The sequence below is a fragment of the Chiloscyllium plagiosum genome, unplaced genomic scaffold, assembly GCF_037043375.1.
Source record: "Chiloscyllium plagiosum isolate Xiang-an unplaced genomic scaffold, Cpla_swu_hap1 HiC_scaffold_29, whole genome shotgun sequence".
NCBI classification, from domain to species: domain Eukaryota; kingdom Metazoa; phylum Chordata; class Chondrichthyes; order Orectolobiformes; family Hemiscylliidae; genus Chiloscyllium; species Chiloscyllium plagiosum.
In genome coordinates, this window is record NW_028270167.1 from 54,605,599 (window position 1) to 54,893,956 (window position 288,358).

Sequence of the window (288,358 nt, forward strand, 5' to 3'; positions counted from 1 at the left end):
GAGCGACCCCCGATCAATAGTCTCTCCTCAAAGCACCATTGTCATGGCAAGAGGTGCAGGGCCTGTGAGGCAGCTCAAGAATTAGAAAGGCGCCGGGTCCTGACGGGCTTACCAGTCAGCTTTATAACGAAATTATAAGTATTTTGTCAGGCCCGATGGTATGGTTGATGACTCGCATAGTCGTGACCTTCTCCCACCATCACTAAAAGAGGTGAACATCTCTCCCATCCTCAAAAAAGGAAGCCCTCGAGGATTGTACTTCCTATAGACCCATTTCACTCCTGAATGTCAACTAAAAAAAACGATCTAAGACTCTGGCATTTAGCTAGAAACTGTACTGACCTCCATCATTTTGGAGGACCATTCAGGGTTCATAAATGATCGCAGATCGACAGATAATATCAGGAGATTATTTAGCATGATCCACATATGTCGACAGCGATCACTGCAGGGATTGGTGATCTCCGTAGCTACGGAAAAGATATTTAAATGGGTTGAGTTGCCATCTTCTTGCATGCTTTGAAGTGGTTTGGGTGGGTGGAGGTTTTATCTAATATGACTCTTCCCATGGTCCTCTGCAATGTTGTACGATCAAACGATTTTAACATTGGTAAGGGCAGTTCATAGTCACTATTGCTTTTGACATTGGAGATGAAACCACTAACAGAGGCAATACGCAGGGATCCCATTATAGCTGCTCTAGAAATAGGGACGACTTCACTTAAGCTTTCACGGTAGGTAGACGATGTTCTTGTCTTTGTATTCAATCCAACAGCATCAGTGCCACACCTGATATAGCGTATCAATCTATTTGGTGGTTTCTCGGGTGTTAAGATCAATTTTGCGACGTCAAAGGCCATACCCATGTGTTGTCTCCTGAGCGTGCCTGATTCTAAGGGCAAATCTCAGCTCCCCTTTACATCTTCGCAGGAGGGATTTCTCGACTGAAGTATATTCATTACCCCCGCTTTGGATCACCTATTTAAAGCCTATTTTGACAATTTATTTGACAGAATGAAGCAGGACCGTCGTGGATGGGAGGCGCTTCTGATCTCTTGGTTAGGTGTGATAGCCCTCATTAAAATGAGCATTCTGCCACGTCTGTTGCATCCTATTAGAAAGCTCTTTCTGCTTTTTAGCCTGAAAATATTTTGAAGACTGAGTGGCTGGTTTAGTTCTTTTATCTGGTATTTCAAGCCTCCACTAATTAAATTGAATAAAGTTCAGTTGAGCTGCAGATTGGGAGGAGAGGGCCTCCGACATATCAAAACCTATCCACTAAGCTCTTTGCTACCGTAGGAGAGTGATTTGGCTCGGGCGACCCTCACTCACTTTGGTTGGACATCGAAACATCTCAGGCAAGATGCGTCCTCATTAGCCTGCTGCTCTTAGACAAAATTAGAACAGTTACCAAAATATTGCCATCGCTCAATAGTCAACATTACGTCGAGGTGTGGAAGGCAATGCATCAGGATTAGGCCAATATTGCCAAAACTTGATTTTTGACATCAGCCAGGGATGATGAATTCTGAGTTTAATCTATGGGCAGCTCGGAGCGTACCTTGCCTGGGTAGTTTATTCAAAGATGATGTATCGATGTTCTTTGACCAGTTCACTCTGAAATGTGGTTTGCGCAGGATGGACCTGCTTCGTTTCTTCAAATTGGAAACTTCATCCAAAAAGAGACCACACTTCTAACTGATCATTATTGTTCCGACATAGAGAAGAGGGTGCTGAGTGCTGAGGGCATATCATCTGTTAGGAACGCGTATCATCTATTTGGAGTGGCTTCCCTCATACGAGACCATATTGCTCTGTAAGATATGGGAGAGGAAGTTGGATGTTGAGGTCTCTACTGAAATATGGGATGATACCTGGGAAAATGCAAGAAGGATCTCGAGTTACAGCAGGGCACACGCCTTGCAATTGAAAATTCTCTAATGGGTCCATCTGGCCCCAGACCGCCTTGCTAAATTAAAAGCAGGAGCATCTCCAATGTGTCTTAAATGCAAAGTCAGCATGGACACACTTACGCATTGTCTTTGGTCCTTCCAGGGACTGTGGACATACTGAAGCAGTGCGGTAGGCAAAATAGAGAAGGCCTTGGGGACGGAGGGAGAGACAGACTGGGTATCTCGTCTTCTTGGCTTTTTTAGTTGACTTTCATTAGATGCACACAAAAAAGGCTTTTCAGTATCCTCATTTTTTTTTCTGCTAGAAAGAGCATTCTATTAGCGTGTGTGTCACAAAATCACCCGGGGCTGGCGGGCTGGCAGGCTGGAGTAAGCTATCCATGGATTACATCCTGCTGGACTTTTTTACAAGTATGGTGTACCATAACATTGCGAATTTCCATAAGTCCTTTTTGGACTACCCCGGTACAGATTTGTCCACCATATTAATAAGAGCCTTTACATAGCAATGGCAGTTGTATGTAATGAATCTGGCAACCAGAGGTGAGGATCTACGTTCAATAAATATGCATAAACTTGTGCACTCGATGATCAAGGCTTATTGATTTGTTGTGTTGAGTCGTGATATAGGTACTGTCATCGTTATTATTGCTAAGAGTTTCCATTTTTAGCTTAGTTATTAGTTATTTGTGCAATTGCAGGTTTTAATTTTCATATTGCTGTGAATCGTTTGCTTTTGTATCTGTTATCATATTCAGAAAAAAGTCGGGGTATATTTAAAGAAATAAGCATGCACACATGTTGAAATGGCTGAAACACCGAAAATTGAATGTTCTCAGCAGAGATTAAGCCAGATCTCACAGGAGTCTCACAGGCAGTATCTGCAGAACAGAATAGTTAGTCTTTTTCGGTAGAAATTTGAAGGGACCTGTAAAATGTGGTCTTTGACATGAGATTTGTGGTTGAATCAAATGAGAAACCTGATGAGTCCTATTTTGATGTTTGGAGAAAATCATCCTGTCTTTTATGCATCTTCAGGCAGCACTGCAAAATTCCTAGCAACTGAGTGGTGAGTTTGTAATTAGGAGGGACGACAACTTGTTCTGCCTTATTAAAGGCATAAGTTGCTTCTTTAAAATCAGTTTCATCTCTTACCACACACGCTAAGTAAGTGAGATATCGAGAATTCTTGACATGGAAGTCACAGTTGTTTCCTTGCGACTTTAGCTCATCACTGGCTCTGAAGGACCGGCATGTGGAATAACAGACATCATATCTCAGGCATGGGCTACATTCACGCCACATCCGTGGACATTCGCATCAGCTATCCCAGCCTTTAATAACCCTCTGATCACTTATCGGATCCAGTTACAACTTTGTTATTCTCTTCAGTACTGCACTAGCAATTACCACTGCAATGCTGCAGCAAGAACACTGTGCACGAAGGGGTATGCACACATGGATTGATCTGAGCCGCAGCTGGAACTTGTTCTTTGCTGTTATCCGGTTCAATGATTCGGAGGTGACCTGCCTTGCATTGCATTGACTTTTTGAGCTCTGCTTTACTCAGCGAGAAATGACAGGCTCACAGTACTAATATCTGATGCACTGTTTAGTGCAGATACAACATCAGGGAGCTTTTCACGGTTGTCAGCTGGTATCAGGACCATGTCAGACATCAATCCAGGAGCTTGAACATGGTCAGTCAGCTGCTTGGCGCAGTCGGAGAAAGCATGTTGTCCACGTAAGTGTTGGGGAGATGAATATTGGACAGGCACCACAAGTTTTGTTTCTATCTGCCCTACCGTGGGCTGTCTTCCTCCTGGAATGAATGAGACGCAGGAATTATGGAGCGCACTTACTTTTGATGCAGCTGATGAGATTGTCCTGAGTAGGCAAAACAGAGGACATGCAGGGTTTATGGTGTCAGGAATGAACACAAATTCAGCCATGATATTTTCAAACAATTCTAAATCCTTATCACTATTATTTCAACATTTTCGGATCCGAGGCCCACGTGTATTCTGTTCTCAACCTCTATTTGTCAGCATTGTCACCAATACACACCAGTAATGTTGATTATAGCTTTCTATAACTACTTCCCGTTGAACAGTTCCCAAAGGTAAAAAGACTAATCTACTCACCACGGCGAGACATTATTTGTCCTCAGATAAGATGCTTGAATCTGAATTATCAGGTCGTCTTGTCGTGTACTTTAGTACATTTGGAAGTCAATTCTATTTAATTTTTTTTCATTGGCATATGTTCAAAGTCGAATGGTATAACTTTAATGATTTGGATTACTCAGATTAGGGAAAATATTCCCCCCCCCCCCCATATAAAATGGGCACAGGTTACAATGAATATTTCAAACGGTGCGCATAAATGGACATTTAAAGTAAATGATTCATTCTGTCTCATTATTTTAAGCATTTCTCTGTTTATTCTTCCCTGCTTTTCAATGGCACATGAGCAGCTTTCTTTGTAGAGCAAACAGAGCATTTAACTCTGGTTTGTTACCCGTGCCAATTGGAAACGAGGCAAGGAATCAGGAGAGAAAGAACAGTTGAACACCTGACAACAGTGATGGTGCAGGAGGGAGGGCTTTATATACTTGGATAATTGGGGTTCATTCTGTGTAGGTGGGACCTCTACAAACGGGACGGTCTACACCTGACCCAAAGGAGTTCCAATATCTTCGGGAATAATGTTCTAATGCTTTTCAGTTCGGTTTAAACTACTTCAGCATGGGAACGGGAAACTGAATTTTACCTCCAGACTAGAGGAGGTTGAGAGTAGTGAGGTCAATAAAAACTTTTCAAGATCGTAAGAGGGAAACGGCAAGCAAAATGTTGTTTTGAAGTATGTCTACTTCAACACCAGGAGCATTGGAAATACGTTGGGTGAACTTGCAGCAAGTATTTATACCAGAGACATCGATGTTGAGGCCATTTCGGAGCCATGGATAGAGCAGGACCAGGAATAGTTGCTGCAAACATGATACAACATGGACAGGAATGATTGTTGCAGGTTGCGATGTTCAGATGTTTCAGTACGAACGGGGAAGGTGGTAGAAAATAGGGAGGTGTGGCATTGTTAGTTAAGAACAGTATTCAGGTGGCATAAGGGACGTTTGATAAGGACTCGTCTACTCAGGTAATATGGTCTGAAGTTTGAAACAGGATTAGAGAGGTCAGGTAGTTCGGAGTTTTCGATAGGCCTCTGAAAAATTCCAGAAATAGAGGAAAGGATTGCAAAGATGATTCTAGTCAGGAGCAAAGTAACAGGGTTATGCGGACTTTAACTTTCCAAATATTGATTAGAAACACTATATTTTGAGAACTTTAGATGGTTCAGTTTTTTATCCAATGTGTGCAGGAAGGTTTGCTGAAATAGTATGGAGATAGGCTAACAGAGGAAAGGTCACGTTGAATTTGGTATTGGGTAATGAACCAGGCTAACTGCAAGATTTGGAAGTAGGTGAGCACTTTGGTGATAGTGACCACAATTCAGTTACCTTTGCTTTAGCGATGAAAATGTACAGCCATGTCCTGTAGGCCAAGTGCGGGAAAGGCAACCACGATGCGATTAGGCAAGATTTAGGATGTATAGGACGGGGAAGGAAACTGTAGGAGATGTGCAAAATTGAAATATGGAGTTTGTTCAAGTAACAGCTATGGAATGTCCTTGATAACAAAGTACCTGTCAGGTAATGAAGAAGTGGTCGACTGCGAGATCCGTGGTTTACTACTACAAGTTAGCCAGGAAATACCTAAAGAGAGAGCTATGAAGAACCAGGAGGGGGGCATGGGATGTCTTTGACAGGTAGAATCAAGAAAAATCGTAAAGTTTTCAATAGGTTTGTTAGGAATAAAAGAATGACTACTAGAGTCAAATTAGGACCAATCGACGACAAGAGTGGAAAGTTGTGGATGGAGCCTGAAGAGAAAGGAATGGCGCTAAATAGACATTTTTCATGAGTATTCATACTGGACAAAGACAATGATGTAGAAGAGAATACTGAGATGCAGGTAGTGCCTCACAAACCTTATTGAGTTATCTGAGAAGGTGACTAAACAGGTGGATGAGGGTAAAACAGTTGTTGTGGTACATCTGGATTTCAGTAAAATGTTTTATAAGGTTCCCCACAGGAGGATATTGCACAAAATACAGAGGCATGTAATAATTTAGAACAGAAATTGCGTAGCTGAAAGAAGACAGAAGGTGATGGCGCATGGGAAATGTTCATCCTGGAGTTCAGTTACTGGTGGCCTCGCACAAGGATCTGATTTGGAGCAACTGCTGTTTGGCACTTTTGTAAGAGATGTGCAAGGAGGGCACGGAAGGATGTCTTATTAAATTTATGGATGCCACTAAGGTCGGTGGAGTTGTAGATTGTGTTGAACGATGTATAGGTTACTTAGGGCCATAGATTAGCTGAAGAGCTGGGCTGAGACGTGGCAAATGGAGTTTAATGTGGAAAAGCTTGAGGTGATTCACTTTCGAAGGAATAACAGCAATGCAGAGTACTAGGCTAATGGTTAGGTACTTGGTAGTGCAGATGAGCAGATAGATCTCCATGCGATTTGCATAAGTCCCTGAAAGATGTCACACAGGTTGATAGTGTTGTTAAGAAGGCACACAGTGTGTTAGCTTTCATTGGAAGAGGGATAGAGTTTCGAAGTCACTACATGATGCTGCAGTTGTACAAAATTCTAGTGTTGCTGCACTTGGAGTATTGCTTACAATTCTAGTCGCCACATTATTGGAAGAATGTGGAAGAAGGAGATTTGCCAGGACGTTGCCTGGCATGTACGGAAGGTCTTGTAAGGGAGGACTGAGAGGCTTTAGGCTGTTTTCGTTTTGGAGAAGAAGGTTAAGCGTTGACTTAATTGAGACACACAAGATAACCAGGGGTTTAGATAGGGTGACGGTGGGAGCCGTTTTCCTCGGTTGGTGATTGCTAGCACGAGGGGGTGCAGCTTTAAATTGAGGGGTGATAGATATTGGACAGATATCAGAGTTTGGTTCTTTACTCAGAGTAGGAAGGGTGGGGACCGGCTTGCCTGAAACAGGAGTAGACTTGCTAACTTTAAGAGCATTTAAATGGTCGTAGGAAAACATATGAATGAAAATGGAATAGTGTAGTTTAGATGGGTTTCAGCTTGCTTTCATTGATCGGCTCGACACTGAAGGCCGAAGGGCCTGTGCTGCACTGTAATGTTCTATGCCTGTAAGATCGTGTTGGATTTTCACATGGTGCATGCAATTCATAAACATCCACAGGTCCTTCAAAGCTCCAAGCTTTTAGATGTTAAGGTGATGCCCTGCTAGCGTTTTCAACCAGTCTGCCAGCATCTGCGCAGATAGTAATACAGAGTTAGAACATAGATCATAGAACATTAGGCGAATCACAGATCCTTTAGCCCTCGATGTTGCGTCAACCTGCGGAACCAATTTGAAACCCATCTAACTTACACTAATCCATTGTCGTCCATATGCCTATCCAGTGACCATTTAATGCCTGTAAGTTTGGCAAGTGTGCACCTGTTGCAGGCGGAGTGTTCCACGCTCTGACTATTCTCTGAGTAAAGAACCTACCTCTAACATCTTTGCTATATTTATCACCCCTCAGTTTGAAATTATGCCCGCTCATGCTATCCATAACCATCCCCGGAAAAAAACGCTCTAACTGAACATTTGTTCTGACCATCTGATTAACTTGTATGTCTCAAATGATTCATCTCTCACCCTTCTTCTCTCTCAGAAAAGCAGCCGCATGTCCCTCAAATTTCTTCGACAGGTCTCCCCTCCATACCAGGCAACATCCTCATAACGGGCGAAAGTGAGTGCTGCAGATGCTGGAGATAAAATTCAAAATGTGGTACTGGTAAAGCACAGCAGGTCAGGCGGCATCTGAGGAGCAGAAAAATCGACTATTCGAATTTTGCTCAATTGTCAATTTTCTTGCTCCTCGGATGCTGCCTGACCTGCTGTAGGTTTCAAGCACCACATCCTTGACACGAACATCCCAGTAAATCTCCTCTGAACACTATCCAAATTTTTTGCATCCTTCCTATAATGCAGTGACCACAACTCTACGCAATGGTCCCAGTGCGGCCACACCAGAGCTTTGTATAGCTGCAGCATGCCCTCATTATTCCAACATTCAATCCCTCCACCAATAAAACCTTCAACCAGCCAACCAACCTGCGTGGCATCTTTGAGGGTCTATGTACATGGACAGCATCGACACTACCAAGCATCTTACCATTCACACATTCCTGTTACTCCTTTCAAAGTGAATCATCTCACACCTTTCTGCATTACACTCCATTCGTCACATCTCAGCCCAGCTCTGCAGCTTCTCCATGTCCCTCTGTAATCTGCAACAACCTTCAACACTGTCCACTACTTTAATGAACTTCGTATCGTCAGCAAATTTACTAACCATTCCTTCTAAGCCCTCATCTTGGGTCCTTTTAAAATGACAAATCGCAATTGACTTAAAACACATCAGTGCGTGTAACTGAACTCCAGGGAGAACCTTTCCGTTCAATCGCCACACTCTGTCTTATTTCAGCTCGCCAACTTCTGATCCAAACTGCGTAATCGCTCTCAGTCACATTCCTCCACATTTTGTGCAGTCACCTCCCATGGGGAATGACTTCTCATATTGGACTCGAAACAGCAGCTTGGTTTCTCTCTTCTCAGATAGTATCTGAACTATTGAGTTTCTCCAGCATTTTCTGTTTTTATTTCCGATCTCCTGCATCTGCAGCACTCGTTTTGTTTCCATAGAATTTTCATGATTGGGCGCTGCCCATCTCCATCCTTATGGCCGGATTCACACTGGAATACCTAAGTTATGGCAAACTTGGAGAGGTGGCTATTAATTGAACCAGTCACATGTGTACCCTGAAGGTGTCAATCCAACTAATTCCTCAGTATTTTTAGGAGCTCAGTATCTTTTACTGGCTGGCACTTAATGAAGTAAAAATTGAGAAAATAAACAAAAAGGTTAAGCAAACAAAGTATACAAATGAAATCATGACTACTATTGAAAGCAATTTCTAAACGTTATTCCAAGTTGCAATACCACACAATATTAGTGAAAGCTTCGCTTTGGTATTTATTAAGATTACGTAAACATACGCATGTGTTTAAGGCTTAAACTCTTAAGTAATTTTAACCACTTTCACTGGAATAGAGACAGAAGGAAAGTTATTGATTTTAAAATTATTCACCTTAGCATTGGTAAGTGAAATGGTAACGACACACATGAGCTTTTGTTTAAATGCCTGCGGAACGCATTCACATGAGGCACTCATGTTGGTCAATGAAGCTGACAGAAGTTCTAGAAAATTTCATGGCTCTTATTATGATGCTGTTTGTGAAATTAACTAATATAATACATGTTAATGCAAAGTAGGGAACGTAAAATCTAAATATAAGAAGTTGTAGTCTTAGCAGTAACCAAAGCTCTTGAGGAGTGCAGGAAAGCCTTCACTGAGATGACAGACAGACTTCTGCCAGCATTCAGGCAATTTTAATTGATAATCTGAGCCGACATTTGAGCGCCTCCATTTTCCAGAAAACCACACAGAGCAGAAAAATGCTAGGGTCTACCTTGCACCCCTTCAAATCCTTAGTAATTTTGATTATCTCTTGTTAGCATATCAGAGATTCAATCTCAAATGTGTAACGTTCCAGTCGGCAAATCCCCCTGGGTATGTTGGTCATAATTATAAGCCACACCAAAACTCCAGTAAAACACTCCAGTTTGTAAGTGTAGCCTGAGTATCCGGTTTAGATATAACCCATTCTTAAACTCTTGCATAGCATTCCAGAGTGAACTCCCTTCAGGACATCTGGTTTCTATGCTTAATATTCGAGTTCCATTCCAGCTATGGAGCTGTTCTTTTCCTCATTCCTTGACTGTTAATATCGTATTTTAACTTGCCTTGTAAGTCTGCTGTTAGGTTGGTTTAACTGGCATTGGATGTCTGATGTTAGGTTGGTTTGCCTTTACTGTTTGTCTGCAATGCTTTCACCGGTTTTAGTCAGGCCCTTTCTTCTTTGTTTTCCCTATGCTTTTATTGATTTCACAGTAAATGTTAATTTTCCATTACATTTCCCCACTTTTTGTCTTTTTATGACCACAAGGACAAAAAAAGTATACAAAGCCAGATAGCTATACATTAAACTCCTTATGGAGCACCAGGCCTTCCGTCAGACAACATCTACCAGTAACACAGCTTTCTGGTGGTATCGTCACTTGCTCTGGTGTGCCCTGTACGTAGCCCATTTATCACACGTCACACACTTCAACGTAACGGTATGGTGGGATCCATGTAATCGGATCTTCCTGCTGCGGGGACTCTCATCGTTTTTCCATTTGGTATCCCGCTGCACTCATTAACAAATGCTGCAGGCAGGTACACAAACCGGGTCCTACACAAAGCATTATGTGTAAGATCAGTCCTACAACTAGTTGAGCGTATAAAATCCAGTACTCCCATGCTCCCCAACGGGAGGCAAGCCATTGGAATCAGGAGTCATCTGCTGGGGGAGGCGGTCTTATTGCTGCCTTCTTATGATTTATGACACTTGTGATATTCTGGGACTCATCAGCAATATTAAAACAGCATGAGGTACCTAACGTTTTGCAGATACCCCCTCTCTCAGCCGTCAGTAGGTCTTGTAGTAATCGATTTTGTATCACTGCTTCCCTTACCGCCATTAAATCAGTATTAATGAGAATTAGAATTCGTCCATCTCATTTGCTAACAGTAGAACACTACATGCAAGGCTACTAATCTTTTTTATGCCACCGTATTTCCGACTCCCAAGAGAATGCACCACCCATTGTTCGCTCCTAGTGCAGGGCTGGGATCTGCCAGTGTATACCCAGTCCAATGCCGAGGGATGTCCCGTCGGAATCACCCATACTGGCCTTTGGGACGAGCACTGATGTGCCAGTTGACAGTACCGCGGGGTAGCAGCACCCTTCCATCCCAGGGGAAGGTAGTGGTTACTATTCTCTCCACAGGCCCATATTATTCCCGCCATCATAGTCTGATTATAGATAAATGAAGAAGTAACATTGATGATCATACCAGTTGCATAGGTTGCCGTGTTCTGGTACTACTGTTTCCTGTTTAACCTTCTGCACTGGATCTTGGGGGCGTGGGGGAGGGCGACTGTACCACTATATTCACCTGTCTATAGCTGTTGGAGAAAGGTCGATCTATTCCACACCACCAAGTTCCCTCCTCACTCTTCTGGGTCTTGGTTATTATTACCCGTGCCCTGGCACCTCCTTACTTGATAATATAAAACCTATTTAACGTGCGAGGTGTCGCTGTAGCCTTGATGGTCATAAATCCTATCACAATAAATCCTTTCCAACACCTTGCAGACGACAGACGTCAGACTGACTGGTCTGGAATGCCGGGGATTTCCCTATTTCCTTTATTGAAGAGAGAAATTACATTTGCCTCTCTTCAGTCCTCAGGTACGACTCCAGTGGAGAGCGAGGAAGCAAAGATCTTCGCAAGTGGCGAAGCAATCGCATTTCTCGTTTCACAAAGCAGCTGAGGACAAAGCTTGTCCGGGCCTGGCGACTTATCAACCTTAATGTTTGACAAAATTTTCAGCATATCAGCTTCCTCTATCTCTATCTGTTCCAGCATGCACATCTGCATTTCTAAGGTTTCATTCAATACAAAGTTCGTTTCTTTCGTAAAGTCAGAAGCAAAAAACTCATTTAGGGCTTCCCCTACCTCCTCAGGCTCCACACACAAGTTCCCTATGCTTTCCCTGATCGACCCTCCTCTTTCTTTGATCATTCTCTTATTTCTCGCATACGTGTAAAATGCCTTTGTGTTCTCCCTAATCCGTTCTTCAAAGTCTTTCTCGTGCCCCCTCCTGGATCTCCTCAGACCATATTTGCGCTCCTTCCTCGCCTGCCTGTAATCCTCAAGAGCTGAACTTGACCCTAGCTTCCTCCACCTTATGTAAGCTAACTGCTTTCTTCTGACGAGACACTCCACTGCTCTCGTCATCCAAGGTTCCTTCATCTTATCCCTTCATGCCTGTTTCAAAGGGACATATTTATTCATCACTCGCAACAACTGATCCTTAAACAGTCCCCACATGTCTATAGTGCCATTACCATGGAGCAATTGCTCCCAGTCCATTCATACTAACTCATGTCTAATCGCATCATAGTTTCTTCTTCCCCAATTAAATATCCTTCCATTTGCCTCATCCTCCCCTTCTCCATAGCTATGTAGAATGTGAGGCAGTTATGGTCAATATCACCAAAGTGCTCTCCCACTACAAGATCTGATACCTGCCCTGGCTCGTTTCCGATCACCAAGTGTATTCGTCTTGCCTTATCAAATGGCATTAAATTTCACTATATCATTGAATTCCTTTCCAATTATTTGTTTCCAAGTGAACGCTGACAATACTTCATGACGTCTTTTCATTCCAGTCATCGCTATCCATGTGTTTTATCATCTCTTTATATCCCAGTATAGGTTTTCTTGAGAAAGGATGCTGGATCCAATGCAATACATGAAAACCCGCTCTAATTCTGTATACTGCCATTACTAATGTATGGATAATGGGGGCTAGTTCAGCCAAAAGTGAATCCTTTGGTTGTCGCACTATGGATCAATCACTGACTGGGAAGTGACTGTTTTTCCTCACTTTTCTCCCCTGTCTGAACGTTTGCTAAAGCAACACAGTAAGGGATCATAGAATGCCTACAGTTCAGAAACTGGCTGTTCGATGCAACAAATGCACACCAATCCTCCAGCGGTTAACCCTCACAGAACAATTCCTTACCTTTTTTCTCTTCATTTGCTCCTGAATAAGGCACCTTACTGAGAGTCGACCCAGTTGTAGGCAAATTATATCTCTGGCGCTGTGAGGCAGCAGTGATAACCAGTGAACCACCTTGCGGCCCTGTACAATATTGCAAGGCACATGTGAACGCGTTTGAAATGCGATTCCTGTCAAAGATGCTCTACTTTTGTTGTTGCCCTTATCAGGAACAATAAATCCTGATTCCCTGACCAAGACATGAACCCAACCACAGCGGTGAAAGCGCTGCATCGCAACCACTAGTCGACCAGGAAGGACAGCATGTGCAATTACGTCTTCTCTTAACAGCATAGCTTTCTTTTCCTGCAATGAGAAATTTCTTACAAAAAAGAATGTTCGTGGCACCGAGCTTTTTCAGCACAGAATAATAAATTATTTCAGTGCCATTCATCAAACATCCATCCATTCTCGGTTCCAGTTTCCACTACTTGGCCCACAGCCTGACGTCCGAAGTGTTCATCTCATGAGGCTTTCATTGCAAAGATTTAATCTCAAATGAACCAGCGAATGAGACTGAAGTCTGATACCGTCAAATTTGTTCATGACCTGCAGGAGAACTGACCCTCATTTTGACCCATAGAGGGAACTATGCAGCCACACCTTTTGAGAGTGACAAAGGCCTCAGGAGAGACCAACTTCCTTAAAATGAGAAATTGAACCGTTTGGCCTTTTACTTCTTCACTACTAGCTTTAAATCCCGATTCTGTTTACATAAGCAGAGGAGTAAACAGGCAGGAGGCTGTCCTTCGAGAACTGTCCCAATCGTGAATATTTAGTACCTGCTAAACGTTGACTTCTCCACATCTGAGACATCCTGGCTAGCTGTGCTCTTCCAGCCTCCTACCTGTTTAATTTGTATTCGAGCAGATTCCTGTCTCTACATAAGTAATGGAAGCATTCAGCCGCATCCCTGTACGTTTTTGTCCCCCACTGTTTCACCATCATGTTACTGCTTCTACTGAGTCACGTTGTTCTTCTTGCCAAACGAAGGAATTCTTCGTATCAGAAAATTGTCATCCGAATGTTCCTCGAAGGAAAAACACGGATGTGGACTTCCAAACTGAAACAGATGAGGCTTGATCTGCGTAAAAAATGACTTCCAGCTGTTCCTTCAAAAATAATTCCTAACAGCATAGAGAACGCACCTTCGGATGCTTGCAACAATAGATGTAAGAAAAATCGGAAGAACACAGGGAAGTTCGAGGTTACAACCCCTGGCTACAAAACCAGCGCTCCAACCACTGAGCTATGGAAACACTGACGTATAAGCTGTTTTGAGACAGACAAAAGATGATGACCTCGAGCAAAACAAATTTGGTTATCTCAGTTCTGTGACACAAGCTTCTTTGAGTGTGACAAAATACAATTTGAAACCCACTTCTTTGATCACTTGTTTGATATAACACTTTGTCAGCTTCCCAATTTCTCATAATATGACAGGGACCAACATTTGTTTAAACCCCCTCCAGAGTAAAAGCTTTAAATTTTCTAGCATGTAAGAAGCACGATGCAGTATTGATACCAATTTATTGCCTCTGATTTCAGCATGTATTACAGTTTTTCTAAATCACTTGTTGAGTAATTCCTTTCCTATAGCCTTGTGCGATTGACGTAGCGACTGGATTTCATAGTTTATGGCCTTGGTAGATGACGTTTGGGAACTAAACGTGAAACAGTTCAAATCGAACATGCCCAGGAGGCTGGAATTCGAGGGAATGCAGATATCTGAGAGAGCACTTTAAAACGTAATCTTGAGTGTCCTGTCCGCTAACTGGGTTGACATACTATTGACCAGCTCTATTTGCTCTTGAATGGGCTGGATGACATGACAGTGATAGATAAAGGGAAGACAGTTAAGAGATTTGCAGAAAATGATGAAAACTTTGAAATTTATCTGCCCGGTGATGGGTGAGCAACCCTTGTTGTGAGTACTCCAACATGCAGGACAGGTATTGGAAGACCTCAGGATTACATCATTGGGTGAATACCCTGCAACTACTTCCCTTCCACCATGTGGGAGCCCGTGTGGAACGATAAAGCTGAGAAGGGCGCTGTGCACTTTTGCAAAATGGGCGTTGGGAAAAATGTCATTCAGATAATGCACAATGAAACAGTGAACAGAACGCAAGGACTCCCTTGAATAGAAACAGAGGGAGTTAGACCATAGAACATAGGACATAGAACATTACAGCGCAGTACAGTCCCTTCAGCACTCGATGTTGCGCCGACCTGTTATATCAATCTGAAGCCCATCTGACCGACGCTATTCCATGTCCTTCCATATGCTTGCCCAGTGACGGCGTAAATGTACTTAAAGTTGCCGAATCTACTACTGTTGAAGGCAAAGCATTCCATACCCTTACTACTCTCTGAGTAAAGAACCTACGACTGACATCTGTCCTATATCTATGACCCCTCAAATTAAAACTATGCCCCCTCGTGCTAGCCGTCACCATTCTTGGAAGAAGGCTCTCTCAGTCCACAATATCTAACCTTCTGATTATATTATGTCTGCATTAAGGCAACTCTGAACCTTCAAAACAACCACACGTCCCTCAGCCTTTCCTCATAAGGCCTGCCCTCCTTCCCAGGCAACATCCAAATAAATCTCCTCTGCACCCTTTCCAAAACTTCTACATCCTTCTTATAATGCGGTGACGAGAAATGTACACAATACTCCCAGTGCAGCCGCACTAGAGTTTTGTACAGCTGTAGTATAACCTCATGGTTCCAGAACAGGATCCCTCTATTAATTAAAAGCTAAAACACGGTATGCCTTCTTTACAACCCTGTCAATCTGGGTGGCAACTTTCAAGGATCTGTGTACCTGGACACCGAGATCGCTCTGCTCATCTACACTACCAAGAATGTTACCATTAGCTGAGTACTTTGCATTACTGTTACTCCACCAAAGTGAACACTTCACACCTGTCCACATTAAACTCCATTTTCCACCTCCCAGCCCAGCTCCGCAGCTTATCTATGTCTCTCTGTAACCTATTACATCCTTTGTCACTATACATAACTCCACCGACCTTAGTGTCGTCTTCAAATTTACTAACCCACCCTTCTACGCCCTCATCCAGGTCGTTTATAAAAATGACGAGCAGTAGTGGACCCCACACCAACCCTTGTGGTAGACTACTGGTAACTGGACCCTGGGATGAACATTTCCCATCAACTACCACCCTCTGATTTCTTTCAGCAAGCCAATTACTGTTACAAAACTTCGATATCTCCCACAATCCGTTTCCTCCACATTTTGTATAATAGCCTACTGTGGGGACCATGATCGAACGCCTTGCTGAAATCCATATACACAACATCAACTGGTTTACTCTCATCTACCGGCTTGGTCATCTTCTCAAAGTACTCAGTTAGGTTTGTGAGGCACGACCTACCCTTCACAAAACCATGCTGACTATCCCCAATCAAATAATTCTTTTCTAGATGATTATAAATCCTTTCTCTTATAAACTTTTCGAAAACTGTACTAACAACTGAAGTGAGTACACTGGTCTATAATTAACAGGATTGTCTCTACTCCCCTTCTTGAACATGGGAACCATTTTTGCTATCCTCCAGTCTTCTGGCACCATTCCTGTAGACAATGACGATTTAAAGATCAATGCCAGGCACGGCAATCTCTCCCCTGGCTTCCCAGAGGATCCTAGGATAAATCCCATCCAGCCCAGGGGAGTTATCTATTTTCACACTCTGCAGGATTTCTAATACCTCCTCCTTGTGAACCTCAATCACACCTAGTCTAGTAGCCTGTATCTCAGTATTCTCCTGGACAACACTGCCGTTTTATTGAGTGAATACTGTTGAAAACTATTCATTTAATGCTTCCAGTATCTCCTCTGACTCCACACACAACTTCCCACGACTATCCCTGATTGGCCGTAGTCTTACTCTCATCATTCATTTATTCCTTAAATACCTATAGAAAGCCTTAGGGTTTACCCTGATCCTATCCGCCAACAATTTCTCATGCCTCCTCCTGGCTCATCTGAGCTCTCTCTTTAGGTCTTTCCTGGCTACTTTGTCACCATCAAGCGCCCTAACTAAACCTTTGCATCTCATCGTAACATAAGCCTTCTTTCCTCTTGACCAGACAATCTACTTCCTTCGTAAACCACGGCTCCCGTGCTCTACAGCTTTCTCCCTGCCTGACAGGTACATACATATCTAGGACACACAGTAGATTTTCCTTGAATAAGCTCCACATTTCTAATGTGCTTATCCACTGCAGTATATTTTTCCATCCTATGATTCCTAAATCTTGCCTAATCTCTTCATAATTGCCTTTCCCCCAGCTGCAACTCTTGCTCAGTGGTATACACCTATCCATTTCTATCACGTTAGAAAACATAACAGAATTGTGATCGCTAAAAACAAAGTGATCACCTAACTTCCAAGTCTAACACGTGGCCGGGCTCATTACCCAGTGCCAAATCTAATGTGGCCTCGCCCCTTGTTGGCCTGTCTACATACTGTGTCAGGAAGACCTCCTGCACACACTGGACAAACACCGACCCATCTATAGTACTTGTTCTATAGTGTCCACAGTCAATATTTGGCAAGTTGAAGTCCGCCATGAAAACTACCATGGCTCTCTCACTCCTATCGAGAATTATCTTTGCTATCCTTTCCTCTATATATCTGGAACTATTCGGAGGCCTATAGAAAACTCCCAATAGGGTTACGTCTCCTTTCCTGTTTCTAACTTCAGCCCATCTTACTTCAGTTGACGAGACCTCAAACATCCTTTCTGCAACTGTAATATTGTCGTTGACCAACTATGCCACACCTCCCCCTCTTTTAACGTCTTCTCTGTTTAGATTAGATTACATTACAGTGTGGAAACAGACCCTTCGGCCCAACAGGTCCACACCAACCCGCCGAAGCGCAACCCACTCATACCCCTACATTTACCCCTTACCTAACACTACAGGCAATTTAACATGGCCAATTCACCTGACCTGCACATCTTTGGACTGTGGGAGGAAACCGGAGCACCCGGAGGAAACCCACGCAGACACGGGGAGAACGTGCAAATTCTACACAGTCAGTCACCTGAGGCAGCAGTGCTAACCACTGTGCAACCGTGCCGCCCACCGTGCCGCTCTGTTCTTACTGGAGCATCTAATTCCTGGAATCTGCATCAACCATTCCTGTCCCTGATCTATTCATGGCCGCAGTATCGAATTCCCAGGTATCACCCATGCTGCAAGATCATCAACCTTATTGCGAATGATCCTGGTGTTGACGTAGATGCACTCCAAACCAACTTCTTGCTTGGCGGTGCCATCTTGCGTCCCTCAAACTTGATTTTGGACCTCCCTACTATCAACGTTTTCTCTACTTGAACTGCAATTTTGGTTCACATCCCTCTGCTGGATTAGTTTAACCCACCCCAATAGCCATAGCGAACTCCCCCCCCCCCCCCCCCCCCCCCAGTATATTGGTAGCCCTCTGGTTCAGATGAAGACCATCCTGCTTGTAGAGGTCCCACATACGCCAGGAAGAGCCCCAATTATCCAAGAATCCAAAACCCTCCCTCTGCAACATCCCTGTAGCCACGTGTGCAACTCCTCTCTCTCCCTAATCCTTGCCTCACTAGCACCAGAGCAGGGAGGGAATTTGAAAGGACGGATAGAAGTGTGTTATGACCGTGTCGTCCAAACGAATGGATTAGAGTTTGAGTTGCAGACGATCAGAGACGTGGAAGAGTTTATGATGTTAATGAGGTGCAAGTAGGCAGACATGTTGATGATGGGGATATGTGGTTAAAAACACATCATGAGGTGAAGGATGTCACCATGGTTATGACGTGTCTGTTCAGACTCAGACAATTGCCAGGGAGAAGATTGAATTAGTGGCGAGGCATTTTCTCCTCGCACATCGTCAATGATGCTTTCCAGCACATCTCATCCACTTCCCTCAACTCCGCTCTCTAAAACCCATCCCTCCAAATATGACGAGGACAGAACTTCCTTCTTCATCACGTTATTATCCAGAAGCCTCTGTAGACATCATGTCATCCTCCGATATTTCCGTCAGCTTCAAATGAAACCCACAAACTAAGATGTGTTTCCCTCTCCACCCCTATCCAATTTCTATAAAGATCATTCCCTCTTCGACTCCCTTGCAAAGTGCACGCCACCACCAAACCACCCTCCCCTCCCAGCACCTTCTCATTCCAAAACGGGATTTGCAAAACATCCACCCACACCTCCGCCCTCAACTCTGTGAAAGGTCCCAAAGGACCCTTCCATGTCCATCAGAGTTTTACCTGCATTTCCACTCATGTCATTTACTGTATCCATTGCTCCCTTTGCCGTCTCGTCGACGTTGAGGACATCGGATGCCTAATTACAGACCACTTCGGAAAACATCTCTGGGACACCCGCACCAAACAACACCACTGGCTCCTATCCGAACACGTCAAATCTCCCTCCCACATAGCCAAGTTCAATTCTGTCCAGGGCTTCCACCGCTCTCTTGAACTGTCCTGTCTGTCCATTTTCCTTCCCACCTATCTGCTCCACTCTGCGCTAAGATCTATCATCATTTCCCCCACCTCCATCCACCTATCACACTCTCAGCTACCTTGTCCCAGCCCCACCCGCTCCCATTTGTCTCTCTACCCCCTCGGCTAACAAGCCTCTTTACTAATGAAGGCTCCTGCCCTAAACGTCGATTTTCCTGCTCATCGGATGCTGCTTGCCCTGCTGTGCTTTTGCAACATCACACTTTAGACTCAGTGGCGAGGCAGTGGATGTTGAGTTGAGGACTGAAGTAAGACGCCTCAGTTTTGCAACGATTCAATTGTCAGAAATGTCTGCTCCAAAAGGACTGGATGTCAGTCAAGTCAGGACAGTGTTTGACCTGGAGGGAACAGGGAGGTGATCGTGTTTATATCAACCTGCTGACGTGCTCGTTCTCTCTGGTGGAGGTAGTGTGCATGAAAAATTCTGACAAAATCCTGGTCAAATTCTTAGTTTCGAAAAATCCTTACCTTCAGACCATATCTTCAGACAGAATCTAGAGTCTTGTGAAAGACGGTTTCACACTCTCATTTTTGGATAACATCAATTTCGCAGGATATTAGAAGGGGAAGGTTTACAAACCAACCTCTCCACCATAATCTGATAAAGCCGCGGACTTTATCCCAAATACAACTTGATCAGATTTCGAACATGAAAGGAAAAAGCTCTGGTTACAGTGGGAGATAAATCGTTCACTTATTGTGTGTGTGGACGAGGTTTTTATCTGTCATCAGACCTTACACACCTGAATTGCAGTTACAGTGAGGAATGACTGTGGAAATGTGGGGATTCATTTCCCTATCTGAGCTGAATTCCCATGGATGCAATGATACCAGGAATAAGCCATTCACCTGCTCAGAGAGTGGGAAGGGATTCACTCTGTCTCTGACCTGCTGCGACTCCTGCTCGTTCAAAGTGATGAGAAACCATTTCAATGTCTGAACTGCGGAAAATGCTTTAAAACGTCCAGCGATTGGATAACCGGACACCACGCTCATGCAAATGAGAAACCTTTTATCTCTCCGGAATTTGAAAATGTTATCATACCTCTATGTGCTTCATCTCTGAAAAATATACTCACATAACTAACAGTCCATTATGAATTATAGAAACCTGACGTCTGATTCCCGTGCTCACCTGGAGGAGATACATCTCCAATTCCAAATATGTGGGACGTACTGTAAAGTCCAAGCAACCGGATGGCTCATCACCTTTCTCACAGTATTATCAGGTCTTTCTAAATGCCCTGACTGCGGGAAGCGCTGTACCAGTTCCTGAAACTAACGTGTTATCAACGTGTTCACACTGAAGAAAGACATTAATCATTAATAACGTTCCTGGGGACAGTTAATCATGAAGATGTTCACATTGAGGAGAGACCTATCAAATATGAAAGCTTTGGGAAGTGCTCTCAAGTCTCCGTAGAACGTATATCCCATCGATATTTTCGAATTGTGAGAGAAGTTTCAAGTGTATTTATTCCAGGAATAGGTTCATGCGATCATGTCAACTCTCAATACGCCATCTGGTTTGGAGTTGGCAGCAAGCATTTACCTGCTCTATGTGAGAAAAACAGTTAGGACACTCATCGACCCTGATGGAAGGATTCATTCACTGATCGACCGTACTGAGACAGCGTGAAGTTTACATACCTCAACAGCGATTGAACTTTGTGATTCTTCGCATTCAGGTCTGAAATCAAAGTTTTAATATTCTAGATAATAATCAAATAAATCAGCTTTGTGTTCAACACAGTATGAAAGGTCATTGGAACGATGGGATTACAGAGTACGTGAAGCATCAGCACAGGTTGTCACGGAGAAATCACATCTGACAAATATATCAGAATGCTTTGAGTAGGTAATGAGCAAGTTAGACGAAGTCAAGCTTGTGAATGTGACCAGCTTGAATTTCCCCAGGCATATGTCAAGGTGCAGTATGGCAAACTGCTAAATAAGAGGCCATGGGTTGAGGCTTGGCGACTGGCAGAAGGCAGACAGTTGGGTAAATGGGTCTTTTCCAGGATGGCAGCGCATGACTAGAGGAGTTCAGAAGAAACAGTATAGGCACCACAGCTATTCACATTATGTATGAATGATCCATTCAAAGAAACTGAGGGTGTTTTTGCTCCATTTGAAGAAGACACAATGATAGGTGGAAGGATAGATCTTATTGATGAAGCGGGCATGCTGCAGAATGACTTGAACGGACTGAATGCTTTTAAAAAATAGTTGCAGGTGCCATATTTTGTGGAAAAGTGTGAGGTCAAATGTTTGGTGGAAAGAGTAGATGCATAGGCAATTTTCTGAAATAGAAAGAAATCAAAGTTCAATTTTCTCTTATGTTTAACATGCAGTTTCAGTTGGTGTTTAGGAAGGCAAATGCAATGCAGGCGTTCAGTTCAAGCGAATAGGAAAGCACGGGCAGAGGTTTACACCTCAGTCAATAGGAGGCTCTGGACAGTTGCATTAGGAACACTGGGAGTAGGTTTTGGCCCCATATCTAAGTGATGATATGTTTTGAGTGGTGGATAGTACGTTTATAATGGCTGACTCAGTAGTGACTACTAACGTCTTTCAGCCTCAGCGATGTTGGTTCAATTTCTACTTTGGACGACTGTGTATTTGGAGATTGCACATCCTCTAAATTTCAGCCTGTGATTCCTCACCAGACTGAAAATGTATGGTTAACGTTCTTTGGTCATGGGAAATGCAGAATTACAGGAATTGGGTAGAGGTGTGAGTTTGTGTGCGATTCCATTCGCAGGCTTAATGGGGCCTTCTTTGTCCGAATGGCCTGTATCCACATTGTATGTATTCCGTAAGAACAACGTTGATCGCAGAGATTTTGGCCTTGTCATAATAATGTTTTAATAAAAGTGACAGTTTCTATACAAACACATTGTTTCAAGTGAATCTCTTGAACGATATAAGAAGTGGAGGGGCATTCTCCAGGAGGACATCATAAAGGTCAATCGAGAATATGAGATATCCTCAGAACATAACGTTAAGTATAATCTACGAGTATATTAAGAACTTGAGAACAAATAGGACCAATTTAAGATGGAAGAGCTCATCTTTGACTTGAACCTCAGCAGATGGAGAGACATATAATATTCAATTGGTGTCAGTTTACACAGTGGGGAACGACATGGCGGGTACAACTAAATATTGATGTTTTGAAAGTAGTTCACATTGAAAAGGGGAACTGCTGGAGGATCTGGAAAATATCAAGTTGGATATTTCTCTAGGAGCTGATCTCCTGTAACCCGGAAACTTGTGGGAAGTTAGGTAAAGAAACTCTTGGACACTTCGTAGAAATATTTTTATCAACTATTATTACGAGTGAGGCGCCGAATGACTGGAGGATGGCTAATGTTGTGCCTTTGTTGAGAAAGGAATTCATGGAGAAACCTGGGATCGATAGACCTGTGTGTTTGGTTATGGTCGTGGGTAAGTTGTTGGATGCAATTCTGAACGATCGGATGCATATGAATTTTTAGATACGACGAATGAATCGGGTAATCAGCATGGTTTTGCATAAAATTGATTGAGTTTTTGAGGGTGTAACCAAGAAGATCAATGAGGACAAAGTGGTCGACTTTGCTCACTTGGACTTTAATAAAAGCTTTTCCACGGTTCCACATGGTTGACTAATTCGTAAAGTTAGCACACATTGAGATCAATGTAAGGTTTCCAATTAGATAATAAACTAGTTTAAAAGCAAGATGCTGTGAATGGTGGTGGAGGGTAGTTTTCAGACTGCAGGACTGTTGCCAACTGTGTCCCATTGGCAGAGCGCACATTCTTTTTTTTTCATTTAAATAAATGATGTAAGTAGGAAGATAGAAAGCATGGTAAGTAGGTTTGCAAAATTGGTAGTAGTCCGGACAACAAAAAGGTTATGGAAGTTGTGAAGCGATTTTCTCGTCAGGTTAGTTTCTCTCTAGCCTCGAGATTAAAATGCATGTAGGCGAGGACATTCATCCATAGTGAAGCGCACGTTATCAGACTTCCATCAATTCTCGTCCCAGTTTGCAACAATGATATTTTCTCTGTGATCTTAAATGACATAACAATGTTACTGAAGTTTAACCTGGTCACATTGTTGTAACCCCTTTGAGGAACGTATTCTCATGTTCACATACAGAGGCAGTCACACAGCACAGTCCCCGACAGTGACACAGTCCTCAGGGTTATACCCACTCCATGTGCTTTACGTATGCAAGTTTTCCCGGAGAAAGGAGGCTTTGAGTGGAATACAAGGCACTTCACCAGAAAATGTTCACCGTTGCGGTGAGACGCGATATGAAATGGATACTGAGCTGAAATAGTCCAACACGGTTCTCATGTGTAACTTTCACTAACATAAATCCCACCAAAGGAAGCCCTCTGGCTCCTGGGACCTGACAGGACAGCGCCCTGCAGACATTCCTCACCAAAATCAACGGACACACGGGAAAACCTAAACACTTTCACGTCTCGCCTTGTTCTGTTTTTTTCCTGTTACACTTCCAGCTTCTTCTGAACGTCTAGTCCCAATGTCAATGAGCTGCTTGATATTAGCACAGGCACATCGAGAAAGTAATCATTATTTCAAAAGCAGAGCCAGGGAATATAAGCTGCAAGGGCTTGCTCTCGGCTGGGTAATGAGACATCACGGTCTCATCGTCCTGATTATCATATTGACTGATTGCACAAATATGCACCGTAACAGTTATTACCAATTGAAATGTCCCAATGAATAGCATGACTGCCTGAAAGATCAGGGGAGAGTAGCTTCGATCCCTTCCTCGCCGAGGGACATTTTGCAAAGAATGTCCTGTTACTTCACAAATTGAGCTCCTCGTAGCTGGCCATGGGAGTGTCCAGCACAAAAATGACCTTTTGGCCCACTAAGTCTGCACCAGTCCAACACAATCCCCTGAACTGTTCTTATCTCATTTGGCGTCATTTGGTTCAGAGGGGCAAATGTATTCAGTCATGGAAGTGGACAACTAAATGGGTCTTACCTGCTCTGGAGTTATCTGTCTTTTCCATCCTGACACGGGGTTGGTTGCAGATAACTAAAGTTCCTTATCTGAGTTATACGCATTTGAATTTCAAACAAGAATGCAGAGAACAAACACTCTTCAAGTTCACTCTCGGCTCTCAATCATAGTTAGCAAAATGCTTAACTGCATGATGAATCAACAGTGGATTTAACGCCGATCGCCTCAACCACTTGGCGACAACTGCAGTAGCGCGCTACTAAACTGGTGTCAGGTTTTCCCTTCATGTGGAGCTGAGGGACAGGCAATCATTGTTCGGTTTGTTTGAATTCAATCACCACAGTTTCGACAGGGTTAAATGTGAGGACCTGTTTGGTCTGTGTAATCAATCTCGATAGTTGAAATGGTCACTCAGTCAAAAAGAACGAGGGAAATTGCAGGAGAAACTAAACAGATCTGGCAGCATCTGGGCAGAGACAAACAGAGGCAACGATTCAGAGCTTCTTCAGGAGTTTCTCAGAACTCTATTTAATCTCACATATACTGCCAAACCTGCCGAGTTCCTTGAGCAGTTTCTGTTTTTGTTTGAGATTCCGAATGTCCACAAACCTTCATTAGCCATTTAACAATTCAGAAAATCCGTTTGGTTACATATCCATGACCCTATTAAAAACCCGAAAGTGCACAGCAAAGGAGTCGGATGGATAAGAACAGCGACCGCTCCATGCGTGGGTACACCCTCTGGGTTAACAGCCAAACGAGAGGACTGATTGGTCCACAGAGACTGGGGAGTCCCTTTTAGCAGGCCCCTTGCAGGATCTCTTATTTCAGGTTGTCAGTGAATTCAAGTTTTCGCCTGTACTTCGCAGAATGAAAATTCTCCACAATTGGTTTGACGTTTCCAAAATGAATCCTGTGGCATTCATTGTGGTCAAGGGGAACAGTCTGATCTCACGCTTTGCAGGCACATAAATGTCACCGAAAACCAGCTCTTCTAAAACTGGGAACTTCTCCCTTCGAGCCTTATGAGGAACATATTCCTGACCACGGTAAAAAAAAACCCGGAACTATGCGTCCAAAAAAAAACAGATGATGTGAGAACAGCTGTCGCTCTGTTCCTGGGTCGTGGGAGAACAGCAACATGTCAGTAATGAGCTGAACGCACTGACTAACATCGCCACCGAAACTGATGACTCAACGGCGTCAATGATCCCCGAATGCAAGCCGCAGCCTGCTCCTCTCATATTGGAAATCGTCCTTAATGAACATTAATTTTCCGAAATAAATATCGGGAAATTCATGGTAAACACACAGGAATAGTCTGATCCCACCCTCTCTCGACACACCCATGACACCGGAAACCAGTTTTCCTCTGACAGGGATTGTCTCACTTCCAGCCTTTCAGTGTGCTGTCTGATCCCGCGTTTTCTAATTGCCCCGTAGCTGAGATAGGATTTGACATCCAGACGTGCAGGAACGAAAATCCTTCAATATCACAGATCAGTTCATATCCGGAGAACATCAAAGTCAAAGTACCGGCCTCCGAAAGAATGGAAAGATTTCTAAACTGTCTCTGCTTAGTCGGAAAGTTCACCCTTCATTCTCCTCTGAATCCGCTTCCCAAGGAATATCTAAAGATTCACAAAGCTCGAGTCTGGGATTTCTGTTTTGCTTGTTGACAGTTTTCCCACTTGACAATTGGCAACATCTTTCCAGAATAATTTTGCAATCCTCTGCTTTGCACCATGTACAGAGATAAATAAACCTCCTTTTGTGGAGAGATTCCCGACTATGGGAATGTTTTGTTTGGTGCAAAGAAGATTAATGGGAGACTTCTTGGGGACGTTTATAATGAGTTGGTAGAAAGAGATGTGCATGGGCGGGTTAATGGTCAGGAGGAACTGCTGCCTCTGAGCAGGGCGATTGACCAGAGGACGAGGAGTGAAGAGGTTAAATGAAAAATACAATTTGTTTCAAATAAACTCAGGGAAACCAATATATAACCCAAACGTTTTTTTATCATCTGTGGGTAGAGAAACAGAGCTAACGTTTTGAGTCAGGTCCGTTTCTGGTTCACAACACAAGTTTCCTGCATGTCAAGAAATGAGCAGACCTGAGAAAATATCGAGTTATTGAGACGGGTTTTCTAGATTTGCAGGGATAACTCATCCAACAAGAAATCACTTAAAATCAACTGTGAGGGAAGCATGCTCGGTATTGATGAGAGATAGAATGGATCTGAAGGTTCCATTTTCATGAACAGAGAGATTAATAATACGGCAAGTAATAACGATGCACTTTTATCGCGCCTTTCAGCTCCACTTTAATCACAGACACTGAAGTACCATTGAAGCAAATGTGTCATTGTCAAACCTAATGTGCTCATCAGGGCAGCTTGTTCAAACAGAGGTCAAAAAAGAAAACTCAGAACAAGTACTGGAGACGGCAGTGAGATTATGTTTTACTTGAAGCATTTGTTCTGCTCTGGCTTATATCCAGAATAGTGCAGGACCGGAGGTCCCAATCTCAGGGGAAGGGGTTACCCACTTTCGAAACAAATGAGGAGGATGTTCTCACATTCAGAGGGTAGCAAGTATGTAGAATTATTTACAGCAGAGGCCTTTCAAGACTGGGTATATTCAAGGCTTCAATTATATCTCTGTTAACAGCATGAAGCAAGTGGCAGTGTGAAATGTCTCCAAATTTGCTGATAATACACACTCGTGCGATCGCATGTTAAGATGAGATCATGGCAATATGCATAGGCATATAGATAGGTTGGGTGAGTGGGGAAAAACTTGTCAGATACAGTTTCATGTCCGGATTATGAGGTCATGCACTTTGGTCAGAAGAGTCAAAAGACAGAGTACTATTAAAATCGAGAGAAAGGAGAAGAAACGTGTGACACAGAGGAATCTTATACATGGCACAAACAAAGTTTATAATCATATTCATTCCCTGACAAAAAAGATGGCTTCCTTTCCGAATGCTAACAATGAAAGTGATGGTTTCCCAGGAAACAAAAATAACCTAAACTAATAGCCTAATGGAAAATTTAGAAAAGACCTAGATTGTTCCAATGAACTACGTTGATGTTTATGGCTCTCTAACATTTGTTTACAATGGGGTTAGGAGTGGGATTGGGGATCTGGGAAGTGGAAGTCAGGTTTCCCATGATTACATTCATCCTTCATCTGTCTACCTCATTTTGTACGTTTTATTTCGCATTTTGGTTCCTGTGAGTGCCCCTGTAAACTATACACGCTGGTGACTTATTTCCCTGTTTGTTCTTCATCACGACCCGTTAGAATTCAACATTCTTTTCTCCGAGATCTCTGATCAAATGCCAAGAGAACCTCGATATTTGCCACGCCTGTTAGCCTTCTTGCAATATCAATTGATCCGTCACTGTGTTATTGTTGCACAAATCAAGAACAAGTCAAACAGCATCAATTGCATCTAGGTTCCAAACGCAGATACCTGCAGCCGCCCCCCAGTGTACTGCAAACTCTGAGATCACAGAAGCGCACATTGTACAGCCAGGGAAACAACAGAAACACTCTTTTCGGCTGCTGAACTGGTTGTATTTCTCAATCAGCAATCGAATTTTACATTGGTGATCTCAATAGTTCCCTCACACAAGGAACTAACTAATGCTGCAGACGGAGGAGAAAGTGAGGACTGCAGATACTGGAAATCAGAGTCGAGAGTGTGGTGCTGGAAAACACAGCAGGTCAGGCAGCATCGGAGGAGCAGGAGAATCGACGTTTTGGCCGAATGCCTGATGAAGTATTCATGTCAGAAACGTCCATTCTCCTGCTTCTTGGATGCTGCCTAACCTGCTGTATTTTTCCAGCAAGACACTCTCCATTGCTGCAGACTGTCACACATTACGAGCTTCCAGCCACGGAATCAGCAACACTCAGCGTCATCAGTCAACCCACTGAGGACACCTGTCAGTGTTGTTTTGTGTCAAGTTGATCTGCACGAATGCGTTTCGTGAGTTCTCTGTCCTTGAAAATGTTTCCTGCTGTCACTACGTGCAACATTGTTTGTCTAAATTTGTCCTGCAGATGATGGGTATTGGGTCCATGTTTTGGTGAGTTGTTGTCAAACGTGGCTTTCGGTTTATGTTGCTTCATAAATCCGAGGGGTCAGAGGAGTCTGTCTGTACGTGCTGAGACATTTTTTTATCTATAATATCGAGTGCTTGGTGTGTTGGATCATGGCATGTCCTCCTCGCGATGTTCTTGACAATGAATCTAAGAGAATATCTATTGTTGCAAAGTATTTCTGGAGGATCCAGTAAACAACACAACCAGCTGTCCCGAGTAGCAATGCACATCGATGACGAGGACAGCAAATTCGACTGGGACAACACAAAAATAATAGGACAAGCTATATAGAGTTCAGCCAGAGAATTTCTAGAATGACGAGACTCATCCAATGACTCCATCAAAAAACATGTTGATCTGGACCCAAAATAGTGGGACATGCAAAGAACGACAAGAACCACCAATTGAAAGCTGTGGGAAGGAAATCAAACCAACTCAAAACGCTGCAGGACAGCAGCGTTTCACGCGAGTTTCATCTGCCTTGAGGATATCACCGAGAAAGGGGAGGAAACGGCTGCACAACCAACTTCCCAAAACCACTGAACATCCCCACACCATCTGCACCCTTTACCGGAACTACAGATCTTTACACAAACCTTGAAACCCTGAAACAGTCAGAGCCACCTCAGCGGGAAAATGAACCCTGGCCTCCCACGTGACAATTGAGGTTACTAAACGCCACACGGTCGATGTCAGAGCTAACTGAGTCTGCAAGCTACTTGAGCATGTTCTTGTCAATAACACCTGCTTGATTATCCTCATCTTATTTCCCATTATTTAACGTTGTATGCCTTAAACATTAAATTAAATATGTCTGAAGGTTATTCGAATTTCAGCCGCTCTGACACATAGAGACAGTGATGTCCAGATTCCAACTACTCGTTGGCTGATAAAGTTTTTCTTTTAAGTTCAACTACTTGAACTTTATGACTCTTATCTTAAATCTATGGCTATCGTTTGATTGATCCCTCCATCATAGAGAATTTTTTCGTTAAGTGTACCCAATCCATACCCCTCATTATTTCCGTACTCTCAATACCATCTCCTCTCAATCTCTCTCACAAAAACAAGGCCAGTCTGTCTGAACTCTTTCAAAGCTGAAGTTCTTCAATCCAGACAAGATATTTGCAAATCACTTCTGCACCGTTTCCACAGTGTCATATCGCTTCTTTCATGTGAATTGTCAGAATTGTACATAATACTCTCGCGAGAGACGAATAAAGACTTGAAATAAATGTGGAGAATTCACAAACATTGGTCTTTTCCAATAAAAACTCTTTCCCTCGATACTGTTCTATGTCGTTTTCAAGAACCCAGTGCTCTAATGAACTCTGGTCCATGCAAATCAAACACATTAAATGATTGCAATAAGTGGCTTAAAGATCCTCATTGTGGTATTGGGGCACGTTCACCTAACAGGAGTGACAGCTGCAGCACGAACTTAACGGTGTCAATGTGAAAGTGAATGTTAGCTTGTGCAATGCCGCACTGACATGCGAGGAGGGATGGAAAGGAAGAATAGTCATTGTGAAAGGGAGAAAAATCTCCGAGATTGGGTGCAGGTAAAGTTTGAAGCAATAAAATTATCATCCTGTAGAGTTTTTTCACCTTTAAAATTGATTGTTTTCTTTCTACGGTTGTTTTGCACAGGTTATATGGAGCAACATGGAACAAATGCACACTAATGATACTCGGATTTGCATGGAGGTTGCTGCGGCCACAATGCAGTGGACTAACCACTATACAACCACATGGAAAACCCAACAGTAAAAGCAATAAATGCAATGGCTGAGATTGGCGAGGAACAGCACTACATGCAAAAGAGGATAACACACTGAGATTGGACTGAATTGTCATCTTCGATGTTCTCAGTGGCTGTGGAGATTCCATCATTGAGAATGTTGAAGTCTGAGTTCGATAGATTTCTAGAAAACATGAAATGTACAGGCGATAGTACACAAATTGTTCAAATGTAGGTTTTAATAACAACGAAGTTTCACATCGTTACTTTACCAGTGCCGCGGGACAAGGTAGTAACTACTGTTGCACACTCCCATCACATCGGTTCCCAAGTCTGGAATCAGAGAAATTTAGTGGCGCAGTGAGCAAGATGCGATCAGAAATTGGGAGTGGAAAGAATGCGTGGATCTCTACTCTATCCAGCAGTGACAAAGTCCGTGAACATGCAGTCCTTCTATGAATGCAAAGAGGCGCGTGAAACGCCCAGGCTGGGAGCTCCAAACTCGGCTGGAACAACTTTTGTTGACATGGAATAGGGAGAATTGGGAGCAGAGGCTGGGAGGTTTAACCTCATCTGGATGAGGTCAACACTTCAATTGAAATGGTGCAGGAAACATTGAGTTGATGGAAAGCATCCTGAGCCATTTTAATCTGAACTGAAATAGTTTTCGGCGGCATACATTTTTGTGGATTGAGGGAGGATCTGCCCCAGAGAAGTGTCACAATTATAAATGAACATTTTGCAAAATCTGAGCTCCTCTGGGAGTGTCTGTGCATTGTGAAATGTACTTAACATCATTGCACTCTGACATTTCTTATATTCCGACTCTGCAGTCAGTTAATTTTCTGGAAGGGTATGTTAAAAAAACTTTTTTTGTGTTATTCAATTTCCTGCATGCTTGATCTGGTCTTGTCATTGATGTAACATAAACAGTCGAAAATTAATATGTTGTTGGGATTCGGTACGAGGTTCCCTCGAATTACGGAAGAACAACAGGAGAGTAGAGGTGAAATTTATCACAACAGGACTGATCAAATTGAATGGATGGGCAGACAAAGAGTGAAAGGAAACTTCATGGGGAAACGTGCTTTCTTTGCCAATGAAACTTCCCGCGTCACAAATTGGTGACTATTGAAGTCAAGCAATGTGGGTGATAATATTTGATGGTTTTGTGAATGTCTCACCTGGACTGACTGGAATGGAGCTTATAAGTCCTTCTACAAAGAGTGAGGCGGGGAGAATGTAAACGCAACAAACTCCCCAAAAAAAACATCAATATTTGTTCTTCTCTAAACTTCAGTCCCGGACTGACTAAGATGGCCTTAGCAAAATTATTTTACACCATGTCAGGAGAGGAGTTACAGATTCTAACACGGAAACCAAATTACGTATCAAGATAAAATCTCGCCGTTAAATTCGCTAAGACAAGAGCAACATGGTAGTTCAACCTTCTAACTCCCAGTAATTCTTGCATAAATTTGTTTCCCACGAAAAGGGGACAGCTTCTCGTCCTCTAACTTCCTAAACGTATTAAAACCTCTGTACCTTGAACAAATCACACCTCAATCTTTTTTGATCTGTGTAGAAAAACTTCAACTTCTCCACCCTGAACCTAGATGTAATATTCCGCATTTCTTCGACTGTTCTGATAAATCTCCTTTTCGATTTCTCCAAGACACTCACATTCTGTGTCGAGATAACCTGTTTGCGCAAACCCACATGCTGTGTGTTCATGTGGGTGATGTCATCATACACAGGTAATTGCTCAGTAACATCACCCTGATTCCTGGGTATTTCCTCAACTGTGAGCGTTTGCTCTGACCCCAGTGCTTCTGATTTCGTTCCACCTGCCGGGTCTAGCATTTCATTACCAAGGTGGAATCAAATAAATTACTTCAGCATTTTTACTGATAATCTACTCACGTCTAGTGCTGTGCTTTCTTATCCGAAAAATGTTTTACATTTCTCTTTGGCGGATGTGTCCCTTTAGTGCCAACTGAAGCAATGTTCATGCATTGATCTCTTTGATACTTTTCTCCTGAATGAAGTTTCTGTAATGGTTTAATTACCTCTTTCTCCAAGAATGTCAGTATTGTCTTGGTTGTATTGTTTATTATTCTTACGTCTATTGACTCTCTGAATTAGTTTTTTAGAGCTCTATTGACTCTCTGAATTAGTTTTTTTTAACGTTTCCTAACGATGTGCTGCTGGCATTTTTCTTCGCTGAGTAGCTCCCATAAGGCCATTAAGTTAGGAGAAATTGAAGAAGTGAGTATGAAATGATTGTGATGCGTGTCAAAAAACAATGTCAATTAACTTACATAAATCTATTGTTCTGATCCAACCAATTGGTGGAAAATTCTGCAAGCCAACTTCCCAGATCGGCCGTATGCACCCACCATAACTTCACCCGATACCAGGGGTCCAACACTTTCCAGAAACCTTGAAGCTCCAAGAGGGACATCAACGGCAGAGAATTGAAACACCGACTCCCGCGGAATAGGCGAGGACAGTCACCACCAAAGAAACGAGGACATCAGGTAGGACACCAGATTCCTGAAGAAGGACTTATGCCCGAAACATCGATTCTCCTGCTCCTTGGATACTGCCTGACCTGCTGCGCTTTTCCAGCAACACATTTTTCAGCATCAGATATTGCGCCTGTCTCAAGTTCATTGTGCGTGATCTTGTCAAAAACAACTGCTTGGCTATCCTCGTTCCACTTTCCATCATTTGGCCCTAAGTGCTTATCTTCAAATACTCACACCTCAACGTTATGAGGATTTCTGCCTCCCCCGCCCATGCAGAAATTGAGTTCCAGATTAAAAAACTCGCTGGCTGTTTAAATTTATCCGCACATTACCTCAAGCCTTTTTGCCTCTTATCTGAAATCTATGGTTCCCTGTTGATTGAAACCCTCCACCAATGGAAAGCGTTTCTTTCCGTATACCGTTTCCATGCCCCGCAATATTTTGTACTTCTTAATCATGTCTCCTCATAATCTCCCTCTCTCTGAGAAAAAAATAACACCAAGGTGTCTCATCTCTCCTCATAACTGAAGCTCTTCAGCACAGACACTATCCCCATAATTCACTTCTGTGCTGTCATATTGCTGCTGTACTGTGAATTGCGGAACTCTGAATAAACATCTGCAGCTGAAGGAACTAATTACATAAATGTCACAGAAAGCCACAGGAATTGCTCTTTTCCAAAATAAAAATGTCCCTTTTCCTCGCTACTGCTCTGAATTCCTTTCCTGAGAATGATGCTCCAACACTGTCTGCTCAATGTCAGTTAAAAGTGCTACATGAGGATTGATCTCCCTACCACGGTGTCTGAATGATACAAATGGTTTGAATGTTCAAATGTTTCGGTGAGACTGGGGGAGGTCCACTCAGCAACAGTGACAGCATTTGAGACTGAACGGTGTCCATGCAGAAATAAGTGTTAGAGTGAGCAATGCATTTTTGAAATGGGACGAAGGAACATATTCACAACAGGACTCGGAGAGATGTCAGACAGCGGCAGTTCGAAGGAACAGAATCATCACTTCAAAGAACATTTTCACGTAAAAATAAATAATGTGAAAAATACAAATTCAATGAGAATTTAATTATATAAATATATTGTTACAAACCAACTTTTTAACCCCAGCAATCGAACGAGTTATAATGTAGGCAACAAAACGTATAATGTTCAAATACGTCGTTTTGAAAATATATTTTAAAGTGTAAATCTGAGATGAAGAGAAGGAGCTTAATGAAGAAGCTACACAGTTTATGGCCTTGGCCGCAATAGTATGTGGGCCGCCTTTGTGAACATGTGGAAAAGTTAAAAGCGAGAATCCTTCGATGAATGGTTTAGAGGTAATGCAAATATCATGAAGGGAGTTTTTTTTTAAAGCAATCATTCTTTGGATAAGGCATCGTTGACTGTGTTAGCATTTCTTCACAAGCCCTAATTGCCCCTTTGAGGGCTGGAGGACTTTAAAGCCTCAGGCAGTGAGGAGGTTACTAAGATATTTGAATATAATTACGTCATTTTAAAAGTTATCTCGAGTTTCTCGGTGCGTCAGATGTGGTGAGAATACGAGTTTGCCTTTGGAACTTGGTCGTGGAGGTGGCAATGTCCGTGACGGTAGGACTTTCGCAGTCGGCTACGAGGCGGGTGCTCACGGTCGACAAAATCACGGCTTCATTAATGTCTACAGTTGGATTCTGCAGCGAGATATCTGACGTGGTAACGGAGCATGGCAACAGAATCGGCCGAGTATGTGCCCGGATGGTGCTATCGACAGCGAAGGATGACTGAAGTGCTGAGGTAAAGATTAACCATTGAGGTTCGGCAGCAGCAGTCAGCAGTGAGGTCAGTTGGTAGAAAACAGGCACATCTTTGCCCAACGTGGGAACGCATGTTCATGGCGGGGAATTTCGAAAAACTTTGCGTAAAGCCCAACTTGTACAACTTTTATGTCAATGGTTTAAAAATAGACTGTAATGTCTGATTTTTTCTTCAAATCTGTTTCTTTCTTCAACTTTCTTTGTTGAGAAAGCATTTGTTTTTTCTCCTACTTCTGCAACAAAGATTTGGTTATGGACACATTGTCCCAAAGATGCTGCTGTGTGGGGGGAAATTGCCCATCTTTCTCTCATAGCCTGTACCGACGAATATGTGACAATTCCATCTTAAAGAATCCCAGCAGTATGCAAACAGGCCCTTTGCTCCCAAGCACATACCAGCCAGAGCAATCCTCATATCCTAATATTCTCGATTTACCTCAGACTAATGCATCTAACCTACATAAACCTGAACACTGAGGACAATTTAGCTTAGCCAAGTCAGCTACCCTGCACATCTTTGGACTGTCCGAGGACCCTGGAGCGCCCTGAAAAAAAATCCATGCAGCACAGAGCGAAGCTGTAAACTCCACACAGACAGTTACCAGAAGCTGAAATTGAATCTTGGTCCTCAGTGCTGTGACAAAGCAACAATGATCATTGACCCAGCGAGCCTAAAATCTCCCTCGCGCCCTCACTCACACTCACGGAGAGTGAGGTTCAATCCTGCCCTTAATTCCTGTTTACTTAGCGACCCTTCTCCGTCCCAGTACCACTAGCCCCGTCCTTTGCTTACTGTTGACAGTGCCACATCACCATGCCGATGGGCAGCTTGCAGAAGCAAGACAACAATGTAAATTATGAGCAGGCGCACCACAATTTCTGTCCAGACAGAAATGTTGGTCTCTCCCGTCACAGGTGGCGAGTGAAGTTTGAAGGGAGGGCAGCGTATGGAGATTTATAGGTTTCATGACTGGTCTGAGCAGGACTCTAACTCCAAACAAATGACTTAACGGGCCGTGATTGAAGCCACAGAGAGCCCCAGGCTCCTTTGCACTAACATGCCCCGTTCAACGGCTGTTATCCTTGGAGCAGATTGTCTTGTTTATTGTTTACTTTTTCGCTTCACTATTTGTCAATCTGTCTTTGGTGTGCATGGGGCTGAAATCAAAGGTTATTGAGTTAAATCATTGCTGTCGAGTGTAGTGCTGCAAAAGTACATCTGGTCAGGCAGAATCCGAGAAGCAGGGGAATTGACGTTTTGAGCGAAACGCCTTCACCAGGGATGAGTCTGGTGAGCCAAGACAGTGGTAAGATATTTCAAAGGTTCTGGTTCGGGCGTATAGGAGCTGAGAGTGCAATAGGAAGAAGTAGGTGGGAATGATGGGACAGGTCTGAGAGGATGGTGGAGTGGATATGTGAGAAGAAAGTTCGACATTGTAAGACAGGTCATGAGGGATTCGGGATAAGCTGGGGGGCGGAAGGGTAATGAGGAAATTGTTGAAATTCACATTAATCACTTGAGGTTGTATGATCTTAAGGTGGAAGATGAGGCGTTCTCCCGACAGCAATTCGGGGGTTAGGACTTGGCAATTGGGGAGCTGCAGAACCATCATATCCTTGGACGAATGGGAGCGGGTTGTTTAAGTGTTCGGCCACACGTTGGTGTGATTGGTTGGTGCGAACGTCGCACAGATGTTCTCTGAAGCGTTCTGAACGCAAGTGGTCTGTCTCCACAACGTAGAGGAGACCGTATTGGGAGCAACGAATACAATAAATCACGTGTGGAAATGCAGTTAAATCTCTGAGGAACGTAGAAGGCTTCTTTTGGGCCTTGGTCATAGGAGATCAGGAGGTATGGGCGCAGGGTTTCCAATTCCTGTGGTGGCAGGGAAAGCGCAGTTATGGGTGGGTAGGTTGGTGGTGGGCTGTGATTGAGTTTTTGAGTGGGGAAGCTTGCATCAATCTCGATTTTGCCATGTGATGCCACACTCTTGACTTCAATATCCAGCATCAGCAGTCCTCACTTTCTCCTCCTTAAATAGTTGGTGTATTCGGTTACCAATTAACAGGTAACGTGATTTTTTCACTGTAAATGACACCAATTTCCCTGAGATCACTTTCCTGCTATTACGGATTTCCTTCATTTACTCCCTCTTATCTCTTCCCGATCATGTTAGTGATATCATTTTGTCATCGTTTGTGCTGATATAACCATATATATAATTAATTCTTGTGACATCTCCTCATTCCACATTATAACGTCGCCTGCGTGACTGTAATTTGTTTTAATGACATTTTTTTTTTCTCTTCATATACTTTTGGAAGCATTGAAAATTCGTTTTCGTGTTAAGCTCAAGCTCACCTTCAATGTTTATATTTCCATCTTCAGTAATCCTTTAGTCTTCTTTTGTTGCAGTCTGAACTGCTTCCAGTTAACTTGTATGCTGCTCTTTTTACCCGGTTGGTACGCCTCTTACTTGGATTCATTTCTATCCCTCATATTCTTTGTGACACATGGCAGGGACACCTTTCCCATTTTATGTTGTGCCTGACAGGAAGGAACAACAGTCACAGTTCCTCCAAGGGCGTTTCCATTTTTTTCATTGTTTTCTGTGATCTTCCTAAATTATTGTGCCTCATGTCATGATAATTTTGTCCATTTAGCTTTTAACCCACAGTCTCAGAAACATCTTTGTCACTGTACACCATTCAGAGTGCATCACTCTCACACAAGGTGCTTCACTCAGTTAGATTCCCAGCAATTCCCTTCTCATTACAAAACAGAAATGTTAATTCAAAACTTCTAGTTGTCCCAGAAGATCATAGGACCGCAAACTCACGAGCAAGAGAGAGAGAGCTGACTAATGGTGCTTTAAATTGAGTGTCACCATCTTGAGGCCAGGGGTAATGTTCAGAAACTGGAACTTCCATGGCAGCCTCAACCGGTGCAGGGATTCAGCACGTGCTGTTGCTGTCACTCTGCATCACAAACCAGCTATCCATTCAACAAATTTCCCATTCTGGTCTGTAGGAGAAAACCGCAGCACCAGTAGAAAACCTACACAGACACGGGGAGAATGTGCAAACTCCACACAAGCAGTGTCGAACCTTGGACCCTGAAGATATTCGGCAGCCGTGCGAACCAACGAGACACCATGCCACACATTTGCCCACTGACTTTGCGCCCACAGCCATCTATGTCAACTATCTCCACAGAATCACCACTCTCTGACTGAAGATTTTCCGCCTCTTCTCATTTCCAATTTGTTATCGCTTCAATTTGACACTATGCCCTCGGGTTCTGGTGTGTCATATTGGTAGAAACATCTTCTCCACATTGGCTCTATGCAGGCCTCCCAGCATTCTGAAAATGTCAATCGCATCGAGTCATTGATTCAAATATCACTGAAACAGACCGCTGTTCCAACCAGTCCATGCTACCATTTACGGAACCGAACGTAGTACCAACTGCGTGTACTGGGCCCATATCTCTCGTAACATTTCATATTCATGCACTTATCCGAATGTCTTTTAAAAGTTGCAGTTTTATCCACATTCACTACTTCCTCTGTAACATTGCACAGGTAACATATCACGTAAAGTAAAACAAATTGCACCTCGTATCTTATTATACCCTTTCTCCTCTCACATTAAAAATATGTCCACTTGTCCTGAAATCCCCCAAAAAGGAAAGCGCAATTGCAGTTGAGCTAATCTGTATCCCTCAGGATTTTTAAAGCTTTTTTAGGATAAACTTCAAACTCCTAAGATCATTCGAAAGAAGTCGCAACCGATCCGGCCTTCCCTTACACCTCAATCCCTTCATTCCTCGCAAATTCCTGGTGAATCTCTTCTGAACTCTCTCCAGCTTACTATTCTTCTTCGTCCAACAGAGCTACCAGAACTTGACGCAGTATTCCAGAAGAGGCCTCACCAACGTCCTATAGAAGATCAGCATGACGTCCCAACTCCAACACAAAAAAACTGTGCCACGGATGAAAGCATTCTCACAGCATTATTAACAGATCTGTCGATATGTGACACGATTTTCAAATTCCTTTCCGTGACCTATTCACGTGTCTACTACGCAGCACTATTAAAGGCAGTACTCGTAATTGTACAAGTGCTATATCAGCACATTACATTTATCAAAGTTACACTGTCTCTGTCATTTCTTTGATCATATACCTGAATGATCAATGTCTATTTTCATCTTAGTTAACCTGAGATAACTTTCTTCTCTGTCTACTGTGCCACCATGGAGAGTTATAGTGTCCTTCAGCACAGAAACAAGCCGTTTGTCTCAAAATGGTTCATACTGATAATTATGCGTGTCCACATTTACCGCATGTCTCTGCACTTGGCCCATATCATTCTAATCGTTTGCTGTCCATGTATTTGTTCAAACGCCTGTCTAATGTTCTCAATGTACACACACAAACTTCTGCTCTCATCTCATTATATGCATACCGCAACTTTTGGTGTCAACCACAAACTGACGATTCCTGCCTTTCATATTGTCATCTAAAACATTTTCTAAAGTCACAAACAAAGGAGCCAGCACGGATCCCTGTGGAACACTGCTGATCACAAGCCTCCAGTCTGACAATTAACACACCAAAATCTCTTCCTTTCTCTTGTTGTTGACTGAATTTCGTATCAGAGCTGAAAATGTGATACTGGTAAAGCACAGCAGGTCACTCAGCATCCTTGGATGCTGACTGACCTGCTGTGCTTTACCAGCAACACACTTTCAGCTCTGATTCTCCAGCATCGGCAGACCTCTCATTCTCCCTGAATTTCGCATCAAATTGGCAGGCTAATTGTGAATCCCACGTGATGTAACTTTACTCATTAGTCTTCCATGCGGAATCTTGTCAAACGCTTTCTTAAAGCCGAAGATAAGCAATGTCTATTGTTGTTGCCTCATCAGTCCTCTAGTGTACTTGATCAAAAACTCAAACAAATTTATGAGACACAGTTCCCACCTCACAAATCCATGCTGATGATCCCCTATATTTTTTGGCCTCTGCAAATGATCTCTTCCAAAACTACCTGTAAAAACCTGTGAAACACCAATTTCAAACTCACAAGTCTGTAGATCCAAGTATTTTCCCTTTCTCGTTCTTCAACAACGTTCGTCACTGTCCAATCATTTGGAATCTCACCCATATTTAGATGTGACACAATTATTTCAGCAAGGAGTCCTGCAATTTCCACGCTTACTTCACACAATGCTTTTGGATTCAGTTCTGACACAGGGTAAACCTCTATGCTAATTGAATCCAGCAACACAGAAAAAAAATATTTACCCGTACTGTAATCTGTGTAAATCCGAGAGGCAAGGCGTATCTCAAAGATCAAGATTTAAAGGGAAAATTCACAACTTTATTCTCTACGTCAAACAGAGAATGTGAAAACTAAAAACTATTTACAACTACTTTCTCTGAAACCCATCGTTTACCTTCCACTCCACAATAGTATTCCAAGTTGAAAATTTCCCAATGATGATTTTTAAAAAAATCACAGTTCAAAACTATTCGGCATTGGCATGTCTCCTTTTGTGGATCAACCGGTGTAGTTTTTCTCTAGGTTGTCATCGATGTTCTGCCATGCAAACACATTCCCCAGGTTGGTACATTTGTGAGATCTCTTGAGCTGGAAGTTTCAGACACAGTCCTCTCACTAGCTGTTCAAAATGTACTGTTGTATACACCAAAGCTTCAGATTATTTCATGGGCTTTAAAATTATCAAAATTCTAAGTTTCAACCTGATTTTGGTTTGGGATCTTGATTAATAATTTAACCAGATGGCACTCCAGCCCTGCTGGCTATTTCGAACAAATGTCACATTGTTCCCTTGTTCAGAACAGGTTGTGCTGTGTCCTTACAAGTTTTCAATTCTTTTCTTCACAACATCTTCATCACAATACACTAGTCCAAGCTCTGGAAATGTATCCACCTTTTACATTTTCTGAGACCTTCAGCAATTATTTTCTTGTAATATGAAGGAAACAAAGCGTCGAATGCAATCCAGCCGCTAGAAATATCACCTAATGTCAATTTATTTGATGCTTGGTCATATAGTTTAAGACAAGGAATCGTCCTCTTCATACATGGAGAGTGAACATTAGGTCTTGCTTTCTCCACAGTAAGAACCGACGTGAAAAATTCGCTTAATGTCTCTTCCATCTGCTGAGCTCAAACGCTCTTAAATCTTTACGGTACAATTTCTCCATTTGTTCTCTTGCCAGTCATGTACTTGTAGACCCTCTTCGGCTTATCTCCAGCCCCGGCGGATTTGATCATTTCATATCCCAACTTTGCCTTCGTGGTCTGCATCTTATTGAAGTCCCGACAAGAAATTCCTTTGAACTCTGTGAGAAACAGATTTTAGTTAGCAAGGGATTCGAAGGTTAGCTGATATTGCAGGAAACTGAATCTGTGGATTATCAGATCAGCCGTAATCTCACTGAATAGTGAGAGCAGATTTTACAGGTGGAATTGCCGACTTTTGCTCTTGCATCTTATTGTCTTTTTTTCTGGACGTCAAAATACGTCGGTTTTTCCTTTATCAATAAATTTCCCGGGCATTGGAAGAAGAATATTCACAGTGCAAAGGCTTAAAACCAAATATCATTTCAGTATCTGATGATTCAATGTCAATTGATTGTTGTCTGAATATGATTCGCTTTTTAACATGGAAGGGAAAAGCATCATTCTCAGTATGGAGAAACTGTGTCTTGTCTGCGTGGACAGGGATTCAACAGATAATTTGCCTTGCCAGAACATAAGCACAGTCAGACGAGGTAGAGGCTATTCGTCTGTTTCGAGTGTGGGATAGAAGTCACTTGGTCCATCACACTGTTGGAACAACAGCACGTCCACACATAGGAAAGATTTTTAAAAATGCCGTTAATGTTGGAAGCGCCTTAAAATCTCTGACGATCTGTTAACCCATCAACGTGCTGACACGAATGAGAAACCGTCAGTTGCTCTCAAAATGGACCTGGATTCAAGTGGTCAATTTGACTCACTGTGCACCCGTCATCTCACTTTGAGGAGAGGCTGTTCATCTGCACTGGTGTGGGAAGAGATTTGATGTGAAATCCAAACTACTGAAACAAAAGCAAGTTCATAAGTGAAGGAAGTGCCTGGTTTTTACTGTGCTTCATCGTGTGCCAAAGTCTCTACGAGACGTTTTGGTTTGAATTCCAGTTTACTGTGAAGCTGTACCAAGGAGTTTACTGTTTCTTAATTGATGACTGAATGATGCCGTTTGTATCTTCCTTTCAATGAAGTTAATACATTCCAGCAGAAACGAAATGTTTTCCATGTTCCTCCTGTTCTACAGCAGCGAATTCATTCAAAATAAATTCTTCAAACATCAGTTAAGTGCCTGATTTTCTCCACATTGTCCGGACAGGAATTGCTTGTGCAAATGGTGCTAAACAATATGCAGTCAGGTGTGGCATGTTGGCGCAATATTCACCACTGTTTTGTCACAGGGCCAGGGTCCTTGCTTCAATTGCAGCCTTGGGTGATATTCTGTGTGGAGATTGCACAATCTCCCCATGTTTGTATGGTTTCCATTCCACGGCCAAAAGGTGTGCAGGTTAGGTAGACTTACAATTGCTAAATAATCCAAGGAAGTCTGGGTTAGATACTTCGCGATGGGAAATGCAGTGTTACTGAAGGAGAGAGGGGGAATATTTTGTGTAGGGTGGTGTTTGGAAGGCAGGTGTGAACATGTTGGGGAAATTGGCCCGTTTCAGGGATTCCATGTTTCTGTGAGTCAAATAACCAACTTTTATTTTATTATTGATCAATAGTCATTGAAACAGCTTAGAACGATGAGGACTGAGACAATAACTTGCGAAACCTCTGCAGTGATGTGCTGGGCTAGAGATGATTGACATTCAGAAATTGCAAGCATTTGAGCTGGATGATTACACCAAGTGGAGTGTGTTACATTGTTGAAAGCACATATGTTCACTTTAAAATAGTGTATTTTCTGAATGTTGAAGGAAATTAAGAGTGCATGCTTTGCTACCTGAATGAAAAGGCTGGGGGACAGGCTGTTCCAAAATAAATACAGGTAACACTTCTCGGTGAAAACCTGAATTTTTCTTGCTGTTTCGACAACAATTCACATTTAACCAATTACATCAAATTATGCCCAGGGTCCCAGAAGCTAATGAAATGTCATTTTTGTTTTGCTTTGGCATCTGGAACCTAATCAAGTTATAAAAATTAATGTGTTATTGGAGTATATATAAAACCAATATTTTGAAAACTAGAATGAGAGCTATTGCTGGAGAGCTACCTGCCTAGCTAACATTTCCCTCTCTCAGAAATTAGAAATCACTCTCTATCAAAAGGTACCTTTTTCTGCAAAACATACTCTGTATAAATGAAATAAGTTGAAACAATTGAAATGAGCAGATAGAAGTTGGAAACAGCGGAGCACATGCAAACTGTGTCGACTTGAGATGAAGTTGATGTCATATTTAATAACTGTGTTATTGAAATAGCATGTTTATAGATTGCGTTCAGTTAAAGGAAAGAATGTTTAATTTGTTCATTGTTTTGTTTAGTTTACGCAATAGCGTGAAATAAAAAGTTATTTTTCTTTAAGTATTGGAAATTAGAATTTCCGGAATACGTTTGAATAGATTACGAGGTGAGGAGAGGTTTTCCGACTGTTTGCTATTAATTAACGAGGGATTCCACGTCCTCATTGTAACAATGGTTTCCTTTTATTCCAATTGACTCCAGGTTGACAAAAGCTCTTCAATGCCTTAGTCATTCAGACGCACCCTTAATTTCAAGGGCAGTCAGTCTCACCTTGCCTTGTGAGTGCAGTATTTTATCCATTTTGGACTAATTATGTAATGAGGACAAAAGTTAAGTGACTCTAACGGAATATACAGTATCAGAGAGCTGCTTATTGTTGACTGAGTACAACTTGAAAGGACAGTCATAACTCCCTTCCATCCCTTTGCTGATGGTTGATTGACAGGTGTAAGGGTTGGTTTTTGTCCTGCTTTTGTGGACTTGTCACAACTGGGCATTTTTTAGAAACCTTTATCAATATGAATGTCGTGATTGCAATACGCTGTTCAGAAAGCTGGAGCAGGGCATTGTGTCTGATGACCATCAATCATCATATCGAAGGGAAAGACAGGCTTGAAGGCCCAAATGTCCGCCTGCTATTCCGATAGAACAATGCTGGGGATATTTGGGGTGGGGAAACTGATAAAAAATCGTGGGGTCTCCATGATGTCACACTTCTGCCTCGAGATTATTAACAATGGTTCAGTTTTACCTTGTGCACGGATTGTGCTGGACGCCCCCGTCTGCCCCATGACAGAGACAACCTTTGAGATAAGTAGCTCATTTCCAGTCTGGCTTGTTAATAGTGAGGACAGAGTGAATTTCTCCCTAACCTGACTGCGCTGGCACTACACTCATCCTCGTTCACTCTGCGTTTGGTAGATTAATCTTTCCGCCCCCTACTCATATGGCACAGGCGTCGCTGTCAATCACCTGTTTAGCGTACTTGTACAGTATTCTGTGAAGTGTTGGTGCAGACACAAACCACGGGCTGGAGCCATACTGGCTGGAACCGGAGGTTTGCTAACATTGGGAGTGTCAGAAATACCCAATGTTCGCCTGAAAGTCCAAATAAGAGTGTTTATTGCTTTGACTTAGCGTCAGCTGCATAGTTTCTTACGTAACAGGCCCAGCGTGAACATCCCGAGCAGAATCTCAGAGAGGTACAAGGGAGAGGGACTGTGGACAGTGTTGAAGTTTAGAAACACTGTATTAAATCTTCCCAGTATTTATTAGAGTTAATTAATCAGCATGAAGTGAAGCAGAAAGCAACATCGCTCACGAAATGAATTCCAGATGCAATTGAGTATAAATGGGAGAACAGGAACGAAGGGAAAACTGGCAGGTTGAGAGAAATCACATTGAAACAACAGTCTCCAGCAGTGAAACATTTCAGCCATGACGTTAAATTGGACAAGGCGGAGAGGAAATTCAAAACATTTTTTTCAAAACCATGGTGGTACAGTACAGAATTGGTAGTGAGAAATTGTTCCTACTCGGAAAAGCTTTGAGAGTAAGAGTGGAGAATTCAAAAAAATTACAAAAGAAGAAAATATGATGTAAGAAATAAACTTCACACAGCGAGTAGTTAGATGTGGATTTTTTTTAATGGATCTGTTGTTTGGGATTTTTTTCAGTCAAGTGCATTAAAAGATTATGTTATAGGGAAAGAAATACAGGATTACAGTGGGAGAAGTCAGACAGAAAATCAGAAAGCACATTCAGAGAATCGTGTTCACCAAAATGGTTGAATGACCTCCTCTGTACCTTAACAATTCTGTGATTCAAAATTACTCATTGAATCTCCACACCTTCTGTCAAGAACATAGCACTAATATCTCATATTCACTCTGGTTGCTCAACTATGCTGTGATGAATTATTTGAGATGTTCATTGACTAAATTGAATTATCAAGCACATCACTGTTTACAGATGCATTTTTTTTAATAAAAAAGCTTCATAAATAAATTATCCCTACCAGAATTTCCATTTTGTCGAAGCACGAGGAAGAATGCGGGAAAAAGATTTATAACTTTGGAGATAACAAAGGAAAAATGTTTAACACGAACTGGTTTTCCTTGGCAAAATTCCTGTTCTATATTTGGCAGAGCAGAATTTTGTGCATTTTTTCTAATTGATGAGAAAGAGAGTATTTGCTGAAAAGAAAATTAAACAAGACACTATGCTGAGATTTGAAAGAGCCATGCGGTACATCAGCAACTGAACGCTACCTCTCAATGTGTTCATCTGACAAGATTACAAACATTATCATTATAGATTCCCGATATGGGTAAATAAGCAATTCGGCTTAACATGTCCACAACAACTTACTGAACACCATCCATACGAGAGTCACTCGTCTACCCTCCAACAGTGCACTTCCCATGACAAGCCAATATACTGTGGGCAATCCACTCCACCAGCACATATTTGATCTGTAGGAGGAAATACGCACACACAAGTGGGGTTTGTGAAAGGTGCACACAAACTTTCACCCAAGGCCGAGGTTGAACCCAGATCCTTGGCGTTGTGAGCAGCAGTGCAAACCACCGTGACAGCCTACTGGGAAAAAATAGCAATGGTACATAGAAACTGAGTTGGTGTTCCAGTGAACAGTCTGTGGAAAGATTACGCTGCCATAATTCACTCGTTTCCAAAATTTGTTTGTTTTTCCTGAAACTAATTTTGTGATTATTTGATGTTTGCAAAGACCAGCCTGACTTGGCAACGAATTGATTCAAATATAAGGAAATTTCTCACCGTTATCCAGGGCATCCTTCTTTCAGTGAGGGTAAGGATCGTGGATGTGACTGATGGAGAGATCGGAGTAAACTCATATTACTTTCGGGTGAGCTCTGTCACTATCATTCTCACTTTCCTCCTCTTAGGTCTCACAGTAAAACCTATGACCGCTGTCTGTTAACATATTTCCATTTTTCATGGGAACACTTTGATCTTTCACATAGTCCTAATTCTCATTAATGTTCTCTTCCTCCAAAGATTCGATTTTAGTTGGACAGGGACATGGCAGAAGTAGTGAGCTCCTCTTTGACAATAGTGGATAGATCTTCACTATTCCTTGAAATCCCTAATTTTGTCTGTTCTCTGCCCTGATCACCTGTGATCGCACACATGTGCACTCCATTCTCACGTCCGGGAGGCAGATTAGATACGAATCCAATCCGTCTCACTTGAGTGTTCGTTGATATGGATCAGTTTCTTATGATTCATGTAACATTTGGCCATTCTAATTCTGTGATTGAGTCACTTATTGGTGTCAGGACATGAGCAGAAGCGGTCAAATTTGAAGTGACCCCGCTCAGTCAACTTTAAGCCACATCGACAATGTGCCTATCATTCACGCCTAATTGTCACTTTGTACCAGCAACTGAGGCATTAATATTCAGAACAGCAGATAAACTCGCTTCGAATGTGTTTACACTGCCAGTGGGATGAAAAGTCAATGTTCAGCTCAAAAAACAGATGTTCAATGGAACATTATGCAATGAGGGCGTCAAACGTATGACCTGGTATTTAACATCGCTTATTGTACTAACATTGGCAAGAGTACAACACTAACAAACGACAATCACATCTCTTATCAAGGCCAGGTAGCTGTTTAAAAGCCATTCACTGAATTAAATTAATCATCAGAGGCCAACGACATTAATGCTTCCTCATTAAAAATTCAGTGGAATCTTTGAGATATATGATAAGGAAATAGTAAAGATTGGAGGAAATTTGTTACAGGAGTAGACCATTTAGCCCTTCGATGCCGTTCCAACATTTAAAGAAACCATGGCTGATAGGAGGCCAAAATCCATTTTCCTGTCTTTAGCCTTTTGTGGTTGAAAGTGCTTATGAACATGCATCTTGAATGGTCTGGCACTAATTTTAAGTTATGAGCCCTAGCAACGCAGAAATATTTTTGTGAACAACCGAACATGCTGACTAAATGAAAAACAAAGTCTGAGGTGTCAAAAAGTAGTGTTTCGAAAAATATGTGTTATCGGTTTCCAGCTTTAGACTGAATTTCCTGAAATAGCAGTTGTCCTCGATCAGTGTTACACTTCCACAGTACAGGCTGGGACTTTCATTGTCGAAAGATGGGGGCAGTCCTGTCCCAGTTATTGCATGCCCTTCTATGTCACGAGAAATCAACCCAGTGTGCGGATACATGCAAAGTAATTGTGCAGTTTGACTGCCATTGTCTTCATTTCAATTACGGTGTCACTTGTGTCGCCCTTTAGAAACATGGGCAGACCAAACCGAATGCAATCTTTTTCTATGTAACGACAACGTGGTAAACCTTTCTGCTAATGAAACCAAACACACAGAAAATCTCACCTCGTCTCATAATCTGTTCATGTAAAAGTGACAAAGAGCGACTCAAATTCCACTATTGAACAAAAGTATATAAATTTGATTCTGTAACTCTAAAACTGAACATTAAACAACAAATATTGAATACTCCTTCGATTGGGTTTTAATTATTGGGATGTAATTTAAAGTAATTGTTTAAATTGGAACTGATATGAAATAGTCGTTCTGGATTGTTATTAGACAGAGGGAGAACTGGTGGTGATCGACACTGAGGGAAATCACACACAACAGATGAACAGAGGATTTGTAAAGGAGAGTCTTTACTAGTAAACTGACGGATTTAAACCCACACTTTTGGCGACATAAGGAAAACAGGTAATCGGCTCTGAGAAAGTGTTTGGTTTTCGTAAACTTCTTCAAGGAGGAATACTGAGAGTTCGTGTTCCAACAAGCAACAATGCGCACTGTTTTTGGTTAAATGAGCTGTTTCTTTTGTTCTGCTGCAGCCTTCAAGACATGGAATTATTATTTTAATGAACATTTAAAACGCGTTTGAACACATAATGTCAAGTTTTGGAATCTTGGTTAAGAAGTACCATGTATGACGACTGTCATTGTTTTAATGGGACGAAGGGACTGTGCCATTGGTTTTAAAATTAATTGATTGTCTCTCATATTGCAACTGAACGAAAATTCACAAGCAGTGTTAAAAAGTAAAGTTGCAAGCATTGAGTGCGCCTTATCTGGTGCTCTAGTTGTTGGGAATCAGCACTCGAACTGTTAATTCCGAGTTTAATTCTCAGACAGTAATGCGGATTTAGCATTCTTGAAAACAGTGTGAAAATGAACATGAATTCCTGATATTAAAAAAAAACAAATGGTGCAGCTCTGAAAGACTCAATGAGCGTTTTACAGCAGAGATAAAATAAAATGAAGGAAGCGGTGATATCCATTGACTGGGCCTGCTCAGACTCAGTACTGCACGTTCGTTAAAGATTTAAATTCTTGCATGCAGAAAGTTTCAATCCTTCTTGGACAGCCTGAGACCAGAGTGCCTCATATCAGACTGGGGTTTGCAGGTTTAACACAGACATGAAAAATAATTTCGCAGCAAATGACTGCACATGCTGGAATCTGTACTGATAACAAAAAAAACTGGAAATTACAACGGATCAGGAAGCACCCATGCAGAGAATGGACGTCAGTGTTTCCAGTTTGGAATCATTGTCATCAGTGCTGATGTGAAATGTGCAGGAGGCAGTGGTTATGCAATAGTGGAGAGAGGGGGTGGCCTGCTGTGTGAGAAATTATGTTAATCGTTCAGGTTAAGTGATTGGAATCTGAGAATGGCAGAACAATGGCGTAATGTTGAAACAACACCCACTCCTTCCCTTTTCTTTAGTTTTACCTGTTACAGTCTCTCTCACCATGACGTCAGCATTCTCCCACTCCAGTGGGATAGATTGTTATTTCCAATTTGGCAAGTTTACTAACTATTGTTCTGAATTTTGTATATGCCTGTGGAATTCTGTACAGCATAGACTGTCGGGTCTGGCTCATTAAGTATATTCAAGTCTAAGAGAGAAACGTTGTTATCAATAAAGGTAGAAGAGTGATGAAGAAAGGCTAGTTATGCAGTTTGGAATTACCAAATCAGACTTGAGCTCATTCCATGATAGAACAGACTTGGGTTGAATGGTCTCTTTCTACTTCTAAAATTAGCTCTGTTATTAAAAATCTGCAAAGATGATCTGTAAAGAAGAGTTAATTTCGACAAATTAAAAATGTGTGGATCCACTTGGGACACTGAACCGATGTGAGGCATGCAAAGATCAACACAAAAAGAGTCAATTGGGCGATTGATCCGGAGTGGTCACTACACCGGGATAAACAGGAAAACTAACTTTCAGGGCACACGTTGATCCTGGCTCCAGTTAGCCTATAGTCGGTTCCAACAAACCACCATCGGCCTTCCTTATTCCGTTGGCCTCCTCTGTTCTTATTTTGAGCCGAATGCACGTCTGGCAATAGCAGCTGACATTACGGATGTGGATCTGTGACATGGAGGGAAGTGATTCTGACTGTTTCACGCATAATTCTGCTTCGAAAGATCAGTCAGCATTTCCTAGTAATTACCATAATTGTTAACAATTAACAGACCATGACATTGGAATTCCTGAACCCTAATGACCGGCTACCATGGAAGAACTCTGTTTATATCACGCTCGACATCCTGCTATCTTTTCGAACATGCTCCCTTCGGCTCTGTCTGGGTTGTGTTACACAGGCTATCAGTTCATCTATTAGTTTGCAGTTTCTAATGTATGGGACCTTCTCTCTCACATGACAAGTTCACTGGCTCTGTAGCTCAGTGGTTAGACCGTTGGCCCTGTAAAGTAAAAATGCACATGGAATACCCCATTCCTCTATGAATTTTCAGGAACCTGACGAAGACCATTCGGAAGCATAGTAAGATGCTGACGTAAGCAATATTCCAGTGAGACAGGAAGAGCCAGGTGAGGCCGCATAAACTGCAGAGTTACAGGGAATTAATGTGGAATTTGCACGAACAGGGAGTGAATACTTACTTCCTTTCACTACGGTAAACTGAGTCTGGTGTTGAAGTCTGACATGGGACAACATAAGCCAAGTGGGTGAAATCCTATTTCTGGGGGCTCGTCTCTCACCTTACATCTGTCACTATCTGGTAAATTGGTTTTCATGTTTAGATCTGTAGGTCAAAATGAGGTTCAATTCCTCAAGGTAACGTTAACAAACTTTACCCATCTCAAACTTCACCCCATTTTTTATATCGTTTAGTTTGAAATGGTGGGAGACAGCATCATTAACATGAAATTTGGGAATGTCAGAGCATACAAGACTACAGTGTAAGGTTGGAAACATGGGATGATGTGCTTGTTTCCTTGCTGATTACCCACGATGACGCAATCATTTTGGAGGAGAAACTTATCTCCAGTGAAATCAAGCCAAAAACTGTCATTAACAAACGATGCAACAGCGCCGCAGTCCGAGCTCAATTCCCGCTCAAAATCCTGAACGAATTTTGATTCTGACATACAGTAGGTGTAAAGAAAACATTTATCAATGATCGGGTCGTTGAATCGGGAAATCACTGTCAGGGTTCGCAGGGGCAGGAAACTACATAACCTACAAACGTATTCAGATGTGAACTTGTGATGTAAAGGCCAAAAAAATGTTCTGGAAAATGGGATGAGGATCGGCAAGCGGTTGTTTCTGACACTGGCACGGAGAGGTGATTGATGGCTGACGACCCACCAGTACATCCTCGTTCTACAGGCATCCTTGGTGGTCTATTGGCTAGGATTTTGCACCTTTACCACCGCGTTCCGGCTTCGATTCCCTGCCAGTGAATAAGAACTTTATTGTTCCTGACAAGGGCAACAGCAAACGCACAGCATCTGTGACAAGATTCGTTGCAAAGTCTCGGATCAATTAATCGCCCCGATACCATCAGAGTCAATGTTCTGGCTCTGACAGAAGGGGCAGATGCCTGGATAATCCCTGATCCGTCGGTCAGGTCAGCCTTTATTCTCCTCTGATTCCGCTTCCTAATGAATTTCTGCGAAGTGTAAAACCTAAGATTGGGTATTGGTTTCGTTTCCTTGCCATTCCTGCAGCCACAGGAATTGGATGGCAGAGATTGGAAAGTTGTGCGTGAGCAGCATGTGGGACTAATCCAGCTTCCACTTCTGTTATGACCCTGGGATATTGAATCTGATATCATCAGGGACAATTGTGTGATGGATTTTTGATCTTGCTTATTTAGAATTGAATTCTTATCTCAGCTTCACAACAAAACTTCAGAGGTTTGCGAAAGCCAAAACCCCTTGCTGTCGAGCCCAATCGTATTCGAACCTACAATCGCCCAATTTGTAGATAGGCGCATTACCCATTGCGCCACTGGAAAAGGCTTGGCAAAAAGCATACAAGCCTTGCTGTTGATTCGTAGTCATGCCCGTTTTCAATTGTGCCACTGGCCCCGAGCATGCTTGGTGGGAGAATGCTGCAAATTAGTGATGTCAACACGGATATGAACAAGAACATTCATGTTCACAATGATTATCACAGTCAAGGCTTCACGCCAATATTCCCAACATTTTGAAGCAGCGAATTTCGCAAAGAAAACACATCTGTCCTAATGATGCTGGCATTCACTCTATATCAGATCAAACATTCAAGTGGATCACTGCTGATCTGATAAATTTAACTACCAGTTCCCTCCTTTTCGTTGTTAACTCAAGATAAACTCCAGTGTAATCACAACAATGGATATTCCCCTTAATTTTCGGAGCTTTAGATTGCTTTAACGACCTGTGAGATTTCGCAGGAAATTGACTAATATGAAACGAGTTAAAATTCGCTTCAGTAAATTTAGCTCAGTGCAGAGTCAGCCATATGAGAAAGTTTACAGGGAGAAAACATTGCCTCCGTTTCTCTCTGCAAATATTAAATTTCCTACAGAGTAGAAACAGACCATTTGCCCTTACAAGTGTCCACTGACAGTTCAAAGAATAACCCAGAAGACCCAACCGCCTCTGACTTTTACACCTAACATGATCAACAATTTGGCATGGCCAATACAACTGACAATATTTGAATTGTGAGAGAAAACCATAGAATCCGGAGGAAACCCACACTTATTCAATGAGTATGCTCAATCTCCACAGAGACATTAATTCGGTACTGGAATCGCACCCGATGCATGGCTCTAGGAGGGTGCAGTGATAACTACTGAACATTTCCACGGGTTAAAACTTGGCAGGATTTATCTTTATAACTGATACATATACCTTGGGAAACATGTTCCCTCAATCTTCAAATATATGCATTAATAAGATCTATTTCATTTCAGATTAAAATAGTTAAGCATCCTTTCCTTCAGCCAGATGTCAAAATGCTCCCTGCTCCATGTCAAAAGGAGCTAAACACGGTGAGGTTGGACCTCACAGCCTGATGTCCCAATGTTCCCCTTCTCAATGTCAATAGAAACTGTTGCAGTTGAGTTGGAGCTCCCAGCCTGATATTACAAGAGTCCCTGCTTCTCTCTGTCAAACAAAATTGCTCCACGTGAGGCTCAAACTCCCAGCAAATTTCACAATGCTCCCTGCTCAACAACAATAGAAGGTGCGCCAGGTGACGTTAGAGCTTCCAGCCTCGGCATTTCACGCATCTCTGTACCGTCAGAGATGGACCTCGCCCTCATCGGTTACATCGCTGGTGCCACACGTGCGTGCTCTTCCCCATCACCATTTCCACTTGGATCTTCGGGGCTGTATCACTCAGTTTTTCTGATTCTCGACGTTGTCTGGGATTGCACGATATTTCGTGGCAGTGTTTACTTGATTTTCTGAGCAAATTGGTGAAGAAAACGGATGTTAAACTACATTTTTATTTGGGTATACATTTCAACAATACCCTGCAGTACTTCCTAAGCCTTTGATGTTTTGGAGAAAACCATCACTCTCAGCATTCAACAACTCCAAGTTAAAAATTCAGCCGACTCTGTGTACCCAACATTTCAGACACTGTTTGGCAACGATTTCTGTTGTGCCCGTTGAGCTGTTCCTGATATATCCTCTGTCACTATCATTACTGCTATTGAATAGTATTTTTACATGTGGCACCAGGAACGTGCTTTGCCTTGTGGCTCCCACAAGTTCAGCTCCAGTCTTAGTTATGGAAAAACCCATATTTTCCTTTGTATGCCACGTAATGCCTGATGTCCCAATGTTCCCTTCTCAATGTCAATAAAAACTGCTGCAGGTGAGGTTGGAGCTCGCAGCCTGATAATCCAATTATTCCAGCTGCTCCGTGCGGAGCAAACACGGGAAGGAATTAGTAACATACGACATGAAAATACTCTTCGAGGCGATTATTTCACGTCTTCAAACACCCGCTTTCTCCCATCTCAGAATTTCAGATGTCAGGATTCAAACCCACCTTTCCTCAGAGATTTCTCTCCCTGTACAATCACGAACCAACCTTTACGCTGCTCCTGCGATTTCATTGAGGCATTCCACAATCTAACGCTCACATTACAACCTGCAGTCTGTACTGTTAGGTGCTGTAGCTGGCTGAACGTGCCTCTAACCAACATCGGGACCAGCATCAGGCTCAGGGAGATGATACAGCGCAGTGTTGAGAAAAAGAGAATTTATTGCAAAAGAACATTTTGTGCTACTTTCTGCGTCATTTATTCCATTTGTTCATTCCGCTGACGTCTGAGTATTGTGTGCAGTTCTGCAGTTCACATTACATCAGGGATAATGTAGCACTGGAAACGGTGCAGAAAAGATTCAACAGGATATTGGCTGATTGAAGATTTTGAGTTATGAAGAGAGATTGAACAGACTGGTATTATTTTACTTACGGAAGAGTAGATTTTGAAAAGGCATGATTGAGATACAAAATAGTGAAGGACATGGGTAGGGTAGACTGAAAGAAACGTTTCCTTTTGATGATCATCGGGGGAGATAGATTTAAGGTAAAAGGCGGAAAGAGTTGTGAAGATATGCAGTAAAACATAAACAGCAACGAGTGTTTCAATCTGTATCTCACTCTGTGGAAGGTTCAGAGAAGCAGAAACCCGCATAAGCTTCACCGGTATTTCGATGTGATTTTGTGATGCTGAGCCATACAATGCCGAGTAATGGAAAGTGAGATGAAGATAATCAAGTTGTTGTTTCTGACAAGAGCGCTTACAAGGTGCCTGAGAGTTGTCACGCCAGACCAGCACTTGAATTTGAAGTCATACTTGCTGTTGTAATGGACAGGATTCAGTGCTTTCACCACTTTGGTCGGGTTTCGATTCCTAGCCAGGGAGACTGGAATTTATTTTTCTCCTATCAGCGCCAGCAACAAAAGAGGAGCATCTGTCATGTTAGTTCGTTCAATGCCTCGGATTAATTAATGTCCTCGAGAACATCAGAACAATCTTCCATTCTATTTAAGAAGGGGAAGGCGCTTTGGAAATCCCTGATCAATCAGATAGTTCATTCTTCATTCTCCTTTGAAACCGCTTCACAAAGAGTTTCGAAGAATTCTCAAAGCTGCAATTGGCTACTCACTTTATTTCCTTGCCATTTCAAGGAGGCGCAGTGTATGGGTCAGTGCGTTATGGAAATGGAAGATTGCCCATGAGCAGCGTGTTTAACAATTTCAGCTTCCACTCCTCTGATGATGTTGGGGAATTGAGTGAAGATTCCTGCAGACCAGGAATTCAAACCCTGACTCGGCTTCAGTTCAAAGGGCACGATTGGTTTGTCAGTGTAATAAAAACCTACATTGCTCTCGAGCCAGGTACGAGTCGAACCTACACTCTGCTGACACGTAGTCCAGCGCGTTATCCATTGCTGGTTGAGACATGCATGGCAAGACGATCAGCATGTGGGAGACAGCATCACTACACAGACACATTTCCTCAATGTTAGGATATATGTAACCGATTATGAATAATCACAGAGAGATACAGTGGCAAAGATTCACCATGGACGGGATGGACTGTCCGGGTTCTGTCTGCGTGGGAATGACGCCACGTGTTTAAGCCGTCCCTCACCCTATCACTGGGAGGGTGAAATAATGGCTTATGTCTAACCCTACATTCCACGTTAGACTGTCCGCAGCAACGCAGCTCCGGGTCGTTGTGATGACCGCCAGTGAGTGAGCATTTCTCTTGGATCTTCTTCATCTCCGAGGAATGGTGGCTCAGATATCGCAGCAAAGTAACGGACGCCCGCTTTGCATTAGACATTCTGCAGGATTGCTGCGAGAAGAATTCTGAACACCACACAGACTTCACTCAAGAGAAGTCATGTTATTTACCAGAAGGAAGAATCTCCAGTGTCAATTTACTCCTTTCCCACCAGCTCAGCATCTTTCTATTTCTCGGATAAGAGACTTTAGGAGAAAATCCACAAATAAAGTTGCTAACTTCCTGTCGTGTAATTGACTCCTTCCACCGCAAGTCATTGACGCTGAGCTGAAGAGCGAATGGACTCTGCCCTCACCCAGCACAGCTTACACATAGAAACAACGCTGTTCACCAGTGGAGACAGCCCGGTTCCTTTTTACGGGACAGACAGCAGCATCAGCGAGCAGGGAGACAGAATGGGAAGCAAATGCTCTGGAAACACTTTGATGCTTGGAATTCTGGATTAATGTGGAATGGAATTTAAACTGAGAAAAATTCAGCTGCTGGCAGAGTGGGCAGTACAAACAGGCTGTGGCTCATTGCTCAAGGGATGCATTTTTCTTTTGAGCTTTCAGTGGTTTAAATAAATCGTTCAAATTCCGGAGGGACACATATGTCCTGTCTGCATTTCTGCAAAAATGTTCGATCGATAATCTCAAAAAGTAGATTCTCTAAATGACGTCGGACTGCCTGAAGTCAGGATGGGGAATAGCGAGCATTGCAGTAAATGCGACAAAGGGAAGCACATTGAAAGTTGAAAATGTGTTTCAGATTCTTCACTGTGTCAATCCGACTCTAAATGAATCTTTCACCTGCATTATTGTTCAGTTCAGCACGTGAAACTTCAGTAAGTGGGGAAGTGAAGTGATTGGCGACAGCGCTGAAAAGATTGATGTGAATGGTGTCGTGTATGTGCAATTTCACCTGTGAAGGTAGATTGCAAAATTTGGTCAGGTCCTGGAGAACAGAAACCTGAAACCTGGCCTTCCCTCACCACCGCAGGAGGTGAAAAACTTGCACACTCACCTCCTCCTTCACCTCTGTCCATCGCCGGATAGGTAACTTCCACATCCGGCAGAGTTTACTGTGTATGCCGACTCCCCTTCCACTGTGTCCGTTTTTCTCGTCGTGGTCTCCTTGACTTTGGGGATACATGATGCTATTACACAGAGCGTTGTAGATTTTACCTCTGGAAAACACGCACCAAACAGTCCACCGTACTGTTGTCGACTATTTTATCTTCCGCTCCCATTCCATCAAGGGCATGCAAGTCATGGGACTCCTCCACCATCAAATATAAGTTGCACAATGAGTGGAGGAAGACCACCTCATCTTCCTCTTTGGGACCATCCAACAACTCGTCATCTACTTTAATTTCGCCAGTTTCCTCACCTCCCCTCTCCCATCGCAGATCAAAACCTCCAAATAGGCACCGCCCTCTTGAACTGTTCGACCTGTCCATCTTCCTTCCCACCTATCATGTCTTCACTCTGTTCTGACCAATCACTTTCTCCCCTGAACCTGCATCTACTGATTGACTTCCCAGTTCCTTGATCCCAACTCCACTCTCACTCTTGCCCCAAGCACCTTCCTATTTTTTCTGTCAGTTCCTTTCCACCCCCCATTCCTGATGAAGGGCTAATGTCTGAAATGTCGATGTTCCTGCTCCCGACGTTGCCTGTCCAGTTGTGCTTTTCCAGTACAGCTCTCCACTATTTTAAACTGCTTGACCTTTTCCATGTCATGAATGGTCGAGACGGAGAAAATGAAGGCGAGAAAATTCTCCAACGCCAGAAACGATCCAGAACGACCAGGTAGAAATTGAATGACACGAGAAAAATAATTAGAAATGACACGAGGAAAATGTGTTCGCGAGGGAGTGGTGCATGTCCGTAAATCACTGTCAGAGACTGACAAAGAGTAAGATTCCATGGATGCAAAACGGAATTCAATGTTAATCTGAAAAGGAACAATATTCTGAGTTACATGGAGAGAGCAATAAAATCACAGCAGATAGAAGGTCAACTGCCCACTGTGCTCCAAAAAGTGACGCTATTTTACTGCGACATTTTCACGTTATGACTAGCAACAGAGGAGAAAGTTTAATGCCTGTACTATCTCGCTCGAACTCCACTCCTCTGCCTCACGAAACAACGCCTCCTTCTGAATTCTGTGTTTCTTTTTCACTCTCACACTCCCATATTTCGCCCCTTCTGCAATTCATTATTTCAACTTCTCTCTCCTCGGACATGCCCCTCATGCCTCATTGCTTCGGCTCTAAACTTGTCTCTGGGGAGACGGATTCTAGTCTGTACGTCACAGGGTGGATTCCAAGCAGAGACAACTACCAAAATAACGAGAGACAAAGAATGTGTGAGAGGTAAAACAGGCGCGGACTAGGTTTCATTGAAATTTTCCCGATAGTGACCAGTACATTCAGCCATTTATGTACAATAGTTCTCGAAATTCACCAAGGAAATCCATCATGTATATCAGAAAACAAAAATCCCATCAGAACAGATGATTGACCTTAAGCCAGTGCCAGAATCACGTGTGCGTGACATGTACAGCTGTAAATTCCTGTCGTTGGAAAAAAATTCCATTGAATAGTCCAATACCACGTGACCCGTGACCAACTATATTCATGTCCCAGAGGCCAGCTCATGCCCTATGACGTCACATTGCACCTGGAAGCTCCGGAGACATTTTATGAAACAAACTTCCCTGAGGTTCAGGCAGGTCTGATTGTACATCCCAACATCAGTTTACATGGGGATATATCTCTACATTAAACAGACTCGAAGCAAACTTGCCTTCCTTCCACTTAAAGTTGAAAACCCATCACCCAAAATCCCTCAGGTAGACTTGGGAGCATTTATTCCAGATGTTGGCTACTGATTTCTTTGGACACTTGATAAAGTTTAATAATGCTGGCAAGATGAATCCCCATTGGAAGTTCAGCCCACAGCCTGAAATGCTCGACCAATACTTAACGCAGTGCTGTAAACCTAGTCTGATTACAGTGAAGAAAGACCCCATAAGTCTTTGTTTGCCCGTGTTTCTAATAAAGACAGAAGTGCCATGACAATTGAAACTAAGGAAATGACAGACAGATTGCAGAATTGCTTTCTATACAATAACAGAAAAGTTCGTGTCCTGATGACATGTATGAGTTTGCTGGGACTGGGATCAAACTATCGCCATCTCCACAATGAAAGTCTCAGCCTGTATTTTGGGATAGTAAAACTGATAGAGGAGAATTGCTAATTCAATAACTGCAGTCTGAAGCTGAAAATTGCTCACATCCAGGTTTCAGAATCTTACAGAACATTTTTATACCTCAGACTCTATGGTGCATTTAGTCAGCATATTAAGGTGTACACCAAAAATATTAGTGACTTACTATGATTCTTTACCTAAGAATTAGGGTCAGACCACTCAAGGTGCATGTTCAGAATCACTTCCACACACTGTGTTTTTCAGAAGTTTGGAGCTCTTTTGAACATTCAGCAGTGGAAATTGAATGACTTGTTATCTTTGAATCTGAGATAGACAGTTTTTTTTTATTGCAGAGGACGCAGTCACACTCCGAAGATAAACTATTTCAAATCAGTCAGTGGTCAGGGACAGAAAGGTGTAACTATGAGTGAGGCAGATAGAGGGAACCAGAGGGTAGTACTGAAGGTGTCTCAGCCTTTAGCTTAACAGGTTTGAGGCACTTGATCCCTGTGTGATTAACATAGAAACTAGAACAGTAAAGTGCAGAACAAGCCCTTCGGCTCTCAATGTTCCATCGACTTGTGAACTGATCTAAACTCATCTGCCCACATTATCCCAGCATCGTCGATATGCTTATCCAAGTATTGCCTAAATGCCCCTAATCTGGATGAGTTGACTACATTAGCAGGCATGTCATTCCATGCACTTACCACTCTCTAAGTAATGAAGTTGCAGCTGGCAAACGCCGTAAGTCTATCACCGCTCAATTTGCAGCTGTGCCCTCTCGGATTCGCTGACGTCATCATCCTCGGAAAAAAGTCGATCACTTTCTTTCCTATTTAATTCTCAGGTCATCTTGTATGCCTCTAACAAATTCGCTTTGAGCCTTCTTCTCTCCAGTGAGAACATAATCAAGTCTCTCAGCACTTCCCCATAGGATCTTCCTTCCAGATCAGGCAACATCCTAGGAATTCTCCTCTGCACATTTTCCAATGTTTCCAGTTCCTTCCTGAAGTGTGGGTCCAGACATATACACAATATTCAATGTGCGGCCGCATTAGCGTTTTGTAGAGTTGCAGAATGACATTGTGGCTCCAGAACTCAATCTTTCTACCAATAAAACCTGACACATTGTATGCCTTCTTATCAGCACAATCGACCAGTATGCCAAGTTTCAGGGATCAATGTACACGGACCCAAAGATTACTCTGTACACCAACACTACCAAGAATCTTTTCATTGACACAATATTCTGCCTTCCTGTTAGTCTCCCCAAAATGGGTCACTCAGATTTATCTGCATTGAACTCCATTTGCCGCCCTTCAGCCCAAACTGTCAGTTTATTCAAGTCGCCCTGCCACCTGCAACGTTCTTCCAAACTGTCTACGACTCCACCGACTTTCGTGTCTTCGAACATAGAACACAGTGCCACGCAGATCACGCGCTTCGGCCCTCAATGTTGCGTCGACCTGTGAACTAATCTATCGTCATCCCCCTATCCACGTGTTTACCCAAAATATCCGTAATGTGTCTGAGTTAATTACATTGGCAGGCAGGGTCTCATCATCATCCATGTGCTTATACAAGGATTATTTAAATTTCCGTAATGTGGCTGAGTTAATTACATTGACAGGCAGAGCACTCTCTAACTAAAAGAGCCTGTGTCTTATATCTGTCTTAAATCTATCAACTCTCAATTTGTAGTTATTCACCCTCATCCAGTCTGACATCATCATCCAAGGAAAACTATTTTCACTGTCTACCCTATATCATTCTCTGATCATCTTTTATGTCTCTATCAAATCCATTTTAGCCTTCTTTCATATGAGAACAGAACGCAATCTCTCAGCTTTTTTCTCATGAGACCTTCCCTTCAGACCACGCAACACCCTGGCAAACCTCCTCTGCACATTTTCCAATTCTTCTATTTCCTTCTGGTAATGGGGCGACCAGAATTGAACACAATGTTCCAAGTACAGCTGCACTAGCTTTTTGTATAGAAAAGCACCGCATTTTGGCTGTGGAAATCAATCAATCAAAATAAAACCGAACACAATGTATGGCATCTTAACAGTACTATCAAACTGGTGGCAACTTTCAGGGATCATTGTACACGGACTGCAAGATCACTGTGCCCATTCACACTGCCAAGAACAAGAAGTTTTCTGCCTTCTTGTTAGTTTTCCCAAAGTGAATCACCTCACATTTAGCTGCATTGAACTTGATTTGCACCTCTCAGACTAATTCTACAGTTTATCCAAGTCCTCCTGCAACTTGCAACCATCTTCCACACTGTCCACTACTCCACTGAGTTTACCGTCATCTGCAATCTTACTAACCCATATGCCTGCGTCCAAGTCATTATCAAAATGACAAACAGCAGTGGTACCAAAAGCGATCCTGCATTTACTCCAACAGCCTCCAACGTGGAACGTTATCACAAGCTTCAGTGAAGCCCATGCACGACTTCAATTGCTCTACCCTCATCCACATGCTTCGTCACATTCTCCAAATACTCATTGAGTTTTGTGAGAAATGACTTGCCTTTGACAATACCATGTTGACTGTCTGCAATCAACTTTTTGCTTGCAAGGTGATTATAAATCCTACCGCTTACAATCCTTTCGAATATTTTTTCCTACATCAGTTGTAAGGCTCACTGGTCGATAATTACCTGGGTCATCTCTTTTAAACTGAACAATTAACATCGTTTCTCCTGCAGAAGACCAACTCCTCTCCGAACAATTGCATACATACAGCATCCTCCACGCGTCTTATCACGGTTCACACGTGATAAAGCGTCAGCAAGACTCAAAATATGAACTTGCGTTCTATCCATGGATGCTGGCTGACCAGTTGTGATTTCAAGCACTTATTGTTTTCAGTACAGACCGCAGCATCTGCAGTAATGTGTTCCTAATTTTTTTTCTCATATCTGTCTTAAAAGTGCGAACGTCATTCTGATTATAACACTGTGATACTCGGCTGTCCTACAAGGGAGCCAACCTTTCTGCATTCAAGAAGTCAAATCTTCAACAAACTTGGATGTTTCAGTAAGGAGTTTGTTGTTTGTTGTAGTACTCTATGTGTCAGGCAAGGCAATGTATATCAGGCTACTACCCATTTGCTTACATGTCTGATGTCGTACTGTTAACGAGTCTGACAGATCTGTTCCCATTACCATCTTTAATGACAGGAATTCCTGTTCGCGTTTTAGAGTTTGTACAGACACAATAGGTTCTAATTCCCTACTCATAATTAAATCCCAGAAACAGCAGTAAGAGTTGTTGTGGTTCTGTTCGCCGAGCTGGAAGTTTTTGTTGCAAACGCTTCGTCCCCTGGCTAGGCGACATCATCAGTGCTTGGTAGCCTCCTGCGAAGCGCTTTTTTGATGTTACCTCCGGTGTTTATAGTGGTCTTTCCCTGCCGCTTCCGGTTGTCAGTTTCAGCTGTCCGCTGTAGTGGTTGGTATATTGCGTCCAGGTCGATGTGTTTGTTGATGGAGTTTGTAGATGAATGCCATGCCTCCAGGAATTCCCTGGCTGTTCTCTGTCTGGCTTGCCCTATGATAGTAGTGTTGTCCCAGTCGAATTCATGTTGCTTGTTGTCTGCGTATGTGGCTACTAAGGATAGCTGGTCGTGTCGTTTCGTGGCTAGTTGATGTTCATGTATGCGGATTGTTAGCTGTCTTCCTGTTTGTCCTATATAGTGTTTTGTGCAGTCCTTGCATGGTATCTTGTACACTACATTAGTTTTGCTCATGTTGGGTATCGGGTCCTTCGTTCTGGTGAGTTGTTGTCTGAGCGAGGCTGTTCGGTTGTGTGCCGTTATGAGTCCTAGGGGTCGCAGTAGATGCAAATACTGACATAGAAGCCCAGCTTTGGATGTTGTGTAAGTATTGCATGAATAAATAACTTGTATGTCCTTCCCTTACAGCATTGTCGGAGCTCATCTGAACAGATAAAGCTGCTAAAAGTGAGAATGGACAGTGGTTAACACCTCATTTAGATGCAGCAATGGAAGGAACAATGAAACATTAAACAGAACTTATACAAACTCATTTATAGAGGAAGCGAAAATCAGACAGTTGCCGAGAGGGAATGTGGGAGAACGGTTCTCAGTGTATTAAGAGTTAGGTCGACAGGGAACAAAGGAATTCATGAGAGTTTCAGCAGCAGATGAGCAGAAACTAAATGGATTCGAGTTGTGTAACTGAGGTGGGTAGTCTTGGTGACAATGGTGATATATAGTTTAAACCTCATCTCACGCTGAAGTATTTCACCATGGTTATGACACGTTTGTTTCACACTCAGACAATTGTCAGGGAGAGGCATGGAGACAATGGTGAGGTAATAGAGTTTCTGTTGGAGTCTGAAGAAAAGGCCACAATTTTGCCATGTTTTAACTGAGGAATTTTTTTGCTCGACCTAAACTGGATGTCAGACAATTCAGGATGGTGTGCAAACTGGGGAGAAATCTGAAGACCATTGAGCGGCATGGTTGGTCAGTGGTGAATGTTGCTACCTCACAGCAGTCGAAGCCCAGATGCAATTCCAGCCTCAAGTGTCTGTCTGCATGAAGTTTGCATATTCTCTGCCTGTCTGTGTGACTTTTCTCCAGGTGATCCGGTTTGCTCCCACAGTGCAGAAATGTGCAAGTTCAGTAAATTGCCCATCGTTTTCCGTGCATTAGTCAGAGGCAAATGGGACTGGGTGCGTTACTCTTGGAGGGTCGGTGCGTATTTGTTATGCGGAAGTGCGTGTTTCCACACTTCAGGAAATCTCACCTGTTCGAATCAAACGTAGAAGTGATGGTGATCACATCAACCTGCTACTCTGCTGTTTTTCGATGGTGGAGACTGAGTGTTTATAAGCTTCTGACAACGCTCTGGTCAAGATGTTGTTGTCTGTATTTCGTCTATTCTAGTCGCTACCTTTACATAGAAAACAGAGTCTTGGTGACATTATGTCTCAATTTCTTGTTCTTTTGTTTGACATTAATTTCACGGGATATCAATGGGAAAGACTTACAAAACATGACATGATGGGGTTGTCAATTTCATCACAAATGATACGTGATCAAATATTGAACATGGAGGGTAACATCACATTTACAGTGGGAGAAAAACGGTAGGCATGTTCTGTGTTTGAGCAAAACTTCAGCAAATCATCGGAGCTCACAAACCACAAATGCAGTTACACTCGGGAGGAAACTGTGCAAATGGAGGGATTGTGGGGGAAAATCATTTTCTCAAATGATCTGAAACCTCAGTGACAGAGTCAAACCTGTCCACTGTGTGGAATGGGATCCACTGAGTTACCTCACATGCCGCATCAGCAGCTCGTTCACGCTGACACAGATCATTCCAACACCCACAGTGCGGAAAATGCTGTAAAACCTCCAGGGACACGATGTCCCATCAAAATGCTCATACTAATGGGAGACATTTTATATGCTATAAGTGTGGAAAGTATCATAAGATGCATGTGGATCCGATGTCCCTATTTTAAATGCTTTGATGCTGGAAGTGCGATACAAGTCCCAGGGATCTGAATCCTCCTAAATGTGCTCACATAAGTGAGATTTTTAAATGCCCGCCTGTGGGAAATTCTACAACGCCTTTAGGGACCTTTTCTATCACCAGCATGTTCACTCTGAGGAGAGAGCATTTCGTTGCTCTCTCTGTGGAAATGGGTTCAGGTGACTCTCTGACCTCATGGAGCACCAGGTGGTTTACACTGGGAAGAGACCGTTCAGCTGCTCCCAGAGTCGGACGGAATTCATTGTTTGTCCAACCTGCTGAGTCACCTTGAAGTGCACAATTTGGAGAGATCTTTTCTCTGCATAGACTGCAAGAAGCAATAACATAAGCCGCCGGGTACTGAATTGTCATCAACGTGAGAACGCTGAGAAGAGACCTGTCAAATGCTAAGACAGTCGGAAATCCTTTAGATAGCCTGTGTAGCTGACGTCCCATCAACGTGTTCTCACTGACGAGAGATTTTCACAAGGCTCTTACTATGGGAATTATGACAAAAAGTTGCTGGGACTGTTTTGTCATTAACGTGTTCACATTGGTGAGAAACCTTGCAAGTGTCTCGTCTGTGCGAAGTGTTATTCACGTTCTGTGGACGTTTTGACCCATCAACATGTTTACATGTTACACACAACGTGGCATGTCGTTGTCAGGATGTTTTAACAAAATAAATGAAGAGTCCGCAGGCTTCATCAAATCTGGTAGAATTCTTTGGGGAGTCGAAGAGCAAGTGAGACAAAGCAGAGCCAGTGGATGTGATTTGTTTGCATTTCCAAAAGGCATTTGACAAGGTGTACTTTGGGAAGATGTTAAATAAGAATGCATTGTGTTACGGGCGATGTACTGGCATGGATTGAAGAGTGGCTGAGTGGCAGAAAGCATGAAGTTGGGATAGCATTTTCTTTTTCAGGATGGCAGGCGGTGACTCGTGGAGTTCATCAGGTGTTTGTGTTGAACCTTAATTTTTCACGTTATGCATGAATGTTCTTGTCAAAGGAATAGAGGGCGGTATTATTTCGTTTTTAGATGAGACAGTGATAGGGGACAGATGAGTCGTATTTAGAAGTGGGAAGGCTGCAGAATGACTTAGACAATCTCGGAGAGTGTATCAAGATTTGGCAGGTGGAATACTGTATGAAACAGTGTGTGGTCAGAAGTATTGGGCAGAAGAGTAGAGGCATAACCTATTTTCTGAAAGGAGAAAGGCTTCCAAAATGGGAAATGCAAACGCATTTGGGAGATCTAGTTCAGTATTCTCTTAATGTTGACAGGTAGGTTATTTGAGAGTTGATGTGAGATGCATTTGCTCAATCACGATAATCGAAAGAGATTCTACAAGGGCATTACAAGCGAAAGAATAATTGATGCCTTTTAGAGATGAAAATATTTATCTATGTGTCGAATCGCAGTAGATGAGAAAGATACTAAATGTCTGTCTCACAGGTTTTACTATCGAGTTTTGAGAACTCAAATTGATGTTTTGAAAACAGTTCACAATTCTAAAAACGAAGTGTTGGAGTTCTTTGAAAATAATTTTTGGATGTTTCGCTGAGGTCAGACCTAGTGTATCCCACGACTCGGCGGGAGTCTGAGAGGAAAATATGGGGTTCCTTTCAGAAATAATTTTAGCATCTATAACCACAGGTGAAGTGCCAAATACCTGAGGATTACCGAAATGATGCACGTTGAAACCTGTGAACTTTTGGACTGAGTCTGGCTTTGTTGGTGGGTAAGTTATTGGTAGCGATTCTAAAAGATAGGACTTGTATGCATTCTGAGTTAAAGAAAAGAAGTTATATTCAGCATTGATTTTGAGTGAGGGATGGTGTGTCCCACAAACATGATTGTAGTTTTGAGAAAATACCTGAGAAACTTGATGATGGCACAGCAGTAGACATTGTTCACTTGGACATTGGTAGTTACTTTAAGGTTCCACATAGCAGATTTATTCTTACAGTTAGGTCGCATGTGAATCAGGATGAACTTTCCATTTGGATATAAAAATGTTCTGATAGCATGAGACAGACACAAAATGTGATGGTTGCTTCTTTTTCAGAATGGAGGATTGTTTGCAACAGTTTATGACAGGGATCGGTGCTGGGTCCACTTCTGTTTATAATTTTTATATGAGTTATTTAAATTAAAATATGCAATTCATGGGAAGTAAATTTGTAGATGCCAGCAAAATTGGTGGCAGAGTCGATTGTGAAGAAAATTAGCTGAGATTACAAAGATCAATATGTGACTCAACGAAGGATTAGCAGGCTGTGTTTAATTAAGATAAATGCGAGGATCAATACTTTTGCAATTAATAGTGTGCATTTGGGTGATGTTGTAGAATATAAGACCAAAGAGTTCAGGCGCATAACTATTTGAAGTTTGCATTACATCTAGATCGGGTGGTAAAGGAAATGTTTATAATGCTCATTCCGTTAAGTATAGGATTTGGGACGTCATCTTTTGGTAGCACATGACGTTGGTGAGACATTGCCAGGAGTAGTGTGCGTGGTCGTGATTTTGGAAGAATACTAGTAAGCTGGGGAAGGTGCAGTCGAGATATGTCAGGCTTTTGTTGGTAATGCATGTTTTGTATTTGATGGAGAAGCTGGAAAGTCTGGGACTCGTTTTCAGTGGAGTGTAGGAGATTGAGCAGTGACATTATAGCTGTTTATAAAATTTTAAACGCTATAGATAACGTGAATGGCAGGTTAGTTTTACCTTGTATGAGAGTTTCAAAATTAGTGAAGAGATTTTTCAGGTATGAGGAGGAAGATGTAAAAAGATATAAGAGAATAAAAAAAGACTACTTTATAAAGAGAGTGTTTCCTGTGTAGAATGAACTTCCTGAGGCAGTACCGTTACAGCACTTGAAAATTAGTTGAGTAATAGAAAAAGCTTTCAAGGGCCTTGATTAAGGTACGGACAAAGCAAAGACAGGTTGGGCAAGTTCAATTTTAGATTCTTATTTGCATAGACTAGTTGGGTGGAAGGGTCTCTTTCAATGTTGCATAACTGCATAGCTCTATCTGACCTTGCCTGCAAAGAAACAGATTATTTGAAGAGTCTGCACTCTTGTGCAGAAAACTGGCAATGATAAAATTTACCGAATTACTTCGTTCTGTGCCATACTGAATTTAAGCCTGGTTTCTGCAATCTCTGTTCGCCACAGTGTGTGTCAATGACTGGGATTGATGGGAAAGTCCCTTCGCGAATATTTGTACATCTGAGTTGGCTGTCAGTGTGAAAGCAGCTGAGAGAATAGAGCAGGAATAGAGCTGAGAAGGATGTGGTTTTGGGTTTGGAAATTGATTTTGTTCTTCACACACCAATACACTGCAAACCTCAGCTCATGGTTTCTCTCATTGCTTCTCTTCTGCACACTTCCTTCATCTTATCCCAACCTCCTTTGTCTTACAAAATTTCCAAAGATGTTTACTTATTTCCGACATACTACGTTTATTTCTCAGAATATTCAGCAGTTTGAAGACTGAATCGAAAACAAGAGACAGAGAAGCCAGTCCAAAACCTTTGAAAATAATTCTGCATCTTCTTCACCACCATGAAATGATGCAGTCCATATGGTCACGCTTATCACAGATTGCCATTCATTAAAGGATTATAAGATTTTCCTCCAATGATATCTGATATTTGTGCTGATATATATATCAAGTATTTTTGCATACCACCTTTAAAGGTATAAAAACATAGCAATTTGAAACAGGAGTAAATTTTTGTTGTGTTTTATCCTGCTGCAATGTTCACTGTGAACAAGTCTGGTCATTGCATTCAGTAGCCTGTTATTACTGTAGACCCGTAGAGTTTGATCCCTTTAGACCAGTAAACGATATTTTCTTCATGGAAACATTCCGTAGTTTAACTTTAAAACTTTTCTGTGGCAGAACATTCCACAGAGTCACCCGTGTGAGGGAACTAAATGGCCTGCAGATTTCTTAAAATTGTGAACCCCACACCTCTGGGACTGGACTTCGTAGTCATGAAGGAATCCTTCCTACATTTAACATGCTAATCATGTTAGAATTGTATTAGTTGGTGTGACGTCCTACTTCTTTCTTCTAAACATCAGTGGATTTCTTTGGAACCAATTCGGATTGTTCCCAAAGTTCAGTCCAGCCATCTGAAGAATCGCTTTGTTAAAAATTTATTGTGCACTCTCCACAAGACAAACGTGCAAGTAACACTCCACGTATGGCCTCAGCAGGACACTGTACAATTTCAACAAGGCAGTCCTGTTCCTGCACTCAAATCCTCTTGCTTCAAAGGCCAGCTTGACATTTGCCTCCTTTACCTCCTACTGCATCTGCATGCGTACTTTCAGTAATTTTCGTACACAGACACCAGGAGTAGGTTCTCATTTCCCTTTCGTAAATATAAACAGACTGACTCTTTCCAATCATATCATTGGTTTCTAGTTTTAGGCTAACTGGTCTATAATTCCATGTTTCATATCTACCTTTTTTAAAAAAAAGTGTTGTCACATCGGTTAGCTTCCAATCCATTAATTTTTTTTTTAGATTCTACAGGATCTTGAAACTTGAGATTGCCCTTTTTAGGTTCAAGCTTCTTGTTTCATATTAGACCCACTAACTCTTGGGCCACTTTGTTAAGTATGCTTCGGTGGAGAGTAGCATTCCTGTGATATCTTTGCTTTTAGTCCTACAAATTTCCCCAACACCATTCCCCAACACATGCTGATGTTTTGTTCAGTTCTCCCTCTAAAATGCTCCTCAGCAATTTAGGGATATTATTTGACATCCTTTGAGATGACAGAAGCAAAATACAGTATATAGTTAATTGAGCTGCCATCTCTTGAACCCATATTATAACTTCCCTTGTTTTTCATTGTAAGGGATTTGTTTCCATTAATCTTTGTTTTTGTCTTCATCGAACGTCAGGAGAATTTACAATTAGCTAGTACTTCACTGGCTTTCTTCTTTACATCATTTTCCCTCTTAATTACTCCCTCAATCGTGCTGAAATCTGAAATACCCTCAGTTTTCATGTCTGCTGTTCTTTATAGACACTTTGTTAGCCTCTCTCTTGGATCAGGTACAATCTCTAATCTCCCTTCATCAACATAGTTGAGTCACCTTTCCCATTTTATTTTGTGACAGATAGGAAAGACGAACTGCTGCAATTCCTCCAAGGGATCTACAAATGTTTGTCATGCAGTTGAGTTATGTTCCCCATTTTTTGTAACCTTCTCCTCCTTATACCACAGTAACTTCCTGTATTCAGATTTTATCCCATCTACTCAGAATCAACTCTGTCAATCTCCATCTTAATGAATATTTCTATCATTGCATTCTTGAAGGTCCCACAAGGGACCTCACACAGCTAGATTGCTAATTATTACACAACTAAAGTTATGTAATTAAAGTTGGCGTAGCCCCACAGACTATAGGACAAGGACCTCACTTTTGAGAGAGAGAGAGAGACGACTGATAGGGCTTTACCCTAAAAGTTACTGAGCCTCAAGGAAGGGAGTAGGTTAAAAAGGTGAGTCCTTCAGGGCGACATTAGCTGGCACGGGGACCGAATGCGTTGTGTTTGTGGTACTCTGAATCACTAATGGCCGAGGATAATTCTCCCAAATTCTGCTTCTGTAACAAAGATAGTTTTTGCCTGAAAATATCAGCACGCCTGGCAGAATCTTGAGAATGGAAAGCAGTGTTAACATTGCAAAGCCAGTGACGCTTCTTTTCTTATGTCCAGCTCCCTGTGCCTTTCCACACCCTCCCATCCTATTGACTATCTCCTGACTTCCACCTTCATCTGGAGCTTCTCTTTTATTATTTCCTCTCCAGCCATTTTGACATTTACAAGATTTGTTTCAGATATATCTCATCTCAACATTTTTAGCAGCTCTGACGGGAGGTCCTCGAACTGAATAAGTAACTCGTTTCTGTCTCATTACGTAACTGATGGCTAGAAACCAGAACGTTAGGCCTTTCAGTCCAACTCGGCTGCTCCGCCATGTGATCATGGCAGACTTGGGTCTCAACGCAATTCTCCAGCGTTCCCCTGCAATGCTTACTCTATCTGATTTTAGGATTCAGTGTGTTTTCCAACGTGGGCCTGAACCCGACCACCTCCGTATTTGATGGCAGCTTGCTGCAATGTCTCTGTGTGTGACCGAATTTGGTATGATGCCAGCGGCGCCAACACGATCTCCCGTGAGCAAAGCAATTACCGCTTGGGTTGGGGAGGGGGGTGGTCAGTTCGATAAATTCACTGGCGCCGTTGTATTTCTGTGTGGGAGCGGTTATCACGTTCAGCTCCAACATGAAGTATCCCTGCTTCCAATTGTCCTGCGCAAAGAAGGATAGGCTTGTTTCTGAACATGGGTCAATATTATTGCTTGTTGGTCTTGCAAGTAAACTTTCCTGTTATTGTCCCAACCCATTCCTGCCGCTGTGGTGAAAGGCAATACAAGTCCAATTAATTGTTGTGTACGATTTTCTTCGTCATCTATTCTTCCTTGTTCTGAATATGCACGGACGGATACTATTTTTAAAAGAGCAGTCGGCGAGCCCTGATGCTTTCTGTAGAGAAGAAGTATCCGCTTCTGCAAAAGTGGTCGTGTTCAGAGACGGGCAGAAATATTGTTGTTCTTTCCTTATGAGCGACAGGCTTCTGGATTGTGTAGGATGTGGATTTATTGCAGTCTCTTTCACAAACCTCGTTTTGAATTTAGTCGTCCATCACTAATGGACAAAAGGAACACAATTGGAAATGATAGCCGCATGAATTCTTTTTTTTCCAAATTTGTCTCTGTAGCGATCCTGAATGTTCACTGATGTCTGCAGTACTTGTGGCTATCTTGTTTAAGAGGGAAGTTAGAAGCTTCCTTTCGCGTCAGTGCCCTAGGGAAAATTTTTCCACCCGAAATTCTCATCAGACACTGGACATCCCCTGTTCAAAATGAGGTAGAAACATCCTTGTTCCATTTTGACAGGCGGTAGCCTTTTGGGTTGACGTGAACAGAACATCCGTGTTTGATATTCTCATCAGCAAATGCTGATATTCTCATCAGCATATCTGCCGCCGTGGTGCAAAGGAATATAAATAATCCGGATGAATTACTGTGTGAAACTTTGTTATGTTTTGTTTCTCCTCGCAGAACGAGGATTAGAGATGATGAAGGGCTTAAGCCACAATCGTCGATACTCTTGCTGCTCCGACCTGCTTATGCTTTCCAAGCACCACCGTCTCTTCTAAGTTTCTGTCCTCCCTGTTCCTAAATATAAGTCGAATTGTACACCTTGGATGGCGGTGCTGTGTAAGGCCAGTTACCAGGCATTGATCATTTCTGTAGCAGCCATACCGCATTTGCTTTACATGCAAAGGTGACTTGGTTCAGTGACAAGGGAAATTCTCATTTGCTGGGGTCACAGAGAACACTGAAGTCTGATGTATGGTCTCTCTCAACTGCATTCAAATCTGGAGTGCGAAATGCCTGATTTGGACGTTGTCTGCCGTTTCTCAACGTTTGGGAAACAAAACCAAAAATCCTTAATCGTGATTTGCAGCAATTCACGTTTTCGCGTTTTGAAGTACAGGGCATATTTACCATTTATTCGGTTAGCAACAGGTATGAAAATATTTACTTCCTCAGAAGAACTGCTTGACTCACGCTGTCATATGGACTCTGTGGAATCTAAGCCATGTTGGAATTGAAACTGAGGAAATGTTACACTCTCTTACGAATGACTTCATATCAATTTTGCTTCCTTCGTATCAGCAACGTCTGATCAGGGAGGAAAAGGAAACGGAAGCACCTCAGTCATCAACAAGAGGCGTTACAACGACTCAGGAGAGTGAGAGAGCGCGCATATAACCAATAAAATCCCGTTTTGTCTTCTAGAACAAAGAAACTTATAAATACAAAGCAGGAATCAGCAGCAGCGCTTCACCCAAAGGACACTGAAGTAGATTGACGAAACGAATGGAAATGAACATTCCAGCTCAGCGAGTACGCCGACATCCAGATAAATGGGGTGTGGGTGGGTATAGTGAGTGGTGCAACCCCGGAGATCCACCTGGAGAAAACCACCCGTGATGTCCTTCTCTGACAGTACAGAAGTGCGTGAAATGCCGAGACTGGGATCTCCAAACTCACGTGGAGCACCGTCTATTGTTGCGGAGCAGGGAGCATTGTGGCATTAGGCTGGGGATTTGAGCCTCACGTGGACCAACTTTGTTTTGACATAGAGTAGCAGGACTTATTGGAATATCAGACTGGGAGCTCCAACCTCACTTACTGCCGTATTTACGACATTGAGAAGTGGGCACTGGGACGTCAGGCTGTAACATCCAACCACAACTGGTGCTGTTCTTATTGGCATGGAGCAGGGAGCATTTGGACATCAGGCTTGCAGATTGAAACACACCTTCTGCAGCTTCTATTGACATGTCACAGGGAGATTGGGACATCTGAGGGAGAGGATGCTTAGCAATTTTAATCTGAAGTAAAACAGTTTTTAAGAGGATACATATTTGAGGATTGAGGGAATATGTTTCCCAAAGTAAATGTCTCAATTATAAAGAGATATCCGGCAAAGTTTAACTCGTGTACCCTCAAAGCGCCATTGATCGGGTTCGATTCCAGCATTGGGCGACTGTCTCTGTGAAGTTTGAACATTCTCCATGAATATATGCCGTTTTTTTTCTGGGTTCTCTGGTTTCCTCTCACAAAATAAAAATGGTTAGTTGCATTGATCATGCAAAATTGCCGAAACTGTTACCTGCATTACTCATAGGGAATAAATCTTGTTGGTTACTCTTTGAACGGTCAGTGTGCAGTTGTTTGGCCAATTGGCCTGTTTCCCGTTTGTAACGAACCTAATCTTTGCAGAGAAACAGAGGCAAGTTGTACGCTCTGTGACCTTTCTCATAGGATGACTCTGCACTGAGTTAAATGCACTGAGTTTTAGCTTGTTTTATATTATTGATTTTCATGCGAACTCGCACAGGTCGTTAAAGTAATCTAAAGATCCGAAAATTAACGGGAACATCCATTGTTGTAATTACACTTGAGTATACCTCGATTTATGGACGAAAAGCAGGGAAGTGGAATTGAAATTTATCAGTTTAGCAGTAATCACATTGCATGGTAGCGCAGATATAGGGTGAATATCAGCTTCATTGGGACAGACGTGTTTTATTTGAGTCTGATGCTTCAAACAGTGGGCGCCATTTGAGTGAAGCAGTGACGGTGATTATCTTTGCTGGTTTTTCAACTTGTGAACATGAACGTTGTTGTTCATATTCGTGTTAACAGCACTGTTTTGCAGCATAAATGCATGCTGTAATATCCTGGCCAGTGGCGCAATGGGTAACGCAGCTGTCTACGAATCAGCGATTGAAAGTTGGAATCCTCTTTGGCTGGACAGCAAGGCCTGTCGGCTTTAACAAACTGATGACGATTTGGGGCGAGGCAAAATTGTGGATTTAATTCCTGATATGCAAGTGCAAGAATCCCTTCCATAAATGCCTTGAGTATACCATGGTCACCACAGAAGTGGAAGCTGAAATAGTTTGTTCTTAATACTTTCCATTTACCAAATCCAGCTGCTCATTGCTGCGGCTCCAGGAACTGGCAAGGAAACGAAACAAATACCAAATCACAAATTTCAAAATCCTCAGAAACTCCTTGGGAAGCGGAATTAGAGGAGAATAAAGGCTGAAATGACCGACAGAGCAGGGACGATCCAGGCATCTTCCCCTTCTGTCAGAATCCGACACATTGACACTGATGCTCTCGGGGTGATTAATTGATCCGGGGCTTTGATAGAAATCCAGTGACAGATGCCATCACCATATTGTGACGTGGTCAGTTTCATTAGTGAAGAATGCGCATTTCTCCTTAAGAAGCTTCCTTTCACCCTCTGTCTGACTAGATAATTTTTACCTCCTCCCTCCTGTTGTTCATCCATAATTCGAGGGAAAATCAAGGCGAATCCCAGCATCATTTCTCTCCTTTCCTGTTCGAATTTTTAGATTAATTTAGTGGACTGAGCAAGCTTGCAGCAAATTGAAAAGTATGAAAGAAAGATATTAAAAACTGTTCCAGTTGAGTCAGACATACGAGAAATCTCAGAGAGTGTTGAGTCAGACATACGAGAAATCTCAGAGAGCGATACAATTAAATCATTTTATCACTGTACAGATACTGCTACATGAGCTCAATCTTTGAAAAATGTTAATTTAAAATTGAGACAATCCCCTGGGGAGCATCCATCTCAATACACAATCTTGTGTGCAACCAGGATCTCTTTCAATTCTGATTAAAATAGCTCAGGATCTTTTTACCCCAGACCAGTGCTACCTGCGCCATGTCAATTGAAGCATCTCCTGATGAGGTTAGCCCTCACAGCCCGATGTCCCAATGCTCCCTTCGCTATGTGAACAGTAGTTGCTCCAGCTGAGATTGGAGCTTCCAGCCTCAGCGTTTCACGCGCGTCTATGCTTTCATAGAAGGACTACGTGCTCATGGATTTCATTACCGGACAATAGAGGTGATACAAGCATTCATTCCACTCCGCATTTCCGAATAGATCTTCGCCTCTTCGTCACTGGTTTTTTTTTTATGATCCAGACCTGGGAACCGGTGTGATGTGAGTGTGCAACAATATTTATTCCTTGTCTCGTGGAACTGGTAAAGTAAGGATGTGAAAGTTCGGTGTCACTGAACACTGCATTTCGTCAACACTGTGCACTATCGCCTGGACATTTCATTTTTTTTGTAGGAACCTACCGGATTCAATCTTCAACATTCTCAGTGGTGGAATCTAAGAAGAAGATTCAACCCAATCTCAGTCCAGTATGTGGCAACTTTTCCTGTTGTGCATTTACTGCTGTTCCTCACCTATCTATGCCATTGAACTTTTTCTTTTTATACCGTGTTTTTTTCTCACGTGATCATATTGTGTTTCGTGCTCTGCGTTGCAGCCGCAAAAGAATCCACTCATTTGCGAGTAATGGCAATGCACATTTGTTCCATTTTATGCCACATCACCTGTTTGAAACAAACGCTGAAAAGAATCAGCCCATTTTTAATGCGAAAATACTCACCAGTCTGCTCTCTGACATCATTGCGAGTCATATATCAAGTTTCAAATTCACCCAATATCGGAGATTTCTCTCCTTTTCACAATCAGTATCACCTCTTTCCGTCACTCCTCCCATGTCACTGATGCATTGTACCGTGTAACATTCAATTTCACGTTGACACCATTAAGTCTGTGCTGCAGCTGTCACTGTTGCTCGCTGAACGTGGCCCAACATCACAATAAGGACATTCGAAACACTGAATGCAATCAGATAAGGTGGTTGCATGATCAATCCTCCTGTATAGTGTTGTATTTGCATGGACCAGAGATTATTGGAGCATCAGGTTCACGACAAAGACACTGAACGGTATCAAAGGAAAGAGGCTTTATTGGAAAAGACCAATTTCGGTGGTTTCTACACATTTTTTTTAGATTAGATTACTTACAATGTGGAAACAGGCCCTTCGGCCCAACAAGTCCACACCGCCCCGCCGAAGCTCCACCCACCCATACCCTTACGTTTACCCCTTACCTAACACTACGGGCAATTTAGCATAACCAATTCACCAGACCTGCACATCTTTGGACTGTGGGAGGAAACCGGAGCACCCGGAGGAAACCCACGCAGACACGGGGAGAATGTGCAAACTCCACACAGTTAGTCGCCTGAGGCGGGAATTGAACACGGGTCTCTAGCGCTGTGAGGCAGTAGTGCTAACCACTGTGCCACCGTGCCGCCCATCTTTGTTTCATATCATCATTCGGCTCTCACTTGGATCTTGTGTACAATTCTGCAATTCACATTACAGAAGTGATATGACAGCTATCAAAAGAGTGCAGAAGTAATTTGTGAAGATATTGTCTGGATTGAAGAAGTGCAGCTATGAAAGAGTTTCGACAGACTGGAGATGTTTTCTTGAGAGCAGGGGAGATTGGGAGGAGACATGATTGAGATGTAGAAAACAATGACGGGTTTGGATTGGGCAGATTGAAGGAAACCTTTCCCTTTGATGGAGGCATCAATCACCAGGGAACCGTAGATTTAAGTTAAGAGGCAAGAATATTTGAGTAGATGCGAATAAAAACATCGCATTAGACACCGAGTGTTTGGAATCTGGACTTCACTGTCTCTCAGTGTCGAAGCAGCAGAGACCCTGAAAACCTTCTGAGGTACTCTCATGTCAATTTGTAATGCTTACGGCATACAAGACCAAAGGATGGAAATTGGGCTGAGGAGAATGAAGCAGTTATTATTAAAAAGGACACGCACAAGAAGCTGGGAGCTTTGCTAGCTCTTACCTCCGCCATCGTGTGGTATTTAGCATCTAAACATGTCACGTGGGATTCCAGAGATCATTTCCTTGTTGGTGCAGCCCGGCCTGTTATGGGGTTTCACATTTTGTGTAAAGATTTGTAATTCTAGTGCAGGTTGCAGTTTTGCGTATTTTTGGCGGTTTTGGGAAGTTGATTTGCAGCCGTTTCCTCCGCTTTCTTGGCGACATCTTCAGGGCTGCTGAGACCCCTGTGAAGCGTGGCTGTCCTGTGGTGTTTGGAATTGATTTGAGTTCATTCCCACTGCACCCGATTGTAAGTACTAGTAGTTCGTTGCAGGTCCCGGTATGTTGAGTTTAGCCCAACGAACTTCTTGATGGAGTCCATGGATGAGTGTTTTCCTTCTAGAAGTTTTCTGTCCGCCCGGTATTTGGCTTGTCCTATTATATTTGCGTTGCCCCAGTCGAACTTGTTTTTCTCGTCGAATGTGTGTATTGCGACGAATGGAAACTAGCTCTGGTGTCCATTGGCTCCTCCAGACATGGTTTACCAACAAAAGATATTCCCGCAGAATCCTTGCAGACAAACAACGCTCGGCGGACATGCCATGACCCGACACACTAAGCACTCAACTTTATATATGAACAACATCTCAGAACTGACAGGCACACTCCTCTGACCATTCAGATTCATGTGAGAACATAAATCGAAAGCCAGATTCATCCAACAACTCACCAGAACAAATGACCACTACCCTGCATGTGCAGTGCACATGTATACAAACAATGCTACGCGAAAGGAGTACATCAAACATTGTAAAGGACCAAGAGGCAGGGAAATCGAGACCAGCATTCATGACGAACAACTTGCCCCTGAACGCCACCGCGAAGTGTCCCTAGTAGGTGTACTCAGGGCAATGAGTGTCTCTAATTCCGTGCCTGGGAACTCGGATTACATAAGAGTCTGTGGCAGTGGAGAGCTTGTTGCTGGAAAAGAGCATCATGTAAGGCAGCTGGCAAAAAGCTGGAGAATCAACGTTTCGGGCATGAATACTTCATCAGGGTTATACCGAAAACCTCGATTTCCCTGCCTCCCGGATGCTGCCTGACCAGCTATACTTTCCAGTACCTCACTCACGACTCTGATCTCCAGCACATAGAGTCTTCACTTTCTCCTCCGTCTGCAGCAGTGGTTAGTTCTTTGTTTGAGGGAACTGCTGATGTCACCAGTGTAAAATTCGATTGCTGATTGAGAAATACAACCTGGTCCGTCGCCCAAAAGTGTATTTCTGTTGTTTGTCAGGTGCTATGCCTCGCACAGCTTCTGTCAGTGTATTCATATGGAGTTTACTGGCCGTTTGATATGTGCGTTTGTGATCGTACAGTTGTCACGATTCTGAAATTTGGCTGCAGTCATCTGTGTTCGTAACAGTGTCGATTGCTGCTGTTTTGCGTTGGTCTTCATGTGTGCATTACTAACACAGTGATGGATCAATTGATATTGTAAGAAGGCAGACAGTCGTGGGAAATGTCGAGGTTTCAGTGACAGTTGTACAATGTTTCGAGGTTACCCAGAAACAGGAGATAAGAACGTTGAATTCTTTCGGGGAGTGCCGAGGAACAGTGAGGGAAATAAGTCACCTGAGTTTACTCACAGGAACCACAATGCAAAATAAAACGTACTAAAAGTTAGGATGGCAGATAAATGTTGGCAGTAATCATGGATCTCCTGACTTCCACTCCCGAGCTCCCACAATTCCAAAACCCAGGTACATTGTAAACGAATTTTACAGAACCATACACAATCAGTTGTCCAAAAGAACGGCATACGTCTTTTCTTGGTCTTCGTTTTTCAGTTTCGACTTATATATTTTTTTCGGATACCATCTCTTTCACTGCAAGCTTTTGGAAAGGAGGCATTACGGTTGGTCAGAAAAAATGACGCAAAACTTTGTTTGTTTTAGGCTCAAGATCTCCGAGATGCCTCTGTCCGACAAGTTTTTTTCCTAGTTTCCCTCTATTTTCATAGTGCTCTGCCTTTTTACTCTTCCAACCTGACACTCCAACATCAAACTTCATCTGCAAAGATTTTCCCCCACTCACTCAAACTATCTATACACCTTCGCCTATTCCCACGTCATCATCTCAATATGCTCTCCCATTATTGTCTACCGTCAGCAAACTTGGACATATTTCACAATGCCACATGCTTCATGCTATTAACAGAGAGATAAATAATTGTGGCCTTGAATATACCCAGTCTTGGCAGATCTCGCTGTTGTAAATAAGTACACGTATTTGCGACCCTCAGGATGTGATAACAGCCTCCTCATCTTTGCCTTAATTGGGTAAACCCTTCTTCTGATATTAGGACCCCCAATCCTATACTATCCCGGATAGCAATCAGAGCCGAACAAACGCTAAATGTAAGGCATAAACTCACTGGCGTCTCCAGCGTTAGTTCTGAGTACTTGTAGCATTTTCTTTTTGACCTATGGTTGAACAAACTGCCATGATTTGCACATTAGATTTGACAATGCCACATCTGCTTCAAATTTTCTTCAGTGCCTGTGACTCAGATAGTGCTGAAAGGCGCTTTAAAAATACAATGACATCTTCATTTTTCGATCCATTACATTATTTCTAATCTCTCTGCTAATGAAAATATATCCTACCCAAGCACTCTGTTTCTCATCAATATGTGTCGTTCAATCCAATTTCCTATCAGCCTACTCCTTTCTAATCAATTACAGGGGGGACCACAAATTTTGGAGTCATTGCACAGACAAAACTAACCGTATAGTGGAGTCACGTTTTCATTTGGTAGCCCTAATTTCACGAGAAATATTAAGCAGTTTCTCAGGGTTATAGTTGTGGCTGAGTGGTTAAGGCGATATATTAGATATCCATTAGTGTTTCGCCGTGCAGGTTTTAATCATACGACTACGTTTTATTCACTATTGATTTTAACTGACTCTCTGCTGGATGAGTTATCCCTCAAACTACAAAAAAACACTCTCAGTAACTCCACATTTTGTCAGGTCTGCTCATTTGTTGACATGCAGGAAACTTGGGTTCCGAACGAGAAACGGACCTGACTCAAGCCGTTCGCTCTGTTCCGCCAACCACAAATAATACCAGACCTGTGGGGTTTGTTTAGAATTCGCAAAATGTATTCGACACAAATGCTGCTTTTCAATAAATGTCCTCAATCCCAGTTCTCTGGTGAGTTGCACTGGTCAGAGGCAAAATTTCCTCTTTCTCAACAACCTTTCCATCCCCACTGCTCCCTTCAACATCATGTTAAATCTCCGCAGGAAATCTCCCATTAACCTTACTTGCTTCGAAAAGAACGTTCCCAGAGTCGGGTATTTCTTCAGAAAACTGGGTTTCCTCACCTCTCGACCTGATGTAAAGCAGAGGATTGTGAACAAGATGTTGGGAAAATGTTGCGAGCTGGATGGTGCAAAAATGATCAAGTAGCAAAAGAGAAATTACAGTCTACAGCTTTGTGAATCTTTAGACATTCCTTGCAAAGCGGATTCTGAGGAGAATGAAGGGTGAACTATCCGACTAAGCAGAAACAGTCTCGAAACCTACCCATGCTTTAAGAGCGATACATTGACTCTGATGTTCTTGGGATATGAAATAATCTGAGATACTGAAAGGACCCCCGTTCTTGCACGTCAGGAATCCAAACCTCATCTCAGCTCCGGGACAATGAGAAAATATGGGAAAATGAAATGCACTGAAAGTTTCGAAGGGAGCGGTCCCAGGTGTAAGAGAGTTGGTTCTGTGAGAAACAAAAGCTCACTCACTTTAATAATTTCAGTCCGAGACGAATATCTGAACAACAGCTTCTTTTTTATTTATACACCTATAGGTGGGTGCTTTGTCTAATTACCAGGTAAGGTAATTACAAAATGCACAGTATATCCCAAAAAAACCCTCGCAATTTATACTGCTTTTTTTCCATATGTTCTCCTTATTCCGTTGTCTGTTCCCTGCTTCGCTTACGTCACTCATTTCCTTAAGACTTATCCCACAACTTCTGTTTATCCTGTCTTGTCCGTGACAAACTCTTATCTCTGACTCCCATAAGGGTGTTTGACGTCAGTCTATTGTAGATTATTGATTAGGCATATCTTTTCTTCTATCAGCATCTATTTCCATCCAGAGGCCACTTTGACCTCTTTGATTAGAGTTAGTTCTTGTGTCTCGAGTAGGGGAAACAGATGCTTTCCTGTTTGCCCATATATCCACCATTGTTCTGTATTCACGTCTCATGCTAACATATCCTTTCTTTTTGCTGAATATGTATTTTCTCATTCCTATTCTGTATCAGAATTTATACTTGCAGAAATAACATTAATTCATTTATATCCCACAATTTCCCCTTTTTCTTTTCATTACTATCTGTTATCTTCTGCATTTTTGTCTCCTTTTTTTTTCAACATTGTTCCCAAAATTCGCAAGCATCATTTCAGAGATTTCATCCATCTTAGTCTCACTCATCTCCTTATTATTTAGTTTATAAAGTTCCTCTGTCAAATTTCCCCTCAGGGGCATTCGTTTCATCAAGGCTGTTTCAATCAGTCTCTGGGTGATCCCTCGTATACAGGGCATGATACAACAGCCAATGGCCACCAATACCCCGCCTACTACTATCAGGGAAGTAAGGATAGAAACCACCACCCCTTTCCATTTTCCAAACCAGGATTCAAGCCACCCTGTGAGAGATGTGCCTATTCCTGAATTCTCAGCCAGTTCCTCTGCTATGGTAGTCAATCCCCGTAAGGCCCGAGTAATTGAACCATCAGGCGCAGTGTTATTAGGAATAAAGGTACAACAGCTTCCTCCTAACATCACACATACACCCCCTTTCTCTGCTAAAATCATATCAAGGGCTATTCTATTTTCCCATGCCATCCTACTCGTCGCATCAAGCTGTTCTGATATTCCTTTAACCGCCTCTCTTCTATAATTTATAAATCGCTGTTGATTATAGAAAATGTAATTTATCCAATCTACATTTTTATTAATTGTTATCCACCAAAAGAGAGCTGACTCAAAGCCTGTTGCAACCTGGTTACGAGCCTTGAATTCATCAGGTACTCCCCTAGGAACTCCTACCGAATCAAGATAAATCCTGTCATCAAAAGAAGTATCGAACAGTAATCTCTTACCCCTTCCCCTTTTTCTTACTATATTCTCCTTCTCAAATGCCAAGGTAAATGGCATTGCCAATTGTACAATTGCACATATCCCGCTCCAATCCGGAGGTAGGGTGGGTCTCAATATTTTTCCTCCACAGTACCTCCACAGATCCGCTCGGGGAACCTTTAATGCTGAGTAGTTCCCTCCCTTCTCCGTTTCGGTAACATTCTTAATCTCTGTACATAATTTCAGCTCCCCCAAATCTCTCGACCGACTCGTACCTCGCCTGTGCACACATGACGTGTGATTTCCAACTGCGGCGGAAAATGTGGGGGGGTCTTTTGCATCTTTCTCCTCCAAGGGAGGGAACATCAGAGATAGGGAGGTACAATTCCTATCATTCCATGCAGTCTCATCCTGATACAGGGCTATCATACATTTCATGCCCTTCCTGTCTCGCTTCCACCCGAGCGGAAAGGGAACCACCTGGGCCACTGGCCTACCGGAGGCACATGCATAGCAATTGCTTTTATTCAGACTTTTTACAGTATACTTTACCCATTCAACCCAGGCATTTGCATCCCCGTACCCAGTCTCTATCTCGATGATCTGTTTCAAATCCTTTACGTCTATAATTTTTACTACTTTAGGATCATCGGGAGGGGTGAAAGGTTGTATCTCATTACCCAGTAATTCTACCCGTTTTCCCTGTCCTACGCTAATTCGAAAACAACAGCCCACAAACGTCTTCCCATTTGCTTTCATTTCAATCCCAAATGTTTCATTTAATTGTACCTCATAAGTGCCACCTCCCAAAACTGCTTTGTGCCATGTGGTTTTCCTTATCGTTAAATATATGGGGTTACACTTTTTATTGGGACAATCGCGTGCTGGTGGAAGGGGGCCCGGTGTATTGTGACAAGACCATTATACCAGGTACCATCCCCGAGGCCATCCCCATAGGACTTCAGATGTATCTCTGAGTTGTGGTATTGTCTCTGATTAGCTACATTCCCACAATTTACTAAGCTACATACATCAGTGTCTATTACTTGTGGATTATCAGACTCAGGAACCATTAATAATACATACGAAAATGATATTTGACAAAATCCTAATACGAAGAAGACTAGCATCATAACTCTAAGCATTCCCAGTATTCTAATCACTATGCTAAAACATAAAAAGGCTTAATATACAATCTTACAGAAATAATCCCGCGCTCGCGTCACCACTGTATAGTCAATTACTCAAAGTCTCTTGAGTCTGAGTTTCAGCAGGTCTTGCGTTGATTCGGCTGTCCGGACTTCTTCCTCAACTGGAGGGTCCACTGGCCCTTTGATCCGAGTGTAATGAGTTCAGCCTTTTTCCGCCGTCCTTATTGCCGTTTCGGTAGTCAAAAGGGCCTGATACGGCCCTTCCCAGTCTGGCTGCAGTTTAGTCTCTGTCCATGATTTTGTTAAGACCCAATCTCCTGGCCGGATGGGATGAACAGCAAATTCAAGGGGCGGAGTCTGTGCCAATAGACCCTGTTTTCTGAGGAAAGATAAAGAGGAGGACAAGCCCAGTATATACTTCTTTAAAAACAAATCTTTAGTTTCAGGAATTGGCAATTCTCCCTGCATTCCCAAATAAGGTAATCCAAATAAAATTTCATAGGGGGATAGTCCCAAATCTTTCCTCGGGGCTGTTCGTACTCGCAAGACAGTTATAGGTAAACATTTGGTCCAAGGGAGTCTGGTTTCTATTATCAATTTAGAGAGCTGTCGTTTGCGTGTTTGGTACATTCTCTAGACTCTTCCTGATGATGGCGGATGCCATGGAGTATGGAACTCCCAGGAAATCCCCAACCCCTTAATTACCCCCTGTAACACTTTAGAGGTAAAATGAGTTCCTTGGTCGGAATCTAAACGGTTCACTAACCCATATCGGGGAAGTATGTGCTCTAATATTGTTTTAGACACCCCATTTGCAGTTGTGGTAGCTAAGGGGTATGCTTCAACCCAACCAGATAAATGATCTACTATGACCAACATATATGTTAGTCTTCCTACTCTAGGCAGTTCAGTATAATCTACTTGTATACTCTGGAAGGGTCTCAATCCTGGGTCTCTTCCTCCCTGGGCCTGTTTTCTAAGAACTTTTTTATTTACCTTTCTGCATATTATGCAATCCTCACATATTTGTTTAGCAATGGCATATATCCCTTTACATCCATATTCCCTAAGAACTAAATCACACATTGCTTGTACTCCCCAGTGACTGCCTTGGTGTAGGATAGCCATAATCTCCCGCATCGTCATTTTGTTTAACATTTCCCTTCCATCAGGTAACTTCCAATGCCCGTCTGCTGTCTTTGTAGCCCCTAAATCTCTCAATTATCTTTCTTCTCTTTCAGTAAATATAGGAGTTCCCCTAGGACCTGGGACAGTAGGTATTAGGGAATGAATCACCACTTCTTGTGGATTCAGGGCGGCTTCCATAGCCACTTCATCAGCTAATTTATTTCCCCTAACCTCTGGTTCATTTCCTTTCTGATGACCATTTACGTGACTACGGCTATCTCTCGGGGGAGTAATAAAGATTCCAAGACCCGTTTAATCAATTCTTCATGAACTAATTCCTTCCCCCGGCTATTGATCAGTCCTCTTTCCTGCCATATCTTTCCGAACGTGTGCACAACACCAAATGCATATTTAGAATCAGTGTATACTGTTCCCTCTTTATTTTCTAATGTCCTAAGGGCTCTCTCCAATGCATAGAGTTCGCAGGTCTGAGCTGACCAGCCATTTGGCAACCTTCCTGCCTCCACCACACTACTTTTTGTCCCATCTACAACTGCATACCCATTATGCCTTTTCCCTTCAATCACCCGGGATGACCCGTCTATAAAAAGTCTAGCCCCTGCATGAAGTGGAACATCTCTCAGGTCCATGCGGACCTTAGTTTGGTTTTCAATAATGTCAAGGCAGTCGTGCCCTGGATTCTGAGGAGAGTCTTTTCTCCTTTCCAAAGAAAAGCAGCTGGATTTAAACAATTGTCGGTGACTAGCACTAAACCATCCTTTTCTATTCGTATCGCCTCATATTTCAAAATCCGCGAGTCTGCCAACCATCGCCCAGGTTTTGGTTTAGGATTGTTCTCACTTGATGTGGTGTGCTTACTATTAGGGCTCCCCCAAATGTAAGCTTTCTGCTTTCCTCCACCAACAGTGCAGTGGCAGCCACAGCCTGCACACACTCAGGCCACCCTCGGGATACTGGATCCAATAGCTTTGAAAGATATGCTACTGGTTGTTTCATCCCACCCCACCTCTGGGTTAATACTCCCAAACCCGCTCCCTTATCTACGGTGACAAAGAGTTGGAAGGGTTTATCTAGGGAAGGTAAGGCTAACACAGGGGCATGAATCAAATCCCTTTTGAGTTTCTCGACTAGTTCTTTTTCCTCATCATTCCAATGTAGATGTTCTCTGTCCCCCTCTAATAGTTTGAGATATAATTTCCTAGTCTTCTGAGCATAGGAATCTATCCACAATCTGCAATATCCCGTTAGACCCAAATATTTGCGTAACTCTCGTTTAGTGCTGGGCAGTGGCATCCCCACTATTCCCTCTATCCGCTCGTGGCTTATCTTTCGCTTACCCTCACTCACTAAATGTCCCAAGTATTTTACTTCTTGCTCCACATATTGTATTTTGTTTTTAGATACTCACAGTCCCTGCTAACTCAGGAAATTCAATATTTTTTTTTAGTGGCTTCTACTACTCTTTCTCTTCTTATTCCTGATACTAAGAGGTCGTCTACATACTGCAACAGAGTAGTCCCCTTGGGGCTGCTAAATGTCTCCAATATTTGTTCTAACTTCTGTCCAAATAAATTCGGGGATTGTGTAAACCCCTGGGGGAGCACGGTCCACCGGTATTGCTGTTTCCGCCCTGTCTTGGGATCCTCCCATTCAAAGGCAAACAAATTCCTACTTTCCTCCGCCAAGGGACAAGCCCAAAAGGCATCCTTTACATCTATCACACTAAACCATTTGTGGTCATGAGGGATCTTACTTAATAACGTTTAGGGGTTTGGCACCACTGGGTGCCTGACCTGTACTATCCGATTTAATGTTCTCAAATCCTGCACCAATCGATAAGTTCCATCAGATTTCCGTACTGGTTGAATTTGGGTATTATAAGGAGACATACATGGTTCCAATAGTCCATCTCGAATCAGTCTCTCAATTACTGGCTGCAGTCCTCGTTTACCTTCTATGGAAATAGGATATTGTCGTTCACAGATAACGTCTCCTTTTCGTTTTAAATTTATCGTAAGGGGAGGGATCTGTAGTTTTCCACGATTCCCTTCTCTAGCCCATACTATAGGGTTTATCTCTCTCTCTGCGTCCTCTGTCAACATTGCTAGTTGTACAACTAATTCTTTTTCCTGAATTCCAATCTCCAGTCCTAAAAGGATAATTAAGTCTCTCCCCAGTAAGTTACTTCCTATATCAGGGATATACAGCAGTTCCCCTGTAACCCTACCTTTAGGACCTTCTATCATCATAGGTTCAAATACTGGAACAGTGAATCCTTCCCCTTTTACGCCGGAAACAGTAATTGACCGTGTTGACATTCCTACTTTCTTTGGTTTAAAATTCAGCGATGACCGTGCGACCCCCGTATCTACTAGGAAGACTACCTCTTCCCCACAGGGTCCCACCTTCAAGTTTATCAAGAGTTCCTGGTGGGTCCCCGACAGCAGGAACCCCTGACACCCCTATTCTTCATCAAAATTCATAAACGGAATTGCCCTTTCTTCCCTTTGTATATCAGGACACTCCTGCCTAAAATGCCCGAATTTCTGCAATAACAGCATTCTGCCTGCGGAGACTTCCATTTCTGCCCCGTCGCCCGAACCCTCTATCAAATGCTCCCCCTTGTCCTCTCCCTCTCCCTCTTCCTCTCTGTCCTACATGCTGCCACCCACCGCTCCGGTTGCTCACTATTGGTTCTATTCTTTTCTTGACTACATCATCAATCGTAGCTACCATCATTTTTGCCTTCTGTTTTTGTATCTCATCCTCTCTCTTTGCAAACACTTTCTGTGCCTCTCTTAACAAATCATCTAATGGTGTTTCACTCCTCCCTTGTATCTTCAGTATCTTTATCTGTGTCTGGCCATGCCTTAAACACAAAATATCCTTTCAAAATACTCTGTGCCACTGGGTCCTCAGGGTTAACTCCAGAGTATTTCTGCATTGAGTCCCTTAATCTTTGCAAGAAAGCTGAGGGTGTCTCATCTTTCTCCTCTTCAACTTCAAAGGCTTTAGTCAAATTCTGCAACATCAGAACTGCCTCTCTTATTCCTTTTAGAATCAGGTCTTTCAATTCAATCATTTCTTCCCTATGCTCCGGGTTTTGATTTTCCCACTGGGTGTCTCTGAGGGGAAACTCCGTCTCTCCCTGTTCAGTATCCCCATCTCCAATGGGAAGTTCCCTGTCCCATATTTTAATGGATGCTCCTGATATAAGTCCCCTTTCTTCCCCAGTAAATAGTACATTCAAAATAGACATTAACTCAGTCCACGTATACAGACTGGGCCCCAAGAATTGATCAATTTATTCAGACAGCCCTACCGGATCCTCAACCAGGACCTTCATCTCCTTTTTGAATGTTCTGACCTCCCCACTGGTGAAGGGGGTACTTAAAAATCCAATCTCTTTGTCCCCTATTGGTACCTCCGAAACGGGACAAGTCTTTATATTCTTCCCCTTTTTTTGTTTTTGATTTTCCCCCTTCGGCTTTCGTTTAGATACTCCAAAGGCCTCCTCTATGTCTACTTTATATTCTCTTCCTTTTGTTGTGCATTGAGGGTCGGGAACAACAACATCCCCGTCCACCGCCCCTTCGTTCTCTTCTTGTGGATCATCCATTCCCTGTCCCTGTCTGTCTGTCTCTCCTCCTCCCCCATTTTCACCTTATCTGATTTTATGGTACGGGGTGGGGGGCGGGAGTGCAAACAGGAAAAACGATCCCAGGAACTGGGTGGGGCAGAGGGGGAATCGTTTGGCTTTACTCCCATCATTCCCAAACTGCCCTTCCAACAGGACACATAGTCCGCCTTTTCTTGACTAAAAGTTTGTTTTTTATTCACATACAAATCTAAATACTGACATACCCAATCCTCATCCGAATCATACTTTGGCCAGAAGACAGCTGGATGGAGGATTGGTTCTTTGGTCCATACTAAACAACAATATTCAATCATTTTCTTTTTATCTTTTTCCCTTGTACAAGTGTTACTTGTCCATTCCCTCAATATCCTCCACAACGGACTTTCAGGAGGAAAGTTACCAGGGACTTTTTCTTCCTTTACTCCGTGACAGTTCGACTTACTCTGCCGACCCCCCATTTCTCGGGGCCCTCACCAGTCCCTCAGCGATTAAATACCCCTTTACCCGGCCACCAAGTTAATACTTAAAAGTCAGTTTTCTGACGTTGGTCTGTGCACAGAGTTGCCTGGCCCCTTTTTATTCCATATTTTTTATCGAACTCCTCTCACTGTCTGATTCAGATGTCTCTCTTGTGGGATTCGTACCAGCCGCCCAAGGGAGCGGACAAAACCGGGACAAGGAACCGCTCCTATATTGTGAATGGGAGGCCTCTTCCCAGTGTCCAGGGCCAACCACTCCCCCCGGCGATGGAAGAATATCGCGGAGGATCCCCCAATTGTGAGAAACGAAGCCCACTCACTTCAATAATTTCATGCAAGACAAGATATGAAGCAATCAGATTGTGTCTTATACGCTTGCAAGCGTGGTCCCTGAAATCGACTCGCAGAGTTTAGCAAGTACATAGGATTCACTACTCCAAACCCGGTGCCCTTTACTATTGTTTCTCTCTTGCCTTATCCGGCCTTGTGCATAACAAAGTACAGGTTTTACTTGGCCTTTTCACCACATCCTGGCTGTGGTCAACTGTTAGGTATATCCTCCTTCACTGCGAAATATTTCCCCCACTTGTGACATTTCGTCCCTTACCCCAACCATATGGAACCTTAAGACCTTTTAATTGGGTTTCTTTTTTGTTTGTTTTTTGTAGAAATGGGAAATAAATGCTTATAACTACTGCTTGTACAAGCATATCTGGCTTAACCTACACCCTCACAGCACCTTATCTATTTGTCTGTACCATCTACCATTGTTTGCAGGCACCTTTCGTTCTTTATGCACATTTTAGCTAATATGAAAACAATTATATATTTCCTTCACATAGGTTTCATTCTTGTTGACTCAGCTCTTGCTTGAAACAATTGTACACTGGTGTGAGTTCATTTACCTTGCATAAGTAATTATGATTGCAGAAGTAACACTACTTCACCTGTAACGCACAGTTGGTCGTGTAGTGAACAAAGAAGAACAAAGAATACAGAAAATGTGCAGCCCAGGAACAGGCCCTTTGGACGGCCAAGCCTCAGTCGGTCCAAATCAACTACCTAAACATGTCGCCCAATTTCTAAGCATCCGTATCTCTCTGCTCCTCACTTACTCATGCATCTGTCCAGGCGCACCTGAAATGAATCTACCATGCCTGCCTCTACTACCTCTGCTGGCAACGCATTCCAGCACCTGCCAACCTCTGTGTAAAATACTTTCCATGTCTATCTCCCTTAAACATTTCACCTCTCTCATTGAACGTGTGACCTCTCATTATTGAATTACTCATCTTGGAAAAAAGCTAATCTTTAGTCACCCTGACTGTACCCTTCATGATATTGTAGACCTCAATCAGGTCCCAGCAACCTACTCAACCTCTCTTCAGAGCTTGCATCTTCCATACCAGGCAACATCTGCGTAAACCTTCTCTGCATTCTCTCCTAAACGTCCACATAATTTTGGTAATTTGGATACCTGAACTGTACAGAGTATTCTAAATGCGGCCGAACCAAACTCCTGTACAATTTTAGCAGGACTTGCCTGCTCTTAAACTCAATGCCCTATCCGGTGAAGGCAAGCATGCCATATGCATTCTTGACCACTCTATCCACCTGTGCAGTCACCTTCAGGGTACAAAGAACCTGAACTCCCAGATCTCTCTTCTCATCAAGTTTACCCAAGGCTGTTCCGTTTACTGTATACTTGGCTCTGGAATTAGACTTCCCAAAATCATCACCTCACATTTGCTTGAATGGAACACCATTTACCAATTCTCCGCTCAACCCTTCTGTCTATCTATAGTCACCTTCATTCTTTGACAGTCCCCTATGATTTCTGGCTTCTCCACCAATCTTTGTGTCATCTGCAAATGTAGTGGCGAGATACTGGGCTAGCAACCCTTGGAGATTGGAACATGGCAGTTGTTTATCCCATGCAGCAAGGAACCATGTTTGGAAGATTTTTCCCAGTGAAGTACCACTGTTTTCTGATGTAGATCAATAAATCAAACTTTTTTTATTAGGAGTCATGATTTAGAAGTTTACTAACGATACATAGTTGTGTAGTTGACTATAATGAATAATGTCAGGGACCGCAGGGATGTATCCGTCAGGTGGAAAGGAAAAATGGTGAATGGAATTGAATCCAGACCAATGAGTGGTAGTGAATTTGGGGAGTTTTAACAATAACAGTGAGTATTCTGAGTGGTGTAGAGGAACAAAGAGATCTTGGAGTGGACATTCACAGATCCCTGAAGATTATTGGACAGGGAGATCAGTTGTTCGAGAGGTTTTTGGGTATTTTCTATTGTTGACCACAGACTGTGGATGATATTTGATCTTTAGCAACCGCCAGTTTAGGAAACAACTAAAGGAATGAGAACAAGTCTGGTCCATGCAATAACCTACATTTTTAAAACTTGAAAGGTGAAAGATAGAGGGCTGAAGTATAAATCTTTGCCCATCAACCTACTGCACCACTCAATGAATTTACCACTGATTCCCCTCCAAGTCATGCCGGTATGTGCCTTGGAGGGTAATTTGCAAATGGTGAAGTTTCAGTGCATCTTCAACCTTGTCCTTATAGTCGGTACAGTTTTTGAGCTTTGAAGGTTCTGTCAACAAAGCCTGGATGACTTATTCCAGTGAATCTTCCATGTGGTGCACTCTGCTGCAATTGTGCCTGAGCACTTCAGTGAATAAATATTCAGGTGTTGAACAATATACAGTTAAGTGACTGCATTGTCGTGGCGGGTGCCGAGTTGCTTCAGTGGCATTGAAGCTGCACCCACCTAGGCAAATGGAGAGAGTTCTGTTAAACATCTAATTTGTGCGTTGCGGACGATGTAGGCTTCACGGAGACAAGAGTTGAGTTAATAATCAAACAAAGTCGACCCGCGGACAGGTTTTTGTCGTCAACTTATTTATAGGGGTGGTCAGGTTCCATTTCTCCTAAATGCTAGCTCCCAGGACGATTACACGGAGGAATTCAGTTACATTGAAGCCATTGAATGTCAATCGATTATGATTAGATTCTCATTTGTCAGAGTTATCTTCGCTGTATTTTGTCCTTCTGTGGGTCAATACGATTCTAATCGCTTTCTGATTTCAAGGTCCAATTTCTGTCTGCGCCTGAAATTTCAACCCGTTTCCTCGCCGAAATTTCTCCAACTGCCTTCATTACATGTAAGGGACAGCGCAGACGTACAAACATGTTGCTAATTCTGTATACAGTAGAATCTCGTGGAATGATTGGTTAGGCTGGGATTATTATCCTTGAAACAAAGGAGGAGGAGGGAAACTTTATAATCACATAATTACAATTATAAACGTTCAATATTCGTGGGATCTTGACAGGGTAGATACGGGCAGGTGGCTTGCCCTATGCTCTGAGGAGAGCACCAGAGGACATAATCTCAGAATTAGATATTGCCCATTTAATTCAGAAATGAGGAGTAATTTCTTTGCTCAGGGGTCAAAGAATCTGTGGCATTTTCCAGTAACCGCTGTTGAGACTGTGTGGTTGGGTATATTCAAACTGTGCCAGAAAGTTAATCAGAAAGATGATGAAACTGTGTCGAGCTCAGTGAGCAGAAAGGAATCCAAGATTATCAGATGAACTATGTTAAAAATCACACAACACCAGGTTATAGTCCAACAGGTTTAATTGGATGCACACTAGCTTTCGGAGCGACGCTTGTTCATCAAGTGATAGTCAGGTGACTATCACCTGATAAAGGAGCATCGCTCCGAAAGCTAGTGCGCTTCCAATTAAACCTGTTGGAATATAACCTGGTGTTGTGTGATTTTTAACTTTGTACACCCAAGTCCAACACTGGCATTTCCAAATCAGATCATCCATGAGTTTGTTGAATGGTTGAGCAGACTCCTTGGGCTGAATAGCAAACTTCCACTTGGTTTAACATTTGGTCTAACGCCTTATTTTATTCATAAGTTCAGAATTATGAGGGGATGGGATGAAGTGACAGAAAAGGTTTATTAAACAGATCAGACAGATCAGGAACAAGGCTCATAAACTTAGCAAGAAGAAATGTACTGTGACCTGGGTGCAACAAATGACACTGGGCTCAGCACAGGTGGCTGTGTGCAGAAGCTGTGATTGCTGAAGGAAGTTGCTAGATCTTATACAGTTGGCAAGTCAGTGAACACGCTGGATGATGGATCGTTGTATAATTCACACACAGCAGAAATTTGTGAAAGAATGAAAGGTTCGTCTCATTGGAGAGATTTTCTGTGGTTCCAATTCCGAGTGACTGTTTGAAATACTAATCAGATCATTGTGTGAAGTATTAGGTTAAAATACTCATGAACAACCCCACTGGATAAACCTGTGTTCCCGATCGCTTGTTATTTTTTTCTCTTTCTTTCGATGTAAATTTATAGAAAGACAAGATTCAATGTAAGGCGGAAAGAAAAATGCGTTCTTTCTCATTACACCAATTTAATCTACAATTGAATAGAATGACTGCTCTCATTCTTCATTTCGAATTTAATGTGGTGTCGATTATTTGTGAATCTCCCGTGTAGTAAAGGGCAAGAAAAAGATTCTCGATCCAGTGTATACCAGAGTGTGATGTGCAAAGAAAAACTGCTAGAGCGGTGCGTAAAGTTAGCAACCAGAGTGTGACTCGAACCCGTGAATGTGGAGCACAGCGGTATAATAACCCACCACCATAATCGCTCGGTCTCCTCAGCACATTTTGTAGTGGGGTGACATGTGAACTCATCAGGCTACATGTGGTGAAAGTCATGTATGAGAAAGTTCCAGAGCGGAATCGAATCCACACCATTGTGTTTCTGCTTTCACTAGAATTATAATAACAGCAAATTCCAATAAATAGCCAGGCTGGTCAGAATGAATAGCTGTTAGTAATACATTCTTAGTCAGAACTGAGTCAGAATGAAACAGGACAAGAATTTTCCGTCAAATTTACATCTGCATTTGACTCATAATTACTTCAGTCACTTTCTCTCTCAAGTGAAGAAGCAGCCATGGTGAGTGAAATAAAGGCGATGTTGTCGCTCAATGGCCTTTCTCATATGGCTGCACCTGAATTGGATTAAATCGCAAGAAATGCAGATTTGTTCGTTTCATTTTAATTTTGCTGAAACCTCACAATGTACATTGTAATAATCGGAAGTGAATTAGATATATCTCATTGGAACGATTAATGTTGTATTCAAATTTGTTCTGACTTTATTGCAGCTTAAGGAAAATACTGCGTAGAAAAACAGAGGGTTAAAGTGCAAAAGAAAACCCATCAATTTTGTTGCTCGTTGCTTTGGCAGATTTAACTGAGTATTAAATGGACCAAACATCATGGTGTTTGTCTTCACATCTTTAACGCATGTCATTAAAGCAGGAAGTCGATCTCCAAGCAACTGGTCACTTCCTATTCATTATGTAATATCTTCCCTTCACAATAAATAAAAATCCACTCAGTTCCATTCACAATGCTATAGGTGGAATATTATGCCAAATCTTTCAAAATGCAGAGTTTTGGAACCGAATCTTATTCAGCTGCACACATTAAAGAAATTTCTTTACATTTAAAGTCAACCAACTTAGACATTGTTTCCCTGCAACTTCCGGCCGACTACACTCCACCTCTGCACCTATACCTAGCCACACGCTGTCTCTCTCCTTGTGAAATTTATTTCTTGTATGTCACCAAATGTGCCTTTCCAAATATTTGGAAAAACAGATTCTCGGAGTCAGAGCGTTTCTGTTCTCATTATTTCTTTGTCCTTCAGATGTTTTATCAATGGTATTGAATGCCTGACATCTGGATGTTTACTTACTTGAAAGAAATAATTTTCTACCTTTTACTCTGTCCAAACATTTCATAACCTGAAAAAACCCATTAAGTCTTCCTTGGTTCAGGGATAACTGTTCTCAATTTTCCAAGAAGACAAGTGAACAAAATCTCATCCTCAGTAAACCCCCATCAGCATCTTCTCTAATGGCTTTACATCCCAATAAACACCGTCATTATCAATTCATAGAATCACAGAATCCGACAGTGCAGAAAGAGCATTTCAGTCTATCGAGCCGGTGTCGACTCTCTGAAGAGCATCTCACCCATAGCTAGCTCCCCTCCCTATTTCCTTATATTTCACCTGAAGAAGGGGAATCCCTCCCCCTTATGATTTCAAATAAACTTGTTGGAGTATAACCTGACGTCCTGTGACTTCTGACCTGATCCCCGCGTTACCCACGGCTAATTCACCTAACTCACTTAATTCACTCCCTGGACACCAGAGAGCAATTTAACTTTGCCAATCAACCTAACCCTCCCTCTGAACAGCAGTGCGAATTACTGGTACAATGTTCCATCATACTGAGCAAATGCTGTATCATTTTTTAATGGTTTTATACCCTGGTGTAACAAATGAACCCAAATTCAATGTATCGAAACGCTACTCAGTCCTTTACAATTTCATTCGTGCTGTGGGAAATGATTCTGCACTCATATTTGAATGCATTTATGTTGTTTCTTCCTCAGCTTCTTGCTTCTAGTAAACACATCAATCCAGAACAAGTCTGTCAAATGCTTTTCATTCCAACACAGTCACAAGGTGAAGTTTGCAGAAGTCACGTGTTTGGCCGTTCACTGACACTCTGCCTCCCTGAGAGCTGCAGTCCTTCCCCACTTTTATTCAGGCAGCACTGTCCTTCCTGTGATACGCCCCATCGAGAATGGAAGGACAGGTATCAATACCCGCACTTGGGAATGGAGCGACAGTTTTAAAACGTTTACACTGTCCCCAGCGGAGAATTGAGCCCTGTGACAGGCGGGGTCACTAAACATTTTACTCCCGAGGGCAAAAATGTCAAAGGAGGGTCTTCAACCAAATGTGGCCACACCTGTCAAAAACAACTGCCTAATGAACTGAATCCCATTTCAGAATGGTTACCCCACAGCCTTATATGTCTTGGCATCAAAAGTTCACATTTGAATATTTATTCAGTTATAAGGGTTTTTGCCACTCTGAAAAATGCAGACAGTGTATTCCAAATTCCAACCACCCACTGGCTGCTAAAGCTTTTGCGCACATCTTCTCAAACCTTTCTGTCTTTCTCCTTCAGTCTCTGGCCCCTGCTGATCGATCCCTCCATCAATGGGAAACTCATTCAGTCAACCCTGTCCATACTCAATCATGTCTTGTCTACATCTCCTTTGCACTGCGACAAACACTCCACTCTGTCCTGTCTTTCTTCACAACTGAAATTCTTCAGCCCAAACAATATCCCAGTAAATATCTCCTGCAATGTTCTCAGTGTGATCACATCCCTGCTATAATGTGACTTGCAAAACTGCACACAACATTCTTGCTAAAGCATAATCGTCATTTGTTTTAAAATTTCTGGATTAGTATGAGGGCGATTCTGGCTAAGCAGAATTTATTATCCATTCCGAATTGTCCAGAGGCCAGTTGATACTCAACCATATTTCTATGAGTCTGAAGTCACATGCAGCCCAGACGAAGTAAGGATAGCAAATTCCGTCCCGAAATGACATCAGTGGAACAGATTTTTTTTTCCAACAATTGTCAATGGATCTATAGTAGTCATTAGATTCTTCCTTGCAGATATTTTTTGAATCCAAATTTGACAATCATGACATAGTGGGACTCAAGCCCGAGTACGCAGACTATTACATCGGTCTCTGGATTATCAGTCCTATGAAATTATCACAAGACCAACGCAGAAAGCCATAAAGGCTGATCTTTTCCAATAAAATGTCTTTTCACCAAAACTGCCCTGGGTCTTTTCCATGAGCCTGACGCTCCAATTATCTCTGGCCTATGTCAGTAAAAGCTGCTACATGGGGATTGATTTTACAACCACGGTATCCAAATGGATCGATTTGCTTGAAGGTCGACGAATAAAACCTGAAATAAAAGCCTGACTTCAGAAACAGAGATCATGACTTTAATTTCCTGCAATCTCATTCATCCATGTCCCTTATGCAGGGGATTCTACCATCTTCACCCAGTCCTGCCTACGAGAGACTCCAGGACCAGAAACAAACATGAGCTGACCCTGAGTTCAAGAATCGCCACCGTGTGGGGAGGGAGGCTTGTCGGCCCTTTCAGTCCACAGGGTATATCGGAAGCGTATCCCACAAGACCCCACGGTATTCCCTGTCCCATAAGCCTGCATTTCCCATTGTTGATCCCTGTAACTGGTACATCTTTGGTCAGAGGGAGAAATAAAAACGCAAAGGCACAGAGAATGTGCAGACTGCCCACAGACAGACACCCGAGGCTGGGATCACACCCGAGTTTGTGGTGAAGCCAGACAGCAATGAACGAGGGGTGAAAATAAATGTTGTCCTGACCAGTCATACTCACACCCTGTGGGTGAATGAGAAAGAATGGAAACACATTAACAACATGGAAAACGGGATTTGCATCTGTGTGGACACAATTTGAAAGGATCGTTTACCCTGCGTAGAAAAAAGGACACTGATACCACAGAGAAAGCAGGGCAATGTGGGAACTGCTGGAAGGGATTCAATTAACCACAGAAATCGAAACTCATTTCTCAGTAACACTGGGGAGAGACCGTTCACCAGTCCCGTGTGTGGGAAGGATGACTGAGCAAAACAACCCCCGGAGACTTCAGCAGGATTACATATGTCATACACTTCAGGTGTTCGATTATGCTGTCAATGCTGCTGTTAATCCCAACCAGCTATTTGTTCCATAGCGTCAATCACAGAGTCATACAGCATGAAAACAGGCCTGTCAGTCCAACCAATCCATGCTGAACATACTGCCAAACTAATCTCGTCCCATCTGCCTCCTGCTGTACCCGTTGAGTGGTTATAATGCCCTTGTAGTTTTATTACTGTGTTGTTATTCCAAAAAACCAGGTAATATTTTGGGGACAAAGAGTTCAGGTCCTGGCATGAGAGATAGTGGAGTTTGAATTCAATAAGCACCTGGAATTGAAGAGTCGCGTGATGACCTGAATCAGATGTGTGTAAATCCCATCTGATTCATTCATGCCAGTTCGGCAAGCAAACTGTTATATTCATCTGCTCTGTCCCACAGGAGACTCCAGATGGATAATACCGTGGTTGACTCTTAAATGTCCTCTGGGAAATAACTGATGTACGAGGCATGAAGAAATTTATTTTAAAAATCCCACTTTCCCATTCATGTTTGGAATCAATTGTCCTTTAAATGTTGCAAACGTATCCTCATCCATCACTTCCTGAGCAAGTTAATTGCACACGTAAAACACCTTCCTTAAAAAAAGCCTCACGTGATGTTTTTCAAAAAAATCTCTCTCTTTTCATCTTAAACAGATGCCCTCTCGCCTTGAAATTCCCCTCCTGGGAAAAGGCCGCTATCGTTAACTCTAACTTGCCTCTCAATAATTGATAAACTTCTATCAGGTCGCCGTTCAAACTCCTATTCTAGAGTGAAAACAGTCTCAACTAGGAACTGCAGATGAGAGATCAGAGTCCAGAGTGTTGTGCTGGGAAAGCATAGCAGGTCAGGCAGCATTTGAGGAGCAGGAGAATCGACGTTTCGGGGAAGAACCTGATGAAGGACACTTGCGCAAAAAAAAATTCTCCTGCTCCTGGGATGCTGCCTTACCTGTTGTGGTTTTCCAGCACCCCGATCTCGAATCTGAAAATAGTCTCAGCCTATCCAGCTTTTCATTATAACTCAAACCTTCCACACACGGCAACAAGCGTGCATACTTTTCTGAACCTGCTCCAACTGAATAATATCATTCCAACAACTGGGCGACCAGAACTGGACATAATATACCAGAAGTGGCCTCATCAATGTCCTGCAAAGCTTCAACATAACGTTCCAACTCCTATACACGAACGACTGAACAATGAAGGGAAGTATGTTAAATGCCTTTGAACCATCTTGTCTGTAGGTGATGCAAACGACAAGGAATCATCCACCTGCACCCCTAGCTTCCGTGTTCTCCAACACTGCACAACTTGTTGCTGTACCAAAATGCAATACCTTCCATTTATCCAGATTGCACTCCATGTTACATTTTTCAATCCAACGACTCATTGGATTAAGATCCTTTTGAAACTTAGATAATCTTTCTCATTGTCGACAATTCTGGCGTCGCCTGCAAACCGACAAAGCATGCCTGCAGTGAGTTCCACTGTTTTCTCATATAGATCAATGACTCATATTTACTTGTAGTGGCCGTGATTTAGCAGTGTGCGGATCATACAACAGTTAGTCATGCAATTAACCATGAGGAAGAAAGCCGCAGACTGCAGGGAGATACTAAACAATTGGAAAGAAAAATAGTGAAAGCAATTCATTCCAGGCAAGTTGGTGACAGTGAAGCAAGTTCAAACTTCAAACCAGCCGCCCACACTCCAGTTGTGGCACTCAGCTGTCTCAGCAAGATGCACTATAGATTGTTATAAATGGGAAAAAATTACCCTTCTGCCCCGCCTTTGACCAGGAGCACTCCCCACCTCGGAATTGCTTGCGCCTCTAAACCGTCATAGAAATGCTGTGAATTCACCGGTTGTGTCACTGGAGTCCTCGAGTATCTGTGCGACCTCATTCCCATCCCGACTTCCAGTTTGATCTTTCCGACTGCGCCACTCAGTTCCTCTGATTCTGGGGCGGGGAATTGGGACTATGTGGCAGCAGTGGTTACTGCCTTGTGTGGGGAAACTGGTGAAATAGCCGATGTTAAACTGCATTCCTATTGAAGCATACATTTCAAAAACACCTGCACTGTCCCCGGAGTTTTTGATGTTTTGGAGAAATCTATTTATCTCAGCCTTCAGCATATTAATGATGGAATCACCACAGCCTCTGGGAGAACCGATATGAAATGGTCAGCCCATTCTGAGTTCCCACAGATCTGCCACTGTTCGCTTTGCACTGATATTGTGCATTTGGTACGCTGCCTAACATTTCCTATAATACTGTACTTATAGCATATACTCAGTGTGTGCGTCTGTGGAATGCCGTGACCGTATAGTGGTTAGTACTCTGCGTTGTGGTCGCAGCAACCTCGGTTCGAATCCGAGTCACGGCAGTAAGCGCTCTATCTGCCCCAGATTTTGTGAAACACAAAGGAATCAGTTGTTTTAACATGGTAATTTTCTCCAATTTTCCCTTCAAATTCTGCTTGCTCATATCTCTGTGTTTTATATGTCCGAATTCAAATCCACCCGTTCTCAGAGATATCTCTCCCTCCTTCGATCACTAACTGAACTTTCCGTCCCACATCCCCATTTCATTAATTTAGAGATGCCGGTGTTGGACGATGGTGTACAAAGATAAAAATCACACAATACCAGGTTAGAGTCTAATAGGTTTATCTGAGCACTAGTTTTCTGAACGCTGCTCTTTCATCATGTAGTTGTGGAGTCATTTCCTATTTCATTAAGGCACTGCAGAATCTAATACTGACTCTCACATTTGTACTGTTCACTCTGTGCTGCTGCGGTCACTGTTGCTGGATGAACGTGCGGCAACCCCACCAACGGGACCTGCAGACCAGTTGATCCATTTGGTTACCGCTGTTGTGAGCCCAATCCTCATGTAGCAGCTTTTACTGATATGGACTTGCGATTATTGGGGGTCAAGCTCAGGAAAATGACACATTACGATATCGAGGAAAAACGACGTCATTGAGAAAGATTAGTTTCACGGGTTTTCTGCAATGGCTGAGCTCTATTACCACTGGACTGTTAACTCAGACACCATGCAAATGGAGTAGGGACCCGGGTTTGACTCCAACCATGCCAGATGTTAGAATTGAGATTCAATAAATATCTGGAATTACGAATCTAATAACACCTGTAAATCCATGGTCAATTTTTGAAAAAACAAAACCATCGGGTTTACTGACGTCCTTTGAGGAAGGAAAATGCTATTCTTACCTGTTCTGGCCTCCAGGTGACTCCAGACCCACTGTAATATGGTTGAGTCTCAACTGCCCGCTGTGCAATTAGGGATCGCAATCAATACTGCCGAGCCAGCGCCGCCCTCATACTGTAACAGAATAGGGAAAAAAAGGTTAATTCGGCTCTAGCTAGATTACTGTGTGCAGTTCTACAATTCACAGTATAGCAATGATGTGATCACAATGGAAACATTGCAGGCCAGATTCAATGGGATATTGTCTGGGCTGAAGAGTTTCAGTTATGAGGAGAGATTGGACAGACTGGGGTGGTTTGTCACCGAGCAGAGGAGATTGGAGAAGACACGACTGAAATGTAGAAAATAGTGAGGGATATGGATAGGATAGACTGAAAGAAGCGTTTGTTATTGATGGAGGGATCGAATACTGGGGCCAAGAGATTTCGGGAAAAGGCAGAAAGTTTTGAGTAGATGTGCGGAAAGAGTCAGAGAGGTGGAAACCCTTCCAACCTGAAAAAAATTGACATGCTAATTTGCCGTTCCCAAACATATAAGACTATGGACTAAACAATGGAAGACTTGATTCAGGTCGTTAAACAGTTGCGTTGGACAAGTGCGGCCACAACAGGCTGAAGGGCCTCCTTCGATGTTGTCCTCCATAGTCCTGGTTAGTGTCCCTCATGCTTGGCCTTCAATTCTCGATTGGATATGTCACAGGAAAGACAGTGCTGTCTGAATCAGCTGGGGAAGGACTGCAGCTCCTGGGGAGAGAGAGTGTCAGTGAAAGTGCAAACACGTAACTTCAGCAAACTGCACATTGTGTTTGTGTTGCAATGAAAACCATTATATAGAGTTGTTCCTGACTAATGTGTTTATTTACAGCAGGAATCTGAGGCCGAAAGCAGAGTAAACCCATTCAGACCTGAGTGCAGAAACATTTCCAGCAGAACGAATGAGGTTGTACAGCGCAGAACCACGTTTGAGTGCATTGAATTCCGGTTGATGGGCGCAGCTTGCGTTCACTCGGCTGAGTTACCAGTGTGTAAATGATACAGATAGTGTTCAATGTGATGGTACATTTGCTCAGTGGTTCAAACTGCTGTTAAGTCTGGAGGTTAGGTGGATTGGCAATGCTGAATTGCGCTGATGTGTCCAGGGAGTGAATTCAGTAAGTTAAGTGAATTAGCCATGGGTAACACAGCGATAAGGTCAGCAGTCACACGATGTTAGGTTTTATTCCAGCAGGTTTATTTGAAATCACAAGCCAGGGGCCTACGGGGATAGAGACGGGAGCTAGATCTGGTTGAGATGCTGTTCAGAGTGTCCCAACAGACTCGATTGGCTGAACTGTACTTTCTGCCTTGTAGGGAATCTGTGATTCTATCAGAGAGGACACTGCCAGCGTTTACTGGGCTGCTAAGACATTAGAGACGATGCTGACGGCGTTTAGTGGGGATGGAATTTTATTTATTTGTGTGTTGAAAAATTTGACACTGAACCAAGGAAAACCGAATGGAAGTTTTCCTGAGTATTTTAGGTTTTGAGAGAGTAAATAGGTGGTAAATTCACTCTTTCAAGTTCGTATATTTCTGAACGTCAGGCTTTCAAAACCATCGATGTAGGACAAAGAAATGATGGGAGCAGAATTTCTGTCATTCAGAGAATCCGTTTCCAAAATATTTGGAAAGGCACATTTAGAGACGCACAAGCAGTGAGTTTCACCAGGAGAGAGACACCCTGTGGCCAGGTAAAAGTGTAGAAGTGGGGTCTGGGGGGTAGAAGGTGCGAGGAAACAATGTCTAATTTGGACGACTTCAGATGCAAAGAAATATCGGAAACGTATGCAGCTGAGTAAGATTCAGCAAAAAAAACCTCAGAGTTTGAAAGATTTCTATTAATATTCCACATGAAGCATTATAAATGGAACTGACCAGATTTTGTATATTGTCAAGGAAAGCTATTCCATAATGTACAGGAAGTGACCCGTCTCTTGGAGATCGATTTCCTGCTTTCATCCCATGGCTTAAAGGTGGGAGGACAATCGCCATGATGTTGGGTTCATTTGACAACCACTGAAATCTGCCAAAGTAACTGAGCATCAAAACTGGCATCTTGTTTTGTAGTTTAACTTCTGCTTTTCTCATCATTATTTTCTTTAAGCTGAAATAAATTCGGAGCAAAATTGAATGCAACATTTAACATTCCAATCACATAAATCAAATTCACTTCCGATCATTGCAATGACCAGAGTGAAGTTGCAGCAAAATTAATTAAATTAAACAAACAAAACTGCATTTTCGGGAATTTTACCCAATTCAGTTTCAGCCATATGAGAAAGACCATCGAGCTAAAACATCACCTTCACTTCTCTCTCCATATATAAGTGAGAGAGATACTGTCTGAAGAAATTATGCGTCAAGACTAAATGTGCGTGTGAATGTGACGGGAATTTCATGTTAGCTCGTTCATTCTGAGACAGTTCCGACTCGGAATGAATCAATGACAGGTACTCCTTCCAAGGACGAGGTCAATTCCTTCGATTTTGCTGGTAATATTATTCCACTGAAAGCAGAAAAATAAAGGTTCAATTCGATTCAGCTCAGGGAATGTCTTATCCCCTAGGTGCACCACATGTAATCTTGATGTGGTCACATGTGAGGCCCTTTGCCATGGGTTTCGCGGCCCAAAGGTTAAGGCTCTGTCACTGTGCACGTGTGGATTTGAATCCTACTCTGGCTGTTGCTTCTATCAAACGCAGCTGTGGTTTCCCTTTGTGTCTCGTATCTTTAGTATACACTGGATGGAGATTCTTGCCCATGCCCTTCGTTGCACCAGAGATTAGTGATAAATCGATATCATATCAAAGTAGAAATACACCAATTTGTTTCTGTTGTAAGTTCAATTGGGATAATGAAAAGGAGTGCAACGTTACTTTCCGACTTTCATTCCATCTTGACGTTCTATGAATTTATATCGAATGAAAGCAAAACAAATAAGGAGAGATCGGGTGCAATAGTTTATCCAGTGGGATTGTGAATTTTAATGCAACACTCCACACAAAGTTCTGATCAGTATTTCAAACAGTCAATTGGAATTGGAACTGCAGAAAACGTCTCCTATGAAACGAACCTTTCATTCTTTCACAAACTACTGCTGTGTGGATCATACCGCAATCTACCACCCAGCGTGATCACCAAATTGCCAACAACATTTGATCCACGAATTTTCTTTAGCAATCACACCTTCTGCACACATCCGTCTGTGGTCTGACCAGTGCCATTTGTTGTCTCCAGGCCACAGCACATTCCTTGTTCATCAGTTTATGAGCCGAGTTCCTGATCTGTCTGATCAGTTTGATAAACTTTACTATCACATCATCCCATCCCCTCAGATTTCTAAACTTATCAATAAAATATTGAGTTAGACCAAATGATATAGCATTGGAAGTCGGATATTCAGCCCATCGAGACTGCTCCACCATTCAACGAACTCATGGCTGATCTGATAATCTTCAACTCCATTCTCATACCTTACCTCGACAGAGCTTCATCGTCTTTCTGGTTAAATATCAGTCTGCCACAGTTTGAAAATACACAACTCAGCCTCAACAACAGTTTTAGTAAACTGTTCCACCGATTCACTGGTCCCTGAGCAAAGAAATGACTCCTCATTTCTGAATTAAATAGGCAATATCTAATTCTGAGTTCATGTACTCTGGTGCTCTCTTCATACCGGAGGGTAAACCACATGCCTGTACCTACCCTGTGAAGATCCTATGAATAATGAACGTTTATAAATGTTTTTATGTGATTATACAGTTTCCCCCCCCCCCCCCCCGCCTCTTTTGTTCTCACGGGAAGGTTAGAACTGGCGGAAGATGAGGGGGTGGGGATGAGGAAACTGATGAAGTCCACATTGATGTCATGGGGTTGAACGGTCCCGAGAAAGACGATGAGGCGTTCTTCCTCCAGGCATCGGGTGGTGAGGGAGTGGTGATTAAGATGGCTCAGGGCCTACATGTCCGTGGGAGAGGGAGTCGAAATGTTTGGCCATGCGTCAGTGGAGTTGAAGCTTGCAGTTGTCCTGAGATGTTCTCTGAAGTGCTCTGTCAGAAGACATCCCCAATTTAGAGGCGACCGCAGCTGGAGCAGCAGATACAACAAATAACACGTGTGGGAGTGCGGGTGAACTTTTGATGGATGTGGAAGGCTCCATTGGAGCCTTGGATAGAGGTGAGGGGGGAGATGTTCGTGCAGGATTTGCAATTCCTGTGGTGGCAGAGGAAGGTGCAGGGAGCGAATGGTGGGTCATTTGAGGGCGGGGACATGACTAAGTAGTCGCGGAGGGAATGGTGTTTGTGGAAATCGGATAGGTTTGGGGAAGGAAACATATGCCTGGTGCTGGGTTCAATTTAGAGGTGGCTAAAATGTCAGCAGATGATGTGATTTATGCGGAGGTTGGTGCAATGAAAGGTGTGGACTTTGCTCTGTCCTTGTTCCGTCCATGTTGTGTTTGGAGATGTGGGGTTCATGGATGGAGTGCGGGACATGGATTAGATGCATTACAGAGCATCTTCAAACACATGGGAGGGGAGTTTCCGATCTTAAATGAAGGAGGCCTTCTGGTGTGTTCTGTGGTGGAACTGGTCCTCTGGGAGCAGATGCAGCGGAGGCAGAGGAGTTAGGAACACAGGAAAGCATTTGTGCAGAAGGTGGGGTGGGAGGAGATGGAATCCACATATCTGTGGTTGTCAGTGGGTTTGTTAAAAATATCAGTCACACAGACCTCCAGGGATATTTTTTTCCCTCCCACCCCTATCCACTTTCCGCAAAGACCGGCCTCTCCACGACTACCTCGTCAAGTCCCCGCCCTCCAATGATACACCCTCCCCTCCTGTCACCTTCTCTGCCACCACAGGAATTGAAAAGCCTGCGCCCACACACACTCCACCTCTGCCCAATGCCCCAAAGAAGCCTTTCACATCCATCAATCTTTCACCTGCACTTCCACACATGTCATCTATTGCATCCATTGCTCCCGATGCAGTCTCCTCTACAGTGGGGCCACCGGCCATCTTCTCGCAGAGCGCTTCAGAGACCATCTCCAGGAGACTGGCAACAATCAATCCCAACGCCCCGTGACCGAACACTTCAACTCTTCCCCGCCACTTTCCAGAGGACATGCAGGTTTTCAGACTCCTCCATAGCCACTTCCTCACCACCCAACGCCTGGAGGAAGAACGTCTCATCTTCTGCCTCATGACACTTCAACCCCATGGCATCAATGTGGATTTCACCAGTTTCCTTATTCTCCACCCCGCCACCCACCTTACACTCGCTCCAACCTTCCAGCTTGGCACTGTAGTACTGACCTGCCCCACCTGTCTATCTTCCTTCATACCTATCCGCTCCACCCTCTTCTCCGAACGAACACTCTTATCCCCACCTCCATCCACCTATTGCACTCTCAGCTAAATTCTCCCAAGCCCCACCCCTCCCATTTATTTCTCCAACCTCGAGACTCCCAGCCTTATTCCTGATGAAAGCCTTTTGCCCAAAACGTCTTTTGTTTCTGCTACATGTATGCTGCCTGACCTGCTGTGCTTCTTCAGCACTACTCTAATCTTGACTGTGATCTCCAGCATCGACAGTACGCACGTTCATCCAACTGATTCCCCAGTCCATTGATCTTCAGCGATCATGAATGTCCACGCCAAGATCTCTTTGTCTGTCTGCACCACACAGAATACTCACTGCTATTATTTCTTCTCCCTAATTTCGTTAACACTCCTTGGTCTGGATTCAATTCCATTCGCCATTTTCCTTTCCACCAGATTGATACTTCCTTGCAATCTCTGACATTCGTCGTCATAGTCAACTGCACGACCAATTGTTGCATCATCAGCAAACTTCTGAATTTTGGCTCCTGCAACTAAGTCGACATCACGGATTGACATCAGAAAACAATGGAACTCCACTTGAAACACGCATCCAAACAGGGTTCATTGCTGGTTGGGTTGAACAGCTGCAATAACAGCAGTTTCGATCTCCTGCTGTCATTTGTAAACTCACTGTTGACTCTGTCAATTTGTCTCCTGAGGGATCAGTTCTCACATATGGAAGTTGTGAATGACCTGTGCGCATTGTGACTGAGCAAGTGAGTTTACACCTAAGCAGGTAATTGAATCCCTTCCTGCAGTCACCCCATGGTCCTAACTTCTTGGCGCCGTGGATATCCTTGTGTCTATTTAGTTTGATAATCAGTTGAATTCGAGTCCACACAGACACGATTCCTATTTTCCTTGTTGTCCATGTATTTTTATTTTTCCTTATTCTCCCACGGAATGTTGTTATCCTTGGTCTGAAGAGCATTTGTTGTTCATTCTTAATTCACCTTGAACTGAGTCAGAGGGCATTCATGGGTGGACTACATTTTTGTGGGTCTGGAGTCACATGTTGACAGGATTCATTATGGTCGGCAGATTTCCCTTTTGAAGGAACATGAATAAATGAGTTTTCAGCAATACAAAGTTATTGTCTCTGTTGCTGACATTGTGTGTATTTTCCAGATTTTACTCATCGAATTTAAGTAACAGCAGCTGCCGCATTCCAGTCTCCAAAGATTACTAGCCCAATACATCGACGCTGCACTAACAACTCCCTGCTGCATTTCTCCATTCAAAGAATGACATTGTCAAATCAGGTTATTCCAAATGGAGAGAGAATAGGACGTGTTTCTGTGTTGGAATAGAAGCAATGTACGCTGGATTGGAATGTTTACTGGAGCAAGAGAATGGTGTGGAGACGATGTGAGCAAAAGCAGTTCTTCCTGTAAAAGTAACAAAATACCGCTTTGTTGAGGAAAATCTCTTAGAATGCTTTCAATACATCGACCTCTCTCTTAAGGCTCCAGCACGCTTTCTCTGAGCCAACCCTCAGTGCGGGTTAATGCTGCTGCTGAATTTTAACAATATAATAAATTGAGACTAATATGCCCTTCCACCTCGCCTTTGACCAGAAGCACTCCCAGCCTCAGCATTTCACGCGCTTGGATAAATAGACAAAGTCTTTCACCTGTTTCGGGGAGTCCAGAACGAGAGGGCAGAGATTTAGGTTGAGAATGGAAACATATAAAAGAAACCTAAAGGTTTTCTTTTTCACACAGAGGGTGATGCGTGTATGGAATGAGCGGCCAGAGGAAGTGATGGAGGCTGGTACAATTGCAACATTTCAAAGGCATGTGGATGTGTATGTGAATAAGAAGGGTTTGGAGGGATATCGGCCGGGTGCTGGCAGGTGGGACAAGATTGGGTTGGGATATCTGATCAGCATGGACGGGTTGGACCAAAGAGTCTGTTTCCATGCTGTACATCTCTATAACTCTATGACTCTATGACTGCACCTTTACCAGTCATGTCACTGGTGCCATAGAATAGCTTCACGTGCTCATTTCCACCCCCACTTTGGTTTGGTATTCGTGGCTCCTCCACGAAGTTTGTCTGATACCGGTACTCAGAACTGGGGTTATGTGAGTGACTACAGCAATGGGTACCTCCTTGTATGGGGAAGTTGGTGAAAAAACTGTTATTAACACACTGTTATTTAAACATACATTACACTAATATCCCGCACTACCCCATGAACCTTGTTGTTTCTAGAAATCTATCAAACTCAGTCATCAACATGCTGTCCTCGATGGAACCACCACAGCGTCTGCGGATATCGAATTTAAAGATTCAGCTAATTCTGAATTCCCACATGTCTGCTATCGCTCGCCTAATATTCCTGTTGTGCATCTGCTACTCTTCCTAACATATCCTCTGTCACTGTGATTATCATTGTTTTAAAAGCGTGTCTCCTCATGACTCAGTGATTGTTTAATTGTTAAAAGATTCTGCATTGTGGCCGCAGTAAGCTCGTTAGAATCCGAGTCACTGCATTTTCCTCCTTGTGACTCATGCTGAAGAAACACGGAAAGGAATTAGTTGATTTTACATGAAAGCATTCTCAGAGATTACGATTTTCCCCCATCAAACCCACTCTCTCACACACATCTCTGCGATTCATATTTAAGGATTCAGACTCACTCATTCTCAGAGAATTCCCTCCCTCCCGCAATCACTTACCACCTTTAAGTTCCCTTTCCCATTTCCCTTACAATCACTTCCACATTGACCCCGTTCAGCCTGTGTTGCTGCGCTCACTGTTGCTGGGTGACCATGCGTAAGTCTCACCATCGGGACCTTCAAACCAGTTGATCCATTTCGATACCGCGGTTGTGAGATCAATCCTCAGGTTGCAGCTTTTACTGACATGGACCTGCGATTATTGAAACATCAGGCTCAGGAAAAGGGCACAGGGCAACATTGAGGAAAATAAACTTTATTCAAAAAGCACCAGTTTCTGTGGACTTCCGCATCATTTATTTCACTTGTTCATTCGGCTCTAGCGAGACTATTGTGTGTAGTTATGCAATTCACATTATAGCAGGGATGCGACAGCACTGGAAACAATGCAGGGGAGATTTGCCAGGATATTGTACGGGCTGAAGAAGAGGGATTGGACAAACTGGAGACATACAAGGTTATGGGTCAAGTGATGTGAAAAAGGAGTTAAGCAATTCTTATTGGGCAATACAGATATTCCGTTCCAAGTACGGGTTATAAATAACTGCCCTTCCATTCTCGAAGGGAAATGTCACGGAAGAACTGTGCTATCTGAATCAACGTGGGTGAGTACTACTGCTCCCGGGGAGACAGACTGACAGTGCAAACACGTGACTTCTGAAAGCTGTATCTAGTGTCGGCATTGGAATGAAAATCATTTGGCAGTTTTGCTCCATTGTGAGGTGTTTTCTTATAACAGGAAGCTCAGGATGATATGCATTCTACTGCCCTTTCTTCACTCACCCATACAGCTGAATACCGGCAATATGCAGGACAATTTCTCGCTGTACACCCTCGTCCAATCCTCCTTGACCCTCCAGCACTTTCCCATATGACACTATTCCACGAAATCCCAGGAGGTGTAATGCTGCTCGATTACGATGTTCTCCTCACTGTGTAATGTTCCAGTGATTTATCTTCCCATCACTCAATTTAGCAAACTGCATTTCCGGCTCACAATGTGATATCGTCTAGACTGGGGAGAGAAAAAACAGAGCGGGTGACAAACGTGAGTACAATATACGTTCTATCTGCAAGCAAGAAAAGGTACTGAGCTTCAAGGTCCCTGTCACTGCAACATCCCACTGTGTTCCCATGCCTCTATTTCAGTTTGGTCTGCTGCAGAGCTCCCGCATGGCAAAGCGCAAGTTGGAAGAGTAGCACGTCATTTCCTACTGGGAGACCATGCAATCTTCATATCCAACATCAAGTTCAATCATTTTAGACCCTGTGCACCTTCTTTCACCTTCCTGCCCCACCTACACATATCATTCGTTCCAAAGGCGGATCGTTTAGCTCGAAAATCTCTCCCCAGATCCACTAGACCTGCTGGTTTTGTTCAGATATTTCTGCTTTTCTTTGGATAATTTTGTTCTGTTCTGATCGCCAGCCACAGGCAACGTGTGTTTGCACGGGAGGGTGGTCAGAGGAGATTTACCAAGGTGGTGCACGAGCTCGACTATTCCCCCTGCGAAGATAAGCGAAAGTGAGGGCTGCAGGTGCTGGAGCTCAGAGTCCAGAGTGTCGTGTTGGAAAAGCACAGCACGTCAAACAGCACGTCTGAAGAGAAGAGAATCGCTGCTTCGGGCACAAGCCACCATCATTTCATTACCAGCCGATGCCTGGAGGAAGAACGTCTCATATTCCACCTTCGGATCTTGCAACCACACGGGATAAATGTGTATTTCACCAGTTTCATCATTTCACCTCGTCCCCCCATTATTCCAGTCCAAAGCCCCCAACCAGGCACCGGTCTCTGGACCCGGCCATCAATTTCCCCCCCGCCCGGAACTACCACCTTCTCCCTCACCTTCATTCACCTATCACTTTCACCAACCTGACCAACAACACCATTCCTCTCCCTCAACACCGACTCAAAATCTCATTCCTGATGAAGGGCGTATGCCCGATACATCAATTCTCCTGCTCCTCTGATGCTGCCTGACCTGTTGTGCTTTTAAAGTACGACATTCTCGCCACTGCAAAGATAGATGCGCTCGACTGGAGCTCTTTATCTGAGAGCGAAGAAAGCTGAGAGGAATTGTTTAACGTGCACAGAAAGGGGATAGATATGTGATACATGAATAAACTTCTATGGGAAGGGTTAGTAACCAGGGATATAGATGGAACGCTAGAGAGAGGATGTTCAGAGAAGATTTAGGAAGAACGTTTGCATCCTGAGAGTGTCGTTTGTCTGGAACTCACTATTTGAAGGTGTGGTGAAGCGAAGGGTCTTTAAAATGTTTCAGGAGTACTGAGCCGATCACTTGAGGGGTTTAGACCATACACGGTTAAGGACCAAGTACTGTAAACTGGGGCGAGAATAAAGAAATGCTTGATGAAAGACTTGAGCACCGTAACTTTGGGTGCAGTAAAATGGAGGCTAGAACAACTCTGTGGCACATTGAAAGACGTGTTGGACTTCTACTGAATTGTTAAGATTGCGATTCAAAGTTTGTGGGTTTGAGTTACAACAGAATAGGTGTTTGGTTCAGATTTCTGGCCCCTTTTTTTCCATATTTTTTAACGACCTTCTTTCACTGTCTGATTCAGATGTCTCTCTTGTGGGATTCGTACCAGACGCCGAAGGATTGCTGAAGGAAGTTGCTAGATCTTATACAGTTGGCAAGTCAAGTGATCAGGCTGGATGATGGATCGTTGTATGATTCACACACAGCAGAAATTTGTGAAAGATTGAAATGTTTGTTTCATTGGAGAAATTTTCTGCGGTTCTAATTCCGAGTGACTGTTTGAAATACTGATCAGGTCTTTGTGTGAAGTGTTAGGTTAAAACACTCATGAACAATCCCACTGGATAAACTTGTGCTCCTGATCTCTTGTTTTTTTCTCTCTTTCTTTCGAATTAAATTCATAGAAAGACAAGATGGAATGTAGGGCGGAAAGAAAAATGCGTTCCTTCTCATTACACCAATTGCATCTACAATTGAATAGAATGACTGCTCTCACTCTTTATTTCTACTTTAATGTGGTGTCTATTATTTGTGAATCGCCCGTGCAGTGAAGGGCAAGAAAAAGATTCTCGATCCAGTGTATACCAGAGTGCGAGGTGCAAAGAAAAACTGCTAGAGTGGTGCGTACAGTTAGCAACCAGAGTGTGACTCGAACCCGTGAATGTGGAGCACAGCGGTATAATAACCCACCACCATAATCTCTCGGTCTCCTCTGCACATTTTGTAGTGGGGTGACATGTGACCTCATCAAGTTACATGTGGTGAAAGTCATCAATGAGAAATTTCCAGAGCGGAATCGAATCCACACCATTGTGTTTCTGCTTTCACTGGAATTATAATAATAGAAAATTCCAATAATAGCGCTGCTGGTCAGAATGAATAACTGTCATTAATACATTCTGAGTCAGAACTGAGTCAGAATGAAACAGGACAAGAATTTTCCGTCACATTTACACCTACATTTGACTCATAATTTCTTCAGTCACTATCTCTCTCACGTGAAGAAACAGCCACGGTGAGTGAAATAAAGGCGATGTTGTCGCTCAGTTGCCTTTCTCATATGGCTGAACCTGAACTGGATTAAACCAGAAGAAATGCTGATTTGTTCGTTCCACTTTAATTTTGCTGTAACCTCACAATGTTCATTGTAATAATCAGAAGTGAATTAGATATATCTCATTGGAACTATTAATGTTGTACTCACATTTGCTCTGACTTTATTTCAGCTTAAGGAAAATACTGCTTCGAAAAACAGAGGGTTAAAGTGCAAAAGAAAACCCACCAGTTTTGTTGCTTGTTGCTTTGGCAGATTTCACTGAGTATTAAATGGACCAAACATCATGGTGTTTGTTCTCAAATCCTTAACGCATGTGATGAAAGCAGGAAGTCGAACTCCAAGCAACTGGTCACTTCCTATTCATTATGTAACATCTTCCCTTCACAATAAATAAAGATCCACTCAGTTCCATTTACAATGCTTTAGGTGGAATATTATGCTAAATCTTTCATAACTTGAAAAAATCCCATTAAGTCTTCCTTGGTTCAGGGATAACTGTTCTCAATTTTCCAAGAAGACAAGTGAATAAAATCTCATCCTCAGTACACCCCCATCAGCATCTTCTCTATCGGCTTTACACCCCAGTAAACACCGTCATTATCAATTCATAGAATCACAGAATCCTACAGTGCAGAAAGAGCATTTCAGTCAATCGAGCCGGTGTCGACTCTCTGAAGAGCATCTCACCCAGACCTAGCTCCCCTCCCTATTTCCTTATATTTCAGCTGGAGAAGGGGAATCCCTCCCCCTTATTATTTCAAATAAACCTGTTGGAGTATAACCTGTGACGTCTGACCTTATCCCCGCGTTACCCATGGCTAATTCACCTAACTTACTTAATTCACTCCCTGGACACGAGAGGGCAGTTTAACTTTGCCAATCAACCGAACCCTCCCTCTGAACAGCAGTGCGAATTACTGAGACAATGTCCCATCATACTGAGCAAATACTGAATCATTTCTTAATGGTTTTATACCCAGGTAACAGCCTCATCAAAACAAATGAACCCAAATTCAATGTATCGAAACGCTACTCTGTCCTTTACAATTTCATTCGTGCTGCGGGAAATGTTTCTGCACTCATATTTGAATGTGTTTATGTTGTTTCTTCCTCAGCTTCGTCTTCTAGGAAACACTTCAATCCGGTACAAGTCTGTCAAATGCTTTTCATTCCACACAGTCACAAGGTGAAGTTTGCAGAAGTCAAGTGTTTGGCAGTTCACTGACACTCTGCCTTCCTGAGAGCTGCAGTCCTTCCCCACCTTTATTCAGGCAGCACTGTCCTTCCTGTGACATGCCCCATCCAGAATGGAAGGATACGTTTCTATACCCGCACTTGGGAATGGAGCAACAGTTTTAAAACGTTTATACTGACCCCAGCGGAAAATTGAGCCCTGTGACAGGCGGGGACACTAACTATTATACGACCGATGACAAGAGTGTCAAAAGAGGCCCTTCAACCAAATCTGGCCACACTTGTCAAAAACAACTGCCTAATGAACTGAATCCCAGGTCAGAATGCTTACCCCACAGTCTTATATGTCTTGGCATAAAACGTTCACATCTGAATATTTATTCAGGTTATAAGGGTTTCTGCCGCTCTGAAAAATGCAGGCAGTGTATTCCAAATTCCAACCACTCATTGGCTGATAAAGCTTTTCCGCACATCTTTTCAAACCTTTCTGACTTTCTCCTTAAGTCGCTGGCCCCTGCTGATCGATCCCACCATCAATGGGAAACTCGTTCGGTCAACACTTTCCATACCCTAACTCAATCATGTCTTGTCTACATCTCATTTGCACTGTGACAAACACTCCACTCTGTCCTGTCTTTCTTCACAACTGAAACTCTTCAGCCCAAACAGTATCCCGGTTAATATCTCCTGCAATTTTCTCAGTGTGATCGCATCCCTGCTATAATGTGACTTGCAAAACTGCACACAATACTCTTGCTAGAGCCTAATGAGCATTTGTTTTAAAATTTCTGGATTAGTATGAGGGTGATTCGGGCTAAGCAGAATTTATTTCCCATTCCGAATTGCCCAGATGGCAGTTGAGACTCAACCATACTGCTATGAGTGTGAAGTCGCATGCAGCCCAGACCAAGTAAGGATAGCAAATTCAATCCCGAAATGACATCAGTGGAACAGATTTTTTTTTTCAACAATTGTCAATGGATCTATAGTAGTCATTAGATTCTTCCTTGCATATATTTTTTGAATCCAAATTTGAGAATCATGACATAGTGGGATCCAAGCCCGAGTACCCAGACTATTACCTCGGTCTCTGGATTATCAGTCCTATGAAATTATCACAAGACCAACGCAGAAAGCCATAAAAGCTGATCTTTTCCAATAAAATGTATTTTCACAAAAACTGCACTGGGTATTTTCCATGAGCCTGACACTCCAATTGTCTCTGGCCTGTGTCAGTAAAAGCTGCTACATGGGGATTGATTTCACAACCCCGGGATTCAAATGGTCGATTTGTTTGAAGGTCCCGATGGTGGTATTGGAGCACGGACACCCAACAACAGTCACCTCAGCAGCAGCGCAGACAGAACAGTATGAATGTGAAAGAGAGTGATAGATTGTGCATTGCCTCAGAGAAATGGGGAGAGGGACGGAAAGGAGGTTTAATGATCGTGGGAAGGAGAGAAATCCCCGACAACGGATGTGTTTGAATCCTGATATATGAAATACAGTGATGTAAGAGAGCGGAATTTGAAGGTAAAACAATTAATTTCTTAACATGTGTCACAAAAAGGACAACGGAGAGAACACTTAGTGCCGTGATTTGGGTTCAAATCGAGGTTGCTGTGGTCACAATGCAAAATACCGACAACCACGATCACAGTAACCACAGAACAGGATGCTTGCAAGCAACAATAAGTATACTAGCAGAGGAAATGTTCGGAAGAACAGCCAATGTACAATATCAGTACTCAGCGAACAGTGACAGAAATGTGGGATCTGAGAATGAGCTGAATCTTTCAGTTCGATATCCTCAGTGGCTGTGGAGATCCCTTGAATGAGAAAGTTGAAAAATGAGATTGATAGATTTCGACAAAGCGTCAAAGACTCGGGGGACAGGATATTGTTGAAATGTATACTTCAATAGCATTTTAGCTCAATATCGGCACAGCCGCCCAGATCGAACCGGAAATGGGAATGGGAATGAGTGTGCAGAGTTACTCTCTGGCACAATGATGCAATAGGTGAGCGTGCGGTCCTTCTATGATGGTATAGAGGCGCAAGAAATTCCTGGTTGAGTGTGCTCCTGATCAAGGGAATGGTTGTCCCCGTTTATACTCTCATAGCGATTTCCTGTACATCTTGCAAAGACAGCTGAGTGGCATAAGTGGAGCGTGTGGAGCCCTTAACTTTGCAGTGGTGGGTTTAAAAGATGATTTTGCTATTTGGATCTGTGTTTCCGACACTGGTGGTGGCAGCTACATTTGCTTGCATCCGATCAGTATCAGTTTCTTCCACACAGTCAAGACTTCAACCTGGAGAAGGTGGTGTTGGGATGATATTTTAAACTAGTCATCCTTGGCGACTGGAACACGGAAACGGTGATGTTTAAGTTCGACGAATAAAACCTGAAATTCAAGCCTGACCTCAGGAACAGAGATAATAACGTTAATTTCCTGCAATCCCATTCAATCGTGCCCCTTATGCAGGGGATTCTACCATCTTCACCCAGTCCTGCCTACGAGACACTCTAGAACCAGAATAAAAACATGAGCTGACCCTTAATTCAGGAATCCCCACCGTGTGGGGAAGCAGTCTAGTCGGCCCTTCCAGTCCACACATCCATCCGAAGCGAATCCCACCAGACCCCACGGTAGTCCCTATCTCATAAGCCTGCATTTCCCATTGTTAATCCCAGTAATTGTCACATCTTTGGTCAGAGGGAGAAATAAAAATACAAACACGCAGAGAATGTGCATACTGCCCACAGACAGAGACCCGAGGCTGGGCTCGCACCCAGGTTTGTGGTGTAGCCAGACAACAACGAACGAGGGGCGAATAGTAAATGTTGTCCTGACCAGTGATACCCACACCCTGTGGGTGAATGAGAAAGAATGAAAATACATTCACAACATGGAAAACAGGATTTGTATCTGTGTGGTCATAATTTGAAAGGATCGTTCAACCAGTGTAGAAAAAAGGACACCAATACCACAGAGAAGGGAGGACAATGTGGGAACTGCAGGAAGGGATCCAATTAACTACAGAAATGGAAACTCATACAATCAATAACACTGGGGACAAGCCGTTCACCAGTCCCGTGTGTGGGAAGGGATCACTGAGCAAAACAATCTCCGGACACTCCAGCAGGATTATATATCCTATCGGGTGATCGATTATGCTGTCAATGCTGCTGTTAATCCCAACCAGCTATTTGTTCCATAGCGCCTATCATAGAGTCATACAGCATGAAAACAGGCCCGTCACTGCAATCAATTAATGCTGAACATCCTGCCAAACTAATCTAGTGCAATCTGCCTCCTCCTCTACTCATTGAGTGGTTATAATGCCCTTGTAGTTTTATTACTTTGTTGTGAAACAAAACCCCAGGTAATATTTTGTAGACAAAGGGTTCAGGTCCTGGCATGACAGATAGTGGAGTTTGAATTCAATAAGTACCTGGAATTGAAGATTCTCATGACGACCTGAATCAGTTGTGTGGAAAATCCCATCTGATTCACTCATGCCAGTTCAGGAAGCAAACTGTCATATTCATCTGCTCTGCCCCACAGGAGACTCCAGATGGATAATAACGTGATTGGCTCTTAAATGTCCTCTGGGAAATAACTGATGTACTAGGCATGAATACATTAATTTTTAAAATCCCACTTTCTCATTCATGTTTGGAATCAATTGCCATTAAATGTTGGAAACGTACCCTCATGCATCACTTGCTCAGCACGTTAATTGCACACGTAAAACACCTTCTCTACAAAAATGCCTCACATGTCTTTTTTTAAAACAATCTCTCTCTTTTCATCTTAAACATATGCCCTCTCGTCTTGAAATCCCCCTCCTGGGAAAAGGCAGGTATCGTAAAGTCTAACTTGCCTCTCAATTATTCATAAACTTCTGTCAGGTGGCCGTTCAAACTCCTAACCCACAGTGGAAACAGTCTCAACTAGGAGAAAGTGAGAACTGCAGATGAGAGATCAGAGTCGAGGGTGTTGTGCTGGGAAAGCACAGCAGGTCAGGCAGCATTTGAGGAGCAGGAGAATCGACATTTCCGGGAAGAGCCTGATGAACGATACTTGCACGAAAAATTATTCTCCTACTCCTCACGTGCTGCCTGACCTGTTGTGGTTTTCCAGCACCTCAATCTCAAATCTGAAAATAGTCTCAGCCTATCCAGCCTTTCATTATAAGTCAAACTTCCACACACCGCAACATGCGTGTATACCTTTTCTGAACATGCTCCAGCTGAATAATATCATTCCTACAACTGGGCGGCCAGAACTGGACATAATATTCCAGAAGAGGTCTCATCAATATCCTGCAACGCTTCAATATAACGTCCCAACTACTATACACAAAGGACTGAACAATGAAGGGAAGTATGTTAAATGCCTTTGAATCAAGTTGTCTGTAGGTGATGCAAACTACAAGGAATTATGTACCTGCACCCCTAGCTTCTGTGTTCTCCAACACTACGCAACTTGTTGTACCAAGATACAATACCTTTCATATATCCAGATTGAACTCCATGTTACATTTTTCAGCCCAACGAATCATTGGAATGAGATCCTTTTGAAACTTATATAATCTTCCTCAATGTCTTCAATTTTGGTATCGCTTGCAAACCTACGAAGCATGCCTGCAGTGAGTTCCACTGTTTTCTCATATAAATCAATGATTCATATTTACCTGTAGTGGCCGAGATGTAGCAGTGTGCAGATCATACAACAGTTAGTCATGCAATTAACCATGAGGAAGAAATCAGCAGACTGCAGGGAGATATTAAACAATTGGAAATGAAAATGGTGAAAGCAATTCATTCCAGGCAAGTTGGTGATTGTGAAGCAATTTCAAACTTCAAACCAGCCGCACACGCTGCAGTTGTGGCACTCAGCTGTCTCAGCAACATGCACTATAGATTGCTATAAACTGGAAAAAAAATTCCTTCTGCCCCGCCTTTGACCAGGAGCACTCCCAACCTCGGAATTTCTTGCGCCTCTAAAACGTCATAGAAATACCGTGCATTCACCGGTTGGGTCACTGGAGTCCTCGAGTATCTGTGCGACCTCATCCCCATCCCGACTTCCAGTTGGATCTTCTTGATTGCGCCACTCAATTCCTCTGATTCTGGGGCTGTGAATTTGGACTATGTGGTAGCAGTGATTACTGCCTTGTGGGGGGGAAACTGGTGAAGTAGCCGATGTAACAGGTTTAACTGAGCACTAATTTTCGGAGCGCGGCTGTTTCATCATATGGTTGTGGAGTCATTTCCTATTTCATTGAGGCACTGCAGAATCTAAAACTGACTCTCACATTGATACTGTTCACTCTGTGCTGCTGTGGTCAATGTGGCTGCATGAACATGCCCCAACCCCACCATCGGGACCTGCAGACCAGTTGATCCATTTGGTTACCGCTGTTGTGAGGCCAATCCTCAGGCAGCAGCTTTTACTGACATGGACTTGCGATTATTGGCGGTCAAGCTCAGGAAAATGACACAGGACGATATCGAGGAAAAATGACTTCATTGCGAAAGATTAGTTTCACGGGTTTTCTGCAATGGCCGAGCGCTATTTCCACTGGACTGTTAACTCAGACACCAAGCAAATGAACCAGGGACCCGGGTTTGACTCCAACCATGTCAGGTGTTAGAATTGAGATTCAATAAATATCTGGAATTACGAATCTAATAACACCTATACATCCATGGTCAATTGTTGAGAAAAACAAAGCCATCGGGTTCACTGACGTCCTTTGAGGAAGGAACCTGCTATTCTTACCTGGTCGGGTCTCGATGTGACTCTCGACTCACTGCAGTACGATTGAGCCTCAACTGCTCGCTGTGTAATTAGGGATCACAATCAATACTGCCGAACCAGCGACGCCCTCATACTGTAACAGAATAGGAAAAAAAAAGTTAATTCGGCTCTAGCTAGATTACTGTGTGCAGTTCTGCAATTCATAGTATAGCAATGATGTGATCGCACTGGGAACGTTGCAGGAGAGATTCAATGGGATATTGTCTGGTCTGAAGAGTTTCAGTTATGATGAGAGATTGGACAGACTGGGTTGTTTGTCGCCGAGCAGAGGAGATTGGAGAAGACACAACTGAGATGTACAAAATAATGAAGGATGTGGATAGAATACACTGAAAGAAGCGTTTCGAATTGATGGAGGGATCTAACACTGGGGCGAAGAGATTTCGGGAAAAGGCAGTAAGGTTTCATTATATGTGCGGAAACGGTCAGAGAGGCGGAAACCCTTCTAAACTGGAAAAAAACAACAGATGTGAATTTGTGATGCCAAGACATATCAGACTATGGGCTAAATGATGGAAATCTTGATTCAGGTCGTTTAGCAGTTATGTTGGACAAGGGCAGCCACAAAAGGCTGAAGGACCTCCTTCGATTTTGTTGTCCTCCACAGTACCGTCGTTCGTGTCCCCTCCTGTCACAGGGCTCAATTCTCCGCTGGGGGCATCGTAAATGTTTTAAACCTGTCGCTCTGTTCCCCAGTGAAGGTTATTAATGCCTGGCCTTCCATTCTCGATGGGACATGTCACAGGAGTAACAAAAAGATGGGGTACTGGGCTAATGGTCGGATACTTGGTAGTGTGGATGAGCAGAGGGATCTTGGTGTCCATGTACACAGATCTTTGAAAGTTGCCACCCAGGTAAATAGTGCGGTGAAGAAGGCATATGGCGTACTCGCTTTTATTGGTAGAGGAATTGAGTTCCGGAGTCCTGAGGTCATGTTGCAGTTGTATAAGACTCTGGTGCGGCCGCATCTGCAGTATTGTGTGCAGTTTTGGTCGCCATACTATAGGAAGGATGTGGAGGCACTGGAACGGGTGCAGAGGAGGTTTACTAGGATGTTGCCTGGTATGGTAGGAAGATCGTATGAGGAAAGGCTGAGGCACTTGGGGCTGTTTTCATTGGAGAAAAGAAGGTTTAGGGGTGACTTGATAGAGGTGTACAAGATGATTAGGGGTTTAGATAGGGTTGACCGTGAGAACCTTTTCCAACGTATGGGGTCAGCTATTACGAGGGGGCATATATTTAAATTAAGGGGCGGTAGGTACAGGAAAGATGTTAGGGGTAGGTTCTTTACTCAGCGAGTCATGAGTTCATGGAATGCCCTGCCAGTAGCAGTGGTGGACTCTCCCTCTTTATGGGCATTTACGCGGGCATTGGATAGGCATATGGAGTATAGTGGGCGAGTGTAGGTTAGGTGGGCTTGGATCTGCGCAACATCGAGGTCCCATGGGCCTGTACTGCGCTGTATTCTTCTATGTTCTATGTAGGAAGGACAGTGCTGTCTGAATCAGCACGGGAAGGACTGCAGCTCCTGGGGAGAGAGAGTGTCAGTGAAAGTGCAAACACGTAACTTCTGCAACCTGCACATTGTGTTTGTGTTGCAATGAAAACCATTATATAGATTTGTTCCTGACTGATATGTTTATTTAAAGCAGGAATCTGAGGAAGAAAACTGAGCAAACCCATTCAGACTTGAGTGCAGGAACATTTCCAGCAGCACTAATGAGGTTGTACAGCGTAGAACCGCGTTTGGATGCATTGAATTCCGGTTGATGGGCGCAGCTTGCTTTCACTAGGATGAGTTACCAGTGTGAAAAGCCATTACACATGATACAGCTAGTGTTCAATGTGATGGTACATTTGCTCGGTGGTTCGCACTGCTCGAAAGTCGGTATGGTAGGTGGATTGGACATGTTAAATTGCCCTGATGTGTCCAGGGAGTGAATTCAGTCAGTTAATTGAATTAGACATGGGTAACGCAGTGATAAGGTCAGCAGTCACACGATGCGAGGTTTTATTCCAGCAGGTTTATTTGAAATCACAAGCCAGAGGCCTGCAGGGATAGAGGCAGGTGCTAGGTCTGGTTGAGGTGCTGTTCAGAGTGTCCCTACAGACTCGATTGGGTGAATTGTACTTTCTGTATTGTAGGGAATCTGTGATTCTATCAGCGAGGACACTGCCAACGTTTACTGGGCTGCTAAGACATTCGAGACAATGCTGACGGCGTTTAGTGGGAATGGAATTTTATTTATTTGTGGGTTGGAAAATTTGAAACTGAACCAAGGAAAAACGAATGGAAGTTTTCCAGAGGATTTGAGGTTTGGAGAAAGTAAATAGTTGGTAAATTCATTCTTTCAAGTTCGCAAATTTCTGATCGTCAGGATTTCAAGGCCATTGATGTTGGACACAGAAATGATGGGAGCAGATTTTCTGTCACTCAGAGAAACCGTTTCCAAAATATTTAGAAAGGCACATTTAGAGACACAGAAGCAGTGAGTTTCACCAGGAGAGAGTCAGCCTGTGGTCAGGTAAAAGTGTAAAAGTAAGGTGTGTGGGGGGTGGGGGGGTGGGGGGGGGGTGGAAGGTGCGAGGAAATAATGTCTACTTTGGACGACTTTAGATGTAAATAAATATCGGAAACGAATGCAGCTGAATAAGATTCGGCAAAATAAATAGAGTTTTGAAAGATTTCTATTAATTTTCCACGTGAAACGTTATAAATGGAACTGAGCAGATTTTGTATATTGTCACGTGAAGATATTCAATAATGAATAGGAAATGACCTGTCTCTTGGAGATCGATTTCCTTCTTTAATCCCATGGGTTAAAGATGGGAGGATAATCGGCATGATGTTGGGTTAATTTGATAAACACTGAAATCTGCCAAAGTAACTGACCTCAAAACTGGCATCTTGTTTTGTAGTTTAACCTTCTGTATTTTCTCATCAGTATTTTCTTTAAGCTGAAATAATTTCGGAGCAAATTGAATACAACATTAAACTTTCCAATCATATAAATCCAATTCACTTCCGATCATTGCAATGAACAGAGTGAAGTTGCAGCAAAATTAATAAAAAGAACGATCAAAACTGCATGTCCGGGAATTTTACCCAGTTCAGGTTCAACCATATGAGAAAGACCATCGAGCTAAAATATCACCTTCAATTCTCTCTCCATGTATACTGCTTCACGTGAGAGAGAAACTGTCTGAAGAAATTATGCGTCAAGACTAAATGTGCGTGTGAATGTGACGGGAATTTCATGTTTGCTGTTTCATTCTGAGACAGTTCCGACTCGGAATAAATCAAGGACAAGGGTATCCCTTCCAAGGAAGAGGTCAATTCCTTGGATTTTGCTGGTATTATTATTCGCTGAAAGCAGAAATATACTGGTGTGGTTTCGATTCCGCTCAGGGAATTTCTTATCCCCTCGGTGCACCATATGTGATCTTGACCGAGTCACATGTGAGCCACTTTGCAATGAGCTGAAGTGGCCCAGAGGTTAAGGCGACGGGTTGCTCTTCCATTGCGCATGTGTGGATTTGAATCCTACTCTGGCTGTTACTTCTATCAAACGCAGCTGTGTTTTCCCTTTGTGCCTCGCATCTTTAGTATGCATTGGATGGAGAATCTTGCTCTTTCCCTTCATTGCACTGGAGATTGGTGATAAATCGATACCATATCAAAGTAGAAATACACCAATTTGTTTATGTTGTAAGTTAAATTGGGATAATGAAAAGGAGGGCAACGTTTCTTTCCTCCTTTCATTCCATCTTGACTGTCTATGAATTTACATCGAATGAAAGTGAAACAAATAAGGAGAGATCGGGTGCAATGGTTTATCCAGTGGGATTTTGAATTTTAATGTAATACTCCACACAAAGTTCTGATCAGTATTTTAAACAGTCAATTGAATTGGAAACGCAGAAAACTTTTCCAATGAAACGAATCTTTCATTCTTTCACAACCTTTTGCTGTGTGAATCATACCGCAATCCATCATCCAGCATGATCACCAAGTTGGCAACAGTCCACCAATTTTCTTTAGCAAACACAACTTCTGCACATACCCATCTGCGGTGTGCCCAGTGCCATTTGTTGTCTCCAGGCCACAGCACATTTCTTGTTCATGAGCTTATGAGCCTAGATCCTGATCTGTCTCATCAGTTTGAGAAACCTTTTCTATCACTGAATCCTATCCCCACAGAATTCTAAAGGTATCAATAAAATAAGGCGTTAGACCAAATGATGTAGGATTGGAAGTCGGCCCTTCAGCCCATCGAGTCTGCTCCACCATTCAACGAACTAATGGCTGATCTGATAATCCTCAACTCCATTCTCCTGCATTGCCTCGGCAAAGCATCATCGTCTTTATGGTTAAATATCTGTCTGGCACAGTTTGAAAATACACAGCAACTCAGCCTCAACAACAGTTTCGGCAAGGAGTTCCACCGATTCACTGGCCCCTGAGCAAAGAAATTACTCCTCATTTCTGAACTAAATAGGCAATATCTAATTCTGAGTTCATGTCCTCTGGTGGTCTCCTCATACCAGACGGGAAACCACCTGCCCGTAACTACCCTGTCAAGATCCCATGAATATTGAACGTTTATAAATGTTATTATGTGATTATAGAGCTCCACTCCGCCTCCTTTGTTTCAAGGAGAATAATCCGAGCCTAACCAATCATTCCACAAAGCTCCATTTTCTCCAGTGTTGACAACATGTCCGTAAATCTCTGCTGACCCCTGCAGCGTCCTTACATATTATTAAGGCAGGTGGAGACATTTATGCGAAGAACGGTTGAAATTCCAAGCACAGACGGGAATTGGATCGTGAAATCAGACAGCGACTGGAATCAGATTGGTCCACACAAGGACGAAATAGAGTAATGATCACTCTGACAAATGAGAATCTAAGCATATCTCATTGACATTCAATAACTTTGCTGTAAACAAATTACCCCGTGTAATCGTCCATAGAGCTATTATTTCGGGGAAAAACGTATAGAAACTGGCTACATAAACACTTTGACAACAACAACATGTTCTTGAGACATTTTTTGATTATAAACTGAACTCATTGCCACGTGAATCCTCCATCGTTTGCAAGGCACACATGAGACGTGGAACCGAACTCTCTCCATTTGCCTAGATGGGTGTAACTTCAATAATACTTTAGGAACTGGACACGGTCCACGACAATGCAGTCACTTGATTGTACTCTCTTAAATACCTGCAATATTCATTCTCTTCACCGCTAAGGCACAATTGTACCAGAGTGCACCAACTATAAGATGCACTGGAGTAAGTCATTCGGGCATTTTTCACAGAACCTTCAAAGCTCAACAGCTGTACTGACTATAAGGACAAGGTTGGAAGATGCAACGGAACGCCACCATTTTCAAGTTACCCTCCAAGGCCCACAGCACCCTGACTTGGAAAGGAATCAGTGATAAACTCATTGGTGAAACGGTCTTGATGGGCAAAGTTGCATACTTCAGTCTTCCATCTTTTATCTAACAATTTTAAGAAAAATGTTGATTTATGCGTGATCAGACGTGTGCTCAGTCCTTTGGCTGTTCACTAAAATGGTTGTTGCTAAAGTTCTGCTATCACCCACAGCCTGTGGTCAACAATAGAAAATATCCGAAAACCCTCTCAATCAACTGACTCCTCTCAAGATTACAGTGGTGTTGGAGAAGCACAGCAGGTCCGGCAGCATCTGAGGAGCAGGACAAAAGCCCTTCATCAGGAATGAGACTGGGAGCATATGGGATGGAGAGATAAATGGGAAGGGTGTGGGGCTGGGGAGAAGGTAGCTGAGAGTCCTGTAAGTGGATGCAGGCGGGGGTGAACGTGACATGTCAGAGAAGAAGTTGGAGTAGATAGGTGGGAATGAAGATGCACAGTGTGACAAGTCAGGTGGACGGTGTCGAGCTGGAAGGTGGGAACTGGGATAAGGTAGGGGAGGGGAAATGAGGCAACGGGTGCAGTCCAAATTGATGCCATAGGGTAGAAGGGTCCCGAGGCGGATGATGAGTCTTTCTTCCTCCAGGCATCGGGTAGTGAGGCAGTGGCGATACAGGAGGCCCAGGACCTGCATGTCCTCGGGAGAGTCGGAGGGGGAGTTCAAATGTTTGGCCATGGGGCACTGGGGTTGATTCTTGCGGTATCCTGGAGATATTCGCTGAAGTGCCCTGTGTGAACACAGCTCCTCTCTCCAACTAAGAGGAGACCGCACCGGGAGGAATGTATACAAGAAATGACATGTGTAGAAGTGCAGGAGAAACTTTGATGGATGTGGAAGCCTCCATTAGAGCCTTAGAGAGAATTGGGGAGGTAGATGTGGGTGCAGGTTTTGCAATTCCTGCAGTGACAGGGGAAGGTGCCAAGCGGGAAGGGTGGGTCATTGGAGGGCGTGGACTTGACTAGGTAGTCACAGAGTGAATGGTCTTGGCGGAAAGTGGATAGGGGTGGGGAGGGGAACTATCCCTGGTGGTGAGATCCGTTTAGAGGTGGCGAAACTGTCAGAGGATGATGTGATTTATGCGGAGGTTGGTGGGCGAGAAGATGAGGACCAGGGGTGTTCTGTCCTTGTTGTGGTAGGAGGTGTGGGGTTCATGGGCGGAGGTATGGGACATGGATGAGATGCGTTGGAGGGCATCTGCAACCACATAGGAGGGGAAATTCCGGTCTTTGAAGAAGGAGGCCATCTGGTGTGTTCTGTAGTGGAGCTGGACCTTTGGGAGCAGATGCGATTGAGGTGGAGGAATTGGGAATACAGTGTAACATTTGCGCAAGAGGTGGGGTGGGAGGAGGTATAATCCAGATAACTGTGGGAATCAGTGGGTTTGTAAAAAGTGTCAGCAACACTGACCTCGAGGGATATATTTCCAACCCCACCCCTATCCACTTTTCACAAAGTCTGTTTCCTCCACGACTACCTAGTCAAGTCCACGCCCTCCAATGACCCACCCTCCCCTCGTGGCACCTTCCCCTGCCACTACAGGAATTGCAAAACCTGCACCCACAACTTCCCTCTCACATCCTTCCAAGGCTCCAATGAGCCTTCCACATCCATCAAATGTGCATGTGCACTTCCACACGTGTCATTTATTGCATCTGTCGCTCGCGATGCAGTCTCCTCTACATTGGGGCCAACAGACACCTTCTCGCAGAGCGCTTCAGAGAACATTTCCAGGGCACCCGCAACATTCAACCCCAATGCCCCATGACCGAAAACATCAACTACCTCCCCCCCCGCCGACTCTCCCACGGACATTCAGTTCTTGGGTCTCCTCCACCGCCATTCCCTCACCACTAGACGCCAGATCTTCCACCTCGGGACCCTTCAACCCCAGGGCATCAACGTGGTCTTCACCAGTATCCTCATCTTCCCATGCCCACCTTATCCGAGGTCCAAATTTCTAGCTTGGCACCATCCTACTGACCTGTCGCACCTGTCTATCTTCCTTCCCAACTATCCGCTCCACCCTCTTCTCCGACCTATCACCTTTAACCCCATCTCCATCCACCCCTTGCACTCTCAGCTAAATTCTTCCCAGACTCAGTTCTCCCCTTTATCTCTCCACCTTCGAGGCTCCCAGCTTTATTCCTGATGAAGGGCTTTTGCTCGAAATGTTATTTTTTCTGCAACTCGGATGATGCCTGACCTGCTGTGCTTCTTCAGCACCCCTCTAATCTTGATTCTGATTTCCAGCACCTGCAGTACGCACTTCCGTCCAACTGATTCCCCTGTCTATTGATCTTGAATAGGCCATTGAATAGGCCGTTGCTAAAGTTCCAGCATCATTTCCCTGCTCTTATATTCCCACCTGCGGTCAAGAACAGAAAGTATCTCCAACCCCTCGAGACCACTTGATCCCTTGTCCAATCAACTTCAAAAATTCGTGAATATCTACTCCAATTTTTTTTTATTACTTTAAACCACTCAGTATTCACACATTTAACATTGTTCCTCCCCAAATTCATTATCACCCACTTCACTGGATTGAATTCCTTTCAACGCATTTTCTTGCCAATTGTTTACAATCTCCCTGCAGTCTATGGCTTTCTTCCTCATGGTGAACGACATGACCAATTATTACCTGATTTGCAAACTGCTAAATGACGACCCCGACAAATAAGTATAAATCATTGACCTATATGAGAAAACAAAGGAACTCATAGAAGCCATGGTTCATAAGCTTGCAGAGGACACCAGAATTGGAGACTGTAAAGAAGGTGATCTAAGTTTCCAGAAGGATCTTAATCCAATGCGTCTTTGGGCTGAAATATTTCACATGGAGTTCAATCTGGATAAATGGAAGGTATTGCATTTTGCTACGTCAAATAAGAGTAGGGCTTATACAATTAGTGATAGGGCGTTGCATAGTGTTGTGGAAAACGGAGGCCAGGGATGCAGTTAAATATTTCTTTTTAGTTTGCTTCACATATAGACAGAATGGTTAATAAAGAATTGTCATCCTGCCTGCGCTGCACAGTCCTTTGAGTGTAGGAGTTGGTACGTTATGTTGAAGTTGAATAGGACATTGTGTGAGGCCTCTTCTGGAATACTGTGTCCAGTTCTTGTCGCCCAGTAATAGCGAGGAAATTATTCAGCTGGAGTAGGTTTAGAACAGGTGTACCAGCATATTTGTAGTGGGGAAGGTTTGAGTTATAACGAAAGGCTGGATAGGCTGAGAATATTTTCACTCGAGCACTGGAGGTTAAAAGGCGACCTGATAGACATTTGTAAATTATTGAGAGTTCGAATAGAGTTAGCTTGAACTGTCTTTTCTCCAAGGAGCGACACTTCAAGACGAGAGGGTAAATGTTTCATGTGAAAAGAGAGATATTTAAAATAAGACATGAGAGGCTTTTTTAAAAAGGAGGATGGTTTATGTGTGCAATTCAATTCCTGAGACAGTGATGAATGAAAGTACATTTACAATATTTACAGGATATTTGGATCGATAAATGAATTGGAAAGTTTCAGTGGGATTAGAAAAAAGCTATTCATTTATGCCGAGTCCATTATTTATTGCCCAGAGGGCAGTTCAGTATCAACCACGATATTATGGATCTGGAGTCATATGCCAGCCAGACCAGATAGGTATGGCAGTTTCCTTCCCTATCAGGCATTCGTGAATCAGATCTACAACAACTGATTCAACGTCATCATTAGACTCTGCAACTCTAGGTATTTATTGAAATAAAATTCCAGCATCTGCCATGCCAAGATTGGAAGACGTGTCCACAGAATGACATCTGGCCATTCATATTAACAATGCAGTAATATTATTACAAGGGCATTATTAACCCTCAGCAATTACATGAACCGAGAGATGCGACTCGTTTAGTTTGGCATGATGTTCAGTATGAGCTGGTAGGAGTGAAAGGCCTGTTTTCATGCTTCGTGAGTCTATGACTTTGACGCTATGAAACCGGCAGCTGGTTGGGATTAACATCAGCGTTGACAGTTTAATTGATCTCCTTCTGGGATATGTAATCTTGCTGGTTACTCTGGAGTTTGCATTGCTCATTGAGCCCTTCCTTCACACGGGACTGTTGAACAGTCTGCCCCCAGTTTGACTGAGTAAGTGAGTTTCCACTACAGCAGGTATTTGAATTCCGCATTGCCCTGGTTTCTCTGTGATATCGGTGTCCTTGTATCTACCCGGGGTGAACGATTGGTTAAAATCATGTCCACACAGACGTTAGTCCCGTTGACCAAGTTGTGAATGTGTTTTTATTCTTCCTGATGTATCCACACGGTGTGGATGTCGCTGGTCAGGACAGCATTTGTTTCTCATCCTGATTCGCTGCTGCCTCGCTGCATGAGAGACATGGATTCGATCCCAGTCTTGTGTGACTGTGTGCAGTTTGCACATTCTCTCCTTGCTTGTGTGAGTTTCCTCCCACAGTCTGAATGTGTTCGGGTTACTGGGATCAGCCATGGGAAATGAAGGGGAATGGAATAGGTATGGAGTGTGGGTCTGTTAGGATGTGCTTCGGAGGGATGGTGTCGACTGGAATGGGCCGAATGGCCAGCCTACCCACAGTGTCGGCATTCTCGGATTAAGGGCCAGCTATGTTGTTCTGCACCTGGAGTCACAAGTAGGCAGGATTGGGTAAAGATGGTAGCATCCCCTGCATAAGGGCCATGCATGAATGGGATTGCAGGAAATTAAAGTCATGTTCTCTGTTCCTGAGGTCAGATTTTCATTCCAGGTTTTATTCGTCGAACTTTAACATTACCAGATCCGTGTGTGAGTCCCGAAGAATGACTCGTTTATTATATAACCACAACACCACCTTTTCCAGGTTGCAGTATTTACTGGGAACAAGAAGCTGATCCTGAGATGATGCAAGCATAAGCAGCTGCAACTGCCAATGTCAAGAACACTGATCCAAATAGGAAAATGAAATTTCGAACATTGTCACCACAAAGTTAAAGGTTTAACACGCTATAGATACGGCAGTTGGTTGCATCAGGAACATGTACTGCTTATGGCTATAATATTATAAATGGGGGCAAGTATTCCCTTCCGTCTCGTTTTTGACCAGGAGCAGTCCCAAGCTCGGAAATGCACGCGCCGCTCTCCCGTCATTCCATCCCAACATCCAATTGGATCTTCGTGGCTGCTTCACACAGTTTCTCTGAGTCCGGGTCTGGAACTGGAATTAAATGCGATTGTGTGCAGCAGTTGTTATTGCCTTGTGTGGGCAAAGCGATGAAGTGGCCGATGTTAAACTATAACGCTACTGGAGCATACATTTCAACAATATCCTGCACTATCCCATGAGTTTGGAGAGTTTCATTAATCCCATTATCCAATACTCTCATTAAAGAAATCTCCACAGACTCTGAGGACGTTAAAGTGAAAGATTCAGCCCATTCTGAGTTCCCACATGCCTGTCATTATGTCCTGATATTGTGTATTCTTCCTGACATTTCCTCTGTGACCATATTGGCTGCAGTAGGCAAGCGTGGTCTGTGGAGTGCTGTAACGATTTAGTATTTCGTTTTCTGCGTTGTGATTGCCACGACTTCGTATCGAATCCACATCATAACGGTCAGCTCTCTCAAAGTTTTATTTTGATGAAACACGGTAAGAAATAACTCGTTTTTACATGATAATGTTCTCCGAGGTGATAATTTGTTTTCCATCGAATTTCGTTCTCTGATATTTCAAATTCATGTATCAGGATTTAAACCCACAAGTTCTCGAAGATGTCTCTCCCTCCCACTCGCCTTCATTCTCTTTCCCGTCCCTCGTCCCATTTGACTGAGGCATTGCACAATCTAACATACACTTGCACGTTGATACCATTGCACTCACTGTTGCTGGGCGACCTTGCCCCAATCTCTTAATTGGCACCTTCAAATCATTTGATCCGTTTGGGTATTGTGGCTGTGAGATCAATTCTCTTTTAGCAGCTTTTACTGACATGGACCAGAGATTATTGGAACGTGAGGCTCAATAAATGAACACAGAGAATAATTGGGGAAAAGAGACTCTATTGGAAAAGATCAGCCATGACGGCTTTCTGCGATAGCCTACTGGTATTATCGCTGGATTGTTAATACAAAAGACCAGGTCATATTCTGGTGAGATGGGTTCGATTCTCACCACACCACGACGATGGCAGAATACAAATGCAAGAAATACCTCCAAGTAAGAATATGCTAAATCCGTTGTCTGAAAAAACCATCTGTTTCACCGAAGGCCTTGAGGGAAGGAATCGGCCGTCCTGAACTGGTCTGGCCTCCATGTGACTCCAGACCGCTAGGGAAATATGCTGCAGAGCCACACCACATGCTGGTGCAGAATGTAAAAAAAAAGGTTCTTTCGGCTCTACCTAGACAATTGTCTGCAATTCACATGAGTCCAGGGATGTGATCACACTGGGAAAGGAACGGGAGAGATTCACTCGGATAGTGTCTCGGCTTAAGAGATTCCGTCATGAAGTGAGATAGGACAGACTGGGGTTGTTTGTCACCGTGCAGAGGCATTTGTGAGAAGGCATGGTTCAGATGTACAAAATAATGAGGTGTATGTCTAAGGTAGACTGAAAGTAATGTTTCCTATCGACGGAGAGATCAATCACGGGGGCCAGAAATTTAATGAGAAAGAAAGAAAGGTTTAAGTCGATGTGTGGAAAAGCATTATTGGCCGGCGGGTTTTGGAATTTGCAACTCTGTGTCCATCAGGGTCAGAGAGGCAGGAACCCTTATAACCTGAAGAAATATTCAGATGTGAATATGATCTGCCAATAACTACAAGGTTATTGGCTAAACGATTCGAGTCGTTAACCAGTTGTTTTTGACAAATGGAGCCACAACGGACTGAAGGGTCTCCTTTGACACTGTTGTCCTCGGTAGTAAAGTGGTTCGTGTCGCCGCATGTTATGCGGGAGATAGGAGCTTATTTCCTCGCTGGGGCAGTGCAACGTTTTAAAACTGTCGCAACGTTCCGAAGTGCGGGTTATTAATGCCTGTCCTTCCATTCTCCATGGAATATGTCACAGGAAGGACAGTGCTATCTGAATCAGCGTGGGGAAGGACTGCAGCTCCCGTGAGACAGAGTGTCAGTGAAAGTGCAAACACGTGACTTCTGCAACCTGCACCTTGTATCTGTACTGGAATCTAAATAATTTAATAAAAAGAATACGGAAGCTGAAGAAGAAACAGGGTAAACCAATTTAGATGTGAGTGCAGAAACATTTTCCACAGCATCATGAGGAAAACTGACAAACGGCTCTGAGAAAGAGTTTCTCTCTCAGAACTGTTCGTTCACAGAGGTGTTTCTGTTCCACTTAAGCCCTTAAGAAATTGAATAACAATTTAAATGAAGACTTGAAATGTCAGACCACACCAGGCGATGAGTCACGTGCTGGAAACTGTGTTTACAAGCCAGATGTTTGATGATTGATAATGATGCAATAGGCTGAAAAGCCTCTCGCCATACTTTTAAAAACTCAATAACTGTCATTTTTCAACTGAATCAATATGGCAAAAACAAAGTCACCAAGAAAATTTGCAAGCATTGCATCTGTCTTCCTCGTTGCAAAAGTGTTGAAATTCAGCTCACTCACTGCTATTTCACAATGTTGACTTCCAGTCAGGGAAAAATATTTGCTGTTCCTTATGAAAGTCGTAAATTGAACATGAATTCCTGACATTACTAAACAGCAAAGATTGCAATTCTGTCAGAGTCAGTGAGAATCTCATGTCGGAGGTGAATTCAAATGGGATTAAACGCTGATAGCAGTTGCCTTTGCCTGCTCAGGCTCAGTACTACAAAAATGATCATTACTGAAACATTCAGGTTTTTTTCTGGAATTTAATAAGTTGAATGCACAAAGGTTGGTTCTGTGACCAGAGTGCCTCGATTGAATGACTTGGAGATGCAGGTTTTGCACTGGGGTGTGCAAATTTGAAAATCACACAACACCAGGTTATATTCCAACAGACTAAACTGGAAATAGTAGCTTTCGGACCGCTGCCCATTCATCAGGTGGTTGTGGAGTACACAATTGTAAGACACAGAATTTATAGCACAAGTTTACAGTGTGATGTAACTGAAATTGTACATTGAAAAATACCTTGATTGTTTGCTAAGTCTCCCATCTGTTAGAATGACAATGTTAGCTTCACTTCTTTCATATGTAAAGCACAAAACTTTTTATTTTAAATTTACATTCTCAGGTGAACTTTAACAATTGGTGTCAGCCCCCGTGTGATGCTGTCTGTTCCATAATGTTTAGACTGATTCTAATTTTATAAAATGAGTTAACACAGCCTTTCATGGATTCATACAGTTTTTGAGCAAAGTACAATGTAAATCTGTAAGTACAAATTCACCCCACAAACGTGTGTGTGTGTGTGTTTGTGTGTGTGTGTGTGTGTGTATGTGTGTGTAGGAGGGTCTGTTTGTGTAGATAGAGTAATGGGATCACCTGTACTTTGACATGAGCCAAGATCCCGCTTGAGGCCATCACCATGGGTACCGAACTTAGCTGTCAGCCTCTGCTCGGGCACTTTCAGCTGCTGCTTGTTCCGAAGTCTGCCTTGGAGGATGGTCACCCGAATGCCCGAGGTTGAATGTCCTGGACCACTGAAGTGTTCCCCAACTTGGAAGGGGCACACCGCCTATTGATTGATTTGCAGTCGCCATTCATCCGTTCTGTAGCCTCTGTTCGGTTTCACCAATGTACCATGTCTCAAAGCATCCTTGCCTGCAGCGTGTTGTTTTATTTTTAGATTAGCGACAGTCTAAACATTATGGCACGGACAGAGCACACAGGGACTAACACCTTCAACATATTATCTGGGTTGACATTAATTGTTAAAGTTCACCTGAGAATGTAACTATGAAAAGAAAGTTTCGCAATTTACATAAGAAAGAAGTGAACCTAACGTAGTCATTCTAACAGACGGAAGACTTAACAAACAATCAAGTTCTTTTTCAATGTATAATATCAGTTACGTCACACTGTAACCTTTTGCAATAAATTCTGTATGTTACAACTGTGTAGTCCGCAACGACCTGATGAAGGAGCAGCTCTCCAAAAGCTAATGCTTCCAATTAAACCTGTTGGACTATGATCTGGTGTTGTGCGATTTTTAACTTCTTGACTTCTTTAAACAGGACTTCTTTTTCCTGAGGCAGAGAGAGCAGCTCTACCAGGAAGCTGTTTAATGCCTTAGATTAGTCAATTCCCCAGCCCTTGAAAGAATGGAAAAGTGTCTTCCCTCTCCCTGCACAGTCGGACAGTTCATCCTTCATTCTCATCTGATTCCACTTCCAAAGAGTTTCAAAAAACTGTCAAAACTGAGTCTCAGCTATTTCTTTTCTGTGCTTTTCAGACACAGGAGATGCAGCGATTGAGTGGGTTGGTTTCTGAAAACGAAGCGTACCTATGAACAATGTGTGGGGCTTTTCCAGGATTGCCTTCTCTGACAGCGCTGGGACATGACTGATGTGCTCTATGATATGGAAGTGCCAGTGTTTGAGTTGGGTAGACAAAGTTTTAAAAAATTACACAACAGCAGGGCATAGTCCAGCAGGTTTATTTGGAAACACTATCTTTCAGAGAGCCGCTCCTTCATCAGGTGGGTTCTTTCTGCAGAAACTTGATGTGTGTGTCAACGTGCGTGATCTTTTGGAAGATCATCTGGACTTTAACCGTCCGTTCGTGGTGTCGATGTTACCCATGACTTGGAGGTGTTGGTGTTGCACTGGGGTGGACAAATTTAAAAATCACACAAAGCCGGATTAGAATCCCGCAGTTGACAACTACCATATGAAGAAGCACCGCATGGAACAGTGGTGTTTCCAAATACGCCTGTTCTATACAACCTGGTATTGTGTAATTTTTAACTCTGATTGTTCTTGGTAATGTTTAACTGATAGAAGACAGTGAAAGAATTTCCGTTCGTGGAGATGAAAATTTCAAATATAATCCACCTCAGTTTAGCAAGAAAGATTAGTTTGGATGTGTGATGAATCTCCACAATGCGACTGCGCCAAGTAAAAGTCGAAGCTACAACCATCTGATCAGTAGCCAGCTACACGAATGGTTGTACCACTGGCCAGCTGCACAGCTGAGGTTTTACATGCTGCAGAGCTGTGGTGCAAACAAGGACACGAGCAATAGCAGTAACAGTCATAAGGTGAACAAAGAACAAAGATAATCAACATTATTGTTTCACTTCAAATTGTCCTTAAAAAAAAAACTACCATTCACAATCTGATCAGCCAATTAGTGAGGTCACTGCTGATCGAGGAAATTACAACTTACTTTGCTGTGTTCCCACCATAATTAGAGATAAACTCCAGCCTAATCACAATATTGCATATTCCCATTAATTTTCAGCTTTAGATTACGTTAATGACCTTTCTGTATGTGCAGAAAACTGAATAACATGAAATGAGTGAAAAAGTACTTCCGGTGATTTAATCCGGTGCAGAGTCGGCCACAAAAGAAAAGTCAAAGACTTGAAACATCACTCACATTTCTCTCTGTAGCAATGCATTTTCCTGAGTTGAACATTTACAGGACTTGTCTTTAATATCTATAGAATTAATTAAGTTCCCGGGAGAGATTCTTCATAAATCAATTAACATCTGAGGTGTTGAAACCTAATTTACTTCAGATTAAAATAGTTGAATATCCTTTCCCCCAGCCTAATGTCCCAATACTCCCTCCTCTTCCAGGTAAATGCAAGCTGCTCCAGGTGAGGTTGGAGCTCCCAATCTGACGTTCCATTGCTCCTTGCTGCTCCATGTCAATCGAAGCTGCTCTAGTTGACGTTGTATCTCCCAGTCTGATGTCCCAATGCTCCCTGCTCCATGTCAATAGAAGCGATCCAGTTGAGGTTGGATCTACCAGTCTGATGTCCCAATGCTCCCTGCGGTTTCATGTCAATAATAACTGCTCCAGGTGTGCTTGGAACTCCCAGACTGATGTCACAAAGTTCCCTGCTCCATGTCAACAGACGCTGCTCCAGATGAGGTGGGAGCTCTCATCCCTGGCAGCTCACACCCCTCTATACCATCATAGAAAGACTGCCAACTTACCATTTCCACCACTGGAAACATTGGCGGAATATCCACATCATGAGAACCTAATCTTATTCTTAATCACCACCGAATCGTTATTTCCAAAAGACTTTCTTTCTTAAACGTTAGTTAGCATGTACATTTTGCAGTCAATCCGAAGTAAGATAATGGTGCTAATTGACGTATGTTCAATAAAAATTGCATCCTATTTTTCATGTTGAGTAAGTATAACTTCACAAGGACAATATTTGTAATGAAATCACACTTTTATTCCAGGTGAGGGAATGTGATTTGTATTATTTAAATTGAACTTGTTCACTGTGTGAAGTGATCAAATAGATCTCAATTTCAAGACAAAATTGGTACTGTTGTCATCCACCTTGAAACGTGGTGTCTTCTTCTTTCAGCCACACGCGTATTAGAAAGAAACATCTGTTAATGACATGCGTATAAAGGCACTTGATATCATTTTTTCATGCTTATGCTTCATTAATCTGCGGTTGATACACAATTTGGGTTCATTCCCTGCAGTTAACATGCTGACTTCTCCAGCTGTTCATAGTTCAATGTGACGCATCCAGTGTGTGCATAACGAGAGGGAGCTTGCTTCCCACATCTTGCCTTTATCTGTATCTTATGTTCGGCATTCATCACTGGCGAGACCAAGGGGAAAGGGCGAGACCAGTGTGTAAGTCTGTCCATGCCCATGCACGGCACCCACATCGGCAATTCTCGACTTTGCATTTGCAGCCAGTTCTCGGTGCCCCTACACCCATCCCCTTCCCTTTATGAAATATCACCATTATTTTGTGCTGTCTCTCTGTGCTCTTCTCACCAAGATGAATCACTTCTACCCAACCTGCTCCATATTTCATCTGACAAAACACTTATTAAGAATCGCATTGCATAAACATGCACTTCGCATCTCTCATTATTTCATTTTCCTGAATCTCTTTCATACGATAAAATTTCACAGCAACTTGAGTTGGAAAAGAGAAACGCGTTCCTTTTTATTATTTCAATTCAATCCACATTTCAATGCAGTTTAGGCAACAGGCTCAAATTATTCTTTGAGATTTTATAATGGCGTAATGCATAGAAACTGACCATTGGAGTTCCAATTTCAAGAAGTCAGCTGTGGTCATGCAAAAGTAGCAACACTGAAAATCATCGATAACAGCGACGAGAGTGGGATTCGAACCCACGCGTGCTGGGCACCATGAGTTAGCAGTTCACTGCTTTAACCTCTCAGCCATCTCGTCCCACTACCATGGCCCATCTGTCTGCATGAGTAAGTGAATTAGGTAAATTATGCAGAGCAGCAGATATTTCTCCCTGGTGTTGGTGAAATTACAATTAGCGCAAGACAGTTCCAAATGTGTGGTCTGACCTCTGGGTTGTGGGGCAAGCGCACTCCCACTATGACAACCTGCTCGCAATGATCTGAAGAAAAATGAAGAAATGACTATGTAACAAGGTCTGTTGAATTCTGTGGCGATTTGAAGTCAACAAAATGAAGAGCCCGTGACAGCAGAAGGTGTAAAATTGTCTGTGAGGAATTGTTTTCCAGACTGGAGGTGAGCGCATAGTGCTCAATGTCATTATTCGGAGCACCTTACTTCCGCTCAGATATTTTTGACACGAACTTGTGCACAGAACTGACAATTTCAACATCCTAAATAAGGCTAAACTGACAATTGAATTCAACAATGCAAAAACCTTGAGCTGTATCATTTTCCTGGCTGTACGACACCAAGTCACTGAATGATCTCAGCAACACAGTGAGCAAGTGTCAGAAGGAAAATGAGTGCAGTGCCAGAGCGCATACTGGGAGCAGCAGTTAACATACGGGGAAGTGCATTTCCGAAAACAGGAACACTTCCCAAACAGCGGACTGTGGTGGAAGAATTCAGAGGGGTTTCCACTTTGGAATTTGATGCCAGAGACACAATGGAGACCTGTCATTGAGTCTATTCAAGATGAAGATTTTAAGATTTCTACATTTGAAAAACAAAAATGAAAGGCTCATGGGTTAGTGAATGCAAAACTTGAAGTTGTACATTTTAACAATCTAACCATCTTTGCAATGAGTAGCTCACCACTTGCCTCACACGGGGTCAAAACCATTAGTGAAGATGATCGCATAATCGCAGTTACCAGCCATGGAATCAGAGAAACTCGGTTTCCCAACCGTTAAGGTACAACCAGGAATGTGGCGGTAAGCAATAGTGTGTCGCTCAAAGTGCTGCAGGTCACCAGTGCATGGTATCTCTGTGCCAGTATAGTGGGCTGTGCTGTGCCGAAGGTTTAGGTCTGAGCCTCACATGGAGCAGCTTCAATTGTCGTCTTGGTGAGGGGTATGGTTAGTAGGTGATATTGAGCAAAGCCAAGTTTATGGGAAAGTATCAGTTTTTGTGGATTGAATAATGTCCTTTTCTGGATAATGACTCCTTGATCAACAAACACACTGCAAATATTTAAAACGTGAAGAGACATGTGTGCAGAGAGAGCCGAAGGTGATTTTGCAGCAGATGGCCAACGTTTCCCATGTGCACTGCGTTAAGTTCCGGGAAGATAGATGGTGAACTGGTTTCATGCTATGCAGTTTGTTGCAAACTCGCAAAGATCATTGTAATAATAATAAAAAAAGATTGGTCGCATAGGACTGCCTGAATATTGCATTCAATTTTAGTCTGAGCATCTTTCAGTTGAAATGGTGTGCTGCAGAAACGTACAGAGGTTGAAAAACACAAAAAAAAAGACAGAGTCTACTTTTTGGTGGAGATAAGAAAGCATGAAATATACCTAACATCATGTGAATGTGGTCAAATCTTTAAAGTAGCATTGCGTCTCCAAGTGATGATTCAATTGCTACTCATTTGGATGTAATTTCTATCTGCAGTTATGTTAGAACATCAGCCCAATTTTCAATGCTTCACCTTGAATAATACGCTACACTTTTTAAGTTCATGAACTTTTTATACTCAATCTTATTCAGCTGTGCGTATTCTTGAAATGCCTTTGTGTCTGAAAATAAAAACAAATTCGAAATTAATCCACACCCACACGTTTCCTTTCTTTCAATGGTAAATTCCCTCCTTGTATGTTAGTTCGTGCGTCTTTGAAAACACTATGAAATAAGAAATCTACGTTTTATTTCCAGAAAGTCATTCAGGATTTCAATAACTTTATTGAGTGGAAGAAACTCTCATTCAATCTTTTCTTAATCATTCACTAGTGGTTTTGTAGCTCTAACTGATTTGGTAGATTCACTCGAAAGAGGGAGCTTCCCCGATTTCGTCACTTCAAACCTCTCATTATGTGAAAATCTCTTTTGTTTCCGTTTAAGTTTGCGTTTTTCTTGTCCAGCATTTCCACATCTCGTGAATAAGCTCCTTCATTCTCTGTATCATAACGATGAAACAATTTATATCCTTTCTGATGCTTTTATGTCTCAGTAAACCCCGTCCCAGGGATTCCTAATGTCCTGCTCTCCAGGAAGCAGCGTTTGTGCCCTTTCTAAACTCTTCGCATGTCTTTGGTGGAGGACGAGGTCAAGGATTACACTGAGGGTGACCTAAAGATTTCACAGTTACGCGACAAACTCTTTGCTTTTTAAATATGATTTCTCGAAATCTCCATGTCCTGAGTGAGTCTCAGCTATTTCTAAAGGTAACTGAAGTTCAAATACATCACAGTAGGTCTATATATATTCCAGTGCAGACTAGTTCTGGACAGTAAATATCATTACCAAAGGCCACCGTAGATCTGAATTCAATACTTTCCACGCAGTAATTATCGTAGCTATTGTGTATCGTATTTCCGTGTTCTTGCCCACTTTTTCCATCACTTCATATGTACTTGTATTGAGTTCTACTGAATGATTAATTTGTAAATGGAGACTTTCCCTTCACCTCTTATTCCAAACTCCATGGAGCATTGATTAATTGTACTCATATGCTTGCAGAGGACAGTCCTGCCATTACTGGGATGAATCAGTGAACATTACCCACGTATCCTCGAAGGCAAGGATTTCCTTCTGCAGTTTAGGAAACCATAACAGCACTGAAACCCATGTGTGCGTTCATTAAAACTAAAACAGTTGCAACAAGACTTTCAGACTAAGATTTTGCAATCTGCTTGCATTGCTTGTACCAAAAGTTACATTCCACACTGTGCTATGTTTGTGAATGATAGCATTTTCTGCATCTTCAGCAATGACATTTAAATTTTGTCAGAACACTAACATTCACTATTCTCTCTTTCCCTTTCGGTTCCCCATTTAATAGGCTGTATTTTCTCAGTTTATCTTACTTTTTCAACAATTCAAACAATCTCGCTCCTGATTACCAATCCGAGAGAGTACCATGAATTTGTCAATTTATATGAAATGCAGCTATCGGGCGCGGCGACCAAGTGGAAAGGCATTGGTCACGTGAACCAAGTAGCAGGAGCGGGCTGGTGGAATCTGGCCTTTCTATCGCAGTCATATTCAAAACATTTAACATAATCTTTAGCCAAATCATGTTGGTTGAAAATAAGAAAGAAACAAAAGAACTGCCGATGTTGAAAATCAAATAAAAACAGAGGTTGCTGGAAATGTTCAGAAAGTCTGGCAGCATCTGTGGGGGGACGGACTCAGTGGATCTGAAATGTTAACTGTGATTCATCTGCACAGATGCTTCCAGCTCTGCTGAGGTTTTACAACAATTTCTGTTTTTGTCTGAGACTGGCAGATGTTGCACCAGGTTATGAGAACAGTGCTTTCTGGAGGAAAACGGACCTGGCAGTGTGAAATGAAACCGGAATAATGAATGAGTCTACACTGTTATACTGGAAAAACACAGCAGGTCAGGCAGCATCCGAGGAGCAGGAGAATCGACGTTTCAGGCATAAGCCATTCATCAGGAATGAGGCTTGTGAGTCGGCCTGAGGCACACTGCTGAAGCCTGTGCAAACTCGCTGACACATTTTCCTATTGCCCCGATGACAGCCTCATCTCCCATCGTCTCCTCGACCATCACAATCTCAACACCTCTGGGGAATTTCCCATCCACAGCCTCCAACCTCACTGTCCAAGAAACCTGCACTGCCTGATTTTACCTCCTTCCTAAGACCTGTTGTCTCAGCCTGTGCCTGTCCGAATCGAGACATCTCTTCCTACCTCAACACCTTCCTGTCTCCTCAGTACACGAAATCCCCACCTCCGTTCGTGACCCCACCAATGCACTTCACATCTTGCAAGATTTTTGTTTCCTTATCCCCAACGCGTCATCTTCACCTTGGACATCCAGTCCCTGTACACATTTATCTGCCCTGACGAAAGTCTCCAAGCCATCAGTTCCTTCACCTCACCCCATTCCATCCAGAACCCTTCCACCGACACCTTCATCAAAATGGCTGAACTGGTCCTCAACCTCAGCAACTTCTCCTTTCAATCCGAACCTCTTCCTCCAAACCAAAGGGGTAGTCATGGGCACCCGCATATGACTTAGCGATGCCTGCCTGTTTGTCAGATGTGTGGAATTGTCCACTTTCGCAGTTACACTGGCACCTCTCTCCACTTGTTCCTCTGCTACATTGATGAATGTATTGGGCGTCACTTCGTGCTTCCACGACGAGGTTGAACAGTTTACCAACGTTACCAACACCTTTCACCCCGACCTCAAATTTACCTAGATCATCTTGGCAACGTCCCTCTCCTGCCCATCACCGCGCCAGCGAACGACTATTTACAGACATATACTGCAAGCCCACCGACTTACACACACCTCGTGTAAAAACGCCATCCCTTTTTCCCAATTCCTCCGCCTCCACCATACCTTTTCCTAGGATGACCAATTCCACCTCAAAAAGTCCCAGTTTGATCCCCTTCTTCCATAATCGCAAAGTCCCTTACCGCGTGGTTGACGATGCGCTCCAGTGCATCTCCTCCACTTCATGCACCACCGGCCTTGAACTACATGATCCTCAAAGAAATGACTCAGTGACAAGATCTGCTGAATTGGATTCCGTGAAGAAGTGAAGCCGATGGAATGAAAAGAGCCATAAGAATGGGAATGTCGCAAATCATTTTGCAAACTCGAGGAGAGTGCATAGTGCTGTTCCCAGGTGTCAGTAGCTGTACAAGTAGACTGAATCAGCGTCGGGTGTGAATGTGCTGCATCTTTTGTATAATCGTGCAAAAGTTCGAAACCTTTGTACAGAGGGGTCAACTTCAAAATCCACGATGAGGCAAAACACACAAATGAGGTAAACAACAGAGTAACCACACAAACTGGTGTTACGTCATGGGGTAAGCTTTCCTGCCCAGATTTCGCTCAAAATCGCTCTCTGTCTAATTTCTGAGTCTGAGATTCGAACAGTGAATGGTGTATGTCAATACAAACTGCTCTGATCTCACAACTTCAGCATTTCATACCCACCCCCTTATGTATGTCTGGCAATAGCAATTTATCCCTCACTGTGTTACTTCTGCACACGTGGAGAAGAAATAACTATAAGAACAACAGCCATGTATGTGACTGGGATTTGGCTCGATGCTGTTTCAGCCGATCGATTCAGCTGTAACTGAAATTTCTTACATGTTTCCTGAGTCGGTTATAAGATTGCATAGCTTAATGGTGAGTTTTCATGCATTGAATTGGACCCAGCATCGTTTGTCAGGTTGAAATTTACTGGACATTCGGAATGACACGGCCAGAGTTCACTTGATACCATGTCGACAGAAACGATGGAAATGAGGTTTACTGGGAGATAAAGCCACTCGCAAAGAAAAGAGAGGGTATAATAGAATGGTGGGATAGATAAAGAATAAGGCGGGAGAAATCAGGAAAGAGTTCGTTGTGTCCGAAGAGAGGTTTACTGACAACATTCAAACTCCACAAAGAATTACATCGAATACCTTCGATTGGTTTAATGAGCTAGGCAGCTTGCAGGAAATGGAATGATATGAAACGAGTTAAACAGATTTTACCAGAATGTAATCCAGCGCTGGGTCAATGATTTGAGGAATGTCATCAAGCTCAAACTTCATCTCTGTTTCTCTGTCCACAGTTATTCACCTGGGGAATATTTCCAGACTTTTGGTTAATAATTGGCGTGTTTCCTGAAGACAAAACATTTCTCCACGTCAGAAACTGGAGTTTTCAAATAAATGCTACTTTATTCAACATTGTTTTCAATTGCGTTTCAGTCTGATGCTTCAATAATCCCTGGTCAATGTCAGTAGCATCATCTTTATATGTGCATTGAACTTACAACCTTTTATGCACCTTTAAGTGCTAGGCGCTGAACGATTGCGCGACTGGAGCGGGGCTGACAGTGAACCGGTCACATGACTTACGCTTACCTTGGGAACATTAACTCAACTATTCTACTTTTACCGTGATGATTAGATTCCCTACAGTATGGAAAGAGACCCTTCGGCCCAACAAGTCCACACCAACCCTCCAAAGAGGAACCCAATCAGAACCATTTCCCCTCTGACAAATGCACTATGGGCAATTTAGAATGGCCAACTCACCTGACTTGCACACTCTTTGGACTGTGGGAGGAAACTGGAACACCCAGAGGAAACCCAGGCAGACACGGGGAGAATGTGGAAACTCGACACAGACAGTCCACCGAGGCTGGAATCGAACTTTGGACCCTGTTCAGGCAGCAGTACTAACCACTGAACCACAACATTGTGTGATCTTTGGTGGTGATGTGCTGCCCCTTTGACACCTCAGTCACTCACCCTGCCTCATTTCCCCGAACCGTCTGGTTCTGAAATTAAAGCTAATGAAGCCTATTGAAACTGACATGAACCTGTGATAATTGAAGCATCAGGTTCACGAAAAGGATACAAAAGGGACCCAAACAACGTGAAAAATCGACTGCATTGAAAAATGGGTTTCTCTTGGTTCCTGCGTTGTTTACAGACAATGTTACCTTGCCGCTGTCGCAGGGCTTTTCCTTCGATCAGCTTCAATCGGCACAGAATTCGAATCAATGAAACTTCACCAACTTCCTTCTGAAAGTTCATACAGGTAACATGAAACATATTGCCTTCATCAATAACATTCACCATTCCTACGTCCAAGAACACGTGGCACGGGTTCCATGAATATTGAAGATTGAAGAATGTTATGCAAGAATAAATTCAATTACAGCTTAAAGTGTAAAGTAGGAAGAATGCACAGAAAGTCTCAGCATGTCAGAAATTCATGTGACCAGAACTGCAGCCCAGCAGAGGGGAAATCTGTCCCTGAATCCCAATATCCACACGTTTACTTCCTCCATGTACCCAGTTGGAAACCTGTGTGAAGAAGCATGCAGTCTGACAGAGCGCCTGAGTGAATCCTTCATTGTCTGATCTAAAGCTGCAATAGGAGCTCTCTATTCTGGCTGTGAGAGCTGTGGTGATATTCCGTAGTGTAGATTCACAATACCCTCATCAGGTTCTGTTGAAAACCCTCTGTAAGAAACAGCACAGAAAGAGAGAAACTGGAGGAGGCTATTCTAAACAGCTGTCCTACCCCCCGTTTGATATCTTCATGGTTGACCAAAGACGTCAATGCCTTTCCCCAGCTCATCTTCAACAACCTGTCGCACAACGGGACAAAGACGTTTTAGCAATCGAAACTTTCTGTGTAACTTTAGGAGGGAAATGTGTTTCGAGACAATGGGTTTTTGCACGAAATGTTCAGGTTTTGCTCGTGAGCATCTGATTCAGGTCTGTTCATGTTTCAAGCGATATGATTCCGTCAAAACTCACCAGCAAGAAGCGAAGGAACTTCCTCTGGTCAGTAGCTGGGATGAGAATTCCAGACGACAGGAATTGTCGATGAATCAGCACAACAATCAATGATTCAGCTGAAAATTGAAGTAAACTCCAATTCTTGTGTGGTTCAAACCCACAAACATTGCATAGCAATGTTTCCAAAGTTATAGAAATCTAACACGCTTTTCATTGCGCCACAGAGCTGCGCTCGCCACAATTTTACTGCACCCAAATTGTGGTTGTCGTGGAGAAAATGTCGATAATCAACAGGAGATGCGGAGAGTTTTTCAATGAGCAGATCTATTATTTGCAAACAAAACCGGGACATTCAGAAAGCAAATTCTTCAATGCCGCCGAACCTTAGGGTCCATGGCATAAAGTCATAGAGTCATTGAGATGTACAGCATCGAAACAGACCCTTCTGTTAACGCAATCTAGTCCTACCTGCCAGCAAGCGGCCCATCTCCCTCCATACCTTTCCTATTCATATTCCCATCCAAATGCCTCTTAAATGATGCAATTGTAACAGCCTCCACTACATGCTCTGGCGGCTCATTCCATACACGTACCATCCTCTGCGTGAAGAGGTTGTCCCTCAGGTTTCTTTTATATCTTTCCCCTCTCACCCTAATCCTATGCCTTCTAGTTCTGGACTCCCCGACCCCATGGAAAACACTTTGTCTATTCATCATCACGATGCTCCTCATAATCTTGTAAACCTCTATAATGTCATCCCTCAGCCTTCGACGCTCCAGGGAAAACAGTCCAAGCCTGTTCAGTCTCTCCATATAGCTCAAATCCTCCAACCGTGGCATCATCCTTGTAAATCTTTTCTGAACCCTTTCAAGTTTCACAACATCTTTCCGATAGGAAGGAGACCAGAATTACACGCAGTATCCAACAATGGCCTAACCAATGTCCTGTACAGCCGCAATATGACCTCCCAACTCCTGTACTCAATACTCTAACCAATAAATGAAAGCATACCAAACGCCTTCTTCACTCTCCTATCTACCTGTGACTCCACTTTCAAGGAGCTATGAACCTGCACTCGAGGGTCTCTTTGTTCAGCAACGCTCCCCAGGACGTTACCATTAAGTGTAAAGGTCCTGCTAAGATATGCTTTCTCAAAATGCAGCACCTGGCATTGATCTGAATTATACTCCATCACCTCATCCTTTTCTTTAGTCATGTTTGTTAGCTTATCAGAATGCCCAACTGTGTAAGTCAGAATTACCTCACTCTAGTTCCCATTATCGTTCTACTTCTGTCACTATATATTTTTCCTAATTCTATTTAATATTATTCTACTGTCAGTATTTGGTATTCTACTGCCACCTGTGCTACAATGAACCTCCATACCAGACTAACCTGTCATGATTAGATATTTAGCTACCCCATTTATCACAATGTTTCCTGTCCCAAGCTGACTCTACTAACCACTGATTAGATATTTAATGTCGTATCTTGCTACAAGCGTCTCAAGCAGGCTGACACGACTATCAATTTATTATTTAAAATCATGTCCTAAGTACTTATTGCCACGACTTGTCCCAATCTGCCATGATGATATTTAGTAGACGAGTCTGACTTTTCTAATTGTTATTATCTCAGCCTGCCATAGTAACCTTTCAGCCCAGTCTGACTGCTAACTTGTGTCGGACCATTCCACTATTCTTATCCCAACCTGCCACACTGGCCCCATCCTGCCCAGTAACCTCTCGACAAGTGTAGCATTCCACAGACCCTTTGTAACAGATCGCCAGTAGTTTTCATGCCTTTAGCATTCACATGCTATCATGCTCTGTATTTTATGTACAGTGTTTGGATCTCTCATCAATCATCTGTTTATCTTCACCCCACTTGCCAGTACCTGTTCTTTATTCATGTGTGCTCTAGCTTCTCAAGATTTCGGCTAAATACTCCTGAAATATTTTGATGACTCATAGGTTTACCACACGTTCAAAACGTGAATTCCAAACAAACAACACTCTCAGAGTGAAAACATTCTTCCTATATCTCGTCTGAACCTCCTCTCCCTTGTGTTTAACAGAGATCCCTGGTTGTTAACTCTTCCCATAACAAGTTTATTCCTATCACACATATTTTTCCCCTTAATGTGCACCTTAATCACTTCCTCACTCTGCCTTCTCCGCTCTAGGATAAAGAACGTGAGCTGAGCTCGTCTATCTTCGCCATGGCGATACTGTCGTGCTGGAAAAGTACAGCAGGTTAGGCAGCATCCGAGGAGCGGGAGAATCGATATTTCTGACTTAAGTCTTTCACCAGGAATGAGTCTTATGGGTAGGGATTGAGAGATAAATGGGAGGGGGTTGGGGTTGGGTGCAAGGTAGCTGGGAAAGCGAATGGTGGATGGAGGCGGAAAGAAGGTGATAAGTCAGAGGGGGAGAGATGAATGGGTCCGGAGGGTGGTGCTGAATTGGATGCTTCAGACTGTGATAATGTTGGGGGAGGGGAAATGAGGAAGCCGTTGAAATCCACATTTATCCCGTGTGGTTGCAGGGTCCCAAGGCAAAATATGAGGCGTTCATCTTCCAGGCGTCAGGTGGTAACGGTTTGGTGATGGCTTATGCCCGAAACGTCGATTGTCCTCCTCTGCAATTCACATGACAGGAGAGATGTGAAAACTAAAAACTTAAAAAAAGATTCAGAGTAAATGGAATTAGATACAGTGCAGACAGAAACCATTTGGCCAAATGAGTATATACTGTGCCGTGGAAGAGATTCACACACACACCCACTCTATCTTTCTAAACCCGCATTTATGATCCACCTACAAAAATAGAAATTACTCCAAAAGCTCAGCGAGTCAGGCAACATCAGTGGAGAGAAATCAGTGTTAACATTCCGAATTAAAAACAGTTCCGAGGAAGGGTCTGTTGACCCGAAATGGTCATTCTGTTCTCCCCGAGCTACAATTCTGACTTTTGTTTCTGATTTATAACACTTACAGTCCATTCAGATTTTGTTTGCCATTGACATGAATTGCACACATTTGCACTGTGGGAAGGAATCGGAGCAGCCAGAGGAAACTCACAAGGGAGAGAGAGAGCAAGAGAGTGCAAATTCCACACAGTCAGTCACACAAGTCTGGAAGCGAAGGCGGGTTTCTGGCGTGGAAAGGTGCAGTTCTACCAACTGAGCCCTCCCAATATGCAAGCATTCATCCTGGAAGAGAATTGAACCTAATCTCACGTAGCAACAGGCGGTGGTACTATCCAGGAGTTTTATGTCAAAAGAAGCCTATTTCGTATTACTGGAAATTAACATTCGCTTAACTATCCGAACACTTTTTTAAATCACTTGGCCTATAGCCTCGTCTGTCTTGGCATCACAAATTTCACATCTGAATACTTCTGAAAGTTTGAGGATTTTTGCCTCTCCAACTTTTGCATGCACTGATTTCCAGATTTCAACCAACCGCTGATTCAAAACATTTGTCTGCGCGTTCACTCAAATCTTTCTTCTTCTATCCTTAAGTCTATGCCACCCTCCCCTCCCCCGTGATCGATCTCACCATCAAAGAGAAACGTTTATTTCAGTCTACACCATCCCTATTCCTGATTATTTTGTACATCTCAAACATGTCTCCTCTCAATTTCTTCTGCTGTAAGAAAAATATCTCCAGACTATCCAATTTTTCTTCATAACTGAAACTCTTCTACCCAGACAATATCCTGGTAAATCTGTCCTGCATCGTTTCCAGTGCTATCATATCCGTGGTATCATTCGAATTGCAGAACTGCACACAATAGATGAGATAATGCCAAATGAGCAAGTAAAATAAATGATGTAGAAGTCCACAGAAAGAGGTACTTTCAAAAACAAATTCTTTTCCTCACTGCTACCCTGTGTCCTTTTGCTGAGCCTGATGTTCCGATAATCTATGGTCAATGTTGTAAAAGCTGCGACATGAGAAATGATCTCACAACCACGGTATTGAAATGGAATGATTGGTTTGAAAGTGAGGACATGGTTCTTATATGATGGTACAGAGGCGCATGAAATGCCAAAGCTGGGAGTGTTCCTGGTCAAACGGGGGGAGGAAGGGCATATTTATCTCCGTTTATTAGATTATAAAGAAAAACCAGCAGCATTAACCCGCACTGAAAATTGGCTCCGCTGAAGCGTGCTGGAGTCTTAAGCGAGAGGTCGATACATTTAAAGCATTCTTTGAAATTTTCCTTAACAATGCACTGTTTTGTTACTTTGACAGTAAGAGCTGTTTTTGATCACATCGTCTACAAATCAGCCTTTTGCTCCCAGTAAACACTCCAATCCACTTTCTCCTGAATATTTCATACCAAATATTCTCCATGATTTTCTATACCAGGCATTCCCCGGAACATTCCATGCATTGAATTCTCTGGCATATCCTATTCCAGAGATTCTGAGGAACATTCTGCATTCAAAATTTCTGACAAAAATTCGATGCCCGACGTTGCCCGGTACATTCCAATCCCGACCTTCTCTGGAAAATGCTATTCCAGAATTTCCCAGGCACGTTCGATTCCCAACTTTCCCCAGAATGTTCCATAGCCAACATTCTACAGACCATTCTATACCCGACATTGTCTGGAAATTTCTAGACCCGAAATTTAGGGAACATTCCACACACGACACTCTCAGAAGCATTATGTACCTGTCATTCCCCTGAAAGATCCCTACTTGAAATTCGGTGTAATGTTCCAGATTCAATATTCGCCGAATATTTTAGTACGTGACATTCCACAGAACATTGTTTAAACGACATTTCATGAAACGTTCCAAAACCTGACATTCCCCAGGACGTTGCATACACGACATTCCCCAGAACATTCCGTACCTGACATTCCACAAAACGTTCCATACCTGACATTCCCTAGAATATTCTATACCTGATCTTTCCTGGAACGCTTCATTCTCGACATTTTCCGGAATGTTCCATAGAAAGCCTTTCCCAGAACATTCTATACCTGGCATTCTCTGGACCATACCATTCCCGACTTTCTAAGGAAATTCTATACTCAAATTCTCTGGACAATTCTATGTGCGACATTCCCCGAACATTCAATATCCAAAATTCCTCCGAATGTTCAATACCTGACATTTCCTGGAATGGCTGTACCCGACATTCTCTGAAACATTCTAAACCTGATATTCTCTGGAGCATTCTATATCCGACATTTAGGGAGCATTACATACTTGGAAATCTCCGAAACATTCTCTACCTGACATTCCCCCAGACGTTCCATACCTTACATTGTGTTTAACGTTCCATACCCAATATTCCCCAGAACATTCTATACGCAACATTCCATGAAACATTGTGTAACTGGCATTCCCTGAAATGTTTCGCAGCTGACATCCACCAGAACATTCCATCCCGACTTTCGCTGAACCATTCCAGACCCAATATACTCTATAACATTCCATACCGGAATTTCCAGTGAAATTTCCTTGCCCGACATTCTCTGTAACGTTCCATACCGAAAATTCCCTGCAACATTTCACTCCCAACATTCCCCCAAAACGTGCGTACCTGCATTCCAAGGAACGATCTGCATCTAACATTCACTGGAACATTATGAACTGACATTGCCCACAACTTTCCACCCCCGTAATTCCATGGAATATATTGTACCAGATATTCTCTGGAACATTCTGTAACCGACCTTTCCTGCAATATTCTATGGCAGACATTCGACAGAACATTCCAGACACGACTTTCGTGGGAACATTCTCCCACCGATATTTCACTGAATTTGGTGTAGCCGACATATGCTGGAATGCTCCACACCGAAAATTCAGTGGAACATTCTATACCCGATATTCTCCAGAGCATTCTATACTTGGTATTCCTTGGAATATTCTGTAAATTACATTTTAAGGAACTTTCTAAACCCAAACTTCTCTGCAATTTTCTATACCCGAAATTCCTCAGGACATGCCATACACGAATATTCTTCACCTGACAATCCCCAGAATTTTCCATAACTGGCATTCTTCAGAAAATTCTGTGTCTGACCTTCTCTGGAACATTCTACACCCGACATTTAGGGAGTATTCTATCCTCGATAATATCTTAAACATTCTGTACACGCTATTCCATTGAAAGTTCGATGCCTGATATTCCCCAGTGCCATCCATACCCGACATTCTACGGAATATTCTATACCTGACATTTCGAGGAGTGTTCCGGACTTCCTATTCTCTGTTACGTTCCAGATCCGACATTCACTGGAACATTCTATATGCGACATTGCACTGAACATTGTGTAACCCAAATTTCCCCGGAAGTTCCATAGCTGACAATCCACAGAGCGTTCAATCCCTGACATGACACAAAATATTCCATACCCGACATTCTATGGAACATTCCATACAAGACATTCCAGAAAACGTTCCATTCCAAACATTTTCTGGAAAATGTCATACCTGACGTTTCCCAGCGCGTTCCATACCCGACATTCCCCGGAAAGTTTCATGCCCGACATTCCTGGAATGATCTATACCCGACATTTGCCGTAACTTTGCAAATCCGACATTCCCTGGAACATTTTGTACCAGACATTCGGCGATATATCTTGTACCTGAACTTGGTGGGAAATTTCTATCTTAGACAATCTCTGGAACATTCCAGATCCGACAATCCCCGTAATATTCTTTCCCTGACATTTCACTGAGGTTTGTGTTATCTACATTCTCCAGAACATTCAATTCCCTACATTCCACCGAACGTTCCATACCCACCGTTTCCTTGAACACTCAATACCCAACCTACCACAGAACGTTCCATACCCGATACTCCCCCAGAGGTTTCATACCCGACATTCCAGAAATGATCTATGTCTACCATTCACCGTAACATTCCAAATCCGACATTCTCTGCAGCATCTTGTACCGGACATTCAGCGATATATTTAGTACCTGACCTTCCCTGGAACGTTCTGTAATCGACATGGTCTGAAACATTCCAGACCAGACATTCCCCGGAACAATCTGAAACATTCCAGACCAGACATTCCCCGGAACAATCTGAAACTGACATTCTCCGGAATTTTCTTCAACTGTTACTCTGCACTGAACATTGCCCAGAATATTGTGTAATCCAACATTCCCAAGAACTCCCCGAAATTCTCCAGGACTTTCTATACCCAACATTTTCCGGAACACTGCCAAGCTGACATTTCCCAGAACATACAATACCGAACATTCCCCGAAATATTCTGCAACAGACATTCTCCAGAACATTCTGCACCAAGCATTTCCCGGAAAATTCTGTCCCTGACATTATTTTTGAATGGCTGAACTGCAGTGAATTGAACAAAAGCTAAAATCCCAGGGAAGAGCTCCCGTTCCAAGGAGAAGAAGACACTAGTCCGAAATTCACTCAGACAGTTAAAGGGATGAATACGTTTTCCAGGCGTTTATATCTCTTCACGACAGATGATCAATCACAACTTAGAGTAAAAGACAGACATTTCCGATCTCAATTTTTCTGCCATGAACTGAGAGAGAATCATTCAGGAATAAAACGTTTTCACCATCCATATTATGAACTGGAATGTTATGACCTGTGTTTTCTCTCGAATGATCAAGTATGTGTGAATGTTCGAGAAACCATCTGTTGTAATGGATTTGTTTCCATGTGTTTGGGGAGGGGGTGATTCTTGTAATCTATTACATACGTTTGTCAGTAATTGAGACCTTCCCATTTGTTATTCCAGCTCCAATTACTTTAATAAATTTCTGACTACAGTGTCATTTGAAAATCTCACTCGCCCTTAATTGAACTGTTCACTTTGCCTCTACGCTTATGTGTAATGTGTTTGGTTTCCTTCCTTACAGTTAACGTAGTGACGATTTACGTTCTGCTTTATAAAGATTGTGGATTGTCTCCATGCGTCAGACGTTATCTGGAGGCCATTGCACTGGCTGACCTGCTGGTCATTTTTCTCGACCTGATACTGAGACACATTCCCATTGTGTTTAAGGAAGAGTTTTATTTCCTGAGGGACTCCCTGCCCGTGTGCAATATCCACGCCATCTTGATTTATGCAGCCACTGACTGTTCTGTCTGGTTCACGGTCATTTTCACCTTTGATCGATTTGTGGCCATTTGCTGCCAGAAGCTGAAAAGTATATATTTTAGCGAGAAAGTGGCAGCTGTAGTTCTGGGAACAGTGACTGTGCTGAGCTTTTTGAAGAACATGTTCTGGTATTTTATGTTCACACCTCGGTATCGGCTGTGGAATGATCCCTGGTTTTGTTTAGAAACAGTCGCTGTTCGTTTTTCCCGTGTCTGGGCCACAATTGAGTTCTTCCACCACATTCTAACCCCGGCTCTTCCATTTCTCCTGATCCTGCTGTTCAATGTTTTCACTGTCAGGCATATTTTAGTTACCAGCAGAGTCCGCAGGAGACTCCGGGCTCACACCAATGCCGACTTGAAGTCTGACACAGAAATGAGAAGTCGAAAAGTATCCATCATTTTACTGTTTTTTATTTCGGTCAATATCGTTCTGTTATGGTCACTGTTAATGGTGTATTTGATATGGAGACGGATGTATCTTACTGGGTATCGGTGTGTGTATCTCCATAAATGTTTGCAGGAGTTGGGTTACATGCTGCAGCTCCTCAGTTGCTGCACAAATACCGCGATTTATGCCATGACCCAGACTAAGTTCAGACATCAACTGAAGAAAGGGCTGAAATATCCCATTACCCAAATTCATCGAACAATCAAATTCATTCAGTAATCAACCCATCCGGGATTTTCTCATTTTAGTTCCATGTTTCAGCAATGATGCAGCCTGTCGCTATAGTTCCAAACGTAGGGAAGCGCTGGTTTGTCCAACAGTATCCCACAGGGGTGTTACAGGAACAAATTTCAATGTTTTCTCAACTCAGGGGACAGTGAGAAAAGACACCATCCCACTAATTGTATCGATTACTTTTTATAAACTATAAAAATGTTCATGAAAAAGTGCTGAGCAGCAGAGTGAACGATACTGTTGGTTTTCTTTGTGTTGAAGAAGCTGAGCTAGAGAGACAGATTCAACCCAAAGTCTTGATGCTCAGGCCAGAGGAGGTGACTGGACTAGAGCTCACGAGTAGGGTTTAAGTCATACTGTCCTTACTTTTACATCTGCTGTTACACATTCTACTCAATTCTCCTTGAATGTTTTTCCCTTTTGCACTTTTGTACCTTCCAATCTCACTGTGTTCGGGTTAGCTCATGGGGGTGTTTCCTTCCGTGGCGATAGATTCACAGGAGATTGCTAGGGGAAGAGTGCGGGGATGGAGACACAGGCCGTTGATAGGGACGTAATGTTTCGGATTGGGGTCACAGAGAGTTGTTGGAGGATCAGAGCGGGGATGAGTTCACAGGCTGTTGCGAGGACAACACAGCGAGGTTAGGGTAACAGACCGTTGCTTGGAGTTCAGATTGGGGATGGGGTCACTGGCCGTTGAGAGAGAAACAAAATGGGATTAAGGTCACACACGGTTGCGAGGTCAACAATGTGGAGATAGGTTCTCATTCCATTGCTTGGAGAACAGAGTGGGGATGAGGTCACTGGCCGTTGGTAGGGAACAGTGTGAAGATGGAGTCAGAGACTATTGCTGGGGAAACAGAGTGAGCATGTGTTTGCAGGCTGTTGACAGGAGAATTCTGATTAACTGGGCTAACATGGGGTTGCTCGGGAGATATATTGGGAATGGCGTCATAGGCCGTTGCTTGGGGAACATCAGCGAGATGTTCTCACAACCCATTGCAAGAGAACTGAGTTGAAATACGGTAAATGGTCGATGGTGTGAAAAACAGGAGTTGTGATGCGTTTGATAACCTATTGTTAGGGGCATAGACTGGGGATGTGGTGACAGGCTCTTGATGGTAGAACAAAGTGCCGAGCAGTGTGCACGCTATTGGTAGAAAAAACAGATGATGGGCTTACAAGCAGTAGCTCAGGAACAGAGTGGAGATGGATTGACAGGCTGTTGCTTGAGGAATGGAGAGGGGATGTGGTCACAGGCATGCTAGCAGAAGAGAGTGGGGTTGAGTTCATCGGCAATAGCTCGGAGAGCAGCGTGTGAATGGTTGCACAGCTCGTTGATGGAGGAATAGAGGGAGGAAGGGTGTACATGCCGTTATTGGAGAAATGAGGGGCGATAGGGTCACAGACTGTTATTCAATGAACAGTGTACGAATGGGGTCTGAGGCTGTTTCCAGGTGAACAGTGTGGGGGTAGGGGTCACAGGCTGTTCCTCAGCATGCAGAGTAAGGCTGGATTTAGATATCATTGCTCGAGGAACAGTCGCTGCTGCTCTGATACGTGATTTGGGATGTGTACACAGGCCGTTGCTTGACAAACAGTATTTTGTTGGGTTCACAGGCTGTTGCTGGGTAATCAAATATTCTTTGGGTTCACACGCTGTTGCGAGAGGAACTGAGTGGGGATACGCTAAGGGCCTGTTGGGGAGACATGCAGCTACTGATGGGATTCGCAGGCAGTTCCTGGGCGATACCATTGGTGGGAAGTTCACAGATTGTTGCTCAGACAACAGAATTGGGATAGGTTAACAGGCCGTTGCTTGGAAAACAGAGTGGGATTGGGTTAACAGGCCGTTGCTAGTGGACTAGAGTGGGAATGAATTCATAAACCAACGCGCAAATATGGTGGGAATGTGGTCACAGACTGCTGCTAGAGAAACAGACTGGGGATCGGTTCACAGGCCAGAACTCGAAGAAGAGTGTGGCGTAGGGATAACAGATCGTTGCGAGGTGAACAGACGGGGGCGGGGTCACAAGGAGATTCTCGGAGAACAGAATGGGGTTGGTTTCCAAGGTCTTTGCGCGGGGACAAGAGTGAAGATGGGTCCACAGGCTGTTGCAAAGGGAAAAGAATGGGAATGGCTTCACCGGCCATGGCTCAGGAATAAGAATGGCAACTGAATCATGGTAATTTGTGAAGTGAACAGGGTGAGTTCGTGCTGACAGGCGATTAAAATGAGGATGGCTTCATAGGCTTTTTTTGGGAGATCAAAATGGGGACGTTTTCATAGGACGTTGCTCGGAGAAGAGAGTGGGGATATATTCATAGGTTGTTGCTAAGAGAAAAGAGTGTGGACGTTTTCATACTAGTTTGCTTTGGGAACAGACTGGGAAAGGTTTCACAGGGCGTTGCCAGGAGAGAAGACTGGGAATGGTTTCACAGGTCAAAAGAGTTTCTAGGCTAAAACACTGGTGTGGGCTCATGCCCACTCTTTTTTTTCTGGCAAACGATTGTGAAACGTCCCCCAGTCTATTCCAGTAACAATGGTCTGTGAGCACAAACCCGCTGGTATCTCATCAGGACCGACTGGAAACCCATCAGTAGCGGGACATCTTAGTAATGACCTGTAAACCCATCCTCTCCATTCTCCTAGCAACGGCCTCTGAGACAATTTCTGCCCTGCTCATCTAGCAACTGACGTGAGCACAGCACCATTCATATCTCCCGGGAAATGCCTGGGAAACCATCACAACGCGGAACTCCCAACAATGGCCTGTAAAAACATCCGCACTCTGTTCTCCCAGCAACAGCCTGTAAATACAAACCCATTTGTCACCGCTGGCAAAGACCTTTCAAAACAAATTGAGTCTGTTCTCCCAGAAACAGCCCATGAACTCAAGCAGTTGGTTACCTCTCGGAACGACGTGACAAGCAATGATTAGCAGGAGGCCCCGGCAAAGCCCTTTGAATTCATACCCATTCTGTTCACCCAAAACAGCCTGTGAACGCATCGTTAATAAGATCACGCAGCAGCAGTCTGTCATACCATCTCTGTTCTCCTAACAATGTCCTATGAAACCAAGCCCAGTCTGTTCCCTTAGCAATGGATTGGTGATACTTCTATACTCTATTCTCAGAACAACCACCTGTGAATTAGTCTCCACTCTGCTTCCCAGCAATGGCCTGCCAACGTACCCGCGCTCTGATCCCGGAGTAACAGCCTGTGACCTCTTCACCACTCTGTTTCACTGGCACCTGTGAAACCATTCCCACTTTGTTTTCACTAGACACTACCACCTGCTGAAGGAGCCTCACTCCGAAAGCTTGTGTGTTTCTAATTAAACCTGTTGGACTATAACCTGGTGTTGTGTGATTTTTAATATTGTCAGGAGAAGAGCTTGAGAATGGGCTGACAGTCCATTGCTCTGAGAACTCAATTGGAATGGGTTCACAGGTCATTGTTAATAGAACACAGTTTTGACGGGTTTACACGATATTGCCAGCAGAACAGTATGATGTGCATTCTCAGTGTGTTACCAGGGAAACAGAGTTGGGATAGGATAATCAGGAGATCAAAGCTTAGATTGGGGTCACATCGTGGCTCAGTAGTCAGCTCTGTTGCAACCCAGAGCCAAGGACCAGGGTTTAATAGCAATGTCGGGCGACTGTCTCCAAATTGGCCTGTGTCTGCGTGGGGTTCCCACCGGGTGCTCCGGTTTCCTCCCATATTCTAAAGGTATGCAGACTAGGTGAATTGACTATGCTAAATTTCTCATATGCTTTAGGGGTGAGTAGGTTAGGTACGTTTGTGAGGGGTCTATATAGGATAGTAGGGTATCAAAGTTTGGGAGAAGACTTGTAGCTCGGGTGCTCGTTGTTTTGTTTCTGTTCGCCGAGCTGTGAATTTGTCTTGCAAACGTTTCGTCCCCTGTCTAGGTGACATCCTCAGTGCTTGGCAGCCTCATGTGAAGCGCTTCTGAGCTGTTTCTTCAGGCATTTATCGTGGCCTGTCTCTGCCGCTTCCGGTTGTCAGTTCCAGCTGTCCGCTGTAGTGGCCGGTATATTGATCCAGGTCGATGTGTTTGTTGATAGAGTCCGTGGATGAGTGCCATGCCTCGAGGAGTTCCCTGGCTGTTTTCTGTTTGGCTTTCCCTATAATGGTAGTGTTGTCCCAGTCGAATTCATGTTGCCTGTCATCTGTGTGTGTGGCTACTAAGGATAGTTGGTCTTGTCGTTTCGTGGCTAGTTAGTGTTCACAGATGCAGATCGTTAGCTGTCTTACTGTTTGTACTATGTAGTGTTTTGTGGAGTCCTTGCATGGGATTTTGTACACTACATTGGTTTTGCTTATGAGTCCATAAGCAGTTGCTCAGAAAAGGATGAGGATGGGATCACAGGCTGTTCCGAGGAGAATTCAGTGGGGATCAGTTGACATGCCATTGCCAAGGACATAGGGTGGAGAATTGTTCACAGACTGTTGCGAGATGAACAGAGGAAGAATGACACTATAGGCCGTTACTAAGTAAAGAGAATGGGGATGGTTTTACAGGCCATAGATAGGACTGGCTGATGATAGAATCATATACTGTTGCTATGAGAATAGAGAGGGGATAGGTTTCCAGTCCATTGCTACGGGAACAGAGTGTATACGTGTTCACAGACCGTTGAGAGGAGAACATAATCTACAAGCATTTACCGGAAGTTTTTCTGGATATTGTGTAATGATGGGGTGACAGGATGCTGCTAAAGGATTTCATCGACTCAATGGCCAATGCTAAGTGAACAGTTTGATGATTGGTTCACGGGCCGTTACGAGGAAAAGAGAGTGGGAATAGATTCACAGGGGGATCAAAGTGATGATGGTCTCATAATGCATTTTTGGGATGGTTTCAAAGGCTGTTGCTTGGAGAACAGTGTGGGATTCGTCTCATAGGCGGTTTGTCGGAGAAATGAATGTGGTTGGGTTCATAAACCGTTCCCAGTGCGACAGAATGTAGATCAGTTGAAACGCAGTTGGACCATTTGTTTCATAGTGAGTGTCCCAGTCTGCTGGTAGATTCAGTTACAATTCTATCGTGGTACAACTTCGTTACATCTTCAGATTTTAAGAGCAATATGTGAGCGGGCTTGTTCAATGTCATAGTTTCCAATGAGTGTTGATGTTGCAGGGTGGTTTCTGCTCAACTTTATTGCAGGTTTAGTTTTTATCCAGCGTCATTTCTCCAGAGTGAGAAATTCCTCGGGATCTACACTTCGCCCACAATTCTCGGCCCCAGTTCTAGTTCAGGGTGTGAGGGATTGGAGGGCATTGTGTGAAGGCTTTTCCCTTCATTCCCCTGCTCTGTCTCAGTGTGGAGTTCATTTGACACCTATACATTACTGAAAGGGAGGGACAGGCAATTATCGACAAACAAAGCCATCATCCTCTTGTTGGGGTCGACTACAGGGAGTGGGGTGTTATGAGAGAAGGGTGATGCCATTTAGTAAAGAGAATATATGAAGCACAGAACTGCTTGTGCTGAAAATGTGAAACAACAAAATAAATCGTTGGTCAAAGTCTATGGTATGTTTATTTAAAAGGCAGTGTTAACTTATCTAATCCAGTGTCCCTTCTTTGTTAACTCAGTTGGAGTTCAGTCATAGATTCATACTTATGCAGAAATGAAGCTGACCCTTTGGACTAACTCATCTACAAAGAAAAGTTACGGTGTAATGACCAAACGGTTTATTTAACACGCCAAAGTGAATTTCTAGCATCAACAATTCTATTGCAATTACTCGGGTATAAATAACCTCTCTGAAAATCTACAGATGCATTCTCCAACAAAGGAAAGCATAATGTTTGCTTCATCCCACCTCTGGATATTTTGAAAATTGTGTGATTAAGCTATAGTATAACAAGCGTCACTTTGCAAATGCTATTACAAAGAGTGACTGGCAAGTGCGGTTAATAATCCGTTTAAAGCCGACTGAGACACACACGTGACAACAGACTGCTACCTAGACCTTAGAGTTACAATGTGAAGAAGTGCTTGTGATTAAGTAGACTAACAGAATGCACTGACCGTTTTTATGCAGTTTTGGCGAGGATCACATAAAGTATACATGAAGGTCATAATTAAAGCTATTGCTGAAAGGGTCTAAACTTTCAGGCCTGTAGTTGAAATATCAGAAGAAATAAAGCCTTATTCTAATGAACCGAAAAATTGGCGTAGCTGGCAGACTTACAAAGACGGATGTTGGAACGCTGAAGTGCCCATAGACCATTTTGGTGCCAAATGTAAGGAGCCTTCTTCAAATTTAATATTCTCAGTTGAGATTGAAAACCCAGACCCACTTCGTCTGCCAAAACTGAATTCCCAAGTGTTAGCATGCTTGTGTTTACGAACATGCATGTCCACGAACTTCCACTTGAGCCCATATTACTTACAGACATTTGTAGTTGTCAGAGAAAGCAATAAATCACTCTTCCACTCCAGCGAAATGACTAGCCTATTGCCCGACACCCATTGTGGAGTGGAATTTGTATCGTCGTCTTCTAACTGATGCCTGTGATCGGCAGAAAGGGAGAGAGCGCGAAGACTGGCCTCTGCCTCTTTGGTTCAATGTAAATATCCAGAAATAATGTTTTAGTCCAAATTGCATAAGCAGCGAAAGAAGCAGAGGCTCCAAACTGATGTTTCTGAATGACGTTCTCCAATCATTAAGGAATATTTAGAAGAATAATTTGACAATCAAAACGTTGTCAAAAGTTCACGAGACGTCAGCAATCTCACGTGACAATGGTCAATGCACTATCATTATTTATTTGTATGATCTGGACGTCGCGGTCTGGTCAGCATTGATCACCCTATGTCTTTGGTTTTGAGAAGTTGGTGGTGGTCTGTAGTCTTGAATCTCTAAAGTCTACTTGCAGTCGTTTGACCTACAATGCTGGTTGCTAGGGAATTCCAGGATTTTTTCCCAACGTCTGTGAAGGAGGGGCGATATATTTCCAATTCAAGGCGTTGAATTCCTTGGAGGGAATTTACAAGTCGTGTTGCCCTCACGTACCTGCTGCCCTTGCCCTTTGAGATGGAAGTGGTCGTGGGTTTGGGAGGTACAATCAAAGGATCTTTAGTGATTTTCTGCAATGCATCTTGTAGATAGTAACTGCTACTGAGTGCCAGTAGTGAAGAGATTGCATGTTTGTCGATGTGGTGCCAATCAACTGGTTTGCTTTGTGTTGGATAGTGTCAAGCCTCTTGAATGTTTCGAACGTCCCCAGTTCTGACCTTATGACAGTACGAAGGTCATTGATGAAGCAGTTGAAGATTGTTAGGCCTCTGTCATTACCCTGAGGGTCTCTTGCAGAGGCTTCCGGGAGCTGAGATGTCTGACGCTCCACAATCACAACCATCTTCTTTTGTACTGGCTATGACAGGTTATGAAAGTTATTAAGTGTATTTGGGGTGAATCCACCTGCCAAAAAATGAATTCGCTGGTCTATTTGTTTAATGCAGCACATTTGACAGTGACAAGAATTCATAGCCAACTTTAATCATGATCGGGAAATTGATCATCTAAAAGAACAATGGAAAGCTTTTGTGAAGAACTTAAATGATTAAAATAAAACAAACATTGGTGGTAAAGCATGAAGGTCTCATAATGAAAATTCTTCGTCCTTACCATGTACGAGTATTCCATTCTTTACCATCTCTGTGGAGAAAGTGATGTCTGCAGATGCTGGAGATCAGAGCTGAAAATGTGTTGCTGGTAAAGCACAGCAGGTCAGTCAGCATCCAAGGAACAGGAGAATCTACCTTTCGGGCACAAGCCCTTCATCAGAAATGAGGAAAGTGTGTTCAGCAAGCTAAGATAAAAGGTGGGGAGGAGGGAATTGGGGGAGGGGCGATGGAAATGTGATAGGTGGAAAGAGGTCAAGGTGAGGGTGATAGGTTAGAGTGGGGTGGGGGCGGAGAGGTCAGGAAGAAGAATGCAGGTTAGGAAGGCAGTGCTGAGTTCGAGGGATTTGACTGAGACAAGGTGGGGGGAGGGGAAATGAGGAAACTGGTGAAATCCGAGTTTATCACTTGTGGTTGGAGGGTTCCCAGGCGGAAGATGAGGCGCACTTCCTCCAACCGGCGCGTTGTTGTGGTCTGGCGGTGGAGGAGTCCAAAGACCTGCATATCCTTGGTGGAGTGGGAGGGGGAATTGAAGTGTTGGGCCACAGGGTGGTTGGGTTGGTTGGTCCGGGTGTCCCAGAGGTGTTCTCTGAAGCACTCTGCAAGTAGGTGGCCTGTCACCCCAATATAGAGGAGGCCACATCGGGTGCAGCGGATGCAATAGATAATGTGTGTGGAGGTGCAGGTGAATTTCTGGCGGATATGAAAGTTTCCTTTGGGACATTGGAGGGAAGTGAGGGGGGAGGTGTAGGCGCAAGTCTTACACCTCCTGCGGTTGCAGGGGAATGTGCCGGGAATGGAGGATGGGTTGTTGGGGGTTGTGGATCTGACGAGGGAGTCACGGAGGGACTTGCGGAACGCTGATAGGGGAGGGGAGGGAAATATATCCCTGGTTGTGGGGTCCGTTTGGAGGTGGCGGAAATGACGGCAGATGATACGCTGTATGTGGAGATTGGTGGGGTGGTAGGTGAGGACCAGTGCGGTTCTGTCCTGGTGGCGGCTGGAGGGGCGGGGCTCAAGGGCGAAGGAGCGGGAAGTGGAAGAGTTACGGTGAAGGGCATCGTCGACCACGTCGGTGGGCGGAGTTGCGGTCCTTGAAAAATGAGGCCATCTGGGTTGTACGCTTTTGGAACTGGTCCTCCTGGGAGCAAATGCGGCGAGGACGAAGGAATTGGGAGAATGGAATGGCGTTTTAACAGGGGGCAGGGTGGGAGGAGGTGTAGTCAAGGTAGCTGTGGGAGTCAGTTGGTTTATAGTAGATGTCAGTGTTGATTCGGTCACCCGAGATAGAAATAGAGAGGGCTAGGAAGGGGAGAGAAGAATCTGAGACTGTCCAAGTGAATTTCAGGTCGGAGTGGAAGGCCCTCTCTATTTCTAGTTCCAAAAACGTACAACCCAGATGGCCTCCTTCTTCAAGGACCGCAACTCCGCCCCCCGACATGGTCGACGATGCCCTCCACCGTATCTCTTCCACTTCCCGCTCCTCCGCCCTTGAGCCCCGTCCCTCCAACCGCCACCAGGACAGAAACCCATTGGTTCTCGCCTACCACCCCACCAATCTCCACATACAGCGTATCATCCGCTGTCATTTCCGCCACCTCCAAACGGACCCCACAACCAGGGATAGGTTCCCCTCCCCTCCCCTATCAGCGTTCCATAAAGAGCACTCCCTCCGTGACTCCCTCGTCAGAGCCACACCGCCCAACCAACCCATCCTCCACTCCCGGCACATTCCCCTGCAACCGCAGGAGGTGTAAGACTTGCGCCCACACCTCCCCCGTCACTTCCCTCCAAGGCCCCAAAGGAAACTTTCATATCCGCCAGAAATTCACCTGCACCTCCACACACATTATCTATTGCATCCGCTACACCCGATGTGGCCTCCTCTATATTGGGGAGACAGGCCACCTACTTGCAGAGTGCTTCAGAGAACACCTCTGGGACACCCGGACCAACCAACCCAACCACCCTGTGGTCCAACACTTCAACTCCCCCTCCCACTCCACCAAGGATATGCAGGTCTTTGGACACCTCCACCGCCAGACCACAACAACACGCCGGTTGGAGGAGCGTCTCATCTTCCGCTTGGGAACCCTCCAACCACAAGGGATAAACTCGGGTTTCACCAGTTTTTTCATTTCCCCTCCCCCCACCTTATCTCAGTCAAATCCCTCGAACTCAGCACCGCCTTCCTAACCTGCAATCTTCTTCCTGACCTCTCCGCCCCCACCCCACTCTAACCTATCACCCTAATCTTGGCCTCTTTCCACCTATCAAATTTCCAACGCCCCTCCTCCTTACCTTTTATCGTAGCCTGCTGAACACGCTTTCCTCATTCCTGATGAATGGCTTGTGCCCGTAACCTTGCTCCTTGGATGCTGACTGACCTGCTGTGCTTTACCAGCAACACATTTTCAGCTCTGATCTCCAGCATCTGCAGACATCACTTTCTCCTTACTCTAATCTTGACTCTGATCTCCAGCATCTGCAGTCCTCACTTTCACCTAGCATGACTGAATTCCTGACCCTTACAGATCGAATTGCATCTGGTGTTTTCATCATGAGTTTCATTATGTTTAATATATTTTATTTTTCAAATCATCACAATATATTGATGGCATTCTGAGCATGTTATGAATTTGGACAGCACAATGCTTCCTTTCTCTGTAAACAAACAGAATATAAAGGAGTCGGATATAAGAATGTTTCGTCTCACAGAAACAGGAGAATAGGGAGATGCAATTCTCGCTGCAACATCTGCTGAGAGAAGGGAAAGGTTAGCTCATGTGTTATGAAAGTAGGGGAATTCAGCAGAGTGGTAGGAAGTTAGAAAAGTAATAATTACTGAACAATTGGAATGGGGATAACGCTGAAGAAAGAATGAGGGGTCTATGCAGCCTGTTTAAAATGTTCAGTCTGTTCGAGTAGTCAATCCAATCAAAACTAGAATTAGATTTCATATCCAGTTTCCTGTACAATCCACATATAGCGTGACTCCCTTAGACACCAGCAATCTGTGTCTTCCAATCTGAAATGCACTCAGTGAGGGTGCATCAGCAATCGTCAGGGACAGAGAATATTAAAGATCAGAGGCCTTACAGTTAATCGCGCTCTCCTCATCTCATTCCCAAATAACCTGTCCCTTACCCTGAGAGTGTGGCAATAACAATTAAAAGATCTGGAAATGGTGTAAATTTAACACTGACTTCTCTTCACACGTGCTGCCAGACCTGGAGAGCTTTTCTGCAACTCCTGATACTGTGTTATCGTGTTTCAGATACCCAAACCCACAGGATCAATTTCTCACCAGCTACCCTTTGAAGTCTGTTCAGAATTTGGTACATTCAAATGAAATCATATTTCAATTTTCTGGAATATGGACACAACCTAATCAAACGCTCAGCACTGGAGCAAGTGGGTTCCAAATAGTGAACTTTTTTTTGTGATTCATTAACGTGTTTGGCTCATTGCCTCTGAGTTACCGCATATTACTCAGATATAATTGTTCTGGCGAAGTTGACGATGAGTTATCCACTTGAACTGCTGCCATTCATTTTGTCCAGATAAACCCATAATAATCTAAGGGAGGGAGTTCCAGGATTTCCAACCTTGTGGAACTGAGACGTTTTTCCGAATCAGGGTGGCGAGTGGCTGGATATGGAATTGTCAACTGGTGTCCCTTGCATCTGCTGTGCTCACTGTTCCACCCGATAATGCTGTGGTTCTGGAAGCTGCTCTGTGAAGAACTTTGGGCAATTTCTACAGTGCATCATGTCTGTGGTACACTCCACTGCTACTGAGTGTGGGTGGTGGAGACAGAGAATGTTTGTGACTGTGGTGCGGAGCAAACTGCACTGCAAGTTAATTCTACTTAATAATGGACATCCAGTGATTACAGGGATGTGGTGCACAAGTCTGACAGTTGCTGAAATGACTATGAACTTTTAACTTGATTCACCTTTTCACGGATATTATGCTGAGAAACCTCACGCGACTGTTCCACTTTCTCATGAACACCTCATCTGTAAAAACTGGGAACGAGCTGATGGACACAGATTGTGGTACAGATGGTTGGACACAGCACAGAATCAGTTACTGCACACTGATTCTGTTTGGATTTATGCATGTGTTTCTCTGAATGTGTGTATGTATTATCGTGCATTCCTGTCTCTGTGATTCTGTGTGTGTCTACACATCTATCTCTGTCTGTCTATCTGTGACTATGTGAGTGTGTTTGTGTCTCATTGTGTGTATTAATGTGTGTCTCCATGTTTATGTATCTCTGTGTCTGTACTCTGTGCAACGGGCCCTCTGTTGTCTTCGGGATTCGAACAATTGAAATGGAGTTTAAACCCCAATCTGTCTGTACCTCTGTATGTGTGTGATTTGTCCCTGTTTCTCTATGTGTCTGACAGACGGAAATCGGTACAAATACTCAGACACAATTACATATACAGAGAAATGTGCAGAGACTCCTGCAGACTGAAGCACACATATCGACTAAGAGAGATACACGTGCACGCCCAGTCACACAGACGTGCTCACACAAGCACACAGATGTTGATGGAGATAGCAAAAGTGATACCAGTAGAATTTCCTAAAACTAAATGAGAAATTAATAGATTTTTGGATTGTTTGGCTTTACACGAAAGTTGACCATAATTTTAGCTGGACAGCTGTACCTTTAACAAATTTTTGAACGAAATAAGAGAAAGGTGGTTTAGTTCGCAGTGTGCGAGGTTGAAAGTAATTTGAATCTGTGAACCTATTTTGACGATCCCTGCGTTTTCAAGTCTTTTCAAAATGGCCGCTGATGCTTCTGGATTGGGTTGAAGTGCTTTCTTATCCCAGGATAATGAATTAGGAATTTAGAACCTGCAGGGTATTTCTATTAGAATCAATACCGATCATTGAAGAAGTCCTCTTCCATATGAAAGGGGACTTTGGGATTGCTGTTGGATCTTCCGCACTTCGAAGACCACCCAACAAAGAACAATAAAATACAAAATAACATAGATTGTAATCCACTGGCCTTTTTTAAAAGTTTCAATTTAACAATGCAAGATATTTTGATGATGTCGTTTGTTGTAACCGTTTAATTACACACATCACTAGAAAACCTATTGTGAATGTAATGTAATGTCCTAAAATAGAAATGGTGAAATACGTAAAAGCTTTAAGAAATGCAAAGGTTGCATAACATTGCAAGAAGGGACAAAATAAATAGAATGCACTTTCTTAAAAAAAAGTGCATCATGTAATTTGCAAGAAAATGCGTTTTTGAAATGGCAATTTAGTTTTCTCAGGGCGAAGACATATAAAAAAAACATTTTTAAAAAAAGAATTGAATTCAATTGTGGACTAAAATATGAAAAGAGCGACCTTACAAACAGATTGTAAGTGGAGGACAGCTGCAAGGTTTGACAGCAATTCCCCTGAGAGTGACCCAATAATTGAAATGTGATTGGAGATGAACGGAGTGATACATAGATGCAAGTTTGGTTTGTAACAAGGAGCTCATTGATGATTGGCCACTAATTCACCAATGACAAATTCAGTCTGCTGCCAGCAACGATGTGATTGGTCCTCAGGCAACTAAACAACTGCGTACTCTGAACAAGATACAGAGAAGTCTTCACCTGCTCAGGAGTTCTCTCTGTTCTTGGCCGTGATAGGTGCATTCATCCTGAAGCAACCTGGTCTATTTTTGTTTCAGCTGTTCCTAAAGGCTCTACCTTTTAATCAGTGTGTTAGAGACTGTTGTAAGTATTAACCAATCCTTCTGCATGGTAAAAATCAATGACAGCCTCCAAGATGCACTGTACAAATTTACTAAGGCTCTAAAGAAATTACATTCCAAAGACATGACAACGAAGAAATGGAAGGGAATGGGAAGCAGATGATTGGGTGGGGGGGGGGGGGGGTTATGACTTGGGACCAGTGATCAAACTTGGTTAAATGAAGAGGACAGGAGTGGACACAGCCGCATGTCATACTCGAATTCCCTCTGTGAGAATTGGAATTGACAATGTCATTCTCTGAGATGTAGCAATGTAGCATGCGGTTGGTCGTGTAGTGAACACAGAGGAACAGAGAACACAGAAAATTTACAGGCCAAGAACAGACCCTTTGCTCGTCGAAGCCTGAGCTGATCCACTGTCGAAACCTATCACTAAATTCAAAACCAACTGTATCCTTCTGCACCCTATCTACTCATGCATCTGTCCAGATGCACCTGAAATGAATCTACCGTGCTTGCCTCTACTACCTCTGCTGGCAACACTATCCAAGTACCTACCACCCTTTGTGTAAAATACTTCCAACGTCGAACTCTCTTAAACTTTTCACCTCTCATCTTGAACGTGTGGCATCTCATTATTGAATACCTCACCTTGGGAAAAAGCTTATCTCTATCCACCCTGGCTATACCCTTCATGATTTTGTAGACGTCACTCAAGTCCCACTCAATCTCGTTTTCTTTAATGAAAACAGACATTACCTACTCAACCTCTCTTCAGAGCTAGCACCTTCCATACCAGGCAACATCCGCATAAACTTTCTCTGCACTCTTACATAACCGTGCACATCGTTTTGGTAATTTGGCGACCAGAACAGTACACAGCATTCTAAATGCGGTTGAACCAAAATCTTGTACAATTTTAGCATGCCAGCTCTTATACTCAATGCCCCGTCCGGTGAAGACAAGCACTCCATATGCCTTCTTGTCCACTCAATCCACCTGTGCAGCTACATTCAGGGTACAAAGGATCTGAACTCCCAGATCGCTCTGCTCATCAATTTTACCCAAGACTGTTCCGTTTACAGTGTACTTGGCTCGAGAATTAGACTTCCCAAAATGCATTACCTCACATTTGCCTGGATTCAACTCCATCTGCCAATTCTCCGCTCAACTCTCCTGTCTATCTATATTCTCCTTCATTCTTTGACACTCCCCTATGGTTTCTGCTACTCCACCAATCTTCGTGTCATCTGCAAATGTAATGGCGATATTTGGGCCAGACATCCTTGGAGAATTGAGCATGGCAGCTGGTAGTAATTAGATTTGATGAATAAAATCTGGAATATAAACCCGCTCAGAGGAAGAGTGACCAAAAGTTTTAATTTGCTGAAAACCCATTCATTCATTTCCCTTCAAAAGGGAAATCTGCCGTCCTTAACGAGGCCAGCCAATATATTACTCCAGCCGCACAATAGTATGCTTCACCCATAAATTCCCTCTGACTCAGGAAAAGGAGAGTTAAGGATGAACAGCAAGTGCTGTTCAGACTATGATAGCCACACTCGGTGGGAGAATAAGGAAGGATAAAAAAGATACATGGATGACGGGGATAATTGGGAGTTGTCTCAGCGTGGACTCAAATTCAACTACTAATCTAAACTAAACAGACACAAGGATACCCACGCCGCAATGAAGTCAGGTCCATGGGGGCGGGGTCTGCAGGAAGGGATTCAATTACCCGCTGAAGTGTAAACTCACTTGCTCAGTCACAACTTGGACAGGTCATTCACCACTCCCACATGTGAGAAGGAATCAGTCAGGAGACCAACCTGCAGAGTCACCATCAGGTTTACAAATGACAGCAAGGGTCCGGTTCTGCTTTTATTTTCAGGTATTCATCCCATCCAAAAATGAACCAAGTTTGGTGGCTGTTTCTAGTGGAGTACCACTGTTTCCTGATGAAGATCGATAATTCAAACTTAGTTGTAGGAGTCATGGTTAAGAAGTTTACAGAAGATATAACAATTGGTTGTATAGTTGACAATGATGAATAATTTCAGGGACCGCAGGGATGTAACAATCAGGTAGAAAGGAAAAATGGCGAATGTAATTGAATCCAGACCAATAAGTGGGAATGAATTTGGGGAGTTGAAACAATGACAGTGGGGATTCTGAGTGGTGTACAGGAACAAAGAGAACTTGGAGTGGACATTCACAGATCTGTGAAGCTTGTTGGACAGGGAGATCAGTTGTTCGAGAGGGTTTTTGGATATTTTCTATTGTCGACCACAGGCTGAGGATGATATTCGATCTTTAGCAAGCGCCAGTTTAGGAAACAACCAAAGGATTGTGCACAAGTCTGGTCAATGCAATAGTCGATTTTTTTTAAAAATGTATGATGAAAGGTGGAGGGCTGAAGTATAACTCTTTGAGATCAAGACCACTGCATCACTCAATGAATTTACCACTGATTCCTCTCCAAGTCATGCTGATATGTTCCTTGGAGGTTAATTTGCAAACAGTGACGTTTCAGTGCATCTTCAACCTTGTATTAGAGTCGGTAAAGTTTTTGAACATTGAAGGTTCTGTCATCAAAACCTGGACGACGTACTCCAATGAATCCGCAAGGTGGTGCACTCTGTTGCAATTGTGCCTTCGCAATTAAGGGAATAAATATTCAGGTATTGAAGAATGTACATTTAAGTGACTGCATTGTTGTGGAGGGTGTCCAGTTCCCTCAGTGGTATTGAAGCTGCACCCACGTGGCAAATGGAGAGAATTCTGTCAAAAATCTACTTTGTGCGTCGCGGACAACGTAGGCTTCACGGAGACGAGAATTGAGCTAATAATCAAAGTCGACCAACGGACATGTTATTGTAGTCAATTTCTTTATATGGGCGGTCAGGTTCCATTTCTCCGAAATACCACCTCCTTGGACGATCACACTGAGGAATTCAGTTACAATGAAGCCATTGAATGTCAATCGAATATGATTAGATTCTTATTTGTCAGAGTTATCATTGCTGCATTTGGTCCTTCTGTGGATCAATATGATTTCAATCGCTTTCGGATTTCAAGTTCCAATTCCCATCTGCGCCTGAAATTTCAACCCGTTTCCTCACCGAAATTTCTCCACCTGTCTTGTAACTTCGTAAGGACGCTGTAAGAGCCAGCAGAGATTTACAAACATGTTGCTAACTCTGTATACAATGGAGCTTCGTGGAATGATTGGTTAGACTGGGATTATTCTCCGTGAAACAAAGGGGGTGGGGGGAGCTCTATAATAACATAATAACATTTATAAACGTTCAATATTCACTGGATCTTGATAGGGTAGGTATAGGCAGGTGGCTTGCCCTATGCTGTGAGGAGAGCACCAATCGACATGAACACAGAATTAGATATTGCCTATTTATTTCAGATATGATGAGTAATTGCTTTGCTCAGGGGCCAGAAGGTCTGTGGTATTTTTGTGGCACCCTCTGTTGAGGTTGAGCTGTTGTGTATTTTCAAACTGTGCCAAATAGTTAATCAGAAAGATGATGAAACATTGTCGAGGTAAGTAAGCAGAATCGAGTTGAAGATTATCAGATGAACCATGAGTTAATTGAATGTTGGGGCAGACTCGATGGGCTGAGTGGCATACTTCCACTTTGTTTAACATTTGGTCTCAGGCCTTATTTTATTTATAAGTTCAGAATTGTGAGGGGATGGGCTGAAGTGATAGGAAATGTTTATTAAACAGTTCAGACAGATCAGGAACAAGGCTCATGAACTCAGAAAGAAGGTGGCTGTGTCCAGAAGCTGTGATTGCTGAAGAAAGTTGGTAGACCTTATACAGTTGGCAAGTCAGTGATCACGCTGGATGATGGATCATTGTACGATTCACACACAGCAGAAATGTGTGAAAGAATGAAAGGTCGTTTCATTGGAGAAGTTTTCTGTGGCTCCGATTCCGAGTGACTGTTTGAAATACTGATCAGAACATTGTGTGAAGTGTTAGGTTAAAATACTCATGTACAACCCCACTGGATAAACCTGTGCTCCCGATCTCTTGTTATTTGTTTCTTTCTTTCGATGTAACTTCTCAGAAAGACAAGATGGAATGTGGTGCAGAAAGAAAAATGCGTTCTTTCTTATTACAACAATTTAATGCAAAATTGAATAGAATGACTGCTCTCGCTCTTCATTTCGACTTTAATGTGGTGTCGACTGCTCGTCAATCTCACGTGCAGTGAATGGTAAGAACAAGATTCTCGACCCAGTGTATACCAGAGTTGTGACGTGCAAAGGAAAACTGTTGGATCGGTTTGTGAAGTTAGCAAACAGAGTGTGAGTCGAATCCGTGAGTGTGGAGCACAATAGTATAATAACCCACCACCATAATCGCTCGGTCTCCTCAGCACATTTTGTCGAGCGGTGACATGTGACCCCATCAGGTTACATGCATGAAAGTCATGGATGAGAATCTTCCAGAGCGGAATCGAATCCATGCCAATGTGTTTCTGCTTTCACCAAAATTATAATGACAGCAAATTCCAATAAATAGCCATGCTGGTCAGAATGAATAGCTGTCATTAATACATTCTGAGTCAGAACTGTGTCAGAATCAAACAGAGAAAAAGACTTTTAAGTCATATTCTCACCTTCAATTGACTCATAATGTCTTCAGTGACTTTCTCTCTCGCGTGGAGAAGCAGCCATGGAGAGGGAAATAAAGGCGATGTTGTGCCTCAATGGCCTTTCTGATATGGCTGAATTGGATTAAACCGCAAGAAACGTTGTTTGTTCGTTTCATTTTAATTTTGCTGCAACCTGACAATGTTCATTATAATATCGCAAGTGAATTAGATTTATCTCATTGGAACGATTAATGTTGTATTCAAATTTGCTCTGACTTTATTTCAGCTGAAGGAGAATACTTCTTAGAAAATCAGAGTTTTAAAGTGCAGTTTTGTTGCTCATTATTTTGGCAGATTTCACCGAGTATTAAATGGACCAAACATCATTGTTTTTGTCCTCACATCTTTAACGCAAGTGATTAAAGCACGAAGTCGATCTCCAAGCAACTGGTCACTTCCGATTCATTATATAATATGTTCCCATCGCAAGACAAAAATCCACTCAGTTCCATTTACAATGCTTGAAGTTGAATATTATCCCAAATCTTTCAAAATTTAGAGTTTTGGAATCGAATCTTATTCATCTTCACGAAATGTCTTTACATTTAAAGTCAACCCACTCAGACATTGTTTCCCCGCAACTTCCGACCGACTACACCCCACCTCTGCACCTTTACCTAGCCACACGCTGTCTCACTCCTTGTGAAATGTATTCCTTGTATGTCACCAAATATGCCTTTTCAAATATTTTTAAAAACAGATTCTCTGAGTGACAGCGATTCTGTTCTCATCATTTCTTTGTCCTTCAAAGGTTTTATTCAAAGGATTTGAATGCCTGGCATTTATATGTTTACTTACTTGAAAGAGGGAATTTTCCACCCATTTACTCTGTCTAAACAAATCATAACAGGAAAACACCCCACTAAGTCTTCCTTGGTTCAGCAATAACTGTTCTCAATTTTCCAAGAAGAAAAGTGAATAAAATCTCATCCTCAGTGCACCCCCATCAGCATCTTCTCTAATGGTTTACACCCCAGTAACCACCATCATTATCCGCTCCGATAGAATCACAGAATCCTACAGTGAAGAAAGAGCATTTCAGTCAATCCAGCCGGTGTTGACTCCCTGAAGGTCATCTCACCCAGACCTAGCTCCCTTCCCTATTCCCGTATATTTCACCTGAGGAAGAGTGAGCCCTCCCCCTTATGATTTCAAATAAACATGTTGGACTATAACATGTCGTCCTGTGACTTCTGACCTTGTCCGCACGTTACCCATGGCTAATTCACATAACTTACTTAATTAACTCCCTGGACACGAGAGGGCAATTTAACTTTGCCAATTAACCTAACCCTCCCACCGAACAGCCGTGCGAATTACAGACACAATGTTCCATCATAGTGAGCAATTGCTGTATCATTTTTTAATGGCTTTATACCCTGGTAACTCAGCCTGATCAAAGCAATTCAACCCAAATTCAATGTATCAAAACGCGACTCTGTCCTTTACAATTTAATTCGTGCTGCTGGAAATGTTTCTGCACTCATATTTGAATGTTTTTACGATGTTTATTCCACACCTTCCTGCTTCCAGCAAACACTTCAAACCGGTACAAGTCTGTCAAATGCTTTTCATTCCAAAGCAGTCATAAGGTGCAGCTGACACTCTGCCTCCCTGAGAGTTGCAGCCCTTCCCAACACTGATTCAGGCAGCACTGTCCTTCCTGTGACATGCACCATCGAGAATGGAAGGACAGGTATCAATGCCCGAACTAGGGAATGGAGTGGCAGTTTTAAAACATTTGTACTGTCCCCAGCCGGGAATTGAGCCCGGTGACAGGCGGGGACACTAACCATTATAATACCAAGGACAGGAGTGTCAAAGGAGGGCCTTCACCCAATTGTGGCCACACTTGTCAGAACAACTGCCTAATGAACTGAATCGCATTTCTCAATGCTTATCCCACAGCCTTATATGTCTTGGCATCACAAGTTCACATCTGAATATTTATTCAGGTTGTAAGGGTTTTTGCCACTCTGAACAATGCAGGCAGTGTATTCTATTTTCCAACCACCTCCTGGCTGATAAAGGTTTTTGCACATCTTCTCAAACCTTTCTTCCTTTCTCCGTAAATCTCTGTCCCCTGCTGATCGATCCCTCCATCAATGGGAAACTCTTTCAGTCAAATCTGTCCATACCATAACTCATTCATGACTTACCTACATCTCCTTTGCAATGTGACAAACAGTCCACTCTGTTCTGTCTTTCTTCACAACTGAAACTCTTCATCCCAAACAATATCCCGGTAAATATATCCTGCAATGTTCTCAGTGTGATGACATCCCTACTATAATGTGACTTGTAAAACTGCACACAACACTCTTCCTTGAGCCTAATGAGCATTTGTTTTAAAAATTCTGGATTAGTATGAGGGCGATTCTGGCTAAGTAGAATTTATTTCCCATTCGGAATTGCCCAGCGGGCAGTTGAGACTCAACCATATTGCTATGAGCCTGAAGTCACATGCAGGCCAGACGAAGTAAGGATAGCAGATTCTATCCTGAAATGACATCAGGAAACCAGATGTATATTTTTCAACAATTGTCAATGGATCTATAGGAGTCATTGGATTCTTCATTGCAGGTGTTTGCTGAATCCAAATTTTACAATCTCGCATGGAGGGACTGAAGCCCGAGTACTAAGATTATTACCTGGGTCTCTGGATTATCAGTTCTATCAAATTATAACAAGACCAACGCAGAAAGCCATAAAAGCTGATCTTTTCCAATATAAGGCCTTTTCACCAAAACTGCTCTGGGTATTTTCCATGAGCCTGACGCTCCAATTGTCTCTGGCCTATGTCAGTTAAAGCTGCTACATGGGGATTGATCTCATAACACGGTATCCAAATGGATCAATTTGTTTGAAGGTCCTGATTTTGGTATTGGGGCACGTTCGCCCAGCAACAGTGACCGCAGCAGCAGCACAGACAGAACAGTATGAGTGTGAAAGAGAGTGATAGAGTCTGCATTGTCCCAGAGAAATGGGAGGGACGGAAAGGAGGTTTAATGATCGTGGGAAGGAGAGAAATCTCCGACAATGGGTGTGTTTGAATCCTGATATATGAAACGCAGAGATGTGAGAGAGCGGAATTTGAAGGTAGAACAATTAATTTCTTAGCATGTGTCACAAAAAGGACAACGGAGAGAACACTTAGTGCCGTGATTTGGTTTCAAATCGAGGTTGCTGTGGTCACAATGCAAAATACCGACAACCACGATCACAGTAACCGCAGAACAGGATGCTTGCAGGCAGCAATAAGTATACTAGCAGAGGAAATGTTCGGAAGAACTGCAAATGTACAATATCAGTACTCAGCGAACAGTGACAGACATGTGGGAACTGAGATTGAGCTGAATCTTTAAGTTCGATGTCCTCAGAGGCTGTGGAGATCCCTTGAATGAGAATGTTGATAGATGAGATTGATCGATTTCGACAAAACATCAAAGACTCGGGGGACAGTACAGGATATTATTGAAATGTATGCTTCAATAGCATTTTAGCTTAACATCAACACAGCCGCCCAGATCCAAACTGAAATGGGGATGGGAATGAGTGCACAGAGTTACTCTCTGGCTCCAGTGATGCAACAGGTGAGCGTGCAAAGAAGGCAAACACAAGCCTTCTTAAGAAGTGGAATCTGAAATCAGAGTCTCAGATTGTTCAGCCACGCGAGCACACAGGCCAAAACCGGAAACCCAAGAGCATGTACCTGATGATACCCTGCAGCATACTCACAGCAACTGCAGCAGTTCTGCAGAATAAGCGGTGGGAAGGAATTGCTCTATCTGAGCGGTCGTGCTTGTTGTTCTCATCAGCAAATCTGGCTTTGAATTTGCTAGCCCTATCTGCTGCCATGCTGAAACGGAATGCAATTCCGATTTGTCGCTGTGTGAAACTGTGTTCATTTTCTCTCCTCAGATAAAGTGATCACTGGAGATGATGAATTCTGCTCCTGCCAGAAACGCCGACTCTCCTGCTGCTCGGATAAACTGAAAAACTGGTTTCGCACTGGAATCCGAGAATGGCAGAATACATAGCGAGATTATTGGAAACCCAGAGCCAATAAGAGTTCCAACTTTCATTTTCTTTCTCCAGAAAAGTGCATTATCCAGCAAAGCCATGAGCAACTGCCACCTGGCTGCAAGCTGAGTTGGAAACCTATGTGGCAATCAAGGACATTCGACTCACTTATTGTCGGTAAATCAAACACTTCTCACTTTGAGGTGTACAAAAATTAGTTTCTATACATATTCAGGGAAGGTCAAAGGCGATCTGAGATGTCAAGGAGGTGGCCACTGTTCGTGATTGTTCTTTGTTCCAAGTGTGAAAAGGTTTCTCGCTTTTGTCGCATTCACGTTTCTTGTTGGTGACTGAATCAGACAGAAGGTGTTTCACCAGAGCTGCACTTGACTTGCATTCCTCTCCCTCGCTGTCATACTTTCCTGAAACTCTGTGAGAACAAGAAAACAAAATACATACTGTCATTCGGCAGCCTGTCTGTGATTTCCTCATTTTCAGTTACAACATGGCTTAGACTTCAGGCCACACAGTAATATTATTAATAGTATGAGAACAAGAGTCGATAGTTCGTCTGTGCCTGTAAATCTTTTCATTCCTGTTGTTGACTGAATGAACTGTATCCGTGTCTGCTGCTTCGAAACTCGAATATGTGAACTGCTCCAAACTATGATTGAGGATTTCTGCTTTTGGTTGACACACGTTGAGAAAGACAGACAGCGTTCAAATGAAGCTTTCAGAGCACATTTTCGGATGCATTTGACAGAGACTAACATCATGAATCCAGTGTTCGCTGTGACAAAAGGAAATGAATGCTCTCCTTGTTACTGATCCAGGCCCCCTTTCACATGTAAAGCAAATGCGGTACTGTTGTTACAGAAAGGATCAGTGCCCGGTAACTGTGTCCTTAAAGAGGACATGGTTGAAAAAATAAAGAATACCATGTTGAAATATCCAGGAAATATTGGCTGAAAAGGCGCAGACAATTTTCCCTGTAGCGACAAGACAGAGGAACATATGTAACTGCACTCTTAAACAGGATGTCCAGCAGTGATATAGACATCGCCACATATGAAGGACCACTGCGAATAAAAATTTGAAAATGAAATTCACGCAGCAGGTATTCGGAATTATATTCTTTTCACTGCTACAGCAGTATTGGGTGAGTAAATTCAAAACAAGGTTTGCTGATGAGAATGCAATAAAACCCCATCGAACATGATATGAAAGACTGTCGTCCGGAAAGAGGGAACAACACTGTTTCTTCTGAGCTTTGTACTGGGCCACTTTCGTACAAACTAATACTGCTACTCTCCAGAAAAGATCAGGGCCCGCGGCATGCACTCTGAGAAATGGTGACCATCAGTGCTGGAAACATCCCTGCATATTCAGAACAAGGAAGAATACATATCGAATAAAAGCGAAGATGGCAATTAATTGGACTTGTATTCCCTTTCACCACAACAGCTAAAATGTGCGGGGATATACAGAGTAAGGTTTACTGACCAGGTCAGAAAGCAATTACCTCCACATATCTTGACACACAAGCCTATCTTTCTTTCTGTCCGTTTTGTTTGAAGCGCCGATCATTTCCGTAGGAGATGAAGATGATTACTGCTCCCCCGCAGGATCACAGTGGGGCCAGAGACCCGATCGAGCTGCTCAGAACAGTTCGTGTTTGCCGATAATCACTGAAACTGAGATTGATGACACGTAGACATGGTGTAACAGCTGCCAACACATGTAGAGGGTTTTGGGACGGATTAGGACCCACTCTGGGAAAAAGACTGGATCCTAAGACTGGGTAGTAAGTGTTCAGGTAGAGGACTGGAGAATGGGGTTAAGAACGATATTAACCAAGATCGAATGGCGAAGCAGACTAGATATTCTGAAAGCGCTAACCGTTCCTATGTCTTCCAATCTCTGGCCATCTGGTATCTCAGGAAATAAAAACAGAGTTATTTGTTCAGTTGGAAGTCCTGGGCAAAGTGAGAGATAGAACAAGCATGATACAGTTTTAGAGACTGGGAAAATGTTTGGAGAGGAAACAATAAAAGTGAAGCTGAATATAAAGTTTGAACTCAGGACATGTTCAATAAAAACGAAGTTTGTAGAAAGGCAGAGGGACATGAAGATGGAAAGAGAAGTGTCACCAGTCCTGAAATCTCATTCGGTTTTCATTTTCAAGATGCGACCGGACCTGCTGAGATTTCCCAGCAATTTCATTTGTTGATTCTGAAACAGAAGATGGGAGTGATCCTGGACCAATCAGCTCTCTCATGTTCTGGGAATATTTGACTTACCCGTTCGATCAGATCACGTCTGTCCCACACTGAAACCTCAGAATCCTTCCCAACCCCCACCCTCGTTACTGGCAATAAACTGTTCATTACATAAACTTACATGAGCACACAACAAGAACATTTGCAAAATGTACAGGGAGAGCTCCGTTCCGTACCATCAGCACATTCTGAATCAGTTAATTTTTGTTCAGGACCCATGAGACATTGAGCCGTCTCTGTCAGACCACTAACAAATGGCCATTCGCGTTCTGTGTCTTTGAACACTTTGGTTGGTGCACGGATGAAGTGGAATCTCACGTTTTGAAATGGACATAATTCATAGTATGTTCAGCTGCACTGATAAAGTTGTATCTGGCGCTTCCAGTAAAGTGCAGACAGTTTTCACTCAGTAACCGACATGTGATCAAAGCAGGAGGACATATTTGTCAGCGAAAACAACAAGAATGCTCCACCAGCGTTGGCTTGCAATTCTGCATGTGGAACGAAGAGCTGGAACTCTATTAAACAGTGAAAACGACTATTATGGGGCTTGGACGCACGGCTCTCTGATTAAATAACTCACATTGCACCGAACTGAGATATCCAGGCCTGGCACACTATGAATTAGTTTGCTATTTCATTCTGAGCATAATTCACCTGGAACAGCAATTTGCAAAGATCCAGCTCATTCCTCCAAATCAAAAATAACATAATTCACATCTTTCACTTTTGTTATTTCTTCAAAACATTACAATCTATTTAACACTTGTCCCGGCATTTAAGATTCAACCCGAATATTTTCACATGAAGTGATTTCCAGTCACTCTGTCAGACAGTAAATCAGTCGGAAAATTACCTGAGGAAATCCAATCATTTCTGTTTACAGTATTGGGAATTTCCCATCTGCTGACAAGACAGAGTCCTCACAATCAACATTTTCTTTGTTCTTCCTGCCTAAAACGTTTACCACTTCTTATTTTCAAGACAGAAGTTTTGTTTACAACACGTTCCAAGATCAGGAACAATCTTCCAATCTCCTGAAGCCGTTTCCAATTTAAAATGGAAGCTTTGTTCCTTTCCCATGGGAAGAGTAGTTAATAAGAAAGGAGTTTCCACGAGCTGTGTCCCAGGGTTTTCCAGGAACCCCTGATTGAAGCTGCAGTGGTAGCTTTCAGTTGGCATTGAGGGATTGGAGAACATGGTGTCGTATTCTGCTGCGTGTAAACGTCTTGCTCCCTGTGGACTCGGGGTGAATCATGAATGAGTTTTCGGAACAACGCTGCCTTCCAGTCTTTGGCCATCTGCAATCTAAGGAAATAGAAACAGAGTTATTTGTTCAGTTCGAAGTCCTGGAACAGGATGGAACAGTTCTGATACAAAATTGGAGACTGGGAAAATGGTTGGAGAGGAAGTAATAAAAGAGAAGCTGAATATAAAGTTGGAAGTCAGGAGACATTCAATAAAAAGGAAGAGTGTGCAAAAGCAGGTGGAGATGGACATGGAAAAGAAGTGTCACTAGTCCCGAAGGCTTAAATCGATTTATATTTCCAAGATGCCACCAAACCTGCTGAGATTTTCCAGTAATTTCATTTGTTGGTTGAGAAACAGAAGATGGCAGTGATCCTGCACCAAACAGTTCTCCCGTGCTCTGGGGATTTTTGACTTCCTGTGTCTATGACCCACACTGAAACCTCACGATCCTGCCGCACCTCCACCCTCGTTAATGACAATATACTGTTCATTACGTTAAACACAAAAAGAACAATTGCAAAACGTTGAGGGAGAGTTCCCTTTGGTTTCCATCAGAACAATCTGAATCACTGAAAATTGATTCAGGACCCATGTGATATTGATCCGTCTCTGTCAGACCCCCAGCAAGTGGCCATTCGCTTTCCGTGCCTTTGAGCACTTTGGGTGGTGCACGGTTGGTTTGGAACCTCACGTTTTGAAACGGACAGCATTCATTGTATTTTCGGCTGCACTGATAAAGTTGTCTCTGGCGCCTCCAGTAAAATGGAAACAGTGTTCACTCAGAAACCGACGTGTGATCAAAAGCAGGCGGACAATGAAAGCAGCAAGAACATTCCCCTGCGAAGGGTTGCAATACTGCACGTGGAATGAAGAGCCGGAATTGTATTAAGCAGTGAAAGCGCCCATTGTGAGGCTTGCACCCACCACCCTCAGATTAAGCATCCCACACTGCACCGACTAAGCTAACCAAGCATGGTGCACTGTGGATTAGTTTGCTATTATATTGCGAGCATAATTTAGTTCATTCCTCCTAATCACAAAAATATCATTCACACCTTTCACTTCAGTTATTCCTTCAAAGCATTACAATCTATTCAGCACTTGTCCCGGGATTTAAGGTTCAACATTAATATCTTCATATTTTTACCCTCACTTTTATGTCGCTGATGTAATTTCCAATCACTCTGGCAGACAGTAAATCAGTCGGGAAATTACCTAAGGAAACCCAATCGTTTCCGTTTACAGTGTTGGGCATTTCCCATCTGCTGACGAGACAGAGTCGTCTCAATCAACACTTTCTTTGTTCTTTCTTCCTAAAACCTTTACCACTTGTTATTTCCAAGTCAGCAGTTTTATTTTTAACATGTTCCAAGAACTGGAGCCCTTGTCCTGAAGCCCTTTCCAATTTAAAGTGAAAGTTTTGCTCCTTTCACACGGAAAGAGCCGTTACTAAGGAAGGAGTTTCCACGAGTTGTTTCCCATGGCTTGGCAGAAAGTCGCTGATTGAAGCTGCAGTGGCCGCATTCTCTTGGCATCGGGAGCTTGGAGAAAGTGATGTCGTATTCTGCTGCGTGTAAACATCTCACTCCCTGCGGACTTGGGGTGAATCATGGATGGGTTTTCCCGGTTACAATGTCAATACATGGTCGGGGTAAATGCTTGTGCGGAAATATTTGAGGCTTATTCTCTGGGTGGGCTCAAACCACCAACATTTTAACCAAATGTGCCGACCATTTGAGATACAGAAACTGGCAACGCAGATATCCAAAAGCAAAGTTATCGACGGGATATGAGGATACGTCGGACAGCCGAAACTTGCGTTGTTTTCAGAGATAGTCGCTGATTTCATCACCGAGAGGGTAAGCTCACTGAGGAGCTGCAAAAACTCAAATTAAAAGGCATCCACACATGCGCAGTTCTCTCACATACATCTCCACATAGGAGCACACTTCCGATGCTGGAATTTGAAGCCACGATTCGATAGAAACTGAAGCTTAAAATCCAGCATATTAGACCGCTCGACCACGCTACCACACACTCAGATTTGTTATGACTAGCGTTTCAGCATCGATTCACTTCAGGCACTTAGACCTCGTAAATTTTGTAATGAAATTGGCGTAATTTAAGAAGAAAGACCAAAGAAAATGTACAGACAAGGAACAGGCCCTTCATCCATTCAAGCCTGAGCCGATCCAAATCTACTGTTTAATCCTGTCACCCAATTCCTAAGCATCTGTATCCCTCTGCTCCCCACCTACTCATGCATCTGTCCAGACGCATCTTAAATGTATCTACCGTGATTACCGCTCCTGTCTCTGCTGGGAACGCGTTCCAAACACTCACCACCCGCTGTGTCAAGTAGTTGCCGCGGGTATCCCTCTTAAACTTTTCACCTCTCACCTTGAAAGCGTGACCTCTCGTTATTTAATCCTTCAACCTGGGAATGAAAACTTTTCTCTATCTACCCTGTCTGTACCTTCATGATTTTGTAAACCTCAAAAAGGTCCCCCTCAAACTCCTTTTTTCTAATGAAAACAAACCTAACCTACTCAACCTCTCTTCCTAGATTGCACCTTCCATACGAGGCAACATCCGCTTAAACCTTTTACACACCCTCTCCAAAGCGTCCACATCCTTTCGGTAATGTGGCGACCAGAAATTTACACAATATTCTAAGTGTGGTCAGACCAATGTATTGTTCAATTTTAACATGACTTGCCAGCCATTTTATTCAATACCCCATCCAATGAAGCCAATCATACTATATGCCTGCTTGACCACTCTATCCACCTGTGCAGCACCCTTCAGTGTATAATGGACCTGCACTCACAGATCTCTCTGTCCATCAACTTTTTTTCCCAAAGCTCTTCCGTTCATTGTATAACCCCATCTAGAATTAGACTGACCGAAATGCGTCACCTCACATTTGTCTGTTTTGAACTCCAGCTGCCACTTTTCCGCCCAACTTTCCACTATATCCAAATGCTCCTGTATTCTTTAACAGTCACTTATACTTTCTGCTCGTCCAGAAATCTTCGTGTCATCTACAAAGTTTCTGATCATTCCGACAGAGCTCTCTTCCAGATCATTTATGTATATCACAAACAACAGTGGCCATAACACTGACCCCTGTGGAGCACTACTGGTCATCTTTCTATATTTCCAGAAAGTCCATTCAACTGCCACTCTCTGCCTCCTATTGCTCAACTAATTCTTTATCCACCTGTCTAGAACACCCTGCACACCATGTTACTTTACGTTCTGTATTTGGTTACCATGGGGAACCTTATCTAACTCCTTACTCTAGTGCATGTATATGACATCAACAGCCTTTCCTTCATCTATCAACTTGGGCACTTTCCCGAAAGCCTCTATGCCTCTCACTGATATGCCCATTCTTTTCTAAATATGAATAGATCATATTTCTCAGTACCTTCTCCAGCAAATTTCCCAACACCAATGTTAGGTCCATTGTTCTGTAGTTATCCGGAATATCCCTACTATCCTTCTTGTACAGGGGACAATATGAGCAACGTTCCAGTCGGCCAGAACCTCACCTGTGCTGAAGGATGCCGCGAAGATATCTGTCAGGGCCCCAGCTATTTCCTCTCTCACCTCACTCAGGAACCAGGGATAGATCCCATCCGTTCCTGGGGATTTGTCCACATTAATTAACCCTAGCCTGCCAACACAGCTTCCCTACTTATGTCAACATGATCCAGACTAATCAAATGTCTTAATCTAGACTCAACATTTATCATGTTCCTCTCCTCAGTGAACACTGATGCAAAATAATCATTCAGAATCATACCCACTCTCTCAGATTCGACATGCAGCCTTCCTTCATTTTCCTTTAGTGGGCCAATCCTTTCTCTAGTTTCCCGCTTGCTTCTTATACATGAATAATAGGCTTTAGGATTCTCCTTAATTCTGCTAGCGTGAAGTTGTTCCATGACCCGTTTTAACCCCCTTGATTCCTCGTTTAAGACTTGTCCTACTCTTCTCATGTTCCTCCAGGGCCCATTATGTTCTTAACTGCCGAGGCGTTATGTATGCTTCCCTTTTCCTCTTGGCGAGTCGGACAATTGTCCTGTCATCAACAGTTCACGAATATTGCCTTTCAAACCCTTTGCCTTCAACGGGACATGCCTATCCTGCACTATGTTTAACCTATCTTTGAAAGCCTGCCACATATGAACTGTGGACTTTCCAACAAATAGCTGTGTCCAATCCACATTTCCGACCTCCTGCATAATTTTGATATAATTAGCTTTGGCCCAGTTTAGTACTCTTTCCTCAGGACCACTCTCATCTTTGTCAATGAGTATTCTAAAACTTACAGAATATTGGACACTTCCCAAATAAATCACCCACAGCAACTGCTAACACCAGCCCTGGCTTATTCCCCAATATCAGTTCCAATATGGCCTATTCCCTCGTCGGACTATTGATATCATCCCTGACCAGCAATGCAACTCCTTCCGCTTTTACTTCCCTGCCTGTCCCGTCTGAAGCATCTATATCCTAGAACATTTGGTTGTCAACCATGCCCTTCCTTCAACTAAATCTCTGTGATCGCAATAATGTCATATTCCCAGGCGCCAACCTAAGCCCAAAGTTCATCTGTCTATACTCCATGCATTAAAGTAGATGCATTTCAGGCCAACAGTTCTTTTGCATTCATCTACTCTCTGTCTACTCTTCCCATTATTAATGTTATCTTCCTGATTCTTAGCGTTTCCAGTTTCCACCTCACTGCCGGCTTGTTTACTCTTGTGGTTCCCAGCCCCCTGCCACATTAGTATAAAACCGCCCCAACGGCAGTAGCAAAAACTCCCGAAAGGACATTCGTTCCCGTCTGGTTCAGATGTAGATCGTCAATTTTCTTATAGTCCCACATTCTCCAGAACTGGTCGCAAAATCCAACAAATCTGAAACCCGCCATGCAGCACCATTTCTCAAGTCACGTGTTCATCATGCCTTTTTTTATTCATTTCTACGCTGGCAGTCACATGGCACCGGCAGTAATCCCGAGATTACTACCTTTGAGGTCCTCCTCTTTAATTTCTCTCCTAGCTCCCTGAATTCTCCCTGCAGGTCCTCATCTCGATTTTTTTTCGTTGGTGCCTGTATGCACCAAGACAACTGGCTGTTCACGATCCCCTTTTAGAATGCTCTTCAGCCGATGGGCGACATCCCTCGCCTGAGCACCTGGGAGGCAACACAACTCTCCAGAATTGCTGATGCTCCACAGTGAGTACACCCGCAGCTCCAGAGTGACCACGCAGACAAACAAGTGCTGCAGCTGGACACACTTCTTGCAAGTGTAAGGTTAGAAAACCTTTACAAGGATTTGCAAGGTTTGCACTGCTTGGACATGATAACGAAACTGAATAAGCTTCGTCAATTTCCCAGGAGCTTCAGTGCTTAGATATGGCCTCACAGAAGCTTATAAAATCATGAGGAAGACAGACAAAGTAAATAGTCAGGGAGCACTTTTTCACAAGACATGCGAGTTCAAATCTACATAGCAAACGTTTAATGCGAGAGAGGAAACATTTAAAAGGGATGTGAGAGACACATGTTTTTCACACAGAACTTTTGTTTGTGTGGAATGAATTGCCACATTTAGTGGCAGAGTCTGGTGCACTCACAACATTTCAAAGGCATCTGAATGGGTGTATAGACAGGAAGACCTCGGAGAGATAAGGCAAAAATATTGGCAGATATGTATGGACTAATTTCGGTTATCTATTCAGCAAAGGCAAGTTGGATCGCGGGAGTTGTTTCCATGCTCGACAACTCTGAGATGCTCCAGCCACCGGCAACGGTTTGAGTACACCATTTGCAAAAAAAAAACGCATGATGTTTGTTACTCAGTCAGCGAGTTTGGCTATTTTGTTTGGAGGGTGGATGCGCGCAACCGATCCAGAGATGAAGGTTTTCCGGATATTTGCTTCCAATGACCATTCTTCTTGACACTTTCCCAAGTTCGCCATCAACGATTTTGGCTGAAGAAAAATACCACCCATATCGCATTACCCACTTTGCTCTCCAGCGAATCCAGAAACTGACAGCTCTTAACATGGAACAGAATCAAAACTGAAAAGGCAGTACCATGATCAGACACACCGAAGCTTAAGTGCTGTCTGTGAGGCACTGTGATTCGTCTTTGATATGAACTGCTCACACAAGTAACAGCGAGGCAATTCCAAACCTACTGGAGATTTAGATTATTGCCAAGTCCCAGAAAGTGCTCCAGTATCATATAAAAAAAAGAACAACAACGAACCATTAAAAGTGAACATTTCCAATTATATCCGTGATTAAATTAGGCCATCAATGCGCCGGTGCCCCCATCTGATCGAGAGAGCCAATGACCTTTCTCCCTCACCAGGACGGTAATAAAGGAAATGAAGGTATAGCAACGTTTCACATCGCGATTGCCCACCTTTTCGCCACAGCATCAAAAAACGGCGAATAGATTCAATGCAGGATCTTCTTTCGAAATAACGGTGAAATACCTATGTCTATTCACTTTCAGAGTAAACGGGGAACAACACAAGTTGTCTGGAATATGAATAACCAACATAGACTACTTGGGTCCCAGATTCTACTGATGCACAGACTTTCATATGAAAAGGTTCCTTGGGTGATTGCCCTACACCCAGAAATCTTCTAGCTGCCTTCTCTTTGCCCTGTCACATTAAACGTGTGCTGCTCTAATCGAATTTGTAGTTCTTGCCATTTGTCCGTATTGCTCCTAGGGATAGCTGGTCGTGGCAACTCGTGACTGCCACACAAATTCTTGGCCAAAATTGGATTGTCCCGCAACGTGATTCGCAGTGCACGAACTTCGCAACGAGGATATGCCACGCGGCAAGTTACAAAGCACGCTTCCATTTATTAAAGTCAGTTTCTGGGAACTGACAACCAGATTCCTCCTTACACTCGGAATTATGACAACACATAAACCAACAGCGTCTCTCAGAGACAAGTGACCAATGCCCATCTTGTGCCCGACAAACATAGTTGACAAAATTCCACGCAGGGACTGCACAGAAAACTATAGAGGAGAAGCAGACAGACGACCATCCAGCTGCTTTCATGCATTTCTGTTACCCTGTAAACCCCATGTACAGCTGTTCCTTGCAGGTACACACAGGGCACTGAGTGTGTCTGACTCTGGGACTTGGAACTCGGATTATATGACCGCCTGCAGCACTGGTTACATCCTTGTGAGAGGTAACTCCAGATGGAACATATGCAAAACATGATAACTCATTGAGACATACATCCAAAATACAACCCAAGAGATGTATTTCTGTTGTCCAAGAATACTCAGATCAATAGCTCCCTTGATTACCTCTGCTGGTCATGTTCGCAAAGAGATCTAGCAAATTGCCAAGTGTGATTTTCCTTTCAATCAACAATTTTGACTCAGTTTGGCTGCAAATATCTTTTCCTAACTTTGTGCTTTTCTTCTTTTACATTGGTGTCTCGCACATTACAATTGACAGCAGAGTTAAGAAAGGAGATGGAAGCATTTAATCCATCAAGTCAGCGACAGCTTTCAATGAGATCATGGCTGATTTGGTTAATGCTCAACTCTGCTTTTTAGTCAGTACTCATGGCCGAGTGGTTAAGCTGATAGGTTAAAAATCCATTCAGGTTTCCCCGCGTAGGTCCGAATCCAGCTGACTCCGCTATGAATGACTTGCTGTTGGGCGAATTTTCGCTCAAAGTACAAAAAGCCTATTTTGCAAACCAGGCCGGTAATTTAATTAGACTTTGGAAATCGAGTACTTCATCAGAATTGTTCCATATTTAAAACATTATCTCTGTTTCTCTTTCCAGATACACTGCTCGACACATCGGGTTTCTGCAGTTGTTATTGAACGTCCTGAGCAGAAGTGCTGCTTTTCATTAGATTCCTTTCATCCCTGTCCACTGTTCTCTGACTCGGGTCAGTGGCAAAACTTCCTCCTGCTCGTCAAAGTGCTCATTCCCCACCGCTCCCTCTCCCATCATTACAAACAACTGCAGGAAATTGCCACTTAACCATCTTTGTTCCAAAGTGAAACTCACCAGCCTCGGGAATCTCTCCACCAAACGGGACTTCTCATCACTGGACATGGTGCAGACCAGAGATTTCCGAAGCTTTACTGTGAAAATATTGTCAATTGGCAGTTGGAAAAATGTTAAGGAGCCAAACCAATCCAGGCACCAGCTTTGGGAATCTTGGGAAACTCTTTGGGAAGTGGAATCAGAGGAGAATGCAGAAGGGTGAGCCGTCGGACCGAGCAGAGGCCAGAATATTGACTCTGATATTGTCGGGACAGGAACTGGTCTGAGACATTGAAAAAAATTCTCAGCGCTGTACATGGGGAATAGAAACTTCATCTGGACTCTGCGACAATGAAAATCTCTGGAACACACAAGGCACTGAGAGGCAAAAAAGGAGATTATCCCTGATGGAGGTGAGCTGGTTCCCAGTGACATGAGTGTGTCTGTCTTGGGGGTATCAGACTGTTAAAATGTCTCCATAATGAATGGCTTAGTCTTTCATTTGGAAAAGTAAAACTGATAGAGGACAGTAGTCGTTCAGGAAATGGCACATTGAATTTGGAATTCAGTCACGGACTGCTTTAGAGGATCGTCGAATTTGTTAGGTTGGAAGTTTCAGCGCATTCGACTGTTAACTGAAACGTCCTTGTGGAACAAAGTAAAGAATCTTTACGTTGAATGAGCAGGATCTATATTGACTGATGGGGCCACAGCAGGCGGCAGGACGTGGAAACACGAAATAAAAATGCGCTGAGCTCAAACACAAGAAGCATGCTCTTTCGGTATGGTGGATCAACAATACAGCATTTTAAAGAAGTTTAAGCAACGATCCTTCAATGTACAGGACATGCAACGCCAGGATTTGACACCATACTAGTCTCGTTATTACCAGGCGCTTTAACTAATTCATCAACGGTGTCAGCGCAGACAATGCTGTTCATATCCACATGTGTATTTAATTAACTGTTCAATCACAGTAACTTGGGCATTTGTTACTTTATTAAAGTTGCTCCATAAGAATTTAAACTAACCTCTGCTGATACACAAAAGAAACGTTCACATCTGGACATTCTCTAGTGTAAATGCACAGAAAAATCCAATCTCGTATTGCGTTCATTTTAAACTGATATATTCATCTGTTTAAGCCGACAGGATAAAGAGGATACGTTCATCTTCTGGGGGCCTATTAACCACGTTAATATTCACAGAGGGAATACAACGCCAAGAGAACAGTATCATTGTGGTGAATTGATCAGCAGTGTTGTGTAAGTCAGTGTAAACAGTGGCCAGTATAGGCTGACCCATTAATACCAACAGCCTTGCATCACCACTTCCTCTCTCACTTACAGCCTCACGCCCTCCAGTCACCATTGCCTTTCACTTTACTCAAACGCCCTGCTCCACTACTCCCTTCTCCCGATCGCTTGCGGGCGTCCACGTAGAACCTGCAGGTGTTCGAAAACCATTCGTGGCGTATAGACGTCACTCAATGGCATTGGATTCACTGCCCATCCCTAATTACTCCAGTGATTGAGATGATGAGCTACTGTACAGAAACTTGAGCGAACTTAATATAGAGGTACAGCCAAGATGCTGTTAGCGAGGGTGTTCCAGGATTTAGGAATAGCCAGATACTTCCAACTCAGAAAGGCGAGATCCCTGATAAGTGATTTGCGGTCAGAGTTTTCTCTTGTTTCTGCTGCTATTGTCCTTAGAGATAGATGTAAACAATCACAGGATTGATTCTGGTAACCAAAATAAAAACCCTGCATCTACTGTCGTTTGTGGAATTGAGTTCCAAACCTCTCCCAAATATTGTGTGTAGAAGTGCTCACTAACATCTGTCCTGAATAATCTGAACTTCATTTTCAGACTCATTGCAGAATCCACTACGAACTGAAACAATTTATCGCTTCATTTTAGTGTCTTGCATTACTTATCGCCGGTCACCACTTAACTTTCAAAGTTGTCACAAAAACAGGCTTCATTTGTATATCAGAAACAGAAATGGCTCAGCATTTCTTCCATCATCTGTGGGATAGCAAGAGTTAATGTTTCACTTCCGTTGACCATTCTTTGCAACTGACGGTTGCAACCTATAAACGGGTATGAAACCGGAACGGATGACAGAACACAGAGATTAGGAAGTTCTGCATTTGCAGTGACCATCGAGAGTCTCTATCACTGGAGAATTGTGAGGAGAATACTGCTCAGTGAACTGATATCGCACTTCCTGTGTCTAAATAAGGAAACGTGTCAGTGAATTGGAGACTTTATTGTTCAAAAGTTAAAACCAAAGAGCAGATCAGCAGCAGACTAAAACAAGTAAAATTGTCATAATGCCTTATAAGAAACGCCAATGAAGACCAGGATAGTGAGGATCACCTTCTCCACATGTTGAATTGTTTGATGCAGTTTTCTGTGCGACGTTATCTCTCCCTTCAGGCAACTGACAAGCTCCTTTTTTGAAAATCTACCTTGATGCATCACCAAAGGTGTTACATTGTACTGTGTGTAGGCAGCTTGTGGAGACTAAGACTGTAGCATTGCTCACATTTTTTTTTGTTTTTTATTCAAATTTCTGAGAAATGAAGAAGCTTAATAACAAGCTTAATCCCAGTTTTGGAGAAGCATTGCTCATCATTACATGATAATCAGCTCACGTGAAGATATTCCAGAATTGATATCAGAGACCTAATTCAAACCCTGCAACGAAAAATGCCATTAATTCTAAGTTGAAATTCTATGTCTAATGCCTTTAACCCATTACGACTTACCATGGAAAATCCCTTCCGATTCGCCTCTACCCCTTAGGGAAGTAAAGCTGCTATTCTTATTTGCTCCAAGATACATGTGACTCCAAACGCACAGAAACTGGATTGGTTGTTGCAGGTCAGTTATCTAAACTCCAGGACCTCACTTCAGGAATTATTCAAGGTTCTGTTCGTTAATAAATGTCCAGAGTTCAGCCGCATTCTTAACTTCTCAACTCCTGAAGCATTCCATTTCACAATGCAGCAGAATTCTGTCAATGTGAAGGCCTGGGCAGACAAGTGAAATGAAGTTCACACATCCTGATTAAGATAATCCAAACAACACCTCTGGAAATTCAATGGTGTTGCCTTTACCTAGTCTTCAACGGTCAACAATCTGGGAGTTACTATTAACCCCAAAATGACCTGTCCTCCCTACATAAATAATGTGGCTACAAGAGCAGGCCAGATGGCAAGAAAACTGCCATCAGTCATGGGCTTTCTGACTCCAATCGCTTCTCTAATACCGAGAAGGCTCACGTCAAGTGTGTGATGGAATACTCCCCGATTGACTGAACAAATATATCGACAACATACCTCAAGATGTTGGACAGCGCCATGATGAAACATTCGTACAAAAGGATAATTCTGCGGACATTTAATAACTGAAATGAAAGCAGAAAGTGCTGGAGAAGTTCAGCAACTCTAACAGCATACTTGGAGAGAAATAAAGTTAACATTTTGAGGCCAAAATGACTCTTCTTCAGAACAGTACTGAAGAGAGGACATGTAAGACAAGAAACATTATTTCTCTGACACTTTTCACAGTTGCTACCAGGTCGGCTGAGTTTCTTCAGAACGTTTCATTCCATGGCAATTGAGCCAGTTCCATTGACACTTTATGTATAATTTTAATCCATTCACCACTGTCGCAGCTTTTTGATTCATCAACAATTTCCATTTGACAGCACACTCCAACTCTAGTACTACTATCGTCCGAAAGACAAAGGAAGTAAGCGAATGGGAAAATCATTATCTGCATGTTCCCTTCCAAGCTACTAAACATCACAAATGGATAGGTATTCCTTCAGTCAGTCCTTCACTGTCCCAGTGGATCAGAGGGTTTCTCTCCTCCCCCACTTCAAGAATCCAAATAGTTTAATGAACTGTTCAAATAAACTTTGTCAAACTCAATTGTTAGAAGGCCAACGCTTACTGGGAGGTGAGAAAACCTTCACAAAAATGTAACGCTTAAGCTACAGAGTTAAGAGGAGCAGTTTGGAAATATGTATCCCTCTGTTCTTGCAGCAGATTCATGTAATCAGACATTTGAGATCGGCTGAGTCAGCAACTTGCCATGAATAGAAATGTTGAATTTGGTGATGGATTTTCACTGGAGGTATTTTGCAGCCATGATTCTGTTTCAATTAAATTTGCATAGTCGTCAATTCCAATTGAGATGAACACTTGCCAGTTAACTTTGACACAGATAATCAGCGTGAATCCACTATTCACCATTTTACTAGCAAGCTGTTGAGTTGTAACATGCCTTGCGCTGTTAAAGTACCGACGTTATGAAATAGAATTATACCATCCCTACAGTGTGGAAACAGGTCATTCGGCCCAACAAGTTCACACGCAACCTCTAAGGAGTATTCCACCCACAGCAATTTCCCTTCCCTATTACTTTGCACTGCTCCTGACCAACACATTCTGGACAACGAGGTCCAATTTAGCATTACTAATTTATCTAACCTGCATATCTTTGGACTGTAGTAGGAAACTGGAGCAACCCGAAGAAACCTATGCAGACACAGGGAGAATATGCGAACTCTAAACTGTCGTCTGAGGCTGGAATCGAATCCAGGTCCTTCATGCTGTAAGGCAGCAGTGCTAACCAACGAATCACGAAAGCTAACTTCAAACCTTAGTGGAGCCATTCTTCCGAATAAGCCTGATATCAAAGACATACGCGTCTCCATAGCCATTTTGCAGCAAAAGGTAAACATAAGTAGACTAGACATACTCCAGCACGTGGCTGAAGGTGATCAGTTAAACGATAGATGTTTTATCATCATTTTTGAGCAGCTGACTAAGCTGCGCTACTGAAAGGCTGCAGCAGGAAGTCCTCAATCAAATATGTTCTTCTTACCATTCGTCCTGCTAAGATTGCGGTATTTATCTTCATTTAGGCTATGTTATATATTTCCGGTTACACCATTCTCCTGTTAGAAGGCATCCCCGAGGTTTTATTCAATGACTTTGCCTGTTTGAAGTTTGGAAAGTCTCTCAGATACTGCGAAAAACTCTTCAAGAGGCTTCCCCTCCCAGAATCAGCTCTTGTCTTCGAACTTCCCCTCATTGTCAGTCCTACTCCATAGAAACTAACTGGAGACAAATACATGTATGATGTCACCGAACAGGCCATCACCGCGCTTCACTCTCTCCCAGGGAGCAGCACGACTCAGCGTTGGTGATCGATGCCTTGCAAATCCACTTGGGATGATGGGAAGGGTGGTTGTCATCCACCTATCCACGATCAAAATGAACCTGAATCTGAGAAGTTACCATTCCAATCAGTTTGAAGTACATGCATTAAATGTAGATAAATGAGACTAATTCGACTGTTTATAATATAGATTAAGAAACACAAGATTTGATCTTAATGGTAAAAAGATGCGATTTCCGAAGCGTGAACACTGAATGCACAGCTTTAAATGGCGTAAGTGCAGCCTTCGAGGTTTAGTTCCTGTGTGAGAATTGGAATATCGTTTGCAGACATTCAAAACGGCACCTGGAAACATTATTTATCTTTCGGACTGTCTGGAAAATCGCACGATCGCAATAATTTTCGTAAAATCCCAATTGTGTGGAAGTAGGCCGTTTGGTCTATCAAGTCCACACCAAAGCAGTGAAGATTATCCCAACAAGAACCATTTCCTAATCGATCCCCTTCCAATTTATCACAGCGAAATAACCTGAAGTCCACATACCGGGACAAGTTGGATATTTTTCCATTTGGCAATCCACCGAAACTGCACAGTTTTCATAATGTGGGAGGAAAACTCATGCACACATGAGAGGAGTACAAGCACCATACAGACAGTCGCCACAGGCTGGAATTGAACTGGGTCCCTATCACCGTGTGGTAGAAGTGCAAAGCATGTTTATTCTTCCGTCAGCTCAAGATAAACGAACCCAGGCAAAGCTTTGAAGCATATATCGTCCCTTGAAGTATGTTTTTCTTTGACATTGAACCACATTCCAAAGTACATACATTGCAAAAGAACCGCTTGAACCTTACGATTTCATAACGAACAACAACAAGTTCAGAGTTACATGCGGCAACAGGAGTAAATGAGCTTGAACATAGTGTGGAGGGAAAAGTGCGTGTGGTAGTATTTCCGTGTACCTGCTGTGGAGGTTGCGGTTTTGGACTGCGATGGACCAATTCAGAAATCACACCAGGTTATAGATGCACATGTTTATTTGAAATAACAAGATTTCGGACCAGAGCCCTTTCGTTAGGTGAAGTGGGAGGGAATAACACAGAACACTGAATTTAAGGGAAGAGAGATCAAGGGCAGACAGATCAAATATCAGGCAAATTGTGGGAGCGGAGTGTCAAAGACTTAGTCTCTGCAAGTGAACAAGAGTGTCAGACAGTGTGAGTAATGCGTCAATAACTGAGTGCCAACAGAATGGTTGACCTATGATCCAACTAAGTGAGGCAGAGAGATAATTACAAACCGTTAAAATAAAGTCGTACTGGAGACGAATCAAGGCACTGGAATGACATGGAACAGAAACAGAAGCAACTGGAAAACCGCTCCACAACAAAAACACCAAAGGAAGGGACACCAGCTCCGAAACATTAACTCTCATGTTCCTCCACAGATGTTCCCAGACCAGCGAAACACCTGCCCCCTTCGCCACGATGCCCCAGTCCCGTTCCCCCACCCCGCCCAGTAACCCTTGCCCTTGCTCCTGGTTTACAGCATTCCCAGTTGTTCTGATTTTTATTTGGCTAGAGTGGCATGCCGCGAAACTGACCCAAATTATCAGTTAGCTAATATTGAACAAAGTGATTAAGGTAGAGAGACAATAACAACTTGTCACGGTGATGGTGTGAAAACAGAACAATTAAGGAAGATTTCACAGATACAGAACATTGTGGTGGGTCACATGTGGTGTGACATTAACCGAATATCATGGTTGATTCCATCACCACAACGAAGGCAGTTGGCGATCCAATTCTTTTTGTCGATTTTGCGTTGTTGTGTACCTCGAAAGCCACCTTGGCCGACATTTAGTCGAAGATTGAAAACCAAATGTCCTTGATTGCTGAACTCTTCCCCAACTGGGTGTGAATAATCCTGTCTGGCAATTGTTATGCCGTTACCATTCATCCATTGGCACACCGTCTGCATGGTCTCGCCAATATACCATTACTGGGTATCTTGTGATATCTTGTGGTATCATTGCCTGCTGAATATGTGACAAACAACATTGCCTGAGTCACATGAGTATCTGTCGTGTACGTGGTGGGTGGTGTACCAACGGGTGATGGTAGTGTCCATGTCTTGCAAAGTTTGCGAAGGCATGGTGCTGTGGTGTTGTGGTTAATGCTATGTGAGGGCTGAGTAGTTTACTGTAAACGGTCGTATGTTATAATTTTGCTGGGTGTTTGAAGGTGAGAATTGAAGGCATGGGGGTGTTCTTAGTGAGATGCTTATCATCATCGGTGACATGCTGAATCCTGTGAAGAACGTGCTGAACTCCAGGAAAGTACTGACGATAAAAGATACTCTATTAGTCGCATCCTCTGTCTGTCTTCTGACGAGTTCACAGCAGATTTTCACTGTGGCACACCGGAATTGGCGATCAATCAGTTCAACATGTACCCCATCATCATGAGGATATCCTGCAAAATCTTTAGGTGTCTGTCGCATTATTCCTCATCTGAGCGGTTCCTGTGCAGGTGAAGCGCTTGTCCTTACGGTATGGCTTCTTTAATATATTTAGGGTGGAAGCTGGAGAAGTGCAGTATCGTGTAGTTATCCTTGGGCTTGCGGTGGAGTGAGATGCTGAGGTGTTATTTCTTAATTTTGGTTTGTGATGGGTTTAGTTGTATCATCCTTATAAATGGAATAGGCATTCAGTTAAAACCACGAACAGAAATACCAGGAGAATCTCAGCAGATCTTACAGCGTCTATTCAGAGAGAATCAGAGACAAATATTTCAAAATTTAATCAGAACTCGGTAATCTCCCACAGGCACTGCCAAACTGGTTAGTTTCGACAGCAGTTCCTGTCTTTGCTTCAGATTCCCAGAATGCACAGTTCTTTCCATTAACCAATAAAGCAATGCAGAAACTTTTTTTTTCTCGTTCGTCATACCAAAGGTTTCTGTTTGGAAAACATTTTCCTGACCCCATTAGAAACATGAAACGGTGCTGCACAGAAAACAGATGCATTATGAACATCAATCGCTGTCGCCCTGGGGCTATTGAACCAGTAACATTTCAGTTAACAGTCGAATGAGCTGATACTTCCAACCTACCACTTTGGACGATCCTCGAAAGCAGTCTGTGATTGACCTCCAACTTCAGGCTGCCATTCCCAGAAAGACAACTGTCCTCTATCAGTTTTACTTTTCCGAAATAAGGACTGGGACATTCATAATGGAGACATGGGAACAGTCTGATCCTATCCACGATAGACACACCCATGTCACTGGGAACCAGCTCTGCTCCAATCGGGAACATCTCTCTTCGAACCTCTCAGTACCTTGTGTGGTATCGAGTATTTGCATTGTCCCAGTGTCCATATGGGGTTTGTTACTTCAATGTCTCCAATCAGTTCATGTCCTGAGAACATCAGAATCAATGTCCCGTCTTCTTAAAGAAGGGGAAGTTATCCTGACTGTTTCCGGTCAGTCTGACAGTTCACCCTTCTTCAGTCTCCTCTGAGTCCATTTCCCAAAGAGTTTCTGAAGATTCACGAAGCTGGAGACTGGGTGACGTGCTTTACCTCCTTAACATGTTTTTCACCTGACAAGTGATAATATTTCCCCAAAGTGTCATCACAACCGTCTGTATTTCACCATGTCCAGGGATGAGAAGTCCCGTTTTGTGGAGGGATTCCCGATGTTGGTGAGTTTCGCTTTGGAGCAAAGATGGTTTGTCAGCAATTTCCTGCGGCTACTTATAATGATGGGAAAATTAGTGGTGGGGGATTGGCTCTTCGACGAGCGGGAGAAGTGTTGCCACTGACCAGAGTTAGTGAACCGAGGACTGCGGTAAAAGGAATCTATTCAAAAGCAGCACTTTTGCACAGTACATTCAAAGAATACTGCAAAATCTCGATGGGCCTGGCAGTAACTGTGAAAAGAGAAACGGAGATAATGTTTTAAGTGTGTTGCATTTTTTATTAATAACTTGAGTTTGCTAAGTCTTATCAACTGACTGGTATTGTTTGTTGAGACGAGATTTCTGAACTATAAGTGAAAACTCGTCCTGCATGACATCACTGAAAACGGAGCCAGCAGAATTCGAACCGGCGGAGGGAAGCCTCAGTGGATTCCTAATCCACCAGCTGTATCACGCGGCTATGAATGCACGCGCGCAATGCTGTCTTAGTATGTCTTATGTAATGGAAAGTTCCAACCTGAAACACCAGAATTTGGCTTTGCCTAGCACCCCAGCATCCTTCTCCTTCCGAAAGCAAGAGAGTGTGACAGCGAATACCGGGGTACCATGAAAAGCCAAATCCTGGTGTTTCAGGTTGGAACTTTCAGATGGTAGCAAATCTGTGAGATTCCTAACAAAGGAGGGTTGTGAAGGCTGTGGTAGTCATGGCCGCAACAATTTGAATTGCACACATATTTTGAGAGATAAAGTGGATGGGTAGGATCCATTTTCAAGTGCAGAGAGGTGAATAAACAGCACTGGATCGCGAAAGAAAAATGTCCTTGCATTTGTCTAGCCCTTTCACTGCCAGTAGAATTACGGTCATCGAAGTCTTCTTGAAAAAATTCACCACTGGCAAATCTGATATGCAAATTAGGTCTACTATTTTTAATCAGAGGTCAAAATATGAAAATGTTTCAAATACACGGAGCAGCACTGGAGAGTGCAGACCTACCTTCAGGGGCTTATTCTGCTCTGATGTACACCCCCGAGAAATTGGGACGAGAGTGCGTTCTCACAGCTGAAGGGATCAAACATTTAAGAAAATGATAAGGAGGATATTCACTCTTTCAAATGGTAGAAAATCTGTGGGTTTCCTAACAACGGAGGGTTGTGAAGGCTGTGATAGACAGACATGGAGCATCACGGAGATGAGGATAAAAACGGGGGTTGAGAATTAACCAAATCAGCCATGATCTCATTGAATTTTGTCGCAGACTTGATAGGCTGCATTGCTTCCAACTGCTCTCGGAGCTTTGCCGTCATGATGCCAGACACCATTTTAAAAGAAGAAAAGCACAACTTTAGGGAGAGGTGGTTTCAGTTAAACTGAATCAAAATGATTTATTGAGAGAAAAATCACACTTGGCATTTTCCAGATTTCTTTGCTAGTATGACTAGCAGAGTTGATCAAGGTCGCCTGATTGTACTTGGGCATGAAACAAACAAAGATTAGTGACATAATCTTCATTTTATTTATGTCAAAAGTAATGTCTTTCCTGATGGTCACAACAAAGGGGATTGTTTCCAACAAAAGACAGAGACTAAGTCAACTGTAAACTAATCGATGACCAAAATATGGCTCGCGTTGTTTTCTTGGACATATCTGATTTACTGATTATTGCCATCCAAACTTCTTTTACGATTGAACCGTGAGTGGGAGATGGGAAACTAACATCACTCCTAAATATTGCCATCTTTTGTCACTCACATGTAGTATTTGTTTCTTGTACATAGTGGTTACTGCGAGTGCACTTGTAAACTACACCTGCGGATGACTCCTTTCCTCACTGTTCCTCATTTCTGCACAAACACGTTTTACATCCTTATCTCCTGAATCAAAGTAATAAGCAACCATTGGATAAATGTCACTAATACCTTGGCATTTTACATGCCTCCGTTTGTCACCTTCCAATGTTAATTAATAATTTGCCGTGTTGCCATTGCACACAATAAGAGATAATAAAATACAGGGAGGTGTACCAGGTTTGCAAACTCACGTTATTGAGGCTAAAACTCAGGTTTATGACCACAATACGATCATGGAAGCATGCACCGAACCGTGAGGAAGCACACACGAAGTCCAGTTCCAGAGGGCATAACAGGAACAGCACCAGAAAAACCACTAAATACTTCTCTCGGCTAATAGTTTGGATGTACTTCTCAATGAGCAATCGATTTTTACATATGTTCCAACAGCAGTTACAACACAAGGAATTAACCAGTGCTGCAGACGGTCCAAGCCCCTGAATCAGAAACACTCAATGCCCTACATACAACTACAAGAACAGCTGGCCATGGCGTATACGGGCTAGTTGAAGTTCATGATTGTAGCTCGCTAGTTTTCCGACTGTTTCTCCGATATAGTGTTTAGTGCAGTTCCTGCGTGGAATCTTGACAACCACATTTGGCCTGCACAAGATGGGCATTGTATATTGTTTTCTGGTGAGCTTTCCCTCAGCGAGGCTGTTGGTTTATGTGCTGTCATAAATCCGAGTGTTCAGAGGAGTCTGGCTATCAGTTTCCAAAAATTTATTTTAATAAAGGGAAGCATGGTGTTTCAATTGCTTTGTGGCATATCCTAGTTGACAATTTAGTGTGCCAGACATCTGGGAATGCAGTTGTGGGATACATATTCTTGGCAAAGAATTTGTGTGGCCGTCACTAATTGCCACGGCCATCTGTCCCTAATAGCTATACGTACAGACAGCAAGCATCCTCGAGAGCAGCACAACAGTAATAGGACAGGGCAATCAGAAGGCAGCCAGAGAATTTCTAGAAGCAGGGCACCCATCCATGGATTCCATCAATAAACACATTGATCAGGATCCAATCTGCAACACCAACAACCGGACCCAGCGGCAATGAAACTAAATCAATTCCAACCACCACAGGACAGTAGGCTTCACAAGAGGCTCTGCAACCCTGAGGATGTTACCCAGAACTGTGAGGATCCCACGTCCCAGCTCCGCACAACATTCTAACAACATCTCCATGAAGCACACGAGCTTCGCATCTTTCTGCTCCAAAGCACTCCGATTTTTCACAGCAGAGAATTGTACACTGAACCCCCGCGTGCACGGTGAGTATGCCAAACCCAACACGATCAATAATGGCAGTGAGAGCGAGGGCAACAATTTCCATTGTCATATGGACAGCCACAAACACTCTCTTTGAAAGGTACCTTTAAATATGAAAGTCTGGACAGCAATATAATCGGGGAACCAAGTAGCCTGCGCTGGGTAGTCATATTTCAGACAATTTCCTTGGTTCACCGTTTTCACTGAAAGTGAATGGAGATTACTATTTCATTGCTGATATGAAACCAGATTCTGCAATTTATCTGCTCGCTGTTTTTGTTGTTGCAGTGGCGAAAAGGTTGGCAATCGTGATGAGAATTTTTTTTGTATTTCTCTCATTTCCTTCATTACTGTCTTAGTAAAGGGGGCTGGTGATTGGTCCTCTCGATCAGATGGAGTCATCAGCGCATTGTTGACCCAATTTCATCACGAGTGCAATTGGTAAACTTAATTTTTCATGGGTTATTGCTGTTCTGTTTTGTTTTATGTTTGTTGAGCACTTCCTAAATCTCCAGTATGTCCTGAATTGCCTCGCTGCCTTTTCTCTGAGCAGTTCATGACGTAATCGGCTTGCACTGCATCAAAGGCAGCATGCATGCTTCGGTGTGTCTGGCAAAGGTCCATCCTTTCTGTTTTGCTTCTGTTCCACATGAAGAGCTGCCAGTTTCTGGATTCGTTGGAGAGCTGAGGGGGGTAACATTATCCATGCGGTATTATTCTTCAGCCAAACTCTTTGATGGCAATGTTGGGAAGGTGTCAAACGAATGGACATTGGCAGCAAAAGTCCGGAAAGTCCTTCATCGCTGGATCAGCTCGTCCCATCCACCCTCCAGAAATACAGGCAAACGCGCTGACTGCGTAACAAACAGAGTGCATTCTATTTGCAAATGATCCATTAAAACTGGTGACAGCTCCTGGAGCACATCAAACTTGCCAAGCGTGGAAAGCGACCCTACTTTCGAACCTGTCCCTGCTGAACAGATAACCGAAATTAATTGAACCATATTTGCCAAAATGTGTTCCTTATCTCTCCGAACCCTTCCCTTCTATATACCCATTCGGAAGCCATTGAATTTGCCTTAAATGTGGCAAATCATTCTGCACACACAAAAAATGTCCGTGGGAACTCGTTGAGTTTCTGCAAGACACCATGAACAAACTTTAGGCCAAAGTTGGAAACTGTGACGAGAATAGATGGTTATCTGATTAATCTCTGTCTTTTATTGGTAACCATCGCTTTCATTGCAACCATCAGGAAAGAACATTTCTTTCGCCAGGAAAAGACATGAATCTGTCACTAATCTTCGTTTGCTTCAGGTCCAAGAATACTCAGATCAATAGCTCCCTTGCTTACCTCTGCTGGTCATGTTCGCAAAGAGATCTAGCAAATTGCCAAGTGTGATTTTCCTTTCAATAAATATTTTGACTCAGTTTGCCGGCAAATATCTTTTCCTACCTTTGTGCTTTTCTTCTTTTACATTGGTGTCTCGCACCTTACAAATGACAGCAATGGTATGAAAGGAGATGGAAGCATTTAGCTCATCAAGTCAACGACAGCTTTCAATGAGATCACGGCTAATTTGGTCAATGCTCAAGGCAAGTCAGCGGTCTGTAGTCATGGCTGAGTGGTTAAGGCGATGGATTAGAAATCCATTGGGGTTTCCCCACGTAGGTTCGAATCCTGCAGACATACGTTATGAATGCTTTTCTGCTGGTACAATTTACGCTCAAAGTTCGGAAAACCAGGCTGGTAATTTGATTAGACTTGGGAAACTCGAGTTCTTCATCAGAAATGTTCCATATTTAAAACATTATCTCTGTTTCTCTTTCCAGATACACTGCTCGACACATCGGGTTTCTGCAATTGTTATTGAACGTCCTAAGCAGAAGTGCTGCTTTTCATTAGATTCCTTTAATCCCTGTCCTCTGTTCTCGAACTCGGGTCAGTGGCAACACTCCCTCCTGCTCGTCAAAGTGCTCATTCCACACCGCTTCCTCTCCCATCATGACAAACAACCGCAGGAAATTTTCACTGAAACATCTTTGTTCCAAAGTGAAATTCAGCAGCCTCGGAAATCTCTCCAGCAAACGGGACTTCTCATCCCTGGACATGGTGCAAGCCAGACGATTGTGAAGAGATACTGTGAAAAGATTGTCAGTTGGCAGTTGGAAAAATTTTTAAGAAGCAAATCATATAATTTAGGCTCCAGCTGTGGAAATCTTGAGAAACCCTTTGGGAAATGGAATCAGAGGAGGATGAAGAAGTGTGAACTGTCGGACCGAGTAGAGGACGGGACATTGACTCTGATGTTCTCGGGACAGGAACTGATTTGAGACATTGAAAGAATTCTCGCTCATGTTCGTGAGGAATGCAAACTTCATCTGGACTCTGGGACAACGAAAAACTCTGGAACACTCAAGACAAAATCCAAATCGTCAAATACTGTGTCAGGAGGGCTTCCTGACACAGTATGTAGACATGCCTTCATGGGACGAAGCCACTTTCGATTTAGTACTGGGTAATAAGCCTGGCCATGTTTTAGATTCGGAAGTAGGTGAGCACTTTGGAGACAGCGATCACAATTCTCTCAGGTTTACTTTCGTGATTGAAAGGGATAGGTGTACTCCACGGAGCAAGAGTTTCAGCTGGTGGAAGGTAAATTGCGATGCAATGAGGTAAGATTTAGGAAGCGTACAATGGGGTAGGAAACTGCAGGGGGTGAGCACATTAAAATGTGGAGCTTTTTCAAGGAAAAGCTCCTGTGTGTCCTAGATAAGTATGTTCCGGTCAGGCAAGGAGGAAGGTATAGAACGCGTGAGCCGTGATTTACTAAGGAAGTGGAATCCCTGGTGAAGAAGAAGAAGAACTCTTATATTTGGACAAAATGTGAAAACTCAGTTAGAGCGCTCGAGGGTTCCAACGATATCAGGAAAGATCTAAAAAGAGAGGTGAGATGAGCCAGGAGGAGACATGAGAAGTTGTTGGCAGATAGTATCAGGGTTAACCCTAAGGCTTTCCATAGGTATGTCTGGAAAAAAAGAATGACGAGAGTTAAATTTGGGACAATCAAGGATAACAGTGGGAAGTTGCGTGTGGAGTCAGAGGAGATAGGGGAATCGCTAAATAAATATTTTTCGACAGTGTTCGCTATAGAAAATGAAAATGTTGGCGAGGGATATATTGAGGTACTTGCGTCTTGAGTTTCACAAGCATTAGGCGATAGAAATGCTGTAGAGTGTGATAACAGACAAGTCCCCTGGGGCGTATGGAATCTGTCCTAGTATCCTCTGGGAAGCAAGGGAAGAGATTGATGAGCCTTTGGCATCGATCGTCAAATCATCGTTGTGTACAGGAATAGTGCCTGTGGAATGCAGCATAGCATATGTTGTTCCCGTGTTCAAAAAGTGTCGTAGAGACAACCCTGTTAATTACAGACCTGTGAGTCTCACTGCAGTTGTCAGTAACGTGTTGGAAAAGGTTATTATAGATAGGCTTTATGACCATCTAGAAAAGAATAATCTGATCAGGGACAGTCAGCACGGTTTTTTTTTTATGGGCATGCCTTGCCAACGAATCGTATTGACTTTTTTGACAAAGTCACCAAACGGGGAGATGACAGTAAACTGGTTGATATGGTGTATATGGGTTTCAGCAAGTTGTTCGATAAGGCTCCCCCCAATAGGCTATTATAAAAAATGCAGTGGAATGGAATTGTGGGAGAGATGGCAGCTTTGATCAGTAATTGGCTTGCCAATAGAAAACAGTGTTATAGTTGATGGAACATGTTCTTCTTGGTGTCCAGGTACTGGCGACGTACCACAAGGGTCGGGGTTAGGTCCACTGCTGTTACAAGAGATCTAACCTTGCCAATCAGTCTCCCATGGGGAACATTGTTGAACGCCTTACTGAAGTCCATATAGATCACATTTACTGCTCTGCCCTCATCAATCTTCCTTGTTACTTCTTAAAAAAATTCAATCAAATTTGTGAGACATGATTTCCCACGCACAAAGCCATGTTAACGATCCCGAATCAGTCCTTGCCTTTCCAAATACATGTACATTCTGTTCCTCAGGATTCCCTCCAACAATTGGAGTATTCTTGGCAGATGCTGTTTCATGTAGGGAATGCGAGGTCATATATTTTGTGGGGAAGATTCAAAAGACATGCTACCATTAAAATCGATAAAAACGCAAAAGATGTGCAGTGCAGAGGAGTCACAGTGTTCTTATGTATGAAACGAACAAAGGTTAATCACATATTTATTTCTTGCTGGCAAAAGAAAACCTTTTCTGATGCTCACAATTAAAGAGACGGTTTCCAAGAAAATAGGTATATTAAGTCACCAGTAGAGTAATCAATTACCCAGATAGCCCTCGTGATGTTTTATGGGACATGTGGGATTTCTTTGATTATGGTTCTCCAAACGTTTTTACAATGGCACCGAGAGTTTTAGATGGGAAGTTAAGATCACGCATGACTATTTCCATTTTTGTCACTCACACGCAATGTTTTTTCCTTGTACGATTTATTTCGCTTTGTGGTTACTGCGAGTGGGCTTGTAAATTACACATGCTTGTGAGTTCATTCCTCACTGTTCCTCAACTCCAGCCAAACAGACTTTACATCCTTATTTCCTGAATCGAGGTAATTTCTAATCATTGCATGAATGTCATTAAAACTTCGGTCTTTCACACGCCTTTGTATATCATCTTACAATATTAATTGATCCTTTGCTGTATTGCAGTTGCGCATAAGAGAAAAATACAATCGAGAATGATGGACCTCGGCTTCACACACCCGTTATTGGAGCGAAAATGCAAATTACTGCCCATAATACGATCGTGGAAGCATGTTCCGAACCCTCAGGAAACACAGAATAAGTGCAGTGCCACAGGGCATGTCAGGGACAGCACCAGAAAGACAACAGAAATGCTTCTATGAGCTCCTATTTTGGATGTAGTTCTCAATGAGCAACAGAATGTCACATGTGTTCCATCAGGAGTTACCTCACACAAGGAAGTGACCAGTGCTGCAGACGGTCATATCATCCGAGTTCCAAGCCCTGGAATCAGAGACATTCAATATTCTGTGCATAACTGCAAGGAACAGCTGTCCGAGGCGTTTACAGTCCAGGTGAAATTATGAATGCAGCTCTCTAGTTGTCAGCCTCTTTCTCCTTTGTCGTGTTTCGTGCAGTCCCTGCGTGGAATATCGTCAACCACGTTTGACCTGCACATGATGCGGATTGGGCCTTGTTTTCTCGTGAGTTGTCTGAGTGAGGCTCTCGGTTTCTGTGCTGTTATAAGTCCGAATGTTCGGAGGAGTCTGGATATCGTTTTCCAGAATTTGTTTTTAATACAGGGAAGCATGATTTAAAAATTACCTCAAATCATATCCTCGCTGCGAACTTTGTGTGCCATGCATCTGCGAATGAAGGTGTGTGGATATTGGTTCTTGGCAAATAATTTGTGTGGGCGTCAGTCCAGCAGTCCCTAGTAGCAATACATACAAACGCAAAGGGCCACACATTCGACTAGAATAGCATAATAATAGGACAGGGCAAGCAGAAGACAGCCAGACAATTCCTGGAAGTAGGGCACTCATCCACGGATTCCATCCGTTGGACCCAATCTGCAATCCCAACAAACGGAAGCAGCGGGAATGAAACCAAATGAATTCGTCCCAAAACATGAGAGCAGCGCTTCACAGGAACCTCTGCAGCGCTGAGAATGTCACCCAGACAGGCGAGGAAAAGTCTGCAAACCATCTTCCTCGCGTCTCCGAACTTTTCAACAAGATCTCCAGAAGCATCCGAACCTCACATCTTTCTGCTCCAAAACACTCCGCTTTTCCACAACAGAGAATTGCACACTCAACTACCGCGTGTAAGATGAGAATACCAGCCTCTACACTACCAAGGGCGGCAGTAAGAACGAGGGGAAACAGCTGCCACTGTCATTCCACAGCTACAAACGCTCTCTTTGAAAGGTACATTTTCGTATGAATGTCGGGGCAGCAGTAGAATATGGGAACTAAACAGCCTGCGCTTTGTATTCATATTCTGGACAATGTGAGTTGTTCACAGTTTTCCCTGAAAGTGAGTGGACATCGTTATTTCACCGCTGTTGTGAAGCCAGATCCTGCACTGAATCTGCTCCCTCGTTTTTTGTTGTTGTGGCTAAAAGGTGGGCAACCGCAACGTGAAACTTTGTTATATTTCTCTCATTTCCTTCATTACTGTCCTGGTGAGGGAGGATGGAGATTAGCTCTCTCGATCAGATGGAGGCACCAGCGCATTGTTGACCTAATTTAATCGAGAATATAATTGGTAATATTCACTTTGCAAGGTACATTTTTCTGTTATGTTTGATGTTACTTGAGCACTTTCTGTTACTTGGCAATGCACTAAATCTCCAGTATGTCGGGAAGCTCCTTTAGGAATTGCTTCGGTGCTATTTGTGTGAGCAGTTCTTGACATACACGTCTTGCACTGCCTCACAGACAGAAGTAATGAGTTTGTGTGTCAGATAATGACTCTGCCTTTTGAGTTTTGCACCAGGTCCACGTTACGAGCTGTCAGGTTTTGTATTCACTGGAGAGTTGAGGGGATAACACGATTTGGGCTTTGTGAGTTTTTTTTAGTCATCGAAATTATTTGATGGAGAACTTGGGAATGTATCAAGGAGAATGGTCATTGTCTGTAAATGTCTGGAAAACATTCCTCTCTGTGTCATTTCAAAACATTCGGCCTCAAGAAAAAATAAAATTCAAACACGCTGACTTAGTAACAAACAGCATGCGTTTTTGCAAGTGGTCGATTCAAACTGTTTTCTGATACTGGAGTGTCACACAATTGCCGAGCACGGAAGCAAACCTCCTTATCCAACTTGCACCTGCTGAACAAATGACAGTAACTAATCTAAACATATTTGCCAATATTTGTCCCTTATCTCTCCGAACACTTCCTGTCTGTATACCCATTTAGATGCCTTTGGAGTGTTGTGAGTGTACCAATCTCTGCCACTAAATTTGGCAATTTATTCGACATGCACACAAATGTCTGTATTAAAAAACAAGTGTTGCTCACATCCCTTTCAAATTGTACTGCCCTCACATTAAACCTATGCTATCTCGCTTTAAACTCACGTGACTTCTGAAAAAGTGTAGATTTACTATGTTCTCTGCTCGTCTACCTCATGATTTTGTAAACTTTTCCAAGGACATCCCTCAGGCCTGAAGCTCCGGGGAAAACTGTCGAAGAATATTCAGCTTCTCACTAATATCCACACCGTGCAAACCTTTCATATCGTTGTAAATATTTTTTTTAAAATTATGCGAAGGTATTCAAAGAAAGTGCCAGGGAAAATTGCCTGAAGTGAAGCCATGCTGAAACATTAGTCTTGACAGGTTTCGCGCTTAGTTATCGTCAGGCAGCGTCGCTGAGTGGTTTAATGTAGGTAAAAACAATGAATGCAGATGCTGGTGACCAGATTCAGGATTAGTGGTGCTGAAGAGCGCAGCAGTTCAGGCAGCATCCGAGGAGCAGTAAAATCAACGTTTCGGGCGAAACCCTGTATGCCTGATGAAGGGCCTTTGCCTGAAACGTCGAATTTACTGCTCCTCGGATGCTGCCTGAACTGCTGTGCTCTTCCAGCACCACTAATCCAGAGAGGTTTCATGTGCTGGGTTTAGGATCCAGTCTCTATTGCGTCGTGGGTTTGAAACCCAACTTTGCAATAGAACAACAGCAGGCAACTTTTTATGACAGAACTACACAGGTCCTGATATTGGTTTATGCGTATGTTTGTTACTCCTCGGGTCTCTCACCCTCTCTGCGATAAACACGGGAACATGAGCAACTGATTCTTAAAATAATGAGAATTACTGCTGTCCACATCCTCTCGAGCACTGTGCGTTTGGATGTGTACACGCACAATTTTGCTGCCAGTTGCTGTGTCTCAAATGGTCAGAGCGTTTGGCTGAAATGTTGGTTCTTCTAACCCAAAAAGAGCACGGAGTTGTACATCTCTATGATTCTATGACTCTAAGTATTGAGACCGACCATCTTCTGACAATACAACCACGAGAACCCATCCATGATTGACCCTGAGTCCGCAGTGAGTGAAACGGTCACGTGCAGCAGAATGTGACCCCACTCTCTGCAAGCCCCCGCTGCCAACAGAAAGGGGCCACTGCCGTTTCAATCAGCGGCTTCCTGCCCAGACCTGGGACACAACTCATGGAAACTCCTTCCTCAGGAACGGCTGTTACCGTGTGAAAGGGTAAAAAATTCTAATTAAAATTGGAAATGGTTTCAGAAGATTGTTCCTGTTTTTAAAACATTTTATAATCAGAATTCCTCGAATATTAGAAGTGGTAAACTTTGTAGGCAGGTAGAACAAAGAAAGTGTTGATTGTGAGGACTCTGTCTCTTCAGCAGATGAGATTCCCTACATTTTAATCAGAAATGATTTGGTTTCCTGAGGTATTTTCCCGATTGATTTGCAGTCTGCCAGAGTGTCTGGGAATCACTTCGGCGACCTAAGGATCAGGGTCAAAATATGATATTATTAACAGAGAATCGTAAATCCCGGGGCAAGGCCTAAATGGATTGTAATGGTCTGAAGGAATAAATCTGAGAATTGAAAGACTTGAATAATGTTATTTGCAATGGGGAGGAATGAACGAGATTTTTGAAAATTGCCGTGTCAGCTGAATTAAACTCAGTATGCAATGATAAATTAACCAACACCAATCCTGTCCTGGCTCGCTCAGTCGGTAGAGCTTGAAACCATTGATCTCAATGGTGTGGGGTCGAGACCCACGCAGGGCGCTGTTGTTTGTTAATAGGTTTGCCGCTCTCCATTAATGTTGCAAGAGCGAATTCGCTCGCTGAGGCAGGTTTTGTTGACACATTTTTCCTCCGTTTTTGATCATCTCTTGGTTTCTGAGTGAAAACTGTCTCCACTGTACTGCAGGTGTAAGAGACAAGGTTATCAGTTCAGCTGAATATGCTTTAAACGATGTCCCTTCCAAAAAGTGAGGCACCATTCCAAACGTGCCCCAACCAAAATGTCCAGAGACGTCGAATGCGAATGGCCACATGACAGTGACAGCTGCATGTCAAATGGTGCTGCAATAGAATTAACTGAATGAGAATGCTCTGATGGAAACCGAATGGAACTCTCTCTGAAATTTTCACAATTCACTGGGTAAATGATGCTGTTGTGTACCCATATGGGTTTACGGGTCAGTAACACGGGTGGGGGTGATGCAGGATAACGAGGTTTCCGTGTGGGTCCGAAGTGATTTGTTCGAACAGGGAATTAAAATGTCCACAGAGCAGACATAGCTGATTGGTCCAGGATCACACTTCTCCCTTCTGTTTCAGTACCAAGAAAAGAAATTGCGGGAAAATCTCAGCAGGTCTGGTAGAATCTTGGAATGGAAAACCGAGTTAAGTCTTCAAGACCAGTGACACTTATTTCTCCATGTCCATCTCCGTCTACCTTTTTATGTAATATCTCCTGACTCTCAACTTTATACTCAGTTTCTCTTTTATTACTCCGTCTCCAAACATTCTCCCAGTCTCAAAATTTAATAGCAGAACTGTTTCATCTCTCACCTCGCCGAGTTATGAGAGGGGAACTTCGAAATGCACGATTAACTCTGTTTCTATTTCCTTAGATACTGGATGGCCAGAGACCAGAAGGCATCGGAGGACAGTTAGAGCTTTCAGCCCATCTGTTCTGCCCCCATTCGATCATGATTCATATCGTTCCCAAACCAATTTTCAGCCTTCTACCTGTGACACTTAGCTCCCCTGAATTTAGGATCCAGTCTTTTTCCCAGAGTGCGAATGAAACCGAACCAACCGTCTCCACATCTGCTGGCAGCTGTTACACCGTATCTGTGTGTGATCGAGCTCAACTTCAGTGCCACACAGCAAACACGTCTGTTCTGAGCAATGCAATCCCCCCTGCATGACAGATCGATCGGGTCTCTGACCCCACGGTTTTTCTGCGAGGCTGTAGTTAGCTCCTTCACCACCCACGGCAAGGACCGGTGCTTCAAAATGTGGGGACAAAGAACGATAGGCACAAGAGTTTGTACAGGTTTGGTCGAAAGGGTTATTGTCAACATCAGTGGAGTCCCTGTTTCAGAGTCTGGGTTTGAATCGCCCTGGCCTGGATAAAATTCCAAGTCAGGAAATGAAGATTTATTTCTCCTCTTCTTGTGGCTAATCTGAATGGAAACCATTTTCTGCTTCCACAGAGAGCACAGACCCGGCTCTGACAGAAGGAATCCAGTGATTGATTGCATCCAACTCGAATCATAGAGTAATAGAGATGTACTGCAGGGAAACAGACCCTTCGTTCAAACCTGCCCATGCTGACCGGAAATCCCAACCCAATTTGGTCCCTCTTGCCAGCACACGGCCCATATCCCTCCAAACCCTTCCTATTTATATACCATTTCAAATGCCTCTTGAATGTTGCAATTGTACGAGCCTCCACCACATCATCTGGTAGCCATGGCAGCACATACACGAATAAATTGTCACTGCAAATCCCCTCTAAGGATCTCGCCTTTCTGAGCTGAAATTATCTCGCTGTTCATTCAATGTCGCTATGTCTAATTCTTGGAACTCCCTCCGAATCGACATCATGGCTGTATCACTGTGTTGAGCACTTCGAGGACAAAGCAAAGTAACTTGCCATCTCAATCTCTTGAGTAATTATGGTTGGGCAGTGAAGCCTATCCCAAAGAGTGACGTGCATTCTCCAGAATTTTGTTTGAAAAAGCTGCAGTCTCCAAGTGGACACCCGAAAGTGGTCCGGAACAAGTGTAAAGTTTCGAAGGGAAAGTAGGATAAACTGAAAGTCAATGATGACTGGGATGAATGAGGCAGAAAGTGAGTGAGGGGCTGTTGGTACAAGGATCAATGTCAGTGCTAATGGTTTAGCCCTTACTGCCAACTGTTAACACCGACTCACACACCAGTCCTGGTGAATTCACCACAATTACCCTGGTCTCTTGGTATGAGTTTCCCTCTGTGCATATTCACGCAGTAAATCGGCCCCGAGAGGATGAACGCATACTATTTACCCTGTCAGGTTGAAGAGGTGAAGGCATCAGCTTGAAATCAAAGCAAGAAGAGATTGCCTCTTCCTGTACATTTTCAGTGGAGAGTCACCAGCTGTGAACTTCTTTCCTGCACAAGCGGACATTGATACAAATTCTCATCGAGCAGCTTTATTACAGAAAGGTGGTCCGATTAACTGTGATCAAATACTTCATTAAATGCCCTTATTAATTTGAAGGACAGTGTCTGTGGTTTCGTCAGTTAAAGCATATGGTAATAACCAGGCGTTAATGGTGTCAAATGCTGTCAAATGTTCTGTACATTGAAAGTTCATTGTTTAAACTTCTTGTAAAAGCCGTATTGTTTATCCAACATCGCGAAAGTGACAGCTCAGCATGCTTCTTGTATTTGAGCTCAGACCGTTGTAATTTCGTGCTCCCAAGCCCGACCGCCTGATGTGGACCCATTAATCTATGTTCTATCCTGCTAATTCAACGCAGAGTTCTTTTTACTCTGTTCGACAAGGATTTGTCTATCTCTTCTACTATTATTCTCCGTCCGTCTTTTCAAGTTTTTTGGGAATAATGAAGAGACGCAGGAGAGACTGCAGACTTGCAGGACAATGTTGTAATAATAACGCATCCAATGAGATAATTGCTCTCATTGTCTGCTGTCACCATTCATTGATTTTAGGCAAACGGCAATGGCATCATAGAAATCCTTTAATTGGAGTGAAACTGCCTTTTTTTCTGGTCTATTATGAATACTATTTAGATTTGTAAAAGATTATAACGTTTTGAATGAACAAATGTCACCTGATCTCAGACCTAAGTAACACAGACATTACTTAGAGACTATGAGCCCAGTTATAGAACATAGAACATAGAAGAATACAGCGCAGTACAGGCCCTTGGGCCCTCGATGTTGCGCCGATCCAAGCCCACCTAAACTACACTAACCCACTATCCTCCATATACCTATCCAATGCCCTCTTAAATGCCCATAAAGAGGGAGAGTCCACCACTGTTACTGGCAGGGCATTCCATGAACTAACGACTCGCTGAGTGAAGAACCTACCCCTAACATCAGTCCTATATCTACCCCCCCTTAATTTAAAGCTATGCCCCCTTGTAATACCCGACTCAATACGCGGGAAAAGGTTCATACTGTCGACCCTATCTAACCCCCTAATCATCTTGTACACCTCAATCAAGTCACCCCTAAACCTTCTTTTCTCTAGTGAAAACAGCCCCAAGTGCCTCAGTCTTTCCTCATACGATTTTCCTTCCATACCAGGCAACATCCTGGTAAACCTCCTCTGCACCCGTTCCAATGCCTCCACATCCTTCCTATAGTATGGCGACCAAAACTGCACACAATATTCCAGATGCGGCCGTACCAGAGTCTTATACAACTGCATCATGACCTCAGGACTCCGGAACTCAATTCCTCTACCAATAAAAGCCAGTACGCCATATGCCTTCCTCACCGCACTATTTACCTGGGTGGCAACTTTCAGAGATCTGTGTACATGGACACCAAGATCCCTCTGCTCATCCACACTACCAAGTATCCGACCATTAGCCCAGTACCCCATCTTTTTGTTATTCTTCCCAAAGTGAATCACCTCGCACTTAGCTACATTGAATTCCATCTGCCACCTTTCTGCCCAGCTCTGCAGCTTCTCTATATCCTGCTGTAACCTGCCACATGCTTCCTCACTGTCAACAACTCCTCCGACTTTCGTATCATCCGCAAACTTGCTCACCCAACCTTCTAACCCCTCTTCCAGGTCATTTATAAAAATTACAAACAGCAATGGTCCCAAAACAGATCCTTGCGGAACACCGCTAGTGACGGCACTCCATGAAGAAACTTTGCCATCAACTACTACCCTCTGTCTTCTTCCATCCAGCCAATTCCTAATACAAACCTCTAACTCACCCTCAATGCCATATCTCCGTATTTTCTGCAGTAGCCTACCATGGGGAACCTTATCAAACGCCTTACTAAAATCCATATATACCACATCTACCGCTTTCCCCTCATCAACCTCCTTCGTCACCTTTTCAAAGAATTCAATAAGGTTTGTGAGGCACGACTTGCCCTTCACAAAACCATGCTGACTATCCTTGATCACATTATTCCTATCGAGATGTGCATAAATCCTATCCCTTACAATTCTCTCTAAGACTTTGCCCACAACAGAAGTGAGACTCACCGGCCTATAGTTACTAGGGCTATCCCTACTCCCCTTTTTGAACAAGGGAACCACATTTGCTATCCTCCAGTCTTCTGGGACTACTCCTGTAGACAAAGAGGACATAAAAATCAAGGCCAATGGCTCTGCAATCTCCTCCCTTGCTTCCCAGAGAATCCTAGGATAAATGCCATCAGGCCCAGGGGACTTATCTATTTTCACCTTTTCCAGGATTTCCAACACCTCTTCTCTACATACCTCAAAGCCATCCATTCTACTTATTTGTGCCTCAGTATTCTCATCGACAATGCCCTGTTCCTGAGTGAATACTGAAGAAAAGTATTCTTTCAGTGTCTCCCCAATCTCTTCCGCCTCCACACGCAACTTCCCCCTACTATCCTTGACTGGACCTATTCCTACCCTAGTCATTCTTTCATTCCTAACATACCTATAGAAAGCCTTAGGGTTTTCCCTAATCCTATCTACTAAGGACCTTTCATGTCCCCTCCTTGCTGCTTTTAGCTCTCTCTTCAGGTCCTTCCTGGCTACCCTATAACTCTCAATCGCCCCAATTGGACCTTCACGTCTCATCTTGAGATAGGCCGCCCTCTTCCATTTAACAAGGGATTCCAATTCCTTATTAAACCACGGCTCCCTCGCACGACCCTTTCCTTCCTGCCTGACAGGTACATAATTATCAAGGACACTCAATAGTTGCCCCTTGAACAAGTTCCACATATCATTTACACTCTTGCCTTGGAGTCTACTTTTCCAAGCCACACATCCTAAGTTATGCCTCACCGCATCATAATTTCCCTTACCCCAGCTATAATTCTTGCCCTGTAGTACACACTTATCCCTCTCCATCACGAGTGTAATAGTTCTACACACTCTGGACGCGGGGGGGGGGGGGGGGGGGGGTGCGGAGAAAGCCACGGAACAGCCTTCTATTTTAACACTTTTCCAAGAGTAGAAAAGAAAAATGAGGGATATTGACAGACAGAGAGTGGAAGAATGTAGAAGAGAGTGAGATGGTACAGAGAGACAAAGGGAGACAAACAGAAATTCTCCATTCACCATGGCTGCTCATCGACATAAAGGAGAAGAAAAAGGTAATGAATGCCAGCCTTTCACCAACTCAGGGCAACAGCAACAGCATTACAGCCGTAAAGGAAGATTGCATTTTTACAGATGACGTCTGTCAGCTAATGAGAGATTCTGGTAAGTATGCTGTTTCGCGATGTGAAATTGACAATTACCCAGGCAATAAAACAATAAAAAGCATAAGTAGCCTGAATCTCTGATAGAAAACATTAAATCTCTTTGTCTCCACAGATGCTGTCAGGCCTGCAGAGTTTCTCTGTCAATTCCTGTTGTTGATTCAGATTTCCAGGATTCGTATTTCTTTGTTTTATGCTAGTCTGAATCCTGTTTGTGACAATACTCGATTAATTGCCAGTTCCATGCAACATTCCCTGCTTTGGGAAGGTTGTCAACAACATAAACGGTCAGAGGAAATCCTCCGTTGCTACAGCAGTGAGAGCACTGTGTCCTTGACAGTAGACTTCCACGGAAAGTGAAATATGGCGCTGTAAGTTTTCTCAATGAATCCACTTTTACTTTTTTCATTTGTGATCATTTTAGCTGCACATCACTTTCTTTCTTTCTTCCATTTCTGTCAGCTTGGAAAAGGCCTTTCCGCTTATCTGCAGTGCGGGTTATTGGACATTCATCTTTTCGAGTCCAGGAGCTACTATTTCTTGGAGGACCTTCTGCACTGCATCTCGGGTGGGGTGGGTGCGAGGCTGTACCACTATATTCACCTATCTATAGATATCGGAGAAGTGTCTATCTATTCCACACCACCAGGCTTCCTCATCGCTCTTCTGAATCTTGGTTATTATTAACCTTGCCATGGCATGTCCTTCCTTGATAACAGGAAAGCGATATCCCGTGTCAGGTGTACCTGTAGCCGTGGTGGATACTACTAAGTGCCAGTAACTGGGTACACAAGGATCTCTGCGTAAATATTTATTGACTTATTTATAGTCGTCCTGGTTACCAAACGGGCATGGGTGGCATGTAAATGTCAACTCAACATCCTTGGTTATGATTACCGTCTGCGGTTGTATCCCAGACACCCCTGCCTTCACGACTCGTCCTGCCATGCAGCCCCATATTTCTATGAGTCTTCTAATCACTACTTAAACTTATTTGGATCCGGTGTTGTCCGATGCCTCCTCAAGGTCAGCTACACGTTTGCAATGGCTGGCGTGTATCAACGTGGCTCTTTCGGCGATCTTAACAGCTGTCTGTGTTGTAGGGAGCCCTTGGAACGGTCCCAGCCAGCTCTTCGCCTTCATGCTTTTGCTCCTGAAGTCTTTCACCACGATCCAGTCTTCAGGTTCTAGATTGTGCATCTTCCCTTCTGCTGATTGGGGTAGTGCTGCCCTTCTTTTGATTCTGCATTTGAGACAGAAGTGTGGAGAGTTTTATACCGTAACATAACATCTCGTCCTCACAGTGGTCTGTTATCAGTCTTACAATCGGTCTTGGGCCAATTCCTGTATTGGGCCACCTTCCAAACAAAATCTCAAACGTCCTAAGATTTACTCTTCCTCTCCTTCATATACATTAGCACAATTGGAAAGGCCTTTGTCCATGTCACCTCTAGTTCCTCACAACATTTTGCCAATTTATTTTTAAGGGTAATTTTCTCTCTTTCCACTGCCCCACCGCTCGCTGGGTGATAGGCATAATGTTGCCTCACCTTTATTCCCAAGTAATCACTGATCTGCTGTAGGGCAATATTTATAAATGGCGTTTCATTGTCTCTGCTTAGCCTTTCAGGGATGCCCCATCTCGGAATTATTTCATTTAGCAAAGCCTTGGCTACCGCACTGGCATCCTGTTTAGACGTGGGAGCACTTCCACCCCTTGGGAAAACATCAACTATTACCAGACAATGCCTTTTCCCTTCGCTGTGTGTTAGCTCAATAAAATCCATCTGTAAATGTTCAAAGGGTCCTTGGGATTGGGGGCGTTCTGCCTGATTCATTTGTATTCCCATCCCCACATTATTAGTGGCATAGATAACAGATTATTCACATTTTTATTATGAATAATGAGCAAATCCCTTTCTGTACCAGCGTGCTGAAATATTGTCGTCCATCCCCACTTTTGACACATGGTCCTTACCGTGTGTTACTTTGGCATAGAAAGGGAATAAAGATCGTGGTAGACAGGGTTTACCATTGGGGCCACACTACACCAATTCCCTCATTCTGCACTCTGCCCTTGTCCATTCCCGCTTACTCCTTCGATGTAGCCTGCGACTGTAACTCCCATAAGTCTGTTTTGGATTACAAATATTTGACATACACATGTCAAACTGATCACTTAGCGGCTGATTGGCTGCCGTCCTTGCCGCTGAGTGTACATTTTCATTGCCTTGAGAAATTGAATCATAATTTTTCCTGTGGGCTTCACATGGACACACAGTGATTGATTTAGGCAATCGGACTGCTTTCAGGAGGTCAGAGATCTGGCCATGTTATGTGATTGGATTTCCAGTGGAGGTCAAGAAGCCCTTGTATTTCCACAAGGATCCAAAATTATGTACAACCCCGAATGCATATCTGCTGTCGATGTAAATATTCACTGTTCTGCCTTCGGCCAGTTTACATGCCTCAATCAAGGCAATCAGCTCTGCTGCTTGCGCTGACAGATGAGAAGGAAGTGATCCCTCTTTGGCAACCTTGTGGGTAGTTGCTACAACATACCAGACACTGGCCTTTCTCTTTGCTTCTGAATGCTGACCTGTCCACAATAAAACGCGGTATCCAGATTCTAAATTGGTGAATCCTACACGTCTGGTCTCGGGCTTCAAACCTAAGAACTTCAACTGTTGTTCCAAAAGTTGTAGTTTTGCGAGATTAGATGGCAGAGCATCGCAAGCTTACCTTTCTCACATTGTTTCTCTGTTGATGCTGCGATTAAGCATTCGCTTGCATACTGCAGAAGCGCTGATCCCCCAGGTTAAAACAAGAGTCTCCAGACTACTGTGTAGAGCCTCTTTAATTATGCTGGGGACTCACAGTAATCTTGAAAATGTCACGAGAAAGTATACTATTGGCCTTTGAATCGAAAAGTGAACCAGAATTGACTGTCGGTGTGTAACGGTACACAAAACAAGGCATTTGCTAAATCCACAATAGAGAGCCATTTACATCCGGTGGAATTTGAGCCAATATAATATAGGGGTTGGGAACATTTCGGGTGTGCGGAACAACAGCGTTATTGATAACCTGCAGGTCATGAACAAACCTCCATTCCCCCGATTCACCTGGAATGTTTGCCTTTTTGAACGAAAAAAATGGGTGATCTCACCAGTGATTATTAAGGGGGGTTATCACTCCGGCCTATAAGAGAGATTCAAAGACTGGGGTAATTCCTTGCACAGCCTCGGGTTTTAACGGCTCTTTTGCTTTGCAAGGACGATACTCAGACTTCGGGGTTATTCTTAAGGGTTCGTATGAGCCCCATATCGTGTTTGCCTTTTGCCCTGAAATCAGTTGGTACCCTGCTTAATCTTGGGTCCGAGACATCTACCATAGGTAAACGCCAGACGACACTCCTGGTGGGGATTACCTGGACTGCCCTGTCTGCCTGAGTTAAACGATTTAGTATCTTCCTATACGTCCTTTTAACTGCATTGAAGCAGATACCCACACCGACTCTGAAGATACAATCTTTCGTTTTTTGTGCCTGTCGTACCCATGGTCCCAAATTCTGACACCTGTCGCTGGATGCCTTCGCCAATGATCCGTGTGGAAAAGAGCCTTCCACATCAAAAAACAGGGTCTGCTTACCGTCACAGATACTTAAAAAAGTTTAAAGTGACAGCACATCTGTGATCATTCCAATAAAATTCGCACAATAACAACTGATCTGGTTTAACCAATCTCCTGAACCAATCCTTCTCTTATGATTTGTCAGGACTATCGCGGTGTATGTGTGTTGTGCAGTGCAGCATATCTCCAGCAAGAAAATCGGTGTTAATGGGATTAACATGGCTACTTGCTTCCTGGGTGAGTGAATCGCTCACAGAACCAATCGCTCTCTGACATGCATCAGTGGTCGTGATTCGTATTTTCCAGCCTGCACTGTTAAATCTTCTTTCTGTATTACCTGCAAGCCCGTCGGGGTACTGCGCAAATCCGACCCCAGTCTCACTATGAGATCCCGAGACATCAGATTTAAAAAATAGAATTCCGATAACAGAAATGAGAATTGGAATGTTTCCCCATTACTGGTTTCGCACAATAGGGGTGCGGTAAATCTCTCTCGTGTCACGACTCCTGATGCACCCATTAAGTTCTGGAAGCTTCCATTCATTTTTATTTGCGTCGCCTCTCTGAACTGCCTTGATTTATGTCCTGAATATGTTGCCCTTGTATCTTCCAATAAAGTAAGAGGTGCACCTTCCACATATAACATAGATGTAAGCATTGACTTATATGCATCATCGTTGTACTGAAAATATAGTTCACGCTTCGCAAACTCAGTGCTCAGTATAGAGGTGGGACATGTTTCAGTGCCCATAAGGTCAGTAGTAGAGATGAGCATAAGCGAGTATTCGTTGCCTAGCATAAGGCAAAGAGGCATACCTGTAACTTTGGGGCTGCCCACATCCACCTCAACCTTTCTCCATTAGTCACCCTGCTGCCCAGCCTCCAGGGCCGATTGAGGCTTTCTGGGCGTGCACTGCGTCATTCAGTGGTCCATTGCTCTGCAAACAAAGTACCCGCCAGATTTACCTCTGTCAACCCTTCTTTTCACGCAGCACCTCCTTCCAACGGCTGGGCGACCATTTGCATCATAGTCAACTGAGCTTTATGTGTTTGCTGTTCCATCTTTAATTTCCGTTTTTCCTTCTCTTGGGCCAGAACGTTTTCATCCATCAAATTCAGGTTTCCCGTGTCCCAGGTAATACATTGGCAAGACGCCTCATGTAATGGGTGCCTGATAGCTTTCACATATTCCCTTTGAAGTACAATTCGCTTCTTCTTCACAACACTTCAAGGTCAGTGGCCTGAAACATTCGAGTTCCTTTCCAGATAAGGAGTTGTTTTTGTTTTCTAATTCCTTGGCTGTTGATATGGTAGTTTGCTGGCCTTGTAAGTCTGCTATTAGTTCGGTTTAAATATGCATAGATTTTCTTTCTACCTGCAATACTTGCACTCTGCAAAGTCAGGCCCTTACTTTTTTGTTTCCCTGTGCTTTTATTGGTTTCAAAAGAAATGTTAATTTTCCATTGCAATGGACATCACATTATTTTCACAGGTCGGTGCAACATCGAGGGCCGAAGTGCCTGTACTGCACTGTAACGTTCTATGTTGTAAGATACATTTTCTGCTGGTTTCCGATGTCTCTCCTCACTGTGGAAACTTCCAGACACATCTTCCAGTGATTTGTCTGCACTTCATTCAATCCAGAAAACTGTAGTTCCTGCTGAGAATGTGATCTCTCGACAATGGAGAGAGGAAAACAGAGTCGGTGACAAAGCTGAGATCACTTAAGTTCTGTCCAGAATCAACAAAAAATAACCCGGTCTTCCAGTGTTCTGTCACTTTAACATTGCATTGTGTACCCCAAGCCATCATACCAGTCTCTGGTCTGCTGCAGTTCTTCTTCAAGGCAAAGCGCAAGCTGGAAGATCGGCAACCCATTTTCTACTGGAAGACCATGCAGATTTCAGGACCCAACATCGAGTTCAATCATTTTGGATCCTGTCCGCCCTCTTCCACATTTTTCACCCACCTACACATCCCATCAGTTCCGAACACGAATCATTGGACTCCAAGCGTTCACTGTCCTTTCTCATCATAGATGGACAAGAGTGCTGATTTTGTTCAGACATTTTGGCATTTCTTCAAAGAACATTTCTTTTTCCGTTGTAATCGCAAGACTGCAGGAACCGTCTGTTTGTGAGAAGTTCACAGAAGATGAAAATAATGCCAAGGGCTGGACAATTCCCATTGTGAAGGTAGATAAGCTAAGCTGTGGCTGTGTAACTAAGCACAGAGAAGGCTGAGTGAGAAACTCATTAACATGCACATATTATGAAGAGGATAGATATGTATGACAAGGATGAGGCTTTTCGGGAAGGAATAATAACCAGTGACATAGATGAAAAGCAGGAGAAAAGCGGTTTAGAGGAGATTTAGGAAGAACGCTTTCACCCATAGAGTGTTGTTCATCTGGAATTTCTTATTTGAACGTGTGGTAATGCTCAGTATTATGAGGACATTTCAGCAGCATGTAGCCGAACACTTGAAGATCCAGAGCACACGTGGATAAGGACCAGATACTGGAAAGTGTGACGAGGTCAGACTGACGTGAGATGGGTGTCCCGAACGAAATCGTTCTAAGGCAAACTTTTGTGGTGAAAACTGGGTGAGGCCGCGACTCTGTGGTGCAATGGAAAGCGCATTGAATTTCTACGCCTTTCTTAAGACTTCCATTCAAAAGTTGTGGATGCAAATCTCATCAGAGTCGAGTTTTAGTTTATGGTTTGAAAGGTGTTCAGCCCCGACTCGGCTGCTCATCTGCAAAACCAATAACATTCATGCAAAACTCCAACTGTCTCGAAATGCAACATTTTCCTCTCAGCGATGAATAGCTTCGATGTCTATTTATGGTAGAGATCGATAAATATGTGTTAGCGACTTGGCAACACGATGATATGGATACGCTGGAAAAAGACATAAAAGTGCTGTGTGAGCTATGATGGTCCAGAATGGCGTGGCGGGGCAGGAGCGGTGTTAAGAATGGCCTACTTCTGCTCCTTTCCGCTTGGGTCTTTTCTGGCCCAGGTTTTTAAACAATCACAATGAGAACAATGTGAATCTAAACCAATTAATATTTTCTGTCTCACCTCCACTTCGCTACCCTCCAAGCTGGAATAGATAGCTCCTGTTACAGTTTTAGGTCAGACAGTGGAGGATTCTCACAAGTTCTCTATCAGGCTGAACATTCCTTCACATAGGTTTCAAAGTGGACACATGGAGCAAGCAATTATATGGATGCTGGGGATTCAGGGACAGATTTCCCTTTTGCTGCGCTAGAATTCTGGTCAAGGTAATGAACGTGAATTTCTGACATTTTGAAACTTACTCTGGATTCTTGCGAATTTACTAAATAAACTAAAATTCAATTTGCCCTTGCATAACATGATTAATTTTTCACTATTTATAAATAAAACCATGCCACGTGCCCTTGGATGTAGTAATGCAGAAGATTGTTGACGTTGTGTACAATGTGGGTCATTGTGCCGTATGAACATTCCAAAGGATGCTGTTGAAGTACCAGTGAATCGAATTCTCTGATGAATTGATACCGATAGAAGGAAAATCCCAGTAAAGTGGCGACATAACATTGCCCGTGATCAACGCAGGAAGTCACGGTAAACGAACACAGAATTCAATAATGCCTATTTTCACCACATTTTACTATGTCATTTTCCTGAACCTGATGCTCCATAATCGAAAATCCATCATCAGTATAACCTCCTCTGCGCTGTGTTTCATTTCAGATCTTCAGCAAAAAAGGAGTAATTGGTTTGAGGGGCCCAGTGGTAAGATCATTTGCCATTGGTCATCAGTACACGGCAGCTCCAGTGGTGCAATTCGTCAGTTTGATGTAATTGCACGACAGAATGGAAGTGCGTAAGGTGCCAAAGTTGCAAATTCTGTTCTCGCCAGGTGTTGGTTTTACTGATAGTGACCAGAAATGATTGCAACTTCAAGCTGAAGAACAGTTCAAATACCGAATATTACACCGCAATAAAGTTCATTTTGGCCCTAACATTGCACCGACCTGTGATACCAATCTGACTAGTATTTTACCATCATAATCTGCAAGTTTATACAACGACCATTTCATTGACCTGAAAGTTGTTGAGTCTACGAATGTTGAAGGCAAGGCGTTCAGCACCCTTACTACTCACTGGTAAAGGAACCTACCTCGGTATCTATCACCCTCAATTTACATCGATGTGCCCTTGTGCCAAAATTACCATTTGAAGAAAATTGCTTTCACTGTCCACCTCATGGCAACCTCTGGTCATCTTCTATGTCTCTCTAAATTCACCCCTCAAACTTCTTGTCGCTATAAAAAACCGCCTCAAGTCCCTCAACCTTTCCTCGTAAGATCATCTATCCATAGAAGGCAACATCCTAGAAAATGTCCTCTGCACCCTTGCCAATGCTTTCACATCCATCGTATAATGTGGCGACCAGAAATGCACGCAACTCTATAAGTGCGGCCACACCAATTAATTTCTGGAGCTGCAAAGTGATAATTTCGCTCTGAAACTGAATCACTCTCCCAAGAAATAATAACACACCGTACTCCTTGCAAACAAACGTGTCAACGTGGGTGGTAACTTTCCGAGTTTTATATACATGGGCACCGAGATCGCTCTGCACATCTACACTTCCAAGAATATTACAATCAGCCAAGAACTCTTTATTCTTGTTGTTCCTCCGAAGTAAATTATCTCACTTTTCCAAATTAAAATCCATTTGCCACTTCTGAGGTCAGCTCTGCAGATTATCCATGCCCTTCTGTAACCGTCAGCAGATATTCGCACTATTGACAACATCGTCGATCTTAATGTCATCTGCAAATTTACGAATCCATCCTTCCATTCCCTCATCCAGGTCATTTATAAAAATGACAAACAACAGCGGACACAAAAAGTAAGCTTGTAGTACACCATCAGTTACCGAACTCCAGGATTATCATTTCCCATGAACTGCTGCACTCTGTCTTCTTTCAGCGAGCCAATTTTTGATCCAAACCGCTTAACCATCCTCAATCCCATGACTCTGTATTTCATGCAACAGCCGACAGTGCCTTACTAAAAACCATATCCACCACATCAACCACTTTACTCTCATCCACCTGTTTGCTCACCTTCTCAAAGACTTCAATGAGGTTTGTGAGGCACAACCTGCTATTCATAAAATCGTACTCACTATCCCGAATCAACTTCTTCCTTTTTTGATGATCATGATTCCTATCTCTCATAATCTGTTCCAAAAAGTTAGCTGCAAGAAAGCTAAGGATCACTGTTCTATAATTACCAGCATTGTATCTACTCCCCTTCGTGAAGAAGGGGACAATATTTGCTAAATTCGGGTCTTCTAGCACTAATGACATAAACACTGACGCAATAAAGCTTATCGTCAAAAGTTCTGCAATCTCCTCCCACGATTAGCAGAGAATCCTCGGATACATCCCATCAAGTCCAGGGGACAAACCTATTTTTAGACTTTCACGAATCGCTAACAACTCCACTTTATGAATGTCAATTTCGTTTATTCTAATAGGTTGCATCTCAATACTCACTTCGACAACATTGTCTTTTTCATTTTTTATATGATAAAAAAATACATTCAGCGTCTGTGCTATCCTTGGACACCGCTGACAACTTCGTACTTGACAGGCCATAATCATATGCTAGACATTCTTTTATTCTTGACCTATCAATTGAAAGCTTCAGGATTCTTCCTGCCAGACAAAGACTTCTCATGCCTCCTCTTCGCTCGAAGTAGCTCTCTCTTTAGGCCCTTCTTGGTTAGCTTTTAATTCCCAAGCGTACTACCATGTTTACATACTTGTTCGCAAGAGATTCAACTTTTTCAGTAAACCCAGCTCCTTGTGTCGACCTCATCTTCCCTGCATGACGCATACATACTTACCAAGGACATGCAGTAGCTTTTCCCTGAACAAGCTCCATATTTCAGGTGTGCACAACCCTTGAAGTTACTTTCCACATGCGGTGCTTCTTAACTCTTGCCTAATCGCATCATAATGGCCTTTCTCCTCGCGATACCTCATGCTCTGCAATAAATACCTATTCCTATCCATCACTAAATAAACATAACCGAATTGTGGTCACTATCAACAAAGTGCTCACTTACCTCCAAAGAGAGCAGCTGGCTGAGTTCATTACCCATAAGCAAATCCAATGTGGCTTTGCGTCTTGTTGGCCTGTCTACATGCTGTGTCAGGAAACCCTCCTGCACACATTGGACAAAAACTGACCGATCCGAGGTGCTGAACCGATAACATTTCCAATCAATATGTGAAAGTGAAAGCTCCCCAAAACAACTACCCTCTCACTTTTGTTCCTATCCAGAATCATCTTTTCAATCTTTTCCTCCATATATCTACAACATTTTTGTGGTGACCTCTCCATTCCTGATTCTAATCTCAGTCCATTCTACCTCAGCAGATTCAGTCGCGTCCTCACCAATATCCTTTTTGCTACCATAGTACTGTCCTTGACGAATAATGCCACATCTCCCCCTCTGAAACGACCCTCCTGTTCTGATTGAAAAATCGAAACTGAGGTACCAGGAACAACCATTCTCTTCAGTACTCCGTTCATGTCTCTGAAATGGCCACAACATCGAAGTCCCAGGTGACAACACATGGCACCTACCCTATCCCAGATGCTTTCGGCGTTGAAGCAAACACACTTCAAACCACCTTCATCCTTGCCAGTACACTCTTGTAAACCTGAAACGCTATTTATGACAAAACCACTCACAACCACCTGCAAACTGGAGCTACAATTCAGCTTCCCACTCCGCGGCTGAATTCGTTCAAACCCTCATGAAGAGCTTTGGCAAATTATGCCCTCAGGGTATTGGTACTCTTCTAGTTCAGGTGAAGACCATCCTGTTTGTAAAGGTTCATCGACTCCAGTATGAGCCCCAACTATCCAGGTATCGGAATCTCTCCCTCCTGCACCATCCTTGCAACAACATTTTCAAATGCTCTCTCCCTACACTTCACCTCACTACGACGTATAAAGGGCAACAAATCAGAGAGAACTCTGTTTGTTCCAGATTTAAGATGTCACCCTCGATTCCTGAAATTCTGCCATACATCCACATCACTTTTATTACCGATGTTGTTAGTGCATATGTGGACAATGACTTGGGGTTGCCCACCCTCTCCCTTAAGGATCCTGAAAACACGATGCGAGACCTCACAAACCCTGGTAGCCGGTAGACAACACAGCAATCATGAGTCTGCCTATATCCACAGAATCTCAATCTGTTCCCATTGATATGGAGTCGCCAATAACAAATGCTCTCCTCCTATCTCCCCCACCTTTCTGGGAACAAGGGGCAAACTCTGTGCCAAAGACCTATACCCAATGGTTTCCCCTCATAAGTCATTCCGCCCAAAAATAACAAATATGGTATGCATGTTACTGTGGGGCATGGCCACAGCAGATGCCTGCACTGTCTGCCTGTTAGCGTTTCGGCTCCCGACTGTATCCAATCTATGTATTTCTTGTACCTGAAGTGTTACTGCCTCCCTATAACTTCGCTCAATTCCACTCAGACTCCAAATGATCTGATATCAAGCTACAGTTCCCGAACGCTGTTGCCGAGGAGCTGGAGTTGGGTGCACTTCCCGCAGATGTGGATATCTGGGACATTATTGAAGACCTTTACCTCTCACATTCTACAGAAAGAAATTTCAAGAAATGTCCGGCAATCCATTCCTAATATTGTCCACATACACACATTCACACACAAACACACACACACATATATATATGGACATCTATACATGTATAGAAAAATGTGTGTGCACTTGCATGTATGTGTGTGTGCATATATATTTAAAAGTTGCAAAAGAAAGTTGATTGAAACGGCATTTATTATTTTTTAAATGATTTTGTGGAATATTCTGTCGTTGGGAAATACCTCAGTTACTTACAACCAGCAGAAAGACTCCCTGAGTGAATATCCATCTCTCAATAGAGATACAGAGGTGACGTTTGAAGATGTTGACGTTTCTCATATCGCTGATCCTGTGCTGGGTTGAATTCTGAAAAGGATGTTTAGTTCGTTTCATGTTACTGATTTTGTTGCAACCTCGCACAGGCCATTATAACAATCCAAAAATTATTAGATTTATCTCATTGGACAATGTTGTCGGCAAAACTGGAACCGAAATGATAAAGATGTATGAAGTACTGCTTTAAAGATTATAGGATTCAAACAAGAACATTTTTCGAGTCTTGTCACTGGATATTTTGGGGGGAGATGGGTGAGCAGCAAATGGTCTCACTCCCTTCTCTGTGATTGAAGCCAAACGTCCAAGGCAATAGATGAAAATAAATAGTGCATTCCATCGATAGGTCAGTTCCCACTCACTATAGTATAATTTCGGTTTGATTCTCGTCATCGTATAAAGGGTTAGGTGAGTGGGGAGATCGGGATTCTGATGGTAAGCTGAGACATTGCGATCATTCATCCCGCACTGTTGGCATCACTTTATATCATAAACCAATTATGCAGCAGACTGAGCTTATCGACTTCCCTTTAATGCTGAGCTAACAGAAACAGCTCAATTCTTTTACAATTTATGGAAGTTCACGTAGAACAAGCTGCTAAACCTTTCTTCACAACCAGCACTTTCTACACTTAGCCGTACTCAGTTGGAGGTGATAGGTGGTCTATTTCCAATTAACGTTAACCAATTAGAAATTGTGCAGCTAACGCTTACCCGACCCGGCCGACCAGACTCTGTCTTGGTGAAATTCACTCATTATGTTTCTGCACGCATTTTTACAAATACTTTAGAATCAGCTTCTGACGCATTTTTCCTGAAAAATAATCATTTTCGATTTCAATTACTGTAGAACGAAAAAAATGTGCTCCAAACTTTTCCTTATCATTCATCGCTGGTTTTGAAGTTCGAAAATCTAGCTATAGATCCACCTGAATGAAAGATTTCCACTTCTGTTTACTCTCAGCAAATTCACATAATCAGGGAAACTTCCATATGGACGCAACTCAGTTTTATCTGGTTTCACGCCACATGATCTATTCATCTGTTCCACCATCCCATGAAACCCCGCCTTGTCTTTTCTAATGGCGTGATGCCCCAAAACTTCGTTGGCTTCCTTTCCATTCCATTCAGTCAGCTCCTGCTGTTAGGGAACTGGAACTAGATTTGGATGAACTGAGGATTATTCGAGAGGCTGAGAGGGTGATAGATTGAAGCTACAGGGACATAGTTACGCCAGAGAACAGAGGTAGCTGGGTAACAGTAAGACGTGGGAAGGGGAGGAATCAGGCAGTGCAGGGATCCCCCGGTCGTTTCCCTCAACAATAAGTATACCGCTTTGGATACTGTTCGGGGGGACGGCCTAGCAGGGGTAAGCTGCAGTGACCGGGTCCCTGGCACGAGGTCCGGCTCTGAGTCTCAGAAGGGAAAGGGGGAGAGGAGGAGAGCGCTAGTTATAGGAGACTCTTTAGTAAGAGGGACGGACAGGCGGTTCTGTGGACATGGGCGAGACTCTCGGATGGTTTGTTGCCTCCCGGGTGCCAGGGTCCGAGACGTCTCGGACCCTGTCTTCAGAATTCTTAAGGGGATTTGTGCAGCCATCAGTCGTGGTGCAGATTGGCACCAACGACATAGGTAGGACGACGGGTGCGGAGGTCATTCAGGAGCTCAGGGAGTTAGGCTGGAAGCTAAAAGCGAGGACGGACAGAGTCATCATGTCTGGGTTGTTGCCGGTTCCACGTGACAGTGAGGCAAGGAATAGGGAGAGAGTGCAGTTCAACACGTGGCTGCAAGGATGGTGTAGGAGGCAGGAAGTCAGGTATTTGGACAATTGGACTGCATTCTGGGGAAGGTGGGACCTGTACAAGCAGGACGGGTTGCACCTGAACCAGGAGGGCACCAATATCCTGGGGGGTAGGTTTGCTAGCACTCTTCGGGTGTGTTTAAATTAATTTGGCAGGGGGGTGGGATCCGGACGTGTAGTCCAGCAAGTAGGCTAGCTGTTTGTCAGGATGTCCAAGAATGTATGGAGGCTGTGGAGAAGGTAGCACTGATAGGGAATACTTGTGGACACAGAGATGGGTTCAAGTGTGTATACTTCAACGCAAGGAGTATCAGAAATAAGGTGGGTGAACTTCAGGCGTGGATCGGTAGTTGGGACTACGATGTTGTGGCCATCACGGAAACGTGGATGGAAGAGGGACAGGAATGGTTGTTGGAGGTTCCTGGTTACAGATGTTTCAGTAAGATTAGGGAGGGTGGTAAAAAAAGAGGGGGTGGTGTTGCTAATTAGAAATGGTATAACGGTTGCAGAAAGGCAGTTCGAGGGGGATCTGCCTTTGGAGGTAGTATGGGCTGAAGTCAGAAATAGGAAAGGTGCAGTCACCTTTTTGGGTGTTTACTATAGCTCCCCACAATAGCAGCAGAGATGTGGAGAAACAGATTGGGAAACAGATCTTGGAAAGGTGCAGAAGCCACAGGGTAGTAGTCATGGGTGATTTCAACTTCCCAAACATTGATTGGAAGCTCTTTAGATCAAGTAGATTGGATGGGGCGGTGTTTGTGCAGTGTGTCCAGGAAGCTTTTCTAACTCAGTATGTAGATTGTCCGACCAGAGGGGAGGCCATATTGGATTTGGTACTTGGTAACGAACCGGGACAAGCAATGGGCTTGTTAGTGGGTGAACATTTTGGTGATGGTGACCACAATTCTGTGACTTTCAACTTGGTTATGGAGAGAGATAGGTGCATGCAACAGATTAGGTTTTACAATTGGGGGAAGGGTAAATACGATGCTGTAAGACAGGATCTGAGGAGCATAAGTTGGGAGCATTGGCTGTGAGGGAAGGATGTCGTAGAAATGTGGAACTTTTTCAAGGAACAGATACGACGTGTCCTTGATATGTATGTACCTGTCAGGCAGGAAAGAGATGGTCGTGTGAGGGAAATTTGGTTGACGAGGGAAGTTGAATATCTTGTAAAGAGGAAGAAGGGGGCTTACATAAGGTTGAGGAAACAATGTTCAGACAGAGCATTGGAGGGATACAGGATTGCCAGAAGGGAGCTGAAGAAAGGGATTAGGAGATCTAAGCGAGGGCATGAAAAATCTTTGGCGGATAGGATCAAGGATAACCCCAAGGCATTTTATGCGTATGTGAGAAACATGAGAATGACGAGAACGAGGGTAGGTCCGATCAAGGAGAGTAGTGGGAGACTGTGTATTGAGTCGGAAGAGATAGGAGAGGTCTTGAATGAGTACTTTTCTTCAATACTTACAAACGAGAGGGACCGTATTGTTGAAGAGGAGAGTGTGAAACGGACTGGTATGCTAGAAAGATACTTGTTAGGGAGGAAGATGTGTTGGACATTTTTAATAACCTGAGGATAGACAAGTCCCCCGGGCCTGACGGGATATATCCTAGGATTATGTGGGAAGCAAGAGAGGAAATTGCAGAGCCGTTGGCAATGATCTTTTCGTCTTCACTGTCAACACGGGTGGTACCAGGGGACTGGAGAGTGGCGAATGTTGTGCCCCTGTTCAAAAAAGGGAATAGGGATAACCCCGGGAATTACAGACCAGTTAGTCTTACTTCGGTGGGAGGCAACGTAATGGAAACGGTACTGAGGGATAGGATTTATGAGTATCTGGAAAGACACTGCTTGATTAGTGACAGCCCGCACGGATTCGTGAAGTGTCGGTCTTGCCTTACAAGTCTTAGTGAATTCTTTGAGGAGGTGACCAAGCATGTGGATGAGGTTAGAGCAATGGATGTAGTATACATGGATTTGAGTAAGGCATTTGATAAGGTTCCCCATGGTAGGCTTATGTGGAAAGACAGGAGGCATGGGATAGAGGGAAATGTGGCCAGATGGATAGAAAACTGGCTAACCGGTCGAAGTCAGAGAGTGGTGGTAGATGGTCAATATTCAGCCTGGAGCCCAGTTACAAGTGGAGTTCTGCAGGGATCAGTTCTGGGTCCTCTGCTGTTTGTAATTTTTATTCATGACTTGGATGAGGGAGTCGAAGGGTGGGTCAGTAGATGTGCAGATGATACGAAGATTGGTGGAGTTGTGGATCGTGAGGAGGGCGGTTGTCGGCTGCAAAGGGACTTAGATATGGTGCAGAGCTGGGCTGAGGAGTGGCAGATGGTGTTCAACCCTGCCAAGTGTGAGGTTATCTATTTTGGAAGGACAAATAAGAATGCGGAATACAGGGTTAACGGTAGGGTTTTTAGTAAGGTGGAGGAGCAGAGGGATCTTTGGGTCTATGTTCATATATCTTTGAAATATGTCATTCAGGTGGATAGAGCTTGTAAGAAAGCCTATGGTGTATTCGCGTTCAATTGCAGAGGGATTGAATTCAAGAGTCATGAAGTGATGAAACAGCTGTACAGGACATTGGTTAGGCCACGTTTGCAGTACTGTGTGCAGTTCTGGTCGCCTCACTTTAGGAAAGATGTGGAAGCTTTGGAGAGGGTGCAGAGAAGATTTACCAGGATGTTGCCTGGAATGGAGAATAGGTCGTACGAGGATAGGTTGAGAGTGCTAGGCCTTTTCTCATTGGAACGGCGAAGGATGAGGGGTGACTTGATAGAGGTTTATAAGATGATCAGAGGAATAGATAGAGTAGACAGTCAGAAACTTTTTCCCCGGGTACAACAGAGTGTTACAAGGGGACATAAATTTAAGGTGAAGGGTGGAAGGTATAGGGGAGATGTCAGGGCCAGGTTCTTTACCCAGAGAGTGGTGGGGGCATGGAATGCGCTGCCTGTGGGAGTGGCAGAGTCAGAATCATTGGCGAACTTTAACTGGCAATTGGATAGGTACATGGATGGGTGCTTAAGCCAGGACAAATGTTCGGCACAACATCGTGGGCCGAAGGGCCTGTTCTGTGCTGTATTGTTCGATGTTCTATGTTCTATGTTCTATCTATGTTCTATGTTCTATACCTCAATTAGGGAAGGTATTGGGATCATTACCTTCAATTACAAAAATATTAATGTCTCCTGTCCGAGATTTTTCACCGAATTATTTCAGACTGAACATTTTGAGAATAGATGGATTAAGATGGAGTTATTTTTCAAGAACCTGGCATTCCAGGAGTAACCCCTGAATAGGTGTTGTGTCTTAATGCACCATTGTCAGCGCAGGAGAGTGTGAAGCAGCTTCAGAATGTAAACGCGCACGTTCTTGATGGATTTCCTAGTGAATTTTATAAATAATTTATAAACCTATTGTCAGGGCTGATGTTTAACATGTTCCGTCTCTCATACAGTCACAAACCCCTTCCTCCATTCTTAAGAGAGGCTCATATCTCTCTGATGCTGAAGAAAGGAAGACACCGGAGGATTGTGCTTCTTACATGCCAATCTCACGATTAAATGTTGGTCTCAAAATCCTGTCTGAGATCCGTGCATTAAGGTGGAAACTTTGCCGCCTTCCGTCACCAAAGAGGACCAAACAGGCTTAAGAAAGGGACCCAGATCTTCCTACAATGTGAAGAGTTTACTCAATATGATCCAAGAGTGTCAACATCAATCTATCCAGGGATTATTGATCTCTTTAGATGAGAGAAGGCATTTGATTGGGTTGAGTGGCCGGATCTCTTCTGTACATTAGAATCGTTTGGTCTACGCAAAGTTTTTATCAAGTTGATGAGTGTCCTTTACCGCGATCCTCTGGCTGCGGTTCTCACTAATGGTGTGGCCAATCAGTAATATCAATATTTCTCCAGGCAGCCACAAAGGTTGACACCTTTCGCCATTCTTGTTTACGTTGGGGATTGAGCCACTGGCGGAGGCCATCCGTAGGGATGCCAATATATCTGCCCCAGAGGTGGGATCGAAGTCTCGAAAGATTACATTGTATGCAGATGAGGGTTTTTGTCAAATCCCGCAAATTCGATAGTTCATGTGATGCAATGCATTGATTCGCTTGTTGCCTTTCCCGGCGATAAAGATTAATTTTACAAAGTTGGAGGCCATGCCTATGGGAGGTCTTAGGGAAATACCTCATACTGAGGGCAAATCCTGGTTTCCTTTTAAATGGTCACGGGGGTGGTTTCCCTATTTCAGTACATTCATTACATCTGTATTTGATCATTTATTTAACGTGAACTATGTCCATTTGTTTGACAAAATTAAACAAGACCTTCAAAGATGGGAGGCATTTCCAATATCCTGGCTTGGCCAGATAGCTGTTATTAAAATGAATGTCCTTCTTCATTTCCTACACCCAGTTCAAATGCTTTCTATGATGTTTCCCAGAAGATATTTCGGAAACATAATGGCTGGTTTAGCTCTTTTATTTGGAACCATAAGCGATTCCTTATCTAGCTAACAAAATTGCAACTGCCCCACAGATTGTGAGGAGTAGGTCTCCCCGATTAAAAACAATCAATTAAGTTTTTTCATCGTATGTTAGTGCGTGGGCCGCTGAGGTCTCAGCATCAATATGGCTCGACATTGAGCCCTCTCAGACAAAGTGAACCCTTATTAGTCTGTTGTTATTAGATAAAATGACAACATTTATGGAATATTGTCATAAAATAATGATTATCAATACTGTTAAAACTAGAAGGACAATGCGTCAGATCGAGGCAATACAGCCAAAACCATGTTTCTTACCCCCATAATTGGTATACCGGGGATAATGGATTCCAGGTTTAAACTGTGGGCAAGGAGTGGGATATCTTGTTTGGGTGATTTAGAATTAGTAGTATCCCTACAGTGTGGAAACAGGTCCTTGGGCCCAGCAAGTCCACTTCGACCCTCTGAAGAGTAACCTACCCAGACCCATTCACCTACCATCTTATATTTACCCTAATTAATGCCCCAACTTACAGATCCTGGAACATTATGAGCGATTGAGCCATGGCCAAGTCATCTAACATGCACAAGTTTGTGACTGTGGGAAGAAACCGACGCAGACACAGTTGAGAATATACTAACTCCACACAGCCAGTCACCCAAGGCTGTAACCAGACTTGTGACCCTGGTGCGATGAGTAAGCAGTGCAAACCACCGAGCCACCACGTGTTACTTGAAGGAGAAACAATGATACTGTTTGATCAAATAACTCGTAAGTATGGATTACCTAGTCGAGACTTCTTCTGTTTTTTTTTCCAGATTAGAGATTTGATTAAAAAACACAATTTTAAAAGACACTTATAGATCCGATACAGAGAAGCAGGTGATTATTGAAAAGAATACACTCTCTGTCAGTACCCTTTACCATTTGTTCGAGAGTGTTCCCGCAGACAAGACTGTGCTGCTTCGTGACGTCTGTGCGAGAGAGTTGGGGGTTTAGATCTCTTCGGAGACATGGGAGGATATTTGTGAAAATGATCGAAGGATTTTGATCTGAAATAGGACTCATTCCATGCAGTTGAAAATTCTTCACAGGGTCTACCTGACCCCAGATTTTCTCTCAAAATTCAAAGTGGGATTATCTTCAGCGTGTCCTAAATGCAGAATGACTACAGGCACTCTTACTCATTGCATGTGGTCCTGCTGCAGGCTTCGTATATATTGGAGCACTGTGTTCAGTGTGGTTGAGTGGGTCTTGGGGAGCGAATTGGAGGTGGACCTGGTTTCTCTTTTCCTGGGCCTGCCCAGAGTATCTTACACAGATGCACATGGGAAAAAATATATCCTTACTTTCTGGGCTAGGGAAAGTATTATGTTGTGTTGTATGTCTGAAAACTCCCCGGGTCTGTTGGGACTTTGTAATCTCATCATGGAGAATATCCCTTTGGACTTTCCCACCAGCATGGTGCACCAAAAAACAGAGATCAATACAAGTCATAGAGTCATAGAGTCATAGAAATGTACAGCATGGAAACAGTCCCTTTGGTCCAACCCGTCCATGCCGGCCAGATATCACAAACCAATCTAGTCCCACCTGCCAGCACCTGGCCCCTATCCCTCCAAACCCTTCCTATTCATATACCCATCCAAATGCTTCTTAAATGTTGCACTTGTATCAGCCTCCCCGACATCACCTGGCAGTTCATTTCATACATGTACCATTCTCTGTGTGAAATAGTTGCCCCGTAGTTCTCTATCATATCTTTCCCGTCTCACCCGAAACTTATACCTTATCGTTCTGACTCCCCGACCCCAGGGAAAAGACTTTACCTATTTACCTTGTCCATGCCACTCGTAATTTTGTAAAACTCTATTATGTCAGCACTCAGCCTCCGACACTCCTGGGAAAACAGCCCCAGTCTGTTCAGCCTCTCTCCATAACTCAAATCCTCCAACGCTGGCAACATCCTTGAAATCTTTTCTGAACCCTTTCAAGTTTCACAACATCTTTCCGATAGGAAGGAGACCAGAATTGCACGCAATATTCCAACACTGGTCTAACTAGTGTCCTGTACAGCCGCAACATGATCTTACAATCCTGTACTCTATACTCTGAGCAATAAAGGAAACGCCTTCATCACTATCCTATCTCCCTGCAACTCCCCTTTCAAGGAGCTATGAACCTGCACTCCAAGGTCTCTTTGTTCAGCAACACTCCCTGCGACCTCACCATTAAGTGTATAAGTCCTGCTGAGATTTTTTTCCCAAAATGCAGCACCTCACATTTATCTGAATTAAAATTCATCTGCCACTTCTAAGCCAATTGCCTATTTGGTCAATCTGAAGTGACCTTCTTCGCTCTCTACTGCACCTCAAATTTTGGTGTCATCTACAAACTTACGAATTGTATCTCTTATGCTTGCATCCAAATCATTTATGCCAATGACAAAAAGTAGTGAATCCAGCACTGATCCTTGTGGCACTGCACTTGTCACAGGCCTCCAGTCTGAAAAACAACCCTCCACCACCACCGTCTGTCTTCTGCCTTTGAGCCAGTTCTGTATCCAAATGGCTAGTTCTCCATGTATTCCACGAGATCGAACCATGCCATTCAATCTCCCATGGGGAACCTCATCAAAACCCTTACTGATGTCCATATAGATCACATCTACCCCTCTGCCCTCATCAATCATCTTGGTTACTTCCTCAAAAAACTGAATCAAGTTTGTGAGACATGATGTCTCACGCACAAAGCCATGTTGACTATCTCTAATCAGTCATTGCCTTTCCAAATACATGCACATCCTGTCCCTCACGATTCCCTCCAACAACTTGCCCATCACCAACGTCAGGCTCACTGGTCTATAGTTCCCTGGCTTGTACTGAACACCCTTCTTTTCCAAAGCACAACATTAGCAAACCTCCAGTCTTCCAGCACCTCATCTGTGACTATCCATATGACAAATATCTCAGCAAGAGGCCCAGGAATCACTTTTCTATCTTCCCACAGAGTTCTAGGGTACACCTGATCAGGTCCTGGGGATTTATCCACCTTTACCCGTTTCAAGACATCCAGCACTTCCTCCTCTGTAATATCGACATTTTGCAAGGTGTCGCCATCTATTTTGCTACATTTTATATCTTCCATATCATTTTCCACAGTGAATACTGATGCACAATACTCCTTTAGTATCTCCCTCATACTTCCTGTGCTAGGAAAAATATTCTGAAGTTTTGTATGTCTGAAAACCCCCCGGGTCTTTTGGGTGGTTGTAAGCTCATCATGGAGAATATCCCTTTGGACATTCTCACCAGTATGGTGCACCGGAAAGCAGAGATTTATATAAGGTATGGGAACCCTTTTTGGATTACCGCGATACAGGCGTACCTGCCACTCTAAAAAGAGATTTTATATCGCCATAACGACATTGTCTGATGAATCACATATTAGGAATTATGAACGTATGAATGTGTATCAGTTCATGCTCTCGAAGAACGAGAGCTATCACTTTGTTATGCTGAGCCATATTATTTATTTATTACTTATTGTTTATTTTTGTTTTTCTTCTGTCCGTTTAGAGACTTTAACTTATTTTATATATACATGCACATGGGTGTAATTTTGTCCAGTTATTTCAGTTGTTTTGTTATTGCTATAATATAATAATAATAATATATTTTTCAATAAAATATTTTGCTAATAAGTTAAAATGCTAACATTGATAGATTAGAGTCCCAAATAACTATCATTAGAGAGACCACTCATGGTGGTTTACGTTGAAGGTCACCACACGGGTGATGGGGTGAAGTTGAGAGAGCATCCCCTTCATGGCAACCTCTGTCAGTGTGGGGAATTGAACCTGCACTGGTGACCTCCCTCTGCATCACAAACCAACCATCCAGCCATCTGAGTGGGAGACTGTGTAACTACTACACATAGAATCAGCCGCAGAAAAAACGGCAAGAGAAATTTTAATGACAAGGAAAAAGGTGTATTTGAGACAAAAATGTTCTGTGCTAGAAATTGTATTTTATAATGAGACAAATGTTTGGAAGCTGCCTTTGGCTGAATACAATAAGGTGAGACAAGTGAAATAACCAGAATGACTAATTGTGATTGGATACCGATAACCATAAAATAAGTGCATGTTTTTGAATGGTCTGTGGAAAGCATGCTGATTGTTGCATGAATTTATAAATCAGATGAAATATATTGTAAGGAGAATCCATCCCCATGGGAAATGTCTTCTGAACACATGCTAGAAGAAACCCGGGGTATGAAGTGACTGAGAATCGTCTGCTCAGTAACAGGAAGCTGGGGGTTGAATGACTGAAACTTCCTGTAACATGGAGCTGAGAAAACGATCAGAACACCCCCAAACGAATTGAACGTTGGAACATATTTGAAGTACTGAATGGCCTCATGATGGATTTTAATTGTGTGTGATTTGAAAAACGTACATCTCTACTCCATCCTCTTACGTGTTACACACTGGGGCACAGTCGTTTTCCTGAAACTGGGAATAGGTTGGAACAAAACTGGAACATTCCATAATTAGCATTCCCCAGAATATTCTATAACTATGTGGGGGGCATTAGAAAGGCAAGACAGAAAGAGAGGGAAGGTGCTGCATGCAGTAGTGAGAGTGGTGGAGCATGAGCCTTGTTTGGGGATTGGTGCTATAACAGGTATACAGTGAATGTGAGGGAGCAGAGAGAATACGGTGACCCTTATCCCAACAGAGTGGGGAAGATTATTGATGCTTGTCTTGTATTGCTGGACATTTCTTCAGGCCACAGATACTGCACTGAGCTGGGTGGTGAGAGCAGACCATGCTCGGTGGGTCTGGAAGTGTGGCCCCCTCTGGGAAGAGAATGGTCCCCCTTTTGTACTAGCCCATCCGCCAGGACCTCCGTGCTGCTGTCGACAAACTGTGGTGTAATTACCCCTTCGCTGCCATGCTCGGGGATAATGTTCAGGGCAGCTCCAAACTGAGAAAGCGCAACCGTGTGTCCATTGGCCTTTTAAAGATGGCAACAGTGTCACGGATCACAGAATATCCAGAGCTATCCAGGCGATTGTGAGTACCTCCAGTCATGATGGGTGGGAGAATCGGGCTGGCATTGTATGAGAGGGACACTATGGATTTGGATGTGTAGTTAATGAGATGCGTTTGGTAAGATATCACCAGGAAACTAGCTCGGCCTCGAGCAGACAACCCCTCTGTCACACTTAATGAAAATGTCACTGTGACAGTTTTTTTTTAGATTCACCCCAGTGAGACGAAGACTCTGCTGTCCTCATTCCCAGTGACAAAACTGCAGAACACATTCTCATCCAAAACTATCCATCGCGTGAACTCACAGCAAGATCCCTTTCACTCATAATTCTTCGAAATACTGACCCGTGTTGCATGATACTATCGAAATGTCTTCATTCTGAAACATGTGAACAATTATAGTGCCTTAAGGCGTGTAGTGGAACAAATGGACGTTGGTGATCAGGTGCACAGTTGTCTGAAATTTGAGTCACAGATACACAGGACAGTGAAGAAGGCTGTTGGCACGTTGGCCTTCATCAGGGCATTGAGTATAGAAGTTGGGACGTTATGTTGCAGTTGTACAGGATGTTGGTAAGGCAACAGTTGGAGTATTGTGTTCAGTTTTGTTCACCTTGCTCTAGAAAGGATATTATTGAACTAGAAAGTATGCAGAACAACTTTCCAAAGATGTTTCCTGGGTTAAAAGCTCTAAGTTATAGGCAGAGGTTGGACAGGTTAGAACTTATTTCTTTACAGCGTAGGAAACAGAGGGGGTTCTTATAGAAGTGTAGCCCTTATAAAATCATGAGGGGCATGCATGAGGTATGCATGGGACCTTTTATCTCAGTCTCCCCCCCCCCCCCCCCCCCCCATCCTGTCTCCACCCCAAAACACACTCACTTACAGTCAAACTGCACGAGACTCCCCAGCTGGTCCATGGCAACCAAAATGTATATCCAGACTCACCCCATTCCCCTGCCCTTGTTCTGTGTCCCTCTAATCCTTTCCTATCTTTGTATTTGTCCAAACGCCTTTTCAATATTGCTATTGTACCCACCTCAATCACTTCCACTGAAAGCTCAGTCCATATGTACCACACTCTATGTAAAAACGTTGCCCCTCAGTTTCTTTTTTATATTTTTTATCCTTTCCAAACATTAATGGATATCGTCTAGTCCTCGATTCCACAACCTTGGGAAACAAGTTTGAAGTATTCATCCCATGCACGCCCGTGGTTTTGGTGAATGGTGGGGCAGGATTGAATGGACCACGAATGCAACTTATTCATATATTTGTGTTTATTCCAAGCAAACTCCCCTTCGCTCCCAGTGTCCCATACTGGTGATGAGTGAGTCACCTTCTCCTGTTCCTGCGTAACAGGATCCTCGGGCCTCACTAGCCTCCAGATTTCCCTGTGCCTCAGTTTTGAACAGTTGAGTGACTCCCTCCTGTTCCTGTGTCCCAGCCTCGAACAGTTGAGTGACTGTCTCCTGTTCCTGTGTCCCAGTTTCAAGTAGGTGAATGACTGCCACCTGATCCAAGGTTTGCGAAAGTAAATGTCCGCCTCCTGCTTCTGAGTAACAGGCTCCAATAGGTCTGTGCTCACCTGCTGCTCCTGTGGAATGGAGGTGAGTGACTGAATGGCCTCTTCACATTCTTTACAGCTTTTTCTTGACTAAAGGCCTTTCCCTGTTTCTGTAAAACACCATCAAAATCTGAATGATGTATTTCTGTATTTGACTCTCAGTAATGGAGCAAACACGCCGCTTTGCAAAGTTCAGATGCAGAATAGCCTCCTCCTGTTCCAGTGTTATACACTGAAGAGTCAATAGATTCTCAGAGATGTACAGCACAGTAAAAGGTCATTTGGTCTGATCATCCATACCGCCAAATATCCTAAATTAATTTCGTCCCCCTTGTCAGCAATTGGCCTATCTCCCTCTACACTATTCCCAGACATATATCTATCCAAATGCTTTTTTAATGGTGTAACTGTACCTGCCTCCACCACCTCTTTTGGCTGTTCAATCCATACACATAGCAGTCTCTGTGTGAAAATGTTGTCTCTCATGTCCCTATTTAAATCTTTCCACTTTCACCTTAAACCTTTGTCTTCTAATTTTGAACTCGCCGATCCTGGGAAAAGACGTTGACTGTTTACCTTATCTTTTCCACTCTGGATTTTATAAACCTCTTTAAGGTCACCTCTCAACTTCAACACTTGAAAATAGCCCCAGCCTATTCAACTTCTCCCTGTAACTCTAACCGTCCAACACCTGCAACATTCTTCTAAATCTCTTCTGTACCCTTTCAAGTTTGACAGCATCTTTCCGACAGCAGGGAGACCAGAATTAAAGGCAGTATTACAAAAGTGGCCAAACCAATGTCCTGTACAGATGCAACATGTCGAGAAAATGTTTAGACTCAAAGCACGGTCGAATAAAGGGAAGATCACCAAGTGCCTTCTTCACTGCGCTGTCAACCTGTGATGGCACTTTCAAGGAACGGAGAACCCTCACCACAAGGTGACACAATAGCTCAGTGACGAGTATCGCTGCTTCAGAGCACAGCGATCTGGGTTTAATTCCATCCTTGAATGACTGCATGTGTGGAGTTTGCACATTCGCCCCGTGTCTGCATGAGTTTCCTCCGGATGCTATGTTTTCGTCCGACTGTATAAAGATATACAGATGAAGGTAGATTGGCCACGCTAAATTACGTAAAGTACCCAGTGATGTGTAGGCGAGATGGATTAGCTATGGGAAATGCAGGCTCAGAGGGATAGGGTCGGCGTTTGTCCAGTGGGATACTGTTTCGAGGTTCGGTACGGCCTCGATGGGCCGAATAGCCTGTTTCCTCACTGTAGGGTTTTGATAATTTCTATGGAGTTCTCCTTGATTGGCAGCTTTCGACAGGGCCCTACCTGTATGTCTTGCCTTGATGTGTCTTGCCAAAATGCAACACCTCACATTTAACTAAAATAAATTCCATCTGCCACTCCTCGGCTCACCTAAGCAAAGTCCCATTGCAGTCTGAGAGATCATTCTTCACTGTCGACTGCACCAACCAATTTGATATTATCTACAAACATACTGACCATACTTCATATACTCAAATGTAAATGATTTGTATAAGTGACAAAATGCAGTGGACCCACTATTGATCATTGCAGCACGTCACTGGTCACCCGTCTCCATGTTTAATGAACAAATGTCACTGTCACACCCTGTTTCCAATATTCAAGAAAATTTTGGATCTAACAGGCAAGCTATCTCTGGATTCCAGGCAGTCTAACCTTGTTAACCAATCTACCATGTAGAACATTTTGATTTTCTTACTGAATTCCATGAAGACAACATCCACTGTCCTGCCTTCATCAATCATCTTCATCACTTCCGCAAAAGATTCCACAGAGTCAGTGAGACGTGATCTCCAATGTACAAAGCCCTCTTCAGTCTTGTCTTTCCAAATGCATATACATCCTTTCCCTTAGAATCCCCTCCAACAATTCAGTCACCATTGACATCAGGCTCACTGGTGTATAGTTACCTGGATTTTCCTTAATTTCGTAAATAATGACCCTGTGTTAGCAGCCCTCCAGTCTTTTGACACATCACCTGTGGCAATCAATGTTACAAATATATCATCAAAAGGCTGATCAATCTCTTTCCTAGCTTCCCACAAACGTCTGGGATACAACTGATCAGGTCCCAGGGATTTATTCACCTTTATGCGTTTTAAAATGTCCAACACTTCCTTGTAATATAGAGAATTTTCAAGATATCATTATATATTTCTTCATTCTCTCGCTCTTGTAACCTCCTCCACATTAAATACTGAGGAGAAATACCTGTTTACTATCCCTCCCATCTCCTGTACTTCCATACATAGGTAGCCTTACTGATCTTTAAGGGACCCTATTCTCTCCCGAGTTTTTTTTGCCATTAAATGATTTGTAGAATTTCTTCAATGCCTCGGTATCCCTATTTCTAAAGCCATCTCATGTCCACATTTTCTGGCCCGATTTCCGCATTGACTATACACTTACAGCCCTTATACTCCTCTGGGGATTCACTTGATCTCAGCTCTGTTTACCTGACATATGCCTCCTTCGTTTCCTTGATCAGTCCATCAACATATCTCGCCATCCAGCACTCCCTGCACCCACCAGCCTTGCCCATCTCACTGATAGGAACTCGTTGGCTCTGGGCTCTCCGAATCCAAGGTTTGATGGCCTTGCATTTTCCAATCATCCCCTTACCTGTGAATAGGGTAGCCCCATCAGCCTTTCACAGGACTCGCCTAACACTTTCAAAAAACTGGCCTTATTCAAGGTTAGAACTTTGATGTTTACATCAGGTCTTTGCTATTCCATAGGAGAAAGTGAGGTCTGCAGATGCTGGAGATCAAAGTTGAAACTTTATTGCTGGAACAGCACAGCAGGTCAGGCAGCATCCAGGGAACAGGAGACTCGACGTTTCGGGCACAGGCCCTTCTTCAGGAATGAGCAGAGAGTGTTCAGCAGGAGAAGATAAAAGGTAGGGAGGAGGGACTTGGAGGAGGGGCGTTGGAAATGTGATAGGTGGAAAGAGGTCAAGGTGAGGGTGATAGGTCGGAGTAGGATGGAGGCGGAGAGGTCAAGAAGAAGACTGCAGGTCAGGAAGGCGGTCCGCCGCATCTGCTCCCAGGAGGACCAGTTCAAAATACGTACAACACAGATGGCCTCCTTCTTCAAGGACCGCAATTTCCCCCCCGACGTAGTCGACGGTGCCCTCCACCGCATCTCCTCCACTTCCCGCTCCTCCGCCCTTGAGCCCCGCCCCTCCAACCGCCACCAGGACAGAACCCCACTGGTCCTCACCTACCACCCCACCAATCTCCATGTACAGCGCATCATCCGCCGTCACTTCCGCCACCTCCAAACAGACCCCAGCACCAAGGATATATTTCCCTCCCCTCCCCTATCAGCTTTCCGTAGAGACCACTCCCTCCGTGACTCCCTTGTCAGATCCACACCCCCCACCGACCCAACCTCCGCTCCCGGCATCTTCCCTTGCAACCGCAGGAGGTGCAACACTTGCGCCCACACCTCCCCCCTCACTTCTCTCCAAGGCCCCAAAGGAAACTTCCATATCCGCCACAGATTCACCTGCACCTCCACCGACATCATCTACTGCATCCGCTGCAGCCGGTGTGGCCTCCTCTATATTGGGGAGACAGGCCGCCTACTTGCGGAGCGGTTCAGAGAGCACCTCTGAGCCACCCGGACGAACCAACCCAACCACCCTGTAGCACAGCATTTCAACTCCCCCTCCCAATCCACCGAGGATATGCAGGTCATTGGACTCATCCACCGCCAAACCACAACAACGCGACGGTCGGAGGAGGAGCGTCTTATCTTCCGACTGGGAACCCTCCAACCACAGGGGATGAACTTGGACTTCACCAGTTTCTTCATCCCCCTCCCCCCACCTTGTCTCAGCCGAATCCCTCCAGCCCGGCACCGCCTTCCTGACCTGCAGTCTTCTTCTTGACCTCTCCGCCTCCATCCTACTCCGACCTATCACCCTCACCTTGACCTCTTTCCACCTATCACATTTCCAACGCCCCTTCTCCAAGTCCCTCCTCCCTACCTTTTATCTTCTCCTGCTGAACACTCTCTGCTCATTCCTGAAGAACGGTCTGTGCCCGAAACGTCGAGTCTCCTGTTCCCTGGATGCTGCCTGACCTGCTGTGCTGTTCCAGCAATAAAGTTTCAACTTTGCTATTCCATAACCTATTTAAAACTAATATTTATGCGTAACAGACTTGAAATGTTAAATACACACTTCCTGCCACTCAGTAACAGGCTCTAGAGGCTGAATGGCCTCCTCCTGTCCCTCTGTAATAGACTCAAGAGGCTTAATGACCTTTTCTGTTTCTCTGTAATGGGCTCGAGGGGCTGAATGACATTTTCCTGTGCCTGTGTAACAGACCAGAGACATTCAATAACACAACAACCTGTGGATTATGAGCAGCCTGCAAAGTGATGGAAGTCCATCCCTTCTCAGTTACAGAAACACAAGCAACACAATGTACTCCAGGTGCCCTCTCAGTAACACCTCATACAGATGGAGCGACACATCTCTTTGTTTTGAATGATTCTGTTGGCAAAATGTGCCAAACTTCCACCTTTTCAAGTAGCAACAGTCTAATGTGGTGTGATTAGCGTTCTGCTATCCCTCTGTCAGAGGCTCATAGGGACAGAATTGTTTCGGCCTGTTCCTGAGCAGTCGTTTCAATGCTCTGTCTAAAGGTTATGAAAAGGTTTGATAACAGGGTATTAAAACCAAGAGTAGCCTCACAATGGTCAATACGTACCGTACGTTTTGATAAGGTATCTAGAAACTTGTCCAGCCAACATTTTTTTTTGCAGCCGATCTGTTATTTTACAACTGCCTCATTTAATAAACAAAATGGAATATATATATAGACCCCTGCAGCGTTCTATTAATACTCTCATGTACAAGGGAAAAAAGGTTTAAAAAGATTGAAAGATTTATGGTCCATCACTCAGAAACCCTCATCCATTCCATTTCATTTTATAGTGATATGTAAAGTAATGTTTGGAACTGGTTAACTGAGCCTATTTGTTCAATGACTGTGATTAATGCCAGTCTCCATAGATTCTAATTATCCCAGTGAAGGGTTTCCATTTTTTAATGATACATGGGCGCCGTTCAATGTGTTATCCCATAACATGAGTGGGAGCATCACCGACAGCACTGACAGTGATCAGCAGATTTAGAGAAAGGGAGCGGAGATATCAGAATCTGAGAACATTAGACTGGAATGTTCCAACAATGGATCAGAATCTGAGAACAATAGACTGGAATATTCATACAATGGAGAGGGGTTTACCCTATTATATTTGGTTTCTTTCGACATATTATGATGGGTTGGCATTATCATTTCGCATCTATTGTGTTCTTCTCATTATTAAATATTGTTATTTTCCCTTCCTGGCTATCGTTGGCGTCCCTGGTAAGTGTCACTGTACAGATATTTTTTTTCTATAAACTGTATTACCGTTCTTTCATATAGTCTACACATCTTGTCGCTGTTATTGCTCCTGTTGAAACTCTGAATCCAGATATTCACTCTACAGAACACTAATAACTACATCAATGAACGTGTTCAATTACTTTCTCTGCTCTGGCAGTATTACTCATGGGTCCTTATGTTGACCTACTCAATTTCAGTGGAGAACCACAATGCATTGTATCATTGCCTTCATTATTTAAATATTAAGAGCATGGAGGTCACTGTCTACTGTTCTGGTTAGAAACTCCCACTTCCTTCTACTGTTTCCATCCCATCCCTGTCCAAATTCTGGGGCTGAAACAGACAAGTCACAACTGTGGGTGATCCCTTTGACCATGAGCTGATTCCTGACATCATGCCCTGACCATTTCTAACTTGAAATATTCAACACTCCAGAATGCATCTCACTGGTTTATTCCATCTGCTGTTTGAATTTTGAGCAAAGAAGACAATAATCTGCTGCTGAAACTTTCGGCTTCAAGCCTGCCGAAGCAAATCTGATTCACACTCACACCAAACTCCCATCCATCTGTCATTCATGTTCACGTCGATGTATTGTGTCTGGTAATGCCTTTATTTTAACATTCTCAAGCACTTTACCTCATCTGTCCATGAAACTTCTCACGTTCTCTCTCTTGATTATCCAAAAACCTGCCAGTTGTTTGTATTTAAAAGAGGTTCCTCCATGTGTGTTCCTTCTCAAACAATGAGTTTCGTATTCCAGCACTCCAATCGAGCACACACACGCACTCTCTCTGAGTTTCTGATGAGCACACACACAAACGCAGAGAGAGCAAACCTTCCCATTGTAGACAGTAATCTGATGCGAGTTTATGATAGTAAAGTTTGCAATACTCTCCATGCTAGGCAGATAGTGCAGTTTACTGAGCAACACACTAGCATGGTCTGCACAGCTCTCCATGCTGGGCTGTCATCTTGTCTCAGTTTACGTTGTTTGTGGTGTTCTGTGAAGCAGATTGAGAATTTGATGTAACAAACCATTCCAGCTGATCTGACAATGCCTTTATTCAATGTTCTCATTCTTGTAATTTTACTCTCAAAGATCTCACTTCTCCAGTTCGTCCCACTGCCCTGTCTTTTTCCCCATATTTCCACAACATCTTTTCAGTTAATTAACTGTCTGCTTCTCTCTATAATGTGAATCTTTCTGTCCCTCTGTATCTTTCCCTGGCCTTGGGTTTTGGCTCCCTCGTGTATCGAGTGCTGGCATTGTGAAGCTGAGAAACAGTGAAATGGTGTGTGTCAGGCTGTTGTTCACTTCCCGGTATGTCCTTGATGGTCCATGGACAGGTGTGTTTTAGAAGTTATGAGACACATCCTTGTAACTTTGTCTGTACCTGCATTTGTCCCTCTCAGGTGATCTTGCGATCAGTAGCACGAGGATGCCCCTAGAGTAAAGGACCGGGCATCTAAATTGTGTGACAATGCTGTCACTTCAAAAAAAGATTATTTTCTCCTTTCTTTAAATAAGAGATCTTAAAGGCCAAACTGCCTACTGAAAACGGCTCAAGTAAATAACTTACGACGCTTTTAGGGTTTTTAATGAATAACATTAACGACGGCCTAGTAACTTATCCCCAGCTGCTACTTTCTCTGAAACCTGAATGGTTTTGTTTCCTCCTGGATTGGAGAACTGTATGCAAGAATGTATGTCTGAATGTTCCTTTTTGCCAAGGGGTGTGTATGGAATGTTAGTATATTGGAACGGTTCATTTGTTGAAGGTACTGTATCCATTATTCGGTTAAGGTTTCCAATAATTAAATTATTCTAAATTCCTCTTCATTGTGTATGGATTTTCATTAGAGTGTTTAAATATATTGTGTTTTACTTCGTGGTGAGTGGTTTGACTAGAAGCATAACGTCTGGAACACCCACTTCACATCTACCTTTAAAATAAGAAAAGGTGGGCATCTACGCTACCCTCTTAAAATAGTTTGAGGTAGTCTAGTTGGTCTATAGCAAACTGGGGACTCTTGTCTTGTTCTAAATCGATAATACGAAATTGGGTTAAAAATTACAATCCCCACACTGTGCAAACAGGCCATTCGACCCAACAAGTCCACACCGACCCTCCGAGGAGTAACTTACCCAGACTCATTCCTCTAACCCACTATTAGACATTTACCCCGACAAAGGATCCTAACCCACACATCCCTGAAAACTACAAACAATTTAACATGGTCATTTCACCTGACATGCACATCTTTGTATTGTGGGAGGAAACCAGAGCATCCAGAATAAGCTCATGCAGACTCTGGAGATAATGCATCGGGAGACTATTGGGTTCAAAGGTCGTGTATGATAGCTGCTAGTTTCTTTTTTCCGGATGTTGAATTCGGTTGATTTAAAAATAAAATTTGTGTATAAAGATTCTTTCAGTCACTAAGATTTCTCTGGGTGTGAAAGAAGTGAAGTTGAGTGTTTTACAAAAGGTAATGAAGGTAAAGTTGTAGGAATTGGCAGACAAGCTGGAGTTGGGGTTGCGTTTGTCTGTGAGAAAATGAGAGATAATTACAGCTATAGCTCAGCAGTTACATTTTGTTGAACCGCCATCAGACTCTTTGGAAATGGCTGGAATTCAATTTCAAATGAGGCACTTTGAACATGAGAAGGAATTGAAACAGTGTGTATTATGATGAAAAGTAGAAATAAAAGAAAAGGAAATGAAGAATAAAGAGAGAAAAGGAGCGAAGAAAAGCAGAGAGTTCCAACATCAAAAGCTTGCAATTAGAGAGGAAAGTTGACCTAGAAGGCAGAGATGAAGGTAAATGGGAGCCTGGATGAGGAGGATAGTGAGGTTGAACAACCCTGTAGTAGCCAATGGCCTAATGGGGTTCTGTTTAAATAAATCCAGGCATTATCTAAATTTGATGAGAATGATGCGGAAGCCTTTTGAATTTCATTTGAGAAAGTGGCTAAACAAATGCAGTGCTCAGTGACCATGTGGATTTAGTTGATCCAAACAAAGCTGATAGGTATTTGCATCCCTATTGGAGGAGGTATCTGGCCAGGATAGGGAGGTGAAGAAAGCCATCTGAAGTGTATATGAGGTTGTGCCAGAAGCCGATAGACAGTGTTTCAGGAATCTAATAAAGGGTCCCTCGTTAAACGCACATTGAGTTTGAAAGGATAAAACAAAGTAATTTTCAAAGGTGGGGAAGGGTATTAAAAACAAAGCAAAGCTATGACACTGTTAGAGAGATTCTTATTTTGGAGAAGTTCAATAATTCACTTCTTGCAGTCATGAGAACTCGTCTGGAACAGCAGAGAGTTACAATGGCAAGATTTGAAGCTGAAATGGCTGATGATGATGATTGAGTTGAGAAATCAAAGTTTGGTTTCTGTGAGAGATTGTGAAGAATGAGCGAGATCTTCTTAAAACATTTACCTGTGAGAATAAGGTTTACTGGCATAGGCCAGGAGCAGCAGGTAAAGAGATTACAGCATTAAGAAGTACAGAAGCACGTAATTCTTTTATGCTGTGACATGAGGAGCTATGTCTTTCAGAAGGACGATTGGAGAGATGAGAAGTGCTCCATTATGTAACGCGTGGCTGGAGTGTCCAGTGGAAACATCAACAAATTTATTGCACAACGGGGAAGGAGGCCTTGAACCTGGCGTTGGCATTACAACATTTCAGCATTTAAATTGCGAATAACGTACCTGAGACAAATCTTTATCACTGATCGTGACCCCTTAAAGTCTTTGGAGAAGTTGAGGGAGAAAAATACCTGTCTGTTTCGATTGAGCTTATTATTGCTGTCATTCAATTTGAAACTATACAGGTGACAGGGCGAGAAAACCTACTTTTTGACACGTTGTGGAGACTTAGATGAAGAAACACTACGGCATTCTGTGGCAGGAGTAAAATGATAGAAATCGAAAATAGTTGTGAACATTTGTATGCTCACAGTCAATGTAAAGTATATGCATTTCAGTCTACTAATAGAGGACGATTAGGAGGTCTAAAATGAATCCACCTTTGTATACTGATGGATGATTTTATTAAAGATGGAATCGTGAGGATACTATCATTGTATAAAGATTATTTTCTCTTGTTTTTTTTTAAGAGAGATTTTAAAGGCGGAGGTGAAGAATTGCTCCCTGAAAACAGTTAAAGTAAAAAACTGAGAAATCCTTTACGTTTCATTAAAACGGTGGTAACAATGGAAGGGCAGTGGCCAGCTCTCCCAGACCAGGTTTTCTCATTTTGATTTTAGCTGCAGCATTCAGAAGCTGTTCGGGGTCCCAGAAGGGTTCGAAGTTTCAATTCAAGATCCCCAGCTGCTTTTCTCTCTGTGATCTCTCTTGATTTCTCTTCGATTGGAAAACTGCCTGTAAGAATTTGCATTTGAATATGTCTTTGTGCCAAGCGGTGTAAACCAAGCAGGTACGGTATCAATTGTTTGTGCTATCCTAAAATGTTCTTTTCTTAGATTGTTATTTAACTAAAGCATTTGAATATATTATATTTTGCTTGATGTCGAGTGGCTTGATCAGTCACAATATATCTGGAACGCACACTTCACATCTATATTATAATAAGGAAAGGTTTGGGTCTAAGCAGCCTTCTTAAAAATATTTTGCAGGATCTGTAGCTGAGGGGTTTCTGACTAACTCCTGTTATTGAAAAGGTAGTGGAGGTGTTGGGGATGGTTTGCTGGAGGTCGTGCTGTGAGCTGCCTCAGACATTCAGGGAGACCTGAGGATTTGGTGACCAAACTTTGGATGGAGCATGAGGAGTGTAGTTACAGCATCTGGGTCTGTAACATGAACACCAAATGGAGCAAAGGTTACAGAGATGGGAAGCTCTGAAATCACGGAGTGAGTGTGTGTGGGGAAAGAGATCTGCTGTATGCACTCTGGGATTTCCAAGACCATCTTCCCAAATTAAACTTTACCCAGGAGCAGAGTATGAGGGGACACTGATTGAACAAGGATCTGGTCGCATAGCGGTGTCACCTCCTTCAACATGACCCGCAGCTCCACACCAGGAGGAGGACGTTGCTGACAGTGGCTGTTAGGGTCACAGTTTCATTCAGCTTCTATGATCCGGAACTTTCAAGGCAGGACTAGGTGTTATATCCAACATCTCCCAGTATCTCAACATCAATGTCACCATTCGGAGACGGAAGATATATATGGTGGATGAGGTAAACACAATGTTTCTCGCACAGAAGGGAGCTGCTGCTATCCTTATTTTCCCAGTATAGTGGGATTCCCGATGGTGTACGTGGAATCTGCGGTTTACCCATGTCAATGGGGAGAGGTAGCGGATCTGAAGGAGCTCTCTCTCTATTAATGTTACCGTGTGTCCATGCACAGTGTATCATGTTGGTGAATACCACTGTCCTGAAAGCAGCCACAGCCTCTTCATTCAGAAGCAGGCAGCCAGTCCCATTGTCTTCGTGTCTCCATGTAGAAAGGAGTGAAAGTATCTTGGAAAAAGGCCGTCCCTTTGATGCAAGTCCCAAAACACCATCCTCACCACCAACCCACCACATCAAAATATTCCATGTGTACGGAGAGCAATGGGGTCACTTGGAATGTCTGGTAGCTGACGATCAGGGATGGAGCAAAACCTCCCATGTCTGAACGGACCTGAGTGAACCCCCCAGTACACAGTATCATTAAGTCCTGTAATCCCTCTCCATTTCAGTAACATACTGTCTTCCATTATTCCTGGAAATGAAATGACATTTTATATCATGTTGTATTGCACCTGCCAAACTATTAACCATTGCCTTTATCTCTCTGTATCCTTTTGCAGACTCTCCACGCTGTCTTGATAATTTATTATCTCACTTATCACAGCGACATCACCAAACTCAGTATCTGTATATCTGTTCCATCCTCCTGATCATTGATATAGATTGTAAATAGTTGAGGACCCAGCACTGGTCACTGTGTGACTCGACTGGTGACGTTCTGTAAAACTGATTAAGACTGATTTATCTGGAGAGCCTGCTTCCTGTTTGATGCACGGTCCTCCCCCATTACTGTGCAATACAGTCGAAAAGCTGAATGTGAACTACGAATCCAACCCCTCGAACCTGCTCCACCATTGAATACGTTCATGGCTGATGGCATCGCGGCCTCTGTTCCACTTTCCTTCCATCTCTCCATCCTAAGACTCTGGTCTCTTGTTGTAGATTGTGGCTCATGAAAAAAATATCCATTCCATATCTACACTTCCAATTACGGTTAGCATCTTACAGACCTCAATGAGATCTCCTTTCATTCTTATCAACTCTAGGCCAGAACTGCTCAATTTCTCTTCATAAGACAAACACTTTAAATATGGAATCAATCTAATGAACCTCTTCTGAATTGCCTCCAATGCAAATACCTCATTCTGAAGGACACCCAAACTGTATTTCAGTTGAAGCCTCACTCATGCCTTGCATAGCTACACCAACATTCCCTACCTTTCTACTCTGTCCTTTAAAAATAAACACTGAAATTATGCTTGCATTTCTCATTACTTGAGGTACCAGAATACAAATTTTCTGTGATATGCAAGCAGACACCCAGATCCCTCTGCACCTAAACACTTTGCAGTTTCTCTCCATTTAGATAATAATTTGCCTTTTTATTGGCCGGCCAACTTGAATAACCCCAAATTTATCCACTCTAATTTTCATTGCCAAATGTTTGCACATTCACCCAAATTATCCAAATAGTTTTTAAATCTCTAGCATCATCATTCCGATGTAATTTCCCACCAATGTTAGTGCCATCTGAAAATGTAGCTATTGTATTTTCTATCCCGTCAACCGAGTAATAATATCGATCACAAATGGTTGAGGCATGAGAACTGAAATCTATGTCACCCCAACAAATTGCATTTTCCAAAAGAAAATGACACATTTAATTCATCTGACTGCATTTTGTTGGTTAACCAATCCTCTATTCAAGCTAATAAATTACTCCTAAACCCATGTTGTCTGATCTTACCATTTACTCTTTGGAGAAGCGAGACGTCCAATGCCTTCTGGAAGACCAGATATATTCCATCTCCAGGATTCCCACCATCCACCTTGTCTATCAGATCTTTAAATAATTCAAGAAAACACTTCAAACTTGATTTGTCCTTTGTAAAACCATGTTGACTTCGACGGTTGGTGGTTTAAGTTTGCAAATGTCCTCAACAATGAAGTCTAATAATTTGCCTTAAATTACAACAGATTATTGTTACATTTTACTCCATAATGTATTCCGTTATTATAAGTTCTTCCCTTTCGAAAACCTTTACGTTTTCTTTGAAATCCTGTTTAATGGGCAATAGATTTTAAGACATCTGCTCCAATTGCTGTGTAAGAGGCATGTGTGGCTGAATGGACTCATCATCCTGCTGGTGCACAACATCGATGGGATGAAGTCTTTCTAGTGTTCCCATGTTGTCATCTCCAAGGCCAGAATGACCACCTCCTGTTGATGCGTTAGAGGGGTGGGTGATTATGGAATCTTCCCGTTGCTGTGTAACATTTGAGGGGCTGATGGGTCTTCTCATATTTCTCCATAATAGGTGGAGATACTGAACGGTCTCCTCATGTATCCCAGAGATTAGATTACTTACTTACAGTGTGGAAACAGGCCCTTCTGCCCAACAAGTCCACACTGACCCGCCGAAGCGTAACCCACCCATACCCCTACATTTACCCCTTTACCGAACACTACTGGCAATTTAGCATGGCCAATTCACCTGACTTGCACATCTTTGGAGTGTGGGAGGAAACCGGAGCACCCGGAGGAAACCCACGCAGACACGGGGAGAATGTGCAAACTCCACACAGTCAGTCGCCTGAGGCGGGAATTGAACCCGGGTCTCTGGCGCTGCGAGGCAGCAGTGCTAACCACTGTGCCACCGTGCCGCCCACTGGGACAAAGGGAGCGATTGGTCTTCTCTTGTTCCCATACAACAGACATGTGACTGAATTATTTCCTCCTTTCTCATGAAATAAGTCTCAGACAATTTTTATTCTTCTCCAAATCCCTTGTAACAGGCTCGGTGTGTCTGAATGGCCTCCTGTTATCCCAGTGTTACAAATCTCCAGTCACTGTGTGACCGCTTCCAGTTCCTATGTTACGGACTTGAGGTGGCTGAATGGACTGATCCTGTTGCTGTGTAAGTGGATAGTGGTGCCGCATGGCCTACTCTGGGGCCAGTGTTATAGATTTGAGGGGCTGATTACCCTCCTCCTTTAAATATGCATCATGTTCCAGGGGCTGAATAGCCTCATTGTATTCTGGTGTAACAAGGTCAAAGGCCTGAATATCCTTCTGTTGTTCCTGTGTAATAGGCTGGTGAACAGAATGGATTCCTCCATTATCTGTGTAATTCGCTTCAGTTGTTGACTCCTTCCTGTAATCTATGTTGAAATAAGATCTTCTTTCATTTTTGTAAACTCCAATTGTTATTGGATCAACCTGATCATCCTTTATATAATCACCTGATTATAAGCTAGCACCTTCATTGCAGAAATCAGTTGAGGGAACCATCTCTGAGCTGCTTCCAATATAGCAACATCCTTTCTTCATTGAAGAGACTAAATCTGTACACACTACTCCAGATGTGATCTCACTAAGATCCTGTACAGCAGCAGCAATGCTTTACCACCCTGATGTAAGGTTCCCACCCCGGTTAGAGCAGTCTCGGCTCTCTGGGGGAAATACAGAGCATTGTTGAACGATCATTGTCCTTCTCTACTCCACTACCATAACGGGAGATCTTGAGAAAATGTCACAATGATGCTTAAGAAGAACATAAATGATGTGGCGCGATGATCTCTACCATTAATCTTCCCAAGCCCACGTCGTTCAGATTCTACAGAATCTTGTAAGGTGGAGCGTAAAAACAGCAAGGAGAAGGAAACATTGATGGGCGTGAGATATCAAAGTGAAAGCTGCAATACAAATGTTGGGCATGTTATAAAACAGGAAAATTAGGTATACACATTTGTGGCTACCGCAGTAATAATGTAGTGTTTACATTATATCTAAACTGTGTTAACCCAACTGAATGCTAATGCTGGGAAAAATGGATTTCATGAGCATGTGTTACATGGCATGCATTAACATTTTGTCAGGTTATTTAGGAATTGGTGTTGGATGATTAGAAGTGCTAATTGAAAATTTTGCTGTAAAGGACCTTTTGGGAACAGTGACCACAATGCATTGGTTTTCTTTTATGCACGATAGTTTTTGTTTTATTTGAAGTAACCGTTATAAATCTGAATCATGCAAACCCTGAAGGTGTGAGGAGAAAGTGTAGACTACAGATGCTGGAGATCAGTATCGAAGAGTATGGTGCTGGAAAAGCACAGTCAGGCAGCATACCAGGAGCAGCAGAATTGACGTTTTGGGCATAAGCCCTTCATCAGGAATGAGGCTTATGGGTGAAGGGAGCTGAGAGATAAATGAGAAGGGGGTGTGGCAGGAGGGAGGTAGCTAGGTATGCGATAGGTAGATGAAGGTGAGGTTGAAAGTGATAGGTGTGAAAGGGAGACAGAACGCCTCATCTACTTCATCCATTAAAACCAATGTGATCTTCTCTACATTGGCGAGACAGGTGGATCATTTCAGAGAACATATCTGGGACAACTCCATTGACCAACTCCACCGCCTTGTAGCTGAACACATTAACTCCCCTTTCCACTCTGCCAAGGACATGAGAGTCCTGGGTCTCCTCCATCGCCAAACCCTAACCAACCGAAGTATGGAAGAAGAAAGGCTCCTCTTCTATCTTGGGACCCTCCAACCACAGTGGATGAATGTAGATTTCACCAGTTTCCCCATTTCCCCGAACTCCACCTTATCCTAGCCCAATCTTCCAACTCAGCACCGTCCCCGTTACCCAATTTTTAACGTTCCTATGTGTTCATCTTCCTTCCCATCAACTGGTTCACCCGTCTCTCCGACCAATCACTTTCAGCCTCACCTTCAACTACATATTAGATCAAAGGAAGCAGCTTAGAAAAATGCCAAATGTTGTAGTAAGCCAGTGGATTCAGAGAAATGCAGTACCCAGCAACGGTTGACCAAGAAACTGAGAAGAAAATCAAAAAGAGGAAAAAAGCGTGCAAACAAAAGAAAAACATAAACACTGCTGGAAAAAAATGTACATCACTGTGTGAAACAAAAGTAAAAACAAGGTCAAATGTGGAACAGTGGGTGTGCGGACAGGATAATTTATTAAAGAGAACAGAGAAATCACAGGGGAAAGAAACAGTTTCCTTGTGTCTATCTTCAAGGTAGAACATCCAGAAATTCTCCCAGAAATACGAAGTGACCATGGGACTTATGTAAGTAAAATCTAAGATCAGTCTTATCAGTGTTGAGATCATCTTTTAAAAGGAAGCTGGACTCAGTATTTGTAAATCTGACAGATCAGATGTACTTCATACAAGAATTTCAGTAATAGACATGTTGAGTGCATCGCAGATTTTCACAATAGTTTCCAATACATTCCCGAAAGCTATTTAGCCAATCTGGATAAGGCAAAGGTTATAAATATTATCCGCCAGTTTAAGAAAGGATGAAGATGGAGAGTGGTGAAGTACAGACCAGTAACTTGTAATCTTTGGTCGGGTGTCTGTTGGGCTCGATTACAAAGAACGTGTGACTGGATATATAGAAGGTAATGACAAAACTGGGGAGTATCATAATGCATCGATGAAAGGAAAACCATAGGTGGCAAACATTTTTTGGAATGGTTTGAAGATGATTCTTGTGGACGTAGGCAATGAAGAGCTAATGGATCACGTATAGTTAGATATTCAGGAGAATCTTTTTTTCAGAACTCTCACACGAATATCATAAGAAAAGTTAAAGTGAAAGGAATTGGGAAGAACGCATGCAAATGGGAAACTAAAAATTAGGTTTACGTTCATGTGAATGCAGTTGGAATACAGAAGATGTTGTGTGCCAGCTGCATAGAGTGTTGCTGAGATTAAAGTATTGTGTACCGTTTGGAGTCCCAATCAAAGATAGAATATACAGCCTACAGAGGAACTGCAAAAGGTATTCTCCAGATTAATCCATAAAATGGCAGGATTGTCTTATGGGGGAAATTCAGCCTGTCATCTCGAGTTTCAAACGATCAGAGGTGATTGTCGTGAAACTTAGAAACATGGAGGGGAGAGCGTAACAGAGGGACATGGAGAAGCGCAAGCAGGCCAGATTAGCCAGAATCCCATGATATTCAACATATACAAGTAGAACAGAATAATCAGCAACCCTTAGTGTCCATTAGAAACCAAAGGGGGGCAATCAGTGTGTCAACCCGGAGAACATTGATAGATTGGTACATGTAAACATCACAGCTGTTTTACTAAAGGGAGAAGGAGGATGCATATACAGAATTCGAGAAGATGGACTGGAAAGATCTTGAAGAGATTGATGTAAATTACGAGCAGGAGTTTGAGGCTTTGTCTGGTATAAAATTGGACCAATCCATAGATCTGGATACTGTTGGAATCAAGGGAGGAAAGATCCTAACTGGAAATTTTAATTAGAATCTGACCATTGGGGAGGTGCCAGAGGACTGGAGAGCAGCTAATATGATTCCAAATTCACAGTAAGGGTGGTAGAGATAGACCAGGGAACTATAGACGAGCGAGTATTAGATCATTGTTAGGGAAACTACTGGAGAAAATAGTGAAGGAGAAAAATGAACTCCAATCAGAATTGGCAAGGTTTGATCAGGGAAATCATCATGACTTTATCAGAGAGAAGTCGCATCTAATGGATTTGATTGAATTGGTTTGTGGAGGTCGCTTATTTAGTTTTGCAGCAAGGCCTTTGACAAAGTTCCACATGGGAAACTGAAAAAAATAACTAAAATCTCACAGTATGAAGGATAACTTTACAAGTTACAACGAAAATTGTCTTAGTGTCAGGAGGCAGAGGGAGGTCGGAGCATGCTGTTTGTGTGACTGGTGACCAGTGTCAGCTGGTGTCCACAGGAATCAGTGCTGTGTCCCTTATTATTTGTAGCATTCATAAATGGTATAGATGTGAATCTGTGGCGGTGGTGGGGGGGGGGGGGGGGGGGGGGAGTTGTGGGAGTTGTGATAAGTAAGTTTGTGTTTGACATAAAGATTGGCCGGGTGGTTGGCAGTGAGGAGGAAGGTCTGATTTTACAGGAAGATAAAAATGGAATGATCAGATGGGCAGATCAATGGCACATGTAATGTAATCCTGATAAATATGAGATGATGTACTTTGGAAGGAGGAACCAAACATTGGGTGTAGACAATGATTGGCAGCACACTAGGAAGCTCAGAGAGTGTTTCTCCACACATCCCTGAATGTGACTGAATAGGGTAATATAACTAGTTAAGAATTGAACTTTGGGTGTAGCTTTGTTAATCAGGGCGTAGATTATAAGTGCTATACAGGGCTTTGTTTAGTTCATGATGGAGTACTGTATGTAGTTCTGGGAGCCACATTACAGGAAGGATGTGATTGTACTGAAGGGGTTGCAGAGGAGATTCACCAGGATGTTCCCTGGGACGGAGCATATCAGCTATGGAGAGAGGCTGGATAAGCTCGGGTTATTTCTTTTGGACAGAGAGGCTGCAAGGGATGTGATTCAGAAGGGATACGATAACGAGGGGCATGGACAGGGTGGATAGACAGCAGCTTGTTCCTTTTAGACAGAGGGTCAAGAACAAGGGAGCACATTTTTAAAGTGAAGGGTTTGAGGTTCAGAGAGGATTTAAAGATTACTTTTTTTCCACCCAGAGGGTGTTGGGGTCTGGAATATACTTCCTGAGAGGAGAGTTATCACGGGTAACCTCTCAACCGGTAAAATGTACTTGGATGAGCACTTGGAAGTGTCGTAACATTCCAGGCTATGGGCCTGGTGTTGGAAAGTGGGACTAATACAGATCATGCTGTATTTCCGTAGGCACAGAGACTATGCTCCTGTGAGTGTATGATGTGGAAGGTCAATTATTGAGCAGGTTAAGACAGAAACTGATGGGTTTCTGAAGGTAATGTTCACAAAGGTTATAAGAGTGAACTGTTACAGCTTGTCAAATTATGTCAATGTGAGAAGTATGAAAAAACAGTGCAGGTTCCTTCCAGTTTGAAACCAGAGAATGGAGAATGGGAAACAGGGAAATGGCATAACTATGAATCTACTATTTTAGTTCTGTCTTCACAGAACTTTATGACAATACCAGAAAAAAACAAATCTGGAGTGGAAAACGAAATATTACATTGAAAATAGAACATAGTAAGTAAATGGTTTGGGAGAAATTATTGGGACTGAAAGTAATGGTCATTGACAACATGAACATAGATTTATGAAATTTGAACTATGTTTGAGAAACAGACTGGGAGACAAATGAAAGAAAAGCAATGGATGTAAAACACGTGGATTTTCAGAAAAATGTTGATAAACCTCCAAGCCCAGTTTGCAAAATCAAATCTTAGTGGATTCGAGCGAATATATGGACATATTTCTGGAATGGGACAGCTGGCAGGAAACAGTGAATAGAAATAAACTGACTCGTCAAGCAACAGCCTGACATGGTATGATTCTGTGAGTATGACTATATTCCAGATACGCCATCACCTTCCCTGGATATTTCCTGTCTGAGCAGCAGGACATACCCAGCAGAAGTGGTGGCACAGTGGGATACAGTTGGAAGGGAATTGCTCTGGGAGTCCTCAACAGTGTCTCTGTATCCCATGACGACCCATGACAACCTCCTGCTGATTATCATGTACCAGCCTCTTTTAACTGATGAGTCAGCACTCCTCCATGCTGATCAACACTTGGAGGGAGGCAAAGGCACAAAATGTACTAGATTAGATTAGATTACATTACAGTGTGGAAATTGGCCCTTCGGCCCAACAAGTCCACACCGACCCGCGGAAGCGAAACCCGCCAATACCCCTACATTTACCCCGTACCTAACACTACGGGCAATTTAGTATTGCCAATTCACCTGACCCTGCACATGTTTGGACTGTGGGAGGAAACCGGAGCACCCGGAGGAAACCCACGCAGACACGGGGAGAACGTGCAAACTCCACACAGTCAGTCGCCTGAGACGGGAAATGAACCCGGGTCTCTGGCGCTGTGAGGCAGTAGTGCTAACAACTGTGCCACCGTGCAGCCCATGGTGCGGGATTTCAATGTCCACAAAAAAGAGTGGTTCAGCAGCAGCATTACTGATAGAGCTGGTTGGATCCTAAAGGATATAACTTCTCGACTCGGTCTATGGCAGGTGGTGAAGGCACCAACAAGAGTGAAAAGACATATTTGACCACGGCCTTACAAATCTACCAGTTGCAGAAGTATCTGTCCATGACAGTATCGGTAAGAGTGACCACCGCATAGTCATTGTGGAGACAAAGGCATACCTTCACATTGAGAATAACCTCCACCAATTTGGGTGGTACTATCACGGTGCTAAATAGGACAGACTTCGAACAGATCTAGCAGCTCAAATCTGGGTGTCCCTAAGGTGTCGTGGGTCATTGATAGCAGCAGAATTGTACTTCAGCACAACCTCATAGTCTGGCATATCCCCCTCACACCAGTTGCTATCAAGCCAGAGGATCAACCCTGGTTCAATGGAGTGTTCAGGATGGCAGGAGCAGCACCAGGCAAACCTAACAATGAGATGTCAGCCTCGTGAAGCCACCAAACAGGACTGCTTGTGCGCCAAACAGCATAAGCAGTAAGTGATAGACAGAGCTATGTGATCCCAAACGCAACGTATCAGATCTAAGCTCTGCAGTTATGCCACATCTCGTCCAGAAACGTTAGGGACAATTAAACAAGTCATTGGAGGAGGAGATTCCACAAGTATCCCCATGCTTAATGATGCAATAGCCCAGCATTTCAGTGCAAAAGATAAGGTTGATGCATTCACAACAATCTTCAGTCAGAAATGCTGAGTGGATTATCCATCTTGGCCTCCTTCAGTGGTCCTCAGGAATTCAGTTACCAGTCATCAGCAATTACATTTAGTCCACGCGATATCCAGAAACGGTTGTAGACACTGGATACTCCAAAGGGTACATACACTGACTACATTCTGGCAATAGTACTGAAAACGTGTGCTCAAGAACTTGCCACTTCCCTAGCCAAGCAGTTCCAATACAGTTACAACAACGACATTTACCTGATTGTGTGGAAAAGTACCCAAGTATCTCCTGCATAAAAATAGTAGAACAAATCCAATCCGGCCAATTACCACCCCATCAGTCTCCTCTCAATCATCAGTAAAGTGATGGAAGGTGTCAATGCTTTTAAGCAGCACCTGCTCAGCAATAACCTGGTCAATGACGCCCAGTGTGGGCTCCACCAGGGCCACTCAGCTCCCTACCTCATTACCTTGGTTCAAACATGGACAAAACAGCTGAATTCCAGAGGTGGGGTGAGAGTGATAGGGCTTTAAATCAAGGCTGCCTTCGACCAAGTGTGGCATCAAGGGGCCTTCGCAAAACTGGAATCAATGGGTATCGGGGCAAACTCCCTGCTGGTTATAATCATACCTGACATGTTGGAAGATGGTCATGGCTGATGAAGGTCAGTAAACTCAGCTCCAGGACAAGTCTGTAGGAATCCCTCGGGCGGTGGACTAGGCCCAAGTGTCTTCAGGTCTGCTTCATCAATGACCTTCCCTCTATTATAATGTCAGAAGTGGGGATGGTCACCAATGATTGCACCATGTTCAGCAACATTTGTGGCTCCTCGAAACTAAATCAATCCATGTCCAAATGCGACAAGATTTGGACAGTATCCAGGCTGATATGTGGCAAGTAATATTGACGCCACACAAATGCCAGAGCGTGACCATCATCAATAAAATACAATCTAACCCTTGGCATTCAATGGTGTTACCATCACTGAATCCCCCAGTATCAAACTCCGGTGGGGGGTGGGGGGGGGGTAATCATTGCTCAGTGACTCACTGGACTTGCCCACATAAACACAGTAACTATAAGAGCAGGTCAGAAGCTAGGAATACTGCAACAAGTAACTCACATCCTGACTTCTAAAGCGTGTCCATCATCTACAATGAATAAGTCGGAAGTGTGATAGAATACTCCCCATTTGCGTGGATGAGAGCATCCCCAAAAACACTCAAAAAGCTTGATACCAACCTGGACATAGCAGCCAGTTTGTCTGTCACTTCATCCACAATGCTCCGCCATCAACACTCAGTAGCAGCAGTGTTTTACTATCTACAAGATACACTGAAATGATTCACCAAAGATCCTCAGACACCATCTTCCCAATACATGACCACGTCTATCTAGAAGGACAAGGGCAGTAGATGTAAAGGAATACCACCATCTTCAAGTTCCCCTCTAAGCCATTCACCATCCTGACTTGGAAATATATCACTGTTCCTTCACTTTCGTTTGGTCAGAATCCTGGAATTCCCTCCCTAATGGCATTGGAGGTCAACCACAGCAGGTGGACTGCAGTGTTCAACAAGGCAGCTCACCACCACCTTCTCAAGGCCAACTAGGGACGGGCAATAAATGCTGGTCCAGCCAGTCACACCCAGATTCATGAAATAAAGAAATTTTAAAAACCGTTTTCTTTTTAATAGAGGAAGGTTGCTCAAGTATCATTGGGATCGGTAATTGGGCCCCAGATGTTCACAATACCCATTAAACATTTGGTTGTGGGAGTTAAATACAATATATCCCAGCCTGCTGACAGCACGAAAGGATGTTCGATTGTGTATGGATGAGGAAGTCGTAAAAATGCTCCAAGGTGGCTGAGACGAGTGGAGTGAATGCACAATTACATGGCAGTTGGAGAGCAGTGTGAGGTGAGGTGACGGTGGCAATACTGATTGGCAGCCTATCGTTTGGAAAGGGATTGTTTGAAACATGCTGATCCACAAAGGGGATTATGCTCCTTTTCATTGTTTCCTTCTGCAGAGACCTCCGAGGCCCATGTAGGGCAGTGAGTTCTGAAGCCAGAAGTCAATACTAGGAATGGCATTGGCACGCTGACCAGTATACATAGACCCACCAGGTGGGGAGTTGTAAAACTGAAAATGATCTGGATCTCCCTGTAAATCAGTCACTGAAAACATGATTGCAGGAACAGAAAGCAGTTAGGAAGATAAATGGTGTGTTGCCCTTCATTTCTGGGGGATTTGAGTCCCGGAGTAAGGGTGTCTCAGTGCAGCTGTACAGGCCCATGGGGAGGCCCCCATCCCGAACATTGTGCAGCATTGTGGGCAGTTTTGATCTCCGTACCTAATAAAAGACAAACCTGACATCGAGAGTGAGCAGCGAAGGATGACCAAAATGATCTCTGGAATAACAAGCTTGTTGTGGGAGCAGAGTTTGGGGTGAATGGGCCATTATTCCATGGGCTTTACGAAAATGTGTGGAGATCTCATTGAAATATATAAAACTCTGACAGGGTGAGACAGATTTGAAGCAGGGGTGATAATTCCCGAGGCTGTGGTGTCTAACACAATGGGCACAGTACCATGTACAGGCAGTGCACTCTGCACTGAAATGAGAATAAATGTCTGCACTTAAAGATTGGTGAACCTGGGGAATGTGCTATCACCTGCAAGCCAAGACACTGAATGTAAATAAGGATTTTGTGACACTAAAGGGATGGGGTGGGGCAGAGAGCAAGAGCCTGCCATCATTATATTGAATTGGGTCGCAAACTCCATCGTCCAAAATGACTACTGCACTTCCTATTTTATATCTTCCCAAGGTTAATCACGTAAACGGATATGTACATTGAGTGGGATAAGTGCCTGAGGAAATATTTGAACATGAAGTAGAATGGGAAAGGATCATTATGTTGTTTGACCTACTCCTTTCCCCATTTTGTTGTGCAGTCCGTGGAAAAGCTCTGTAAATGTTGTTACAAGATCACAGATGTTAGGAAGGAGGCCTCTGCAGGGTCGACAGGATTGTGTTTCCCAATCCCTTTTCTGATACCAATGCTCGAGCTGGGTGTTCTGTCCGGATTTATCCTTTATGACCTCGCAACAGTTCGGTACAATTGAGTGTCTTGTTTGGCCGTTTCAGAGACCATTGAGGAGTTTCTCACATGTCTGTTTGTCTGGAGTCACATTTAGGCCAGACCAGAAAAGCACGGGAGATTTACTTCCGGAAACTACATTGGAGAAGGAAATTGGTGTTTACAATCGACATTGACTTCAAGATCACTCTTCCTGACACCAGATTATGCATCTCGATATGTTATTAATTGTTTTGAACTTCCACCAGCTGCCAGAGCATTAGTCTGGTATGGATTAGTAATCCAGTGACATTTCCACAACAGCACCATCTCCACATGGGGACCTATCTGAAACCACACTGATCATGTTATTTCTGTGCTGCTTGACAGCTCTGTCAAAAAGAACTCCCACTAATTTGACTGTCTTGATGGGACTGAGGGGGTGGTAAATGGTCAGATTGTAATTATTATCATTTTAGGGGACTTGACATAGCTGAGTAATTTTCCTCATTGCCAGGGGGATGTCAGGGTTGGAGCTGGAATGAAACAGCCTCCCTAGGGACATGGCTTGTTATGAATCACAAGTCTTCAGTCCTATTGCAGGAATGGTGTCAGGACCCACTGCCTTTGTCGTATCTGCTGTGTACAGCTGTTTCTTCATGTCACGTGCAGCAAATCAAATTGGTTGAAAACTGGCATCATGAGGAGGGTGAGGTGGATCACCCACTCAACACTTCTGGCTGAGGATAGTGCAGATACTACATCCTTGTCTTTTACACTGATGTGCCGGGCTGTTCCATTATTTAGGATGGGGATATTTGTGGATCCCTTTCCTCCAGTCATTTGTTTAATCGTCCATCACCATTTATGACTGAATGTGGCAGGACTGCAGAGGTCTGATCAGATCTGTTTGTCAAGTGTGGTAGTTTTAATGGGTCAGCATCAGGTTTCGGTTCACGTGGTTCTGACCCTGACATATTCACCCACAGTCATTACCGAAACATAGCCCGTATTGATGGTAATTGCAGTCTGAGAAAATTATTCGAGGCTAAAAGTTACAGGTTGTGGTTGAACGCTGTTCTGCTTCTCCTGTTGCTGTAGTCTACAGCACTACATACATACGCAGTATTGAGCTGCAATATCTGCAATGCAATTCTGCTGTCTGTCCCTTAGTTCACATCGAGACCCATTCAAACATCAGCCCTGTATTCAGTGATCTACTCTGGTTTCTGATGTGGTAGCACTTTCATTTTCATATTCTCATTCTGCTGAGGGTCTCTCCCCAGGTCATGCATCCAAACTGACACATTCCCCAAAACAAATTAACAGATTTTAATTCAATTGTTTAATTCATCAGAATCTTAGTTTCCTTGAGTAATGCCATCTCTTTGTTTAAAGTGGATGTGTTTCCCTCTGTTTCTCTCCCTGACCATGATTAAGAGCTCTGTAGTGTCAGTGATGCCAGCCGCATGTAGTTTCAGAGTCAATTCATTCTCTGGATTCCCAATCATGTTCACCACATTGTATGTTTCCTCTTTTGGTTTGATGCCTTATCACTCATGGCTGCCTTGTCCTCCCATGAGCAAATTTCATCTTCTTTGCGATGAATTTCTGATATCCTCCGAATTATCCACAGAAATTCCTGCCTTTGCTGCTCCATGGACTTCCCTGCTCGGCTCCCTTTCCAATTAACTCTGGCCAGCTCCTCCTGAATGTCTTTGCAGTTACATTGCTCAATTATAATCACATTACATCTAGAAGAGAGCAATATATATAAAGCGAAAGTAGGAGTTATGAGAGAAGGGACGCGAGGAATAATGGGTAGATTTCTTAACTAGCAACAAAGAGAGAAAGAGAGACAATATAGATGAGGAAATGTGCAAAATGAGAAAAACAGATAATCGAAAGGAATAGATAAACATTCCCCAATATTTTGGCAATTCCTGTGTGCTGTGGTCCTTTGTACAGTGCATGTACAACAGAGTAATATGTTCAAATGCTGGGTCTGATGCTAGCATATTTGTCTCTAATAATATGACAGACACTAGCTTTGGAAAGAACCCAGTAGGCCAATGTATTTAATTCCCAGTAGAAATTGGATTAACTGAAATAGGTTGGGATACTAGAAGCAAGAATTTGGAGCATACATCCTGATAAGAATGAGAGATTAGAGTAGTGAGTTCCAGAAACGGAGGGAACGTTGAGAGAATTGGAACATATTACGTTATATGAGCATCAAATAACGTTTTAATGTTTTATAAATTTCATACATCATATGCATCACTTTTCGTTAACTGTGTCTCTGTTCATTTACAATGTATTGTGCACATGTGAAAAATGTTATTTATCTGCACACACACATTGATTAAACAGTGTAAATAAAATCATGTTTCTGCCATTGAAATAGTCCTGTTGTCGTGTTACCAGGATACATCTGCACCAACTGGCCACCAAAAGACACGACCCATTATCACAATATTCGATACAGACAGACAAAGAAGGGCACCACTTTTACTGGGACAAAGCACACACACATGCTAAGACAAGCAAGGACCTTCTGAGAGGAATGACATTCTAACCAGAAGTCCATCAATAAACGCATCAATTTAGATCCGATCTACCTTCTCTTGGAAAAAAAAAGAACCGGAAATGACATCACCCACTTTAAGAAACCAAGACCTATAAATAGAGAGGCGGGACATACCACCAGCACTTCAGCAGATACGCTCACTGATGATGTCACCTAGTCATGGTGATGAAACTTCTGAAAACATACCTTCAAGCTCAGTGAGCCAACTTGCATACATATAAATTGTTATTTTTCGTTTATTAGTGGAATTTAGGAGTTCTCTGTCGCTCACGTTTTAACAGATTATGATGTGAGGTAAGCGTTTCTTCGTGTGTGGTTTTAATTAAGAGAAGGGTTCGACATTGATGTCATAGAAGTTTGCGGTCTTATGGTATAGGATTTGAACAGATTTGGGATACAAACGGCCCCAGCAAATTCCAACGCGTGGCAATTAGTGAGCGGGATCTTCAAATAAAACCGGTGGTAAATTTCATTTAATTTTGTTGACTTGGGGTTGGTTAAATTAAAAGTGAGGGAAATGGCTCTTAACATTACTAAAGCGGTTCCCAAATTTTCCAAGGAAGTTCAGAAAGACAGAAGAAGGACATGTTTTAGAATTAGCAAATAGTTTGGAATTGGGTTTTATCAGGAAGAAATAGAAAACTGAAATTGTATTGGAGTTGGTCAAGCACTTTGGTGTGTCAGAGAAACATGCAACTGCAGGAGAGTTAAAAAAAAAACTTAATTTGCAAATATGGAAACTAGAGTTAGAAGATGAAAAAGGGATGGAAACAGAGTGAGAACAAAGAGAAAGGGAAAGTGAAGAAAAAGAGAGAGAGAATTTGAAATTTAAAAGTTGGGAAAGTTAAATTAACAGGATGGCGATGAAGGGAGAATGCCAGGATATACACAGCTATGTTAATACATTGCCATATTTCGCTTAGAAAATATCAGAATCTGTTTTTATTTCATTTGAAAAAAATGACTCGGCAGATGGCGTGTCCAGTGAACTTGTGGGTAATGCTCCTTCAGACTGAGCTGGTGGGCACAGCTAGTGAGGTATCTGCAGCGCTGTCAGATGAGGAGTCGAGAGATTATTCAGATGTCTATTTTGCGGGCTTATGAATTGGTACTAGAAGCATGTAGACAGAGGTTCAGAAGTAAAGAGACGGAACCAGGGCAGGCTGATGTTGTATTTGAAAGAATTAAGCACAGTCATTTTGATAGATGGGTGCTGGCCTTAAAAATGGACAAGATCTGTGAGGCACGAAGGGAGATAATTCTGCTGGACGAGTTTAAATGCTCACTTCCAGAGATGGTAAGAATTCATGTGAATGAACAGAAAGTTCAAGAAATGGGAAGTACAGCAGAAATGGCAGGTAAATATGCATTGGTGTATGAGATGGTATTTCGATTCAGGGAGGATTTTCATCCTGTGAGAGATAGAAACTGGGAGAAGGGGAGATCCTACACTACAAATCGAACAGTAGAGAACACTAACAATAGTTTACCACAGGTGAAAAATGAAGCCCAAAAGGGTTGAAAGGTGATGAAAGTCCTCAGGTGTTCTCGCTATAAGGGAGTGGAATGCATAAAATTACAGTGCCAATGGTTTAAGAAGGGCACTGTGAAAAATGTGTTTTCTCTGCAGTAAGCTGGGACACACAGAGCTGGGCATTGAAGGAAGGCACTTTGGAATAAGATGTGTGGAAGAGGTTAAACCAGTGACATTAGTGAAACTGGTAAAGGAGACCCCAAGTGGAGCCGAGGAGCTGCAGGAGAGTGCACAGCCGAGGCAGGGGCTGTGTATAGAGGCAGTGCCAGATCTCTATAAAGAATTCGCCTCTGTGGTTGAAGTTTACTCAGAAAGAACAGGGGAGGAAGGACAAGAAGTTATAATTTTGTGAGATATGGGATCTGCTCAGTCTCTAAAAGTTGAAAAGTTGGGGCACTGGTAAAGCACAACAGATCAGGCAGCATGCGAACAGCAGGACATTCGACATATCAGGCATAAACCCATCGTCAGGAATGTGGCGGGGGGACATGGGGGCTGAAAGATAAATAGAAGGGTGGGAGCTGGGCTTGCAGGAGTGTCACTGGGAGGGCAATAGGAAAATGTAGGTGGGAGTGACAGTGATATGTCGGAGGGGAAGGTGGAGTGGATAGGTGGGAAGGAAGATGGACAATTAAGACAGTTCAAGAGGGTGGGGCTAAGTTGAACAGTTGGATCTGGGATAAGGCTGGGGAAGGGGAGACTTGAAATTATTCTAGTCGATGTTGATGCTGTATAGTTTGAGGGTTCCAGCTGACCTTCCAACTATCCACTTCACCCTCCTCTCTGACCTATCACTCTCACCCCACCTGCATCTACCTATCGCTTTCCAAGCTCCCTTCCATCCAGCTCCACCCCCACCCTTATATTTATTTATCAATCCGTTCCCCCTCCCTTACCCCCCTCCCCACTTTCCTGATGAAGGACTTGTGCCTGAAATGTCAATTCTCCTGCCCCTCTGAAGCTGCCTGACCTGCTGTGCTTTTCCAGCCCCACACTTTTCAACTCTGATCGCCAGCATCTGCAGTCCTCACTTTATCTCGGCCTGTAATAGTAAGAGATGGAATTATTTTCACTCTTTCTGACATGTTACTCCAGAGCGTGATAAATTGTGGAATGGGGACAGAAATTAAGCATTCCCTTGTGTAACATTAGGTTGGAGAGTCAAATCAAGGTTGGGGAAGTAACAGTGAGAGTGAGTGACAGAGGGTCAGTTCCAGGAATGCAGTTTGTTCTTGGGAACGATTTAACAGGATCCAAGGTGGGAGAGGCAACCCTGTGGTGGAGAAGTCAAAGGAAGATTAAGGAACTGGGGAATTGAAAGTAAAATACTCAGGAATTTTTCCAGGCTGTATAGTTACAATATCCCACAGTCATAAGTTACAGCAGAAAGGAAAAACAAAAGAAAAAGACAAAGGAGTTGATGTTCAGTTAGGTGACACGATGTTTGATGTAACAGTGCAGAAAAATACTTGAACATGCAGAGGGTCAGGCAGAGGAGTTTAGTCCTGAAAGGCTAATGGGCTTACAACAGATATATTCGCACACTTACACATGCACATACACACAGAGAAAAGGAATCAGAATATATTGTCGAAAGTTATTAACTTAAAGATAAAATCCTAAAATTGGAATGGAGACCACAATAGATTAGTGCAGAAGGGAAATGGGCCGAAGTGCACCAGACTGTGTTACCGGTAGCATACAGTGTTACGGGTAGCACATGAACTAACTGCAGGAGGTCACCTAGGTGTACGGAAGACTCAGGCTAAGGTAGATAAGCATTTCTAATGGCCTGGAATGCACAAGAACGTGGTTAGTTTTTGTTGCACATGTCATACATGCCAAATGGTAGGTAAGTCACAGACAGTAATAAAACCAGCACCTGCGTTGCCAATTGCTATATTCAAAGAACCTTTCACGTGGGTTATAATTAATTGTGTAGCTCCCCTTTCTAAAATAAAAGTGGAAACCAATATTTGCTGATGATAATGGATGTGTCTCCCAGATTTCCGGAGACAATTCCATTATGGAGTGCTAAGGCAAAAAGGGAGGTGGAGGAGTTGATAGCTTTCTTTACTAACTGTGGGTTACGTAGAGAGATTCAGTCAGACCAAGGGTCTCATTTTACTGCTCAGCTGTTTCAGAAGTCATGGAGAGCTTAGGCATACAGCACTTCAAATCAAGTGCGTCCCATCCTGAATCCCAGGGAGCCTTGGAAAGTTAGCATCAGATGCTGAAGACCATGTTAACAGCGTACTGTTATAGTTGCCTGAATGATTGGGATAAAGGTGTCCCATTAAATTGCTTGCCATCGGAGATGCCCCAAATAAATCTACTCAGTTTACTTCCTTTGAGTTAATATTCGTACATGAAGTGAGAGGTCCTTGAAATAAATTAAATATAAATTGACAGGACCGAAGTCAGAGTTCTCACGCTTGAATTATGTATGTGAGTTGAGGGAGAGATTATATGGAGTAGGTGAGTTATGTAAACAGCACCTGAAAAGGGCACAACATAGAGTGAAGCAGGTGGCAGATAAAACCTCTGAAACTTTGACGATTTCCCACCTCTGCCTGACCCTCTGCCTGTTCAGGTCTTTTTCTGCATTGTTACATCAAACAGGGTGTCAGTTAACTGAACATCAATTCCTTTGTCTTTTTTTCTTTTATTTTTCCTTCCTGCTGTAACTTATGGGATCATGTTACCACACAGTCTGGAAAAATTCCTGAGTATTTTTTCTTTCAATTCCCCAGTTCACTAGTCTTCCTTTGACTTCTCCACCACAGGGGGTACCTCTCCCACCTTGTATCCTGTTAAATCGTTCCCAAGACCAAACTGCATTCCTGGAACTGATACTTTGTCACTCACTCTCACCGTTACTTCCCCAATCTTGATAAGGGAATGACGTATTAATATTGCTACCAGTGGAAGGAAATCTCGTCAAAGCCAGTTTCAGTGGTCTCTTTCAAATTAAAAAAAATGTTGAGTCAGTTAAAGTATCTCGTAAAGATACTGGAGATAACAAAAATGTTACCGAGTATGTCATGTGAATGAATAATGCACCACCCTTTGAAAACTATATTTGATGCTAGGGGTATAGATGTCGGCGATGTATGGATACAGTAAGATGATGATGGAAGTGAATGGCCAATTGGCTACTTGTCGAAAAAACTCAATATTCACCAGAAAAAAAATACACAATCTCCATTATTGAACAAGAATGATCCGCACTGCCCTGACAATATTTGAATGTGTATGTGACAAACAAATTGTCGGAGATGGTTGTGGACAACAACAATCCTCTCGCATTTTCTGGAATATTTAAAGACCAGAATATGAGACTAGTTCATTGGAGTCTTATCACACCGACTTTAAACTTAGAAAATGTATCTGCTGTGGATCTTAAATATGTGATAGCAGATGTGTTATCGAGGATTTAAAGGACTAAGCGTAGATGAGAGTTGACTTATTCCAGTGTTATATATCTGTGCAGAATTAGTATGAATGGCATAACAGAGATTAATACATTTCTATTTCATAATAATGGGATTAAGAATTAGAGGAAAATAAATGAAGTAGCGGGGGTGGGGGGAGGGGATAAATTGGATGTTTAGAAAGGAAATTGAAGGGAAATTTAGAACAAGAGCAGTCAAGGAAGACAACTGTATCAATGAGGCAGAAAACTCGGAAAGGGATCATGCTGTAAGGTTGAGTTAAATAGGGGTTGATGGGAAGGGTGAGAGCAGTAACAAATTAAAAATACTATGCATGAATGCACGAAGCATTAGACATAAGATGGATGAGCTTGAGGCTCTTTTGGAAATTGGCAGATACGATATTGTGGGGATAACTGAGATGTGGCTTCAAGTGGACAGGGCCTGGGAAATGAATATTCAAGGATACACGTGCTATCGTAAGGATAAACTGACGGGCAGATGGGGTGGGGTGGCATTGTTGGGAAGGGAGGATATTCATTTCCTTGCGCGGGGGGACCTCGAGTCAGGGGATGTAGAGTCAGTGTAGATAGAGCTGCGAAATACTAAGTGTAAAAAAATCCCTCTTGGGAGTCATCTATAGGCCCCCAAACAGTAGTCTGGATGCCGGATGTAAGTTGAATCAGGAGCTGAAATTGGCTTGTCGCAAATATGTTACTACAGTTGTTATGGGGGATTTTAACATGCAGGTAGACTGGGTGAATCAGGATGGTATTGGACCTCAAGTAAGAGACTTTGTGGAGTGCCTCAGAGATGCATTCTTAGAGCAGCTAGTGCTGGAGCCGACCAGGGAGAAGGCAATTCTGGATCTGGTATTGTGTAACGAACCATAATTGGTCAGTGACCTCGAAGTGAAGGAGCCATTGGGAAGTAGTGACCACAATACATTAACCTTCAATCTGCAATTTGAGAGGGAGAGGGTACAGTCGGAAGTGACAGTACTTCTGTTGAATAAAGTGAACTATGGAGCTATGAGGGAGGAGCTGGCCAAAGTTCAATGGTGCAATACCTTAGCAGGGATGACCGTGGAGGAGCAATGGCGGATAATTCTGTGTATAATGCAGAAGTTGCAGGATCAGTTCATTCCTAAAAGGAAGAAAGATCCCAGGAGGAGACATGGGCGGACGTGGCTGACGAGGGAAGTTAAGAAACATATAAAGTTAAAAGAGAAAAAGTATAACATAGCAACGACAAGTGGGAAAACGGAGGACTGGGAAGTTTTTAAAGAGCAACAGAGGATTACTAAGAAGGAAATACGCAGAGGAAAAATGAGGTACGAAGGTAAACTGGCCAATAATATAAAGGAGGATCGTAAAAGCTTTTTTAAGCATGTGCAAGGCAAAAAAATGGTTATGACTAAAATTGGGCCCTTGAAGACAGAAACAAGGGAATATATTACGGGAAACAAAGAAATGGCAGAAGAATTAAATGGGACTTCAGATCTGTGTTCACTGGGGAAGACACAAGCAATCTCCCTGAGGTAACAGTGGCTGAAGAACCTGAACTTAAGGGAATTTATATTTGCCAGGATTTGGTGTTGGAGAGACTGTTAGGTCTGAAGGTTGATAAGTCTGTGGAGCCTGATGGTCTACATCCCAGGGTACTGAAGGAGGTGGCTCGGGAAATCGTGGATGCGTTGGTGATTATTTTCCAGAGTTAGATAGATTCGGGGTCGGTTCTTGAGGATTGGAGGGTGGCTAATGTTATACCACTTTTTAAGAAAGGTGGGAGAGAGAAAGCATGAAATTATAGACCAGTTAGTCTGACCTCAGTGATGGGCAAGATGCTGGAGTCTATTATAAAGGTTGAAATTACGGCACATCTGGATAGTAGTAACAGGATAGGACAGAGTCAGCATGGATTTATGAAGGGGAAATCATGCTTGACTAATCTTCTTGAATTTTTTGAGAATGTGACTCTGAAGATGGACGAGGGAGATCCAGTAGATGTAGTGTACCTGGACTTTCAGAAAGCTTTTGATAAAGTTCCACACAGGAGGTTAGTGAGTAAAATTAGGGCGCATAGTATTGGGGGCAAAGTACTAGATTGGATTGAAAATTGGTTGGCTGACAGGAAACACAGGGTAGTAATAAACGGCTCCATTTCGGAATGGCAGGCAGTGACCAGTGGGGTACCGCAGGGATCCGTGCTGGGACCACAGCTTTTTACAATATATGTTAATGGTATAGAAGATGGTATCAGCAATAACAATAGCAAATTTGCTAATGATATAAAGCTGGATGGCAGGGTGAAATGTGATGAGGATGTTAGGAGATTACAGGGTGACCTGGACAAGTTAGGTCAGTGGGCAGATGCATGGCAGATGCAGTTTAATGTGGATAAATGTATGGTTATCCACTTTGGTGGCAAGAACAGGAAGGCAGATTACTACCTCAATGGAATCAATTTAGGTAAAGGGGCAGTACAGAGAGATCTGGGTGTTCTTGTACACCAGTCAATGAAGGCAAGCATGCTGGTACAGCAGATAATGAAGAAGGCTAATAGCATGCTGCCCTTCATAACAAGAGGAATTGAGTATAGAAACAAAGAGGTGCTTCTGCAGACGTACAGGCCCCTGGTGAGACAACACCTGAAGTACTGCGTGCAGGTCTTCTCTCCAAATGTGAGGAAAGACATTCTGGCTATTGAGGGAGTGCAGCGTAGGTTGACGAGGTCAATTCCTGGAATGGCGGGATTACCTTATACTGAAAGACTGAAGCGACTGGGCTTGTATACCCTTGAGTTTAGGAGACTGAGCGGGGATCTGATTGAGACATATAAGATTATGAATTATTGGACACTCTGGCAGCAGGAAACATGTTTCCACTCATGGGAGAGTGCCGAACCAGAGGACACAGCTTAAAAATACAGAGATGAGGAGAAACTCCTTCCCCCAGAGAGTGGTGGCTGTGTGGAATGCTCTGCCCAGAGGGCAGTGGAGGCCCAGTTTCTGGATTCATTTAAGAAAGAGTTGGATAGAGCTCTCAAAGATAGTGTAATCAATGGTTATGGAGATAAGGCAGGAAGAGGATACTAATTAGGAATGATCAGCCATGATCATATTGTATTGTGGTGCAGGGTCGAAGGGTTGAATGGCCTACTCCTGCACCTATTGTCTATTGTCTATTGTCTATTCATTTTGATGGTTCGTTTTTTTCTGAAGGGGGGAGGTGTTACGAAGCTGAAAGCACGTCTGGTCACTTTAAGACAGAACGGGTTTTGCTGAATAGAAAGTACAGCCATAGATGCCAGCTAAACGTCAGGCTGTTCCACATGTAACAATTAGGTAAGAAATGGCTGTTTTGACACCAATTCAAATGTAACCAAGGATTTTAAATAACGCTCAGAATACCCGAAGACAACGGAATTCGAATATTATTAGATTAGATTAGATTACATTACAGTGTGGCAACAGGCCCTTCGGGCCAACAAGTCCACACCGACGCGCTGAAGCGTAACCCACCCATACCCCTACATTTGCCCCTTACCTAACACTACGGACAATTTAGAATGGCCAATTCACCTGACCTGCACATCTTTGGACTGTGGGAGGAAACCGGAACACCCGGAGGAAACCTACACAGACTCTGGGAGACACGTGCAAACTCCACACAGTCAGTCGCCTGAGGCGGGAATTGAACGTGGGTCTCTGGCGCTGTGAGGCAGCAGTGCTAACCACTGTGCCACCGTGCCGCCCACACGGTGTTTGGACAGCTGGAAAGCAATCAAATTATGAGAATTATTGTATCATCGGAAGTGTATAATACCAGCATTTTGAACACGAGAGGGAGAGCCACTGCCATCCAACAGCAGTGTAACTGCTGTAGAGCAGAAGTGCTAACTGACCATCTCAAACACTCTCTATCAAAGACACATGTTCATGAAAAACCTACTTGCAGTTTAAAAAAAAGCCCAGGGAGATCAGCAGCTGAAAGAGTGAACTCAGCGGGGAAGATAGAGACTGTGTGGTCTTGAGATTGTAATAATTAATATGTGGGTTGTTGGAACAGCATATTTTTACAAATAATGGTTTCAGATAGTAAGTAGCTAAGAAAAGAGGGCTTGTGTTTATGAATAGTTGTTGTTTGGTGTTCACTATTAAAGTTAAGAAACTAACTTGTTCTTTTTTTAAAATACTGGAATGTAGGAGATCTATGTCGCTCATATTTTAACAGATTACGAGGTGAGGCGAGCTTTTATGGGTGTTTGGGTTTAATTAACAAAGGGGTTCGACTACACCTTGTAAATGTCCATCTACGCTAAACCCATTTCCATGCAGTTGGCCAATATTTATCCAAATGCTTTTGAAATGTTGTTAATGCACCCCCCCCCCAAACACGTCTGCTGGCAGCTCATCTATGTAACACTCCTCCGTGTAAAAAAATGGCCCCTCAGGTTCCCTTTTATTCCTTCCCCTCTAACCTTGAACTGACCCCCTCTCGTCTTCGATTCTCTAAAGACTGAGAGCATTCACCCTATCCATAAACCCTCACGATCGTATACAGCTCTATAAGGTACCACCCCTTCAAACTCCTACACTCTAAAGAAAAGGTCCTTGCTTGTCCAACCTCTCCCTATAACTCAGACCATTGAGTCCTGGCAACGTCTTCGTAAATTTCGTCTGCACTCTTTCTCATTTCATAACATCCCGCTTAAAACAACGTGACAAAAACTGAACACAATACTCCAAGAGCGGCCTTACCAAAGTCCTGTGCAACTGCAGCATAAATTCCCAACATCTATACTCAATGTCCTGCCTGATGAAGGCCAGCGTGTCAAAAGCCTTCTTCACTGCCCTGTCTACATGTGGCTCCACTCTCAGAGAACCATGCACCTGAAGGCCAAGGTCTCTCTGCCCACTACACCCCTTAAGTCTCTGCCATTCACTATGAAACTCCTACCTTAATTTGAGTTTCCAAGATGCAAGATCTCACACATCTACATTAATTTCCATTTGCCATTTTACGACCCACTTCCCCACATGATTAAGGTTATGCTGCAATTTCTGATAAACTTCCTCACTGATCACGCTACCACTTATTTCAGTGTCACCTGCAAACTTACTAATCATGTCTTGTACATTCTCAACCAAATCATGGATAACAAACAGCTATGGGCCCAGCCTACAGTCTGGCAAGCATCCTTCCACTAATACCTCTGCTTCCCACCATCAAGCCAACTGTATATCCAATTGGCCATTTCCCCCAGTATTCCACGTGATGGAACCTTCCAGAGCAGCCTGCCATGTGGAACCTTAGCAAAGGCCATACCGAAATCTATTGAGACTACATCTACCACTCTGCCCTCGTCAACCTTCTTGGTCACTACATCAAAGAACTCTAACAAATTTGGGAAGCATTTTATCCCACTCACAAGTCTATGCTTACTGGTCCGAATCAAACCCTGTGTGAGTAATAGATGCAGTCAATGGTATGCTATCCTTCATTGTAAGATTATTCGAGTACATAAGTAAAGCCATCTCCCTGCTGTTGTAGACTTGCTGAGAGAGCATTTGGGGCACTCTCTACAGATTTGATCTCCCTTGTAAGGAATGATCTCCTTACCCCATACATAGGTGATGGTAACATGAGGATAGAGTGAAGACATTGTGGTTTAGTCTGTGGAGCTGTGTGAAACGAAGAAATGGCAATGTTAAAACACAAGGAGTGGCAGCGATCACTTATTTCCAAAAGAGACATTGATAGGATGAGAAATTCCATACTTTACCCAGGATTAATTGATCTGATTTATTGTCACGTGTACCTCAGTACAGGGAAACACTTTATTTATGAGCAGTTAAGGCAGATCAATATCAGCATGGCCAGGCAGATCATAGGGTGGAAATAGACTTGGACAGAGTAAGGCATACAGGTTACACTGAACAGGAAGTGAACTAGACAAGATCAGCATGATTTGAACTTAGAGAGTCCATTCATCAGTCTAACGTGGCTTTGCTCATTGTTTATGTTCCTCAATTAACTTTCCCGTACTGAAAGTCATGTTCAGTAGCCACAATACCTTCCTTCTGAAACACGTAGCCATTCCCACCAGCCTCTGCTCTCCATAGAGAACACCAGGCTGGCTTCTCGGAGATGGAAGATGCCTTATTGAGACTTCACATAAGACATATGGCTTCAATCCTCACATCGAGAAAACTGCGTTAAAGTCCCACATGTGTATCAAAAGCAATGGAGCCAGGAGCAGCAACGCGGAACAGTCTGTCTGTGCAGCCTCTGCTCCACTTATTCATCATGTTAGAGCATCAATTAGGAGATAGTGAGGTCTGCCCATGCTGGAGATCAGAGTAGAGAGTGGATTGCTGGAAAAACAAAGCAGGTCAGGTAGCATCCAAGGAGGAGGAGAATCGACGTTACGGGCATGAGCCATTCATCAGGAATTAGCATCAATTACCTCAATCTGTCCCTGTGTTAAGTGCATTGAGGCGGGAATGGCCTCCTCCTGTTCCTGAATAAGTGGCTCGAGGGGCTGAATGGCCTCTACTTGTCGCTGTGGAAGTGACTCAAGGGGCTGAATAGCCTCATCTTATTGCTGTTTAAGTTACTCAAGGGACTGACTGGCTTCTTCCTCGTCTGATTGGACAGGGCCAAGGGCCTGTTTGGGTTACACCTGGTTCCTGTTTGACAACTCATTGTGCTGAAAGTGCGATGATACTGTAGCTTCAAGAGGTTATTTTGTCCTGGTGTCTTTTTCAGAGAGAGATTGAATGATCATTACCAATCTGGCTAGTTAAGACCACTTGAGTAAACAGTGAGGGAGGCATTGTGTTTATTTAATGCAGCCTGAATTGGTGTGGCCAGCTCTCACAGATTAGGATCTCTGGGTTTTGGTTTCTCAGTAACATCAGAAACTATTGGGGTTTCCACAGAGTTGGAAGCTTCAGTGAATGTCTCCTGGCTGCTACTCTTTCTGAATTTTCTCTTGATGCTGTTTCTAATTCCTGGATTGGAGAAATGTTTGTGACAATCTGTGTCTGAATATTCTTTTTTGCCAGGGGCTGTGTTTATGGGATTTTCGTATATAGGAAAAGTTCATTAGTAATGGTTCGAAGATCCATTATTCTGTTAACTTGTCCAATAGGTTTAAGTTATTCTAGATTCCCCTTTCTTTGGTTTCATCGTAGCTTTCATGTTTACGTAGATGGTGTTTTGCTTCACACCAAGTAGTTTGACCTGTCACATTGCATTGAACTGTCACATTGCATTGAACTGTCACAATCTACAAACTCAGTATGTAGATTGTCTGATCAGAGGGGAGGCCATATTGGTTTGATACTCGGTAGTGAACCGGGACAAGTGATGGGCTTGTTAGTGGGTGAATATTTTGGTGATGGTGACCACAAATCTGTGACTTTCACCTTGTTTATGGAGAGAGATAGGTGCGTGCAACAGGGTAGGTTTTACAATTGGGGGAAGGGTAATTACGATGCTGTAAGACAGGATCTGAGGAGCAAAGGTTGGGAGCATCGGCTGTCAGGGAAGGATGTCGTGGAAATGTGGAACTTTTTCAAGGAACAGATACGACGTGTCCTTGATATGTATGTACCTGTCAGGCAGGAAAGCAATGATCATGTGAGGGAACCTTAGTTGACGAGGGATGTTGAATGTCTTGTAAAGAGGAAGAAGGAGGCTGACATAAGGTTGAGGAAACACCGTTCAGACAGAGCAGCGGAGGTATACAGGATAGACAGAAGGGACCCGAAGAAAGGGATTAGGAGAGCTAAGAGAGGGCATGAAAAATCTTTGGCGGATAGGATCAAGGATAATCCCAAGGCATTTTATGCGTATGTGAGAACCATGAGAATGACGAGAACGAGGGTAGGTCCGATCAAGGACAGTAGTGGGAGACTGTGTATTGAGTCGGAAGAGATAGGAGAGGTCTTGAAAGAGTACTTTCCGTCAATATTTACAAACGAGAGGGACCGTATTGTTGAAGAGGAGAGTGTGAAACGGACTGGTAAGCTAGAGGAGATACTTGCTAGGAAGGAATATGTGTTGGACATTTTGAACAACTTGAGGATAGACAAGCCCCCCGGGCCTGATGGGATATATCCTAGGATTATGTGGGAAGCAAGAGAGGAAATTGCAGTACCGTTGGCAATGATCTTTTCATCTTCACGGTCAACGGGGGTGGTACCAGGGGACTGGAGAGTGGCGAATGTTGTGCCCCTGTTCAAAAAAGGTAATAGGGATAATCCCGGGAATTACAGGCCAGTTAGTCTTACTTCGGTGATAGGTAAAGTAATGGAAAGGGTACTGAGGGATAGGATTTATGAGTATCTGGAAAGACACTGCTTGATTAGGGACAGCCAGCACAGATTTGTAAAGTGTAGGTCTTGCCTTACAAGTCTTATTGAATTCTTTGAGGAGGTGACCAAGCATGTGGATGAGGGTAGAGCAGTGAATGTAGTATACATGGATTTTAGTAAGGCATTTGATAAGGTTCCCCATGGTAGGCTCGTGCGGAAAGTCAGGAGGCATGGGATAGAGGGAAATTTGGCCAATTGGATAGAAAACTGGCTAACCGGTCGAAGTCAGAGGGTGGTGGTAGATGGTCAATATTCAGCCTGGAGCCCAGTTACAAGTAGAGTTCCGCAGGGATCAGTTCTGGGTCCTCTGCTGTTTGTAATTTTTATTCATGACTTGGATGAGGGAGTCGAAGGGTGGGTCAGTAAATTTGCAGATGATACGAAGATTGGTGGAGTTGTGGATCGTGAGGAGGGCGGTTGTCGGCTGCAAAGGGACTTAGATATGGTGCAGAGCTGGGCTGAGGAATGGCAGATGGAGTTCAACCCTGCCAAGTGTGAGGTTGTCCATTTTGTAAAGACAAATAAGAATGCGGAATACAGGGTTAACGGTAGGGTTCTTATTGAGGTGGAGGAACAGAGGGATCTTTGCGTCTATGTTCATAGATCTTTCAAATATGTCACTCAGGTGAATAGAGATTGTAAGAAAGCCTATGGTGTATTAACGTTCATTTGCAGAGGAATTGAATTCAAGAGTTGTGAAGTGATGTTGCAACTGTACAGGAATTTGGTTAGGCCACATTTGGAGTACTGTGTGCAGTTCTGGCCGCCTCACTTTAGGAAAGATGTGGAAGCTTTGGAGAGGGTGCAGAGAAGATTTACCAGGATGTTGCCTGGAATGGAGAATAGGTCGTACGAGGATGAGGTTGGAACGGCGAAGGATGAGGGGTGACTTGATAGAGGTTTATAAGATGATCAGAGGAATAGATAGAGTAGACAGTCAGAAACTTTTTCCCCGGGTACAACAGAGTGTTACAAGGGGACATAAATTTAAGGTGAAGGGTGGAAGGTATAGGGGAGATGTCAGGGGTGGGTTCTTTACCCAGAGAGTGTTGGGGGCATGGAATGCGCTGCCTGTGGGAGTGGTAGAATCAGAATCTTTGGTGACCTTTAAGCGGCAATTGGATAGGTACATGGATGGATGCTTAAGCTAGGACAAATGTTCAGCACAACATCGTGGGCCGAAGGGCCTGTTCTGTGATGTATTGTTCTATGTTCTTTTGCATCTGGAACAGACACTTTACATTTCCTTTAAAATATGAAAACATTGGAGTCTAGGCTACCGCCTTCAAATATTTTCAAGGTGCTCTAGTGAGACCCATCACATTCGACTCCTTCTCTTCCTGAGTAATAGGCGAGAGGAGCTGAATGGGCTCTCCCTGTTCATCTCCAATAATGTCAATGGGCTGAATGACTTCCTCATATTCCTGTGAAACCAGCGTGAGGTCCTGAATGAATTCTTATTTTACTATGGCAATGTGCAGTGCCAAGCAGTGCTGTTACATGCGTGTTACAGACACTTTACCAGCACAAGCCTCAATGGAGTCTGGGTATTGCTGCACATGGACACAGACCAGTTCAGGAGCTGACGGGTTCAAAACATTCTTAACATTGTGGAATCTTCAGTGACCATCCCCACTTCTGATCTTATGGTGGGGAAGGTGAGGGCGGGGAGAAATTGATAAAGCAGCTGAAGATGTTTGTGAAGAGGAAGCTACCCTGAGGATCTCCCACAGAGGTGACCCAGGACTGAGATGATGAACATCTTCCGGTTGACTCCAAACACTGGAGAGCTTTCTCTGATTCCCATTAAGTCCAGTTTTGTTCAGCTCCTTGAGGCCAGCAGAAGTTAACCAATTGCCTTGATATCAGGGCCAGTCATTTTTATCTGAACCGTTGTGACAACCTCTTTTGTTCATATCAATAGGCCATTATATTGCAGCAGCGAGTGCTTTCTTCAAACAGGTGGTATTGAATGTCAGGATTTCTCTTCTCAAGAGTGTTGGGGTAGCTAGATGACTGAAAGTATTTGAAGAGGAGGTCGATGGATATTGACCTGTCACAGAGTTGAGGGCTATGAAGAATTGGGGATAAAACAGGATTTGAGACCAAGAACAGATCAGTCATGATCTTTGTGAAGGGCAAGGCAGGCTTGGGGAGTGAATGACCTGCCCCTGTTTCTAATATTCACACATTCTGTTATTGGAAAGTTAATGGGTGTTATTTTCATGAATGTTGTGTTATTGAATGTTGCAGTCAGGAAAACCAGATGATTTTGTGAGACATGTCTGGGTAAGGTATGTGGGATGTATTTACAGTGAATTTGGGTCTACAACATGACCAACAAATGAAGCACAAGTTGCAGAGAGGGGAAGCTCTGCAAAGACAGATGAGGGGCCTCTTTCATACCCAGCCTGGGCTTTCCAATTACATTTCCCAAAACACCTCAAAGTCGTGAAGGGCTGAATTATCTCCTCCATTTCTGTGCACCAGTTTATAGCAGTGAGTAGCCTCACAATGCTTCTGTCTAACAGGTTTGGTGTGCAGAGTGGAACACAAGAACATGGGACTGAGGAGCAGGAGTGGGTCATTGGATAATTTGAGTCTTCTCCACCAGGCACTAATATTGTGGCTGATCAGGTTGTGGACTCAGCCTCACTTTCCTGTCTGTATCCCATTATCCATGACTCACTTCCCTGTCAAATATTTAACTAATGCAGCTTTCAATCAATGTGAACATAGAGGCACGATAAACTTTCAGTGAAGATAATTCTGACTTGAAAGGTTCTTTTAGAATTTTTCGTCATGCTTCTTATAGAATCAGAGAGTCATGCAGAACGGAAACAGACCTGGTAGTCCAATCTGTTCACTCCGATCAGATATCAAATCCCATTTGCCAGCATATGGCCAATATCCCTCCTCTAAGATACTTTTTAAATGTGCGATTGTAACCAACTTCACCACTTCCTCTGACAGCGCTTTCTGTACACACACCACTCTCTGTGTGGAACATTTACCCTAAGGACCCTTCTAAATCATTCGCCCTCTCACCTTCAACCTATGCTCTCTTGTTCTGGGCTCTCCCACTCTGCGAAACAGAAAGTGCCTGTTCGGAATGTACATGCCCCTGCTGGTTTTATATATCACTATAATGTCACCCTTCTGCCTCTGACACTCCAGGGAGAAACACCTCAACCTAATCAAATTCTCCCTAAAGCTCAAACCCTCCAGTCCTGGAACATCCGTGTCAATCTTTTCTGCAACCCAACAAGTTGTATGCAGTATTCTTTAAGTGGCCTCACCAACATCCTGTAAAGATACAACATACCACCACAACTCCTATACTCAATGCTCTGACTGATTAAGGCAAATGTGCCAAATGTGTTCTGCACCACACTATCCACCTGTGACTCCACTTTCAAGGAACAATGTACCTGCAGCCTTATGCCCCTTTGTTTCACAACACTCCCCAGGACCTTACCATAAAGAGTATAATTTTTGCCCTGATTTGTCTTCCCAAAATGCAAAACCTCGTGTTTATCTAAATTAAACGTCATCTGTCACTCCTTGCACCATTGTCCCATCTAATTGTGGTCTCGTTGTATTCTGAAGTAATCTTCTACACCACCTTTCTGATGTCATCTGTAACCTTACGAACTATCACCCCGATATTCACATCCAGATCCCTAACATAAATGATGAAATGCAATGAACTCAGTACTGATTTATACAGCACACTGCTGCTCACAAGCCTCCAGTTTGAAAAATACGCCTCTTCCTTCAAGCCAATTATGACGAGCTTCCTCCGTATCCCATGTGACCGAACCTGATTCATCTGCCTACCAATCGGTATGTTATGAACTCCTTGCTGAGGTCCATGTGGACAATGTCTACCAAACTGCCTTCATCAATCTTCTTTGTCACCTCTTCATAAAACTCAATCAAATTAATGAGACATGATTTTCCATGCAGAAAGACACGTTGCCTACCCCTATCAGCCCTTACCTTCCCAAATGTATGTAAATCCTATCCCTCAGAATCCCCTCCAACAACTTACCCACCACTGATATCAGGCTCAGCGGTCTAACGTTCCCCGGCTTTTTGGGTCACTGTTTCCTTTTATAGTCCCACTCCTCCACTGCTCCCAACAAATGTTAAATGTAACCAGGTTGGTGATATGGCCGATAATATTGGTCTCAGACTGGGTCAGGGTCAGTTTTAGGAACAAGTCAGGCTAGTTTCTTTAATCTGCTAAAATAGCATGTATATGATCCAGAGCAATGTTACTCAAACTATGATGGAAAGTTGAATGGCAAACTGCTTGGGTATTGCAAATATATAATCAATATTTCTCTGTTTAAAACACTGAGACACACACAAATACACACACACATACACACAAACACACAAACACAAACAACGATAAACAAAATCTCTGCAATTTTAACTTGAAAGAACTTTGTCTAAATCTTAGTGTAACATACGACAAAAGTAAAAACTGAGAGATTGTCAAAAATGTTATTCTGCTTCTGAAGATATTCTACTCACACAGCTGCTAGCAATGGGATTTCATCCTGAACAGTTGGATTTAGCTGAATTCCCTGAGCATTAGGCAGGGAGGAGATTCCAATGGATTCTGGTCAGTGATCGCCAAAAGAGTAGCACGGTGGCTCAATGGTTAGCACCGCTGTCTCATAGCATCAGGGACCCGGGTTTGATTCTAAACTTGGGCGACTGTCTGTGTGGAGTTTGTACATTCTTCCCTTGTCCGTGTGAGCTTCTTATCCAAAGCTGTGCAGGTTAGGTGGATTGGCCATGCTAAATGGTCCATAGTGTTCAGGGATTTCTAGGTTAGGTGCATTCGTCAGGGGTAAATATAGGGGAACGGGTTGGGAAGGTTACTCTTTGACTCCTTGGTATGGAGTTATTGGGCCGAAGGGCATGTTTCCACACTGCAGGGATTTTATAAAAATAAGAATGGTAACGATGACTGTAGAGTTGTTTTTTTCTAGCTCGCACACATTGCTGCGATGAGGAACAATGAAGGAGACAGAGTGCAATTGACGATTCCTTTTCAGGAAGATTACATTTTCTGCCTCTCTGAGTTGAATCATACAGTAATGTCATCCTTTCCCAAACTGGACCATATGAAGTCCCTTGTACATTGTCCAAACTATGTCTCCATCACATTCCTGTTCCATGTAGGTGCATCATTGTTGCTGTCATACACAGAGCCATACCCTTCGCAGAAAATGGTCTCGGTCGCTTTGAAGAGATGTTTATATGTTGCTGCGTCATTAAAAACTAAAATGTTTAATGTATTCAGTTGACCTGTGTTAAAAAGAATGCATTTTATAGCAAATACAGAAATTGCTGGAAATGCTCGGCAGGTCTGTCAGCACCCAGATGCCTTTTACATGCTGTAGTTGTACCAGCCTCCATCACTTCCTCTGGCAGGTCATTCCAGACGTACATCACCATCTGCGTGAAAAGTTGCTCCTTAGGCCTCTTCAAAACCTTGTCCCTCTCACCTTTAACCAATGTCCTCTAATTTTGAACACCCCTAACCTGAGGAAAAACCCTGACTACTCACTCTATCGATGACCGTTCTGTTTTTATAAACCGCTACTGCTGCGAAATGTGACTCCAATCAACACGAATTGCTGTAATTTCAGTCATCGTGGGCCTAAATTCTGAAATGCAATACCGACACCTCTTCCTTCTCCATCAGGTCACAATTCTAAATCCATTTTAATCAGTTTGTTCAGATATATCCTGAGACACTTCTGTGGAATTTACAACTAGACCTTTGTGCTAGGAGGTAGGGACACTAGCATCACTCAGCAATACCCATAAAGCTGTAACAGTATTCTCCTCTGTGTTTGTTCATCAGCCTGTTCTAACATGCTGTGACATACCTCTGCATCAGGCAGGACTTGAATCCAGACCTTCTAGTTCAGAGCGAGGAACACTACCACACAAGTTCAGGTACTGGAATAAAATGCAGAGCTACAATACCCAAATTTTCGGTCATATTTTATGTAACAGTGTTCAGCTTTGTATGGATTTATTATAATCAGGTTACCATTATTGAACTGCACAAGACACTTTGTGTTGTTAAATAACTGCAAGGTATTTGTCTTAACTGTAGGATGTTGAATACACGTGCTGTGCAATCGAAATGAACTCTGACCATCTTTAGTCGCTATTATCTGTAGTCTGCAATATTAGGGAAAGATATCCTGCAGACACACTCTGCACAATGAAGGGTCTTGAATAGACAGAGACAGAGAAAGACCATAATTTCTGGCCCCAACATACGGATCAGTATTACCCACCTCTCATGTGTGACTGCCCTCTTCCTCAAACCATGAAATGATACAAGACAGCTGATTACTGTCCAGCCTCTCCTCCCCCTGACTGTGTCTACAATCAGTCACTCATCCCCCTAACAACACAAGGCAACCCAAGCTCAGGGTCTTTGTGAAAATCAAGGCCGGAATCAAGGCATCCTGCAGAGGGGAAGGAATTTCAAAATAAACGTGGAAGGTGTGTAGGTTGTAATATCACTCACTGGGTTGAAAAGTGGCAAGTGGAGTTTAGTTTGGATTAAAGCGAGATATTGGATTTGGTAAATCAAACAAGAGCAGGAGCTATACAATTAAAAGTATGGCATTTGGTACTGTTGTAGGACAGAGACCAAGGCCGTCAGGTATCGTCCTTCAAAATCTGCATCACATATAGATAGTGTGGTTAAGAAGATGTTTAGCACACTTGTCTTCATTGTTCAGACTTTTGAGTATCGGAATTGGAATGTCATGTTGTGGTAGTACAGGATATTGGCGAGACTTCTTCTGGAATACTGTGTCCAGCCTGATCACCCTGCCCGCTCATTCCATAGGCACACCTAGAAACAGCTGCCCCTTAGGTCACTTTTAAATGTTCCCCTCTCACCTTAAACCTATGCTCTCTAGTTTTGGTCTCCCCTACACTTATAAAATACATTGACTTTTCACTTTGATATTATTGACCTTGATATTATTAAGCTGGAGAGGGTTCAGAAGAGATTAATCTGGATGTTGCTGGGAATGGTGAGAGTGGTCGATAAGGAGAGGCTAGGTAGGCTGGGACTTTTTTCACTGCAGAGGATGAGATTAAGGGGTAACTTCACAGAAGTTTGCAAAATAATGAGGGGTATAGATAAGCTGGTGTATTTTTCCCTAGAGTTGGGGATTCAAAACTGAGCGATATTTTAAGGTGCGAGGAAAAAGATTTACAAAAGTCATGAGAGGTAATTATTTAAGACAGAAGCTGGCTTGGGTGTGTAATGAACTTCCAGAGGAAGTGGTGAAAGCAGGGACAGCTATAACGTTTAAAGGACATTTAGATCAGTACATGGATGAGACTGATGGTGCTGTGGGCAGCTGCCCTCTCCCTTCCCCTCTCTGAATGAATCCCTGTTGGTTTTCATCCTCTGAAAATGCCTGTGCAGTGGCGTGTGGAGGCCAGCAGAGGGTGGCATTGCATCACTTTAAGCACCAGAGACTGCCAGACCTGCCCCACACAGAGACACACAGATACACTGATAGGAATTGTTAGGGCAGTGCGTGAAGCTCATCTGGTAATTTAAATTAAACATAGCAGTATTGGGAATATAGCAGTATTTCACTTGCTCACACTCGTGAGTGGGGCAGAATTTCAGTTGTTGCGTGGGAACTGTGACACTATAACAATCTCAATGTTTGTAGATAAGACCAAACCTGGAAAAATTGTAAAGTCTGTGGAGGACAGTGTGGAACTCTAACAGGACAATCACACGTTGGTTTAGTGTTCAGGTGTATGGCAGATGGGGATCAATGCAGAGCAGTGTGAGGTGATACACATTGATAGGAAAGACAATGAAAGATAGTTTAAAATAGGCTGTGCCATTATAAAGGGGCTGCAGGAGCAGGGAGCGCTGGGTGTATATGAGCACATATTGTTGAAGATGTCAGGACAGGTGGGAAGAGCAGTAACTCTCACAGAATAGTTTCAGTATCTGAGCTGTTTACAGGACGAGGTGTAGGAGGGAGTCTGTGCTCCCTTCCTGGGAGGTGGTGGTGACGATGTGCCGTGAGTCCACCCTCCTGCCCACCGAGGCCGTGGGGATTCCATTTGTGCCAGCTCGACAAAAAAGGGAGATGGAATCAGGGCCACGGCTTCTAAGTTGTGCCGAGGGGAAACGGAGCTGCCCGTGGGTTTAAAGTGAGAATTGCCCTTCACTGGACATTGCTCCGTACTCAGTCGGTGGGACGTGGATGTTTCAGAATCTCCACTCGAGGCGTCCCGGTCCTCTTCGGCTGGTACCTGCGTCCTCCCCACATGGCAGGGGGAGGGGGGTGAGGGAACGGATATCGGGCACTCCACCACCCGGCTTGGCCCTTTCTGTCCAATTGCAGGCTGGTTCTCCTGGAATGGGAGAAAGGAAGGAGGGAGGGTGGGAATGAGTGGCCCTGCTGTTAATGCTGCAGGAGGTGGGCAATAGGGTCATGGTGAGGGTTCCAGGGGGAGTCAGTCCACAGTGTTGTATCCATGCAATGTTATTAGTGAAGCGGGGTAAAGCGGAAGGAGGGGGGGAGAGAGAGAGACAGACAGACAGACAGAGACAGAGATAGACAGAGACATAGACATGGACAGAGAGAGAGAGAAGGTGCTGCATGCAGTAGTGAGAGTGGTGGAGCATGAGCCTTGTTCGGGGGTCGGTGCTATAACAGATATACAGTGAGTGTGAGGGAGCAGAGAGAATACGGTGAGCCTTATCCTGACAGAGCGGGGAAGGTTAGTGATGCTTGTCCTGTATTGCTGGACATTTCTTCAGACCACAGACACTGCACAGAGCTGGGTGGGGAGCTGAGACCATGCTCGGTGGGTCTGCTGGTGTGGCCCCCTCTGGGAAGAGAATAGACCCCTCTGTATTAGCCCATCCACCAGGCCCTCCGTGCCCCTGTTGACAAACCGTGGTGCAATTGCCCCTTATCTGCCATGCTCGGGGTAAACTGTGCAGGGCATCTCCAAACTGAGAAATCTCAACCGTGTGCCACTTGGCCTTTTAAAGATGGCACCAATGCCAGAGATCATGGAATATCCGGGGTATCCGGGCGATGGTGAGTACCTCCAGCCATGATGGGTGGGAGAATCGGGCTGGTATTGAATGAGAGGGACACCATGGAGTATGGTGGGTAGTTAATGAGGTGAGTTCGATACGATAACGCCAGGAAACTAGCTCGGCCTCGTGTAGATGATCCCTCTATCACAGTCAATGAAAATGGCACTGAGACAAATTATTGTTAGATTGAGCCCAATGAGTCAAAGACTCTGCTGACCCTACACCCAGATACAAAGCTGCAGAACAAATACTCATCCAAAACTCTGCATCATCTGAACTCCCACCAATATCCTGTTCATCTACCATTCGTGGAAACATTGGCTTATGTTACAGGATGCTGTTGAAATGTTTTCATTTCAGTATTCTGAAACCAGGGAACGCATCCTTCCATAACACTGTCTCTCAGTCTCCCCGTCTCTGTCTATTTCACATACCCCTCCTATTTGTTATTGTTTAAACAGACTCCCCCGCTATCTCTCACTGGCAGTGATGTTCACACCCACAGCACCCCCTCATCATGGCCCAACTGAGATATGGAGCTGGAAATGGGTGGGAGCTGCACATCCTGTCACTTCCAGCATGGGCTGCAAGTTTCCCCACACTGGGCAGGGATCTAACACAGTGTTACAGAGCAATGCACAGGGGTGGATGCACAGTCCTACATGCTAGGAGGGTAACTGCTTTTTGGTTTACAGACCAATGCACTGGGGTGGTATACACAGTCCTACATAATGGGAGGGAAACTGCTCCTGGTTTACAGATCAATGCACTGGGGTGGTGTACACAGTCCTACATGCTGGGAGGGTAACTGCTCCTGGTTTACCGATCAATGCACTGGGGTGGTGTACACCGCTCTGCATGCTGGGAGGGTAACTGCTCCTCTTTTATGGATTAAGTCACCGGTGATTACTGCACAGTTTGCTGTGCTGGTCAGACTAACTGGTTGAGGTTCATAGAAAATGCAATGGTGTAGTGTGTGCAGCTTCACATGCTGGATGGATATTTCTTTCAGGTTCACACATTAGTGCACTGCTGAATTCTGCACAGCTCCCCGTCCTGGACAGATATCTCGTCCGGGTTTATAGATCAATGCACTGCTGTGGTCTACACAGCTCCCCGTATTCCTGTGTAGCAACTTTGAAATGCTGAATGTTCCCTTCCATTTCCTGTGTAACAGGTATGAGAGATTAAAAGATCTGCTCCAATCGCTGAGTAACAGCGTCCAATGGCCGAATGGCCTCATTCTGTTTCTTTTTAAAACTCTTGATGGGCTGAATAGCCTGCTTCAGTATCGGTGCAGTTCTGAATGGTTCTGAATATTTTGAAATCATCAGTGAACAGCCCACTTCTGACTTTATGATGGAGGGAAGGCCATTGATGCTGCGGCAGTTACTAGCCAACAGTACCTCATGGATGGCCTGTTTCCATGTGCTCAGACCTGTAGAAGTATGTCCCTACTTCACAGGAGGGAGTGCCACATCACACAGTGAGCAGTACGCCTAATATGATTTATCTCTCCATCCCGGAGGCTCTCCGCCTCATTCGTGATGAAGGTCTGCTGCCCGAAACGGTGATTCTCCTGCTCCTCGGATGCTGCCTGACCTGCTGTGCTTTTCCAGCAACACACTAATCTTGAGTATGTCAAATATGAGGCTGAGACTTTCCCTCCACCAGGACTGTGTGCTGTCTGCTCCTATAGTTACTGTCAGCACAGATCCATCTGGGACAAGGAGTTTGGTGAGAATGTTTCCCCAGTCTGGCTATTGTGTATTGAAGCCTGACCCTACTCAGGCAGTGGTGGGCCTGTGGGGACACTCCTGGTGATGGACATTGAAGTACCACACCGAGAGGACGGCCTGCGTCCTTGTCACCCTCAGTGCTGCCTCGGATTTGTTTCCAACATCGAGGGGGCCTGAGATATCACCGAGAGGAGGGATGGGGGCAGGAGATAACCATCCTCAGGCGATTTCCTTGACCATGACCTGTTACCATGAAATTTCCTGGGTTCTGGAATCAATGTTGGGGAATTACAGGGAAACTCCTTCCCTGACTGCATCCCAGGGAGTTCCCACCGCTGGTGGGTCTGTCCTGCCGGTGGGACAGGATATACCCAGGGATGGTGATGGGGCTTCATGAAACATTATGGGTGGCACGGTGGTACAGTGGTTAGCACTTCTGCCTCACAGCGCCACAGACCTGGGTTCAATTCAGCCTCAGGCGACTGATTGTGTGGAGTTTGCACATTCTCCCCGTGTCTGCGTGGGTTTCCTCCGGGTGCTCCGGTTTCCTCCCACAGACCAAAGA

At 43.3% G+C, this 288,358-nt stretch overlaps 1 non-coding gene across 1 annotated transcript; it reads right to left on the reverse strand.

The window, feature by feature from the left end:
- Nucleotides 1-136,268: 136,268 nt before the first annotated feature.
- On the reverse strand, nt 136,269-136,350 carry trnas-gcu (transfer RNA serine (anticodon GCU)). Its single transcript has one exon. It is a non-coding gene; the product is annotated as a tRNA-Ser (tRNA).
- Nucleotides 136,351-288,358: the final 152,008 nt, after the last annotated feature.